At 47.4% G+C, this 239,390-nt stretch overlaps 1 protein-coding gene across 2 annotated transcripts; it reads right to left on the minus strand.

Moving 5' to 3' along the window:
* Window positions 1-2,924: 2,924 nt before the first annotated feature.
* Window positions 2,925-208,819, minus strand: DIS3L2 (DIS3 like 3'-5' exoribonuclease 2). 2 transcript variants are annotated; one of them, XM_053390822.1, is made up of 22 exons: window positions 208,678-208,819; window positions 200,844-201,550; window positions 186,366-186,524; window positions 184,219-184,358; window positions 176,920-176,973; window positions 166,974-167,075; window positions 122,659-122,890; window positions 112,688-112,782; window positions 111,248-111,495; window positions 106,284-106,457; window positions 95,152-95,231; window positions 75,359-75,471; window positions 69,139-69,246; window positions 66,990-67,223; window positions 45,176-45,255; window positions 16,428-16,611; window positions 14,911-14,997; window positions 10,455-10,602; window positions 9,868-9,998; window positions 9,573-9,677; window positions 5,853-5,954; window positions 2,925-3,071 (listed from the first exon to the last, which is right to left on the minus strand). In XM_053390822.1, the coding sequence occupies exons 2-22, from the start codon at window positions 201,532-201,534 to the stop codon at window positions 2,973-2,975; spliced, it is 3,366 nt and encodes a 1,121-aa protein (XP_053246797.1). In that variant the 5' UTR covers window positions 201,535-201,550; window positions 208,678-208,819; the 3' UTR covers window positions 2,925-2,972. The 2 variants fall into 2 exon arrangements, with proteins under 2 accessions (XP_053246797.1, XP_053246798.1); XM_053390823.1 differs by lacking the exon at window positions 208,678-208,819 and adding an exon at window positions 204,265-204,396.
* Between the last annotated feature and the right edge of the window lie 30,571 nt (window positions 208,820-239,390).

Here is a 239,390-nt window from a genome sequence, read left to right on the forward strand (position 1 = left end):
GCAGCTCCCCAGAGAAGGTCATCGTGGCAAGTTCCTGCACAAATTTGAATGCAGCTTATTCCAGTCTTTCTGCCGTTGCAAACAATGGTCTCCTCGGTGCAGGGTGTGGTCCGAACGCACGACATGCAGCCATCTTGCTGAAGCAAAGCAAGTCTGTGCCCGGGCAGTGCCAACTGTGAGCACCACGGGATGTCAATAAAAACAAACAGCCTTTAGGTTGCATATGTCTTTGTGTCAGCTAGGAAGCAGGGAGACTCACAGTCTGCAAATCCTGCAATGTTGCTAATGAGGCCTGACAGGGAGCTGTCTCAGGGCGCCTTATGTTGAGAGGACAGAGGAGAATTAAAGGAGCAATGTTCCCAGGTGCGTTGGGTTGAGTACCAGGGATGTGGCTGGAGCTCCACCACTTATTTCATAACAGGAACAACATCGTCATCTCCTGGGGTGCTATTTTCTAGCTGAAGTAAGTTTTTCTTAGAGAGAAGCTAAGCAGGGGAAGAGGAAGAGGAAGATGGCATCAGCGTGCCGCTTTCCCCCCTGAAAAGCTCTGAAGTCCCATTATTATGGGCAACCAGAAAAATGTTACAAAATAGAGAGCGAGCTTTTGAGTCCAGCAGAACTCTTCATTTGGCTGAATGTTAAGCCACTAAAGCGGAGGGAGGGGGAATTGAGAAGGGGGCAAACTGGCTTGGTTTTGAAACCATAATGTTTCTCCTGGCAAGTGGAAACGTGACTGTAGAAGGAGGATTGAGCACCAGCTAATGCACAGGGAGTTCAATCGAGTTTGCACTGGGCACCCCCAGACCCTGCAAAAAGCAGGATTTAACTCAGCTGACGCAGAGGGAGCTAAATTCTACTTTTCTGTAGTTTCACACGGACACACACACCAGCTCCATCCTTATTTTAGAAATGGTGATATCGGTATACCACATTGTTCAGCTGGTGATATATCGCACTGTTGAAAACCAGTTGTCGCCCAGCCCTAGCTGTGACCTGCTCCAGTTAGGATATGCCCAGAAGGATCAAAATACAGATGACATTATTAATACAGATAAAGTAAATGAGTTTAACCAAGGGTAAGAAAAGTGTTGCAATATTTTCAGAATATTTTAAGTGTGTCTTGACTATACCCTTATCTCTGCAGCAAGCATGAAGCACATTCCCCGAACTGAGCAAGCAGTACACCACTGCCTTTCCTCTCACACAAAATAGGTGCGGCTTTTGCTTGCCTCCGACTGCAAACAGTTTACTCTGCTTTTTTTTACTGCATTCAAAGTGATGGTGGCCCCTTGGCTGACTGTACACCCCCCCCAATCCCATTGGCATTTAGCTTCTTCTTGGGGTCATGGGTTCGAGCTCCATGTAGGGCAAAACGATTCCTGCATTGCAGGGGGCTGGACTAGATGACCCACGTGGTCCCTTCCAGGTCTGCAGTTCTATGGGTTTGTGATCCCAGAAGGTTCTCCTCCTACAATGTGTTCTACTTTCTTTTTTAAAAAATATTTTTTTTATTAGGAGTTTCAAAATAACAATTTATCAAAAATACACCATCCTCACCCCCCCATTTTTCCCTCCCCCAAAAGATATTTCTTGATGTTAGCCATATCCCTAAATACTCAACCTTTTTATGGACTTCTATCTCAATATTTTGCTCTAAATCTTTTTTTTCTTCTTCCTTCAAATTTTTGACTAATAAAGGTAAAGGTAAAGGTACCCCTGCCCGTACGGGCCAGTCTTGAAAGACTCTGGGGTTGTGCACCCATCTCACTTAAGAGGCCGGGGGCCAGCGCTGTCCGGAGACACTTCCGGGTCACGTGGCCAGCGTGACAAGCTGCATCTGGCGAGCCAGCGCAGCATACGGAAACGCCGTTTACCTTCCCGCCAGTAAGTGGTCCCTATTTATCTACTTGCACCTGGGGGTGCTTTCGAACTGCTAGGTTGGCAGGTGCTGGGACCGATCAGCGGGAGCGCACCCCGCCGCGGGGATTCGAACCGCCGACCTTTCGATCGGCAAGCCCTAGGTGCTGAGGCTTTTACCCACAGCGCCACCCGCATCCCTTTTTGACTAATAGTTGGGTTTTATTCTTATTTAATTTAAATCCTGCCACTTCCCCAAATTTCTGAATCTTTTCTATTACTTTGGGGACAATGAGTTCTACTTTCATCCAAATGTAAGAACTTGTTTTCTCCATTTGCTGATTTCCCCACCTGCTAGCAGGTTTTCTTCTCTGGGCGGCAGTGGTGGTAGGGAGAGCTCCGTCCCCTTTCCAAAATTCCTAGTCTTCTTTTAGTCCTCCTTCCACACTCACCAGCCCTGATTCAACTAGCTAAAACACACACAACCAGATTTATTGTTTGTCCCCGTCGTTTCTCTCCCAAGCGACGGTGCTGTTTTTGCAGAGGATGGAGATGAGTGTGTGGAATTGAAAGAGGAAGATAACAGCATCATTGCTGCTTCACAATCGTTTCGGAACTTCCTCTCGTGTTGAAATGTCAAATGAGAAAATGCCAGCGAAATCAGGACGACGGAAACCTGCACAAACACACACGCACACACGGGTGTTGTTGGCCAAGGTTTTTTTTATTATTATTATGCCCACATGGCCACAGCCACAAACACAGAAGCAAGGATTGCCTTAAGGCACAGGAATCCCTTCACGGGCTGCTCTCAGCTCCTCTGTGTCCTTTGCAAGGGGCTTGTTTAAGAAAAGGAGGGTCTAAAAAGCCAGGAGCCGAGGAGGACTCAGGTCCCTGCAGCAGCTGGGGATGCCTGGAGGGCTGCTGTCCCCGCTGCTGCTGGCTTGGGTTAAAATCCAGACATAAAACAAAACCCGTTCGCAAAAATTGATAACGAGAGGCCCACAGCCCGACTTTCCCAGGAGAGAGAGAGAGTCACTGTAGGATGAGGCCCTTTGGGATGTTGCTTTGGCAGTGTCAGCTGGGCACAATCCATCTCCGGACGTGGGAGCCGGTCACTCCTTGCCGCCAGGCCTCTTCAGCACCGCACTGTACTTCAAGGGGACGCTGTCGGACCTCAGGACGACCTCCACCAACGTGAAAACAGTAATGACCTTGAGCGACAAGGAAGAAGAAGAAGAAAAAGGGCAGCAGGTTAGCTGGCTGGCAAGTGATTGATTTGAAAAGGCTGAGATGTCCCTGAAAGCCACCCCTTCTGGTCTAGGAAAGCAGGAAGTTCACAGAAGGTGATCTGAAGGTAAAAGGTAGAGATAAAGGGACCCCTGACCATTAGGTCCAGTCATGACCGACTCTGGGGTTGCAGCGCTCATCTCGCTTTACTGGCCAAGGGAACCGGCATACAGCTTCTGGGTCATGTGGCCAGCATGACTAAGCCGCTTCTGGCGAAACCAGAGCAGCGCATGGAAATGCCGTTTACCTTCCCATCAGAGTGGTACCTATTTATCTACTTGCACTTTGATGTGCTTTTGAGCTGCTAGGTTGGCAGGAGCAGGGACTGAGCAATGGGAGCTCACCCCGTCGCGGGGATTTGAACCGCCGACCTTCTGATCGGCAAGTGCTAGGCTCTGTGGTTTAACCCACAGCGCCATCCGCGTCCCTGATCTGAAGGTATTTGGTAGCTAAACAGAACCTCTCTACACAGAGGCAGTCTATCTTAGAATACCTGACAAGCACTACCCAGGCAGGAACGTGCAAAAAGGCCAGTGCCAAAGATTATAGTGCTAAGCCCCATTTAGTTTTGTGTGGATGGCAAAGGTCAACGAGGGGTGCAGGGGTTAACTCCGTCAGTATGTAGAAGGCAGCTTCCTATGTCCCTGTGGATTCTTCAGGGAAGGGCCACAGCTCAGTGGATGCAGAAGTTCTCGGTGGGGGGAGCAGGGTCTCCCTTTCTCTGGAGCTGATGACACTGGGGGCTGCGTGAATGCAGCTGTGGGCCACAGGTACCATGTGAGCTGAAGGTCCCGGGAATTTTCTCTTCCGGCAAGAGACAGTCCTATTGCTCCACCCTTTGGTTCTGCCTGACTTTGCAGAAGCATCTCCTCGGAAGGATCAGGGATCTCTGCGTGTGCATTAGTAGCCCCCTTTGCCTTACGCCCACGTCCCTCGTTCCCAGCCAGGTGGCAGGACCAGGGGCCCCTTGCCAAGGACTGCAAAACAATTAGCCAGGGCGCTTTAGGGAGGGCTGCCAACTTGCGCTTGGCATCAGAGCAGAGCTTAATCAAACCCAACAAATGCCTCCCTGCGGCTGAGTTACTGATTTAATGGATGCGAGGGACACGCACAAGAGAGAGGAGAGAGGTTCTATTAAAGCATCTGACACCACGTCACGGGAAATCTGTTTTAGGAGCAGGGGGTGGCATGCAAGGGTTCTTGGATCTGAGCACTGCCGCGGGAATTGGAGGCAGAGCAGGATGCATGCTAGGACAGCACAGTGGGAAGGGCGGGGAACCTGGCAACAAGAGCAACAGCCTGGAAGGGGAAGGAGCAAACGGTGTGTCAATTAAGTTTTTGGAAGAGGGCTTAACCAGGAAGGCATTGTAGGCAATACAGCTGCCAAGTGATGCGAATGAGCCTAAATTCCATCATTTTTATTAATTAATTTTACACACTGTCCTCTTTCTGAAGATCACAAGGCGGTTTGCAACATAAACAGCCCTGATCACAGAAAGCTGCCTTCTGCAAAGTTGGACCATTGGTCCATCTAGCTCAGTGCTGTCTACACTGACTGGCAGCAGCTCCACAGGTTTCAGAGAGGAGTCTTCTCCCAGGCCTACCTGAGATGCAGCCAGGGATTGAACCAGGTACTGTCTGCAGGTAAAGCAGATGGGCTCCTACAGCCCTTACCTGTTCGGTTTGGGGGAATTGTTCCTAATGCCAGAGGAGCAAAGGGGGCACTCCACAAATTGGCAGGCTGGGAGATAATGTGGGTGGGCTTGAATGGAAGAGACAGTATTGGAGTATTTGGTTCCAATTACCCATTGAAACCCTTTTAGTATCATTAAGATTGTGAATCTTGGTTAGACAGCAGACCTGCAATCTCACACACACACAAACACACACACCTTGTAGGTAAGAGAATAAAAGTGAAGCAAGTTATTGTAGGAAAGACATACAGCCAAACCACGGTTGTCGAATGTAATCCATTCTGGAAGCCCGTCTGGCTTCCGAAATGTTCGACAAACAAGGTGCGGCTTCTGATTGGCTGCAGGAGCTTCCTGCACTCAAGCAGAAGTCGTGTCGTACGTTCAGCTTTTGAAAAACATTCAAAAACCGGAACATTTACTTCTGGGTTTTCGGCATTCGGGAGCCGAAACGTTCCAAAACGGAGGCGTTTGGGAACTGAGGTTTGCCTGTACTTGGACAGAAAAGTTCCTAGTTCTACCTAGTCTAAGCCATCTGTAGCAGAACAAGGCAGCCACACCGGCTACTTGCTCTCTCAGAGGATAGCTGCAGCCTGACCTCTGATCTTTAGGACGCAGAGAGAAGAAGGAAGAAGCTGTAAGCATGAGGCAACCTGAGAAGCACCAGTCTAAACACCAAAGAGGTCAGCTCAAGAGGTTAAAGTGAAGATAGTCTGGGAACCTGGAGGCCACCAAGTCCTCTTCTGTGCAGGCTCAGTTGCACCCTAACGTACAACAGAGAGAGTGAGTGAGGGTGCAAGCAAGCGAGAGGCAGGAGGAGGGGCTGCAAGTGCAGTCGTAGGACACCTGCTTTGCATGTAGAAGGCCTCTGGTTCAATGCCCTGAGGGCACCCCTGGTTAAAAGGATCAGGAAGGAAGTAATAGGAAAGGCACGAGGCAACTTCCTGCATTCACCCACAGCCATGCCCCACACTCCCGGGGAAGGGAAGGACTGGGGTGGGCAGGGGGCTTTACCTGTTGCACAGCATCCTGCTCCAAGCTCTCTGGCTCCCACATCAGAGTCAGCTGCGGCTTCTTGCCCAGCTTCTGGAACTGAAAGCCCACCAGTGGCAGGGCCTGCAAGAGGAAAGAAGAGACCAGGTGCTCTTACGGAAATGCACAGAATGGTGTGTGGGCATCGGGTGCTGGTGCAGCCACTGTTACGACGGCCATTTATTGCGTTTCCATTATTCAGGTATATTAGATTTCTATCCCGTCCTTCCTCCCCAAGGGCAGGAAACACACAAACAGTGCAATCATCAAAACATGCCAGCCTAGGATCCTAGTACCTACAGGACCGCCTCTCCCGGTATGCCCCGTGGAAGACCTTAAGGTCCATAAATAGCAACACCCTAGAGGTCCCAGGCCCTAAGGAAGTCAGATTAGCCTCAACCAGAACCAGGGCCTTTTCAACACTGGCTCCGGCCTGGTGGAACGCTCTGTCTCATGAGACCAGGGCCCTGCAGGATCTGATTTCTTTCCGCAGGGCCTGTAAGACAGAGTTGTTCCGCCTGGCCTTCGGCTTGGAATCAACTTGATCCCCTTCCCCTCTTTCCTTTTTCCTTCTTTGGAGTCTCCTTCTTTGGAGGTCTTTAAGCAGAGGCTTGACAACCATTTGTCAGGAGTGCTCTGATGGTGTTTCCTGCTTGGCAGGGAGTTGGACTCGATGGCCCTTGTGGTCTCTTCCAACTCTATGATTCTATGATGGAACTCCTATTTGGGGACTTCCCTGGCTTTTTTCTGGCCCACGTAGGACCAGTCTGGAAAGCTGGCTTTAGGGAAGCTTTGACGTTTTCATCCCCAAAAAGTTTTTGATTTGAGTTTCTACTGAAAGGAGGCTGCATTTTAATGTTGTATTTTAATCTTTTTTTAAAGTTGTAATTAATCAATTGTTTTTATACCTGGTGTTAGCCGCCCTGAGCCCGGTCTTGGCTGGGAAGGGCGGGGTATGAATAAAATTATTTATTATTATTATTATTATTTAAAGTGGGTGTTCTGGCTGTTGCATGATGGGACTTGTGGTCCTATTCTTCTGGAAGGCACGTGATTGGTGAAGGCTGAGCTAGGCACATCCCTGGGATCTCAGGGAGCAGAGGGGTCTGGAATGGGCCAGGTGTATCTTCCTCAAGTGTTTTCCTGATTTCACCCACCGCCAGCCACCCTGGTTCTGTGAGACGGCTCCTGCCAAAGCTCAGCCTAGGTGCAGAACAACCAGAGAAAGGCTGGCTGCTGGTTTCAAAGGGATTGGAGCCAGGAGTAATTTACCCTGGGATTCAGAGAATCCCCTCCCCCCATTCACTCCATTTCTGATGTTCAGGCATGGCTGCTGATGCTGATGTTGCCAAAAGTGCAACACCTACACAGGGGAGGAAGGTGTCAGCAAGCTGGAAAAATGGGGGGGGGGCGCACGCCTCAAAATAGCCCAAAGAGGACTGGGTGGGCTCAGTGGCCACAAAACACTGACTGACAATTGGTGGAAACTGCCCCCCACAAAAGCCCAGAAAACCGAACAAAACAGAGGAAATGTAATGGAGTATCCAAAAATAGGGAATGGTCGACTGACTGGGACACTGAAGGGGAGCCTTTTTGCACTGTAGTAATAATAACAATAATAACAATAACAATAATTATTATTATTATTATTATTATTATTATTATTATTATTATTATTTATAATTTATTAAATTTAAATTCTCTAAAATTTAAATTAATTTAAATTCTCTAAACAAGGCTGCCTTCAGATGTCTTCTGAATGTCTTCTGAATGTCAGGTAGTTATTCTCTTTGACATCTGGTGGGAGGACGTTCCCCAGGGTGGGGGCCACCACCGAGAAGGCCCTCTGCCTGGTTCCCTGTAACCTCACTTCTCGCAGCGAGGGAACCGCCATAAGGCCCTTGGAGCTGGACCTCAGTGTCCGGGCTGGATGATGGGGGTGGAGACGCTCCTTCAGGTATACTGGACCGAGGCCGTTTAGGGCTTTAAAGGTCAGCACCAACATTTTGAATTGTGCTCGGAAACGTACTGGGAGCCAATGCAGATCTCTCAGGACCGGTGTTATGCAACAATTTGCTGCGGGCACCCCTTGCTTAAAATGTAATTAAAAGGGGATGACTAAAAGGGGATGTCTTTAATCGGATAGGCTGTCCCCAAGGTGAACGACGGCTTATGAGACAGGAGAGTCTGCCAGTGTGCGTACAGATTCCATTTGCAATTTAAAAATAAATAAATCTTTTCTCTAAGTCCAGAGAGCCCTCTGTCCAAAGCACAGGAAACCCACAAAGCAGAAGCCCCAGGAGGCCCTCCTCTCGACGTCCCCCCGACTCCCTTCCATGTCGCATAACCTTGTAGCTGGCAGAAGCTTCTACCTCTCACAAGTGCCAGGGAAGAGCGGACCGAGTGCCCGGCGCCCCTGAGCTCCCGTTTCCGAAGCTGAAATTAAAACCAAGGTCTCCCCATTCCCTCGTTTGAAGAGGCAAAAGCCCTCGCCACGCCGCCTCTCCTCGGTTTTATGGCTGCTGCGAAGGGATAACGACCCCCCCTGGAAGGCTCTGATGGAGGGGCAGATGGCGGGCGGAGGAGTCAGAGGCACCCCCTTGAGGCAGCTGCGCTGAGGACGGTTCATTATCGCCGAACGCCAAGGCACAAGAGCCCCCCAAACAGCAATTAGGGAAGGCAAACGAGCCGGGATGGCGGCAAAGAGGACTTACAGGGGACGGGGAAGGGAAGCTGCCTGGAGAAGACGGTTGCTGTGTCTCCAAGAACTGGAGAGCTCCAGGACCCCCCCCCCAAACCCCTCAGACCCAGCGCTTGCTAGGAATGGCAACCTAGCCCTGGCCGTGTTCGACTAAGAGGCATGCCTCTCTCCCGAGTGTGTCTTATACACCAGCCCTGCCTTACTCCCATTTCACAGATGGAGGAGTGGAGACTGAGGAAACAGGCCTTAAAGAGAGCCAAGGGGAGAAAAAGCCCTTGAACCACGATGGGGCAAGACGGACTGCAGAAGCAGTTCCAGGGGCCCCCACTCTTTTTTCTTTTTTGAAATCATTTTTATTTGATTTTACAAAGAACCCATCGTTCTTCAACCTTTATGTGGGAAATGATACTCAAATAACTTCTTATGTTATGTTATTTTATTATTACAGTCATACCTCGGGTTACAGCCACTTCAGGTTGCGTTTTTTCGGGTTGCGGACCGCCAAAACCCAGAAGTAGCGGAACGGGTTACTTCCAGGTTTCGGCGGTCATGCATGCGCAGAAGCGCTAAACTGCACTTTGCGCATGTGCAGAAGCGCCGAATCGCAACCTGCACGTGTGCAGATGTGGGTTGCGAACGCTACAGGTTGCGAACGTGCATCCTGCATGGATCACGTTCACAACCTGAGCGTCCATTGTATTATTATTATTATTACTACTACATAAAATTAATGCACCACCTGATTGTGTTCTCCAGGGATCAAAGGGGTACCTGGGGCCTGCAAAGGAGCTGCAGATGCTGCCGGCACAGGCCTGGCGGGGGATTTGCTTACAAACTGCCTCTCTGCCCAAGGAGCCCAAAGACGTACGACGCAGGGAGATGATAAGCAATCAGGCAGCACAGCACAGTTAAATCAAAAATCTATACCGAGTTAAAGACATTCAAGCCAATGTCATGATTGGATCCATGGGCGCCTGCACGGCTGGGAGAGGGAAACTTACGTTGCAGTAGATCCGCTTCTGGACGCCAAACCTCAGAACCAGGACGTCGAAGGCTTCATTGAGGACGCCCATCACCATGGCCTCTGACTCCAGGGGGCCGCACTCCTGGGAGGGGAGACAGGGAGGGTGTGCTAAGCAGAGCGGACACAAGACCCTCCTTCCCAGTGGACCCTGGCATATTGCCCAGCCACACCCCAGGCAACAGAGACGGGCTGTGCAAAAGACCCAAGGAAAATGGGAGGGAGAAGCCTATACAGAAGCCCCCGCCACACCCCCAAGGGCTGCCCCGCCTCACCTTGACAAAGACGGCAAAGAAGAGATCGGCGCTGAGCTCCTGCACCCGCTTGGAAGCCATTTTCCTGTCGTTGCAGTGCTCAGCCTGCTTCTGGATATCGGCCTCCTCCATCCTTGGGGCAGGGCCATCGCCTGGAAAAAGGGGTGGTCAGAGGAGACAGAGGGAGCAGCAGCCTGCTCACCCCCTTTGGGGCTGCAGGGACTGCGCTGTGTCTGAGGCCAAACCAGGAGGTGGGAGGCCTGCGGCTTGGATCCCAACTTGCTTTTCCGTTAACACAAGGGCTTGCGATTTCTGCCAAACGCCTCCCCGTAAGAACATAAGCAGAGCCCTGCAGGATCAGGCCAAAGACCCATTTAGTCCAGCATCCTGTTCCCCCAAGCAGCCCCCAAATCATCTTCCCAGCTGAGTTCTACAAGAGCAACCCTAAGATACAGGAGGAGGACACCAATAGGCAGCAGAATGCCACCCTCGTTGGTGTGACCCAGCATGGCGGGTCATGCAGTCGCCCAGCCCCTCTCCCTTCCCCTGAGCAGCCCAGCCTGACCCCAGGGAGGGGGAGCTGGGGGCATCTCCCCAGGGAAACCCACCCAGGGAAGCAGAGAGCAGTCGGTGCACCATGATGTCCGGGTAGCGGCGGATGGGCGACGTGAAGTGGGTGTAGAGGGGCACGTTGAGGGCGTAGTGGCGGAAGAGGGTCTCGTCCTCCAGGGTCCCGGCACAGAAATACACAGCCATCTGCGAGGAGAGAAAGGAGGCGGGTCAGAGCTCTTGCAAGTGGGGGCGGGGGTGGGCAAAAGGCAGAACAAGGCCCAAAGAGGGGGCACAGTCACACAAGTGGCTCCTTACGGCAAAGCATTGTGATCCACACGTGGTGGTGGAAAAGTCTCCATTTCCTAATGTCAAGGAGCGAGCCGGCAGTAAATCACACCGTTCAAAGTTGGAGTTAACTCTTTATTAGCAAAAGCACAATCTCCGCAGACTTGGCTGGGTGTCAAGCCTAAAGAGGACAGCAACTCATCCCCATGAATCAAGTTGCCGAGACTGAAAAAGTCGCCTCGCCACAGCCCTCCCCTCTAGGGCTTTTTTCCAAGCAACTGGAGACTGCGCCCGCATGAAGCCTGCTGCTGCCCTGCCCTTTTCATGCCTCTTCTGGTTCTGGGAGACCAGTGGGGAGGAGAGCTTGTTGCAGCAGGATGGGGAGACACCTGTGACTCTTCACCAGCTGGACTCATATCTGCCTCTTGGCCTCACCCATTCCCCTTGCCTGCTTCAGTTTCTCCTTCCGAGTCTGGACTTCTCTTTGCCACTGTCATCCCACCACCACTCCCTGGGCTCTGAGACTTCTTCACTTGGGGGTTCCCCAGCTGGTGCCTCTTACCAGGAGTGCCAGCTTGGCCCTGTGACCGTGGGTACCTGCGTCCGTGGGTGCCATGCAGCATGCACGGCCCTGGCACTGCAATTTGTGGGTGCCCGGTCCCTTCATGGGGAATTTTGTGGGTCCTCAGGCACCCAGGACCCCAGGGAGTTGCCCCCCACCCTTTCTCTGTGACCAACCAGTCTGTGACACCTAATAGATTAATGCAGCCCTTTCCCAACCTGGTGCTCTCCAGTGATTTTATTGGCTGGGGTTGATGGGAGCTGTGGTCCAAAATCATTGGACAGCACCACATTGGAGAAAGCTGGATTAGTGCCTGGAACAGGATTCACCCCACTCCGCCCCACCAGAAAAGGGCTTGAACACCCATCTCTTTTCTGACAGCTTTTCCTCCTCCGCCGTCTTGCCATGCTGACAACTGACTGACAACTGCCAATCAAGCATTTAATGAAGCAGAACAGCTACCGCCTCTTCCTTTCTCGACATGCCTGCTTTTGGAGAACGGATGCTCAAGGCAAGGAGGCGGCTGGATATTGTTAAGCACTTGCTAGCTGCCATTGCTGCACTAATGGTTAGAAAAGGGAAGGGAAAAAGGAAGCTGCACGTTGGGTTCTCATCCGTGGGATTAGCAGTGGAAACGTTAACTGAGTGCAACCTCCTCTGGCTGAGAGGCTGAGCTGGGGACTCACTTCTTCATCAGCTTTGTCTTCCTTACAACCCTCCTGCAAGGTAGGCCCAGGTAGGTTCATAAGGCTGTTAATGGCTGCTAGCCATGATGGCTCTGCTCTGCTTCATGAATGCTGGAAGATTCAGGAGAGACAAAAGAGAATACGGTGGTACCTCGGGTTACGAACTTAATTCGTTCCGGAGGTCCGTTCTTAACCCAAAACCATTCTTAACCTGAGGCATGCTTTCGCTAGCGGGGCCTCCTGTGCCGTGCGATTTCCGTTCTCATCCTGGGGCAAAGTTCGCAACCCGAGGTACTACTTCCGGGTTAGCGGAGTTTGTAACCCGAAGCGCTTGTAACCCGAGGTACCACTGTACTTCTTCACAAAACACATCGTGAGACTGCGGAACTCGCTGCCACAAGAGGCAATGCTCACCACCAACCTAGATGACTTTAAAAAGAGGGCTGGACAGATTCGTGGAGCAGCAGACTCTTGAGGGCTACCAGCTACAATGGCTCTGCTCTGCTGCCACAGTTGGAGGCACAGGAGGGGAGAGGGCTCTTGGGCTCGGGTCCTGCTTCTGAGTTACTTACAGAAACGGTCTCCCTCCCTCAGGAAGTTGTGGACTCTCCTTCCTTGGAGGTTTTAAAACAGAGGCTGGATGGCCATCTGCCACGGATAATTCAGCAGAGATTCCTGCATTGCAGAGGGTTGGGCTAAGGACCCTTCGAGTCTCTTCCAACTATTTGATTTGATGTTCTGGGTAGCCACTGTGAGAACAGGAAGCGGGACCAAATGGGTCATTGGCCTGTGGGGTTATTCTTGTGTTCTTAGCCCTGCCTCCGTAAATTACAGAAGGGGCGGCTGAGAAAAGAAACCCCTGTTCTCTTCACCCCTCCTTCTGAAATGGGGGTCCAGGAGTGGAGAGTAATAATGCAAGAGTGATCTACCTGACGGAAGAGCTGTTTGAGTGACAGGGCTAACATATAAATGAAAAAATAAATAAATGCAGCATCAGCAGCAAGTATTATTAGGATGAAGGAAACAGAACGTCAAAATGGGTCGTCTTTCTCCAGAGTTTTAGGCAGGCACTGTTTCTTCTCTCGTGTTGCCAAACTCAGGAGCGTGACCTCCTTTTGCAGCCAGATTTGTCCGAGGCAAAGGAGGCTGGAAAAAAGCAAAGCAGGAGGGACGGCTGGGCCTGTGAAGGGGCAGGGCAAGCCCAGGTGATGGATGGGGCAGGGGGACCAGGCAAACGGTTGAACAGATGGGCTTGCGCGTCACGGAAGGATTTCCGCTGGGGCTGCCATGGGCCTCGAAGCGAGGAAGTCGGAGCCAGGGGATCGGCCTTTTTCGGCACCCCAAATCCACCTCGGAGCGGTCCAAGGTCCCCTCGACCTTGTTTGCGGAGCACAGCTTCCCGCCGGCAGGGTTCCCGCGCAGCCACACACGCACAGGCGCACACCTGCCTCTCTCGCCGTCCGCAACGGGAGTCATCCTTCATCTCCTGATGCAATCACTCACGGAGACCGAGGGAAGTGCTTGGCACCGTGCGCTTCCCCCTCCCGACGGCTTTCGATCTAAAGATCAGCCCCGTAATAAATCAAGGCCCACTCTGCACAGACCGCCTTCCTCTGTGGAAAGGTGCAATCTCCCCGAGACAGCTGCCTAAACCGCAGGAGGTCAGGCTGCTTTGCTCTGGGGCTTTGGATAAACACGGCAAAACCCCTGCCATGGGGAGGCTTGGGCAGGAGGGGGCAGTTTCCAAAGGCTGATATTCCCATGAGGAAGTGGGAGACAGCCACACACCAGGAGCCGGGATCTAGACTGACCCCATTTCTGCTTCGGTTCCTGAGTTTCTCATGCTGGGCAGAGTCCCCATGTTGTTTCCCCCCCTACCCCACACCCACCTCCATTGGAGGGGAGGCTGGAACCCACAAGGAAGGTTTCCTTGACTGAGACCCCAGTGAGCTGTTGCCGGTCAGTGCTGGCAATGCTGAGCTAGATCGACCAATTGTCTGTCTCAGTGTAAGGCAGCTTCCTAGGCTGTGGCTACCGCCACTCCTTGTGGCAGTGAGTTCCGTAAGCTAATCAGTAGGAAAATAGCCCATTTAGTCTCCACCAAGATTATTGTGGGAACTTAAGAGATGAACAAGCTTATAGAGGTGTGCACTTTCATGGGTTGTTGAAAAATGAATCCACACGCATTGTGGGCTTGATTAGGCGCTGTCTAAAGAAACTGGGGAGGCAGAAGGGAGAGGAAGAAGACTGGGAAGAGGAGGCACGGATGGTGAAGGGGCTACAAGGCAACTGATTTCATGGAGCAAAACCCACCAGGGATGAGCTGCTGGGCTCACTGGGCCTGACACTCAGCCAAATCTGTGCGGCAGCTAGACTGGTGATTGGGAGCGGCTGCCGAGACCACATAACACCGGTCTTGAAAGACCTATACTGACTCCCAGTACATTTCCGAGCACAATTCAAAGTGTTGGTGCTGACCTTTAAAGCCCTAAACGCCCTCGGTCCAGTATACCTGAAGGAGCGTCTCCACCTCCATCATTCTGCCCGGACACTGAGGTCCAGCTCCGAAGGTCTTCTGGTCGTTCCCTCCCTCCGAGAAGCCAAGTTACAGGGAACCAGGCAAAGGGCCTTCTCGGTGGTGGTGCCCGCCCTGTGGAACACCCTCCCACCAGATGTCAAAGAGAAAAACAACTACCAGACTTTTAGAAGACATCTGAAGGCAGCCCTGTTTAGGGAAGCTTTTAATGTTTAACAGATTATTGTATTTTAATATCCTGTTGGAAGCTGCCCAGAGTGGCTGGGGAGACCCAGCCAGATGGGCAGGGTATGAATATATTATTATTATTATTATTATTATTATTATTATTATTATTATTTCTGCTATAAAAAAGGCGTTAACTCCAACTCTGAACTGTGCGAGATTTACTTTTGCTCTGTGACATGGACATAGGTGGCAGTGACTGCAGGGCTCCCACTTACTTGCATGGGGCGGGAGAACATGTTGCTCAGCACCTCCTTTCTGGCCTCGGCATATTTGTCAGCTCCAAAGGTTTTGTTCAGGCTTTCCTGGCGAGAAGAGAATGGAAAAGATCTCAGACAGCTGATGTAGCATCATGTCTAAGCCTGGGGGGCGGATGACCACAGGCCCTCCAGAAGTTGCCCGACTGCTTCCATCCTTCCTGACCCTTGGCGACACCGGCTGCTGGAGTGCAGCGACATCTGGAGGGCGTCAGGTTGGGGAAGGCTGGTCTAAGAGAAGGAGCCTGGGATCAGGGGAGTCCCTCCCTCAAGCCTGGCCTCTATTATGAACTCAAAAGGCAGCCTCTTATTGGACTTTTAATGGGAATCTCCTCCCCACGACCTTGGCCATTAATAATACTAATATTAATTACACAGCGATCATCGTTGCAAGCATAATAACAGGCACCGCTTGCTCTCGCCTCTCTTGTAAACATGCTGCCGGCAGCCATTTCTCCAAGTGTCAGGACATTCTAAAAAGCAGCACGGCTCAGGGAGATTATGAGCCACTGAAAAAACCCTTACAAGAGTCATTATTACTATTATTATTAATTGATGCGACACCTGGCTTGAGAGCAGTACATGTGAAAAGGATCTAGGAGTCTTGGTTGACCACAAACTTGACATGAGCCAACAGTGTGACGCGGCAGCTAAAAAAGCCAATGCAATTCTGGGCTGCATCAATAGGAGTATAGCATCTAAATCAAGGGAAGTAATAGTGCCACTGTATTCTGCTCTGGTCAGACCTCACCTGGAGTACTGTGTCCAGTTCTGGGCACCACAGTTCAAGGAGGACACTGACAAACTGGAACGTGTCCAGAGGAGGGCAACCAAAATGGTCAAAGGCCTGGAAACGATGCCTTATGAGGAACGGCTAAGGGAGCTGGGCATGTTTAGCCTGGAGAAGAGGAGGCTAAGGGGTGATATGATAGCCATGTTCAAATATATAAAAGGATGTCACATAGAGGAGGGAGAAAGGTTGTTTTCTGCTGCTCCAGAGAAGCGGACACGGAGCAATGGATCCAAACTACAAGAAAGAAGATTCCACCTAAACATTAGGAAGAACTTCCTGACAGTAAGAGCTGTTCGACAGTGGAATTTGCTGCCAAGGAGTGTGGTGGAGTCTCCTTCTTTGGAGGTCTTTAAGCAGAGGCTTGACAACCATATGTCAGGAGTGCTCTGATGGTGTTTCCTGCTTGGCAGGGGGTTGGACTCGATGGCCCTTGTGGTCTCTTCCAACTCTATGTTTCTATGATTCTATGATGTAGCACTTCGTGCCAAATGTAGTTTGCAAGCACGAAAACCAACCATGCACACATTAAAATATAGGCATCCATGATTAAAATACACAATAAAAGAATCAATTTTTTGAAAAATAAAAAAGTTGTCAAGTCTAGGGAGAGGCATCCACATTCCCTCCCCCCCCCCCCGAGCCTGCAGAGGCCCTGGCTCTCAGCATGTCCCATGCACAGACTCACATGCAAAGCCTTGGCAGAACTGCAGTCTATCTCCAGGCCCATCTGGCTGCAAAAATCCGTGAGGTCTTCGAGCATCTTGCTCAGGGGCGGAGGATGACGGCGCAGCAAGGCCTTCGACGGGAAGGAGCGGTGCATCTGGTGGGCGACGGCCATGTTTGCCAGCAGCATAAACTCTTCTACCAGCCTGGAGTGGAGGAAGGAACCCTTAGGACAGTGGTTCTCAAAGGGAGAGAGGGTGGCAAGGGTGGCAGGAAGATTCAAGGGCAATCAAAGAAACAGGTAAGCATTTCACTGTAGTAAAGCACAGCACAGTATAGAAATAATCTTTATTTTTAGTGGTTTTGGATGAAACCACAGAGCCTAGGGCTTGCCGATCGGAAGGTCGGCAGTTCAAATCCCTGCAACGGGGTGAGCTCCCGTTGCTCGGTCCCTGCTCCTGCCAACCTAGCAGTTCGAAAGCACGTCAAAGTGCAAGTAGATAAATAGGTACCACTCTGGAGGGAAGGTAAACGGCGTTTCCGTGTGCTGCTCTGGTTCGCCAGAAGTGGCTTAGTCATGCTGGCCACATGACCTGGAAGCTGTACGCCGGCTCCCTTGGCCAATAAAGAAAGATGAGCGCCGCAACCCCAGAGTCGGTCACAACTGGACCTAACGGTCAGGGGTCCCTTTTCCTATGTTATAAATCAAGCACTGCTGGTAGTTGCTGCTTTTTGTTTGCCAATGTATTTCGTATCAATAAAAAAAAAAATGGTGTGTCATGAGCAAATTTTTATTCTGAAAGTGTGGCCTGGGGGGACGGACGGACGGAGAACCGCTGTATTAGGAGGAGCAGGCAGCGCTAAAGAGGACCAAAAAAGCGTATCTTGAGAATAATTTGAGAATTGCCAAAGATACTGGATGGCCGTCTGTCAGCGATGATTTAGTTGAGATTCCTGCATTGCAGGGGTTGGGCTAGATGACCCCCTGAGGGTCTCTTCTACCTCTATGATTCCCAGAAGCCCTTGATCCCAGTGTCTTCCCCTTCTCCTTGCTTTTCTATCTCCCTTGAACTGTCACAGTCAAAGGCGCTTGATGGGCGGGGTATAAATTATAAATTATTATTATTTATCTCAAAACAGAATTGCTTTTCGCGACGGCTGGCAAGAGGAGGCCCAGGGGCTGTCTCCACGTTGGAAGACGGGACTTGAAGCGGAGGCTTTGGCTTGAGGAGTCGGATCCGTCCCCACTCTTGCCGTCCTGGCAGCACCCCAAAGCTACCCCCCTCCACCTCCACCTCTTACAACCTGTTCATTTACTGGGGCTTGTTCTCCAGAGCAACATCAACATTGCCAGTGATGTGGTGCAGAATTATTTTGCCTATGCAAACAAATCCTCGCCAGGTGGCAGTGTTGCTTCCTTTATAGACACAAGAAAATGCCCAGAGGAATCTGAGCAGCCCCTCTTCCTAGGAGTAAGAAGGAAAGAACAAGACATAAAAACCAGGCAGGAGAACCTGCTCAGATTTCCACCTGCAGTACAGGAGAGAAGCACACAAAGAGTGCCTGCAAGCTCCTCGGGGCAGGGACCTGTCCTTGTGGTTTAACGCTTCTCTGCAAAATCCTGTCCACATTCAATGCTGTGCTCGCCCAGTCACAGCGGGGAAAGGACGCAGTCACGCTGTAGTCTGAGGGAGAAAGTTAGGGGTCTGCCCCGCTCCCCCTGCAATGCTAATAACAATTAATTAATTACACAGTTTACACACCAGGTTCCCAATTGCACCTGGAGTGACCAAACGTCCACAGGACTGTGGCAGCCAAGCTGCTTGAGTGTAAAATTTAACACCCACCGAAACCTAGCACTGCCCATTGATTCCTTTTGCCCAGTGCCCATGTGTGGTTTATGGGAGAATGGCAGGCAGAAATGCAATGGTCAAAGGACCCCCCTCCCCCATTTATGGCACTCCTGGCCCAGCCCCGTCCTGCTGCCCCCCTTTCCCACTCTAGCCTAGTTTATCCTTTTCAAGGTACTTCAGTCACTTGAAATGAAGACTGCTTTTTGCAGCCGACTGACCCAACCTGTGGGCCCCAAAGTTGCTCCCTGCCCTGATCAGATCATGGACATTCCCAGACTTTGCAAAGTAATCCATATTTTTACATTTATACAAAATGCACGTTTGACAGAGATGTGCATGGAAAGATGCGTATTTTTTGGAGGGGAGCATGTGCATGAAAAAGTGCACAATTTCAACGTGAGCCTTTCCACGCATTCTTTCACAAAGCCCGCAGAAAATGGATCGGAAGAGATCTGTGACTGAGTGTGAGTGGAACAACAAGACGAGGCAGACTTAAGCTGATCTGTTCATCCCTACTTTAGGTCACCGTTGTCCCTGTTTCATAGATGAAAAATCTGAGGTCAGAATGGCAGCAGCTTGTCCCTAGGGGAGCTGAGAGAGCCGAATGCAGCAGTCCTTGACCCAAGCGCAGTTCCTGAGCTGCTGTGGAGTCCTCCAGTTCTTCCTTCCCCTTCCAGGGGCCAGAGGTGAACAGGGTTCAAGGAAGAAAAGACGTGTGAGGCTGAGATACGTCTTCGCAAGGTGACCCCGGGGCTGAACCCTGCACCCTAGAAACAACACCAAGCAGCACGGATGGAGCAGACCTTTCCTGCCCTGGCCTGATCTCTGGTTATCCTCCTGTTCTTATAAGGGATTTGTGTCTGCCAGACCACCTCCCCAGCAATCCCTTTGGTGCAGAAGTGTTTCAGGATATGAACAAAACTTTGCCGATTGGGAAGAAAGTGGCCATATCGCTGGGCCTGGAGCCTGGAGTCTTCCTACTAGACAATCAAGGAGTGCATCAGGCAGGCTGATTCCTACCCATGAGTTGCTCACAGTCCTTCAAATGCAAAAGACTTAATTTAATACGGGGGCGAGTGTAGAGGGAAAATGTACCACTACACTGGTTGGGCGGGGGAGTTTATTTATTTATATTTACCATTGCACTAATATGCCACCTTAAAGAAGGCTGATTGCTCTGGTCCAGGGGGTCACGAAGAGGCGGACACGACTAAACAACAACAATATGCCACCTTTTCCTCCAAGGAGCTCACGGTAGCATACGTGGTTTGCCCACCCCCATCAATTACTTCCTCACAGCAACCCTGTGAGGTAGGCTAGGCTGAGAGGCAGTGACTGGCCCCAAAGTCACCCAGAGAGCCTCATGGCCAAGTGGAGATTCAAACCCTGATCTCCCAGGTCCCAGTCCGACACTCTAACCGCTCTGCCGCACCGGCTTGAGTGTGCTATACTTAACTCTTAAGTTAAGAGTTGCATTTAAGGGAGGCCAGGAAGAACATGCAGCTGTCAGAATCTAGAGACAAGCTTCTACTGGGCATGCAGAGTTCTACAGATCTGGAAATACAGAGAAATAAGACGCTGGTTTCTAGCCACCTGGGGTTCCCAAGGAAGGACGGGGCGGGAGGGATCTGTTGGTTCTGAGCTTCTCTCTGCGTTTGGTGGGCTCCAGAAGCAGCCCTGATAAGCAGGAACGTTTGAGGCACACGACGGGGCGCTGGGAATTTTGCAACTCCCTTAGCAGCAGAGAGAGAGAGAGAGATTAAGTCAGGAAATGCTGCTTTGCGGTTCGGAAAAAGAAATGGATCATAAGGCAAAGCTGGAGCTGGAGCCTGGCTGGCAGCGAGGGGAGGCTGAGCCGGATCCTGGCTCAGCTGTTAACAGGAGCAGAGGGCCGGAGCACTCCTGCCTGCCTGCCGTCCGCTCCAAAGGCAGGAGGGTTTCTTTCTTTTCTTTTCCTGAACACAGCCGAGCTTGGCCGGAGGACGCCTGGCAGGCCGAAGTGAGAAGAAAAATATTTCATGGCACAGGGAAGCAAGAAAACAAAACCAAACCCCAAAAGAATCCCAGAGACAGAGACAGAGAGACTAGGACTCTTTGAAATCGCGCTGAATGAATCCCATGTGAGAGGCGCACTCCCAGGCCATTGCTCAGGTTTCCTCCGGTGCGACTGAGCCAGCCTTGGCTCCCGGCTCTGTGGCAGATCCCACAAAGTGGTGAGACCTGAACTTTTGCCCTTCGGGGCATCCAGGCAAAGTTTCCATCGCAGCTGCCCAGAGGTGCACATCAAACAGGTGCTCAGTTTTGCCACAAGGGGACAGAGAGAGCTGCGCCCCCCGCCCCCTCCGCCCGACATTAGGACAAAGGCGTCCAGGAGACTCTCGCAATGTGGTGTCCCCCAGTGAAGACAGTTTGACATTTTACAGGTTATTTCTGGCTTTTCAGCTGGTTGACGTAGGATTGTATTTTCCTTGGTTCGGGGGGCTGCTCCATTGCCTTAGAGGCAGCTCGGAGCTCTGGTGGGCGGGAGCACGGAGTTTCAAATAAATAAAATAAACAGGGCAGCAGCGGTCTTCGTTCCCAGTTCTTTTCCACATTCACAAAAATTGGGATTAATTAATTAATCCGGAAGAATGGCCGCGTCCCCAGGCTGAGCATGCTCAGTGATTAACACGAGGAAATGACTTCATCGGCGGGCATGCGCCAGGGTGGAAGGAAATACATTTCTCCTTTTCTACCACGGAGGAAGGAGGGCTAAAGAGTGCTTTGGTTGGAACTTGCCCAAGATTTGCTCCCAGAGCCAGCATCCCCAAGTAACTTTGCCCAGACACGCTCAGGCACAGAGACGGCCAAATTCTGTACTCTTGGAAGGCGCTCTGTGCTCCAGGCAGGGGCTCAGTAGCCAGAAAGTGCGCTTGGCCATACAAAGCGACCCCCTGGGGAGAGGTCAAGCCCCTTAATAAAGCCACGGCCATGCGGCAGGGAGCGCTTTTCACAAATATGGAGTGCAGGGGCTCAGTCAGAACATTACACACTCCTATGCCAGTGCCACATAATGTTCATTCCGCACTCTCAAGGAATCAATCTTTCAGTGTGCTCTGGATGTTCCTGCCCATTAAGATGAGGCAAGCTGAACCTTTGCTGGTCTGCTTCTGACGCCTGCTATAAACCTTTTTTGTTTAGGCTAAGCCTACCCAGCCATGTAATTTTATTACGTGTATTTGTTTTTAAAACTGTTTGATTTTATCCATATTTTGATAAGTTTCTTAAGTCTAATGTTATATAAAAAAAATTGTTTTTAGTGCTATTTTTTAAAATAAACATTTAATACTATTTTATGTAAGTGGCATATGCGTGTGTGTGTGTGGGTGCAAAGTATACAAAACTTGGTTATTAAATAAAAAAGCACAAATAGATATATTTCTTATCTTACATTCTGAAGGACATCAGAGGAGAGAGGGAAGGACAGAGGCCAGTGCTGCCCGCGGCACCCCTGACCATCCTTCAAGGCACCCCAGGGTGCCACGGCACACTGGTTGACAACCACTGCCCGATGCTATTTAACATCTACATGAAACTGCTGAGTGGGGTCATCCAGAGTTTTTGGAGTGTGGTGTCAGCAATATGGCAATGACACTCAGATCTGCAGGTGAGGCAATGGAAGTGCTATACCATTGTCTTGCCTCAGTAATGGACTGGATGAGAGCCAATAAGCTGAAGCTCAATCCAGATAAGACGGAAGCGATGTTAGTGGGCGGTTCCCTAGAACCAGGCAGCAGCCTTCATTATACACCTTCAGGCGCCAGGCGAAAACGTTCCTCTTTAATCAGGCCTTTGGCAGATGGACACCTGATGCCCTTCCAAATGTGTTGGGGGGGTTATTGGGTTGTCTTTGTTCCTTTTTATAATGTATTTTGTGTTTTTTATATATTGTAATTTGATGTTGCGAAGCGCCCCGAGATCTACAGGTATGCTAATTTAATAAACAATATTTACCTTTAGTATTTATGTAAGCCGCTTTTAATTTATTGGTAAAGAAAAGTGGGGTAAGAACAAACAAAGCCTTGCTGCAGGTTTAGGATGCCTCTCGCTGCCAGATCTGGGAAGATGATGATGATGATGAAGAAGAAGAAAATTTGTATACCGCTCTAAACCTGCAGGTCTCAGGGCGGTTATGGGCAGCCCCGGAATGGGGGAGGAGTGTCAGGATTTGCTTAGCAACAAGGCTGCTTGTCTCTTTGGCTCTTTACAACAATCTGGCTTTTGAAAAACAAAATCACGGCCGGCTTTGCTGCGTCGCCAGCAGCTTTCCAATAAAACGCCGCTACCGCATGGTCCATGCCTGGCTGGTCCAGCCCTGCTGCTGAAAGGCTATTTGTCTCTTTGCACAGCCAGGGATGAACATAGTGGAGCTGAAGGGCGGGAAGGGAGCAACTTCCCCAAGATTGCTCCCTTAGCTCTCACCTCGAGCCATTCGCCGCCAGAGCTTGATGAGGAAGGCATTTTGGGATGAGCGCTGATGGTTTCCCTTGCTAACGAACTCCCAGCAAAGGATGCCTAGAGCAAGCAAGACTCGGGTGATAGAGCTGTCCCCCCACTCCAGGAAGAAAGCGAAGGCGGATGAAGAAAAATCCACAGACCTTATCCTAGACAGCTAAATATCCTGTCTGGGCCAAAATGTTCGCCGCTCGTTACCCTCAAAATGGCACAGAGCACACAAGGGTTACTTAGAGGAGAACAGCCTCTGTTTCTGCTGACATGGCACACTTTTTACGCAGAGGGTCCAACTCGGCCCCTCAGTGCAGGAATGAGGCACAAGAATCTCCCTGCCTCCTTCTGTTGCCACAGGAACGCAAACCCAACCAGCGTACTATGATGAATTATTCAAATCCTTTATTAGCCAGTGCCTTTCTAGTGCCCAAAGGGCCATCCAACGAAGAAAAAAGCAGAGAACAAAACGGTACGGCTTGCAAAACCAGAAAAATAGTCCCCGTTTGCTTCTGTTTTTAAAAGACCAGATGGAAGGGACATTTTTTGCAACCTCTCCTGTGTCTACCAGGGAAGAGACATAAGGAGGGTGGAATCACAGATCCTCATAGGAAGCTACCTTATACCCTGAGCCAATCTAGCTCAGGGATGCTTATGTCAACCGGGGGCTCTTCTCGGACTCCAGCTACCACCGCCCCTGACCACTGACCATGCTGGTTGAGGCTGGTGGGAGTTCGAGCACAACTGCCTCTGGGGGGCACAAGGTTGGGGAATGCTGCTCTACACTGACTGGCAGCAGCTCCCTTGGGCTTTGGGCAGGAGCTTATCCCAGCCTAACCTGGAGATGCCGGGAACCTTCTGTGCGCAAGGGCATGCGCCCTGCCACTGAGCCATGATCTCTGGTGCAGCCATAAGAAATGGATGGAAAAGGCTTGCTCTGTGCCACGGCAATCCTCACTTCGGGCAGACCTGGAGCTCTGAACCATGTTTGATCAGAGCTGGGGTGGCAGGGCAGTGTCAGAGAGAGGCGCTCTCTGGGGTATGCGGTACCCAGGTTGCGATAAGGGTTTTGTGTAGGTTGGTTGGCAACTGTCTGTCTTGGGAGCGTGCCTTTGGGGGTGAAGGCAAGCTGTTGGAAGGTTGCAGCGCCTGCTGTGGCTGTAGAGGCAGGATACAGAGATACAGGAGAGACATGTTTTGTTGCAGCTGGGGCAGATGAAGGCATCTGGTTTCTTTTCTCTGTGCTCCTTGCAGCAAATTAGCAGACCGTGCAGCTGGAATAAAACTGCCTGAATAGCACTGCGCTGCCCCATATCCACAAAAGGAGCCACAGAAGAAGAAGAGTTTGGATTTGATATCCCGCTTTTCACTCCCTTTAAGGAGTCTCAAAGCGGCTAACATTCTCCTTTCCCTTCCTCCCCCACAACAAACACTCTGTGAGGTGAGTGGGGCTGAGAGACTTCAAAGAAGTGTGACTAGCCCAAGGTCACCCAGCAGCTGCATGTGGAGGAGTGGAGACGCGAACCCGGTTCCCCAGATTACGAGACTACCGCTCTGAACCACTACACCACACTGACTGCTCTTTCCTGGAACAGTGAAGGGATCAGGAAGGGTCACAAGAGCACTAGGAACAAAAGGCACCACAGGCCTCTGGTTGGAGGGGTTAAAGATCAGAAAAGGATTCCTGCCTGCCCAGTTGCCAGCAACTGAGTGCAAATTCTCCTCTGAAGTTCAATAGCCGCAGGAGATTTAATGCAAGGGACTTGGGGCCGTATCCAGTGTAGCACTATGGGAACATTTGGTCTGCTTACGCAATGGAATGTCCTCCTCCCCACTTGTTTTAGTGGTTCTTGGGACCCTCTAGAGCAGATTTGGGGATGGCACAAGGTGCAAGGGCAGTCCTGTTGCAAATTGACATCCTTGCACTGACGGGATGCATTAGCCAAATACAACCCATAACAATCAGCAGGTGGTGGTGGAGAAGAAGAGGCAAAATATGGAAAGCGAAGGCTGCTGGCAGGCTGCAGTGCACAGCCCAGCGAAGCGCTGAGACCCATTAGGCGAAAGCACAGAATAGGAAGGTTAACAATGCCATTTGATCTTTATGATAGTAGCTCCATTAAGGCACACTTCCTTAAATGCATATGGGGTCAAAGGCACCCGTGGGGAAGGAAGGCACCTACTTCTACATTTCAATCAACCTGACTGCTGCATGAGCTGTGAGCAAGCATCCTCATTACAATTTCAACAGAGCCTTTGCCCAGCCTCTTTTAACATCTTCCTGCACCTTCTCTTCCCTCTGAACACCCCTCTTTCAGCTCCCCTGCTTTCCTCCTTTCCTACTCGCAGGTCTCTCTGCATCTCCATCAGTTAGCCTTCCCTCTCTGTGGCCCCAAACAGGCATACTCTTCTCCTGCAACCATCATCCCTACTGCGCTCCCCTTCAGATCCCCTTTTCTGTCTTCTCTTCTGCAGCCCGTTCCCCTCTTCCCCTCCTCCAGTCTCTGTTCTTGTCTCCCTGCCTCAATCCCTACTTGCTGAATTTGGAGGCAAAAAGCACACAAGGATTTCCCTCTCCCAGCAATTCAGGCACAGAGGGAATTTCAGGCACCGGAGGGACAGGCTGGCTGGCAAAACTGGTGCTGAGTCTATCAAAAACATCTAAATCCAGGGAAAGGAGAAGCAATGCAGAGACGGTGCCATAGACAACCTCTCACCATCACGTTTGCTATATGCAGGTATTAGAATTCCACCAGGGGCTGCAAATTTTATGTTTCCATATGGTTGCAAGCAGATGTGATATATTTTTTACGATACAGCGGTATATAAATGTAAATAAATAGCCAGACACCAGGAGATGGGGGGAAATGGGCCTTGGGAGCTCCTTTATTTTGCACCAGAGCTTTCTCCACAAAAACTCACTCTTTAAAGCTTCCTTGGAGCAAATAGCAATCCGCTGAAAACTCGAATTGACGTTTGCTGACTGAGCGCTGAAGAGTGAGTTTTTGCAGGGGAAGCTCGGGCACAAGGAAACCCACCAACACACCACTCGGTCAGAGAGCTTTTAAGAGCGGACCTGTGCCTGGAACAAGCAGGGCTAAAGTAAGTGTGGAAAGGGCTCAAATGTATGTTAAAGGAGCAAGTGTAAAAATAGCCTGGGCTTTCCCTCACAACCTTTGGCACTGCAGCTGTTTTCATGTGACAAGTTGTTGCTTGAGCCATTCGTTTCCCTCTGTACAATTGTCACTGGCCCCTCTTTTTCCACCCAGCCTCTTCTCCCATACGCATGGGCTTCGTCAGTACAACACTGAGCAGATAATGTTATCAGCAATGCAGGCAACACATTAATATCAACACAACACCCAGCAAATGCAAACAGAGAATCCATTAGGGCCGATGGCTGGAATATCATCTCATCCCCAGCCCCGTTTAGAACCTCTCTGCTGAAATGCCATGGCCCTCGGGAGACGGCTGGAGCCGATTCCCAAAAGATTGAGAGCAGCTACTGAGCCGAGGTTTGCTTGAGATGCAAAATGGCTCGCTGGAAAGCTGTGCTGTGATCCCAAAAGATTAAAAGGGATTGTCAGGGGGAAGGGACTGTTGACAGAGGCACAAAACGAGGGTCATGCAGAAGAAGAAGAAGAAAAAGATCAGCTTGAACCGGTGTCCAGGGCCCTTTGAGAACACAAGCTCGGGATTAGGCTCTAATCTGATACGGATTAGTGCCCTCAGTGCCCTCGGAGAGAAAGACACGCAAAACAGCTGGTTCAAAATGGGCAGGCAGGAGGCTGGGGGAGGCGCTGGAAGCGAGCTGTGTACACACCGTGTCTGCACTAGCAGGGCTCAGCCAACTTCAGCAAGAGAAACTGTTTTGCATCTTGCAGTCAACTCTTGCATGTCGAAAACCTGGCTCTGAGAAGTCCTTGCTTAGCCAGCGGGCAAAGCCGCTCCAAAACTGTGAACAAGCGGCGAAGGGGACGGTACCAAATCTCGAGCGCAACCTGCCAACAGAACCTGCGGTGTGAGTGTGAGTGTGTGAAAGCTCTGCACAAAAACCACAGCGAGGGGTAGGGGCGATTGCACACGCGCACCACAGACTTGCTGGGCCACCATCGCCACATCTCCCAGGCCCTTCCAAAAGAGCCAGGAGCGTCACTGTGCATGCGGCCCCCACCCCAGCATGGCAGCCCCTCTAGTCACAAGCTTCAGCGGCTGCCATAGGATATTGTGGATATAGTGGCTGTGCCGAATTCTCACTTCGCTGCTGAGGAAATGGGGCACGTGGATGATTTGTGCCGAAGCACCGTGGGACCCAGGCTCGCTTGATACATTTCCCCTTTCCAAAGATGTTCAGAGCGCACTCTTTACAACCCCGCAAAAACCAGCTGCTTCATGTTTTAAGCTCACGCCCTTCTGATAGGGGAGGGGACACTTTTTTGGTACAAGGCAGCAGATTTACCGAGGATGGTGAAGGAGTGCAATGGTGCCGTGTGATCTAAGGAAAAAGAATTTAAAATATGGGTTGGGTAGGTCGACGAAGGGTAAATGGAGGTGGAGAGGGACTTCCTAGCATTATAGAGCACCTTGTGAGTGTTCAGGTTATTCCAGTCGGCTCTGCAACCCCTCTGCATGGGAGGCCAGGACCGTAACCAGACTGCAGATGGGCCACTGAAACTGAGCTTGTGCCTTAATGGTAGAGGCGAGATATGTTGGAGACCGATGGATGGCAGGAAACGAAAGGGTCCGAAAACAGCCTTAGGCATACAAGGTGCTGGAATCAGGCATCCTGGGACGTGCGGGGAATGTTGGTGGAACATCACTGGCTGACAATAGACAGGCTTTTCCTTCCGTATCTTTGAGGAGGAATCAAAGTTGGGAGTGATCTTGGGAGCTCATCGAGTTCACAGCCTTGCCAAGCACAGGATCTGCAATGCAGGTTGAAACAGCAGCATCCGTGACAGGTGGCCTCGCAGCCTCACAAGAGCAGCCATCACCTGCCGAGGGAGCGTATTCCTCTGCTAGAGAGTGGCTCCTAACATTTAGGGGAAATCTGCTTCCCTGCAAATTCCACCTGCTGGGTGCTCTCCAAGCGATGGAACTCTCCCTCCCATGCGCCCCCTAAATCTGTCCTGGGTTTTTCACAACCTTCTGCAGCAGATTTGAGGAGGGAGCAGGGTGCTGGGGGAAACCCAACAGATTAGAGCCCATTCCCACACTCCTATTCGAAAAGGCCCCTGGACATCATCTTGTGTTTACAATCTTCTCTTCTCTTCTCTTCTCCTTCTGCCTTCCACCACGCCAGACCTTTGCTCCATCTAGCTCAGGATTGTCTACCCTGACCACCAGCAGCTCTCCAGAGCTCCAGGTTTCTCAGTCCGACCTTTCCTATGAAAACCATGTGCCTTTCCACTGAGCTACAGGCCTTCCTGTCTGTATCACCCCTCCTTACGTTCAAAACTTCCTCTGGGTTGCATTCCCAGGCCGCAGTGTTTTGCATGCTTCAGACTGCAGTTGTCAACTGGAGCCTGAAGGGGGCAGCGTGAGCAGGCTGGTTAGGCAAACAAGTAGCATGCAGTTCCCCTGGCTCTTGGTTTGCTGATTCTGGGAGGGAGCAATGAAAAAAGGTTGATTTTGAATTGCTGATGTTTTTTATTGTGAAATCACTTAGATATATTTTATGGGAAGTGACTCATAAATGGAAATAAATGAATGAATTCTGAAGTCCAACCTCTAGAATAGCAAGAATGTAGAATCACCTAATGGGGGCGAGGGGGAGCTCACAGGAGGCAAGAAGGGGTTAAGAGAGGAGGAGGGCCATTTGGCGAGGGTGAAGGGGGTGGAAGTGGAGTTGGTTTATTTGTACAGTGACTGCGCAGGATTTCTGGACAAACTCGACTTTACGGGGCACGCAGAAAAGAGGCCAAGCTTTCATCAGGTCCAAAGATGCCAAGACGCTGCATGCTCAGCCCGGCCAACCTTTTGAGTAAAGGCTGAAGAAGGAGCCTCCCCTTCTTCTTCAAGGATTCAAGTCCTCCCCTTAAGGCAAGCTGACCGGCTGCCAATATGATTTGTTTGTTGAACGTGCAATCAATCAGAAATCTCTTGCTAACTCAACACACACAGCGTCAAATCAGCAAAGAAGCAACACTGCAGTTGAACTTAGAGATTTCATAGAAGGCTTGAAAGATAAGTGAAATCTTAAGAAGATTGAGTTTTTGTATCTCAACAACAGCTCTAGGGCTGAACAATTCAGCTTATGTACCTGACTAGGGATGTCTACATGCCATGATTTTGCAGACCACACAGTAAGGTGAGGGTGGCACTTAGCTGCACAAGAATCTGAAGTTTAACCATTAGCTGTTTCCGGGGCCAAAACACAAGGCTATCTGAACCCAACAGGCTGTGCAAGCAGCTGTCAGCTGCAGAATTCCAGGGCTACCAGGCTAATTTGAAATATCTTCTAAGGAAAATAGAAATCCCCCCTTTGTAGCCCCAAGTTTTCCAAATGGCAGCCATTCACCTCCCCTCAAATGGGACAAAAGTTTCCTTGCACTTGTATGAAGCAGGGGAAAGGGCGTGTCATTGGGGAAACCACTGTTTACATTGCCTAAGGTAAGTCACCTTGAGACCCTTGGTGTAAGGCAATGAATAGATTGCAACGATCGCCGGAAGTCTGGGTGCAACTCAGCTTGCTGAGAGAGATTTGCTTGGGATTGAAAGCAGACAGGCTCATCACTGCTCAGCCAGTTCATGCCAGAGCGGCAGGGCTCGCTTGCACTGTCTAAAACAAGGCCCTGCCATCCAAGCCCAGCTCTCCAATTTGTTCCCGGAACCTCAGGGCTGTGCCTGGGCTGCTGTAGCCTCTACAGAGCGAGGTGCAGCTTCCAGGGAAGGCTCCTTGCCTTGGCCTGATTAAGAAAAACGGCAGCTCCCCTCATCTGAAGCAGCGCAAAGTGTCGGCCTTTGCAGTAAAAATTTAATAACCGCCCAGCATAATCAGTTTTGCTGATCTTGCCTTTTCACAGTCAAAACTTGACACTCGGCGCTTGGAAGGCTTTGAGTGTCTTTGGTTTGGCTGCTTCTCTTCCAACGTCTGGAACGTGGGGCAGAAGGTGGGGGGAGCCGCTACCCAAAGCTGGTTCCACTAAGGTCAGTGGGTCAGATGCTATCTCTTGTCAGGCCGGTTGGGAGCCTGTCTTTTGCACAGCAGCTGCCTATACTGGCTCAGTATTTTAACCAAGGTGCCTATTGCAAACCCAAAGACAGCTCCCTGGTGGTCAGTCACTGCCAACTCAGATCCCATCAGTGTGCATGTGAAATTGGGGGCCACTGTATCCCTGAATCCAAGTCCTGGGGCCAAACAACAGTGAAGATCTACTGTCTCCACGCCTTGCTTGCGGGCTTCCTAGAAGCACCATCCTGGAAACAAGACACTAGACCTTAATCTAGTGCCAGTGTGGTGTAGTGGTTAAGAGTGTTATAGACTCGTAATCTGGTGAACGGGGTTCGTGTCTCCGCTCCTCCACATGCAGCTGCTGGGTGACCTTGGGCCAGTCACACTTCTCTGAAGTCTCTCAGCCCCACTCACCTCAGAGAGTGTTTGTTGTGGGGAAGGAAGGGAAAGGAGAATGTTAGCCGCTTTGAGACTCCTTCGGGTAGTGATAAAGCGGGATATCAAATCCAAACTCTTCTTAATCTGACCTAACAGGGTGCCTCTCATTTTCTTAGAGAGCAGGTGCTCTCGCCAGCGTTTAATCACCAGCTTCCAATACTTTGAATCCTCAGGTAATGGGGTGGCCCGTCCTGTCTCTTGCAGGCTCTTTTGCTTCAGGCTGCATGCTGTTTCCATGTTGGGGGTCACTGGGGAAAGGGATCGAAAGAAGAACTGCCAATATACAAATCTATTGCGTGGCTGCACTTGGAATACCATGCGCCATTGTGCTCACCATATATATATTTATAGTATTTTTATGAACTTTTTGATTCCTTTTTTATTTTTTCCACTTCATTCATTTATTTATTTATTTATTTATTTATTTATTTATTTATTTATTTTAAAAAAGATATTGTAGTGCAGGAAAAAGGTTCAGAAAATGGTAACCAAGTTGACCAAGGCTTTGGGCTTTTTAGCTTAGAAATGGGGTGAGTGGCGCATGACAGAGATGTGGGATAGACAGAGGTTTTTCTTTATCACTCACAAATTCTAGAGCCTGGGACCACATCGGAAGATTTAGGAATCAGTTCAGATGAAAGAAAGTACTTCTTCATACAGCACATACTAAAGAATTTGCTCCTAACAAAATGAAGCAACTCATCTTGCAGAAGAGTGGTTTGCATGGGGTTAAGACACGTAGAGTTAGGGACCTCCAGATTCCCAGACTATCCCTGTACCTTTAACCCCTCAGCTGACTTCCCTATCTGCAAATGCTATATTCTAGGCTCCACTCTCCAATCACCTCTGTCCCAAATATCTCTTTTTTTCTAAACTAAAAAGCCATATAGCTAGCATTCCAAATATACCTGCTGTCTCACTGCATCACTCAGACCTAGTGCTTTCAAAACATGCTGGAATTATTCCTAAGAGAAACGACTTTGCTGTGTTCCGATGCGGCAGAGGCTTTCTCTAGGTTTGATATCCTGCCCCACCTGCCTCTGAGCACTCTGGCAATCTTTGAGGGGAACATAAGCCCCCCTGCCTCAAACCAACAGTAAAGCTTCAACTGGAGGGGATGAGCCCCTTCTCTTGCAAAGCAATCCAGGTCTACTCAATTAGCAAAATTCATAGGGGCTGTAGAATTATGAGCTTTCTAGTAATTGAAAGCAACAGAAGCAACACCCTCCCACAGACAAGGCACAAAATTCAAGCGCTAAGGAAACGGCTGGAAGTGCTGACATGAAACTCAGGTTGCAGTGAAGGCTGGGGGGGGGGTTGCATGGAGAAAAAGGAGAAAGGAGGGAGGGAGGAACCTCCACGCTTCCTAGACTTTCTCTGACCTAACCTGTGTCGATCTTTTCTCAAATGCTAGACTGACACCTTTGACCTCACTCCCTAATTTCCCCTCCTTCTTTGCTCCACCTTGCAGATGTATTTCTGCTGTGTCTCTCCTCAAAAGCCAAAGAGCAAGCATGGCTGTTTGCACATCCACCTTAGCTAGCTAGAATTAGCATCTTCCCAATCTACCGTGTATTGCCTATAATAAGTTCAGCTTTTTTATTTTCCAGACTCAAAAGCCTCAGTGTGATTACATCAAGGGTAGAGTCCTCTAATCCAAGCTGGAAGTTCAAGGTATTCATTTAAACTCCAAATGCCATCAGAAACACCAACCCTAATAATGGATTTCTAAATCTCTGACAAGGCTGTACAGTACAGTGGTGCCTCGCAAGACGAAATTAATTCGTTCCGCAAGTTTTTTCTTCTTGCGAGTTTTTCGTCTTGCGAAGCACGGTTTCCCATAGGAATGCATTGAAAATCAATCAATGCGTTCCTATGGAGACCGCTTGCCAAGCTGGCGGTGCGGAGAAGGGCTTTTCTCCCCACCGCAAGCCTTCAGGACAGGTACGGGAACAGAGGGGAAGGCGTGCAGCGCTTCTCCTCTGTTCCCGGGGCTTGCGGTGGGAGGAGGGTTTTTCCTCCCCACCGCCAACATTCAGAACAGCATTCTCAATGTTGGCGGTGGGAAGGAAAACCCTCCTCCCACCACAAGTCTTCAGGACAGCCATCCGAAGGCTGGCGCGGGGAGAAGGTCTCTCCGCCCCACCGCCAGCCTTCGGAGGAGGTCCGAAGATAGTGGGGAAGACGCGCTGCGCTTCCCCGCTGTCCCGGAGATTTCCCTATGGGCTTTCGTCTTGCGAAGGAAGCCCATAGGGAAATTCGTTTTGCGAAGCGCCTCCAAAACGGAAAACCCTTTCGTCTAGCGGGTTTTCCGTCTTGCGAGGCGTTCGTCTTGCGGGGCACCACTGTAAAAAGTTTTGGGCATCATTAGCAGCCTGGAAACCAAGCCTTAATAGAAGGAGGGAGTTGTGTTGAGAGAGTTGGGTATCTTCAGCCTGGATAAGAGGAGACTGAGAGGAGATATGATAGCTGTCTTCAAATACCTGAATGGCTGTCACATGAAAGGTGGAGCAAACTTGTTTTCTGCTGCTCCAGAGGGTAGGACCTGGAACAATGGATTCAAATGAAAAGAAAGGGGAGTCCCAGAGGGTTGGACCTGAACATTAGGAAGAAGTTTCTGATGGCAAGAGCTGTTCGAATCTGGAACAGGCTCCCTTGGAAGGTGGTGGACTCTCCTTCACTGGAGGTTTTTGAATGGAGGTTGGATGGCCACCTGCCATGTCCAATCTAGTTGAGATTCCTGCATTGCAGAGGGTTGGACTAGATGACTCACTGGGTCCCTTCCAATGCTACAATTCTACGATTCATCAAAGCACAAACCTGGGCCTGGAGCCTCAGAGTTCAGAGAAGGCTGGAGGAAACAGGGCCAGAAGCGTCTTGCAACTCGCAAAACCCAGCACGTGCCGGAAGCGCAGGCACAAAGAAAGCCGCAACCTGCAAAGACTGGGCCTGCTGTTCCTCTAGAGCACATTTTAAAAACGACACTCTATCATAATGCTAAACCCACTTTGCTCGCTGCACACCGAGGTGCCAGATGCCTAATGAATACGGGCCGCAGCGTGTGGCTCTCAGCGTGCCACTTCCTTGACCCCCTTCTGCAGCACGAGGCCCCGTTTGGTTGCCTGCGAAGCTGCTCCTCCTCCGAGCGAGCGGCGGGAGCGGGAGATGAGTAATTACGATCTGCCGTTATTAAATGTTTCCTCGCTGGCCAATTTAGCAGCTAATCTTTGTGAAATGTGGGGCCGGTCCCTCAGCAGCGGCATTTGCATGGCACAGCCGAGCCCGGCTATTAAACCAGGATCTGCAACAATGGCGATGCTGCATTGCCCCATTTGCAGCCTCCCCCCCAGTGCTGCTATAATGAGGCCTACATACACACAGAGAGAAGGGGGGGGGGGAGCACAGCCGCACCCTGCCCACAACAGCAAACTGGGGACAGGGAAGCCTCACCCACATTGCATCTCTGGCCAGGTCCCTGTTCTGCCTGTGTGTAACAGGAAGACATCTCAGAAGGCCCTGGAGTTGTGTGGCCTTGAACCAGGGATTGTGGCAGCCAGGAGTTACTCAGTGCACCATCATGCTTTTGGGTGCAACCACTAAGAAAGGCACTGCAGCTCATCAGGTGGCACAAAGGCTCAGTGGCGTCTTACCTGGTCCTGAAAGGTAGGGCTAGGAAACTGGGTCCCTCTCGCTGTTGCTAGCTTGTGGCTTCCATCAGTCCCAATCAACATGGTGGCCCATGGCCATGGATGATGGAACCTGTAGCCCAACCACCTCAGGATGGCCAAAGGTTCTCCGTTCTCAGTCTATAGGGACCAACAGAGTCGGTCCTTAAGCCGCTGGGAAACCCCTGGCTTTTCCTGGGAAGGCCACTGACCCACCATTCCTGCTCTTGCTGACTCTGGCAAGCCTCCTCGATCTCAGCAACTCAGTTTCTTGAGTGAATGGACAAGCTACAGACTCCTGGGAACCTGCTAGTTTGTTCACCTTCCAGGCTTCCTTGCCCCCACCCCAAGTTCACCTCTCCTGTATTATATATGCATTTATTATTCCCATTTATAGACCGCTTGAGATGGTTTATATACACAGTAAGTACAATAAAACGGCATCAAATGATTCACATAATATAAAATTTCAAACAACGCAGCATACACACACCCAATTCATTCAATCTCACTCACCATCCATTTGATATAAATGTTCACTGCTTCAAACATTACATCTATCAAATACCCATACATAAACCACTCACACTCAACAATATTACAACCCAAGCAGACATAAATAAGATACCACTCCTAATATCCAAAGGAGTAATGGACTCATGGCCTCAAACTGGAGTGTCTAATGCTCCTCATCCATCTCTCATCTGAAAGGGGCCCAGACCATAGCAGAGCAGGATCTCACCCTGGAGGGTGCAGAACCCCTTCCGCCCACTGCAGCATCATAACAGGTACTGCACAACCTCAACACCTGATAAAGGAACAAGCAGACACAAATACCAACCTCACACTTAAAAGTAAAGGGACCCCTGACCATTAGGTCCAGTCATGGCCGACTCTGGGGTTGCGGCGCTCATCTTGCTTTATTGGCCGAGGGAGCCGGCGTACAGCTTCCGGGTCATGTGGCCAGCATGACTAAGCCGCTTCTGGCGAACCAGAGCAGCGCACGGAAACACCGTTTACCTTCCCACCAGAGCGGTACCTATTTATCTACTTGCACTTTGTGCTTTCAAACTGCTAGGTTGGCAGGACCTCACACATAAGGTGGTTGTAAAGATCACCATAAATTCCAATTGTTGCAGCCAACCAGATGAGGGGCTCTCCTTTTCCACCCGTGATTGGGCCTGCTCATGCTCCAATTGTTTTCATTAAAGATCTTCTTCTCAACTCTCCAGATGACCCCCACCAAACAACCCTCTCCCTCTTTTTCTGACTACTGTGGCCGAGTTTGGCCAGAGTCAGGGGGCACTCCTCTGTGCCAGTTGCCACTTGGCTCCCCCTGCCCCAAGGCAGAAGCTGATCAGCAACGCTTGGAGAAGTGCTGGAAGTGGCGCACCGTTGGCATGGCCAGAAGGCGGCAATTCCCATTTCGCCTCAGGTGGCGGAATGGGATGGGCCGCCCATCGGCACCTAATGCATACGGACTTTGTTGTTGTTTAGTCGTTTAGTCGTGTCTGACTCTTCGTGACCCCATGGACCAGAGCACGCCAGGCACTCCTGTCCTCCGCTGCCTCCCGCAGTTTGGTCAAACTCTTGCTGGTAGCTTCGAGAACACTGTCCAACCATCTCGTCCTCTGTCGTCCCCTTCTCCTTGCCCCTCCATCTTTCCCAACATCAGGGTCTTTTCCAGGGAGTCTTCTCTTCTCATGAGGTGGCCAAAGTCTTGGAGCCTCAGCTTCACGATCTGTCCTTCCAGTGAGCACTCAGGGCTAATTTCCTTAAGAATGGAGAGCTTTGATCTTCTTGCAGTCCATGGGACTCTCAAGAGTCTCCTCCAGCACCAGAATTCAAAAGCATCAATTCTTCGGCGATCAGCCTTCTTTAGGGTCCAGCTCTCACTTCCATACATCACTACTGGGAAAACCATAGCTTTAACGATACGGACCTTTGTCATACAGACTTACACAGCAACAAAGAACATGGGAGGCTGCCTTATGCAGAGCCAGGCCATTGGTCCATCTTGTTCACTATTGCCTACACTGACTGGTTGAGGCTCTCCAGGATGCCAGGCAGGTGTCTAGCACAATGTTACCTGGAGATGCCACTGGGAATCGAACCTGGGCCCTCCGGCTTGTAAGGCAGACACTCGGCCGGCCAGCTATGGCCCTTACAAAAGAGGAGAGTTGAGAAAAGGCCAGCTTTCTTCTCAGCCTTTAGAGGTCTTGGATTGAGTTCCGTCCGTGTTTTGGCAGCTCCCTCACCTGTTTGCAACATTCCCTAAGTTATTGATGTCTGCTCTCTTCCTTTTTCTTCCCCCCCTGCCACCCAAGATGATTAACTGGTGCATCTGAGCAGGCGAGGAACCATCTGGGCTGTTGGAGGGGAGGCAGGAGGAGAACAAACACCAGTATTTTTTTGTAATAAACACAACTAACAGGTGAGGGAGCTGCCAGAACACTGACGGAGCTAGATCTAAAGAGAGGAGCTGCAAGAAGCAATGAGCCCAAAGCTTTCTTTCTCTCCAGAGTTGGGCTTCTGGTGCCCCCAGGCAATCCTGGCGCAAAGGGATGGTTCATCAGTCATCTCAGCAACAAAGCCCCTTGTTCTCTCCACAAAAAGGGCCGTGGTCCAGAGGTGTGTGTTATGTCAAAGTCTAAGTTGTTCCTTTACAGTCGTGGGGGGGGGGGAGCCTGTGGTTTGTTGGCTCCCAGCTGGCTCTCAGGGGAGGCTTCCCCATTGTCTGAAAGGTGAAGCGGACCGTTCTGCAGAGGGGGCTGCCAGCTCATTTGGAGCGGTGCAGAGCATGTGGGGACGCCTCTGGGACCGATGACAAAGAGCCAAGTCAAGTCATAAGAACATCACAGGAGCCTGGCATACTGGATCAGGCCACCGGCTCACAGGGACCAACCAGAGGCCTATGGAAGCCTGTAAGAACAGCCAAAGTATTCCTTGAAGGGGACCTGCAGAGGACTGCCCAAACCAAGTTCCTGTGTGCCCGTTGGCAAGTCCAGAGGCCAGTTGGAAAGCTTCTTTCACTACCAGTTTTAAAGAGTGAATTTCTAGTTCTCGTGGCTTCGGAAGGAAGCTAGAGAAACGGTGGGCTGTGTTTTCTCTGCAGAATCACAAACTGTGCCACCTGCTCCAATCTTGTGTCCCAAGGCAGGCTCCCACATATCAGACCTGGGAACCCTGTAGGCTTCCAGGTGTTGCTGGACTACAACTCCCATCATTCCTGACCCTTGGCCATGCTGGCTGGGGCTGATGAGAGCTGGAGTCCAGCAATACCTGGAGGGTCACATCAGGTTCACCATCTCTGCTCTTAGGGAAGTGACTTTCACTTTGATACTGCTGCCCATTCCCACATCTTAAACACAGGCCCGCCAGAAAGATCTGCTGGGAACGCATTAAAAACACTGCCCTCAGTTTCAGAGCTAAAAACAGGCTGGTTTTCACTTATTTTAAAATATACATATGGTAGCTCTGTTACTGCAGAGGGAGCACAAACTAAGGAGAGTTGCGGTGCTCCAACTCTTCCTGACCTCCTACCAGGTTAGGTTGCTGGGCTGACCCCCTCCAGAAGCTCAGAGCAGGCACAGATTTGTTGCAGTCAGCCAGAAAACCTCCCCCTCCCTCTCTTTCTCTCTCTAATCCTTTTAACACCCAGCATCTTCCCTGTGATGGCAGCTGCAATTTTTCCTGGATGTTGCCTGCGTTTATGTCTTCAGGGAGCCTCATTCACCTCTCAGCCAGAACTTCAAGGAACAGGCCTGGCTTTGTCTTCAAGGAACTTAATTAGCAAGATGCCAATGTCTGCTGGGCTGTTGTTAATGAGACACTTCTCTTTCCAAACATCCTGGGGCTGATACTCATCAGAAATGTCAACCTTTCAAATGCCTTTCCTCTCCTGGTCCGCAGTGTGTGTTTGTGCGTATGTGCATAAGCACAGCATCAGCCTGGCCTGTTGGTGCCCGACACCTACGCAATATCTAAGTTCACAGCAGGGGCAGAAGGGAAGAATGCGTGCCCTGCTTTGGTCAGGGGCCAGAGCAGCACAGAATTGGGGAGAACTGAAGACATGCAGCTGCAATGCCCCAGAAGATGCTCAGTGCCAATTAACATGCAGCTCAGGCACTCCATCAGCCAATGGAGGCTGCTCCATTTGGACAAATGTGGTGCTGTCTCACGAACCTCAGTCTGCTCCCAGCCGGTCCTCAGCTGCCCACCTGTCCAGGGGGTGGCACTGCCTGTGGCATCTTCCTCCTCCTCCTCCTTAGTCTCAGCATTGCCCATGTTGAAACTCAGCAGAGAGTTGGCTGTGTCTGTCAATGGCTGTGTCTGTCTCCACCTGCTGATTGGGCTCCCCACCTTCTGCCCTGGCCACTCCAGTGGGCACCAGCCACCACAGCACCCAGCCACTAACTCAGGCTGGATCTATGCAGCAGCCCAGGAAACTCCAGCGAATCTTAGGGCCACATCTCAAGCAGGGGACTCAGTGAAGTGGGAAACCCATTTCTGGACCATCCCACCGGCCAGGTGTGCGTGCCCCCGCACATAGAAAACCAGCTTTCAAGGAGAAGCTGCAAGCCAAACCTCCTGCCTGAGATGTTGGTGTCCTCTGCATCAGTATCTTGCTGTGAAAGCCAGGGCTTTTGGGGGGAGGGGGTGGGTGATTGACTCTAAAGCTGAGTTGAGATTTCTTTGCCCCCTGAGCTTTTGGGCTGTATTGGGTGGGGATTTGCAGCTCAAAATGTGTTTGAAATCACTCTCCTCGTTTTGTCTTCCTTTGCCACTGCCACTTGCATTGCGTGATGGCGGCAGGGGCATGTGTGCTCCCCAAAGCGACTACTATTCCTTCCTACCTCAATCCCATGACAAATGCCCCCCACCGTGAGATGTTTGCCAACTTCTCTCCCATCCCAAAAATCTCCCCCTCCCAAGCCAATCCTCAGAAAGTTGCAGCATGTCCCTCAATGGGCCTGGGCATTTTGACTCAGAAGTAAATTCCCGTCGTGGAAGGGATGGAGCCTTGGTTCAGGTTTACCACCTGACTGTGGCTCTGTCCCTGCAGGTGGCCTCACCACCTGTATTTTAAACATCTCCTTTGCAGCCTTAAGATGATGTCCACAGCACAAACAGAAGCCAAGTTTCAGATCGGTCCATGAGCCCCAGGGCAAGGGACCCTGGCAGTGCACAGAGGTTTGTGTTCTCTTGCAAGGAATCACCACTAGTCTCCAAAAACTACAATTCCCAAGGTGCTTAGGGGAGGGGGAAGAGCCCAGGAAATGAAACAGGTTTACTTTTGTAGTATTTGAATCCCATTCTTTAAGCCAAAAAAGTTACAGGTGGGGAACTGAGGGTTAGAGACCGCATTTGACCCAAGTTTGCTGTAAGAGCAATGATCAGGTCAACCTCCTCCAAAAAGGCCACAGTGGACGTTGCAGTCTCCTTGCTATGGCTGGCCCACTGGGTTTCTAGTGGATTCAGTACAAACATCACTTGCCATGAATATGGGAAAGACCACAAAATGCATTGCCAGCAGCACCACCGTAAAACTCAGAGCCAGACCTACTTAGAACACAGCCGGCATTCTGGCAAAGGAGCCCCCCTGTTTGCAAGGAAGACCACTGAGTTGGAGGCTGGGAAGGGAGCCCAGGGACCATGCCCTGACCCCACGACAGGATCCTCCTCACTTTAACTCTGACACCCTTAACCAGCAAAATCAAGGCTGGCTCACATGGAGCCAAAGCAAAGGGCAAGTAGCTCCGGACGACCCGAGCGACAGAGCCAAGCCACGTTCTACAGGAGAAGGGGGGAAGGAAACACACAGCCTTACGGGAAAATGCCTTCTCAACCCCAGATCTGCTGGATCCCGAGTCTGAAGCAAGTCTGAAGTTTACTGAGACAAAATCTTTGAAATAAGCATAGGGGACCTGTCTTCCATTGCTTCCAAGGCAGAATGCAGGTGTTCACTGCACAAGTTTGGTCCGGTAAAGTCTTCTGCAACTATAAAGTGGGGGCAGCAGTCTTCCCTAAAGAGACTGTGGCTGTGCACACACACACACACACACACACACACACACACTCATTTACCCTGCATGCAGCACTCCCCCAACTCTGCTTTGTGAAGCCATCTACACACAACGTTAGTCACCACCCACGTCCATCCCATAGTTTCTTGAGAATGGCAGCAGGGTTCCCCCCCCCATGCATTTCACCCCAAACCAGCTTTGATGGGAAATGTGGTCCATGGGAAGACATCCATGCCCTCTCTCTGACCACCAGTGAGCACGGATGATGCACAACTTGGAAAAGTATCCAGCTCTACTGATGTGTGCAATGTCATGCAAATGTGTTTTGAAATGCAGTCCTGCTGCCTTTTATGCCGGTGTTGAGCGCACAGCCCATAAGTGGAGCTGGCTGGATCAGGCCAATGGCCCATTCAGTCCAGCATCCTGTTCTACCAGTGGCCAACCAGGTGCCTGTGGGAAACCAGCAAGCAGGATCTGAGCACAAGAGCCCTCTCCCCTCCCATATTTCCAGCGACTAGTACTCAAAACTTTACGGCCTCCAACCATGAACACGGAGGACAGACATCATGGTTAGTTCCCTCTCCTTCTGTCTTCTCTCCTCTGCCTGTCTCTCAAGAGAAGGAAGGTCTGGATCTCACCCACTTTAAGGGTGCATTCACATTATTGCCTTAGAGCCAGTGACATCGTTCCCAAACAAAAACATCTTGGAGGTCCCAGGCCACAGGGAGGTTAGGCTGGCCTCAGCCAGAGCCAGGGCTTTTTCGGCCGTGGCCCCGATCTGGTGGAACGCTCTGTCACAAGAGACTAGGGTCCTGCGGGACTTGACATTTTCCGCAGGGCCTGCAAGATAGAGCTGTTCCACCAGGCCTTTGGCGAAGGCACAGTCTGACCCCCTCCTTTGGTAATCCTCACAGAACTCTAGCCCAATGGTTGCCATTAATTTGATTTTAAATTGATTTTAAAATTAATTGATTTTAAAATGCTGTGTTGTTGTTAGCTGCTCTGAGCCCGGCTTCAGCTGGGGAGGGCGGGATATAAATAAATTTTTTATTATTATTATTATTATTATTATTATTATTATTATTATTACCGTCTGGTATGTTTCACAGGGCTTCCCTGCCTAGCTGTTCACATCAGCACAGCTTCCTTAGTGTCCGATTGGTTTTCGTTTGTATTCACACCAAGGGTCGTTGATAGTGTGACGGTATCTTTATCCCACGGATGCTCAATGTTGTGACTAGTGCATGCTCACAGGGGTTGAGGTCAACTGAGGTACAGGAGGCTGTGGTTTCAAATGGGGCAACCAGGGGTTAGCAGGAGGCTCTGTTGCAGAAGTCAAAAGGCAAGAGCTACTGAAAAAAACATCCCAGGATCTAAGACGCAAACGAAGCAGGATTAAGGTGATCTTTGTGGCTCAAAAAGCAGGTAATTTAGCTTAAGTCAATCAATCTCAGCAAACATTACAGAAGATGAGACTCAAAGGCAAGCTGAGCAGCTGGGGGACTCAAATGGACAGGAGCCCCCCCCCCCGCTCCCCCACTCAAATGGTGTCAGGTAGTAAATCACCAAAAGGAATTAAACCAGTGCCATGAATTACTGACAGAACTTGATTTAATAACAGGCAACTGCTGTTGGAAATGAATTCATCTGAGCAATCAATCCCCAGTAAACCGACAACAGAAGCAGGCAGAGTTAACTGAGCTGCAGGCCCTGATCGGGGCTCAAGGAAACAATCCCCACGAGGGGAAGAAACACAAGACAGCGAGCTTTAGAGAGATGCTAATGCGTTTGCACCTCATGTGAGCACAGACTAAAAACCCAGCACTGGAAATGCACAGTAAGTGGGAATGTGAACACAGCCTAAGCCTGATTCAACGGCTAATTTGGTGCAGCGTGGGGTGGAATCTGAGTGGGTGCAAGAGAAGAGGTGCTGCATCAAGCTATTGGGGACATCCGTCTGAATAAGAGACTTCAGAATCCTATGGCAATATGTCCTCCCAGTTGCCAGGGCATCTTTGACCTGAGCAGTCAGCAGAACTAGCAGCAACATGATAGAAAAACAATAATAATAAAAAAGCCATCCTGCTGATAGGTAAAGGTAAAGAGACCCCTGACCATTAGGTCCAGTCGTGGACGACTCTGGAGTTGCGGCGCTCATCTCGCTTTACTGGCTGAGGGAGCCGGCATACAGCTTTCGGGCCATGTGGCCAGCAGGACTAAGCCGCTTCTTGCAAACCAGAGCAGCACACGGAAACGCTGTTTACCTTCCCGCCGGAGTGCTACCTATTTATCTACTTGCACTTTGACGTGCTTTCGAACTGCTAGGTTGGCAGGAGCAGGGACCGAGCAACGGGAGCTCACCCCATCGCAGGGATTCGAACCGTCGACCTTCTGATCGGCAAGTCCTTGGCTCTGCGGTTTAACTCACAGCGCCACCCGCGTCCCTTCCATCCTACTGATACATGGTGGCAATATTACAAGTTAATCAATCAATCAATCAATCAATCAATCACTTTCAACACAAGCATATCAAGGCAATGTACAGGCCAAGGCTGAGAGATAAGAGGCCACCTAAAGCCATCCACATTGGAGAAGGCGTTTGAAATGCGTCCTCCTACAGACATGCACAATTCCTGAATAAACTACAGGAATACAGGTGTGAACATATACGCACTATGAACACAAAAACCTAGACGTTACACACAGAGTTCAATTCTGGTGGGTGTTGTGTTTTCACGTTGCACAGCAATGCTATCGGTGATGCACCCACAGTGGCCCAAACAGTGATGAATGCATTTCATTAAAAGTTCAATTAATTGCTGCTTGCTTGGTTTCCGTTACAGGCGACAACTGCTGCGCTTGGCGTGGCAGGCATAAGCTGCGTAATTTGGAACAGACTTGCATTACGCCACTTTAGAAATCCATGTTGAGACTGCAGATTACAATAAGCTGCAATTAACCAATTTGATAGGAATCCCAAAAGGCCGCAGTGGTTGAAGTTTTCCATCAATGGACTCCAGCGTATTTCAGGAGGGTGGGGGAAAAGAACGGATTTTCAATGGCAAAAATATTGTCAGAAAAATACCCAAGTTTTGTGAGTATGTAAGTTGCACAAGTAAGGAAGTTGCACTGAAAGCCGGTCTGTTTAGAAGATGAAGCTCAAAGCATCTGGGGGGGTCATCTGGCTAAAGTGCTTTCCAGACCTACTGATTTGGTAGAGTTAAGCCAGGTTAGGAACATAGAAAGCTGCTGACTGGTACATGTTCTCCAGGCTTCCAGACAGGGAATTCCTCCCCACCCTGCCTGGAGATGCCAGGGATGTTAAGAGGCTCAGGTGCTAATGTGAAACCTTAACTACCGTATTTTTCGCTCTATAACACGCACCCGACCATAACACGCATGTAGTTTTTAGAGGAGGAAAATCCGTAGGCATGCCACCCGTAGGCATTCCCTCCATAACACGCACAGACATTTCCCCTTACCTTTTAGGAGGAAAAAAGTGAGTGTTATGGTGCAAAAAATACGGTACTTGCTCTGTGAATGACCCTGCTTTGTGAATGCACAAGCTTGGGACTGCAAGCTCCCCGCTCCCCACTCCCCTTCTCTTTCACAGCCACGTGGAGGAAATTCACCTGCTTTCAAACAAGCCACGGTTCCTCATCATGCCTAAATTCAGGAACTGTAGCTTAATTAAACTTTAGCAAGTGAACAAGCCCAGATCAAAAACCATGGTTGATCCTAACCAAAGTTAAAACAAACCACAGTTCCCTGACTTCAGATGCAATGAGGAATTAGGCTAATTCAAAAGCAAAAGTGGTTGCTCCAACTTCCTTGCAGCTGAAAAAACCCCAAACAAACAGGGAGGGAGGAAGAGTATGTTTCTTTCCTGCGCTGTATGAAAAAGTACTTTCTGTGTGTGTCTAGTGGGGAGCAGACGTACAAGGGGCAAATGTTTTCTAGATGCCAAATTCCTTCTCCTGATAACACACAGTATTACTTCACCTGTTGCCTATGGCTAAACTGGCTCACTCTTTTCAGTGATGCGCTGCGCATTCTCAGTTCTTGCTTTGTGCTTGTGACACAGGCGGTTGTGTTGGGTGTGGAGCACATTCGCTTGTGGAGGGTGCATCGAAAGTGGGCATGATCAGAGACCACACTTCATCCTGCATCCATGCATTCAAGAGTTTCAAGGTCACACGACAGCCACGCAATATCTCTAGAGAAGGGCAGGGCCAGAGAAGGGCATGGCATGGAAAGGGTCAAGAGTCCTGAGGGCCAGACAGAGAGGCAGGGAGGGCCACGCTCAGGGCCTGGGACTGATGTTTCCCACCCTATCCTGGCCTGGTCTGGGTGGTAGAATGTTTGCAAACACAGGCAATAGCTGTGCACCTTGAATGAGCAGAATGTTTCCTCTGCCTGTAAATCCCACTGTGTTCCTGTATCTGGACTGGGTTGGCAGTGCCAATCTATAACTCTCCTCTGTCCCCTTGCCTGCAAGCTTCCACCCCTCAACTCCCAAATTCGCCACCCACCAGAATTTTGTCTTTCAAGAGCAGCTAATGCTGCAGCTACTGCAGCCTATCTGCAAGGAAAGCAACAACCTCCAGTTGGCTGTGGTAGTCTTCAATGTGTTCAGACCTGGGATTCACCTTTCACCCAAGCGTGCAATGGGGGATCCATTTAAACAAAACAAAACAAATATTTCTATGGTGGGAGTGCTGCTGTGGCCACCCATCTTAGATCCAGACCCACCAATAGTTTGCCGAACCCCTGATAGGGGTGCCACATTTGTTTGCCTCGGAGGACATGCCTGGGCTGAGCTGCAAATGCAGTTGTTCCGAGGTTCCAATCCACGTTTAACTACGTGGCTCGTGGGGAGGCAAACAGTCAATGCCCTAGCCTACCTTACAAGGCTGTTGCTGCAAGGCTAAACTGCCACCCTGAGTTTCCAAGAGGGTGGGTGGGGTGCAAAGAAGCAGAAGGCAGTCCAAAAGCCACTGTGCCCCTTACGTGCCCAAGCAGTTCCGATTCCCCAGTGCCAGCGAGAAGGGGTCAGGCATCTGCCTTACACTCCTGTTCCTCCTACACACTTACACACACTAGTTGTGTAGGGTTTTTGCAGGCCTTACTTGTTGCTGTCCCGGTACCGATAGATGTAACATCCTTGTGGCATCCCGCTCTCCTTGTCCAAAGTAAACGAGAGTTTCAGCTGCAGAAAGGAGGCGAACGAAAGAAAGGAAGGAAGGAAGGAAGGAGGGGGGGGGGGAGAGAAAGATTTTTTTAAAAACAACAACACACAACCACATTTAGGCGATGTTCTCAGCCGCGGCAGCAACCCCATGAAAGGCTGAGGGGAGAGAGCAACCTCACCAAGACTGACACTCAACCGCTGAGGCCTGGAACATAGAGCAGGGCTCCAAACCTCAGGGAAGACAGAGTCACATGCCTTGCAGAAAAAGCACTGGCTTTTTCCACTCCTTTGTTGCTATAAAGTGTTTGCGGTTCTCCCGAAATGGCGTGGGTCATGACAGCTCCCTCCCCCCCCCCACCTTCGAACACACTCCAAATCCACCACCCACACACATCCATAGCCCTGCAAGAAGCAGCTCTGCACCTCCTCTGGGGTACAGGATTCTCCCCCAGCGGCCTGACTTCCCACGAGCCTCTTTCTCTGTAAGTTTCGCCCCTGCGGACCTGCAAGCACATTTGGGAGGGAGAGAGAAAGAGAGAGGAGGAAAACCGCAAAGGGAAAGGCGACAAATTCTTCCTTTGGCACAGAGTTAATCCAAAAGCCAGTTGGAAGAGCTTGCAGTTTGGCCCCATGTCCAGCAGGGGGCTGCACAGGGTGACCTGGAAAAAACGTGGGGAGCCCAGGAGGGGCTGAGAGGGATTATTTGCTGGAAATCCAAGAAAGGGTTTTGGAATAGTGGGTCAAGTCCTGTGTTATCTAAGGCCAGTTCATTTGAGGCAGGGAAAAACTCATCTGGCTACTACACTGAAGAAGAAGAAGAAGAAGAAGAAGAAGAAGAAGAAGAAGAAGAAGAAGAAGAAGAAGAAGAATGGAATTCAATACAGCTCTGCACAGATTTTGATGTAGGACGGTGGAGTTTCTGAACAAGCAACTCGCTAATAAACACACACTGGGGCTTACTTCGAGCCACCCTCCCAACAGCTGGAATGGGTTTGAAAGGGAAGGAGGTGAGGAAGTAGCCATCCAAACCATGGCTGGTCTAAGGAGAGAATGAACCACCCACTGTTCCTACACTTATCGCCCTAAGCCAGGGGCTGGGGACCATGCCACTATGCGGATGTCGTGGGACTACATTTCCCATCATCCTGGGTCACGCTGGCTGCTGGGAGATGGAATCCAGCAACACCTCGAGGGCCACAGGTTCGTCAAACAGATGAATCGAGCAATTGAGCCAAGCCACACAGGGACAAGAGTGTCAGGAAGGGGGGAAATGCGGGTGTGTGCAGGAGAGAGAGAGAGAGAGAGAGAGAGAGAGCGCCCAGATTCTCAGGCCCATTCAATCTAAGCAAAAAGTCTTTCTCCAACCCAAGTACGATGCTCCGACAGTCCCTGAGAGCAGCGCTGGGCTGGTCAATTGTAGGCATGGAGGAAGCTGCCTTCTACTGTTCCACTGAACTCAATATTGTTGACTGTTAGTCATGCTGGCCACATGACCCGGAAGCTGTACGCTGGCTCCCTCGGCCAGTAAAGCAAGATGAGCACCGCAACCCCAGTCAGCCATGACTGGACCTAACGGTCAGGGGTCCCTTTACCTTTAATCTAGCATATCAGGGTTGAAGATTCCTGCACGGCAGGGGGTTGGACTAGATGACCCTCGTGGTCTCTTCCAACTCCATAATTCTATGATGTGCCCATTTTGCATATGCTCAATTACCAGCCCATTCGGTCATGCTTTCTGAACTTAGCAAGAGAGACACGAAAACGCACATTTTAAATTGCACAAATTCGCCCACCCCAAACATATTTTTGCAGCATCTTTTTAAGCCGAGAACAGAAACACAAAATTCAGAGCACCATCGGAAGGATAAGCGCCTCCCAATCTGCGCGTTAGCCTGGGAAGCAAACACTGGAGTGGACAACTTTGCTTACAAGTGCAAACCAAGTGAAATTCTCAAATAAGCCTACTTCAAACAAAAGCCTTTCCTGCACACACAGAACTGGTATGTCAAGGAGCACGTTCCTCATTTATCTTCTCCCGGACATATTGGTCTTGTGTGAGTGGGAATCTTTATCCCCCCCCCCCATTCAATTATAGGAGTCCTGTCCCCCACCAAACACTCATGGCCTCCAGGGAGACTAACTGCTCTTAGAGAAGAAGCTCTTTAGGACTGGATAACCTCTTGGCAGTCTGCCTTGCATGAAGAGGGAGTTATTCTGATGTAGCCTGATGAGGTGTGGCGGAGATGCTAATGAAACGGTTTTCACAAGAAGGACTCCTGGAGTGAGCCGCAGGTTGCCCTCAACGCTTCTGGACATTTTGGAGAATGGACGGCAGACCTGACCTTTGCAAACGAAGCAAACACCACAGAGAGACTGGCTTTATTTGCAGACAGTTCCTGGCCCTGAGGAAAACCCGAGAAGTAAAATTAACGGCCTATGAAAGAGCAAAGGCTTTATTAAGTCGCCCTTCCACCAGTGGGCCCTTTGCACAGCCAGCATGCCGGCTCATTAGACGCTGAGCCAATTTGCACTCCCCTGCAAGGCAGCAAGTGGAAATCGAAGCAGCCCAGCTCCCCTGACCCTAATTAAGACTGCCCAAGGTGCAGCTGCTGCAGAGTCCACACATCTCTGCACAGGTGCAAACCTGCAATTTTATTCAAACCCGGCTATTTGTGTACCAAAGCCCAATACACCCACAATCTGGGTTCTCCAGTTTGTTCCGATGCCTCAGCCTCATCTGGTGCAGGTCGATCAGCCGCAACTTGATGTTGCGCCACTGGGATTTGTCAGAAACCCTCGTGGCAGATTTTGCATCAGGAGCAGCCCTGGGAGGATGCCCTGTGGCGAGCTGGGCATTTGAATCCCTGCCACCCTGGAAAGCTAGAACAGTTTTCTCATGGAGTAATGTAAGCCACACCATTGGGCAGGGGGAGGGGACGCTCACACCATCCAGTTATTCTCCAAACCCAAAATAAATATAAAATTCAATTTAAATGGGGGGGGGGTCCTGCTGTGGAGAGTAGACATGGTGGGGCTTGTGAGGTCTGACTCGGGAGGAGGAAATTTCTAAATGTTACGATGCTAAACTCGCAGGCTGCGGGCCATAATGAGTGACAGCAATTGGTCCAGCTGCCCAACACCCCACCCCATATTTGTGGGGGTCCAGGTCCAAGTGAGCTCTGACAAAAGCCTCCGAGGAGGCCCCTCTGTTCACAAAGGCAAAGTATACTGCTGCTTCCGCGCTTGGGGACCGCAGGAGCATCCCGCAGAAAGGACGGCGAGGCGAGGCCCTGCTGGATCCCGTCAAGGCAAGCAATTTCTGGGATATATGCCTGTCGTCATTTTGTTCCGTCAACTTGCCACCAGGTTCAACTTGCTGCGGGGTAGAGAGACACGGAGCTCATCCATCACCCGGCCGCATTCTTCGGAGGAGAGCGCTGCAGCGCAGCAGTCTCCGTGCCTGACAAATCGCCCTTTCCAGCTCATTGGCACTGGGCACAAAAGGGCCGTTCTTCATGCCGGGGGGCCGGGGGGCGGATTCGGTGGGAATGAGGGGGATTGGGAAGGCTGAGAACAACAGAGGCTCACCTACCCAAGGAGCCTCGCTGATAAATTAAGATGTCATAGGCCCTTGAATAAGAGCTGCCAAGAAGACTAGTTGGGATTTCTTGAGGGTGGCAAACGCCTTCAGCACCACATGAACAGAAAAATGCCAGAGGTGGCATAGGGGGCAGCTTGGCTTGGCAGGAACATAACCAACGGTGGTTAAAGTTAGTCAAACATAAGTTTCTAGGTCTCCATTTTTAAACGCTCTCTTGTCTGCAGGCCTGTAACCTTGAGCACACTGTCAGAAACAAAAGGAAGTCTGACGTTCTTCCAGTTTGCATCGTCTCTGTCTGGCTGCATGGAAGAAATTCCTATCCCACTCCTGGTGAACAGGTTGAATGCCTACTAACAAACCGAGGCTCACTTCCCATGTGTTCTTACCCCAAAGTTGTCTGGTGTCACACGCTGAAGATCAGGCCCTAAAACAGCTTATCCCCACCTCCTACTTTTGTGGTCCTGCGCAACAGACCAGGGTTGGGATCCTCATTTCACCTACAAGCAAGTATTGAGGTGGTGGGAGAAATCCAAGTGTATCGCTGCCCTGACTGAGAATTCAACAGGGCCATTAAAAGGTGTGATGTGTTGTGAGAGGTATCTACCCTGTCCATCAACACCTGCAGGGCCAAAGGTGAACTGCCTTTGCAAGAGAAATACCTGCCATGCAGCCTGTATCTCAACAGCGGGGTCGGAAGAGGCAACAGGTGGAGGAAAAAGGGATCAGCCAGGCTGCCACGGGTTGAAGATCGTTATGCATTTTGGAAGGATTTGTTCTGATTTTAAGGTACTATAGGTCTCGCTGGCTCCTGCAGCAGGTTTTGAGAAAGGGGGCGTGGCTTATCTTTTGCCAAGCTCCATGCACACAGGTGGCACCCTAAGGGCCCTTGCCCAGACTCTGGAGAGCCACTTCCAGGCAGGATGGGCAGCGAAAGCAGCTTCCCATGTTCATGGGGGCAGGGGCCACAGCTCAGGGGCAGAGCATGCGCTCTGCATGCAGAAGGTCCTGGGTGCATTCACTAGGAGCGTGTACTTTTAAAATGAGGCTGCATTTAAAATTGCATTTTAACCTTTATTTTAAATTGGTCCCCCCCCCCATTATGTTTTTACTGTAATTTTACTGGTGTTAGCCGCCCTGAGCCCGGCTCTGGCTGGGGAGGGTGGGGTATAAATTCTATCTATCTATCTATCTATCTATCTATCTATCTATCTATCTATTTATTTTAGACGCTGAGCTAGGCCTGATCTGGTAGGCAGCAGCTTCCGACTGTCCCAAGCATCTCTAGTCACAAAAAGATATTAAGCCAGGCGGCTTCTTTTCGCTCAAGATTGCAAGAGCTGCTTCTAGCCAGAGCAAGCAAAACCGTTCTGCTGTGCAGCAGCTTCAGCCACCCCTGTCTGGATGACGATCTCCTTTGCTCCGCTGACCAGCGAAAGGTTTAAGTTAAAAACATTCTGGCCCCAAGCCTGCTTTTCACTTGGCTGTGCCTGTCTTCAGTAAAGAATGTAGGAACTTTCCCCTAAGAGAAAGGGGTCTGTCACAGTAACCTTGGCTCTGCGCCCGGGGCAACCTTCTGCACTTGACAGAAATAGCAGCGTGTCTTTCCTAAAGGCGCGTCAGAGTGGACACAGCAGAGCGTCTTTCCCCACATGAATGGAAAGCGAGAACGTGGCTGAGTTACAGCCCCGGGGGGGGGGGGCAAAACCCATCCTTTTGAAAAAGGGAAGTGTGATGGGGAAACATACAGGTGCCACACATTGGACAGACACCAAAGCACAGGGCTGTGTGTGAGCCCTGGGGTTCTGTGAGCGACACCACCAAAGCTCATAATCCGATACAGAGTATAAAATTCAACACTTCTACCTCAATATTTTTTTTTTAAAGCAGAGTTTCTAGTCCCTATGGCTGTGAAACCAAACTTAAAATAGTGGGGGTGGGATGATGAAAGTTGTAGGAAACCTGAATGCTTCGGTGACTCTTTGTCTTGCTCTGCACTGGGCTTGAGAGCGGATTTAAATGCAATTCATTTGCATAATCAATTTGGGTCCCCCAAATTCAGCTTTTCATCGGATGGAACTTGGGTTCCCCTGCAGCTGATTTTCAAAACTTGCTTAAGCTCAGAGTACAAAGAGCCCCATTTATAACCTTCTCTTTTTGAATGTGCTGCTTCGCTGGAGATTCAACATGGTCCCCTCCCCGCCCCCCCCCGTTCAGCGGCTGTGGTCATGGTTCACAGGCAGGATCGCAATTTTTTTGCCAAACATTTTCTTTTCCATATATATAGATATACGCGCATGCCTCCAATATAAACGGTGCTTTTAGAGCCACTTGCAAATCTAGGAACTTTGACGTCACTCTTCCTTCCACCTACTCAATCTTGACCACAACAAAGAAGAGTGGTGGGAAAGTTCAGATGGAAAACAGGCCGCCGCACGCCAAGCCTCAGCCAGAGGAGAGGATATTTATTAGGCGATCCAGCGCAGGGCAGCAGTTTGCCCACCAGGCTGACAGAGCCCTGGGTTCAAACTCCAGCCAAAGCTTCTCGTCGGCTGTCGTGCCCGCTTTGCATCATCAGAGAGAGGTGCACGAGGGAAGAACCCAGGGGCACTGCACAGAAATCTAGGGGGACTCTCCTCCCTGGGACTCCCCAAAACATGGCTGCTTCAAGCAATCTATGCGGAGCACCACTGGACAGTGCCAAGGCAACTCACTACATCTCTTGCCTTGGCAATCCTACCTGTGAACCGGGAATGTTGGTGGCCCACCTCTCAGGGTCGTTGCGAGAACCGACAGTGCAAAGGTGGCAAAGCACGTTAAGCATGCGTGAGGTTCAAATGGTCAACAGGAACCCCAAACCCTGTTATGGAGCAGAAGAAGGCAAAGACAAGCCTAGAAGCTGGGTCAGGTGTTAAGACAGGGAGATGCTTCCCTGGGTGAACTCTAAAAAAACTCCTCGCTGTGGTGGCAGTGGGGAGGGAGAGATGATTCTTTGAAGGAGCTCAGCCCTGCACTCGCTCTATTCCCAAGCATCCCACGCCTTTCTGCTGGCTGGTTTCACACATCTGGGGAACTTGGTAGGGTAAAGTCAGCCTGCGATTTGGCCACGTTCCTTTTCAGAAGTAGGTTTTAAGGAGCAGAAACTAATACCACATTTAATGGACACTCGAGCTCTCAAAACGAATTATTTATCCAAAAAGTTTATTTTATTCTATTCTAATTTTTTTTTTAAGGAGGAGATGAACGCCTCTCGCAGGAAATTTTCCATCCGTGGTGTTTTCTTTTAAGTTTTCAACCCCAATCCCGGCTCTTGCCCTGGAAAAGCATTCAAGGAGAAATTCACAAGGCGAGGAGGAGAAGCAGGATAATTCAGCATTAGCGGCAGGGGGCAAAAACGCCTTCCATTAATTAGCCCCTATTGCTCCTGTGAGCACTCCAATGGGAGAACAGCCTTTACCAAAGGTGTCATGGGCTTTGAAGAAGCTGGAACTCAGGACAAAAGGGAGAAACGTGCTAAGAGGAAGGCACGCTTGGCAAACGCTCACCAGGATCAACTCCTGCCCGGAAACCTATGTCCCCACTGTGGAAGGACGTGTGGATCCAGAATTGGCCTCCGCAGTCACTTACAGACTGTTTTAAGACCGTGTCCGTGGAAGACAACCTTACTCGGCTACGAGGGATCGCCAAAGCAGCAGAAGCAGCAGCTCCTGCAAACCCTTCCCTCTGCTTTTCTCAAAATAGCCGGAATCGGTTTCCCCCGAGGACTCAGGGCCCTCTGGGAGAGGAACAGAGGACCAAAGTGGGTGATTAAATTAGGGGACGCATGACTGTGCCCCAATGTAGATCGTCACTCAAGCACCGGACAAAAACTGCAGCAACAATGCAAGTCCCAGCCCCGGAGGTCACCTCTAACAAGATTAGCTATGCGTGCTGGGAGAGGAGACTGACGAAACTTCCAACGTGTTTGAAACCTCCATTGTTCGAGGGAGGGGGGCCCTCTTTGAGCTGCTGGCAGACCGCAAATCCTCCATTAAGTGATGTGCCCAAGGATACTGACAAACAGAACAAAAAAATCAAGGGAGGGGGAGGTTTGAAGAAAAAAGTGGGCATTCAGTGAGCCTCAATATACCCCATGGAATTGTTCCTGCCTTTCCGTAGCACCAGCAGGGGTAGTTCCCCAGGGTGCCCCGATTTGACAGCCCGGGCACACCATGAATCCTCCTTCACCCCCCACCCCACCCCCAGCTCCAAGTTGACTTTTCAACTCCATTCCGCACCAGAGGCTTTGTGCCTTTGAAACCACAGAAAGCTGCCTCTCCATCCATCACTGACACAGAGCCCTCTAAAGTCCTAAAGCAGCCATTTCGCTCCTTTGCAGTGGGAAAGGCTGTGGCCACAGGGAAGGAGACACAAGCGGAGAAGAGCCCAGAAGTTCTCTCTGCTGCCAGGAGCTGGACCTGAGAGGCTGCTGCATCTGGAACAGACCAGCTTGTGGCAAGGAGAAGGGAGACGAGGGACAGGGGCTGGCCATCTGCACCAGGGGGCAGGCAGGGCAGGAGTGCCCTCGCTATGCTGAATGAAGCAACAGAGCAGGCACACAAAGCGGGCGCTACAGGACAGGAACGCTCAGCTATTACAGCAACACTGAACCCACCAAACATTTTCTTTTTGGTTTGAAGTGCTGAGGTGTGTTTTCAATGCACCCGCCATCCGCTTGCTGGTTGGCCTGGCAAGGAGTGAGGGCCAGGGCAGAGCGGCACCGCTGCAGCTGTGCACCCGAGGCCTAACACAGTTTAACACATTCAGCCACTAAACTTAGCTGGTGGGAGAAGGGAAGGGGGATGACACAAGGCCTGTTGGTGTGGAAGATTGTGTGAGTGAATGTGTTTGTGTAAGAGAGCACAGGAGGACCACTGTAGACCCACTGGAGAAGCACAAACCTGGAGCTTCAGTAGAAGAAACCATAAAAGGGTCCAAGTTAGATTTCATTCTTTCAAAAGTTTATCAGTGATCTCTGCAGCTATCAATATTGATATCTATAGCTATATATATGGACGGGATTCAACTAATGAGCACCAGCAGCAAACACCCTGCACAGGGTCTTCCTCTCATGCAACATACCTTTCCTTTGTAGGGCTACCTTTGAAGGTGACCCGGAAACTACAACTAATCCAGAATGCGGCAGCTAGACTGGTGACTGGGAGCGGCCGCCGAGACCACATAACACCGGTCCTGAGAGATCTGCATTGGCTCCCAGTATGTTTCCGAGCACAATTCAAAGTGTTGGTGCTGACCTTTAAAGCCCTAAATGGCCGCAGCCCAGTAGACCTGAAGGAGCGTCTCCACCCCCATTGTTCTGCCCGGACACTGAGGTCCAGCGCTGAGGGCCTTCTGGCGGTTCCCTCGCTGCGAGAAGCCAAGTTACAGAGAGCCAGGCAGAGGGCCTTCTCGGTGGTGGCGCCCTCCCTGTGGAACGCCCTCCCACCAGATGTCAAAAAGAAGAACAACTACCAGATTTCTAGAAGACATCTGAAGGCAGCCCTGTTTAGGGAAGCTTTTAATGTGTAACAGACCACTGTATTTTAATACTTTGTTGGAAGCCACCCAGGGTGGCTGGGGAGACCCAACCAGATGGGCGGGGTATAAATAATAAATTATTATTATTCCTTCTCCCCGCTGTGCCCCCTGAAACTTGCTCTGGGGAGGGTGTCAGAGGAACCCACAGAACAGCCTGCAGGGGCAGAAGAGGTGGGATTTTTCCATCTGGCAAGCCAAAAGATCACCTTACCATAATGCCGAACTCCTTCCTCCATTCTATATTTTTAGCTTCTTTGACTACTGAGCGGAAGTGAACTGAGATGCACCTGCTGGTCTTTAGGTACACAGGAAGCTGCTTTATGGAGAAGTCAAACCCCCAGTCCTCCTACACTGACAGGCAGCGCCTCTCCAGGATTTTAAGTGGGGGCTCTCCTCCAGCTCCATCTGGACATGCCAGCGATTGAACCCGGGACCATCTGCAAGCAAGGCAGGTGCTCTGTCACTGAGTTACGGAGCCTTCTAGCAGAGAAGCCAAAAGGGTAAGAATTATCCACCTGTGTCTTCTCTGGTTTCTGCAGTCTCCTTCCTTGTTATACAATAGACCGGTTTGGGAAACCCTGTTTTAGTGAATTGTGGTGTGAGCAGAAAAGCCTAATTAATAATAATACTTGTGTTGTTGTTGTTGAAGTAGATATAAAGGTAAAGGTAAAGGGACCCCTGACCATTAGGTCCAGTTGTGGCCGACTCTGGGGGTCGCGGCGCTCATCTCGCTTTATTGGCCGAGGGAGCCAGCATACAGCTTCTGGGTCATGTGGCCAGCAGGACTAAGCCGCTTCTGGCGAACCAGAGCAGCGCACGGAAACGCCGTTTACCTTCCCGCCGGAGTAGTACCTATTAATCTACTTGCACTTTGACGTGCTTTCAAACTGCTAGGTGGGCAGGAGCTGGGACTGAGCAACGGGAGCTCATCCCGTCGCGGGGATTCGAACCGCCGACCTTCTGATCGGCAAGTCCTAGGCTCTGTGGTTTAACCCACAGCGCCACCCGTATCCCACTGAAGTAGATATATAGCCTGCTTAATTTGCAAAGATACTCAACGCGGCTTACAATCCACGACACAAAAACAACAATGCTATCACTATCGAACTAACCGATATGAAGGAAGCCACAACAAGGAACATCAAAGCCAAGCCCCCATAACAAAATCCAAAACAGCCATTGAAGCGAAGATGCCAAAAGATGTAAATGACACGCAGCAATGCGGTGCCTGAAGCTGTGGAAGTGAAATGGACTTTTCCTCAAAACGGAACGTCTTCTTCCTTTGAAAGCATGCCTTGGAGCAAAGCCACAGCCTTTGAGAAAGGCTCCTGCGCATGGCTGCCAACATGTGCCCCTTTTGCAAGGCAGCATGTGCTGCCCACACAACAGAGGGGAAGGGGAACAAGCTCTCTGGCTCAACGGGAGAGCGAAGCAGCAGTGCCACTAGCCAGTCACTAGGGGGCGCCTCACGCCCCAAGATCTCTCCCTCTTTCGTGGAGATGCACTTTTGCTCCGTGACTCGGGGCAATGACCAATTAAGCGATCTTCACTGGTGATAATTTAAAACACACACACACAATGTCGAGGCTGAAGGTGGTACACTGAGTTGTTCAGCAGGTGGACCAGAGGTTGGCTGAAACTCTGCCCTAGTTTGCCTCGCAAAGACTAAATAAAGATGAAGGCCCATTTCCTAGGAACAGCACATTCTCTGCTGCTTGGTCTGCTTTGGAATGCAGGTGAGGCACCTCCACCACTGTTGCCCCCTCCATGTAAAAAGAGTCACTTTATTCAGAAAGCCAGCAAGACAGGGAGGTGAGGCCGCAACACTTCCCCTGGCAAGCTTGTCTTCTGTGTGCAGGGATGCATATTTATTGTTTGATGCAGAGAAGCACTCCAACTTATACAATTCAAAATCCTTTATTAGGCATATCACACCTCACATTAACAAACAAACATCATATACAGACTGTATAAAATACGGGCTCAGCGAACACAATTTATCCCAGTCCTATTCTTAACTCCAAGAAATAAATCGATGTACATAAATAATATAATACAACACAGCAACATCACCTACCATTAAAAACCACTAAGTCTCTTTATCATGGCCCATTCTTTCTTCATGGACAGCACTTAAAAATTCAGCCACTATTAAAGTAATTTGATCATCGCTGTCCGCCAGCAGGTCCTGAACAGTTGGTTGTGTAAAAAACTGTCTATTAAATTTTAGGGCCTCAAATAATTGTCTTCTGGCATAGCTGCCAAAATCACAGGAAAAGAATATATGCTCTAGAGCAGGGGTGTCAAACTCAAATTCATTGGGGGCCGCATCAGCAGTTTGGTCACCCTCAAAGGGCCGGTTGTATCTGTAGGACTATGTGTCCACTCTATTATCACTTTCCCATCTCTCCTGAAATTGCCTTCCCTCTGCACCAGCTCCGCCTCCGCCACTTCCACCGCCCCCCAAGGCCTGGTCGCTCTTCTTGCGCTTGTACTTCTCCTTGCACATCTTGTTGCGGTGCCTCTTGCACATCCAGGGCTTGCGCTGCTTGGCCACTTGCGTGGTGGTCTCGCTGCAGCCTTTGTAGGTGCAGCTCTTGCAGCCGCCGCCTCCTCCCCCAACTGGGCGCGACCCTCCTCCTCGTCGTCCAGATCCTCCAGGCCTCCGCCGGGGCTGCTGGTACTGTCGCCTCCGTCGCTGTCCGCGTCACCCGCCACCGGCGGGCCCAGCTCGTAGAAGACCATGAGGCCTGAGGGCGCCTCCGAGGCCCCCCGCGATGGTGGCTGCAGCTGCCGCACCACCTGGGGCTGCAGCAAGGCGCCCACCGCCTCCCCGCCCCCGCCGCAGGGCTGCATCACCAGCAGCGTGAGCGGCTGCGGCGGGGAGGGGGAAGGCGACGATGAGGAGAAAGCGGCCGAGCTGCCGCTCGTGTTCCTGGAAGGCTCCGTCCCTTCGGCAGGCCTCACAGCCAGGGCCTCCCGCAGGGCCCCTCAGCTGCCACAGCAACGGCAAACGGGCGCCACGGGCCGGGCGCTGACAGGTTGCCGGCTATTACGCACGCGTGGGGAAGGCGACGCGCACGCGACCTCCGCCCCCTTTCCCCAGAAGCTCACTTAAGCGCGCAAGCGCAGAGGCGGCGGCGGCGGGGCTTTCCCCCCAATCCTTCCCCGCCTGCGCATGCGCGTTGCACGCTCGACGTCGCGCATGTTCAAAAAAGGCCGCTAGGGTAAGCAATCTCCTTTATGATATTGGAGTTAGCGGGAGGATTCGTCGCGCACATGCGCCATCGCGTTGGCAGCCTGTTCGATGGGCGGGTGGGAAGCGACTGGGCTTCTAATAGCGGGCTGGGGCTACACGGCTACATGGGCCACGTGACGAGGTCTGGCGGGCCGGATTCGGCCCGCGGGCCTTGTGTTTGACACCCGTGCTCTAGAGTATCGGGTTCCTGTTTTCTGCATTTACAGAGACGCTCTGATTCCGGGATAGCTAAGTATCTTCCTCTCACTACCGCCGAGGGAAACATGTTAAATCTGGCCTACATAAACAGCCTACACGATTCATGTTTCTTCAGATTTGTCATGTATCCCTTTTGGAAATCTCTACACAAAGGGAGATTTAGGTGGATAGGAGAGCAGGTGCTGTGCTTTGCAACCTCAAGCATGGCGAGAACACTTTTTTCTGTGAGGGTCTTCCTGATAATTTCCCATATATCTTTGGGATCAGAGATTTCAAAATCAGTTAGAGTGAGCCCTATCAAATCCAGTTTTCTCCTACAAATCAATGATAGATTGTAGATTGCACTATCACTTAAAAGATCGTAAAGTATAGAATTAGGGGATAGGGCTCTATAATGGAGGAAGATCCAATATTTCAAGGTCCTCAGCCATGCTCTTACTGATAAAGGCAGTATTCCCAGCTCACAACATATTGTTTCATATTTTACAGAGTTTGCAAGTCCTAATAATGACCTCAAAAGGGATGCGTGAAATTTATCCAACCTCTTGAGGTCACCTGAAATCCACACTGGTGTGCCGTATAGAAGTTGGGCACAGAGTTTCATGTCAATCACTTGCAATACAGCTGGAATAAATCTGTTTCCTACTGGAGAAAAAAAATAGGATTTAATATGGTGGGCTGTCACTTTGGCCTTAACTATTGCAGCACATATATGTGTATTCCAATTCATATTATTTTTGAATGTGATTCCCAGATAATTGAAGTGCTTAACTTCCTGTATTAGATGTCCATTAATTATACAGCCTTTTGGGTTCCCTCTCTTTCTGAATTGCATAATCTTTGTCTTATCATAATTAATTTTGAGATTATTGAGAGAGCAGTAGTTTGAGAAACTCTTAAATAATTTTTTTAAACCCAAAACAGAGAGTGAAATAATTACAGCATCATCTGCATAAAGTAATAAAAAGAGTGGGCTATTGTTTAAATAAGGAGTATGAGTGGTTGCATTTTGAAGAAATAATGGTAGGTCAGATAAAATAGATTAAATAGGGTAGGGGCCAAGATACAGCCTTGCCTAACTCCTCGATTATTCAGAATAGGACCTGCAAGTCTACCATCTTTTGATACTTTAACATATATTTGGTTATTAGAATGTAAACTTTGAATCAGTGTAAGTAGATATGGGTCGATACCAAGGTGTTCTAGTTTAGTCCATAGTTTATTGCGGTCGACCGAATCAAAGGCACTTTTTAAATCCACAAATGCCACAAAGAGTTTTCGTTTATTTTTCATGACATATTTATCCACAAGATGACTTAACACTAGACACTGGTCAAGAGTTGACGAGCCTGCCTTAAAACCAGCCTGCTCTTTACCAGGTAGACCTTTTGTCAGCATCCATTCTTCCAATTTAATAAGCAGAGATTTGGCATAGATTTTACTTATGCATGGTAACAAACTTATAAGTCTGTAGTTCTCTTGGCAATTCCTATCACCTTTTTAAAAGATCGGTACCACTATTGAGTTGTTCCACGACTTAGGTACAAGGGCTGAGTGATAGATAGAATTAAAAAGCGGTACAAGTTTATTGGCCCACCATTCTACATCTAATCTCAACAGGTCTATTGGAATGCCATCCATACCAGGTGATTTCCCTTCCTTAAACGAAAAGATTATCCTTTTCATCTCCTCAACAGTAATTTGAAATTGTGTGGTTTTTGCCAGAGAAAATTTAAAATTTTCCTTTTTACAAACTTGGTGATCATAAAAAACAGCAGTAAAATGTGAAATCCAAGCCTCATCGCTTATATTAGGGAAAACCGTGATATCTTTTATTGAGAGAAGTGACCAAAAAGTTTTGGTATCTTTAATTTCTAATGCAGTAACAATTTTAGACCATTTGGCTAGTGCAAACTCAGATTTTTTTTCCAGGAGCATGTTCTTAAAAGCTTTTTTCATTTCAAAATAAGTCTTCCAGAGACCTTGAGAGTTGGTAATATAGGCTTCTTTTAGACAAGTTCTAAGTTCTTTCTTATAGTTAATACAATCTTTATCAAACCAGTTATACTTATTTGAAGGTTTGTTGCTGAACTGAGGGTCTAAAAAAGAAGAAAATAATTCCTGGATAGTCTTATAATAACAATCATTGTCCTCCAAGGGCATCAAATTTTGGTTAGCCACAGGTTCGAGAATAACTGGGTTATTTTCAAATACTGCTAATAGATCCTCCCTATTTTTATCACTTATATAAACTCTTTTGGCATAGATAGTCTTATCAATACTAATAAGAGGACTAATATCATTATTTCTAGGATTCCTGTACATCTCTAAAACTATTGGGAAGTGGTCACTTTCTGAGCGAGGTACAACTGTAAAAGAGGCAACTTCATTTAACATTTCAACGGAAACTAGAGAATAGTCGATTACGCTCCTACCCCTTTTGGAACTGAAGGTAAAATTTCCTGGAATATCCGGCCACATTGAGCCATTCAAAAATGAGAGGTTAAATTCTAAAACCAATTGTAAGAGTTTTCCTCCCGCTTTATTAATAATGATGTCCTTTGAATTCCTCCCTATTCTCAATGGAAGTGGGGCATCTTCAGCTAGATTTGAGACATAGTGTTTATAGAGAGCTGTATTATCTGATCCAATTCGAGCATTGGTGTCTCCCATTACAATCAGGGGGATATTTGGGGATTTACTACATATTAAATACAACTCTTCAGAGACTATATTCCAACCATAATCTGGTCTAATTTCCAACTCTAAGGGAGGAAAATATATATTTAAAAGAAGAATTTCCCTGTAAACAATGGAAAATGATAACAGTTGTGCATACTGTCCAATATTTCTGATATAATTAATTTTAAGGTTAGAAGACTGTTTGATACCACAGATCAAACCAGCTTTAGGGCGACCTTTTGTTGACATTTTAGTAGCGGGTAAATTATAAGTAATATTTAAAGGTTTAAGAGACCAGGTTTCCTGCAGAAGTATTATATCATAAGACTCAAGAAAATTTATAAAATCAGAATCAGCTAATTTACATGAGAGTCCAGCTACATTCCAGGACATAATAGAAAGAGTTTGGAGAGATCTTTGATTTAAGGGTGCTAGTGAGGTATGCGTGGTGCATTCCGGATGTCACACCAAGTTCCTCTGGTTCTTACTATTAGCCCTTTCAGCGGGTTCAGATAGTTCAGATGCTAATTCAATGATGTTTAAAGATGTATTCAGTATGCTCACATTTGAGGAGGGTGGAATGCTAAGGTTGCAACCTGGCGCACCCATGCTGGGCACTTTATTTGGGGAGCCCAATTCAGTCTCATTTAATTCTCTCATTTTATCCCATGGTAATGTAGTGATCAGGTTTGCCTCTGGGATGGATTGCATGCGAGTTGGGTTATAGGAGGGGCGTTTCGGCTCCAAGATCTGAGAGGATGGATTCATCTCTGCAACAACCAATTGGCCTGGGGTGACGGAGGGTTTCCCGACCCATAAATCCAGCTCGTGACGATAGAAGCATGAAGCCTGATCTGGGACATAATCAACTTATACAACATCCCCGCCCCACTTGCAGTCTGATGTGGCGAAATCCACAAACAGGGTTTATCGCCTCTTTGTGATGACCCGGCACAAGTAAGAAGGTACAGTCCAAAGCAATTTGGTAGAATCAAGCCCATGTTCTGTTCATGCTAGAGGGAAAGACTGCGGTGACAGACTCAAATAACTTGGAGGGCCAGTTCAGATGCCATAAATTTTACAGATAGGTTGAGGTGAGGCAGATGGAGATTTATTGGTTCTTGAAAGACCTACACTGGCTCCCAGTATGTTTCCGAGCACAATTCGAAGTGTTGGTGCTGACCTTTAAAGCCCTAAACGGCCTTGGTCCAGTATATCTGAAGGAGCGTCTTCACCTCCATCGTTCAGCCCATCACTGAGGTCCAGCACCGAGGGCCTTCTGGTGGTTCCCTTGCTGCAAAAAGCCAAGTTACAGGGAACCAGGCAGAGGGCCTTCTCGGTGGTGGCACTCGCCCTGCGGAACACCCTCCCATCAGATGTCAAAGAGAAAAATAACTATCAAACTTTTAGAAGACATCTGAAGGCAGCCCTCTTTAGGGAAGCTTTTAATGTTTAATAGGTTGTTGTATTTTAGCGTTTTGTTGGAAGCCGCCCAGAGTGGCTGGGGAAACCCAGTCTGATGGGCAGGGTATAAATAATAAATTATTATTATTATATTGTCTGGACAGCATCAGGATGGAGCAGGCTGCTGTATCCTCTTAGCCGTTTCCCTCTCTCCTCTAGCTCAGTAGAGAACACCCCCACACACACACCTGCATGCTCCCTTCCTTCCGTCCCTTCCTTCCGTCCCAAGACATATAAACTATGTTTTGTTCATTTTTTTCATTCCCTTCGTCTATTGCACCTTTCTGTCCTTTCTTCAGGGTCAGCTATAAACTGGAAGCTCCTTAGAACAGGGTTCTCTTGCTTTTTCATTCTCTTCAAGCGCCGTGCAGACTTCACCGTTGTCACTGAGGTGATAACGGAGATTGAGAGCCAAGCGTCGGCATTTCTGGGCGTGCAGGAAGAAAGGTTTCTTAAACCCTCGCCTCCTTCTCTCCAGGCCACACGTCTCCTTGCAATGCTATGAACTTTCACCCAGACATTTGCTGGCAAGTGAAACAATGCAGACTTTTGACACCCGGGCGTCACGTTGCCACTTCAGTCGGCCTCTGCTCACATCACTCGGCACGCAGTGACTCAGGGTGACAGAAAAGAAAACACCGGCCACGTCGGCGGCTGGAATTAATACTTGGAAGAAAATCACAAGAGCCTCCTTGAGGCCCGGCCCAGATCCACGGGAAACCAAAAGGATGGGAGGCTTTCGGACACCTTCTGGGGGGTGCAAGTTTCATCAGATTCCTTCCCTGGAAAGGAACTTATACCTCACCTTGCCATTCGCCTCTCCACACATGTGCCACAAGCATATTTGGAGGGGAGCCACTTCTAACGCTTCTACCTGAAAACCAAGGCCTTTCAGCTACGGATGCTGAAGGAATCTGACTGCTGTGCGGATCAGAACGCAGCATTATCTTCCGCAACCCACATCATCTTCAAACCTTGCAGCACAATTCTGAGCTGGAGAAAAATGTACCAACTTCCCACCCCCTTTAAATGCCACTTTAAGGGGGGGTGGAGAGAGATGTTTTAGAAATGCTCACACTGAGAAAAATATGGATATGCATTCTTTTTGTACAGTTTGTTTCTTTAAGAAAAACTGCACATTGATGAGGAAGTGGGACGGAACGGGCTTATGAATAAACTTGCTGAAACCTGGCAAGAGCTGGAAATGAAATGGTCTCCAACTTCCACACGAAGCATCTTCAAAGGCTGGAACTGCCATGTTTTATTCTCCACCTCTTCTTTGAAAACATGACACTGCACATTCCACCCACACACCCTGGCATCTCTAGCCGGAAGGATCCTAGTTAGGGGTCTTGGAATGTCCCTGAGGAACTGCTGCAGCCAGAGCACAAAAATTTGGCGGCTCAGCCAGGTGTGAGTCACCTTCCCAGGTGAGCTGGGAGGCAGGAATGAGCCGGTGCACAGAGCTGCAAGTTTTCACGTCAGATATGTTTTCAGCTGGTTAAACTGGATTTTCATAGCATTTAAAACCATTGTTTTCATAGTTGCTTTTTAAAATGTACTGCCCCACTGGGACAGCACAGGTTATCCTTTCAGAAAACACACCCATACATACATATAATGACCACTATTTGCATTTTAAAGAGAAGGCAAAAGCAACTTAGGGGGTAGGGGGAATACTGCTTCCTTGAAGACCCCCCTCCCCCTTTCCTTTCACACACCAGAAAACTAGGCCACCCATCAAACGAATGCAGTTCCAGTGTTTGAAATCACCAAGGGGAGCAGGAAGCCAGATTGCCTGTAGAGCAAACACCACTTTGCCTCCTCATTTTAATGAAATTACTGCACAGCCCCATTTCCCACTCATCTTTCCACCGCAACTCATTTCGAAATGCTCCGCTGGCTTCCCAGTGCCCGGAGGCCGGCGTACGGCTTCATTCAGCTGCTGCTGTTGCAGCGAATGTTAAAAAGCTGAGCTTGAGAGGACAGGGCATCCCATAATCTCAGAGCGCTCGTGCACTTTTTGATCATGCTCAAACATTTGGCAACGGGGCGAGAAGGATCACCAGGAAATCTGAGCAGCTGGATCAGACGACAAGGTCATAGAATCATAGAGTTGGAAGAGACCACAAGGGCCATCGAGTCCAACCCCCTGCCAAGCAGGAAACACCATCAGAGCACTCCTGACATATGGTTGTCAAGCCTTTGCTTAAAGACCTCCAAAGAAGGAGACTCCACCACACTCCTTGGCAGCAAATTCCACTGTCGAACAGCTCTTACTGTCAGGAAGTTCTTCCTAATGTTTAGGTGGAATCTTCTTTCTTGTAGTTTGGATCTATTGCTCCGTGTCCGCTTCTCTGGAGCAGCAGAAAACAACCTTTCTCCCTCCTCTATGTGACATCCTTTTATATATTTGAACATGGCTATCATATCACCCCTTAACCTCCTTTTCTCCAGGCTAAACATGCCCAGCTCCCTTAGCCGTTCCTCATAAGGCATCGTTTCCAGGCCTTTGACCATTTTGGTTGCCCTCCTCTGGACACGTTCCAGTTTGTCAGTGTCCTTCTTGAACTGTGGTGCCCAGAACTGGACACAGTACTCCCGGTGAGGTCTGACCAGAGCAGAATACAGTGGCACTATTACTTCCCTTGATCTCTCCCTCTAGTCCCTCGGTTCCGTTTTCCAGCATGGTGCAGGTGCCTCTGGGAAGTTCGTAGGCAAGAGCCAAGGGGAAGCCTGGAAAAAAAAACCTTTCCAAATCCCTGTGCAGTTCAAGAGCAGTGCAGCTGAGCTGCAGGATGGCCCTGTTTGGTCTCCAAGGGGAACCCAGCACTTCTGAGAACTCTTGGGCATGGCTCTTGGGCCATCACTCTTTCTCCTCCCAGCAGGTGCTCTTTGCTCTCCAGAGTAGGAACTTGGTCAGCTCCCAGCAGCAAAAAAAGGGTTCTCCGTTAAATCAATCTTGTGTGGACAGGTCGGCTGCAAGCGCCTTTCAGACGCTTCAGTGCCATAGCTAATGGGAAACAATGAAAAGCCCAGAGACTCAGCCACAGGAGAGGCAACAGCACTGGGAAGAGAAACCATAAAGGGGGGGACACACAGAGAAGCCGTCTCCCCACATGCATCCAGAATACTGCCTTGTCTCTCGCGTCTTTATGTGTTCCACGGTGTTCCCACGCCACTCGTGCACCAAGACTGGCCTCTGACGTTACAGGCAGCGCCACTAGCCAGATCTGTGAGTGTCACCTGCAACAGAAACACTCAAACCCTGCCTTTCTGCCCTAGCAATAGGACCTGAATATTTTCTATATGGTCTGACCTTTAGTCTCGCCCACCCCATTCCTCCCTTTGCAAGCTCATGTTCTGATGGCTTACTGGAAATGCCATTAACTAAATAAATATCCAGGAGATGTGCTGGCCTTGTGGACAGTGAGAGGTTTCCTGCCATCCAGGTTCCCAATGCATCACTACCCCTGCTTATCTGGAAAATTATGAAACCACTGCCCTTATTAGAAAAGCGACTGGGCGATGCAGGTATCTTGAGCCACAGGATGAGCTGCAAGTCCGACATGCTTAAGACAGCAGCAAAAGGCCCGGTTTTGCAGAGTGCTACTCAGATAATCTGCTTGTGCCACCTCTTAGACGGGCATCTCCTCTCTGCCCGTGGCACCAGGCAGTCTAGAATGCAAACAATGTGTCCATGGTGCCCCCGTCTTCAGTTCCGATAAGCAGGCAGCAAGCCTATGCAGCACACCAATGGGAATTTCTCCCCGTGATCGTTACTCACCTAAATTGTCTTCTTCAATTATTGTTACTACTATTATTATTACTAATTGAATTTATGTACTGCCTTATATCCGGAGGTCTCAGGGCAGTTGACAATAAAATCACAGTCTATGAAATAAAAAATAAAAACAATAACCCAATAATAACTCCCCCCCCCCCGAAAAAAGAGCCAGATTTTAAAAGGGTATAGGATGCCTAAAAAGGTAAAGGTACCCCTGCCCGTACGGGCCAGTCTTGACAGACTCTGGGGTTGTGCGCCCATCTCACTCAAGAGGCCGGGGGCCAGTGCTGCCCGGAGACACTTCCGGGTCACGTGGCCAGTGTGACAAAGCTGCATCTGGCAAGCCAGCGCAGCACACGGAAACGCCGTTTACCTTCCCGCTAGTAAGCGGTCCCTATTTATCTACTTGCACCCGGGGGTGCTTTTGAACTGCTAGGTTGGCAGGCGCTGGGACCGAACAGCGGGAGCGCACCCCGCCGCGGGGATTCGAACCGCCGACCTTTCGATCGGCAAGCCCTAGGCGCTGAGGCTTTTACTCACAGCGCCACCCGCGTCCCCTATAGGATGCCTAAATGTGTCTAAATGTGTATAATGAAGGTGCCAGGCAAATTTTCCTGGGGAGAGCATTCCACAGACGAGGAGCCACTGCAGAGAAGGCAGCGCCACCCATTCTCGTGTTGCCACCCTCTGGACCTCTGGGGGAGGAGGCACACGAAGGAGGGCCTCAGGAAGATCATATGGAAAGATGCGGTCCTCTCAACATGAGAGACAACCTTCACACACTTAGCAATGATAGCCAGTATTTATACAGTGCTTTGGACAGCGCTCAAAGTGCTTCAAGATGCCTTATCGGGTGCTAATCCTGACCACAACCTCCATAAGGTAGGAGGTTGAGAAAGGCTGAATGTGGCTTGTCTTAAGGGTTACCTAGACCAATGTGGCTCCACCCCAACGTTGTTAGGCTACCTCCCATCATCCCTGGCCAGTGGCCGTGCTCGCTGAGGCTGATGGGAGCTGGAATTCAACCATTTACGGAGGGCACCACACTTGGTGCATTCAGCACTGGTAGTATTTGCTCAGACCTGCCTTCCTTCTGAGGGCCTTCCTGCAGGTTCTGTTGTTAATCCCGTTTGCGGGAGCTTGCTATTGCTTAATCATCCTCGCCATAAAGCAGGGACGGGACTGACCTGGTCTAAGCGGAGAGCCCCATCCATGAACCGCTGCTCACGCAGCTGCTTGGCAATCTGGTGGAGGTTGAGGACTGCCTGGCGAACTTCATCTACCGAATGCCGGGGAGAGATAGCGGGGATTTCCTCTGCCGCAAACGCCTTCTCGGGGTTCTCAATCATGCTCTGGGCATGGTCATAGCTGAGCTTTGCGCAGGAGCAGATCACAGTCCGCCCAAACCACTCGTCAAGAATCTGCAACGACAAGATGGCAAACGAGGAAAAGTGAGTTGGTTAGGGCTCTTTTTCATGTAGAAGAGATACTCCAGAAACATTCATTGCAGGAACACGTCTAGAAAAAATTGAGGGGTGCGGTTCTTACCTTGCCTTACAGACATGGCCATATGAGAGTCAGTGTGTTTCACATGACCGAAGAATCCACATTGTCCAAATAAGTGTCTGGAACTTTACTAAGGTTGTAAGGATGACACCCCATGGTGTCTTCTCGTGTTTTCAGGCAGAAGCTTTCTTAGCCTCCGGACCTGAGACCATGAGGTCTTGTATACATTCCAAAAGGAACAGGCTAAAGGTCCCTCCCACCAATAACTAATAAACACAGAGGATGAGATACTAAGGAAGTGAAGGGAAAAGTGGGCAGGCAGGGGGAAAAGAGAGGCAAAAAGCAGCTCACACCTCAGTGGAAATTTTCTGCTGCCCCCCTAAACGTTAGGCCATCAGCAGGAAAAAGAAGAAGCAGCCAAGCCAGTGGGAGACAAATAATTAGCTAGCTAATGAGGAATACACAGTTCCTATCTTTTGCTCCGCTTAGCACGGCAAGGCACTTTTCTTCCCAGGCCCCCTCCTGCAAGCTGCTGCAGAGGGAAAATGAAGAATTGTGTTGCTGGAGACAAGCCCTAATTGCCTGCAACCATATGAACTCTCCATGAAGAGAGGCATGTGCCCTCTTAGCGCGACACATTAAACGGCTCTTAAGCCCTTCCCTCCATCTTCTCCTCACCCTTCTTAATCCCTGGCTGTCAGGAACAGCTGCATTAAGCCAAGGTCCTCATTAATCTCGACCCGAGCCGTTACAGCTCAATGCAAGACATCTCAGAGCCATTGGAAGCATTAACACTGCCGATCTGTACATGAGCTAATTCCATAAATCCAGGCAAATCTGCCTTAAAGGTGTTACTGCCTGGGCATGGGCACAGGCAGAGATTTCCCGTCAAGTGCAGCTCTCCAGAGCCAAGGGCAACCGGAGCACAGCCTCTGGGCAAGATGCAATAAATTTAAAAAGGAGGAGGGAGGATGAAAGCGGCTTCCAGCCCAACGCGAAAGCTGCAGAGATCTGAATTCAGGCCAGGTGAACTGGTTGGGATGTAGAGCAACCCTTTGGCTGTTCAGTTTGGGGCTGATAGGAGCTGTGGTTCAAAGAACACTGAGATGGCGGTGGTTTGTGGAAGGCTGATTCACAGGGATTGGAAGCAACGGAGATGCAGGCAACAGTTGTGGTATGAAGGGGTGGAGAACAACATTAATTCATGGAGGAAAGAGATCAGTCTATAGCTATTAACCAGGGTGGCTGAATAAAGTCTCCGCATTCAGAGGCAATGTGGGAAATAACTCCAGGCCTTTCTACTCTACTGGGCACCCCAAGTGTTTATTCCTGGCTTAAATGTGTCCTTGAACTCTGACTTTTGACTTCGGCCCTGCCCACCGCTGGGCAGGAGGCCCCTGGAAGATTGCATAGAGAGGAATGCAGCCCTAAGGCCTAGACGTGTCTTTGAGCCCTGCAATGTATCTTTGAACACCATTTGCAGGGGTGCTGTGTGAGCTTCTGGGCTTCTTGGAGACGGCTGGTTAAACCAATCGGAACCAGGGTGCTTGACAAGATGGGCTTTTTGACCGACCCAACGTGGAAATTCTTAAGTTTTATGTTCCACCCAGAAATGAACCTATCTGGACCAATTTCCACCCAACAGCTCTAGTGCTTCCTAACTAGCAGGAAGCCTCCGATTCAAGTCTCCCCCCTGTGATGTCGGCGCTGCCAACTCATGCCTGCACACTTGATGTTGTGTTTTTTGAGCTTATCTGCTCAATCAATGGGACAATCCAAGGGGCAACTCTGAATGATTATACCTAGTCCTGCAAAGCTGCTGGGGCTTACCTTGCCTTGAGGAGTCAGCTTCCATATGACAGAGAAGGTGAGTCTGTCCATCAAAGGATTGAGACTGCACAGCTGCTCACAGAGGAGTTTGGGGAGCATGGGGATCACCTAGGAAACAAAAGTACTGCATGTGAAAAGGAATTCAGTTTCCCTGAAAGCAGTATTTTAGTTTTCCACTGACACCGGTGCAAAGATTTCTGCTTGTACAAAGAGACTTTCCTCCCTCTGTTCACCACCCCCATCTGCTCCAGAGGGTTAGAAGAAGCCCCAAGGGCAGAGTTAGGAGAGGAGGAGAATGCTTGGTTGCACAAGCAAATAAAGTCCTTGTGCCGATGGAACAATTGCCTTAGTGCTACGTTGGATTCCACCCATAAGCAATAATATTGTGCTTCTACTACTTTGCCATGCTATGTACACATATTTATTTTTCTTACTGTCTGTGCCATCTGTATGGCAAATTTGGACAGTGACAGCCAAGAATTGGGCTTTTCCAATAACATCCTACTCTCGTGTGAAATCCCCTTCCTCCAAAGGTAAGGAAAGGTACGGTTCTTTGATGGCTTTTTGGGAAAGATGGAACGCACACCTCCTCTGTCAGCCTTCTGGGTGACAACATTGAGCTGCTTCACGCAACACACTAAGCCAAACATTGGCTTTGGGAGACCACACAAATGAGAAGAGCCTAAGGCCAATTTGCTCCCCCCGCCCCCCAGTCCTTTGTGCTGCCTTGGCTTAGCACGGTGTCTGAGCTAGGACTTGTGGTTAAGCTCCCCCCTTGCTAAGCTCAAGCTGTACCTAAGGTTTGGTTTCAGGTGCCACATGAACAAGGCCATTGTTCTCAGTGTTTCTTCTACAGTTGCCTTTCTGTAGTGTTGATATTGCATTGTGAGTGTTTAAACTGCTACTTCTGATGTGATATTTTTCTCCAGTTAGGGGTTCTCTGGGTAAGCACGGGCAACAGCTGCATCTCCTGTCAGCAGGGCTCCCCATACCATTCTGGGTCACTGGCGGCATTTACACCAAGTGATGCAAAAACCTGCCGATAACGTCACCACTATTGCTAAATGAAGTAAGCATGCAGGTTACAAAAAAAGAGAAAAACACCCAGTCCCGCCAAAAAAAGTGGGGTGGAGGATGAAAAAATCCCAGGACCCTGTGTAAGTTTCACAATGCAAACATTTTCTATCTACATGCCAAGCCTTCACGGGAAAGCTCTTAAAATATTTAATCACGTTTGTGGCTTGGCACCCAATCCCTGCTCATAAATCCACTCTAATTGCCTGGCAGAGTTTGGGATAGCAGGCCTGGCTGTTGAGTCTCCAGCCAGCCGGGAAAGAAATCGCTTTTCCATATGAATCAGCAGGGCAGGCTGAACTGGAAGGTCAGGAGGGCAGCAGGGTCCGATAAGCTGTTCCTCTAGACACAAAAGGCCGCCAGCTGTGTTATTCCAGCGGCAAGGGAGCACGTTGACAATAGGAGCCGGCCCATAACTCACAGATGTCCTACGTGAGGCCGGCCATGCCTCGGCCTGCTTAATGGGAGGCTATCCGCTTGAGAAGGGGCAGAGCCCTTCAAGGAGTGTCAGAAAGGCCCACCGCCAATCAAAGATGGGAGCGCTAGCTGCAAGGTATTGCAATCTCAGATAACAACCAGGAGCAAGTAGAAAGAGATTAGCAAAAAGCCCAGCTGGAGCCAAGGATGCAACTGGAGAGCGACTCTTCACGACCAGGAGGCACCTACTCAAACTCTTTACTGGTAAAAAGAAGAGCAAAGGAGGGAAACCTCCACTGGCAAGGTGGGACGTTCGGCTACTGATTGCTTATCTAAAGTGCCCCTGATAAGGGCCAGAGCTGCGTGGTAGAACTTCTGTTTTGGATGCAGAAGGCCTCAGGTTTAATCCTGAGCATCTCCAGGTCAGGCTAGGAAACCCTGCCTGAAACCCTGCAGAGCTGTCGCCTGGCAGAGTAGACACTACCAAATTAGATGAACCAAAGGTCTGGCTTAGTGTGGCCCAATATTCCTCCGTTCGCCTACCTTCAGAGGTGAGGTAGGTGGAGACTGGGGAGAGGGCACCATTCGTGGTGGCAGCGCCATTTGGGGAGAACTCTCCCACAGGCTTGACTGGTGCTGAAAGCAAGGTCTTTCTGAACGGCTTTTTCGGCAAGGCTTTTAAATCTCTCTGCTTAGATCCATTAAATGCTGCTGAGATAATGTTAGGTTGTCCCGCTGTTTCAACTATTATTTTGCAAGTTCCCTCTTTGCATGTTTGGGCTACAAATTGTAAACCTGGAAGCTGTGACTGAAACTAAAGAAGGGCAGGGCATATTGTTAAATACGCAAATAAATGAAGTTATTTGGCCACCTGCAGTGTGCCACTGAACATCCTAGTCTCTCCTTAAGGTAAGAGCACAACCTGTATAGGCCAGGCTGCACACAGAGGCAGCAATCTGGCAACCATTTGTGTAAACTGAGAGAGAGCACACCCACAGTTGTCATTTTTATCACTGGTGTTGCATTTTTAGATTTACATTACAAGAAGCCTGCTTCCTACCAGATCCACCCAGCAGAGTAATGTTTTTCCTTGTTTATTTTATAAGATTTCTTACCCATCCTTCACCGTAAGGTCCCAGCAATATAATTAAAAACAAGTAAAAAGTGTAACAGTTTATATACAATTTTATATAGATATAGTTATATATACACACACAATTCCAAGCAAAAGCAGCACAAGATTAAACGAAATAGGAGAGGGGGTCACACTTTGTTTCTTGAAATCATTTCTCCAGCACACCATCAGCCACAAAATTTCCTGGGTGGTTTTTGATAATAATAACAGCAACAATAATTTAAAAATGCAGCATCACAAAACAATAACAAAACAGCGAATTCTAGTAGTATTTAGACAATGAAATATTTTAAAGGGCAGAATAGAAAGGTATTCGCTTGTCCCCCAAAATAAAACAAGGGAGGCATCAGACAAGCTTCCATGGGGAGAGAACTCTAAAGTTGGAGTTCTGCCGCAGAGAAGGCTGTCTCTTCTTCATCCCATGCCTGGTGGGTGAGGGAGTAAGAAGAAAGTTTGCAGATGACATCAGTGCACAAAGAGGACAATGTGGCTGTTGAACTGTACAATGGATCAACCCAATTAAGTCACATCTTTGCCATTCTGACGGGGCAGGAAGCAGATCGGGAGCAGAAGACGTGGGGTGGTGGCATTTCTGAGATTCCCAAAAAGCCAAGCAAAAGACGGCTCTGCAACTATGCAGCAACAGCAGAATAAGCTCAGGGCTCTTTAAGGACTGCAGACAGTTCTCCCAGCCTTCAGAGCCGCTGAAAAGGAAGGCCCTGGCAGTCTCCACCCCCATCGTTCAGCCCGGACACTGAGATCCAGCACCGAGGGCCTTCTGGCGGTTCCCTCATTGTGAGAAGTGAGGCTACAGGGAACCAGACACAGGGCCTTCTCGGTAGTGGCACCCGCCCTGTGGAACGCCCTCCCATCAGATGTCAAAGAGATAAAGATAAACAATTACCTGACATTCAGAAGACATCTGAAGGCAGCCCTGTTCAGGGAAGTTTTTAATATGTAACGCTGTACTGTTTTTAACACTTGATTGGGAGCCGCCCAGAGTGGCTGGGGAAACTCAGCCAGATGGGCGGGGTATAAATAATAAATTATTATTAATTATTATTATTATTATTATTATTATTATTATTATTATTATTATTATTATTATTATTTCAGGTGACCCTGGTCCTTTGCTAAGTCACCACCTTTCATAGCTCAGCCAGAAGAATCCACTGGGAGCTGCCCAGGGTCCTGATCTGCCTTGCCTTGCCCTGACCTTACTGGAAGAGGATCTGGCAACTGTCATCACCTCCCCTGCAAGCCCCATGAGATTACAGGCCCACCCAGGTTTGGACGGAGCGAGATGAGCGGGTGTCTGAGCTCCACCCTTCTCTGCCCAAACCCACCAACTGCACCATACCAGCCTTGACCTCCGGTTTCCCCAAACATCCTTCTCTCCTGATTTTGCCTTGAGCTGTTATGCTTCCAGACTCTGGGCTGGTCCTGGGATAGGAGGGCTCACGGTGAGCGTTGTAATCGAGCTCCAGGAGGGTTCAGGGGCCACCAAGTTCAAACACAGGCCAGCCAGGGAAGGTCCATCCCCAGCGGGAATCGCGGCGGGGAAGCCTGGAGTAAATCAGCACGGCCAAAGGACAAAACCCCTTTTCATGGAAAGTAAAATGGAGCGCTTCCACCAAGTCCCACTGACAATCTTGTTCCCACCGCTCAACCTGGCTGCCTGCCCACACCCACTCAGTTTGAGGGCTCGTTCAGGCTTCCCAGAACAGGCCCTCCACCAGTGGCCTTTGAATCAGGTGGAGCCATGCTTACAGCCTGATGGCTTCCATGGCTCTGAGCCCGTGGTTTAGGGAGGGGACTCGGAGACTTAATCATGGGGTGGCCTCATGCACTGAAAGACACTCAAAGGAAACAGGCAATTTGTTTATGAGCCAAGAGTTTCTGCTCAAGAGTTTCCTTTCTTTCCCTCTTACTTTCTGTATCAACACTTCCATGAATTCAAACTTCGATCACCTCTTTGTTATTCCGCTTGAAGCTATCAAAATATCAACACCCCGACAACCTGCTGGTGTCAGAAGTGAACGTCTTGAGGCCCTTGGACTCGACATGAAGACTGGCTTCCAGTTCCGATCTTTGATCTCCATTATAAAAGAGGACCAATAAAATATTGTAGGGATTTATGGCTGACCTTCCCCACTCAAACTACTTCACACCTAAAACAACACACAGGGACGTGCCAGAAGGGAGAAAACTGTTTAGGTTTGCCTGCTTTGTAGAACCTGATACACTCATCACTAAGCCTTGCACTTTCTCAAAACAAACCATTAGCCTTTTGCACAACTACTCCTTCTCTCCCAGACAGGCAAGTTCAAGTGAATTAGTTATGCAGATCTATTTGATTTCCTTGCAAGGTTCCCCCACCACAATGTTCAACTGGAGCTGCAACACTACCCACGTCAAGCCTGATTTTCTCCAGGGCTGCTTTCCCATGGCATTTCCACCATACAGACATTTAGCGCTCAGAACAAAGAAGATTTGCACGGAAAAATACACATTTCTCCATTTTAAAAAACCTATTGCCTACTGAATAAAGAGTATTTCTTATTTTCAGCTTCTGCCTCTTGGGATAAGCACTGGGCTTGGGTGCCCTTTCCCTAACAAAGAACCACGATCAATAACTTCCATGATCAATAATCAGCAACACAAAAGCAGCTAATAGAATTCTAAACTGAAATATTCTATTTTATTGCCCCTCCTCCTTTGTCTCTCCCTAGTCTGAACACAAGCTATAAGCTCCAGGCAGGTTTTTTGTTATTCTATAAAAAGTCAAATACAGCAGTTCTGCAATTAATACTAAGAATAAAGGAATAAATCACTAATTAGCAAAACATGCCTATTCAGAAGCGTCACAGTGTTGCATTGCAGCAACATGGGCACCTGAAAGATGAAGACAGCTTTACAGAATGAACATGATTAACGTATGGACTTCACTATCAATTCTGCACCAATTGCACTGGCTACCAGTGTGTTCTGGGCCCAATTTAAAGTGCTGGTAGTAGCCACTCAGGCCATAAAGGGTTTGGGACTGAGTTACCTAAAGAACCACTGGTACTCGTATAACCTGCCTGTAATCTAAGATCTGTGTCTGGGGTCCCAGTTGCATGGGTACCATGCAGTTAACGCCTGGCTTGGCATTCCAGAAGGTCTTAAAAACCGAACTTGCTGCTATGGCCTTAAGGAGGCTCAGGTGAGTGAATTCAGCTCCCATTGCTGCATCCGGTTAATGTTTCCTAGTCCGTCTGCACGTTCTCCTGCTTTTATTTCTCACTGGACACCACCTTGTGGAGGGCTGGCCTCTGAAAAGCAACTGCTAAATAACCCGTATAAATAAAGAGCCTGGAGGATACAAACCTGTCAATAGCTATTAACCGTGACAGTTGCATGGAATTTCCCATTTGGGAGCAGTAGCTGTGCCCCCTGCCAGCTTTCTTATAAGGACGATAATAAAGCACAGGAAATGTCTCATTTCTGCCCAGTTTCTTGGCAGAAAACCACGATCTGTTTGGACTTGTGGGCAGCATCCAGAAGAACGTTATCTGCCTGTGTTTTGCTCTGGGGCACGGATGCGAATCTCACCTTCTGCACGAGGTAGACGCTCGTTGCTCTCTTGCTCGCGATTTCATCCAGGGCCGTGTCCTCCTTCACAAAGTAGCTCACATCTGCAATGTGGACGCCCACTTCAAAGTTACCTGAAATGGCAGAGGGAAGGTGAAAGGTCAGGTGAGAAAAGGAAGCAACGGAAAATAAAACAAATGCACGGCCATTCTATTCTGCAGCTGTGAGATTCTTCTACGGTACAAAGCTCAGGCACCGGACATTCACTATGTGACCTCTTCCAGGGGCAAGTGAATTTCCCTGAATTGACTGGATGTCTAGACATGCACTCTAAGACTCCTGTTACATTTGAACTGGGGGAGCAGGTAGAGGGGCTCATCATAACTTTTACCGTATTTTTTGCTCCATAACACTCACTTTTTTCCTCCTAGAAAGAAAGGGGAAATGTCTGTGCGTGTTATGGAGTGAATGCCTACGGATGGCGGGAGGATCTGCTGCAGTCGTGAGCAGAGGATCCATGGTTCCCCTTCCTTCCCTCCTCCATGGCTCGCTTTGAAACAGCAAAGCGGGAGAAGAGCCGCTGAGTGGGGAGGAGAGAGGGACAGAAAGCCTGCTTGCTTTAAAGGAGCAAAGCAGGAGAGAAGAGGAGCCGCTTACACGAGTGTAAGTAGCTCCTGTCCGGTTGGCTCCTTTAAAGCAAGCAGGCTCTCTGTCCCTCTCTCCTCCCCACTCAGCTGGCTAAATAGCAGCAAAGTTTTTCAGCGAGCCGGGGAGGAGGGAGAGAAGCAGAGCCTGCTTGCTTTAAAGGAGCAAAGCGGGAGAGGAGAGGAGCCTTCTCCTCTTATACCCCTCTTCTTCATTATTAGCAGCATCCTTCTCCACACACCCCACGCGTGCTTCTTGTCCCTTGAGTGCTTTTCCTTCCCTCCCCACTTAAAACGTGGTTACAAAGCACGGATCCACATGGATCCTCAGGATTTTTGCACTGGGTCACCCCAAACTCACCATCAGATCACATAGCACGCACCCACTGTTGCCTGGGGCCGCAGTGGTGCAAAAACGTGGTTACAAAGCATGGATCCACACAGATCCTCAGGATTTTTGCATTGGGCTACCTCAAACTCACCGTCAGATCACATGTCTGTGGCCACAGCATGAACCACAAAAATCATACATCCACTGTTTCGTTTAGAATATTTTTTTTCTTGTTTTCCTCCTCTAAAAACTATGTGCGTGTTATGGTCGGGTGCGTGTTATAGAGCGAAAAATACGGTATATGCCTGTTGTCTTTGTCCATGGAGTTTTCTTGGCAGGGATACTGGAGTGGCTTGATGGTTCCTGCTCCAGGCGGATCACATTTGGTCAAAACTCTCTACTATGACCTGTCCATCTTGGGTGGCCCTGCACGGAATAGCTCATAGCTTCTCTGAGTTATTCAAGCCCCATGGCAAGGCAGTGATCCATGAAGGGACCTCATGAGAAGAGAATACTTCCTGGAAAAGACCCTGATGTTGGGAGCGCCTCCCCTACTCGCAGGGAAACCCTTTCTCGGGGATCTGAAGCGACGTGGGGTGAGCAGCGCGGTGTTTTGAATCGACTGCTACTTTTACGGAGTGAAGCCGCACAGCCGTTGCCGGAGAGCGCTGACTTTTTCCTGTGAACAATTGGACTCTAAAATAAGTACCCGTGAGTAGAAACGGAAAATTGGATTAAAGAAACATTTTAATTTGGCACCGAAGCGGGAAGGCTCAAAACAGGAAGTCCGCCTTCCGCTTTTGTAAATAGACTGAAGCAAAAACCTAGCAAGCTAAAGTCTGGAAAGTCGTATATAAAGGTCTAAATTTCCTTCATTTATAACCACCAAAACCCCCCTTGGAAGCAGGAGAAAGGGGGGGGGGACTTTGACTGTTCAAGCCTGCAGGAGAAAGAGTAAAGAAAGACAAATTTCCACCGTCTCAAACCTGGGAACAGGGTGCCAGAGACAGAAACTTTTGGGGAAGTTCATTGACTGTGAATGGAACGTCTTTGACAGATAGCTAAAAAAGAGAAACAAATTGATTCTAATGTTGCCTTGTGCATTCAAAAGAAACAAAATATTTGAAAAATGAAAGTAATTTTCTTTTGTTGGACCTGCTTTTAAAAGATAGATACAAATAGAAATTGTCTCCTCTAGAGGGAGCTTGTTAAATTGTTACTGGAGTCGATCTGGGGATTTCATAGCTGGGAGATTAGGATCGTGGGACCAGACTCTGACCTTGAGTAAAAAATGTGTTTAGAAGAAGTTTTGGTGCTTGCTTTTTGCAAGACAAGCGCTTTGTTGGAGCAGATGCATGAGAAGATGGATTTGATGACTGTTGCAGTTAAAAACTTTGGACAAACGGTGAATACCCATATAGAAACCATTCAGGAACCAACTCAGGAACCTCTTTTCACAGGGCAAGTGCAAGTGCAGAAGATAATGGAGGAGGTTGCTGTTGAACCTCAAGTAACACAAATGGAGAGACCCGAGGCCCCGCAGGAGCATAAGCCGCTGTTCCTGAAGATTGAATCTGGAGTGGGCCAGGGGGGGTCTGGAGTTGTGGGGGCTCTCAATTTCGGAGGGACTTTGAAATATGCTTTTAAATATTTTCTGGACTACACTGCTGACTGTGGGGAGTGGGACTGTGGGGAATGGGCTGATCTGCTGAGGGGAGATGGAGATAATTTTGGGCTGGAGTCTCCCCGAGACCTACTCCTCAATGAGAAAGGAAAGAAATTAAGAAAGAGATCAACAAAAGACAAGGAAAAGTGCAGGTATAAACAAGAAGAAGATCTGCAGAAGGGACATGGAAAAGACTTAAGAGCCTCGGACATAAGATTACCAGATTGGTGGACTAGATGGAATGGACAGTAAGGACTGACACAACCCGAGACCAGGAAAAAGAGACGTTGGATGAAGATTGGAAGAAAGTTTTTTAAAAAAAATATTTTGGGAATTAGCGCAAAATTAACAAATATTAGGGGAAATGTTGGAATGAAACTATTTGGCTTTAGTAGAAATGATATAAGGAGTTATATATAAATAAGTATTAAGTTTTAAGCTTTAAGGTATTTTATGGTAAGATAAGGTTAAAATAAATCAAGGCAAATTGAATGACAGAATTTAGTGAAAGATGGAAATGACTTGCTGAGTTAATTAATAGGTTAGATTGTTAAGATAAATTACCCAATAAAAATTGAGAAAGATGGAAAGAATTTGCTGAAACAATTAATTAAACTAGAACACAAAAAGGGAGGTGTGAGGAGGTCGATGAAACAAGCAAATGAAAGATAAAGATATGGAATATTGGATGTGTGGGGTTTTTTTTTGCTGTATTGTTGTATTGGTTTTTATGTACTTTTTTTCCTTTTTTATGTATTGTAATGTATGTTTTGTTAAAAATTTTTGCTGTTTTTTTTCTTTTTTCTGTAATCTTTAAACTTTTAATAAATATCATTTTTTTAAAAAAAGAAAAGACCCTGATGTTGGGAAAGATGGAGGGCACAAGGAGAAGGGGACGACAGAGGACGAGATGGTTGGATAGTGTTCTTGAAGCTACCAGCATGAGTTTGACCAAACTGCGGGAGGCAGTGGAAGACAGGAGTGCCTGGCGTGCTCTGGTCCAGGGGTCACGAAGAGTCGGACACGACTAAACGACAAAACAACAACAAGCAGGTAGAGGAAGGAATAGAATTGACTCTAATTAGGGTTACCAGCCAACTTGGAGGAGGGACTGAGGGGAGCAAAGTGGACTTTCTTTCAGCCAAGTTGCCAGAAGAGAAGGATTTTCTTACTGCAAATTCTCATGCCTCAATGTGTACCAAGGGCAGCCTTGACACCCTGGGCAAGCCTCCCCTCTCTGGTCCAGAGGTGGAACCTACTTCCGACTTCCAGGAGGCAATGTGACCAGATGCCCTAGCTTTACAGAGAAGCTACAAACAAAACTCACAGGGATCCCACAAAACAAGGACAATTATACAACTGCCCTTATATATCAGAGATACCACATATTTCATCCAACAGGTAGAGGGATAAAATATTGATAATCGTGAACATTTTACTACACTGGATGCCAACTCCATATATACTTCCGTAACCTATGGGGGAGCAAGGTCCATAATTGAATGCATTTTGATTTCTCATTCCTCAGCTAATGAATCCACTCTTTTTTTCCTTTTTTTTAAAGGGATTTGATGGACATTATTTTAGCAAAGAACTATTTATGATTCGACATTCAGTTTTCTTTTCAAATAAAAGGGGTGGCTATAGCTAGTTTGGTAGTGCCAAGTATTTCCAATCTGTAAATGGCTGAGCTTGAGTATGCTAGTATTTTAAACTCTGTGCACAGTCCCCCTAAGAAACATATCGGATGTTATGGTTGCCACATAGAAGATATTTTCATTTTATTCTCCAAGTTATCTGAGGCTGGTGAGTTTTTTGGTTGGATCAATTCTGTTAATGATAATGTCAAATTCACTCGCCAAGTGGACCAAATAAATATTTTGTTTTTGGATGTGTTGCTGCCACAACAACATCCTTTGAGTGGCAAGGGATACTAAACCCACAGACAGAAGTTCATTATTTGCATCAGGTTTCTTAAGAATAATTGACTGTATGGACACTTTTCACATTTAACAAAAGACTTCACATTTGATCAAGTTTAGAAATCTCACGCCGATCAATTTTCTGACACTTTACACAGCAGGAGTTTCCCAAAACAGATGGTTTTAGAGTCCAGGTTAAGAGCAGATAGGGTCAGCACATGATCACTCAATCCAGCACTAAAAGAAGTGGGTTATTTTGGTCCTTGGACTTCAACCATGTAGCCCATAATATCAAACGTATTGTATAGAAACACTGGCATATTGCTCAAGGTTTGCTAGGGTGCCAAAGGAGTTCCTTTTGTGGGATTCTGCAGAACTATCAGTTTGGCAGATAAATTAGCCAGTTCAGACATTATGCACAGGAAATCTCTTGGAAACGATCAAATCAGTCACGGTAAGTGTGGTCACTGTACACGATGTCCACAAAGTCTGGAAACGAAACAGTTTTTATCTTGTTCGTATAAAAAATATGTTTTGAAAGCTTTTTCTAATTGCAATTCATGTTGTATTATGTGACCATGTTCAAAATTATATGTTGGTCAGATCATTAGACCTCTTAACTGAAGTTAACTGAACACAAGCCCAACATTCGTACTAGAAACCCCATTAACCATGCATTTTCTGGAATGGCATCACAGGACTTCTGGTTATTATTATTTTTTGCTCTAGAAAGAATTCATCCCAGTCCATAAAAAAGATTATCTTTGGACTTGCTACTTTCCCAATGAGAAGTATTTTGGATACACAAGTTAATTCCAGGTCCTCTGGTGGTTTAAATGACAAAATGGATTTAAGTGTATTTCTACGATCGTTTAATAAATGATTTCTTTTTAAAATAGTAGCTCTGCTCATAAGTAATTGTTCCACTCAAGTGTAATAGCCACTTTTGAGATTCACATCTGTAGGTGGTACACGGATTGGCAGCTGATTTCCATCCTCCTTTATAAGACCTCAGTTATATTATATTTTGCGCACGGAAGCAAGTTTTCTTTTTAAAGCAGTAACACAGCTACCTCTTTTCTATGTTTTGAAACTTTACCTTTGGATGGTAGGCTTTCATTTTTATATCATACAAACTTCGTATGCAAGAAAGATTCACAAAAGCTATGCAGCCTTTATGCTATAGTCTCTGGGTGTTATTGAATTATATTTTTTACCTGGCGCAGGGACTAGTGTTGATGTAAGATTTTCACACCTCCCCCCCCCAAAAAATCACCCCCAAATCTACTATGTAGGGTCGGAGGAGACCCAGAGCAGATTTAGGGGGTGCACAAGGGGGGAAAGCAGAATAATATTTTGGCTAAAAACCTGTGAGCAGGTGGCTTGTGTACCTGCTCCGTCTGCTGTCCAGGTTCACTGTTTTTCAAATTTGACACCCAGCTGTTTTTGGACTGCAACTCCCATCATCCCTGACCATGGGTCCTGCTAGCTAGGGATGATGGGAGTTGTAGTCCAACAACCGATGGGGACCCAAATTTGAGAAACACTACCTGTTGATGGGCAGCTCCAAGACCCCTGTTGTGTTCTTTATCCTTAAACCAGATCTAGACAGATACACAATTAAAAAATAAAAGCAAAAACATTCTAAAACAGATTAAAACAATCTAAAAACAATTGCAATTTCTTTAAAAAAAAAAGTTTAAAAGCAGTTATGGTTAAAAACGTTCTTCCATCCAATTATCTTTGGGGTTGCCAAGCACATTTCTGTTTGTCTCAGGGTCCGAGTCCTGGCCAGGTAGAATTTTAGTGCCCTCTTAAATAAGTGTCTGATTGTAACCTGTGTTCCAGATTCTAGCAAAAAGCAGCACAAACTAATCTTGAAGGCCAGAGCAACAAGGAATCTTCCTAAGGCAAGACCAAAAGAGCGGACCTTAGCACCACCTTATCCTCAGGAAACTCAACAGGGGCGGAAGCCAGGTCAGCAATAACTCACACGGTGAAATTAACCCTTTATTCAGAGAAACAAACAGCTCGGGAGGCCAGGCCTAGTGGGCACAGCAACTGTTCCCGGGAGTTGTTGCTGCAATAAGAGAGTCGCAAGGACCGGAGGTCCCTGCCTTCCTGTAGCTCTCTAACTCTCCTTCCCCGGTTCCTTCCCAAGCAATCAGCGCTGAGAAGAACAAAAAAACCCACCCTCATCCTCATTAGAACGGCCTGCTGAGAGAATAATTAAAAATGTGCAAGGGGAAAGAAGGAACCCCCATTCCACGGCAAGGGATGAATACCACAACTCTTCAGAAACGGCCTCCTCCCAGTGTTATCACAGGCTCTGAAAGCTCTTCCACTGGGAGGCTGGCGGGTCAAGCCTAAAACTACATAGATGGTAAGCCTTAGACCAACAGCGAGAATATTGCAAGCGACGGGAGCCAAACAGTTGCAGGAGGCGAGGGAAAAAGACACCCCTTTTGAAGTCTATATTCTAATATACCGACCCTACAGGACAAATATTGATGGAAGGAAAAGGAGGGAGTCATTACATCATGGCGTTAATCGCAGCCTAATCCGATACCCAGGCTCTTGCAGATATGAACTCTCTGCCCCAAACCGAGTGTTGACAAACCGAGAGGGATCCCGTTACGTGAGATAAGACAACGGGGAAGCTGCCAAGAAAAACAACACCGAGAGAGAGAGTTCGCTTGGTGCTTGGGGTTCCCATCCCAGATTCTTAAAGCGAGGGGGCAGCCTAAGGCCTCCTGATTGCCACCCCACCCTTCACACTTGACCTCAAAGTGGCAGATCATCTGCCTTGCATTAAGAAGGTCCCCGCTGCAATCCCCAGAACTCTCCAGGGAGGGTTGGGAGAGACTTCTGTCTGAAATCCTACAGAACCGCTTCTGGCCACAGTAGACCAGAACTTTCCAAACTGTGTGCCACAATACGTTCGTGTGAACACTTCCCATGCTCCTCTCGGGGCTGGAAAGGGGTTAATTATACCTCCAGTTTGCTAGTAAAACTGAATTAAAACTGGATTAAAAAGATATGAAAAGTTTGGAAAGCTCTGCTGTAGAAAATACTGATCAAGACGGGCCAGTGGTCTGACTCAATATAAGGCATGCTTTCTAAGTGTCTATGTTTGCACCACATTCCATTATTATTAGTAGCAGCAGCAGTAGTAGCAGCAGCAGCAGCAGTAGTACCCAGCCCATTTGACTGGGTTGCTCCAGCCACTCTGGGCAGCTTCCAGCATACAGAAACACATACTGAAACATTAAACCTTAAAAGCTTCCCTATACAGGGCTGCCTTCAAATGTTTCCTAAATGTTATAACCTCTGGTTGGGAGGGTGTTCCACATGGAGGGCGCCACTCCCGAGAAGGCCCTCTGCCTGGTTCCCTGTAGTTTCACTTCTTGCAGTGTGGGAACTGCCAGAAAGCCCTTGGTGCTGGATCTCAGTGTCTGGGCTGAACAATCAATCACATCAATACAGTAAATCTGACCCAACTATCACAATGAATTAAAACCTGAGCCAAACTCCTTAGAGAATACCACATACCTCTTGAGAATACCATATCTGATCCCACTCCCGCTATCAGCTCCCACTTCAGCACATAGTTACTACTTCTGTCATTTGCCTAATTTTTAAAACATCTTTTTACGGGGTGTTATAATCGAGGATCATGGGAATAATAAATGATACAAATAAACATACCAACTGTCAGCGCTGCCCAAGGTCCCAGCTCACACAAGACCAACGCTGCTTCTTTCTCTAGTATAAAAGTCTTTATTGAAGTTCAGTTCCACTTCCAGACGCGCAGCGCGCAACGCTACGTCTATACCTTAGACCGTCGAAGCTCCATCTGAATCTCCTCCCCCCTGACACCAGTTTAAGATTCTAGCCTTACTCCACCTCTTCCTCTGTTCCTTCCTTCTCTGGGTCCGCCTGCTAGTCGGAGTCTCAGCCCTCCTAGACTCCTCTGACGCTGAGTCCCCTGACTCTTCTCCCTCCCTCCTTCGGGCCTTTGGACCTGGCTCCCAATCCGGGTTTTCTGCTGTCCCGCGCTCCTCCACATTTGAACTTGGCGCGCGCGCGCAGCCTCCCACTTTCCTTCTGACCGTTACACTTGTGTCACTGCTCCCTCTTTCGGGGAGGCTAGCTGGACCTGACCTTCCCTCCGTTCCCCCACTTCCCGATGGGGGCGTGGTTACCCCTGACTTATCTTCTCTCCCCGCTGGAGGAGAGGCTGGTCCTGACTCATGTGACTCTTCCCCCCCCACTGTGCTCTGGTGGGGGAACTGGTCCTGATCCTCCGCTGCTCCCTTGGGAGTCCCCGCTGGTCCCTTGTTTCTGGAGCGTCCCCCCTGGGACCCCCCTTGCCCTTACCAAAGGCGCCCCCTTCTGGGAATCTTCTGATTCGCTGGAGAAGCTCATGGAATCTCTCGGGCCACTGTCATATTCCCCTACGCTCCCTTCTGATTCCTCTCCTCCGCTCTCTATTTGCTCTCTCCCCTGCGCTTCTGCTCCTGAGCCTCTGACACCATCTCATTTGCCTGATTAGCCCCAAAGCCCAACCAATCATGAATCACATAACGAATGGAATGCCATTATGATTCTTCTAAATTCACCAAATTTGGTCACACGATGACATTGCAGAAGAAAAAACAGCTGAGAGCAAGAGCAATGCCTCCTGGATTATTCACACGGGTAATCTCAACCATAATTTAACTTTTGAATTCTGGTGCTGGAGGAGACTCTTGAGAGTCCCATGGACTGCAAGAAGATCAAACCTATCCATTCTGAAGGAAATCAGGCCTGAGTGCTCACTGGAAGGACAGATCCTGAAGCTGAGGCTCCAATACTTTGGCCACCTCATGAGAAGAGAAGACTCCCTGGAAAAGACCCTGATGTTGGGAAAGATGGAGGGCACAAGGAGAAGGGGACGACAGAGGACGAGATGGTTGGATAGTGTTCTTGAAGCTACCAGCATGAGTCTGACCAAACTGCGGGAGGCAGTGGAAGACAGGAGTGCCTGGCGTGCTCTGGTCCAGGGGGTCACAAAGAGATGGACACGACTAAACGACTAAACAACAACAACAACAATCTCAACCAAAGACTACAGAATGAACAAGGTTGCATCCTTAAGGGAAAACAAACTGCTGAGAGAGAGCAAAAGGAGGCAATGGAAAGAATAGGCCAAACATCTTCACAGTCACTGCTGAAAATGTTTCAATGTTCCCTCAACACTGCCAAAAACATGCCCCCAAAACAGTAAGCAGTTTTGGCTTAGCCCTAATCAACTCCGATCTCATATGTAAACTCGCAGCAATTGAAGTTAAAATGGCACCCATCCATTGGAACAGTTTCTTCCCATGTTACACATGGTTATACAAAGGGCTTGTTGAGATCTGAAAAAAAGAGTCTAATGGGTTTGAACCCATTCCAGGATGCTGTGCGTAACCCCAACCCTATGTGGCAACTGAAGGAGGAATGATTTATACAACACACCTATGAGAAGAGTTTAAAGCAAGCTGGGATTTCAACTTCTCCACTGATGACCTCACCTCCCCGAACAAAAACAGCCCAGAGAACTCAATTTTCCTTTATTACCAAAGAAATAATAATAATAAAACAGGATGAAGAAAGAGAGGGAGGAAGGGTCTGTAAGTACTCAGTAAAAGCTGCCAACGCAGCAATTTGAATCAAGTGTTCACTCTTGGAATGGGGAAACTGGAGTTTAAGTTTGTGTGAACAGCAGGAGCAGGAAGAGCGGGAGAGATACCCTGGTGGTAAATTCACATTCACTTTCCTAAGCAACTTTTTCACCATCCAGATTAAAACAGGGAAAGAGAAAATTAGCCAGTTCTGTGAGAACAGATACTGGTGCTGGAAGGTATTACAGTGGTACCTCGGGATGCGAACGGGATCTGTTCCGGAGCCCTGTTCGCATCCTGAATGGAATGTAAGACACGACGGCGCGTCTGCACGTGCGCAGGTCGCGTTTTGCTGCTTCCGCACATGCGCGTGACGTCATTTTGAGCGTCTGCTCATGCACGAGCAGCGAAACCCGGAAGTAACGCGCTCCGTTACTTCTGGGTTGCCGCAGAGCGCAACCCAAAAGCACTCAACTTGAAGCACATTCAACCCGAGGTATGACTGTATATCCCAGCAGGACTATGAGATGCAGTGCTCTGAAAGCAGCTTGAAAGACTATCACCACTACAGAGTACGCAATTTAACCCTATTTTAAGCCCCATTTCAATATCTGAGCCATGCTAACAGGCATGAAACAGGGATGCCATCAAGACAGGGACTTGGTTTTCCAAGGCTAACTTTAACCTCTGTTGACAAGGAACGGCTGTGGCTCAACGGCAAAGCAAGAATTCTCCTGAAAGCATTCAAGCACACCTCAACTTTTCTCATATGGAGTTGGGGCCAATTCATCTTCAAAGCTAGCTGTTTATTTATCGCTTCTATAGCTGCTGAAGGCATTCACCAAGGGACCCAGAGTTTACCAGTAGGAGACCATGGGCCCCTGAAATCAGCTGGCGTTTTGAAGGCTGGCAGCCCGGTCCCTCTTCACGCCAAAAACCATGCCAATTCATTGTTCAGGGCTTTATTTGGCTTACATAAAGCTTCCTTGTCTGGCCTGGGGGCATTCTGGTTTTCGCAAAGTGCCAAGGAGCGGAACGTGAATTGGCGGCTTTGTTTACCAGACCACGGTAAAACTGAATGTCATAGAAGGCAGATTCAGCCAAGGGACATGGAAGAAGGCAAGCCCATTCCATCCACTCAATGTTCCCCCCCCAAAAAAAACTGAACTCAACAGTTACCAACTTCCCCCGCCCCTCACTCCTTTTGACATGAAACACTGAAGAAAAACACAGCGAGAACAAAACACCCAAAGAGAACCCAATGTTCTCGGAGTGTCAGAATCCCCCGGGGTGAGCCTCCAAAACAAAGAGGGGGGGGCGTGTTTAGAAAAGGTCAGTCTCCCCAGGGCTTCCCACCAACCTGACCATCAAAAACACACCTCCTCATATCATCTCAAGGACAGGTTCCAAAATATTTTGCTTGGTGTGGAAGACCAAATGGCACCTTCTCCATTTCACATGCAGAAACGGATCGGAGCCGCAGCTGAATCTCACTTCCAGACCGGGGGTGGAATAGCACACCTGAGGACCACAGAGCTCTATCCTCCAGCGCCCCTGAATCTAATGCCCAAGACAGCTCTCTACCCAATGGTTGGGCCGGCCTTGCTCCAAGTGGATGGGAAAATGGAGGTCTCTTTTTTTTCACTCAAGGAGGGCTCACTGGGAAAACATGTTCAGAGGAGGCTCCAGGAGCTCCATCTCCTTGCGCCAGTAAATGTATACACACCCACCCACTGAAAGCACATGGAGGTGGCCACAGAATTCCCAAGCCTAACCACGCACACATTACTGGAGCATATGCGGAGTTCCATGTCAATGAAGCTTCTCAGTAACAGATCTCAGTTTGCAGATACCAGGAAACACCTTTCTCTGAGTGATTCCCGGTCAAACCAGACAATTCGTACCTGGGTGGGCAAACAGCCTAATAGCAGGTTAGCTTCTTCTGTTCTTTTGATGAAGGGCAGATAAATAATGTTCATAACTAACAGAGGTATATGTGGGTAAGTCGCTCTGGAGTTTTGCTGTGAAGCAGTGTCGATTTTTCTATTTATTTAGAAGTTTGCACACTAGTATGTGCAAGCATCTGCACAACTCCGCCTCAAAAAGCAGAGTGCAAAAGAGGATGCAATCTGAAATACCCCATCTCCTCCCACTTCGGCCTGGATTAACACAAAAACTGGGCCTCATAGGAATCACTTTTGCATGCTCACACACAGGCGTGTCACCAATTTTTCTGCACATGCACGCGCACACAGAGACTGAATGACGACCCAGGGTCAACATGGCTTCTGACTGTCCCCTGATCCCCAGAGTGGATCTTTGAGAGGTATGTAGAACTAGATGGGGAGAGATGCAGTAGGGGTGGGATCAGCCATACACACTGTGTGTGAGTGCAAAGGCTTCCTCCTTGTCCACGCAGCTCTGCATAGCCCAGCTGATGATCAGCAGCACACCAAATGGAAAGTCACCAAATAGCAGAAATGAAAGTGGAGCTGAGGACTGTGCCTTCGAAAGACGCATTTTCAAAGTTTTCCATGAGGCACTGGAAGCCTCTGAAGTGGGAGTTGTACTGGGGGGAGGGGGGAGGAAGCCCCAATGCCGTGCATTACAAAATTAAAAGCCTGATAGGGTTACGTGCGTGTTTTGTCTGCAGCAGCTAATAAATCAGGCATCCAGACTCCTAAATCCCATTATGAAGCAGCATTAAGACATACACTTCACATTGCAAAACAAGAGGTGTATGGTTGCTCCAGCTCTATTCGCCAGCACCTTAAGCCTGACAAATAATTTAGATGTGGGACAGGCCTGGCCTTTGAAGCCTCTGCAGAGAGTGATTTCCACATGCTCCAGCCAGCTCAAAAGCATGGGTGCCAAGTGGACATAGGTAGAGCATATGGCTGAGGAACACACCGGATTTGAGGTACCCTGCTGTGAGCACAGAAGTGAGGTGCACGGACTTGTTCTAAGGATGGGTGCTGAACATCCAGATCCTGCCATTAGCCAGGCTGCAGGATGCTTTAGCCAGATCGCTGCTCTGTAAAATATGTCGCAGGCTTATGAAGTTGCGGTGCTCAGGACATGGGCTGCTTCAGAAATGCCCCGAGATGCTTCCAGGTTGCCATGAATGAAAATGTAAGCAGCTCTTCCTGGGGACGGATGGTAGCATCGTAGCAGGACCAGGGGAAGATGGAAGAAGGCCAAAAGGAGCACAGGCAGGGTTGAGGACAGGCACGTCAACAGGCGCCACTTCACTCTCCCACATTGGTCCTGACTAGCCTCTCCTTTCTGAGATAGCCCCTGTATCCAAAGAGAAATCAGACCATGAGCCCCTCTAGGGCAAAACAATCCTGCTCCCTTTCCCTAAGAAGGGGCATATACTCAGCACATTCTTGGCTGCTACCAAGTCCGACACATCCCATGCCCCAAACCATGTTCAAATTGGCTGGAAAAAAATAATATCCCGAGTTTTGACTATTCTGTGTAAAAACGCCCTCGTTTTCACATTTTCCCAGCCATCAGAGCATTCTTGAAATGTATATGCTCTAAATTTCAATTTTCTGGGTGGCTTGGAAATATCTTAACCATTTTTGTAGTACGCTTTGGGTCCCTGATTTTGAGGGAGGGGGAAACACAAATACCCCAATTTTGAGATTTTTCTGGCAACTGGGCCATTCTGGGCTGCGCATGAGAACGCAGGAAGTTGCCTGAGGCCAGTGGCCCATCTGTGCAGCACTGCTCATTCCTCCAAGCTTCCTTTAGAGACTAATCCACGTTCCCTCCATGGACCACAGGATGCTTGTATCACTCCTCTCCCACCTGAAACTCCTGTTCTGTTCCTGCCCCCGCCCTAAACCATTAAACTGCCTCATTCAGGCTTGCCCTCAGCCTTTCCTTAGGCCTCTTTCCCAACGCAAGGCTGCAAAGTTCAAAATAAAAAACCTTGCAGAAAGAAGACAAGCAGCTAAGAAAGCCATATCCAAGAGGAAAGAGTGCTTCTGTTAAGATCAGATTTCTCTGTGTGTGTGTGTGTGAGAGAGAGAGAGAGAGAGGGGGGGGGGAATATGACAGCTCTGGCAAGGGGAGAACTTTTTGAATTTGGCTGATGCTAGAAGCCCCCACTCAACATCAAGGCTCTCAGCCAAAGAGATGAAGAGAGAAAGGACAATTTCTGGCAAATCACACCTCAAGCTGTTTTTATTACTATTCCATGCTCCATTCAAGAGGCTAATTCTACCAGGAAATTAATACTCATTGAATTTACAGAGATGGGAAGTGGCACCCAACAGCCTTCGCAAATTGGAATCCTTCTGGGTGTAGAGGAAGTTAATCCTGTTCCTGGAAGGAAAGCCCTGGGGTCGGGAGGGCGCAAGTCCTCTTTGACGTATCTCCATTGAACACTGCTAAGGTCGTGCATGTTGCTTGGTCTTTGGCCTCCAGGATGCAGGGCGCCAGATGTGAAACGAGTTCTTAGCTCAAATACTATTTCAGTAAAAGAGGCAGGCAAGAAGGTCTCCTTGAAGCTCTGAGAACCTCCCTGGAAAATTGTGCTCTGATTTGGTTTCGCAGTCTCTGGAGAAGACACATTAATGCCTCTTTTCCAAGGGGAAAGCGACTGTGCCCTGGCTCTCACCTTTGGACACCGTATTCAGACTTACGGCTTGAGGAAACCCAAAATCTTTACTCAAGAAATAAGCACACTGTTAATTTTGGGAAATGATATACAATGAGCTGAAGAAAATGTTCCAATTAACATTTGTAAAAAAGCCCAAAGCTTTCTTGTTAGGGATTGTAGGAAAAGACCTGCCAAGGAAATTAAAAAACATTTTCATGTATGCGACAGCGGCGGCAAGAGTCTTAATAGCACAAGGATGGAAGGATGAGGAAATCCCGACTAAAGAACTGTGGCAAGAGAAACTGGTGGACTATGCGGAACTGGCGAAATTGACACATAAACTACGTGACAAGGATAACTGTGACTTTAAAGAAGAATGGGAACCTTTTACAAAGTATTTAAAGAAACAACAAAATCAACTGGATTCCTTGGCAGGTTTTGAATAAACACTCACAAATTCTTTACTGGTAACATAAGGTAAAGGTAAAGGGACCCCTGACCATTAGGTCCAGTCGCGGACAACTCTGGGGTTGCGGCGCTCATCTCACTTTACTGGCCGAGGGAGCCGGCGTACAGCTTCCGGGTCATGTGGCCAGCATGACTAAGCCGCTTCTGGCGAACCAGAGCAGCGCACGGAAACGCCGTTTACCTTCCCGCCACAGTGGTACCTATTTATCTACTTGCACTTTGACGTGCTTTTAAACTGCTAGGTTGGCAGGAGCAGGGACCGAGGAACGGTAGCTCAACTCGTTGAGGGGATTCGAACCGCCGACCTTCTGATCAGCAAGCCCTAGGCTCTGTGGTTTAACCCACAGCGCCACCCGCTTCCCTTATTGGTAACATACAGATAGATAAATTGAGGATCTTTACAATTTTATAACATGCAGAGAATAACATGTGCTGAGAAACCAGAGAGAGGAGCTGAGGGAAGTCTCAGGGAGGGGTGGGAGGGTAGGTTTTTTCTTTTTTAGGGGGGAAGGGGGAAAGGGGGGGAATGTGGATGATGTATTTTTGATAAATTGTTATATTGAAATCCCTAATAAAAAATAAAAGAAATAAGAAACGAGCACACTGTTTCAGCATCAGTTCAGAATACTGGGTACACCTCTGCTTGGGGCAGCGAGGGAGCAGGGAGTTCAGAGGCCAGGGGTGGCAGCAGTGCCTACCCAGAGGATTCTCAAAGAGAGGAGGCTGAGGGAACGCTCCACAAGGGAGGGTGTTTGAAAGAGGGTATGGGGCTGCCAGCTCTGCAGGCAAGGGGGGACCTAACTGGGCTCCTGAGCCCCACAGGGGTGCCGCAGAAAGAAGGTAGTTGGTCAAGGGAGCCGTGGACTCAAAAAAGTTGAAAACCTCTGATCTAAGTTGTCACAGATTCCAGTCCCAGATTTTTCCAGGTTTCAAGGATGGAAAGTGCAACCCAGTATTAACATTGGTAACCAGAACCGACACCAGTCCGGGGCTAAATGGTGAATTGGCCTTTCACAGCAGCCTCCTAAGGCATTCCTCCGAATGAATGAATGAATGAATGACTGTCCAGCAACAGGATGAGGACATGTCTCCCTCAATTGAATTAAGCTCTCAGCCTGAGATTTTGCTCAGATACAATCTGATCACTTTGACAAGCTGGGTGCAATATGCAGAAATATGTGGGCAAGCAGCCTTTTAAATTAAACACGACAGAAATATTCACCAGTAGGAGCTACACAACGCAGCAAGCATTATTCGGGAGAGGGCATGTGGCGAGCTGTCATTCAAGACCAATTCCTAACTACGCAGAAGCAGAGACCTGTTTCCAATCTCCATAATGTACTGCCAGCACTCATTTTCTAACGACAAGACGCAGGCCAAGGAAGCTGCCACTGCCCTGGCCATCTTGCAGCACTGAATCAACCATCCCAGGAATTCAGACGTCACTTGCGGTACCTTTGTGGGCTTCTCTCCCCTCCATATTCAATTCCACCCCCATCACGGCTGCATCCTGTTATCCGGCCCCTTTGCCAAAAGGGCTGCGCCGGCTGCTGCGATGCTACCAGCCAAGTTTGCCATTGGCATGTTAAAGCTCAGAACAATTTCAGAGCAGGTTAGCAGGTTAGTTATTGTACAAGGTCAATGGAGCTAGGACAAATCCGAGGAGCTGAAGGACCCCTTTAACGATCCTCCTCCACCCTCAGCAGTTTTTTTGTCTTTTTGTTTTTGTATTATCGGTCACTCGGTGTTTTAAATCCCTTGTCGCTTCTGTTATCTCTTTTTTTCTCTTTTTTTTCCCTGTAAGTATCTGCCCAGGACGATATCTACCTTTACCTCCCCACCCCCATTTTATGTTGTTATTTCTATGTATATCATGCTATGGCCACACGGCTAATGCAATAAAATTTATTTATTTATTTAAAAATTCACAACATGCAAAGGTTAATAAGGAATGGGGGGGATTTATAATTTATCTTAAAAATCATTGTAAACAGTTAAAATCATTAGTAGGGTTGGAATAAGACTTGTAGTTTAATGGTGAGTTTTGGATATAATGTAAAAGATTTGGATTATGATAAAAGATGCAGGAGGAAAGGACTGACAAGAGGACCCACAAAGGGGAGAAGGGAATTTCAGGAGATTCTTTGGAATCTTGCTTTTATGATGTATGTTGGATGTGTGATTGTAGAACTTTAATTTGAAAAACCAAATAATTAAATTTATACATAAAATACTAAAACAGATTAAAATTGCCTCAAGCGTCTGAATTCTTACAAATGCAAAATGGAGCTGAGCGTCTAGGAGACCCCACTGCCTCATCTCTTCCATTAACTCTCCCGTACACAGAAAGGCTTCGTTCCATCTGCCTCTGCAGCCACAGGTTTTATTTACTAAAATAAAAGGCCAGCAACCTTCATTAAAGCTTTGTAACAATGCAGAGGCGGCGAGGCAAACATGACGGCTTCCCATTTTAGTTTATTAACAACGTAGTCACTGCTTACCTCATTTCAAGAAGTTCCCATCACTGGAAAGTGACTCAGCCCAAGTGGAAAAGAAGGAGAGAGCTTTTCCAGCTGCTTCCCTGCCTTTCCAGCAGCACCTACTTGAAATCAAGTTCCAGTTCATGGGCAGGTAACCTCACACCACGTCAGATCACTGGTCTGCCTGGCATTTCACTGTCTATAGCAGCCTTCCCCAACCCAATGGCCGCTCCAGATGTTTTGGGCTACAACTCCCTTCACAAAGTTGCTGGTTGGGGCTGTGGACAGAAACATCTGGAGGGCAACGGGTTGGGGAACACAGAGTGGCAGCCGGACCCAGGCTTTCTGGCAGGAGTCTTTCCCCGTCCTCCTTAGGGACGCCAGAAATTGCATCAGGGAACCTTTTGCATACAAAGCACATACTGGACAAAGAGGAGATGGGAGACAATGAGCATATACAGGCAATGGACGTGCATCCAGTTGATGTACAATCGCACATGCACACATCACTTCAAATCTGGAAGTGATTGTAAAAATGGCAAAAACAGCCCTAAAGAGAGCCCAGAAAGGGCAAATAGGCACGAAAACAGCACCTAGCAATCTCACAAGCCTTTGCAAGGGAAATCCCAGGAGCAATTGCACTGACCATTGAGGGCTGTGGCAAGTTGGAATTTGAGCGATTGTGGTGGGGTTTAGCATCTGGTAGTCTCCTCCAGACCATAATTGATGCTTCTGAATTCTGGTGCTGGAGGAGACTCTTGAGAGTCCCATGGACTGCAAGAAGATCAAACCTCTCCATTCTGAAGGAAATCAGCCCTGAGTGCTCACTGGAAGGACAGATCGTGAAGCTGAGGCTCCAAGACTTTGGCCACCTCATGAGAAGAGAAGACTCTCTGGAGAAGACACTGATGCTGGGAAAGATGGAGGGCACAAGGAGAAGGGGACGACAGAGGACGAGATGGTGGGACAGTGTTCTGGAAGCTACCAGCATGAGTTTGACCAAACTGCGGGAGGCAGTGGAAGACAGGAGTGCCTGGCGTGCTCTGGTCCAGGGGGTCAAGAAGAGTCGGACACGACTAAACAACTAAACAACAACAACAACTGCTGCTGCTGTTTTTTTTCTAGGGTTGCCAGAGGGTGTTTGCAGGCTTTTCCAATGGTGTTTCAAATATACGCAATTTCACATAAACAGACTTGGAGTGTAAGGTAAAGGTACCCCTGCCCGTACGGGCCAGTCTTGACAGACTCTAGGGTTGTGCACTCATCTCACTCTATAGGCCGGGAGCCAGCGCTGTCCGCAGACACTTCCGGGTCACGTGGCCAGCGTGACGAATGTACCCTCGCGAGGCAGAGCCGCATACGGAAACGCCATTTACCTTCCCGCTAGTAAGCGGTCCCTATTTATCTACTTGCACCCGGGGTGCTTTCGAACTGCTAGGTTGGCAGGCGCTGGGACCGAGCAATGGGAGCGCACCCCGCCGCGGGGATTCGAACTGCCGACCATGCGATCGGCAAGTCCTAGGAGCTGAGGTTTTACCCACAGCGCCACCCGCGTCCCAGACTTGGAATGTAACCCCCACGTAAATTGAGAGTTGCCTGTACACTTGAGGCTTCCTAATAATGAATCAGCTCAATGGTCAAGCTAACCTTGGACCGTCCACTCTGACCACTAATGGCTCTCACAAAGTTTTAGAAGACATCTGAAGGCAGCCCTGTTTAGGGAAGCTTTTAATGTTTAATAGGTTATTGTATTTTAGTGTTCTGTTGGAATCCGCCCAGAGTGGCTTGGGAAACCCAGCCAGATGGGCGGGGTATAAATAATAAATTATTATTATTATTATTATTATTATTATTATTATTATTATTATTATTATTATTATGCAGGGCTGCTGGGGTGTGAACACGATTAACGTTCATCCACGTAGAGCCCTGCTCAAGTTCTTAATGCCCCTGATGAGCTACATGTTTGAAGACACAAAGCAGCTGCTATAAATGGACATCCATGAGCACAGACACGAAAGCAACGTAGGAAACGCATCTTACCATCTGGAAGCGGCTTGCAAGACAAAGCGTCGTCAAGGTCCCTGGCGGTTGATGGGTCAATGGTGAAGATGCATTCTTGCCTATCAAAAACAGGGAAGAAACAAAGAAAACTCAGCACCGGGAGCAGCAAATTTGAAAACCGGCTTCTGAAAGGGGCATGGATGTTATAGTAGGTGGACTTTTGGTCTGCTCCAGCAGGGAAATTATTAGGTTCTTGTGCTTTGTTCAGATCCCATGTCTCCAAATTGAGGGATAGTATATCACCAGGGCTGAGCTGTGAGCCAGGAAACTGCCAATTCAAATCTTGCCTCCTCTGCTATTTATTTTGAATCATAGAATTGTAGAGTGGGGGGGACGGACCCCGAGGGCTGTCTAGTCCAACCCCTGGCAATGCAGGAATCTCAACTAAAGCATCCATGACGATAAATAGGAGTACCTGGGAAAGTTTAGTAGGTGGAGCATGAGACTCTTAATCTCAGGGTCGTCGGTTCTAGCCCCACGTTGGGCAAATGATTCCTGAAATGCAAGGGCCCCTTCCAACTCTACAGTTCTATGGTCTGCAGACCACTTAATAACAATAAAAAGATCACTAAGTGGTTTACCTAAATTAATATAAAATATTTATAAGAAAGCATCTATGAAATCAACACTTTAAAACCAAGGAGACATTACAGTGGTACCTTGGTTCTCAAACGTAATCCAGAAGTCTGTTTGACTTCCAAAATGTTCGAAAACCAAGGTGTGGCTTCCGATTGGCGCAGGCCCCCCAGAAACAATAGCTGACAGCCTCATCGGACATTTGGCTTCCAAAAAACATTCGAAAACCGGAACACTTTCTTCCAGTTTTCAGCATTCAGGAGCCGAAATGTTCGAGTACCAAGGCGTTCGAGAACCAAGGTTCCACTGTATAAAAATTATCATAGCACAGAACAAGCATGCATAATAAAATGGCATGCCGTGAACCAACTCCCTCCTCAGTCCCTCTGTCCGTAGCTTGGGGCAACAGCGCTCGCCTGTCAAAAGCAGTGTATAAATTCTACTGTACCTACAACACACACATTTATTTATGTATTTCATATGAATGGCAGGTGGGGCTCTTTTGCCAATTTTTATTTCTTCATGATTGCCCTTCACATGGTATTGTTGTTGTTAGATTTGCATAACCTGCCTCGGGCTTTAGGTTATGCAGCTCTAGAGCTAGCGAGAGAATTCCTCTTTCATGTGCTCGGAGATCCGCTATCCGGTGACAAACCGACTGCAGCTATAACCTGCTTCCACAGATACATATTCCTTCAATTAAAAACCCATTAATGAATGGAATTTCAAAAAAGCGACCGCATTCCAAGATACACTGCTTACATAACGTCTCGATTTACAGTCTTCGGCAGAATCAGGTCCGAACAGAGAGGGAACGCCCCACTCATGCAAGGGGTCCCACGTATCAGGCCGAGTTGCAGCCCGGGGCACTACGACTGTGACCCCGGAGGCCAGCCATCCGACACTTTGAGCTCGGCTGGGCAGATGACGTGCAGCGGTAGACAGCAGGGAGCTTAAAACAACTGCTCTCTTGTGCTGACAGGTCTTAAGAGAAAGGATTAAGGGCTCCTTGAGAAACCAGAGGCCGCATGGGTTTTGTTTCAATGGAACAGGTCGCTTAGTCCAGCTGTTTGGTGCTGCAACCGCAAAGCCCTGCCACCCATCGCGATCTGTAGCTGCAGGCAGTTTAGAAATTAATAGGCTGGCAGCGGCAAAGGGCCTGCGTTGGAAATGAACGGAACATAAATACGCCGGTGCCAGAACTCTCAAAGCACATCGAGGGAAATGTAGCAACAAGCAGGCGCTCCGCTTTGAGATGCTCGGCCAATTAAATCTATTAGCGAGGTCAACAATGGGGCCCCGGTTCACGAGAGTCCATGCCTGCAGGGAGAGCGGTATGGAATCCCAGCCCCGGACCACTGAACGCCCAAAACATATCAGGCCCCCTTTTCCTCCTGTGCAAGAAGGGAGAGGCAGCATGCAACAGATCTGCTGACGGACTTGCAGGGCTGAGTTTACGGCAGCTTATTTAAAGCATCCCTGGATGCAACCTTCATGGGCTTGTTCGCAATTGTAGCCTACCCCATCCTGAAGCCTTATAGGGTGGCTTAAAGAAAAACTAAAACCCCAAGCTCACGCCTAATTAATGCAACTTATTTAGGCTGTAATAACTGGTGGGTGGGTGGGAGCTAAAACTTCTGTCTGTGCCTCTGGTGACTGATTGCAATGAGCAGATGATGTCCGACGGTCTTGTTCTCTCTGAGGCTTGTTGCTTATTGCAAAATATTTATTCAGACAGAAGCCAAAGCGGCTTACAGCAGAAACACAAGTGGTCAAACGGCCAGACTGCTAAGTCATTTCAGGCAGCAGCTGATAGCTCACATAGTTGAATACTCCTCTCCAAACACATACACACAAAATCCCTACATACGGAAAAGCAGCGCATTGGTGTCCTGGCTTCCACTCCAAAACGCACAAACAGAGGCTCTTACTTGCAAGTTAGAAAGATATATTTAATCAGGCAAACAATAGTATAGGCTCAATTCAACCCCTGCTCCTTTGGAAATGACCATGCAAGGCCCAAAGCAGTATTTCAACTTGAAATGTAGAACTGCATCCTGAACATGCACGCTAGCTCCCATTCTGATCTCCTAGCACAGAATGGAGGCCATGCAGGCATGCTGAACAAGAGGCCTCCCTTCACTCAGTCAACTCATTTCACAAAGACAAAATGTAAGATATAAACACACTTCAGCAACAACCATCATCCATGAGAGGTCAGCTATGGCCTTTTGTTTACTACAGTTTGGATTTTGTGGGTCTCGTTTAAACTTTAACAAGGCACCGCCATGACATTTAACTGTAAAAGGTGACTGCATGTCTAGACAACTACATCTTGAAGCTGGTCTCATTTCTCTTCCCATTGTGAGCAGACACAAGGGAACGCTGACCTGCGAGGTATTCAGCCCGGCACCCAGACTTCTGCACACTTGCTCTCTCGACTCAAGAGGGCTGGCATTTCAAAACTGGGTGGGTGGGGTATTTTTAGATCCTTGAAAGTCTCAACCATTGTTTCTAGGACCTTGATGAGCTCCTTCTTGGAACGATGCATCTCAGGCCTGGAAAACAACCATTTTCACTTGGGATTAGGCGCCCCTCCTTGCTTCAAGCATGTTTTATGCATGAAACAGGATTTCATAACAACAGCAGGAATACACCCCAATCTCGTCACAGCAAACACCCGTCCCCAATCATTGGGTAAGTTAGACGCATACAATCATAGAATTGTAGAGTCAGAAGGGTCTCCCAAGCTGCATCTAGGCTGACCCACTGCAAGGCAGGAATCTCAGCTCAAGAATCCATGACAGATGGCCATCCAACCTCTGCTTAAAAACCTCCAAGGAAGGAGAGTCCACCACCTCTCGTGGGAGAGTGTTCCACTGTCGAACAGCACTCACTGTCAGAAAGTTCTTCCTGACGTTTAGTCGGAATCTTCTTTCTTGTAACTTGAAGCCACTGGTTCAGATCCTCCCTCCTGGAGCAAGAGAAAACAAGCTTGTTCCTCTTCCATATGACAGCCCCTGAGATAGCTGGTCATATCTCCTCTCAATCTCCTCTTTCCCAGGCTAAATATACCCAGCTCCTTCAACTGTTTCTCATAAGGCTTGGTTTCCAGACCGTTGATCATCTTGGTCGCCCTCCTCTGCACACCTTCCAGCTTGTCAACATCCTTCTTAAACTGTGGTGCCCATAACTGGACACAGTACCCTAGGTGTGGTCTGATCAAGGCAGAATAAAGGTAAAGGTACCCCTGCCCGTACGGGCCAGTCTTGACAGACTCTAGGGTTGTGTGCTCATCTCACTCTATAGGCCGGGAGCCAGCGCTGTCCGCAGACACTTCCGGGTCACGTGGCCAGCGTGACAAGCTGCATCTGGTGAGCCAGCGCAGCACACGGAACGCCGTTTACCTTCCCACTGGTAAGCGGTCCCTATTTATCTACTTGCACCCAGAGGTGCTTTTGAACTGCTAGGTTGGCAGGCGCTGGGACCGAACGACGGGAGCGCACCCTGCCGCGGGGATTCGAACTGCCGACCATGCGATCGGCAAGTCCTAGGCACTGAGGTTTTACCCACAGCGCCACCCGCGTCCCAAGGCAGAATAGATTGGTACTATTACTTCCCTTGATCTGGACACTATACTTTTGTTGATGCAGCCTAGAATAGAATTAGCTTTTTTTTGCTGCTGAATTACACTGTTGTTCTTTAAAAAAGAAAAGATCTGGCTATGCTAACCCCATCTATCATTTTTTACAGACACCAGGAGTCCTATTCTGCCAAAAAACGTAACAGAAATCACAGCTATACAACAAATCATTCTGGTTAGAGTGAAAGCTAAACCTGTTTGTGACTGCAAGGTACACACATCCATAATAATCTAGCTATTGTGACCCGGGGTAACATAATATGTCCTCCTGCTAGATTTCTGTGGGTTGGAACTGGCACCCCATCAAAGCACCAGTCTGCTCCATAAGCTGCAAGCCACCAGCACTAGTCTACAGCTAAATTTTCTTACAGAGGCAAAGAGGATAGGGGAGAGACCAGGAAAGCTTCAAGAAGCAAAGTTTCAGCACCATCAATACTCCTCAAATGTCCACCTTGACGTAATAAAGGAATCTGGCCCTGCTATTTTTGCTGAGATAATGAGATTTCTGGGCTCCTGTGATCCAGTTATGCTCCCACTCTCACTCCTACACAGGAAACCCACTTGCATCATCATGCCAAACAACTTTTAATCAGGAGACACCGGCTCATCTAATCCTGCTGGGCTGAGACAGGCTTTCTGTCAGATGGTTTTGTGCATCTGAAAGTCTTCCGCCTTGTCTAGGCTGAGAAGCTGGTGAGACAGGGCTTCAGGGCTGCCATTTTGCATTACAGCTCAGAAGTTAAGACCTGCTCAGGCTTTGTCCCATGTTATCAAGAAGCTGTCATCAACTGCAGGAGATAGGGAGAAGAGTGGCTTGTTAAAACCCACAATTGAAGTCTCCTAGATTAGATGGGGCTAATCTATTGAAATCACGGAAGGACAGGCCACTGAGACCTTTTGGTGTCATCCTCAGACTTGTTAACTCCACTGCTCAGCCCTAACGCCACATCATTTATGAATAAGTTATCTTCCAAGTGCAGATTCTTGGGAGAATACATTTCTCTCCATTGCAAGAGCCGGCCGTTTACGCCAACTCTCTTCTGCCTCTTGCTTTCCCAGTTGCCATTCCATTGGTTTTGCCAGAGTTTGTGCTCCTTTCTGTTCTTCTCATTTGGGCAAGCCTTGTTTCCTCAAAGGAGCCTTCTTTCCTTTCAGAGCTTCCATCAGGCGACAGAATGCTCCTCCATAGAAAACAATATCCCCTTAAACAGAACACAAGAACGTCAGGGAGAAGGATCCTAAGTCTGGCTCCCAACATGCTGGTTTTCCACACGGAGGGTTTTATTCCGGCCGGCTGACATTCAATTCCATCTTGCGATTCCCTTGCCTGTCATCTGAACTGGCACCACCCCAACCCAGGTCAACCATCTCAGGGAGAGCTAGACACACCAGCAAATTATATACATGGGGGTACTAAGCCTAAGTAAATTGCTAACATGAAGCAGCAGGCCTGAATAGCTCAGTTGGTTAGAGTGTGGTGCTGATAACACCAAGGTTGCAGGTTCAATCCCCCTATGGGACAGCTGCATATTCCTGAACTGCAGAGGGTTGGACCAGATGCTCCTCAGAGTCCCTTCCAACTCGACAGTTTTATTATTCTTTAGCCCCCTTTCCATGCCTATGAACCAACTCATATCCCATTGTTTCCACCACCACAATATCCCTTTTCCTTAACTCTAATTTAAAATGGCTTTTAATGCTGTTTTGATGCTGTTAACCACCCTGGGACCTTAAACAGTGAAGGGCAGGTAATAAATATAATAGCAGCAGCAATAAACTACTCGACTTGAATGAGACCCATTAATTTGTGGTTTGGTGCACCTCCGTTGGTTCTGACAGACGCCGGCCAGGCTTAGCAACCTCCGCACCACCAGTCGTCGTCCCCACAACTTATCAGTTCCCTGCACATTTCTACACATCCTGTTCCAGGAGCGCAGGTTTTGCTGTTCCTAGAATTATCACCAGCTTGTGGCATGGACAGTTTCCAGGCACTGAGCTATTTTATCAGATCTGTGCCTTCCACCTGCTGAGGGGAACCCTCTGTCCCCGGGAGCCATGCTCCTTCCCTTCCAGCTCCCCGAGCCAAATCTGTCCCCTCCACCTCTCGTTTTGTCAGCCGACAAACCTCTAAATATTAGCATTGTTAATCCCAACGGGCGGACAGCGCTACAATGCAGGGACTTTTCCGTTGCCTGGAGTTTCCAGCCAGAAACAGTGCTGAGAACAGCACCTCCGTCCCTAGGACAGAACAAAAGCCAGGTGAGGAATGCTTTGGCACGCTTGTTCGACTGACGCCAAGGAAATCTTTAGCCCCTCAGAAGATCCTGCTTGCCATTTTAAGTAACATCCAGAATCACCTGGTGCCATATCTCTGAACCCATGAAGATTCCAAGCGGATCACCTTGATCCATGTCAGGACACCAGGGAGTGGTGGGTGGAAACTGATGAGTGGGGCAGCGGGAGAAGCAGGGTTGGAGACTGACTTGGAAGAAAGGGTCAGTGGATACAGAGGCACCTGTATCAGCCGGAAGACGAGAGGCAGAGGCACAAGAAGCTGCAGGATTGAAGAGCGAAGAACAAGTGCAGGAGAAGGGAGAGGTTGGTCAGGCTGGTGGGGAGTCAAGGGCTCCCAAACCATTTATTTATTTGATTGACTGACTGACTGACTGACTGGTTGGTTGATTGATTGATTGATTGATTTACTACCCTTCATCAAAATATCTCAGGGTGGTTCACTGTCTCCCCCTGCCCACTGTCTCCCAGGACCAGAGGAGAACTGAAGAGGGAGGAGCAGAAACAGGGTGCACTCGGGGATAGTCTCTGCCTGCTTGCATGCAGCTTGGATTCTTCCCCTTTCTATCAATGCCTCTTTAAAAAAACCAAAAACTGTTCACTTAATGGACCCTGCCTCTATAACCCTGACAATGACCCTGCAATGTTGGCCAGCCTTATTCACATGCTGCAGCTAAGGAGGTTAAAGCTCAGGAAAAAAGAGTAGCGCATTAGGCCAGCTCATATATTTGTGACCATGGGCCAGACCTCACCTGTCTCACAGCTCATGCTCCTAACTAATCAGCAAACTAACTCAGTCAAGAATCCTCTGCCTGTAAACTTCTCTCAAATGTGGGTGGGGGACCCCCAGAACCACAGGGGGTCATCCTTGGAGATTCCCATCTATGAAAGCAACGTTTCATTAACTCCGCCTTCAGGGATGCAGCAGGCTCATTAACTACTGCCGGTTTTAACAGAGCTCCTCTTCTGGGCTTAGGTCTCTCAGGCAACAATGCTTGTTTGCTTGTCTGTTGTGTTCAAAGCCTGGCACCCCTAACGTCTGAGACAGGGTTTCAGGGCGGCTTAGAACAAACTCCCCGTTTCGGACGGCAACCCACCTCACGGATCTGTCCGATTTCCTTGCCGCAACACCCTTTTAACTGCACTAGGTATTTTTAGTTCATTGTTTTCTATTTTGGCAGCTGAGAAAGTGCAGTGTGTAATTCTACCTCCAGTTTCATATTCCTTCTTAAAAGTGAATACAACATCCTGTTTATAATAATAAAATCACTGGTTGGCAGGATGACACTCGGTGGAAAAAAGAGGGAGAGAGTGAAGAAGAGAGAGAGAGAGAGAGAGAGAGAGAGAGAGAGAGAGAGAGAGAGAGAGCGCAACTGGAAAATTGAGAGCCAGCACATTTTGGTGCCAAGTTTCACATTTGCAACGGTCCAGAGGAGGTCACAGGTCTCGCTCGCAACCGAAGGCGAGGAGTGAAGAACAATCCCCACAAACTCTCCCTTGTTAGACCATGTACGCCATCTCCTTTCGAGCAAGGGATTTGCCCTTTTCAGGAAAAGTGACGTGAGGCTTTTCCCGCAGTCATCCGAACAACAGGAGACATGGAAAAGGCAGTGCGGCTCAGCCCAGAATGACCCTTCTCTCTCTCTCTCTCTCTCTCTCTCTCTCTCTCTCTCTCTCTCCAGGATTTGGGGTTTTCTTTCTTTTCCCACTCTGGGAGGACTTTCCTGGCTAGGTTGCTTGCCCCAGTTTAGCAGCAAGAGAAACAGAAAGATATGAATGAAATTAAAAACACTTGGAAGAAGCCACAGAAGCAGCTCTGGGGTTTCTTAGGTTCACTTAACATTTCCTTCCCCAGCGTTGCCCCTGCGCCCTGGGTGGAAAGTTGCACTTCAACATTTCCTTTGACACACACCCCTTGCTTTTCTCCTGCACTCTGTGCCATAAAAACTGGCAAGGGGGGAGGGAGGCAAGGAAAAAGACAGAAGGAGGTGGAGAGGAGGAAGAGGCCTTGGACCCTGCAACTTTGGCCGCTCCATCCCTTCAGCCTTCTCAATGCCGTTTGCAATTCCAAAAGAACACATCGCCGTTTCCACCTTCGCCTTTGCTTGCTTTGTTCAGCTGTGAAACATTGGCTCTAATCAATCCAGCCAGAAGAGCAAAAAATAAATGAAACTGTGCCCCCCGCTTCCTTAAATGAAGACATATCGGACATGAGAAATGCAGCGATTTTATTTTTCACTGTTCTCAGAGAGGACAGGGCAAGAATGGATGGACTCCCATTGCAGGTAAAGGTAAAAGGTAAAGGACGCCTGAATGGTTGAGTTCAGTTAAAGGCAACTATGGAGTTGTGGCGCTCATCTCACTTTCAGGCCAAGGGAGCTGACGTTCGTCCACAGACAGCTTTTCCAGGTCGTGTGGCCAGCAAGACTAAACCGCTTCTGGCACAACAGAACACCATGACAGAAACCAGAGCACAAGGAAATGCAGTTTATCTTCCCGCTGCAGTGGTACCTATTTATCTACTTGCACTGGTGTGCTTTCAAACTTCTAGGTTGGCAGGAGCTCAGTGGTTTAAGTAGAACTTCTACAGGCAAGCAAAGGAACAAGCTGCCTTCCTCTCTGGGGATTTTCTCAAGAGAAGGTGGAGGTGGGAAAGGCATTTTAAGGAAGTCTGTAGTACAGGGTGGCTTATGTAGAGAGCAGGGGCTGTGTCTCCTGGAAACTTGGCAACCTGGAACACACTGCCTGCAGCAGCAATGGGCTCTTCCGCCCTGAGGGTAGAAAGGTCTTGGGCTATACCACTACAGACTGCAGGTGGGAGTTTCTGCTGTGTGTGCATACACAAAATCCCTGTACATATTAGATTAGATTGGATTAGATTAGATCCTGCAGCTGGATCTAGAGGCCAGCGGCTGATCTAGTCAAGCATCCTGTTCTCACAGCGGCCAACCAGATGCCTATGCCTGCAAGGGAGAAGAGTTTTAATCCTTTTCAAACCCTGTTCATCTCCTTGACATGTTGGTTTTCTATATGCAGGAAGGGATCCTGCTTTGTTGCACGAAAGAGGATTCAACGATACAAGTCCCCGCCTGTAATGTGAAGCGAAACAGTCCAGAGATAAGGCTCTCGCCACGGTGAGAATTAGGCCTGAGCTCCCGTGGGCACTGGCAGGTTCTGAGGCTCTGCCCGTGCTGAAGCAGGAGGCTTAAGGAACAGGGGTGTACGACAAGCAGCACTGACACTCCAAGCAGTGCGGTTTGGAGGCGTTCCTGGACAAGAGCACTGAAGGAACATCACCAGCAGAGGCCTCCCCCATGCTTCAAAGGTGTCTGCTGCCCTGATCAGTCTAGCAGATGGGCCAGGCACCCATTTGCCAGCTTGTCAAAGCAACTGTTCCTGGCGCTCTAGGAAAACGGGTGCCCAGTCGCTCCCCAGCCCCAGCCCCAAAAACTCATGCTGTGGTTTGGAGAAGAAGGCGTGCAAGAGCTCAAGCACAAGAGCACTCTCCCCTTCTTGCAGTTTCCAGCAACAGGTATTCAGATGCACTGCTGCCTCTAGCTCTGGAAGGAGAGCCCTTGATCCCAGATGCTTTCTGCGTGCCGCAGAATTTGAGGAAGTGGAATACCGCAGTTAGTGCAGATAACTGCAGCGTGATTGCTGACAGGAGTGAGACCTTGCCAGCATGTTATACTCTGCTCAGAGATCTGCACTTGCTGCTGATTCATTACTCTCTGGAACTCTCTGCTGTATTGCTTTTGGCATCTGCTAAAAACCTTCACCTCAACAAAGCTACCCAGACATGTCAAAAGCTGCATGTTACAATCACTTATAGTTTTATTGCCTGCAATCGTTTTAAAAATACTGATTTTATTTATCTTTTGTTAACATTTCGTGTCAACTTGTTTTTTAAATTTTCTTTCGGCTGACTTTTTTAAATGAACATTTTAAGTTGTTTTATGTGATCTGCTTAGAGGCTGGCTGGCAATCAGAGCCAAGATCTGTAGACTCAAGAGATGGGCCTCTGATGAGCTTATGAAAAGAGAGGAAGCAAAAGCTGCTCTCAGCGCTTTCGTTGCAAAGAGTGCACGAGCCACCAAAGCCCACAGGCAGGCCTGAAGATTTCCAACAATCCTCGCCACGTTTCCTGCTTTCCATACGCTGGTCAACAGACACGACCCATAAACCGTGTTCTACAAAGCTGACAGTTTTATTATTAAAATGTGCCCAGCAAGAGGGATCCACGCTACTGAGAAACCTGCTACTGTCGCAGTCACAATTAGATCCATGAAAAAGAAATTAAAGGTACTGTCTGTACATTTTGCACCCCACCATGCCAAAAGCTGTAATACTGGACCAAAAATAAATAAGTAAAGGCCCCAAAGTTCTCCAGTTTGAGCCTTTCGTTCGAATATGCCCTACTGTCCTCAAAAGTCCTTTAAAGGCAAAACTTCCCAAACACAGTAGCTGTCTGGATCCAACCGAAACTTGAGACAACTTGGCCTATTTTCCCTGTGAAAGAATCCCGGACCAGCTACAGCCCCATCCCAAGGCAACCTGTAAGCGGACAAGAGGCCTGAAAGAAAACGGCTGAGATTTTTACCTTAAATCTCTCCTCTTGGCAAATTCTTCTGGTGGGATAATCCAGGGGAGACTCTGGGGGAGGCACTGCAGGACATCTGGCTGGAAGTCCGAAAAATCCACGCCGTATTCCGTGAGGATGCCTTCCGTTTCCGGCTCAATTTCACCAGCCTGCCCAAGACTTTGAGCCAACTGCCTATGAAAAGGAGACACAGAAGTCGAAGAAGAAGGGCATAATCATTTTGAGCAGGTTACAGGATACTTTAACAACCCCCAATGGAGCATGCAGGTGAGGTGGGGGGGGTTGTTCTCTACTGAGCTAGAGGAGAGAGGGAAACGGCTAAGAGGATACAGCAGCCTGCTCCATCCTGATGCTGTCCAGACAATATAATAATAATAATTTATTATTTATACCCCGCCCATCTGGCAGGGTTTTCCCAGCTACTCTGGGCAGCTTCCAACAGAATATTAAAATACAATAACCTATTAAACATTAAAAGCTTCCCTAAACAGGGCTGCTTTCAGATGTAGTTGTTTTTCTCTTTGACATCTGGTGGGAGGGCATTCCACAGGGCGCGCGCCACTACTGAGAAGGCCCACTGGCCACACAGGCTAAGGGTGATGGGAGTTCTATTCGAAAACATCTGGAGGGCACCAAAATGGGGGAAGGCTGGGGCACACTTTTTGCTGGATTACAATATGCATGAAACCTTGCAAAGCAGCAGAAACCAACCTGCCTATATTCTACACTTAGGATGGGAGGTCCCACACAGTAGACAAGAAAGTCAGGTCTGAACACTAAAGACCCAGGCTCAAATTCTTCACTCAGCTGGAGGGGGGGAAATCACCCTGGCTACTGCTTGATCACACGACTGCCTGCTAGCTTGTAAACTAATTGCAAACTCTGAAACACTTTCTGGGCATTGTATTAGAAAGAAAGATTAGAAATCTTTACCCTGCGGCAAAAGATTTGAAGGAAGGGAGAAGTTCTTCCTTAGGGATTGCCACACACATGCAAGGATTAGTTACAAAAGTGGCCTGAATATAAGCCTCACTTTTTCCCAAATTCCGACCGTGAAAAGTTAAAGTGCATCTTAATTTCACGACCTTACAAAAACTGGCCTTTACAATACCACTGCTGAAACAGATATACAGTAAAATGGAAAGGGTGTGAGTGCCTGCAGAATTTTAAGGGAGCGACTTATATTCAGGTATTATCTTTTCTTCTTCTTTCCTCTCGAATTTTAAAGGTGCGGCTTATATTGGGGCCAATACGGTATCTTGGTGCCTATGGCCAACAAAGTGCTTCTCTCCAGCTCAGGGAGAGACCAGAGTAGAGTCACCCTCCTGCTACAGATCTCCATTTGGCTTCCCCTGGCTTAAAACACACCGGTTCAGACTTAAAGAAGGGGAAGGGAGATTAGTAGCAAGGTTCAAGGACCTATTCTTGGATAAATTCAGGATTAAGTTGCCCAGCATATTGCTGCAGGTGCTTTTTATATCCAGCAAGAAAGGGCCACAAACAATGGGATCTTCCCCACAGGACAGGACAATACGTTGTGCAGACATGCTTCAGACAGAGCTAAGAGGCAGAGATGACTGGTTCTTGGAGAAAATGGGATGCGTAGAGCAGTCTGGCCTGGCAACAAGGATGAGTCATTTGAAAAAGAAAATTATTCTATCATTAAGTTTGTTGGGGAAATCTCCGAGACAAATGGCGAAGTAGCAAGTTACAGGAAACAGGGAGGTTCCCCAGACGCAACACTGAGGACTCAAGCAGAGCTGTTCTGCGCAGAGCTGAATTATTAGAGGCAGGCAAGCCATCTACCCTGTGCAGGAAAGAAAGCTTTTTCTACACCTAGGTGAGACATGTGCCTTATTCCTTGGCACATCCAGGCCCCTCCACAGTTATGCATATTCAAATGCAAGCACTTTGGGGCAGGAAAGGGAAAGAGATGGGAAGCAAAGTCCAACACCAAGACTTTTTGCAACCAGCAACAGCAAGTGTTAGAGACTCAGCAGAACTATTGGTAATGAGGGCCAGACGTATTTGCACCATCACAAATGGTGTGTGGAAAATGAAAAAATTGAACTGTTCACAGTTCTTATTCGTTTCCTATTTGTGATGCCAATCTGGGCATCCCCAGGGAACTTCCTTAATACCCTTCTGCAGATCCCCAGACAACACTAACGCCTTGCTACAGAGAACAGCAAGAGGCTATCTTAGGCAGTTGGAAAAGCAGACAATGGTAATGTTGTGCAGATGTATTCGTATTAACCGGCAGATCTCAGCCAAAGGGCTTCAATAACGTCAAACAGCTAGGAGCTACTCCTAGTTTTTCACAAGTGTTTCCAGTAATGCCAAAAAGCACCTCCTCTTTGGGTGCAAAAATATTTGAATACTCACTTTTATAATGCCCTTCACTTACCCTCACTGCCCAACTGCACTCAGTGACCTCATTTTGTAGCCATAGCCAACTAGGTAATTAGCAAGGTGACCTCATTGCATCACCCAGGTAAGTAATTCAGGAAAGAGGGAGAAATGTTGCCAAAATGCAGACAACAAAGGAAACAATGGCACCAGGCAAGATTTTTTTTTAAGAGAACAATAAATCTTCGTAATATCTAAGTGGTTGCATTTTTTACATTTTCAGGAAAAATGCCTACGCCACTGAACTTGGTATTGCAAAATCGAAACTGGAAAGCTTTCGCATCAGCTCTTTCTCAGCTCAAACTGACCCAAGCTCTATCAATCTCAGGGGCTTGCCCACTGTTGAAGAGCAAAGTTTGGTGGGTGGTGGGAGCCAATGCAGCTTGGGGGCTCAGCTCTGACTGATTTGCCAAGTGTGCCCTTGCTCTCAAAAACCAAAGAGGCAACAGAGGTCAGGAAATGATAGTAAGATCAGCGCTAAGAGACTCAGTGAGGCCTCCAGATCTTCGGACACTTGCACCCAGCAAACCTTGGCATATTCCGGCCAAGTGTCCCAAGCGATATCTCTAAATCCTGACCCCTCCAGAGATGCAAAATGCTTAAACCTGAACCACCTGCACACCTGCCTCTTATCTGCCTCCTGCAGTTGCTCTCTTTCAGGTGAAGCTATGAGCCAGCCAAGGGCAATGCAGGTACCACCCTAAGACCTGTAGGGGGATATGATGGGATTCTTCCACCTTCAGCTACACACACACACACACACAACCCATTATCTTTCCTCTGCTGCTACTTTCCCCACGAAAAGCAAACTGCAAAAAACAACAACACCCTCCTCTGTTCACCTGTTGAAGCAGCCACCTTCCAAGAGGAAGGACCTTTCGATTGACCACCAGGTGGCACCCAAGAGTTGCGGAAGTGAACCCCCTCCCCTAAAAGCACACCACCAGGACACAGTCCAGGTTTCACCACTCCTCCCTGATCAGGATCCACTTCCAAGAGGGATTCCGAGGGCACAACCTCAAAGGAAACCCCATTCCCTTTTTCACATTTCTTAGGGTAAGCAGCAGGGCAGGCAGAGAAGGTTCACACCGCTCAAGACCAACGTCTTCCAGGTGGGGCAGTCCTTTGCCTGAAACCCTGGCAAGCTGCAGACGGTGACACCATTGGGTCACCACTAGGCAGAGGGCCTTCTCAGTAGTGGCACCCGCTCTGTGGAACACCCTCCCATCAGATGTCAATGAGATAAGTAACTACACAACCTTTAGAAGACCTCTGAAGGCAGCCCTGCATAGGGAGGTTTTTAATGATGTTTCATTATGTTTTTATATTCTGTTGGGAGCCGCTCAGAGTGGCTGGGGCAACCTAGTCAAATGGGTTGCATATAAATACTAAATAATTATTATTATTATTATTATTATTATTATTATTATTATTATTATTATTAATGCCACCTCCTCACTTAGGATGATGATGATGATAAATTTATACCCCACCCATCTGGCCGGGTTTCCCCAGCCACTCTGGGAGGCTCCCAATAGAATATTATTATTAATAATAATAATCATAAAAGCAATAAAAGATCAAACATTAAAAACCTCCCTATACCGGGCTGCCTTCAGATGTCTTTCAGCCAGCAGCCACATGCTGGATGACTACAATGTGCTCCATGTGCAGCTTCCCTTGGCTTGGTCCAGAAGATGCAGCCAGTGCCGAATGCGGCACCATGATTGCTAACTGGGCTGTCCCATCAGTGCCATGCTAGGCTCCTGCTAAGGGAGCTGTACTGCTTGCCACTATGTTACCAGTGCAGTTCATGATTTGACCCTCAGCCCTGAATAACCTGGGACCAGGTTACCTAAGGCACCACCTTGCCCAGTATATCGCTGCCTGGCAACAGCACTCCTCAAATGGTTCACTGCTGATAATGCCACATAACCATCAGCAGTGGACTTCCTATGCACTAGGAGCTGGGCTGTTAGTGTTGATGCACCAGCCCTCTGGAATCAGTCACCTATGGCTGCCTTGGGCTCCTTGAGGAGGAAGGGCAGGATATAAATTAATCAGACAAGTGTCCAGTGTTTTTGACATTAAGGCATCTACTGAAGCATCTTTTGTTTGAGAAGGCTTCCCCCTTAAGTGTGACCCAGTCATTTTATAGGAGTATTAACTTTAAAACTGTAGGTATTGCTTTATAGCTTTTAGCATACTGAGTCTGTAACCTCTTGTGCTTTGATTTTATTCTTTTGACTGCCAAGGTGGCTTATGAAACCTGCAAATACATAAATAAATACAGTCATACCTCGGGATAAATACACTTCAGGTTGAGCGCTTTCGGGTTGCGCTCCACGCCGACCCAGAAGTAACGGAGCGCGTTACTTCCAGGTTTCGCCACTTGTGCATGCGCAGACGGTCAAAATGGCGTCACATGCATGCGCAGAAGCAGCAAAACGCCACACGCGAAGATGCGTCTTATGTTCTGTTCAGGATGCAAACGGGGCTCCGGAACAGATCCCGTTCACATCTCGAGGTAACACTGTACCTATGTGCACACATACCCTAGGGCAAAGTTGCTGTCTTCCCTCCAGTCCACGATACGGCAGATGAACAGCGTGTTGGAATAGTCCTCAGACCTGGTGATGAAGTCCGGCGGGCAGTCAGCCAAGGCCACATACGCACGAGGCACTCTGTGGTCCACGGGAGAGAACATGGCGCACTTCTTGAAGAGCTCGCTGTTGCGGTCGGTCAGGAGGCGGATGAAGCCGGTGGCTGCCCTGGAATGCTTTTTCTCCAAGATGTAGACCACCTGCAGGAGCCACAGGGAGTTACCCACGGGAGCGCAGGAAAGGGATGCACTTAATTCCAAACAACAGAGCAAAGGAGCCAAGCCCAGACCAAACCCACGGCGTGCCAAAATGCTTTCACATGGGCCATGACTACTCCTCTTTTTAAAGAACACTCCCCAGAGGCAAGAAGCAGCTGGCCGGTCATGTGCCTACAGGGCAGCCATGGCCACATAAGAACAAGGAGGGGAGGCAGCCTGTTCTGGACTGGACATTGCAATCACCTGGAAGGAACAGCTCCAAATCTCTGGGGGAACTCCAGGATCCAATGCTCTCATGGGAGGCGCAAGTAGTGGCATCAGAGGTTAGGAGTGCCTATTTCCACCCACAGCTGGTTTGGCAGCTACAGCCCCTTGACTTGGCCATGGCACTCCATGCTCTGATAACCTCCAGACTGGACTACTACAATGTGCTTTGCATAGGCTGCCCTTAAAGACAACTTGGGAGCTTCAGCTGATCCAGAATGTAGCAGCCAGGTTACGTTTAGGACTCGCATAACCCGGTTTAAAATCGCAGTGCTGGTTGCCAGTTTGTTCACATGACCCAAACAAATCAGGTCCCCCCAATATCAGATGTCCTTGAGCTGAAATAGGATTTTAATTATTGCACCGGCATCCTGCTTTTCCGGCAAGGAGCTCTAGGATGAGTGCAAAGATCCCCACGGGACAGCCCTGTCTGGTGACCTCAACAAGAACGGTGTGGTAAGTGAGGCTGAGAGAGAGAGACCGGCCCAAATGAAGCCAGGGAGCGCTTCATGGCTGAGTGGGGATTTCTTAACATGACCCCACTTCAACATGTCGCCCTGAGCATGTGTGGCACCCAAAGCTGAGCATCTCACAAACAGCCAGTGAGTGGGTGATTGGAAGAAGCAAAAGGCTTGGATGAGAGTCTTATGCCGAAGGAGCTGGAATGCAGGAAGTGACATTATACCAAGCCAGGTCACGGCGTCCATTTGGCTTAATCTTGACTACACTGACCGCCAGCAGCTCTCCATGATTTCAGGGTGCGGGGTTCTCCCCTAGCTCTACCTAGAGATGCCTGGGACCTGGGTGGGACCTGGGACCCCCTGCCGCTGTGGCCGTTCCCCTTGCTTTCAGGGGAATGGAAACAAACCCTCCAAACAGCACACTGAGGTCAGTTCCAACGGGATGCTACCTTGGCAGTCTTCTGCAGGAACTGGTCCGGATCGTTCGGCTTGGAAGAGTCTTCCTGTTTCGCATGGCGGGGGCCGCAGGTCTCCAGGTCCCTCCCTACGGAACACACACATAAAAGCGCACACATTACAATTGCTTCCTTCCCTTCCTTCGAGCCTTTTAATGTCCCTGCTTGGCAGTCCCGAGGGGCAGCTTGGAGCGCCGGCCCGGAATGAAAGAAGCCAAAGGAAGAGGAAAGGGCATGTCAAAATTGCCTTGGAACAAATAGCGGCATTGCAATATCCCTCCAGACTGCAATGGGAAACAGATATATGGTCAACTTCCATTGTGCACATCTGCTAAAATAAAAATAAACCCCAAAATTTACAAGTACATCTATACCAGCCATAATAAACAAAATGGTGGAAAACACGCTCTATTTATTAAATGCAAATAAAAAGCGTTAGAGTTTCCTGGCATTTCTTGCGTTGGGGTCACTTTAACTTTTCGCATTACATAAATAATCCCCTTTAAGTGATCGCGTTCATTAAAATATTTAATTTCCTTTAAAGAATGTTATGAAAGGTTATAAAATGCACATTTAGCCTAGAATTCAAAACCGCACCTTGCAAGGAGATAGTCTTTGGCGAAGGGCCAGCCGTAGTTATTTCATAAAGCTTATGAAAAGCCCTGCATCAGTCGTCCAGGGCTGGGTAGGGGACGTGTGGCCCTCCACATGCCGCTAGGCTCCAACTCCCAGCAGCCCCAGCAGCCAGCATGCCCAATGGGATGGTCAGAGTTAAACAATTTCTAGAGAGCTGCAGGTTCACCACCCTGCTCTAAGGGAGGGAGGGGTGAGAGAGGATGCCAGCAAGACGTAAACCAAGAGGCAACGGTTATCCATTTATTTACTTATGAATGTTGAGCCCCAAAGGCTCCCAGAGTGGCTTACAGAACAAGGAATTAAAACAAGGCAGGCCCTGTAATCTTTTTCTTTCTTTTTTTTAAAAAGCCACAACATGCAAAAAGTGAGGGACAGGGAGGGAAGAGGAAAAAACCAAGTTCAGGCACCAATTCTTAGATCCAGTGTGGTACAATGGTTATAAAGTTTTGGAGTAGGACCTGGGAGAGTAAGTTCGAATCTCCACTCAGCTATGGAGCAGCTCCCTGGGTGACCCTAGGCCAGTCCCCATCTCTTGGCCGAACCATGAGATCTTGGAAGTTAAAGGTGGCATATAAATTAAATAAAATACTTTCGTTCTCATAATGACCAGGCAGCATAGAAACAGCTCATGGGCAGGAGGTGCCTATGGAGGGAGCCCTGCTTCCCATCTCTCCCACTGAGGCTGCCAGGTGGAATTGCAGCTACCAGGTGACAGGACAGGTGACATGACACAGGTGACGCGCTTGTGCTCTTCCAATTCATCTCCCAGTCCACTTAAATTAATTTCCCACCCACAATCTTAATTATTCTCTGCTCCACATGGGTGTGCAAGAAGAAACAAAAGAACCAGAGGGATGCCCAAAACTCAAGCTGCCACTGTTGAAAATTAATATTGCTGCTGTGGTGCCCCTCCTATTCCTCTCCCGTTCCCCACCGCTGAAGAACTTACAAGTGTCTCTCTTTTCCAGGGATATTCCTGGATTTACGGACGCCGTCCCAGTTTCTGATTTTATCCTGCACTGTCCCGCTTTTCCTTAGGACATCCCTATTTTCATCAGAGAAATGTTGGAAGGTATGGAGTTATGCAGCCCCCGAGCCAAGGAGATGAGTAACTATACAACCTTGAGTAGCCATCTGAAGGCAGTCCTGTTTGGGGAGGTTTTTAAATGTTTGTGTTTTGTTATGTTTTTATCTATGTTTGAAGCTGCCCAGAGTGGCTGGGGCAACACAATCAGATGTGTGGGGTATAAATAATAAAATGATTGTGATTGTGATTATTTAGGATGTCTCTATTTTCACTGGAGAAATTTTCGTTGGAGAAATATAGCACAAGGAGACTATTCCATCTGCAAAAGGACTCCTGCTTGCCCAATGGATCAATCATCTCCTCTGCTCCCCCTCCATGATGTTCTGGGGGGGGGTCCCCTGTTCTCCAGAGCAGATTTTGGGGAGGCCCAGGGGGCATGCAGAGAGAGGGGCGAAAGCATCCTTACAGTATTAGATAACTGGGCCAAAACAAACAAGATGAATTTTAACAGGGAGAAATGTAAAGTATTGCACTTGGGCAAAAAAAATGAGAGGCACAAATACAAGATGGGTGACACCTGGCTTGAGAGCAGTACATGTGAAAAGGATCTAGGAGTCTTGGTTGACCACAAACTTGACATGAGCCAACAGTGTGACGCGGCAGCTAAAAAAGCCAATGCAATTCTGGGCTGCATCAATAGGAGTATAGCATCTAGATCAAGGGAAGTAATAGTGCCACTGTATTCTGCTCTGGTCAGACCTCACCTGGAGTACTGTGTCCAGTTCTGGGCACCACTGTTCAAGAAGGACACTTACAAACTGGAACGTGTCCAGAGGAGGGCAACCAAAATGGTCAAAGGCCTGGAAACGATGCCTTATGAGGAACGGCTAAGGGAGCTGGGCATGTTTAGCCTGGAGAAGAGGAGATTAAGGGGTGATATGATAGCCATGTTCAAATATATAAAAGGATGTCACATAGAGGAGGGAGAAAGGTTGTTTTCTGCTGCTCCAGAGAAGCGGACACGGAGCAATGGATCCAAACTACAAGAAAGAAGATTCCACCTAAACATTAGGAAGAACTTCCTGACAGTAAGAGCTGTTCGACAGTGGAATTTGCTGCCAAGGAGTGTGGTGGAGTCTCCTTCTTTGGAGGTCTTTAAGCAGAGGCTTGACAACCATATGTCAGGAGTGCTCTGATGCTGTTTCCTGCTTGGCAGGGGGTTGGACTCGATGGCCCTTGTGGTCTCTTCCAACTCTATGATTCTATGATTCTATGAGTAGCAAGAATCCTTGCACTAGCTCAGGGGTCTGCAACCCGCGGCTCCGGAGCCGCATGTGGCTCTTTTACACCTTTGCCGCGGCTCCGGGGCGGATACTAGCCAGGGGAGGAGGCGCATTGTGCGCCCCGACACTCCCCACTGTGGCGGGTGCTGTACTGGCTGTGACGTCGCATGGGGGCGGTGCGTGCGTTAGTCACGCACCGTCCCGACGTCACCTTCCTGCCCACTGTCAGATCGGAGGGCAGCGGCGCGCATGCTTTAAATGTCGCAATGGTTTTGCGGCTCCCAGGTTTTTTTTCTTCGTAAACAGGTCCAAGTGGCTCTTTTTGTCTTAAAGGTTGCAGACCCCTGCACTAGCTTATGCGAGTGGAGCGAGTTAGCTGAATCTGGCCCACACGGCCTATGGCTGTGCAGGAGGAACTTGGCACCGTAGAAACTGGTGCTTGTGGGGGGGAACGTCCAACACAGCCTCTCCCTCTTCCTTGGGTTTCTCTAACGTCCTTGAAAAGCCATCTAAATCTGGTGGCCGTCCCTGCATCTTGTAGCAGTAAGCTCCACAAAACTAATCACGCCTTGTGTTTCATTTTGCTTTGCTTCTTTCTATTCCAAATCCCTTGCCCTTCCGTTCATCACTGAAACATGCACCACAACAAAGAGATCTGAGACCTTAAGGGAGCAGCAATCATGACCGGGCATTTAACTGGGTGCTTCCAGGACCACCCTAGGAAGAGCGCTGCTTCTTCATCAACTTGCATGCCCATGCTGCTTATGAACAAAGGGCCAACACTTTCACCTATTGCTCCAGCAGTCAATGAGGGGCCACGATCAGGCAGAGGCAGAGTAACTTAAAAAGCGGCACCGGCAGCCCACAACTTCTATTGGCCTCCAGTGGCGGGGAGTCACATGGGCACACGCCCAATGAGAACTGCTGTGCAGACGAGTCTGGAGCAGCAAAGATGCGGGCAAGCAAAGGGAGAATCAAGGAAACTGGGAGAAATCCCAGGCAGCTGAACAGGGAGGTAAAAGTGTGGGGATAAGGTGGGGAGGGGCAGAGAAAAGGAGGCGGCTGCCATTTGCCAAACCAGAAATAAACTATGCCGAACCTTTGCTGTCGTGGTTATCCGGTGACCATTCAATATTTCCACCCTGGGCAGCGCTGTGTTTGCAGTGGGAGATTTACTATGTTAGCTTGGGCAGGGCTTGCTAAGCTTATCTTACAGTGAAAACACCCGCCAGGAGCTCCAGCCCAGGGAAAAATGGTGCTTTAATCCCCTTGTTTTCCTTTTGGGTGATTACCTGACAAAACCGAAAATTGTTATAGCTTTGCTGAAAAGAAAATTAGGCACTAATGGCAAGAAACCTCTCCAATTAGTTCTGTTATTACCAGCAAATTATAATTGCAGCGCTAGCACCCCTCCGAGACGGCAGCTTCTCAGAGGCCTGGTAAACTGCGCTTGAGCCACCAGCCCCTCCTCCTGGTCCAAGGCGGAGAGAGGTTATATTCATATATGTACATATTTAAACCTTTTCTTGAAAGTCTCTTGCACAAATTAGATTAACCAGAACAGCTGAAGTGGCCAAAACGAGCCCTTAAAGCCGTCAGATTAAAACACTTATTAACCATGACAGATCCAAAGTTATTTTTTCCAGGCTTGCTGCTGTGGAAATTTGCGACTCTCTCCAAGAGGAGCACAATTAATGTTAGCAATTCCCACTTCCAAATGAAAATATATTGTGTTTTCTGACTTTTTTTAAAAAAAAAGAAGAAGAAAGAAATATCCAGCAAACAGTGAGAAAATGCATCCTCCAGACTGGATGGAAAGGAAAGCAGTGAGGAGGTGCTCACTATCCCAGTTATAAAATTCTGGCAAGAGTAATGATTGTGTTTGCCCAAGATCCAAGCTGCTTTTTTTTATAAAAAAAATGCAGTACCTGATACAGTTAATGCTCCTGGGTTTTCTTGCCCATGTGAGCAAGAAGGAGCAGGTGTGTGCTTGGTGCTACCCCAAGCGCACTAACATCAGGTAAAAGGAAAGGGTAGCTCAGGAAAGACTTAGCACCCCTGTCCTTTCTTCCTCCACCTGCTGCATCCACACACCTGGGGCCTTAAAGGACTCATAAACAGCTACATCAGAGGTGGGGGACTTCACGCCCATGGGCCAACTGAGATGCGCGCGCGCACACACATACACACACACACAGCACCTCCATCTGACCCTTGTGACTCTCATGGTTGAGACACCTTGAGGTACTTTGAGATAGGTAAAGGTAAAGGACCCCTGACCATTAGGTCCAGTCGTGGCCGACTCTGGGGTTGCGGCGCTCATCTCGCTTTACTGGCCGAGGGAGCCGGCGTACAGCTTCCGGGTCATGTGGCCAGCATGACTAAGCCGCTTCTGGCGAACCAGAGCAGCGCACGGAAATGCCGTTTACCTTCCTGCCAGAGCGGTCCCTATTTATCTACTTGCACTTTGACGTGCTTTTGAACTGCTAGGTTGGCAGGAGCAGGGACAGAGCAATGGGAGCTCACCCCGTCACGGGGATTCGAACCGCCAACCTTCTGATCGGCAAGTCCTAGGCTCTGTGGTTTAACCCACAGCGCCACCCGCGTCCCATACTTTGAGATAAAGGTAAATTAAATAGCACTAAGAGAGGCTTCAGCATTCCTTGCCGACCCATTTTTCCTTATTTCTGGGGGGTGGGGGGCAGAGCATGAAGTCTCCCAGTGTTCATGGTGGGCAAGGAAAAGGCAAAGACAAAGGGTTTAATCAAGGAAGAAGAAACTGCAAACAGCACAGATGAGAAGTTGCATACAGAGGTCAACACGGGAAGAGACAAGGCACTAGTTATCCACATGGAACAGTTACATCTGCACTCAATGCTTATTTAAAAGTTGGGGAAATTGGAAGATGCCTTACGCAAAGTCAGGCCATTGGCCCCCACTTAGCCCAGTAATATGACTGGCAGTAGCTTTCCAGGTTTTGGGAGGGGACTCTCACACCCTCACCTTCAAGATGCCCAGGACTGAACCTGGGCCCTTCTGCATGCAAAGCAGATGCTCTGCCACTCGGCTACAGCCCCTCCCTCAACACAGGTAAGTCTATATGTTGTATGGCCTAAGATTCCCAAGCGCAGTCCAGAAGGCAGATCCCTTCTCTGTGTGCCTCCTCCACGAGAGGCCTGGAGAGTAGCAACATGAGGATGGGCCTTTTCTGCAGCGACTTCCCATTTGTGAAATGCTCTCCCCAGGGAGGTTCAGCTGGCATCTTCATTAAACACCTTTAGGCACCAGGTGAGAACATTCCTCTTTAACCAGGCCTTTGGCTGATCTGACATCCTATAGACTTTTAAATGTGCTGCGGGGCTGCATGTGTGTGTTGTTCTTGTTCTTGTTTTTCTTGTGTATTTTGTGTTTTTTTCTTGTATTTTTATGTTGTGAACTGCCCTGAGATCTACAGATGAAGGACAGAATATGCATTAAGTATCAATTAACCAATCCCTGCAGGTCCTGTATGGCAGCACAGCACCAGGCAGGGCCGGAACATTTAATTTCCAGTTGCTGGATGCAAATGGGCATTCCCTGTGAGAGACCGTGCCTTCCGAGAAATTCTACTTGCAATATGCTGCTGTTAGCCAGATGCGAGAGATCTTTGCACCAAATTCCTGAACTACAACATCCAAGCTAGCCGATGAAGCCCAATTCTTGGTCATATACACAGCCTCATCCTGTTTTCAAGACCAAGCTCAGACCCCAAAGCTTCTCCTTAAGAGGTTCAGATTCCTTCATCAGCGGTGACATTCCATGTCTTATAGATCCCATGGCGAGACTGGAATTTCCAGCTACGTAATGAAAGGGCCAGGAGGCTAGAAGCAAACTTGGTGAGCAAGACATGGAATATCCCCTTTCCCAGAACCAGGAAGTGCCAGACCAACGTGTTTAACCACAGCATCCTCTTACCTGGAAATGTTTCTCAATTAAAGGTTTAGCTCATCTTGCCTGAAATCGCCCGATCAGGCAGTGCAGAATGCCGCCTACCTGCCATGTGTATGGGGGGGGGGGGAGAGAAAGGGAACACCAGCCAGGGCAGTCTATACAGTGCATTCCCAAAGTGTTCAGGAAAGTTTCTCAAAAAAAAACCCCCACCAAACGCAACTTCCCTGATGACATTTCCTTCCAACTCTTTCTTTGGAAATCCCACCTTGCTACCACAGCTCCTCTTTCCTGGTTCCTGTATTTGCTGTGCCTGTTTAGCTACGAGAGTTTACACAACTGGGAGCACTGAATGAAAACGCAAATGATGTGGATAAACGCCAGGCAGGCTGGAGGATCTGACAAATGAGTGCATCTCAGGGCTGGGACAAGTTCAGGTGCTAGGACCAGCCTTACTACAAAAGGTATGTAAAGAAAAGAGTCCTGTTTTCCTCCCGTCTGCCTCTGTGTGTAGGTTGGGTGGGGTTTTTTAAGACTCCCCTCATTCCCAGCCAGCACATTCATGCGAAGGCTGCTTTAGCTAGAAAGGCCAGAGAGCACTTCACAACCAAAACGGTCACTCCTGGCTACACAATAACACCTCCTGGGTGTGTTGCTAAGAATGGCTTCAAAATCAGGGAAGCTCGTGTGAAGTTTTGGCTGCGTCTGAGACCAGCTAGGCTTGCTGCGTAATAGAGCCCTGAACGCAGCGTTTTCTAGGCCTCCCCCGAGCTTGGCCAGATTGAAAATTTGAGGCTCACTGAACACTCTGCATGCAAGAGGAACCCACACAACTGCAGTATCTTCTCGTACCAACATCACAGTCGCAAGTGGCAAGCACATCTGCATCAAAGTTCGGCTTCCCAAGCAGTGTCAGTCATGCCTGGGAAGCTTCCAAGGATTCCCTCGGAGCAATTTGCTTATGTTTCAGGGCTGCACAGAGAGGAGGGGATTTCTTTTTAAAACATGGCCAAGATACTCAATTCCCACCCCCTAGATGTAGAATCAAGCCTAGGGAGGATTAACCTTGTCTCCCGGCAAGCAGCATTTTGTGAAATAAACCACCAACAGATACCTGGCATCAACAGAAATGGTGAGCATCTTATTTCTCACAGAAAATGCTTTGTCAAATACTGTGCCAAATGGAAGGAGAAGGCACGAGAGCACAAAAAAGGAACTCCAAGGCTATTGCAGGACTAAAGGGCCTGGGGGGAAGGACAGCGAGTGAAGAGGTGCAAGGAAGCCTGCCACCCTCTGGAAACTGCTAATGAATTAGCTGGGGAACCTCTGGTGCTGCTGAGCTTTTTCATTCAGACTTCATCACAATCCTGCGGCCTGTGGCTCATTACCTGCTCTACAAGGAACTGCCCTTGAAGACTGTTTAGAACCACCTCTAAGCAAAACCAACCACAAAAGCAGAGACAGAATTCACTGGCAGGCAAAAAAATTCCAGGTGCTAGGACTGAGAATTACTCCAGGCACAATGCAGGGTCTTTGAGGGGAGGGAGGGTGGATTTTTTTTTTGGGAGGGGACACTAATAATATAGACAAATAGGAAATGAGGTAATAGGTACTAAATGTAATACATTGCAATACTCCCACACCCAATTAATGCCAACCTTAAGTTATTTGGCTACATTCTGCAAAATAAAAAAATACTGCAAGAATTTAAAATGTATAAACAGATGTATTGAGAAAACTTGCGTAGCAAGAACAAAGCAACAGGACCCCCAAAATTTAAAACAACCTGTAGAAACTGAAAACTACCCCAAAAGCCTGATTAGTAAGGCACAAATCATAACATAAAAGTCTTCAAAATATATACAGAGGCCTAAATAGTGGCATACAGATGTAAGAAAATTAAATAAAAATGTCTAGCTGCAATTCTCAAAAGGAAAGGACGCCAGAGACTTGTGTTGCAAGAGGCATCCAAAACAAAACCTTTTATATCAACTGGAACCAACTGCCTATAATAGTCCAGTGATATCAATGGAAACGAACTCTGGAATGGAGAACTTTTAATGTGTACAATGGAATCAAGGGAGGGCTTTTGACTCTTACTGGCAGAAAGCCAGAATAAATAGGTAATGGAGTGGAAGACTCGAAAAGTAGCAGGAAAACAGTGACAATGAAAGAGAGGGAAACATGGATGCGGATATTCCCAGCAAAGAGAGAAAATCCATTTCCTCACTGAAACCTTTTGGAGTTAAATTGCATAGGGCAAAGATCTAATGCAGCTCCCTCCCTTATCAATGGCTTGGCATCCTGCTCACATGCCCCTTCAATGGCCAGGTCAAACGTCGGGTGCTGAAGCTCTGCAGAACGTCCCACCAGATTTACAAACGCAGACGTCTCTGATGCATTCCATTGAATGTCTTTTCAAAGCTCTTGCAGCCTGCCCTGTTTAAATATTTCCACGTGACCATTTGATGTCACAAACCACAAGGGTGCTACTACATGCAGTAACTTTTATATAAATGCATCCTACTGGTGTGTTTGCTGTGAATAAAGACAACAGCAACAAGGGAATCAAAGGGATCCCAACGAAGTGGGCCCCTAAAATTGGGGTCCTTTTGATATGCAGTTGTGGGTTACTTTCCACAGGCTGGTATATTGCATGGCAAGCGCCAATATTTGCTTAAACAGCACTGCAAGGGTATGCTTACATGATTAAATGTCAGGCTGCAGGTGAGTCTATTCTGGGCTCCATAGAATCACTCCTGCCACACAAATGACTCTTTCAGGGTCATTGCAAAAATGCATTCAGTGGCTCCCCACTGCCTTTCAGACACAATACAAATGACTCAGGCCCAGCAGCCCTTCAAGTCCACCCAACATTGCTTTCTTTATATTTTTAATTTTTTGTGGTTTTGTTTTCGGGTATGTTTATAGACACCTGTCCCTCCCTGCCCCGCCCCCAGCAAAAAAAAAAAAGTTATAGGCTGCACAACAGAACTAAAGCAATTTAAGCTCCTGAGTTGCTTTTAAAGGAAACGGAAGTGGAAAAGGCAGGGGGAAACAGCCCTACCATTTGCGGCTGAACCCCAACTCACCATTTTCTCCAGCCCCCAGCGACAGCTGCTTCTGATCCTTGGTCTCTCTTGAGCCATCTTGCTTGCCCTCAACATCTCCGTCATCAAACTGAGCCTCTATAACAACGTCTGGGCTGTTAACGTTGCCTTTTCCTGGATCACGAAGCGCACAAGCGCCCGGGGAACTCCCTGGAGGATCTGATCCTTGAGCTGTTTCTGTTGTTTCATTGTCACAACCGTCCGGCTTGATTACCTGGAGAGTAAAGAGGGAGAAAAATTGCATTCTGAACTGCATGGTCCAGCATGGCTGAGGGGGAGCCGTACACTGCTTCTGACCCTGATAGGTCTCTCCACCCCTCCAAATCCTTCATCCCAGAGCCGTTTCCCATTGATACGGGAGGGGTGACTGCCAGTGAGGAGCAGCAGCAGGATGGGACCGGCCTGGATGGCAGCTCTTCCAGGTCAACTTCACCCAGAAAGCAATACTAGCACACAAGAAAGAAACACACCATGTGTCCCAACCTTGGTGCCAAATTATGTGAAGGTCATCATGCCAGGGGGGGGGACATTTTCCCACCATTTCTTCTTCACAACACAAAAGGTCTGAAAGGGGAAAAACTGGGAATGGCGAGCAGGGGAGTGAAAAACCCTCCAATGGCATAACTTTTTAGAATGGTGACTGAAACAGTTTTAAAGCTGTCTTTAAATCGTCATGATTGGACCAAGGCTGCAGAGTTAAGAGGGCAGAGTGCCTGGGATAGGCACACACCCCCCCCAGAAAGTCCCACGAGGGTCTGTGGGACGTCGAGAGGTCCAGCGGAAGCGCCAATCTCCCGTCACTCCCCCCTCAAAAAGTACCGCCAAAAGGCGATGGGGGGGGGAGTGGTCGAGAGCGCTCAAGGTGGCAACACGGCCCTGCGAGCCGAAGCCACAAGCTGCCACCAAAAGCAGGAAATTTTCCTAACAACACTATGGAGCCGAAGAAAGAGTAAGAGGTTTTTAATCTATTTTCTGAGAAATAATTGCAGCAATATCGCCTTTGACTGGGTGATGGAACAGGCAGCGCTCCTAGGATTCAGTGGTGGGAAAACTACTTTCAGATGTTGCAGAGCGCAGAACATTGTCAGGGGTTTGGGGTAACTGTGAAGAAGACTCCGTCTGCGTCAGATCCAAGGCCCATCTAGTCTAGCATCCCATTTCCTACAGTAGCTAAGCAGATGTCTTTAAGAAGCACAGCAGCAGGGCACGAAGGCAACAGAACTCTCTCACTCATGTTCAGCAACTGGCATTCAGAAGAAAACTGCCTCCAACGTGCCAGTGGTACAGAGTCATCATGACTAGTAGCCATTGATCACCTTATCCTCCCTATAATTGTTTAACTATATATTACATGAAGCACTTCCTTTTATCTGTCCTGAATCTGCAACCATTCTGCTTCACTGGACGGCTGTCGTTATTTGTATGATCGTCCACAGGACAACTAGTGTCACTTCGCATTTGTTAAACAAACTACAGTTTAGTGTTACGTGCAAACAGGACCGATTTCAATCATAAAGTGAGGCACCTACAACTCCAGATGTGATCTGACCAGCGCAGAACAGTTTTCATGGGGAACTGTTCGAATCCCCTATAGTTTTATCAGCTACAGGGCTATCAATGCATCCTGATGGACAGAGAGTCTGCTGTGAGTTTAGAGTGAGGAGCTCAACAGGAAAATGGTGAATGCTTCTCAGCTCGCCCTGTTTGTTGAGCATCTTGAGATAAGCAAGCCTGTGAACATGGATAGCGAAATTGATGGACTATGCCGAAAAGGCGAAAATGACAGGGAAGTTCAGACACCAAGAAGATAAAAGATTTTTAAAAAGAATGGACTAACTTTGTAGAATACCTGAAGGAGCACTGTAAACACTTAAAAACATTAGTAGGTTTAGCATAGTTAAAGCTATGGTTTTCCCAGTAGTGATGTACGGAAGTGAGAGCTGGACCATAAAGAAGGCTGATCTACGATAAAAATGAGTGTGCTACCAAAGATGTTATTCCTTTTCCAATCATTGCCGATAATTAAGGGGGCATCAATTTTTAAAGAACGGCAAAAAATAATTTCAAGATATATCTGGCAGGGTAAGAAGCCAAGGATTCAGTTTAAGTTATTAACAGATGCAAAAGAGAGAGGTGGCTTCGCCCTGCCAGATTTGAAATTATATTATGAAGCATCATGCCTCTGCTGGATAAAGGAATGGATTAAATTAGAGAATGGAGAGCTGTTAGATTTAGAAGGATTTGACAACAGATTTGGTTGGCATGCTTACCTATGGTATGAGAAGAAAAAAATTCACAAAGGCTTTGAAAACCACATCTTCCGAAGGTCACTGATAGAGGTGTGGGAGAGGTATAAAAATTTGTTGGAACCTAGACTCCCCCACTGGATTTCACCATTAGAAGTGATGAGTGTGGAAAAAATTAATATGAGGGGGAGGTGGATAACATACGGAGAATTGGTAATAAGAGAGGGAGGGAAATGGAAAATGAAAACTTATGAAGAGGTGAAAGAATTTGTTTACGACTGGTTACACTACTTTCAGATTAATGAAATGTTTAAAAAAGATTGTAAAATGTGTGGGTATGAAGGTAAAGAATCAAAATTCCAAATGGAGGTATTGAATTATGAGTATAAAAACCTGTCTAAAATGTACAAAATGTTGCTGGAGTGGCATACAAAAGATGAAGAGGTAAAAGTAGTAATGATACACTGGGCAAGAGACTTTGGTTACAATATACAGTATGATGATTGGATGAAATTATGGAATGAAAGGCTGAAATTTACGGCATGTACTGCGTTGAAAGAAAATGTAATGAAAATGTTTTACAGATGGTATATAACGCCAGTTAAACTGGCCAAAATGTATAAAACATGCAATAAGTGTTGGAAATGTAAAGAAAAAGAAGGTACTTTCTATCATATGTGGTGGGAGTGTAAAAAGGTGAAAGACTTCTGGGAAATGATATACAATGAATTGAAAAAGATGTTGAAATATACGTTCGTTAAAAAACCAGAAGCCTTTCTATTAGGAATGGTAGGAAATGAAATCAATAAGAGAGACTGTAAACTGTTTCAATATGCAGTGAATGCCGCAAGGTTACTTCTGGCCCAAAGATGGAAACAGGAAGAAATTCCAACAGTGGAAGAATGGAGAAGGAAATTGACCGAATATGCAGAATTGGACAAATTGACTGGGAAGATTCGATACCAGAAAGACCAAAAGTTTATCGAGGACTGGGGAAAATTTACAGAATATCTGAAAAATATATGTGATACACAGACAACGCTTGTTGGTTTTGAAGAGACTCTGTGAAATAGTAAGAAATACTGCAAAAAAGAGAGTAAGAGGAAAAGGAGTGGGGAAAGGCAATATCATGTTTAGAAATGCGTCAATAAATAGAAATCTTTCGAAAGATTGACAGAGAAACTGAGGGAAGTCAAAAATTGAAGCATGAGTGTAAAATAATTTGTTGACTGTATAAAACTTGTTTGGAAAATGAATAAAAATTATTTAAAAAAAAAAAAAAGAAGGCTGATCGCCGAAGAATTGATGCTTTTGAATTCTGGTGCTGGAGGAGACTCTGGGGAGTCCCATGGACTGCAAGAAGATCAAACCTCTCCATTCTGAAGGAAATCAGCCCTGAGTGCTCACAGGAAGGACAGATCCTGAAGCTGAGGCTCCAAGACTTTGGCCACCTCATGAGAAGAGAAGACTCCCTGGAAAAGACCCTGATGTTGGGAAAGATGGAGGGCACAAGGAGAAGGGGACGACAGAGGACGAGATGGTGGGACAGTGTTCTCGAAGCTACCAGCATGAGTTTGACCAAACTGCGGGAGGCAGTGGAAGACAGGAGTGCCTGGCGTGCTCTGGTCCAGGGGGTCACGAAGAGTCGGACATGACTAAACAGCAACAAGGTTTAGAATAGCACCAGTGATATAATTAGGGTAAATTTTGAAACAAGGGAGATGAAATAAATTTCATAAAGATATAAAGATGCAGAAAAGATAGTAGGTAACGATGGGAAACTGGGGAGGAGGGTGGGGAGAAGTCTGGGGGCTGAGAACCCCCAAAAGATAAATGTTTTGTTGAATTGATATGAATGTAAAAATGTAAGCAAAAAAATCCTTAAAATAAAATATTTTTAAAGAGCAAGCCTGCAAACAAGGAATGGGGTCGCATCTGCCTCTGATGACTAGGTATCAGGTTTTTAAAGACTGATAAGTAGACAGACACATGCACCCTCTTAAAAGCGTACTAAGTTCTGCCAAAACGCTAAGAACCTGAAACCATCAGATACAAAAAGGGGAGGGGGGAGGAAGGAAATGGGATAAGGAAAAAAGGAAGAACACTAAGTAACTGTGAAAGGGGCAGAGCACACCTTGCGAGCAAAGCACCTTTAACAAATAGTTGGAAGGTACTTCCTAAAATAAAGAAAGAGAACACTCAAGGAACATAAGAACTGCCTTGCTGGATCTCATGAGGGAGCCATCTAGTCTAGCATCCTGTTTTCCTCGGCACCTGGGCTCCCCCGTCCTTCTCACTGGTCCTTGGGGTACGGAAACACAAAGCTCCCCGGTGCAACATTATGCATCACCCCTCACTCACTGCAGCTGGCCATCTCTGTAGCGCTCAGGCACAAGGCAAAGCTCTCTGGAAGGAAAGGTAGCCAACAGGTTATGTTGCCTGAAGAGCTGAGACAACCGGTTTGCTCAAGTGCTGCTCATGAAGAGGTGAGAGTTTCGGGGAGTCCAGGTGCAGCCCTTCTCTGGAGCCACCGCTTAGTGTGATTTATTGTCTGATAAATACACCCTGTGGGGGAAGTCCAGTTCATGCTCCTAGATAGACCAACACCAAACAATTTATTGCAGGCCATTAAAAATGTTGACCAAATAGATCTTTTCCACCAAACCACACAACACTCAAGAGTAGTGGAGTTCTACTGTTGCTTTCTCCTTCACAAATGGCATTTGCACCGACCAGAAATATGTGTATGTGGTTTGAAAAGAACCGTTCTCATTACACTCCCCTCCAGGAGACTCTGCCATGCTCCCCCCCCCCCCCCGGGAGGTTGCTCAGAAAGGAATGAGGCCCTTGAGCTGGAAAAGATTCCCACCCCCTGGCCTAAAGCAAGCTTTGACCACGTTCCATTAGAAATCCAGTATTCTATCATCAAGTGCAGTTCTCATAAATGCAAATGGGCTGGGCCAAAGACGATAAACGCAAAATCAAGTGGGGCTTCTAAAACTGCTGGAAGGGGCCAGGTGGAAATCAAGGCAGGGGCCGGGGAGTGATCAAAAGGGTGAAAATTGTCATCTCTCCCTCCCTTGCCAACCTTTGGACTGACATGGAAATTGGTACCTAATGCAAAGGGACTGCACAAGAGTCATGATGAGTAGCTGTGGAATCAATGACATTGAAAAACTATGGTCTGCCCACGCTGGTACCTTTTTAAAAAAAAAAAATTACAAAATTTAACTTAATTTGTACCACAAAAATGTAAGTGTTCTCCTGCAGCCCTTAAAAAGAAAGGCAAAAAAGCCTCTCAGAAAAGTGACGATTGACAGAGATGTTGGTCCTCCAAGACTGTGTAAGCGCTCAGCTCAAGAACTGAACATGGGGATTTAGAGAATAATTCAGCAATCTAAGAATTTGACTTTTTTTAAAAAAGAAAAGAAATGCAAGCTTCTGTCCCTGAACTTAAACGTATGCAAACAACGCCCAGTAAGCTCTCACAGGCCAGAGGAATCAGTAAGCGGGATTTCCAGCAACTATGGGGCAGGGGATGTTCCTGCCAACCCCCGGGTTGAACAAAACCAGAATAAATTACAAACAGTAAAAGGTACGGTTGATGTCAATCTTCGCGAAATATACCAGTAGCAGAATTTAGCTTTCTGTGCCACGGAAAATGGATTGCCTTGGTGCATAATTTTCTTCCTTCCTTTTTGGCTCTATTCTATTCTGCTGCTTTAGCAGAGGATAATACACTCCTGACCTTTAAGGAAAGAAAATTGCTGTGATGTAACATATTCAGAGTCATGGGACGCGGGTGGCGCTGTGGGTTAAAGCCTCAGAGCCTAGGACTTGCCGATCGAAAGGTCGGCGGTTCGAATCCCCGCGGCGGAGTGCGCTCCCATCGTTCGGTCCCAGCGCCTGCCAACCTAGCAGTTCGAAAGCACCTTTGGGTGCAAGTAGATAAATAGGGACCGCTTACCAGCGGGAAGGTAAACAGCGTTCTGTGTGCTGCGCTGGCTCGCCAGATGCAGCTTGTCACGCTGGCCACGTGACCCAGAAGTGTCTGCGGACAGCGCTGGCCCCCGGCCTCTTGAGTGAGATGAGCGCACAACCCTAGAGTCTGGCAAGACTGGCCCGTACGGGAAGGGGTACCTTTACCTTTTAACATATTCAGAAGCATGGGGGGGGGGCAAATTTAGTCTTGGACCATCACAGGTCCATAGCACCAAATCAAGCTCATCCGGACAAGTTCCAAAGCTGAGCGGGCAAGCCTTGAACAGCCTTTCCCCAATTCCTCTGCCAAATTCGGGATTTTAGGGAGCTGGTGCATCAAAGCAGCAAAGGCGAGAAGCAGGAACAGCTCGGTGCAAAAGCCAGCCCTGCAGGAGCTGCCCTTCTGCTCACAGGTGGTAGACTCTGCAGCAATTAGCAGAATTTCACTGGAACAGCATTGCAGATTCCGGTTGTTATAAATACGATGCCTCCAGGGATGTCACGCATTTATGAAACCCAAATTTAATTACACTTCATGTTTCTATTACTGCAGCTTGTACATGCAGCAATAAAACCCAAGGCAACTATAATTATTAAGGAGATACCATTTCGGGCTGCTAGCTCAGGCAATTTGCAGCCCTAACTCCGCAGACACCGTCAAGAGCGAGCGCGCAGCCCCTGCCCATTATTAGGCTCTGCCTGCGTCAATCGTTTTCTATAAAGCAATTTTGCACTTGCTCTGAAGTTAGCAGCTTTCCAGCGGACGGCTGGAAGTGCTCAGCAAGAAAACAGCCCCTGAGTGAGCCATCCATCAGCTGTGGCATTGTTCTTCCTCTTCCTAGTTGCAGGCTATGGTCCTTTAGCGGACATTTGCCTGACCTAGTTTCTGTGCCTCAGTGCAGCCCCTCAAAGCGCATTCGAAGAGGAGGCAGGTTTGGTTAACAGCCCAGTGGATTTAATCAGGAAACCTGGAACTTAACCCAAAAGTAGGGTGAGGGCGGAGAGCAGTTTTACAGCCCAGGGAACGCTCTTTAAGGTCTATGGCGTGGCTCTGCTACTGAACCTAAGTGGTTCCCCTCCTACAAGAAGCCTGGGCAGGAGATCTGCATGGGAACGGGACGTAAGCTGCCTGGAGAAGGAAGAACAGGAAGGTGCTGATAAAATAAACAGCATGCAAGAACAGCTTGCTCTGCTGCGAGAGATCTTGAGATAATTGGCTTGGGCGGGGGGCTTGCCAGAATTCCTACATCCCCACGGCCAACAGGTACCATTTTGGCTTTCGGCCCCCAGTTTCGCTCGCAAGGCATGTGAAGTTGCTCCTGAGGGGGCGTGAAAGGCACAGAGGACCATCAGCCTTGAATGTCACATCTTTTTCCGGGCGTCGTATGTGACGTCCCGGTGGGTCGACAGCTACTTGGAGAAGAAAGAAGACACCGGATGCGTCACGTGCAAATTTTATCGCACTGCTATCTCAGTGTGCTTCCCAGGAAGCCCAGGAGCCGCTGCCAATCCGTTTCTTGAGAGAAGAGGAGATTTGGAGCAGGACATTCACTCCTCAGCCCCAACTGATAAGCCTCCTGCCACCTGCACACATAGGTTCCACAGCTGCAAGGTCCTAACTCTTAGATGAGATTGACTTTATTATCAAAGTCTGGCCACCTCTTGGAGGATCCGGTTGACCAGCAAAATATATTTCCTTAGATGGCCACCAGGCCATGGTCTGCAGAACAGTCTGGACCCTGAGCATATGGAACATTGCTGCTTGCGCTCCTCCCAAGTTTCCAGCTCAGGGGGAACATTGTGAGCAGACTGCAAGCCTCTGAAAAGAAGGCCTGGAAGCACAGAGCTAGCAGCTCACAGCCATAATTAACGGCAGGAAAGGAGAGCAGGGAGAAGCCTCCCTGCAGGAGCAAGAGAAGACCCAAACCACACGGGGGATCTCTCTCCGAATTGTGCTCCAAGAGCACTCAGTTCTTCTTGAGAAGGAATTAGTTTTAGGCCAAGAACAAAGCTTTGCTATTGAGTTTATTCAGGCACAGTTAAGAAGCTGAAGGAATCCAGTCTCACCTCTGCTTTGGGGAGAACATGACTTTTCCAGGACAGCTCCAAACAGTTAACTTGTAGTCCCTAAATCTTAAAACTGGAAATGGGGGGGTGGACGACACTTTTAATGTCACCAGGGAGCTGGAGGTTTCCAAATTGCAATTGACACACTCCTGGTGCAAAGAAAAACAAGTGGCTCAGTTCACTGGTTTCAAAACCCATCCTCAAGCCATGGTTCGGAGCAGCCTGCTCTAACCTAATGCAATCTAGATTTTTCTGGACTAGAAACAACATCTTCCTTAACCATCATCCATGTTGGCTGGGGCTGAGAGAAGTTGTAGCGTAAACATCTGGAGGACTCAATGTGAGGACGTACTAGTTTAGGAACTGGAAATGAGCTGCAGATTCTGTCCTCAGGTCTCTTGCCCTCTTATGTTCAGATGCCCTCCACCCTTTCCTCAATTGCTCCAATCGTATCCTGATGTTCCCTCCCAATCAGACATGCTATGGTTACTGCTAACCAGAATTCCCTCCAAACCATTGTTTGCAGACCTGCCCCACTGCAAACTATGGTTTGGAGGCAATCTCCACTGTCAGACTCCACTCTGACTATCACCAGTTGGGAGAGTGCTGTTGGATGCTTCTTGTGGGCTGCCTATAGGCATCAGTCTGGCCACTATGAGAGCAGGATGCTGAAACTTTGGCCTAATCCAGATGCAGGGCTCTTCGTAGGTTACTATGCTGCTCTGGAAATGGCTCTGTAGAAAGGCAGGAAATTCAAAAACCTCCACCAACATTGCCCACTGCTGCAGAGAACAATCCAAAAACAAAAATAAAAATCTTTAGCTCCCGTCTGAATCCAAACGCCTCATATACACCCCTGCAGCAGGCCAGCGTGTTAATAAAGCTAACACAAAAACCAGAAGAGCTGGACTTCAGAGGGGAAGAGACACTGGATCCAGCACGCCAACTTGACCACAAGGCTTTCTTTTGGGGGTGGGGAGGGGACACCGGATGCTTTGGAGAAAACTGCTGCCTCAGCAGTCATCGCAGCGTTGCCACCACAACACACCACAAAAAACACAACACACCATTCCTGCCGAGCACCTGCATCCATCAACCCATGAGGTTTTGCCATCTCGTCCTCCCCCACCGGGTTGGACACACGTCCCAAATGCCCACTGAGTGGGGAAAGCGCAGCAGGGCCTGGCCGGGAGAGGAAGGCCAGGGCTTGTGTGCCTGCGAGCTCAAGCCAAGCAAGTTTAAAGATTAGCATCTTGGAAGGAAGGACCGCGGCTTTGCCGAAAGGAAAGGACACCAGTGCTTGTTTGTTCCCACCTGGCTTAATAGCGAGGGGCTGGTTCCAGTAAAGGGAAAACCACCTGTCCCCTGTCCCTGTACTGCCAGAGAGGATGGGCAGCATAGTACAAATGCTATAGGCATTTGTATTGTGGGGGGGCGTTAAGGCAGGCAATTGGGGGGGGGGGGAATCTGGCAGCCAAACCCAGGTTCCCAAGTCTGCACTGCCAGAAGCGGGTGCTGAGAACTTCATTTTTGCTACAGTGCAGGATCACTACTGTCAATGGCGAGAAGGCACAGCTACTAGCTCAGCAAATGACAGGTGGCAGGAGAGGGTTCCACCAGCTTCTCCTCAGATCCTCCTGTCTAAGCAATGTCTCTTGTGAGTAAAAGGAAGCTACCAGCATCAGGGTGGACCCCACTTGCCAGCCAACTACCTGTCGTCCCAGTTATCTGTCTTCAGACCTTCGGGTCTGACAGTACGCACCTGATTTTGCAGGGGTGGGGGACAGGGGATGAGGAAAGGCAAGCCCTTAAGAGCCTGGTGGAGCATATGGGGTGTTAGGGGAGGGCTAGTACCTCTGGTGGAGGACACATTGTGCTCCTTCTGGGGGAGTTTGTCCACCTTTGGTCCCTACCCTGCACTCAGCTCTCACCTGCGGCTCTTAGAAGCTTTCAGCACCTGACAACGGCCACATCCCAGGAACGGCTTTGTCTGGCTAAACCAGGTGAGAGTGGCCGATGGCTCTCAAACCCTTGGTGAGTTAGGAATGTCTCCTGCATGCAAAGGCAGGCTCTGGAGGATTGAGTGGATGAGACCAAGAGTGGGTCCAGCGGTCAAGAAGGCAATTTCTGCACATGCTATTGAGTAAAGTGAGTGGCAGATGGGGCTCCTCCACTTGGGAAGAGAGTCCATCTAGGAGAAGGAAAACTCTGATCCTAAACCTCTGCTGCCTTACGGGATAAAAGGCTCAGGGGTCAACCCTACACAAATCCAGAGTGCAGTCCCTAAGACGGCTGGATGGTGCTTTGTGTGCCGCCTTCCTTCCGGAGACTCCTGAAGCCAAACTAGTGCCTAACGTATTGCTCTGCTTTCCTTTGGACCACATCAGTGAGGCCAAGAACTCTTGTTGTCTGGGCAGCCCAGGACCTCCAGACACATTGCCCAGGCTTACACCCCAGGGAGGTCACTTTGGTGCTGCTAAAGCAACAGTTTGACTTCACCGCCTCCGTTGTCTCTTGAGATAGGTAAAAAGGGGAAAGGTAAAGTACCCCGGACAGTTAAGTCCAGTCAAAGGCAACTATGGGGTGCAGCACTCATCTCGCTTCAGGCCAGGGGAGCTGGCATTTGTCCACAGACAGCTTTCCAGGTCATGTGGCCAGCATGACTAAACCGCTTCTGGCGCAATGGAACACCGTGACGGAAGCCAGAGCGCACAGAAATGCCATTTACGTTCCTGCCATAGCATAACTGCCAGGGTGCCAAACAGCACTCTCCCAATGGCTCTCTCTGGACTCAGTAGGACCACTGTAACAGATTGCCCCAATTCCAACAGAGCCTTACTCGGAGGAGACCATGGCTCCATAGTATCAAAAGCCACAGAGAGATCAAGGAGGAGGAGCAAGGTTGTCCCGTTCCCAATAGAAGGTCATCCATCAGGTTGACCAAGGCCATACTTGACATCTGATTTGGCACACCAGTACCCAAATCTAATCAAGTCATGTTCAGACATCCCATTCAGGGTACTGCTGGATCTGTTGGTATCCATGAAAAATAGGGTTTTTTTCTGTGTTCTGTGTAACATGCTTTCCAAGGAAGCTTATCTTGGGCGGGGGGTGGGGGTGGTCTTCCTTCTTAATATTATGCTCTGGACCACTCAATTGACTAGACCCTTACACTGCCATCTTCGCCAATCCTTATAAAATGCTGTGCAAAACCATGAGATGCGCTTACATAAACTCTGAGCGTTACATATTCCTGTGTGTTTTACAAGCGTGTTTATTTAGGAAAAGACATTCACCCCCACCCCACTCCCACCCATTCCCAAAGATATTTGCTGGAGACTTATTTAACACTTATAAAAGGAGCAAGCCTGCACCAGCACATGCCTGGAGGGGGGAAATAAACTGACAATGCTAACCGGGCCTAATGGTGGGGTACCTCTCCAAAATGTTTGCATAAACCTGCCTCCTAAGGGCTAAAAGCACACAATGAAGAGATGTGTTCAGAATTGCTATGCTGCTCTTTGGAGTTAAAACTATCACAAAAGGCAGCACACATGTTTGCCTGCTGCCCATACAAACACAGCAGACGTGAGCAAGATTTACAAAGGGGCAGCTTACCACAGGACACATGAAGCCACTTGGGAAGCTGTCTGTCTGTGTTGCCCTGAAAAGTACTGAAAAGAATCTTAAGAAGACTCTGGATTTCTGCTCGAGAACAGAACTGCATAGATTTTTTATTTAACTGAGCTTTGCTGCTTGATTGCTGACCATCTCCCTGAATTGTACGTCTTTGGGCTCCTTGGGCAGAGTGGCAGTCTATAAGTAAGTCCTCCACCAGGTCTGTGCTGGGCAGCATCCGCAGCTCCTTGCAGAGCCCAGGTACCCCACTGACCCCTGGAGAACGCAGATAGTTGTATCAATGGATCCTGGCTCAGGGTGGGCAGGGGTTTTCAGTGCTAACAATTCAAAAACTTGTGTGCCTTGGCATTCCAAATTCTGTAGCCAGGGGGAACACCCCTGAATTCTGCAACCTTTATAACTTAGAATCATAGAACTGTAGAATTGGAAGAAACATGCAGGGGTGATCTAGCCCCCAGCCTCCTCAGCTAGAGCATCCATGACAGGTGGCCATCAAACCTCTGCTTAAAAACCTCCAAGGAAGGAGAGTCTACCACCTTCCACTCTCAAACAGCTCTTACCATCAGAATGTTCTTCCTAAAGTTTAGTCGGAATCTCCTTTCTCATAATTTGAATTTATCGGTTTGGGTCCTACCTTCCAGAGCAGCAGAAAACAGGCTTGTTACACCTTCCATGTGGCAGCCCTTCAAAAGCATGGCAAGACTCTCCCTGGGGTGTGGCAGGGCAGTTCAGATGTCCCCATCACAAGCCACCACTTGGCAAGTGTCAGCTGCTTCTGCACGCGAGTGCACAGAAGCGCACCTCCGAGCTCAGGATCAAAGCACTTGTCCATGCTTTACTGCTGTGTCGGCACTTGGGCTTTTGATGGGGCTTTAAGTGCCGGTTCCCGGGGGTCCCCACCGCTGCACATGCCTTGACACACTTTCAAAGGCCAGAATGGCACACCTGGGACAAAGCACGCACTGCTCAGGAAGCAGGCTGTGGCCAAGGAAAGCAATAGAAATTTCCACAGTTAACTCGCGCCACTGGCTGCCAACAAGAAGGCTGCTGTGATTAATGAAAAAGAGAACGAGAGAGTGAGAAGAGAAAGAGAGGAGGAGGGGGGCATAATTAAAATCTGACATATTTGGAAGCTCCTCCAAAAAAGTGTGCAAGCATCAGTGGGAAATTTCCCCATTTGCTACTTGCCACCCAAGATATGCTTGTAGCAGAAGATTGGGGGTGGGGGGGAGAGAGACAGATAGACAGACCAAGCTGAACCGTAGCATGAATTCCCCAAGCTCCTTCCACTCTATGAAATGCACCCAGTCAAAAGCCAGGCTGCATGGTTATTTTAATCTGGAAAAATGCACATTGTTGTGATGGGTGTGTGTGCTTGTGGCAGAAGGGATTAAAAAAATAATAATAAACCAGGGCTGCATATCACAAGAGTCAAGTTCTAAAATCTGGAGGGACACACGCCATGGTGGGAGAGCACACAGAAGTCAAGGAGCCATTAGGGAAAGAAACGTTGACAAAATTGGCGAGTTCCTGCTGGTGCTTGCAACATGGGCGCTCTTGCATTTTTGTGGCACACCGGGAACTCAAAATAAACAACGTGAAACTTTTCAAATGGACCCAGAAGTGGTGCAATAGAGGGAGGGAATCGTGTCCCTTGACAACAATGCAATTAGTTAGTTGGTCCAGGTGACTCCTGTTCAACCACATTCCATTAACCACCATGACTTCCATATCAGCCCATACGTTTGGGGAAGAGAGAGATCACAATTGTGACCAGTGTCAAAACAGTGGGTTTCCGTTCCGGATGGAATCCAGTGGTTTCCCCACAAATGAAGCGACAACTTAAGGACGAAACGCTGCATCCCACACTGAAATCTGGGTCCGTCTGTTCTCAGCATCCTGGACTCCAGCTCCCAAGTTCTGCCTTATGCAGGTGCCAAAAAAAACCAGTTGTAGACTTAAAACCATATAGATCAGAATGTTTGCATGGCAGGAAAGGCCAGTGAGGATGGGCAACTGAAGCAGAACAACAAGGTGAACTGCCTTCAGATGTGCTTTCCTGCTGCTAAGAGAGATGGCAGGAAGAAGTGTCCTGTTTGCTCAGTCCAGCCTGATGCAATTCCTCTGGCTGCATTGTTTCTGAGGTCAGGGACATTCCTGCTTTCTAGGAACTCCATGCTCTTTTGTACTAGCAGGGACCGCCGCACAACTCCAGAGCCCATTTTGGTTTTTACAGCTGCAGGCTGGCGATATTTATAGCCTCTGCCCCTGCAAGACGCGGAGGTCGCTGTTTAGTTTATTGACAACTGCTGGTTGAAATTAGCAATTTATGTGAAAAATGCACCAAGACAAACAACAGTAGCATCAAACGTTGCAAGCTAAATATTTTGCAAGCTGTCCCAGATGTCAGGGAGGACAGGCCATTTCCCGCTGAAGCTTCCATGAGTTTCAAAAGAAGAATGGAAGTGGGCAGATAGCAGACAGGGCATTATGTAAGAGAGGCTTACTGAAGCGCTGCAGACTGGGAAGAAGAATCAAGCATGAGTACAGGTTGAAGAAGTGGGGAGAGAATAGCATAGCACTTCCATGAAATGATTTAAGGCACAAGCTAAACTTCACTTTAAACCTATACTGGTTTTATGGCAGTTTGACTAGCACAGCTCTTCCCACACCCAAACAATTCAGGGACCTGTAAGAGCATAATAAGATCTGTGCTGGATCAGGCCAATGGCCTATGTAGTCCAGCATCCTCACAGTGGCCAGCCAGATGCTTGTGGGCAGGATCCCTCTCCCTTCCTGTGGCTTCCAGCAGCCGGTATTCAGAATCATTGCTGCCTCCAACTGTAGAGGCAGACCACAGCCATCTTGACTAGTAGCCAATGATAGTCTTCTCGTCCACAAATTTATCTAATCCTCTTTTAAAGCCATCTATCCTATCCATTCTTAAGGAAATCAGCCCTGATTGCTCACTGGAAGGACAGATCCTGAAGCTGAGGCTCCAAGACTTTGGCCATCTTATGAGAAGAGAAGACTCCCTGGAAAAGACCCTGATGTTGGGAAAGATGGAGGGCACAAGGAGAAGGGGACGACAGAGGATGAGATGGTGGGACAGTGTTCTTGAAGCTACCAGCATGAGTTTGACCAAACTGCGGGAGGCAGTGGAAGACAGGAGTGCCTGGCATGCTCTGGTCCAGGGGGTCACGAAGAATCGGACACCACTAAACAACTAAACAACTAAACACCAACAACAACAATCTAGGTTGGTGGCCATCCTTGCTTCCTGTAGCTTGACAGGGCACAGAGAGGTCTGTTAGAGATACCTAGCCCTCCCCCGCAAACAGTCCTGCAATTCCCAGTGTTCCCTGGAAAGCGAGGAAGGTTGTTAAACTGATTTAAGGCTGTAGGTGGACCACATGAATCACCACGGTTCTTAATGGCCAAAGCCACGTTTCCAGCACCCCAGGCGGTGTTCTGTAACTGGAGTGCTAGTGGTCATGCTCTGCATGCAGAAGATCAAGTTCCAACCCTGGCAGCTTCCTTTCCAAGGAACTCAAGAAAAAGGATGGAGAGAGAGCCTCTGCTGGAGACCATGGGCAGCCACCGCAAGCCAGACTGGGGAGCCCTGGGCCAGCTGGACCAGCAAGTCTATCTAAATGCAACTTCAGAGGTTCATCAGCCGCTGCTGGTCACAATTAGCAGGCCTGTGGAGAAAGCCCAGCAGCACTGAGTTGGGTACCAGAGTTAAAGGAGACTAGGCTGGAAAGATGCAGAGAAATAGGAGGACGATAAGGCCGCAGAAGACAAAGCAGACCAGGACTTTGTTTAGCCAAGACTGAAGGAGTGCTCTCGTTAGTGACCACTGGGTTATTTTAAAGGTTTCTCAAAGAAAGCAGCCTTTTCCTCGGAACCGCGGATAAGGCAAGAAGCATCGCAGGGATCCAAATGAAGAGTATCAAAACAGCAGAGGGTAAAGAAATTTAAGAGCACTTCTGCAATGGAAGAAGCTGCTCAGGGATCGTGCAGAGTCTCCCTCCACAAAGGAAAAGACAGTTGGGCAAGGACCAGAAATGCTTTTAGGTGCAGGATGTCCTTACCAATTGGAAACCAGAATTTGAAAAGGGATTGAAAAGCACAGGGAAAAAATGCCTGGATTCTGCATTCTGGTCTAGAAAGGGAATGATCATTCTTCCCACTGGGAACTTGGGAGCAGCAACCGTGGGTGGCCGCCATCTCCTCCATGCCTTGGAATCAGGTTCATAGAATCAGAGAACTGTAGAGTTGGAAGGGACCCTAAGGGTCATCTAGCACAACCCCCCGCAATGCAGGAACACTTGCCTGCCCATGGCAACAAACAGAATGCCCAGACTAACTGGGCTGTTGCCCGTGCAGGGCTTCTGTCCTTATGGACTAGAGCAGGGATGGAAGGGTGACCTGCCCCTCTTGGCCCAATTTCATGCAGGCAGTGGAAGCCTGGAGGTGTGGGGAAGAGGAGGTCGGATATGGGGCCAAACCCAAAGGAGCAACGGGGGGAGGAGGAGCTGGGGAGGGAAGGGAAGTGTTCTGCCAAGGGATCCTTCTCCATTCAGTCAGTGTGATGGCCTGGGATTCGGACTCAGATGCTGAACCTGAGGGATCTCAGCCTGCACAGGATTCCCTGCCTCCAGAACCAGCTGAGCTGGGGCTGGGACCTGAGCCTGAAGGGTTCCTCACCAGTGCTGGATCCTCTGGTGCTCCTGATCTGGCTCCTGGGGTGATGGAGGACCCATTGCCTGCAGGTGCCCCACTCTCAGCCCCGTCAGAGGAAGCTGAGGTTGCCTCTGGGTCCGGTAACCCTCCAGCGTCTCCTGAGCTGCAGAGGCTCAGGGCAGAGAGGCGGAGGGAACTAAGTTCCCGCAGGAGGAGTGCTCGCCTCCAAGCCAGGAGAGGCGAGTCACCTGTGGACCGGGGCCACCCTATGCCTCGGGGCAGATAAAAGCTGGCCGGCCCCAGTCCCAAGTTGCGGGAGCAACATTGTTGGTTGCCAGTTCCTGCCTGAACCCTGTCCTGCTTTCCTGCCTGAGCTCCTGACCCGCCCTGGCTCCCTGCTTGCATGCCTGTTCCTGACTTCACCCGACTCCCTGCCCTGCACCCAGCTTCAGCTACTACGGACTGCCTCCACGTTGTACCTTTGACCATGGACCGGACTTGGACCTCAACTCTTGGATAACCCACAGGACCAGCACAGTCAGTTCTGGGTGCGGAAGAAGAGGGAGGGAGGAAGATCTGGGTGGCAGCAGCTGCCCTGTCTTGCCTGGCCTGGGCATTGTGGTCATCTCTGCTCCTCATCCTATCGGGGGCGGGGGGTGCTTCCAAAAGGAACTGCTCTTTCTCAAGGGGCCAAGGCAGCCAGAATAGCCACTGACACATGCAAAGACCTGGGCATCCAGAACCTGCTGGAATTGGCACTGTACAGCGCCTTTGCTGTACACTTTCCTTCGCCTGCTAGAAACATTTTTTTGTTTAGACAAGCCTACTTACATATATAGGCAGTGGGTGGGTGCAAGTTTTAATCTGTTTCTAGTCTATCATTATTTTAGCCTTTCAAAAGCCTTAAATGACTACTGTCTAATTTTTCTTAGTGATAATTTCATCGTTCTATCCTTTTTGTAAACCGCTTTTAGGTTGCTGGGGTATTGATTTATTGATTTATTTATTGCGATCACACGTCACATAAATTTTATGAAATAAATTTAATAAATAAATAAAAGCTGCTTGGATTATATAAGAAATGTAACTTGAAGAACTTGTGCTTAAACTGGCTTTCCCCTCCTCCTTCCCATCCCTTTTAATTCGTGTGCCCTTGTCTTGTTTAGATGGTAAGCCTGAGGGCAGGGATCGTCTTGGTGATGGGGTTTTCCATACAGAACCCTTTTGGGGTAAAAAATGCCACAAACAAACAAACAAGCCCCCCACACACACACACACACTGACTTCAGCCACATCCACCAGCAGGATGCGGTCGGAGGCAGCAGCAATGCTTCTGAATCCCAGTTGCTCGAAATCGCAGGAGGGGAGAGTTGCTCTTGCGCTCGGATCCTGCTGGCAGGTTTTCCAGAGACACCTGGCTGGCCACTGTGAGAACAGGATGCTGGACTAGAAGGGCCACTGGCCAGATCCAGCAGCATCTTCCTATGTTCTTATTCCCCCAGCACATCACTTGAGGGCAGGCAGGCTTTGAAAAGGAAGAAAAAGCGTTCCCCAGCCCTGTACTAAGACCCTCAGCTTTTCCCCCCACTGAAGCAAATATCTTTTGAACGTGCATTAAGGGGGGGTGCTAACAAAACCAATAAAGAAGGAAAAATCAGAATTTAACAAAAATAATTTATTATAGAATACAAGGGGGGGAAAGGTAGAAAGAAATATAAAGAAGTTGAATTGCTGTGGAGGGGAGCAGAGGGTGGGTGGTGGGTTTTATAATTAAGTGTATAATTATGCAGCTGTTGTAATTTAGATATTATATTTTATGTGAGGGAATCATTGGGAATTTTGGTTATTATGTATATATGTTAAGTTTCAATAAAGATCTTTGGAGAAAGAAAAGGGGGGGGAATGCATGCAAAGACCCCTCCACCGGCACTGACATGGGGAGTGTTTTGAGCTTGTGCCCGGAAAAATGAAAACAAGACATTCTGCGACTCCATCAACAACCCGAATTGTTTGCCCAATTCTTTATCCAGAATCAGCAGGTTCCTCCCACGCTTCTGAGGCGGCACACACGTCACTTCGTGACCACTTGTAATGAATGAAGAGTAAGTTACCTGGAAAAGGACGTCACCTGCATTTACCAAGAAAGGTGTGGCGCCACCAGACTTCAAAGCAGGGCTTCTTAGGAAGAGCATCAGCTTACCCCACCAGGCCTTCTGGGTTTCACTTCTTGATGTCACTATCCAAATTTGTTTAACTCAAAGAAAACACACTTCTCATTCCACTTTAGTAGCCAACCAGCGGGGGAAACGAAGCCCAGGAGCAGAGCCTGCCTCATATCAGCTCCCTCAAAAGAAAGGCCACAGGCATTCGAGGCTCACGAAAAAAAAGGCCTAGATAATTGTCTATGCAGCTCAGCATTCTCGCTGTGGAAAGCCAGCCAGGTGCCACCAAGAAAATCAGCAGCTCCCAGGTAACTGAAACCATCTCGGGATAAGAAAAGCCCGGCAGGATTAGACCAAACACTCCCGGAAGTTCATAGAGGGAGGAAGAAAAGGCTACCAACTTCCCAAAGCATCTGCCCCAAGCATCTGGTGCTCAGAGGGAAAGTGCCCCTGAAGCTGGAATTGCAAGACTGACATGTGTTCTCATAACCAGAAGCAGCGGAATAAAATATGCTTGCAAAATGTGCATATGCAGACATGCGAGCACACTCAATCACATGTGCTTGCATGTATATATTTGGCTTCCTTCGAACAGACTTTGGGATACCATGCATTGGACTTCTTAAGTTTTATTTTCTTTATGACAACATACAGATGACCATGCACATCCCCTGCAAGAACCATGGTATCTTTTAAATTCATGTACAGGGGTACCTCGAGTTACATACGCTTCAGGTTACATACGGTTCAGGTTACAGACTCCGCTAACCCAGAAATAGTGCTTCAGATTAAGAACTTTGCTTCAGGATGAGAACAGAAATCGTGCTCCGGAGGCGCGGCGGCAGCAGGAGGCCCCATTAAAGTGGTGCTTCAGGTTAAGAACAGTTTCAGGTTAAGAACGGACCTCCAGAACAAATTAAGTACCGTATTTTTTGCCCCATAGGGCGCACCTAGGTTTTGGGGGGGAAATAAAGAAAAAAATGTATTCCCCCCCCCCAGGCGCAGGGCTAGGGCGGGGGAAGCCCGAGCTTCCCTCGACCCCAGCCCCCAGAACAGGCTGCTATCCACAAGCCGTGGGAGAGCTGCGTGAAGTCGCGCACCTCTCCCACGGCTTGCGCATAGCTGCCTGAAGCCTGGAGAGCGAGAGGGGTCGGTGCGCACCGACCCCTCTTGCTTTCCAGGCTTCAGCGAAAGCCTGCATTCGCCCCATAGGATGCAAACACATTTCCCCTTCATTTTTAGAGGGGAAAAAGTGCGTCCTATAGGGCGAAAAATACGGTACTTAACCCGAGATACCACTGTATTTATGTAAATTTATCCATCGCAATGTCCTGTGGCAAGGAGGCGAAGAGGTTCACAATGAACTGGGTGCACAAGAACGTTTGGGTTTTCTTAAAGGTAAAGGGACCCCTGAGTGTTAGGTCCAGTCGCAGACGACTCTGGGGTTGTGGCGCTCATCTCGCTTTACTGGCCGAGGGAGCCGGCGTACAGCTTCCGGGTCATGTGGCCAGCATGACTAAGCCACTTCCCGTCAGAGTGGTACCTATTTATCTACTTGCACTTCGTGCTTTCAAACTGCTAGGTTGGCAGGAGCAGGGACCGAGCAACGAGAGCTCACCCCGTTGCGACCTTCTGATCAGCAAGCCCTAGGCTCTGTGGTTTAACCCACAGCACCACCCACGTCCCTGGGTTCTCTTACCTCCCAGTTATCAATTCCAGAAGATGCCATGAGTTTCACCCATTGAGAATGAAGGCACCAATATTCTCTCTCCACACTGCTTCCTCTCAGTTACCCACAGGAGATGGTGCTGGTTTAGCTGCCCTCTGCCAGGACCGTTCCCTATCCTCCCTCATCATCAAGCAGCACATATAAGGGGCATTATGCATGAGAGCTATCCCCTGAACTAGGCCAGTGTAACTTGCGGCCCACCAAGCCAAACACAGCCAGCCATTCTGCCCTGCCACGCTTTTGGTATCCTCCTTGCTTTTGCAATCCAAGGCAGTGAGCAAAACCAGGAGGCTTAAACGAAGATCCCCAATGAGCTGCCTACCGCACATTCAAAGCAGCATGAACGTCCCAGCAATATCCTGACTTTGCTAATACAGCTGGCCAAGGGAAGTGAACACATGAATTGATTTTGTGACACTGGATCAGGGCCTTCAAGCAGGGGATTCTCAGCGACACCAGCACAGCTTGGATATCCCAGAGGCCCAGATTCATGAGAAGCCTTCTTCCTTAGTAGAGAACCCACCAAACGAGACTCTGGGGCTAGAAAACCCTGCAGCTCAAGGCTTCGCAACTGAGTTCTAGCCTGCCACAAACACAAGTTCCACTAGGTACGCGGTCCAGAACTGCGCTCTCAAATTTGATTTGATTTTTTTTTTTAAAGCACGCCTGATTCAAATGGACCTTTTGTATATACCATTTCATCCAAGAACAAATTTTTACAGAGGACTTATAAATCCCCCTTAAAAAAGCACAGCAGTTTATAATGGAAACAGTGACGGGGCGCAGAGCTATGCACACTTAAGGTCCCTTCCAACTCTACAGTTCTATGATTCTATGATTCTATAAAACCCATTCATTATTGCAAGAGAGTTGCCTCCCTCGTCTAAAAGAACTGGGAGTCCCACATGGGAGTCTTCCAACTCAAAAACAATGTGACAGACCAGGAAGGGCAAGTGCAAGCAAAAAAGCTTATGGAACTTAAAGATCAGGATACATGTGGATCATGCAGACTTCTTAAGACTTGGGCTGAGTAAAGCAAAAGGGCTATAAGACCGTTTCTCTAATTATTTCATTGCAAAAGACCTTCCGGAGGAGAAGGTGGGGTGACAGCATACAGAACAGTGTATCTGCCCCAGTTGTTTACATTGCTTATTGAGTTGCATAAATGATTAACGGAGTACTCTATAATTACCCCATCAATTTTATTTCATAACTTGCCCCCAGGAGCTCCACAGCTACTCTTAATATTTACAGATGGATTCCAGGTTAGAAAGGAATCATTCGGTTACCAAACAACACCTGTCACCTCGACAGGGCTCCGTGATCCAACCAGCCTTCCAGGATCCCTTTGTCTATTGCATGCCCACAGCAGAGGAAGAATCAACGGCTCAAACACTGGGTTTTCTCAGATCATATGATTTGCTCTGGAAATGCCAGAATTAGATTTCTCAGCTGTGAGGAGGTTTGCAGCATTGGGAAAGCCTGAAGGGTACGGACCCTCTTTGTGGCGTTCTAAAAAGATTCCAAAGAAAGGTCTGAGAAACTGGTAGGACACAGCTTTGAAACACTTATGGCTAGAAAAACTGCTCTAATTCATAGGATACTGGTCACAGGCAGCCCAAGACGTTTAGCTACCTGAGGCAAACGACAAGATGGCACACACACACACCCCTCCCATTTCACGTACAGAAGCTGACCAGAGTGGCAGCTGAATCTTGCCCCAAACACAATGGTGATGGGTCGGCACCTTCCACTGCAGCTGAAGACAGCAAGTTAGCATAGAGGCCACAGCTCAACCCTCCAGTGCCTTGCTTTCATTCCCCACCCACCTGTACCAGCCGCCCGAAGCAGCTGCCTCACTTTGCCCAATGGCAGAGTCGGCCTTCTGGGCAGGAATGAGGAAATCGATTTAAATGCCAAGGTACCAGCGCTGGATTAATCAGAACTTGGGTGGCCAAGCACTTAGGATAATTTATTGCGGGGTGCAGTACTTGTACATAATTCTAAGTATCGTAGATTTCAAGCCCTTGTAGCCGCTGAGGAAAATCTAGGAAGCTGCCTTATACCGTGGTATAGCTTGGGATTCTCCACACTACAGTGATGGGCAGTTGCTCTCCAGACAGGAGTCTCCCTAGCCCAACCTGAACCTTCTGTATGCAACGCAGAAGCTCTCCCTTTTCCCCTGCAGCAATATTGAAACTCCCTACGGACCAATATAGGATGGGGAAGACCTGGCTTGGCAGTAACAGATGTGGAAAAGATTGAGGTACATTACTGGATCACAAGCTCACCTCCCACCAGATGTATTGGTGGCCACCAACATGGGTGGTTTTAAAAGAGGGTTAGACAAATTCATGGATGATGAGGCTTTCAATGACTGCATTCTATCTCTACTGCAGGAGGCAGCATGTCTCTGCCTACCCATTCCAGAGAAGAGGGCTGTTTCAAATGTTGCAAGCTGCCTTGAATCCCAATGCGGGAGAAAGCAAAGATATAAATACGTGAAATCGCCCTCACGCATGGCCTTGGAGGACCATTGATTGAGTTGTAGACAGTACTGGGGAAGATGAACCAAGGACCCGAGCGCCAGGATACAGCATCTCAGCAGGTTCATAAGACAGTCCCAACAAACATCTAGGCAGCTAGCCGCTGTGGTGCAGCAAAAACCTTCTCGCTCTCTTTCGTTTGGCACTAGTCAGCAGTACCTTCTCACTCGGTGCAAATCTGCATTGAGAATCCAATCAAAGCCAGCAATCGGAACCTACATTAAAAGCACGGACTGCTGATTCAGCAGGAGTCACCAGAGGCTTTGAATACGAGCTCGTTCTCCCTTGAGCAACACACCCACCCCTTCCATACCACCCCTGGGTTGGAGGAGAGGCCTCGCAAATGTAGTGTTCCTAATAAACCGCATGCCATTCCTTTAATTGCCTCTTACCGAAATGAATCCCCGGTTTTTATTTCACAGATGGTTGAAGAAGCTCTTTCAGGCCACCTGATCCAAAACAAATTGAGGTGGCTCCCACACCCAAGGCACACATCCGGTGGCCGACACAAGCTGGCAGGGGAACAATTGAACGCCTGGCAGTGAGCAAAAGGTTATCAGCGACGGGAGCAGCTGGCTTTGTTTTCGCTTCCGCTGCCCTATCAGAAAAGGGCACCTGTGCTACCACAGGGTGAGAAGAGCCACAGCCGGCCCTCCACTTCCCATTACGCTGCTACAACAAACAGCCGCACACCTGGATTGCAAATAAGGAAAGGCTCACATGCTCTCTCGCACACAGACAATCATGCTTGGCAATGAATAACACATCGGTGCCAGAGTGTGTGGCTAGAGGGACTGGATCGGGGAAGAGCACAATGTACATTAAAGATGGCAGAAGGGCTAGCAAACCAGAGAAGCACAAATTAAAAATATATATCATAGGGAAACTATAACAAAAATTAGGCTGAAAAACCTAAAAGGGAAAAGGGACACATTGGGAGAGAAAAAATAACATTCAGAATTACAAAGCTGGGAACCGTGGTGTTTTGGGGTTTTGTTTAACTCTTGCTCTCAACTATAGACTTTGACTGTTCTATATCTCCATGCTACCTTATTCTGAATTTCTGAAACTCCTTCCCGATCAATACGACAGGTGCTGCCTCTATCGTCTTTTTGGTGCCTGTTGAAAACCTTCATTTTCCAGCAAGCCTTTTAAAGCAGAGGTCTTTATCCCACGGGTATCTTTATCGGATCAGAAATTGTTTAAGTATGCCATTGTTGTTTTTTAACTACATGCAAGTGTTTTAATTGTTGTTTTTAATTGTTAAAATGCACTGCGATGTTTCAAAGGAAACACCTTAATAAATGAAAGGGAAATAGAACAAATAACACCTGGTTGGGGGGGGGAGAAAGAAAGCTAGAGAACTGAGGTGTGAAGCCGGAGCTTAAACCAAAGAAAAGGTTTTTGTTTATGGATACACCAAAACAAAATGCATCAGCATAAGCTAAAGAAGTGCTGGGGAGCCTGGGGGTCTCCAGGGTTGTTGAACTACAATGCCCATCATCGCTGGCCATTGGCCATGTTGGGAGGGGCTGATGGGAGCTGGAGCCCCCCATCTAGAGGATTGACAACTCAAGGAACAGCACCACTTTAGGAGGATTTGAGGGCAACTGTGTGCGATCATCATTATACGAGCATGATACATTTTCAATTTGACGCTTTGTCAGCTGCAGAACCAAGAGCACAACACAACTGTCCCTTTATGGAGTCACAAATATTTGGTATGCACGGAGAGCCAGTGTGGTGAAGTGGTTAAGAGCGATAGACTCATAATCTGGGAAACTGGGTTCGCATCTCCGCTCCTCCACATGCAGCTGCTGGGTGACCTTGAGCCAGTCACACTTCTCTGAAGTCTCTCAGCCCCACTCACCTCACAGAGTGTTTGTTGTGGGGGAGGAAGGGAAATGAGAATGTTAGCCGCTTTGAGACTCCTTCGGGTAGTGATAAAGCGGGATATCAAATCCAAACTCTTCCTCTTCTTCTTCTTCTTCTTCTTCTTCTTCTTCTTCTTCTTCTTCTTCTTCAAGCTGCTTGGCAATGGCAGTCATCCCATGACATTGCCCACAGGATATTGTCCACCCCATTATTGAGGGACCACTGTAAACCCTACACAAATCCAGAGTGAAGTCCCTAAGACAGTTGGATGGCACCTTGTACACCTCCTTCCAGCAACTCCGGCTTTCCTTTGGACCCCATCAGTGAGGCCAAGAGGGGGGTCTTGTCTCTTGGAGAGCCCAGGACCTCCAGACTGGGCAGCCCAGCTTGAGCACCGGGGAGGATGCTTCAGTGCTGCTAACACAGCGGTTTGACTTCACCCCCGGAGGCACACTCCATTGTCTCTCAAGCCGGACGGATGCCAACAACCACCATCTGGCAGAGCTGCACATGGGGATTCCCAATTCTTATACGTGCCAGCATCCAATTCTTGGGCCTCTAGGCAACTAGGATTTTCCCCAGCAGATGTCTGATCAGTCAGTTGATGAAAATATGTATCAGGCACTATTATAGCTGCCCCACCACCTCCAACAAGGAGACTGATCTCCACATGGAAAAGCATGGAAGAGGCCAAGATGCTACCCATAATCCTCCTTCTTCCCATTTCAGCATTTGTACAGCCCTTGAGAGAGTTAGCACATGCATTATCTTCTTGGAACTTTTACAACAGCCCCCTAAAGTCTCGTATGGATAAGGCTGGATTCTGATAAAGTGAGTTGGTGGTTCCTGGGAATTAAGTCCTGTTCTGGGAGGGGCTGCACTCCCCCCCTGAAGGAACAGGGCAGTCTGGGAGTACTTCCTAGGTTCCAACTTCTCAATGCAGTCTCCAGTAGCTTCAGTGTGGCTGGAAGTGCTTATGTTCAAGCTTAGGCTGGTTTGCCAGCTACGGCTGTTCTGGGACCAGGATAGCCTGCCCTCAGTTGCCCTTAGAATAATCGAATCATAGAATTGTAGAGTTGGAAGGGACTACGAAGATCATCTAATCCAAACCCATGCAATGCAGGAACCTTGCTCCGGTGACCTCCTGTTAAGCTCCCAGTACAAGCATATAAAGTCTTAAATGACTTGGAGCCCAAGTACCTGAAAGAGTGCCTTCCTCAATATCAACCATCACAGCCCTTATGATTGGCAGGTGAGGCCCTCTTGGTGGTGCTGCCGTTGAGGGCTGCCTGCCTGGCACCTACCCATGCCAGGGCCCTTTCAGTGGCAGCTCCCTGTGCGTGGAATGCCCTCCCTGGTGAAGCGTGCCTGTCATCCTCATTTAAAATCATTCCAGTTTACCCAGGCATCTGACAGCAGAAAGATACTGTTCCCGAAACCCCTAAGCTTTCTGAATGTTGGGTGTTTGCTTGTTTTCAATCCTTTATCATTGTTGTGTTTGCTGCCCTCAGCAACGTTTGGAAGAACAGGTTATAAATCGAATAAGGAACAAAGTAGGCCAGTATTATCATCTCCATATTGCAAATTTGGGTCTGACGCTGAGGGTGCCCTACCCCACCCCAGGTCAGCCTGTGAGTTTGTGGTAGCTGCAATAGTTAAATGAGGGACTACCTGATTAGCATCTATCTCTCTCTCTTTCTCTCTGTGCCATTAAAAGCAAACAGATTTACACTCCGCTGGGACACGGGAGAAGAAGCTGGTTTGGTAACTTTCGGCTTCTACCCAGCTCCCTCCTGTTCCAGTGAGCTCCACTCTCTTATGGATCAGCACAAATTCCCCCTAGTAAAACGCAACGAGATTCAAAGGGTGCCATTTCTAAGAATATCTGACGAGCACTTGAAGCTACTCCACATGCTGGGTTTATTTTAACTCAGAAACCACTCAAACACATTTATCAAGTTCTGCCCATAAAAAGAGCTGGCTCCCAAGGCTGGTCGCGGGTGCCAACTTTCTGCCCAGAACAACTTTTACAGTAGTTATACTCCATTTTCTCAGAAGATTGTAGCACGGAAAGGCTGACTAACCTCGGCTATAACCATAATGTTTATGCAAGTATGCATGTACAATATTTCACAACAGAAGCGGAATTACCTTTAAATCCTCTCCGGAGGAAAAGCAGGAATGTGTTGGCCGCGAGAAATAGTGTGCTCACCTTCACACTCTCAACTGTCATCTAATAATATCTGGCGTTTGTTCAACAGCAAAATGCCCCAAGAGTTCTTGAAAATGCTCGGCCCCTTTCTTTGTTGCAGGCTGGATTGGGGACTCCAGAAAAGTGGAAAGGGGGTAGCATAGAATCGAGAATGCATGCACGAGACCCTCAAATACAACCCTAGGCACCTCCAGTAATTTATCAGCCATTCTGAAAAAGCACCCACAAAGTTTCTTACAGAATATTAAGACAAATTGATGGAGGATCAGGCTACCAACAGCTTCTAGCCCTGATGATTGCTTTCTACCTCCACTGCCAGAGGCAATACGCCTCTGAATACCAGCTGGGGTGAGCGCTGTCGCATTCAGCTCCTCCTGGTTCGCCACTGTGAGAAGAGGACGTTGGGCTATGATGGATGTTTGAATGATCTACCAGGCCCTTCTTACAATCTTAAAATTAAGGGAGGTCTCTCAGGTAGCAGATACAGAGAAGTCCTCACTGATCCCAGCAATACTCAGGGCATGTTCTGCACTGGAATTGTGGCCCAAGTGACTGGATGAGAGCCAGACCACATTCTCCTACCTACGAGCACCCAGTGTGGGGAAGATCACCGTTTCCCGGCTCTCAAAATGCAAATCTGAATTGCTGGCGGAAAACACCCTTCCTTCCACGTCTCCTGAGCAGAGAAGCCTATTTGGGATGCACGTATACCATGGCTACCAGTTACACAGGTACCTGTGACATCACCTATTACCTGCCAACTCACTCCTGCCTTCCCCACCTATAAGGACACAATTCCCAAGGTGTGCAATCAGCTCCTCCACTACTGGAGAATGTGCACATCACTTCTTCTTTTTATGTGGCCAGCTGGCAATCCAACAGCTCAACTGCACCCACAAGCCACCCATCCCTCCACACCCAGCTTCCACCTCGTTTACCCCTGGGTACCCCTTGGTCCAGACAAGCACCATTCCAGCAGCAACAGAAACATTTGCTATTTGCAGACATCTGGATATGCCTTCAAATAAGTATCCTCACATCTCAGTAGGCTATCCTTCAGTTATCCAACCAGCATATTTTTGTCCATAGCTCATAAGCACATTTTTTTATATATATAAAAGTGGGAAGACTGTGTGTGCTCTTTTCTGATGTGATTTATGCTTTCTCAAGTTCAAATAAATACAGCACCTTTTAAAAAATTGCTAATGCAGAGCCCTACAAATTCTGATTGTACCACTGGGGTTGGGATGGGGGGGGGGAGAGAGAGAGAGGGAGAGAGAATCATTTCCAGGACTTGTTCTGTTGTTTAACTACTGATATATAAAATAAAATTACATTTTTTTAAAAAAATAATAATTGATAACTGACAATCGATTAAAAAGGAATGGTTGGGGGAACCCATCCAGATGGGAGGGGTATAAATAACAAAATTATTGTTTAAAATTATTATTATTATTATGACTAATCTAACTGACCAAGTGTACACCGAAGCCTGATTTTTCAAGGGCTCAGTCAGTAAAGCATGAGACTCTTAATCTCAGAGTCGTGGGTTCAAGCCCCACGTTGACCAAAAGATTCCTGCACTGAAAGGGTTTGGGACTAGATGACCCTCACTGTCCCTTCCATCTGTATAATTCTAAAAAGCAGGTTGTGTTTTCATTCTGCCCTCTCCAACCCTGGGGAAGGCTCCAAGATTCTGTGGGCCTAAAGGGCAAGAGAACTTCCTCCCCCTCCTCTACACATGCACACCCCAAAACAGCATGGGCACAGAACCTACGCATTTCCACAATCCTGCATCCATTCTGCCAATCCCGTCTCCCACATGTCAGGAGTGCAGAATAGAGTGAAGCTCCTACAGAGCCCTGCGTTCACCTCAATACGTCCTTCAGCTCACCAGGGACCCTGGGAAGTTGCCAGACCTGGTTTGATGCTGATGCCAAGCCCTGTGAATAGTGAATTAATTGCTTTGTGCTCCACCATTGTGCCACATCTGCCAAAAAGGCTGCTATAGCCACCCAGGCTGGATCACCAGCAGAGAGGTCGCGCCAGTTAATGCCCACACGGCACTCCTTGGCCCTGCTCCTGGGTTCTCTCATGCTAGCGTGGTGTGACTCGTGAGATTACACCATGGAACAAATCCCCGAAAAGGTATTTCATGGAGGTTACGTCAATCCGTGACGCCTCTGAGTCCCCGTTGCTGGGCAGCAACAATAAGAGAAGGCCAAGTTGACTTCTCGTGCTGCTTCCGGCTTTCCGGAAGCACGTGGAGGGAGACCAGGGCACTGGGGGAGACACATCCTTGGTCCAATCCGGCAGGTCGTTTCTTACTATGCCATGCCACCGTTGACAGGTCGAAGAAGCCAGGCTGGAAGAATTCACAAGGAAACCACTTCAGCAACAGCCGGCGGCTGTTTGCTTACCTGGAAAGCGTTTAAATTGCAAGTGACGCAATGCAAGTCACAGCACTTGGTTCCCGGCATCGCAGAGAAAAGAAACCATTGCATCACCCCGTGCTGCCATCGCGTACATCTGCTTATTTTAGCAGGCAGCCAAAGAGAGCATTCCAAAAGACAAAAGTGGAGGCAGGGGGGTGGGGGTGGAAATGTGTTCCCTTGGGAAAGGACTTCCCACCAGAGGGAGGAAAGAGGAAGAATCAACTCTGGAGGATCCACAACTCACTGGAAAAGCATGTGCCTCACAGGCTGAAGGCGCCGGGTTCAATTTCAGGCGGCAGCACTGAAGAAAAAGAGCCTGGAGGGTCACTGCCAGTCAAAGAAGACAGTACTAGGTTAGATGGAACAAATGCCCAACACAATATAATTAGATTTTGAATCTTTGTTTTTATATCTCATTATGAATTATGTGGGAATTGTTCACCTTGGTCGTTTATTTCTTGATGTGTTTTATTGTTTATTACTACTTTGATTATGTTTGCAATAATGCAAATATTTTCATGTTGCAAGCCGTTGTGTGCATGGCTTTACCTATGAAAAGGCGTCACGCAAATAAAAAGATGATGATGATAGTTTAAGCAAAGGTTCATGTGTCTACTCCATGCCCTTCAAAAAGATGTCCAGATAAATTAACTGCAAGAAACGCAAAGCAAATATTTGGCCTTTGTTTTAACTTGCCCTCACACCCCCACCATGAGATGTCATTGCCATTTTACAGATGGGGAAAATTGAGGCTGAATAACAGCAACTTGCTCAGGGCTGCCAAATGAAACTACGGCAGCGGTGGGACCTAAATCGCATGCCTGAATCTCTTCTTATATCTGCAGCAACTCAGTCGTCCAATGTCCCAAATATCTCAGTGGCCCCTGCCTCAAACACTCCTCAATTCTGCAACCCTAAAATGTGCTTATGGGTTCAACCAGCAGAGAGGCTGCTCCATCTCCCTCATCAGCTCCCCACTCCCCACACACATACCAACAACAACAGAAGGCGATTTGCATTCAGAGGGACCTGAACTCTCAAATGAAGACTCTGTTCCCTTAAGAACCTTCCAGTTCATAGCTGGAGGGGGAAAAGCTTAGGCATCAATCAGCCCCCTCCCTCTGCTTTTTAAGAGCCAAGTCTCAACAGCCAATCAGTCCTCAGAGCAATGTCTGTCCTCCATGGGCGCTGTCCAATGTCCTGCATCTAACACCCTGCTATTTCCACTACCAGCCACTGTCTTCCTATTATTCAGCACTCCCAGTTCAACACTTTGGGTCTCTCCCGGAATCTGGGATCTTTCTAGGGTCACTTTGGCCTAACTAGTCACACTCGCGTCCATTTTGCATAATGAGAAACTGGCACTAACAATAATGTCAGCCAACATTAACAATAAAACTATACCATCAATCCTGATTTAAGCTGCCAAGAGTCTCTGTCGTTGACTAAGGTTGCTCAGTGAGGAAGCATCGTGGCTTTGTCATCTAGCTTTGGAGCAAGATAGGCAACGTACATATTTACCCAGCCTGGAAAATCTCACATATGGCTTCTCCAATTTGGCTTTATTTTTCTAAAATAAATCATGACACGGTGTAATATTTCATATGCTGTTGTTCATCTGAGGTTGTATTTACCTAATTTTAAGACCTGCTAAGGAACAGATGGTTGTTATTATGTCCTGAGATGTAAAATTACAGAATTCAAAGAGGGTGTACTTTCTTTTCCCCATGACTGTATATTCCTGCAGTATGGGGATGAACAGCAGGACAACAAAAATGGACTCTGCAAACCCTCGTGGTTGCTAAATGACTTATACTTCAACCCTGGTATGATTCATACCCACCATTCACTACAAAGGTCACTCCCCTGGCTACATTTGAACATATTTCATATAGACGTCAATTTTGCATGAATACCTACCTGGACATTTGGAGAGCTCTTATTAACTTATACATTTAATCTAAGCTGCATGTACAGATGGTTATTGCATTCAGATTGTGAAATGGTTTTTGGTTATTAATTATACACTACTTTTTCTTTTAATTATTGTCTTCCATTTTTAAGTTTTGCTAAAATTGCAAATGAAACAATTAAGTTTAAAAAAGGATTTGTAGCTGACAGAGCTTGGCCAGGGCATTTAAGGTCTTCAGAAATTCCTACTGGGCCATAGAAATTGAAAAAAGGGAAGAAAGAAATAAAAAAAGAAAGTTAGTTTACGGTACAGAGCGTCTCAGGATCTTCTACCTGCGCACGCCCATAGTCCATTAGGCTCTCCACGTTGATAGCTGTGGGAAGCGCCAGTTCAGCCAGATGCTAAATCTGACTCCAAGATTAAGTGGTTCAACTGAAAGGCTTGCAGTTGGCCAATCAAGGCCACTTCAGAGATAAGGAGGAAACAATAAGAAATGAGAAATGCATTTTGAAAGCAGTGTTTGCCCAAGCCCCAAAAAGCTCAGAGGAAATTACTGTAAAGAAAAGCATGACCCAGCCCTGACAAGGCCACTTCCGCTCTCCCTGCCTTTCCTTTATTTAAGTTACAGTTGAAGCCACACCTAGGCTGGACCTCTGCCATATCTCAAGAACTGATGGGATGCAACCCATGGGAAGGGATGACCTCAGAAACTAGCTACAGCTTTGCTTTCCAAATCCCCCCCCCCCAATCTGGGCCTTACAAAATCTTTGAACAGCTCAGAGGTCGACCATCTGCTTCTGTGCTGTTTGGGAAGCTCGGCTGCTAGCATGGCAGCTCCCAGCAAAAGTGCTGTTTTGACTGGGGATGGCGCAAAAAGACAGGGCATGTTCATAAGCCGAGCGAGGGGCAAATTCGCACCACTGTATTTCTGTAGCACCAATGGAAGATTAAGACCAGCAGATGCTCCCTAGCTTTCTCCAGTAGGTGAGCATAAAGGACGACCAGATCTTCTAAAAAGAGGCCTCCGCTACCAGGTGATGGCCAGATGTTTTGGATTACGATTCTCAACGGCCCCAGCCAGCACAGCTGAAGGCTGAGTGAGGCTGATGAGAGCTGCTGTCTCAAACATCTGGAGGGCACCTGATTGGAGAAGGCCGGTCTGAAACGACCTGATAAGCAACCAGTGGCCAAAAGACTGGCTTGTCCGTCACTGCTGGGCCCCTTTTCAGTCATCATCCCTCAGTGTCTACAAGAACGAGATAAAGAGTTCCATTCAATATCACTGTAAGTGGATGTTTTCTTTTTCCAGCAAATCTTTTCCTTCTCCAACAAATGCAGCCATCATGACCCACCATATCCCAGTTCAATTATTGTAATTTCCCAAGGCAAAAAAGTGGGATACATTTCCTAGGGAAATGATATATAAGGAAATGAAAAGGATGTTTAAAATAACCTTTGTAAAAAAAAAACCAGAAGCTTTTCTTTTGGGAATTATAGGGACAGAACTACCTAAAATGTATAGAAACTTATTCATGTGTGCTACTACAGCAGCAGGAATATTATTCGCCCCAGAATGGAAAGAAGCAGAAGTCCCAGCAAAGGAAGAATGGATACAAAACTTACGGAATACGCAGAAATGGCGAAACTTACCGGAAGAATAAGAAATCAAGATAACAATTTTTTAAATAAAAGAATGGAAATGGCTTATTGTATATTTACAGATAAATTGTAAACAGATAAGAACATTGGCAGGATTATTGCAATAACCTGCAGTTTCATAAAAGTATATATTTAAAGAAGGTGAATAAATGAGCGAATTAAGTTAATTCGGATATGCCATTTCCATTCTTTTATAAAGTTTGTTATCTTGATTTCTTATTCTTCTGGTAAGTTTCACCATTTCTGCATATTCCAGATCTTTCTGTTAACCTCCAGGTTATCTTTCTGTTACCCTCCACGCTATGGGGCATCCATATTAACCTCCCATTAACCTCAAAGGCAGATGGCGACCCAGCCCACTTCCCAGCTAATAAAAGGACGGAAAGGAAGTGAGAGTGTTCACTTGGAAAGACCACACCCTTTGCCCTGGGAAAAGACTTGACTTCTGGTGCACCTTCAAAAGGAATCGCAGGCCGGGAGCAGCGAGAGAGGTCAGCTGGGCTGACAACCGGTGCATGGAAGTAACTGTCTACATCCGCACAGGCCTTTCCAAAAGGACGCCAGAAGAAGTCTTCAACGGGAACCAGTTGCAAAGCAAAGAGCACTGCATTCTCAACCAGCAGATCACAACAGGCCTCCAAAACCCAGATTCCAGAGAGCAGCCCCCAATCTGCACAAACCAAGGGGTGAGAAAGATTTGCAGGAAGAGGGATAAGCAGAATATCTTGAGCAGGAGGAACTCCACAAACAGGGAGTGGGGAAAGGTGTTAGAATTCCTGCTCCATGATTGCAGTCATGGGGTTGTTGTCTTTCACATGACGGTGTATGTTTTGACTCCACAGTGTGGGAAGTGACAGAGACAGGATGTTTGTGTTACTGTGTTCCATGAAGTGGGACTATTGTCCTTTGTCCTTTTTCTCTTTGCTGTCTGATGCTAGAGAGAGAGGGAGCCATGTTGTAGTGCTCCGTGTGTGTTTAGATGTAAATAAAGTAGATTAGCCAAAATGCTTAGTTGCTCAGGTCTGTCACGTGAGATGCGCAAACTCTGTGGATCCCTAAGTGTGCCGGTGTCGGTTGGCATCGTTTGCTGTGATGTTTGGGCAGAAGAAAGCTTTGAAGCTCCCAAACGAAAGACCAGGAAGACGAGAACATGCCAGTCAGGCATGTGTCTCTGCCAGGGTCCTACTCGCATGTAGGCTGAACTCCTGACAAAAGGTCCACTCGGTTCCTCTGCGCCATTGCCTAGAACTGCTGAAAAGGCCATAGCTCTATAGAAGGGCATCTACTTTGCATGCAGAAGGTACCAATCCCTGCAATCTCCAGATGGGGTTTAAAAAGACACCCTGGCTGTAACCCTAGAGAGCTGCTGCCAGTAGACCAAACTGAGCTGGATGGACCAAGTGCATGACTTGATGTAAGCCTGTGTTCATTCCTCATCCAGCCTACCAGAACTTCCAAACAAGTAGTCTCCATGCCAATGGCAGCCAGATTCATCATCTTATTCATTTATTTACTTCTTTTCCATTGTTTTAGGCCACTTCTCAAGGCTACCACTCCCAAGGCAGCACACAAAATTAGAACCCTTCAAGCAACAGGCCATAAAACTGCAACGACATAATGTATTTATGTCTGCTGTCAATTTTATGCCAACAACAGAACTCCCTTTCTACATTGTGGTGGTGCTTGTTGTCTGCATCTTCTTAGCATCATTTTGCATGTGGTCATTCTGTAAAACCTTTCATCATATATCACTTCCATTTGAATAAAATATATATGAAGCAATTAATACATTCTTCAAATAAATAAAAAGAACCGTAGCAGCAGCAAATAGAACAGTATCAGCTAAACAGACACTCTCTCTCTCTCTCTCTCTCTCTCTCTCTCTCTCTCTCTGTGTGTGTGTGTGTGTGTGTGTGTGTGTGTGCAATAAAATCCCAGCATAAACATCATATGAAAGCAGTTTGGAATGAAAAGGTCTGGAAGCCTAGGCAGAAGCTGCATGAAGCAAAAGCCGCTAAGATCAAGCAGAATTTGCTGGAACCAGGAAGGAGTCAGAATTCACCTCTCAGTGCTTTTACTGGTGCTCACGGATCTTGGATCTCGATTTTAAGAGTGCTGGACGCTGTTTCTCAGGATATTGTATGAAGAGAAGGATATTGTATTGTCAGAAATCCTACTACAGTTAGAGATTCCAAGGCAATGATTAGGGCTTTTAACAGCACATAGAAGCAGGAAGGGCTGCAAAATAAACCTGGGGGTGAGAAGCCCTACCAAGGCAGACCAAAGCATGTTAGCCTGTTCACAGAGTCAGCCCAAAACTCATTCCTAATCTGGTAACTATTAGGGGTTTAGCTCTCTGCAGAGATGCAACTTTTTCATCAAACAATGTAGGAACTGGCAGCCCATAAAGAGGCACCCAAAGGTGCTATAGCTGAGAAAATTGCCATTCAACACAAGCAGGTAAGGGGTATCTAAACGGCAAAACTGAAAATGACAAAAGAATTGCCATCTGATCCGATCTAATGTCTAAATCTAACTATCAGCCATGAAAAGGAGTGCCTGTCTATTTCCAAAGGAAATAAATGATCTGTGGCAAAATATTAATCTTGAGTGTATTAACTTTATTCCAAATTCTAAGTAATGACCATCTTTCTAAATCATGAGTTATTTCTGTCATCTACTTCCAGCTCTACAATATTCTATTCTATGACTCTACTTAAATTCAATTTAATAATTTGAGAAATATGTCTAGGATCCAAAACATGCCTCCAGGCACCAACAAAATTGTCAATTAGTGCATAAACTGGGTAACTTAATTTCGATTTTAACCAATTAACTGTATAGCAAGAAATTGCCTCAAAATAATTAATAAATTCTGTTAGCTCAGATGTGGATGATTCAGGCCTACTAATAAATAATAATAATAATAATAAATCATCTGCATACACAACTATTTTAAATCCCATTTGTTCATGCACAAAACCACAAACCTCTAGTCTGCCTAACAGCATATGCCACCACTTTCAAATATAAATCAAACATCGAAGGAGAAAGAGAGTAGTTCTGCCTCGTATCTCTCTCTAAACCAAACACGCTTGAAAGAATTCCATGTGTTCTCACCTGTGACTGAGGAGACAGGTATGAGAGTCTACTCCAATTCATAAATTCCTGAAGAACCTCAGTTCCCCCACCCACCCAAGTAACAGAACTGCCAATATATTTTGTTGAACCTTTTTTCAGCATCAAGAAAAAGAATAGCAGTCACATCAATTATATTACCATGTGAAGCAACAAAATCTGCTACCAACCTTACAGTACCTGCTCTCTACCTTTGACAAATAAAGCTCACCTAATTAATCCGTGTGTATTAAAGTTGCTACCACAATCGGAGATTAGAAAGTGCTTCCAGAGATATTTTAAACAACTATATACACAAGGGCCACAGAAAGAGACTGAATTAGACCAATTTTTAAGAACAAATGGATTACAAAAGATCTCTCAAGAAAATAAGATAATGTTGAACCATAAAATTACAGAACAGGAGGTGGAAGGTGCCATTCAGAACATGCAGTTGGGTAAATCTCCAGGGCCGGGTGGCCTAACCTCCAAATATTACAGATCTTTGAAAGATTGGTTAATTCAGCCACTAAAGGAGGTCTGCAATGAAATTATGGAGGGGGAAAAGGCGCCAGAGTCGTGGAAAGAAGCCTATATTACACTTATACCGAAAACTGAGTCTGAAAAGACACAACTTAAGAACTACCGCCCCATATCCCTGCTTAATGTGGATTATAAAATTTTTGCTGATATTTTGGCTAATAGACTAAAAAAGGTATTAGTTGAAGAGATACATAAAGACCAAGCTGGCTTTCTCCCAGGTAGGCATCTGTCTGACAATACGAGGAATATAATTAACATTTTGGAGAAGCTACAAGTGAACATCAATACCAAAGCAGATTTAATTTTTATAGATGCGGAAAAAGCCTTTGATAATATTTCTTGGAATTTTATGAAGAAAAATCTTCAGGGAATGGGGGTAGGCCAAGGGTTTGAAAATGGTATAAGTGCAATTTACTCAGAACAAAAGGCTAAATTAATAGTTAACAATGTGATGACAGAGGAATTTAAGATTGAGAAAGGTACACGACAAGGTTGCCCAGTTTCCCCATTGCTCTTTATTTCGGTCCTGGAGGTTTTGCTAAATATGATTAGAAGGGACCGTTTGATTAAAGGTATCCAGGTCGGAGCCAAACAATATAAATTGAAAGCTTTTGCAGATGACCTAGTTTTGACGTTACAGGAGCCAGAATCTAGCACGAAAAGCGTACTAGAACTGATTCAAGAATTTGGTCAGGTGGCAGGATTTAAGCTGAGCAAGTCAAAAACTAAAGTCCTTGAGAAAAATTTAACACCAATTGAGAAAGAGAGGTTTCAGAAGGAGACAGGTTATCATTAGTTAAGAAAGTAAAATACCTGGGGGTTAATATGACTGCTAAGAATTTAAATTTATTTAAAGATAACGACGAGAAATGTTGGACAGAAGTGAAAAAAGATTTGGAAATATGGTCAAACTTGAAGCTTTCCTTGTTGGGTCGAATTGCAGCTATAAAGATGAATGTATTGCCAAAAATGTTATTTCTGTTTCAGTCATTGCAAATTTTGGACAAGATGAACTGTTTCAAGAAGTGGCAGAAAGATATTTCTAGATTTGTCTGGCAGGGCAAGAAGCCTAGAATAAAATTTAAAATACTAACCGACGCAAAGGAAAGAGGTGGATTTGCCCTGCCAGATCTTAAACTTTACTATGAATCAGCAGCATTCTGCTGGTTGAAAGACTGGCTGCTTCTTGAGAACACAGACATTTTGGACTTAGAAGCCTTCAACAATGTTTTTGGGTGGCATGCATATTTGTGGTACGACAAGGTTAAAGCACATAAAGCATTTAAAAACCATAGTGTCAGGAAAGCATTGTTTAATGTCTGGATAAGATACAAAGACTTATTGGAAAATAAAACCCCAAGGTGGTTGTCACCAATGGAAGCAAAGGCTCAGAAAAAGCTCAATATGGAGGCCAAATGGCCGAAATATTGGGAAATATTGGAACAAGAAGGAGACAAATTGAAATTGCAGAGCTTTGAGAAATTAAAAGATAAGGTGCGAGACTGGCTTCATTATTATCAAATAAGAGAGGCCTACAATTTGGACAAAAAAAATGGCTTCCAGGTGGAAAAATCAAAATTGGAAACAGAACAGTTAGATCCCAAAACTAAGATACTTTCAAGAATGTATAACTTGCTGTTAAAATGGAATACGCAGGATGAAACGGTTAAATCTGCTATGATTAAATGGGCACAAGACATTGGTCATAACATTATGTTTGCTGACTGGGAACAGTTGTGGACCACTGGTATGAAATTTACGGCGTGTAATGCCTTGAGAGAGAATATTATGAAAATGATATGAAAATGATATACAGGTGGTACATGACACCAGTCAAGCTTGCAAAAATTTACCATTTGCCCGATAATAAATGCTGGAAATGCAAAGAAAATGAAGGTACATTCTTTCACCTTTGGTGGACGTGCCCAAGGATTAAGGCTTTCTGGGAGATGATATATAATGAAATGAAAAGGGCATTTAAATATACCTTCCTGAAGAAACCAGAGGCCTTCCTCCTGGGCATAGTCGGCCAATTGGTGCCAAAGAAGGATAGAACTTTCTTTATGTATGCAACAACAGCAGCAAGAATACTTATTGCAAAGTATTGGAAGACACAAGATCTACCCACCCTGGAAGAGTGGCAGATGAAGGTGATGGACTATATGGAATTGGCGGAAATGACTGGCAGAATCCGAGACCTGGGAGAAGAGTTGGTGGAAGAAGATTGGAAGAAATTTAAAGACTACTTGCAGAAACATTGTAAAATTAATGAATGTTAAAATGATGTTGGATTGAAAATAAGTGGTATTAGCAACAAAGTCAACAAGAATATGCAAAAATGAATTGATATTGGATGAAAATATAGAGATATAAAAAAAGATATAGAGTTAAAGCTAATGAAAGAGGGTAAGGATTTGCTGATCTGATTATGTAAATGGGAATACAAAAAGGGGAGGTGTGAGGAGGTCAAAGAAATAAGCAAAGGAGCTTAAAGTTAAGAAAAAACGGATTTGTTTTTAACTTTTTTACTTTTTATCTGTCTTTTATATGTTGTATTTTTTTCTATCTCTATTTTTTCTTTTTTTTTCTTTTTTCATGTATTTTTTTTCTTTATATGTTTTTGTATTCATGTTTTTGTAAAACTTTAATAAATATCTATTAAAAAATAATAATAAAGTTGCTACCACAGCCCAAAGTCTGCTAGCAAGTACTGCTGATAATATCTGCACAACTAGCCAGTCCTTTACCAGTCTTAGGAATAATATAGATACGAGTATTGCGCATTGACGAGAGAAGGGTACCTTGATCAAGAGCCTTTATATAAAGGCAAAACAAATAGCAACTTAAAAAAACTGAATATACCTCCTACCATCCTATAGTAAAACCATATGGCCCCAGAACTTTCCTAGCCTTCATACCTTTAATGGAATTCTTGATTTCATCCCTCTGCAAAGTCTCTGAAAGAAATTCCCTTTGCTGCAAATCTAACTGTGGAAGGACTGACATTTCACATTCCATAGTCTCAATATCCTTCCTATAGAGTAATACTTTTGAAATCTAAATTTATATCCTTTGGCGTTGAGTACACATTATTGCATACACCCTGAATCATAATTCTGAGTTTTATTGTCCTTCTAAGTGGGAAGCCAAAATCTCACCCAACGTCTCTCAGCTTTCCCGATACTTCTGGCACAAACCAATTCGACCTGAGCTGAAACTAAATTATTCAGCTCACATTTAGCAAGTTGCAAGTTTTGATAAAGATCCGGGGGAAGGACATGATTCAAACTGACTTAATAAAGACTTGTTCTATCCAAATTCTTCTCTTGCAAAGCCCTACGCTGCTGTTCATAAGAAGCACTTCCCATGATCTTTCCCCACAGGGCAAAGTGGAACCTTCAACATTTACACAATGATGCAGAACGCTGGAGGGACTCCTTCCAATCGTGATTCCCCCAAAAAACATTTTTAGTAGAAATCAAAGTAATTTTTGTTATCTTTTAATGCTGAAGAGGACATTGCTACATTGCCTTTTAATTTAAACAGTTCCTGGCTTTCTTGAAAACTAGTGGAGCACAGTTTTCAACATGAAACGGAGACTTGTTTTCTGAACATGCAAATGTAATGCAAATATCTCAATTTTCAACATGTATATTTTGTTTTGGTTTACTTTATATTTTCCTCTGATTTTGAAAAAAAAGTATGACGCTTAAGCTACTATTTGAACTTGAAGCACAGAACTGTTCCTTGAACATGTACACTGAGTTTCCTTCAGATATCTCAGTGTGCAATGGAGTTATTGCATTTCAAAGAAACATATAAGCCAATGAAACGCCAAATAAATCTCTCATTTCGCTTAGATAAGCAAGATCTACCCATAAATAAAAATCTATAAGCAAAAGACTGTCCAAAGTAGGAAGTTTTTGATCTCCTTCAGAATATGCTAAGGCACAGATTTTGAGGCTAGGAAAGTGGAAGAGAGTTCCAGAGATGGGAAGCAACTCTCAACAACCCATGTCTGCGTGAATCTCTGTAAGTACAGGGTGCAGCGGTTACAAAAACAAACAAGATGAATTTTAACAGGGAGAAATGTAAAGTATTGCACTTGGGCAAAAAAAATGAGAGGCACAAATACAAGATGGGTGACACCTGGCTTGAGAGCAGTACATGTGAAAAGGATCTAGGAGTCTTGGTTGGCCACAAACTTGACATGAGCCAACAGTGTGACGCGGCAGCTAAAAAAGCCAATGCAATTCTGGGCTGCATCAATAGGAGTATAGCATCTAGATCAAGGGAAGTAATAGTGCCACTGTATTCTGCTCTGGTCAGACCTCACCTGGAGTACTGTGTCCAGTTCTGGGCACCACAGTTCAAGAAGGACACTGACAAACTGGAACGTGTCCAGAGGAGGGCAACCAAAATGGTCAAAGGTCTGGAAACGATGCCTTATGAGGAACGGCTAAGGGAGCTGGGCATGTTTAGCCTGGAGAAGAGGAGGCTAAGGGGTGATATGATAGCCATGTTCAAGTATATAAAAGGATGTCACATAGAGGAGGGAGAAAGGTTGTTTTCTGCTGCTCCAGAGAAGCGGACACGGAGCAATGGATCCAAACTACAAGAAAGAAGATTCCACCTAAACATTAGGAAGAACTTCCTGACAGTAAGAGCTGTTCGACAGTGGAATTTGCTGCCAAGGAGTGTGGTGGAGTCTCCTTCTTTGGAGGTCTTTAAGCAGAGGCTTGACAACCATATGTCAGGAGTGCTCTGATGGTGTTTCCTGCTTGGCAGGGGGTTGGACTCGATGGCCCTTGTGGTCTCTTCCAACTCTATGATTCTATGACTCTATGATTCTATGAAAAATGAGAATAAAATAAAATAAAAAATTCCTTCCAGTAGCACCTTAGAGACCAACTAAGTTTGTTACTGGTATGAGCTTTCATGTGCATGCAGAATGGCATTCTAGGAACCATTAGGAAAGTGAATGAAAATAAAACTGCCAATTTCATAATGCTGTTCTACAAAACTGCAGCGCAGCTGCATTTGGAATACATTTGGAAGCTACAGTATACAAGCCTGGTCGTCTCGCCTCAAAGAAAAAGGATATTATAGAATTGGAAGAGGTTCAAGAAAGAGTAACGAAAATTATCACGAGGGTGGAATGAGTGCCGTGTGAGGAAAGGATGCAGACGCTTTAGAGAAAAGACAAGAAGGAGGTGGCATGATAGATGGTTATGAAATTGTGCATTGCAGGGTACAAACCAAATAAAAGGAAGCTTTTCTTCCTCTCTTTCTCATAAGACTAGAATTCACGGACACCCAGGGAAGCTGAACGTTGGAAGAGTCAGGACAGGCAAAAGAAAAATGCTACTTCACAGTAAGAATACCGTATTTTTCGCTCTATAAGACGCACTTTTTCCCTCCTAAAAAGTAAGGGAAAATGTGTGTGCGTCTTACGGAGCGAATGCAGGCTGCGCAGCTGCCCTGAAGAGGCTTCGCGCAGCTATCCCAGAAGCCAGAACAGCAAGAGGGATCACTGCGCAGTGATCCCTCTTGCTGTTCTGGCTTCTGGGATTCAGAATATTTTATCCCTTGTTTTCCTCCTCCAAAAACTAGGTGTGTCATATGGTCTGGTGCGTCGTGTAGAGCGAAAAATACAGTAGTTAAAACTATGGAATTTGCTCCTGCACAGGATGGTAGTGATGGTGGCCACCAACCTGGGTGACTCTGAAAGAGGATTGAACTAAAACACAAAGAATGGAGCTGTCAATGGCTCCTAGCCAAGTTGGCTGTGTTCTGCCTCCTCTGTCAGACACAGGTGCCTCTGGAAACCAGTTGCTGATAATCACAAGTTGAGAAAGCACTGATGCTGAACTAGGCGGGCCTTGGGCCTGATCCAGCATGGCTCCTCTTGTGTTCGTACGCTATTTCAGCACAACGTGAACAAGACACACATCAAGATCTAAATGATGTTGGACGTAGCGGTAAAACATTTGGAGGAGGGTCTATCGGATACATGAGGTTCATGCTGTTGAGGATTAGCTAAACACTGCAGTCTGTTTTGGGAAAGGCATTACGTGGATTATATGCTTCCCATTAAACTATTGTTCCATGCTTCTCTTCCTTTAGCCATTTTACCATCAGAATAGTTAGCTTCTCAAACAATTCTTCTTTGGCAGATCCAAAAGGATCCGGGAACAAAGGAACACTGCAAATACAATAGGGGCGAATTTTTAATGCGGAACATTCGATTGGGAGCAACAGGTAAGCGGACTTTCCCAAAGCGTGGATTCCAAGACACCCATACAATTCAATTACATTGCAAATGAGTCCATGCTGGTAGTAGAAAAACAATTCTAAGAAAAATTAGTTCCATGAGAACCAAAGATGCAGATAGGCACAGAATGACAGCAGTTATATAAGACATTGGATTAACCATAATCTAGCGTAATGTGTCCATGTTTAGAAAAAGGCTTGGAAGGGAAGGACTTAAATCAATCGTTTCACGAAGAGCTGGATGTTAAAGGAAGCAAACAATCTGTTGTACTCAAGACATCATTCCTACAAGCAAAGCGGGGGGTGGAGGGGTGGATGAACAAACCATAACAGAAGATTAAGTATTGTGTTGGCTTGCCCCTTGTTTTCAGATCAGTTACACACATCTGCACTTCCCTTCATCCTTCAAAATAGGAAGACCTTTAACTCAAATTAACTCAATCCTAATAATATTCAACTCTGTCTGGGCAAACCCATCGCCGCAGGCTTGTCCCGCACTCTCTCACGGTGGAATTAACACCTCAACACATGGGACTGCTTAGGGAAACGAATCCCATTTCCCCTTTGGATTTACAAATTACCTAATGTTTGGTTGCTAACCTCAGGGTGAGATTGAGATATTTACTGTGCAAAGCACACACAGGCACCCAAACAAGAGTCTCTAAGCAATTATGGAGACAAGACGGCAAGGGCGAGCGAGCAGACAAGCCAGGGTTCTCTCAAGGTAATCTTTATGCCTGTTCAATGGCCAAGAACTCCTATCCAGCGCAGAGTCAAAAAAATAAGGTTAAGGCGGTTTAAATGCACCACAGTAAGAAAAGCAAAACCAAGCATTCAAGGGCCAGTGTAGTAGGATAAGACCACAGAAAGGACACAAACCACAGTCCTCTGCCCTTAAAATAAAAGCATTGTTATATTCTGAAGCAAAAAATAAATAGGAAAATAGAAAGCATTATCAGAACAAGAAGTTCCAGTTTTTTTAACATGCGGAGGGACCCACATGAAGCTGCATAAAAAGCAAAGGTACACGGAAAAGAAAAATGACAAGGAGGTTAGAGCAACCATCACCAGAAGGAAAACATTGAGAAGGTGATAGTTGGCTGAACTGGCATATAAATTTGAAAAACAGCCCTATTCACGATTGCAGTGGACTCTGCGAGAAAGGGTCAGAGTCTTCTTTCCAAATAAATTTAACTGGTAAGGCTGAGCGCTGACCTTCCACTGATCTTTCGGAAGCAGAGTCACCACCACGATGTCACCGTTCAGAGCTCTGTTCCGAGCAACGACGCCATCAATGAAGATATCTCGGGTGCTGTCCTAGAAGAGACAAGGAAAGAAACAGCTCTTACACAGAGGAAGAGGGTTTGGGAAAGCTACAAGCGGGTTTCAGAATGCATCACACCTCGAGGACAACAAACCAAGGGAGGTCAAGAGAGTCTTTTCAGAGCCTGCACCTGAGAAGAGGGGAAGTCAGGGATAGTCAGTCTCTACTGCCTCTTAAAGGTTCCCTTGGGGTACATACAGGAGCCAAAACCCCAAAACAAGAAGACTGCCCTTTGATCTACAAGGACACGAAAGGATTTCTGAAGGTAGTACATGGTCTGCGACTAGAGAGGAAGCAACCACATATTCACATTGTGAAGTGTGCTTCTACTGACTACTGTTTGCACAGACACAGCTAAGACCCTCCTTTTGGCCTCAACTGTGTCTCAGAAGAACTTCCTTTTCACACCAGACAGCTAAAGCAGAGTCTGTGGCACTCCAGATGTTGCAGAACTATACATCCCCATCATCCATGAAGACCTCCCTCATTTGTGCCCAGCAGGATATTATAATTATAATTATTTTGTATACTGCCCTATACTGCAGGTCTCAGGGCGGCTGACCGGATAAAATCACAATATAAAAACAAAAAAATACATCAGCAAAATAAAAACAATAACCCCTTGTTTACTCCCCCTGGAGAAGCTCCGTAGTTCAGTGATGAAGCATCTGCTTTTGCTTGCAGAAGAACCCAGCTTCGAGGGCTCAAAACTGTCCCCTGCCTGAGACCCTGAAGAGCTGCTGGCAGTCAATGTACCAGGTGACCCCATAGGTCTGGCCCCCCTTCTCCCCTGGCCCCAAGCCCTTCACGAGCAGAAGCGTGTTCACCGAAACAGCGCAGGAGAGCAGGCTTCTCGGTTTCACGGTTCTGGAACGGAAGGGCCGCGCCATGCAGCCTCGTGGGGCTGCCTTGTGGAGAAGCCAGAAGGAGTCCTCCACTGCCAGGAATTCCAGGCCGCTCCCAGGCATGAAATCCGGCAAGTGGTGTGAAATGGACAAGATAGCACAGCGCTCAGGGAGAAGGGCAACCATCACAGAGAGAAATTGGATCCCGAGCAAAAGCTGTGCTGGACCAATCCCATCGAGGGGATGAAGGCACAGCCGACAGATAAGTAGCTGGAAATGAGATGTGCTGGTGAAAATGTCTTCTGCGGAGGCAGAGAAACATTGGAACCTGTCCTCATTCGTTTCACAGAGCCACGGGGGATCTTTTCAGCAGCGGTCGCGTCTGTTAAATCTCCATTTCAGCCATACCAAAAGTGGGGTGGGGACATAAGAGGACCAAGCCTAAGCCGCAGCAGTCATTTGAGGAGCAAAGAAAGTGAGGTGTTGGGAGCAATTTCAAAAGCACGGGAGCAATATCAGAATCACACCTGCAAAGGAGAAGCCAATATATGGCACCTGTCAGAGTAACACAAACTTTAGGGTACGAACTACCAAAGCATCGCCAGCTACAATGACACCTCCATGATAAAGGAAGGAGATCTTTGGTATATGGATCTGTGCTGGGGGCTAGGTAGTAAGCCTCCATGGGGCAGAATGAGACCACCAGTTACCTCACTCAGAGCACTTTGCGCAAGGACCCCTATCATTTCTATGTGCCATATGGCTCATAGATGTTTTCCTAGCACATCGCAAGGCTGCCTGTCACATGCACCTGGAAGAAGAATCAACACCTTCATTAGGAGAATTGACTCTAAAAGTTGCATGCTGAAGAGCCAGATGGGCGGGGTATTTTATATTATCATCATCATCATCATCACAGGATCAAAAGCAGTTTTGCCCCATGTAGACTTTCCCCAGTGAAACACCCAGCACTGTGACCCAGGCTAAGAAGTTTAATGGGGGGGGGGGAATCCAGCACATTAGCACATCTGGATCCCTGTCTGAAACTGCTTCCACTTCACAGAGTTCTGCACATTTCAGTGTGCAATGTCGGGAGTGGGTGACAACACATTAAACCACTCAGAACCAAAGAAAGCTTCCATCTGTTTCCAGGAGAGCATGTAGTGATTTGGATAGTCTTGGGGGGGGGGGGGATGTTTACAAGGATGCTTTAATCAAGTTGGTTCTCCCTTTTTATCCTGATGCGCATAATGAAGGCTTTGAGAAACAATGGGATTCATTGGCCTGATTCACAAGTCAAGCTCTCACCGATCTGACTTATTATAAGCCCACGGTTCCAAAACCCTTAGAAAATCCACGGCCAATTGCAAATTGCCTGCCCTCCAAGCACCTTCACTGCTGCCATGGGCTGGGAAGTGCATCGTAATTCCTCTGCCCCCCCCCTCTCCCCTCAGCACTCTTTTCGGTTCATCTCCCTGCCCCCCCCTCCCGAATTGCACATTCACCGTCTCCTCACCCTAGTAGTGAAAGCCTGGAGCCGCAATGGCCTGACGTCGGATGGCTTTTACATGCAGGGGCATTGCTAAGGAAGTTAAAGGCATGGGGCACAGATGCAGGAGGACACAAATGTGCCTCTGGGGAAATCAAGGAGGCAGGAGGCTGTGGTCTCAACAGCCTGCACTATCCACCCAGCCACCCTGAAAGGAAAGCTCTGTGTTTTGCTTTGTTTTAATGGCTTTTCAAAGGAGACGCAGAGCCCAATCCAAAAGACTCTAGGCTCGGGTCCAATGGGCCACCCCTGGACAACACCCCTCTGTATGCGCATCCCCTGAGAGTAGCATGAAGCTCGCCAGCCCACCACAGTCTGTCTGATGGGTGGGCAGAAGCAGCATGGAAGGCAAACAGACCCCAGGGAGGAAAACGAGGACTGAAAAGTGACGCCAAAGGCTTCAACAAAGAGGTGGGTTTTTGAGGGATTTAAAGAGGGAGAGTGGTGGCATTACACATATGGAGAAGAGCGGTACACAAGTTACTGATTTCCCACAGCAATAAAAGCAAGAAGATTCAAATAATGGCACTCAGAAACCTTCTAGATTCTGAAATGAGAAGCAATTCCATCAGTCTTTTGAACCACAGTAAGATGCCACCACTCAAATGACCAAAAACAGGAGTTTATCAGTGAGCAAAGCGCTATTAGATGCTAGCAGTATGGAGTCTCTTATTTTTCTAAGGCAAGCTCAGCTGCTGCCTTAATTATCTGCTAATTATTGCTGCCAGCCAACAGAAGCACCACTTTCCCTCGCTGGCAATAAAAATCCTCTTTCCTTAAAATTGGTTCAAGCCACGTAGACTCGGGGGCTGGATTTAGAAAAAGGAAAGAAACTGCACTGTGAAAAAGACACCAGCATGTGAAGAGTGGCAAGGAATCAAGGTAAGGAGCAAGTCAATGGGCAGCAGCAGAAGACAGGCAGGTAGAAAGCTAACAGCTTAAGGTACAGGTAGAAAGCTAACAGCTGAAGGTACGTCACATGTCTGACAATCTGCCTGCTGGGTACAAGTTGTGGGTGTTTGTTTGGTGCAATGAGCTCCTGGCCCTCAGAGAACAGCTTCATTTCCTTGAGGCCAAGGTGGCTGACCTGAAGAAGCTGAGAGGGTAGATGTGGCTCTCAGGGATGCAAGAGTGGAATGCCACCTCCCAGGGTGGCAGGTCCCCCCCCCCCACTGTGGGGTGGGGGAAGACGGAGTGTGGGGAGAGGCTATGGAGAACAGATTTGAAATTCACAGCATGTTGTACACTGAAAGAAAATTGTATGAAAATGATGTACCGGTGGTATCTGACCATCAAGAAGGCTGATCGCCAAAGAATTGACGCTTTTGAATTATGGTGCTGAAGGAGACTCTTGAGAGTCCCATGGACTGCAAGAAGATCAAACCTCTCCATTCTGAAGGAAATCAGCCCTGAGTGCTCACTGGAAGGACAGATCCTGAAGCTGAGGCTCCAAGACTTTGGCCACCTCATGAGAAGAGAAGACTCCCTGGAAAAGACCCTGATGTTGGGAAAGATGGAGGGCACATGGAGAAGGGGACGACAGAGGATGAGATGGTTGGATAGTCTTCTCGAAGCTATCAGCATGAGTTTGACCAAACTGCGGGAGGCAGTGGAAGACAGAAGTGCCTGGCATGCTCTGGTCCATGGGGTCACTAAGAGTCGGACACGACTAAACAACAACAACGAAGTTATTCAGAATGTATAGAACAAGTTCCAGTATTTGCTGAAAGTATAAAGAAAAGGAGGGTACCTTTTATCATATGTAGTTGTCATGCAAGATAACAAAGTCCTTTTGAGAATTGATATACAATGAATTGAAAAAAATGTTTAAATAACATTTGTTTAAAAACCAGAAGCATTTCTATTAGGAATTACATGCTCTGATATCCCAAAATACCAGAAAAGACTGCTTATGTATGCAACAACAGCTGCAAGGATACTACTAGCCCAAAGATGGAAAGAGCCAACAGTTCCAACCAAGGAAGAATGGCAAGCCAAACTGCTGGACTATGCAGAAATGGCAAAACTAACTGGGAGACTCAGGAATCAAGAGATAATGACTTTTAAAAAAGAATGGGAAAAATTTAGAATGTACTTAGGAGACCATTATAAACACATAAAAACGTTAGCTGGACTTTAAAAATAACTTGTGAAGAAACGAAAAATATAGATAATTCAGAGAGATGAAAACTGTGGAGAACGTGATGATATGTAGTTTTAGAAAAATTATTTTAAGGACCCATGCAGGGGACAGGGGGAAGTCACAAGATTCAGAGAATCTCATATATGGATATGGTAAAAGTTTTTTCTCTTTATTATTTTGAATTTGTTTCTCTCTCTCTCTCTCTATATATATATATATGAGAGAAAACATGAGCAGAGTTATAGGGCAATTTGCAAGGCTAACTTAGGGGTTATCTTATGGGTTACTGTGCTGGCTGTCAGAATAAAATACAGGCTCACCTAAAAAAAAGGAAAAGGAAAAGAAAGATGAACTGTACATTTTCTCATCAAGATATCACTGGGGGAAAGGCTGTGTCCTTTGCAGCAAGTGTCCCGGGGGAAGAGCTCTTGCACCACCACCACACCTGCAAGAACTGTGCATTTATTACAAAGGAGTAAATGATTGCCTGGGAAGGCTCCAAGGCTGGGATTCTTTGCTGAAGAGGCTGAAGGCCGCTGCCCTGATGTGAAACGGAGGCGATTCCACAGCAAGACAAGCGACCCTCCGTAGCAGCAGCTCAACAGCTGTGGAAAGGCTGCCTCCCATGACAAGATGCAGAAAAATTGCAAAGCTTCTTGGACTAGCGTAATTCCGCCTGGAAGCTGTTCCTCTGACGAGTCCAGATTTTCTCTTCCCCATCCCCCTCTCACCTCAACTCCCCAAGTAATCCTACCACGTCCTTAAAAAATGCTTTACATCATCATTCGGGAGAAGGGCCCTCTTATTTCAGTCATCACCCGCGTGCTGCAGCAACCCCTCCCCTGGCAAAGTTGGCAATGCCAGGAGGTGACGGATGGCAGTTTCTTAAAAAAAAACAAAAACCCCAACCCATCGTTTAGCTCTTTGTCAGTAAGGGAAGACATAAAAAGTGAGCTTGCCATCTGCCAGCTGCAGTGCCAGACAGGCCACCCCAGCCAGGGAGACTAGAAATGTCTCTCTCTTCGTTCTGTCGTTTATCATAAACAGGCTGTTTGCACAAAAGAACGGGGCCTAAGAGGTTAAATCACACGGTCCCCATACGCCCCCAAGAGTGCATGGGATTTCGGGAATGGATTCCTCCCCAGCAAAGCCTAAGGCTACAATCCTATGCACACCGAAAGACAGGGGGAGCTGCTTCAAGGAAACTCAAATTTCAGTTTTGTTTTTTGTTTTGTTTTTAATATATTTTTATTAAAGATTTATTAGTTTACGAAAAGTATGTGCAATGTCTCTTTTATTCAAGCTGCGTTTTCTACAGATCAGTTTCATTTGCTGTGAGACGTTAGTGTTACATTAGGAAGAAAAGGGGGAAAGAGGTGGAGGGGGCAATGGTGAGTGGGGTGGGGTCGGGGGGCAATGCTTCTATTCTACCAAGCGGATGTGTGGGGTTTTGTGTCAGCGTCAATTCAATTTCAGTTTTGAAAAACATTATTTCATTCTTTGCAGACCTTGGGCCTCGTTTTAACCTGGTGCCACTTTAACATTTGCCTACCGGACTGTTGACGACTAAAAATTATAAATGAGCATAGGATTGGGTCTTGAGGAGAATGGCTGGCTTTTCTGGAGATGCCAGCCAACACAGCCTTTGACCCCCTCTGTTTGAATAATAAATATACAGTCCCATCAAAATGCAAATAGGTTCCTTTTTATGCACCAGCATAACTGCATATTCAAAACAGCATGCATTTCAATATACTGGATTTACTAATGCCAATTTTTTGCCAAATTATGTTGCAAAAATTAAGGTGTGCGTTAGATTTGATGGCACGTTTACATTTGCCAGCAAATACTTTTTTGTTTTTGTTTCAAGGTTCTGAAAACAGAGGTGTGCATTAGATTCAATGGCACATCAGTAAATGTCATACGTCTACCGCCTAGTTCATGCATCCCTGGGCAAGTGACAAGGAATATGTGAACTAGCGCTAAGAAGAACCCACTCAGCTGCCCTCTTCCACACACATTTTTAAAGGGGGAAGAATGGTGGAATGTGGGCCTCTGCCACACTGAGCACCTGCATGGGTTGCCCAGCTCACACGCGACGACTTAAGGGTGCTCATGTTGTCCCTCTATGGGGCAAACCTTCTTGTGCCCGTCTAGAGGTGGGCAGGCTTAACGTTACCTAATCATTTGATCCCCGCATCATCCCAGTCGTGGGCTGACACTATCCTGAAGTAGATGCCTTACAACCTCTCATGAACGACTTCTAGCAATAGGGCTGAGAGGTTAGAATAGAAATAATAAACAATGAATGTAAAACAATGTCTAAAATGTATAAAATACTGTTGGAATGGCACTTGAAAGATGAGGAAGTGAAATCGGTAATGATACATTGGGCAAAAGACTTTGGATATAATATATAGCTTGAAGAATGGGAAAGGTTGTGGAATGAAAGGATAAAATTTACAGCCTGTAATGCTTTGAAAGAGAATATGATGAAAATGATGTATAGATGGTATATTACACCAGTGAAATTAGCTAAAATGTATAAGACAAATAATAAATGTTGGAAATGTAAAGAAAAAGATGGAACATTTTATCATATGTGGTGGGAATGTAAAAAAGTAAATAACTTCTGGGAAATAATATATAATGAGATGAAAAAGATGTTGAAATATACATTTTTTTAAAAAACCAGAAGCATTTTTACTTGGTATTATAGGTCAGGACATTAATAGGCAAGATGTTAAATTGTTTTTATATGCAACAACTGCGGCAAGAGTATTGTTAGCCCAGAAATGGAAACAAGAAGAAATTCTGACAAAAGAAGAATGGCAGACGAAATTAATGGACTATGCAGAATTGGACAAAATGAAAGGAAGGATTCAAAACCTGCGGCACCAGAGATTTACAGAAGATTGGAAGAAGTATATGAATTATTTGAAGAGCAACTGTAATCAACAAATTACGCTAGTGGGACTACAAGAAGTTTTGTAAGGAGAAATATACGAAGTGTTACAAAGTAGAAAAAGATAGAGATATTGGTTATGAGTTTGAAATGTAACAGGGAAGATAAGAAATGCATACTGAGAGATTAGATTGGAAAATTTTCATACAGGATTGATGGAAGTCAAAAATTTGAATAAGATGTAGAAGTATGTTTAATTACTGTTGAAAATGATATGTTATAAAAACTAATAAACGATATATTTTTTAAAAAAGAGAGGTTAGAATGCAGGACTTCATAGAGCTAGAAGGGACCACAAGAGTCATCCAGCCCAACCCTCTGAAAAGCAGGAATCTTTATATCCAATGTGGGGCTTGAACCCACAACCCTGAGATAAAGAGTCTCTTTTTCTACCAGCTAAGCTATCCCCTCCTCAGGTACAAAGCCCCACTCTGCTATAAAGCTTGCTGTAAACCTCAGGACAGTTGCCATCTCTCAGACAAACCTACCTTGCAGGACTGTTGTCGGCCGGCCTAAAAGATGTACACCACACTGAAGTCCTTTGAGAAAGGACAGGATTATAAGCAAACAAAGCAGCCCAAGGTTTGTAGGAGTGGGGAGCGGGGGTTATTGTTTGGTTTCTATTCCTATTTTTATTGCGTATTTTGTGTTTTTATCTTGTATTTTTATGCTGTGAACTGTGGGCGAAGGGGTGGGCGGTAATACAAAATTAATAAAGAAAGAAAGAAAAGAAAAGCAAGCTTATGAGAACATAAAAAGAGCCTGCTGGATGAGGCCAATGGCCTGTCCAGTCCAGCATCCTGTTCTCACAGAGGCCAACTAGATGCCTGTGGGAAACCAGAAAGCAGGATTCCAACAGGGCAGCAGTCTCTCCCGCCTGGGATTTCCAGAAACTGCTGTTCAGAAGCGTTGCTGACTCTGATTGTAGAGGCAGAGCAAAGCCATCCTGGCTAGTACGATACGATACGATACGCTGATTCAATGATCTTTATTGTCATTGTCCCATACAGAACAACGAAATTGAAAAAAATCTACATCAGACATTCAAAAACCAGCAAGCCTGCTATCCCAGCTATCCCGGCCTGGTTAACCCCCTAAAAACTCTGATACCCCATAATTAAATACAATATACTCCCACAGAGACTACCTTACACTGCGTTTAAAACCAAAATCGCATTTGGATAGAAACTGTTTCTCAGGCGGCTAGTCCTAGCCTTTATAACCCTGTACCTTCTTCCAGAAGGCAGAAGCTGAAAGAGATCATTTCCAGGGTGTGCACTATCCTGCACTATCTCTGCAGCTTTCTTATGACACCTGGAACCGTGCAGCTCCCAAACCGCACACACAGACCGTAAGTTAATACACTCTCAACAGTACAATGGTAAAATGGCATCAACAGGTCCTTTGAGAGATTATTTTTCCAGAGGATTCTCAGAAAATATAACCTCTGCTGTGCTCTCTTCATGAGGTCTTTACTGTTTTCTCCCCAGGTTAGGTCATCTCTCAACTCCATTCCCTTGATAGCCCTCTCCTCCTCCATGAATTTGTCTAATCCTCTTTTAAAGGCATCCAACTCAGTGGCCCTCACTGCCTCCTGTGGCAGTGAGTTCCACAAATTAGTTATGCACTATGTAAAGAAGTGCTTCCTTTTATGTGTCCTGAATTCTCAACATTCAGCTTCACTGGATGAATAAGTTGGCTCCTATGAGTGTAGCAACGTGCACACACCCTGCATTCACAAGGCACCATACAGCAGAAATCCCGGCATCCCTAATTTCTCTTAACCAATGGCCCCGCAAAAAAAAAAATAAGAAGAAAGTGGAGGCATGCACAGTCCATGATTGAAGGTTTCACAAACCGCACGTGGTTTGGCATTCAGACGCAAGAACGTTAAAATGCAGCATGCACATTACTTTGATATCAAGTTCGCAAATTAGCTCATGCTGCAAACCAGCACATTTGTTTGGGGGAGCTTAACTTAAAGTCAGGGGAAAATCTGTAAGCCATCTGTAAGCGTAATCATAAACCCTTGGGCTTAGAGCTAGCCGGTGGTCTCCAACCTGGGCTCAGCTGGCTTCGCCAAGCTCAGAACGAACATCACCTCTAGCACTAAAAGTTCGGATCGTCATGTACCAGAACGCCAATCTCCCCTCCTGTTATACAGGCGTTCGTCTCAGCGAGGTTTGCATAGATCAGAGGCAGGGTAGCTGCAATGCTTCATGGACTGCGCCCAAAGGTTTTGCATGCTCTGTGCATGGCTTGGGACTTAATTCCTTGGTGCTCCAGCCGTTCACCTTCTGCACATTTGCTGATTACTGTGTTACACATTACTTACTGGGGATGGAATGAAGGCCTCGTGGTATTTCTTGGGGTTTATTCTCAGGGGTCCCTTTAAAAAAAAAAAAGACAAAAGAACAGAAATTAGATCAGGCGAGAAATGAGTTGTTTTAATGCAGAGGTCAGCAAGGTTTATCTTGCCTGGGCCGGATCAGGGTTGTCTTGGGCCCGGTCTTTTTCAACATCTTTATCAACGACTTGGATGATGGACTCAAGGGCATCCTGATCAAATTTGCAGATGACACCAAACTGGGAGGGGTGGCTAACACCCCAGAGGACAGGATCACACTTCAAAACGACCTTGACAGATTGGAGAACTGGGCCAAAACAAACAAGATGAATTTTAACAGGGAAAAATGTAAAGTATTGCACTTGGGCAAAAAAAATGAGAGGCACAAATACAAGATGGGTGACACCTGGCTTGAGAGCACTACATGTGAAAAGGATCTAGGAGTCTTGGTTGACCACAAACTTGGCATGAGCCAACAGTGTGACGCGGCAGCTAAAAAAGCCAATGCAATTCTGGGCTGCATCAATAGGAGTATAGCATCTAGATCAAGGGAAGTAAATAGTGCCACTGTATTCTGCTCTGGTCAGACCTCACCTGGAGTACTGTGTCCAGTTCTGGGCGCCACAGTTCAAGAAGGACACTGACAAACTGGAACGTGTCCAGAGGAGGGCAACCAAAATGGTTAAAGGCCTGGAAACGATGCCTTATGAGGAACGGCTAAGGGAGCTGGGCATGTTTAGCCTGGAGAAGAGGAGGCTAAGGGGTGATATGATAGCCATGTTCAAATATATTAAAGGATGTCACATAGAGGAGGGAGAAAGGTTGTTTTCTGCTGCTCCAGAGAAGCGGACACGGAGCAATGGATCCAAACTGCAGGAAAGAAGATTCCACCTAAACATTAGGAAGAACTTCCTGACAGTAAGAGCTGTTTGACAGTGGAATTTGCTGCCAAGGAGTGTGGTGGAGTCTCCTTCTTTGGAGGTCTTTAAGCAGAGGCTTGACAACCATATGTCAGGAGTGCTCTGATGGTGTTTCCTGCTTGGCAGGGGGTTGGACTCGATGGCCCTTGTGGTCTCTTCCAACTCTATGATTCTATGATTGCCGCAGAGATTACTCCGTGGGCCGGATAGCGCCATGCGCGCCTGTGATTTCTGGCGTCTGCACATGCACAGACATGATTTCCAGCACCGTGGAAGTGAGTCCCTGTGCCGCATTGCGCTGGGTTAGCACAGCACATGAGCGGGCCACTCGGTTCAGGGGCGGCTCATGGGCCAGTCAAACAACTTCCGCAGGCCACTTAGGTTGCTGACCCCAGTTTTAATGCAATACCAATAAGACTACCAGAGCCAATTTGCTGCTTTTTGCTTATTGTGATGATGCCACCTTAACCCTCCCTTCCATGTTATAGTCCTGGAAAAAGACTGAATAATAATCACACTGATGTCATCGACAAGGGCTTTCATCAGAAATAACACCAGAAAGGTGATGGGCAGGGGAATTCCAGCCATGCAAAACAGGCAGGTGTTTCAATGGAGCCACTTCTATCTATCCTCCAGCCAGACAAGCAAAAGGCACCATCAGAGTTCAAGGACACGTTCTAGCTCGGGGGGGATGGGATTTGGGGAGGCCATAGTGGAGGCCCTGGAAGTGTCCCGGCCTGGGAAGAGGGACATGGAATAGGGAACACCCCAAGGGCAGTTACAGGGGCATGGGTGGCTGGATTCAACCTGCAGGTCAGAGGTGCCCCATGCAGGGTCTGGACATTCTGGCAGCAAACAATGCAAACAGCATGGTTTCAGTGGAGCTGGGTGTAAGTCCAGCTCTTCCAGCAAAGATGGAGACTTGCTCCTGGCAGCACCAGCAGCCCTCAAGTGGCTTCACTGGAACAGAGTCTGGAGGAGCTCCAGATGAGGAAGTCGGGAGGCCAGTGCTACAGCCACATCAATGCCATAAAAGGCCGGTCAAGCCCCTGCCCAAAATGTGAATCGCTTGCTCCCCAGAAAGTCAAAGGACTGGGCCCTGCCACCAACCATCCATCTTTCACAGCGGCCTGAAGCGAGGGCCAAACCTGGCCACAGGAAGGGCATTTCTGTCCAAGGTTCAGAGCTTGAAGTAAGGAAAAGGATGTTCTGACCTCTGCCCCCAGCTACACTAGTGCTGCGCAACTCTGACCTGCAGGCCTAACTAGGCTTATCTCCATTTGGTCTGCAAGGCTGTGTCAGCCAAGCCATGCTTATGTGTAGGGCAAGTAATGGCTTGATTCCAAACCAGGGGTCAGAGGGATGGGTCACCTATCAAACTTGGCCTGCAGCAGGTGGCCAGATCTAGCTCCCCACTCCCAATCTAGAGGGCCAAGGGCCACCAGGAACCTGCACCCTCCTCCTCCCAGAAAGAATGCCGCAACCTCAGCCATTAGCCAGAGGAGAGGCAGCAAAGATATTGCTTCCACCTCTTCTGCCAGAATGCGCCCGGCATCGACCGCCAACCATCCTGAGGCTGCAGAAGCAAAGGAAGGGCACCAGCCAGGGGAACAGGGATTACTAGGTCGTACTGTTTTTGTGAGCTGCCATGGAGATCAAGAGGAAGGGCATCAATCTTTTTAAACAAGTACAATCCACAGCCAGAAGCAGGTACATAAAATACCCAGCTGTCGTGAGCATTAGCAACCTCCTGGCTTGTATGAATCATTTTTTCTAATAACGGCCAACACTGAATGTGCCTTTTTCATGTCCGCCGTGAATCAAGCAACCTCGAAACTAGACTTCAGAGAGGCATGGGGCTGTGTCTTGGTTCTTGCTGAGGGAACAGGTCCCTAAACCTGTTTATTGTAACCAATAACCAATCTGCTGGAAGTTTCAAAACACCAGTTGCTGGAAGGGGAGGGAGACGGCTCCTGAGCTTGAATCCTCCTTGCCAGTTTCCCACTGGGGTATCTAGTCGGCCACTGCAGAAGCAGGATGCTGGACTAGATGGGCCATTGGCCTGACCCAGGAGGGCATTTCTTATGTTCAGATGTTATGGACTACAACTCCCATCATTCCTGACCACTGTCCATGATGGCTGAATGGGAGTTGTGGTCCAGCACCTGGAACCCTCCCCGCACCCGCTTCAGCCTCCCCACTGATCACAGAATCATAGATCATAGAATCACAGAGTCGAAAAGGACCCTGAGGATCATCCAGTCCAGGCATCCCCAAATTCGGCCCTCCAGCTGTTTTGGGACTACAATTCCCATCATCCCTGACCACTGGTCCTGTTAGCTAGGGATGATGGGAGTTGTAGTCCCAAAACAGCTGGAGGGCTGAGTTTGGGGGGGCCTGATCTAGTCCGATCCCCTGCGGTGCAGAAATATGCAGCTGTCCTATACGGGGATCAAACCTGCAAACCGGCTGTTATCAGCACCATGCTCTAACAACCAGGAAACAAGCTTGTTTTTCTCCTGCTCTGGACGGTAGGACTCGAACCAATGGCTTCCAGTTACAAGGAAGGCGATTCCGACTAAACATACAGAAAAAAACTATCTGACAACAAGAGCTGCTTGACAGTGGAACTGTCTCCCTTGGGAAGTTATAGACTCTCCCTTCCTTGGAGGTTTCTAAGTAGAGGTTGGATGGCCATCTGTCATGGGTGCTTTAGCTTTAGATTCCCGCATTGCAGGGAGACCCTTCCAATTCTATGATTCTATGATTTAAACTGAACTATCCAGGATGATCTTTATGGCTGAGTAAGGATTTTGTCTCAGCAGTTCAAATGCTTTTATTTATTTAAATAAATAAATAAATAAATGTCCATCTTTCTTGTCCAGAGGTGGTAACTACTGCAAGCATCTTAGATTGGTATGTATCCACTAAATTACAAAACTATTTAGTATGTATCTGCAAAACTATAGGACTTTTCTTGCATTCAAGCTGAAATCAAGGAGTTGAAAGTGAAGTGAGCATTTCAAGTTATGATTTATATGAATCTATAATGAAATAAAACGAGTGGAATCCCAAGCCTCTGGAGAAAACCTGGGGAGAGTATGGGGCGCATGTCAGGGGGAGTCCCACTGAACAACCAGAAATCCTTGTGCTAACATTAGCAGAATAGCACCTAATCTCTCATCTTCCTTAGATTCGATCATACTCATTGCTTTACTTGAGGAACCTTATTTTATTATGGGTACTTTTTAGAAGTAAACTCATAAAGCATTCTGGAAAACATAGCAAGTGCCTTCAGTTAAAAACTGCATCTAAGTTTACATAAAGCATCCGTGTCAGCATTTGAAATTGCAGCCAAACTTTAATCAGAGGCATTTAAGTAGGCTTTAAAGTGGAAGTTTTCAGAATTATTCCATTTGCGATTGATAACAATCATGGCACGAAAACGTTTTATTCCCCCATATAAATTCACTGTAATGGGTCGGGGGAGGGTGGCATTTTGGTAGGACTTGGAATGTGGGTGACCATACACGAAAAATATGCTGATTTATGGGGGGGGGGGGGAGCAGCCAGTTCTCAGATTTTTTTCATTCACACAAGGGACCCACCACTTGAAAAAGGACACATTACTCATCCTCCAGACTATACTTCTATAGAAAAGATGCTTTGTTTTGCACAGATAAAAGTCACTTAGCAGCCACATTCCAAACCATTTGAGGAACAAAGATATTGCGCTGCAGCCTGGCACTAGAGCCTTTTGGACATATAACGTTCTTTGCTCACATGTGGAAAACAGAGCGGGAGCTTTGAGTCATGTATGCAAGGAACTGTGCCGCAACAGTAAGCGTGCGCACACACAAACACACACACACACACACACACACACAAACACAGAGAGAGAAAGTGATTTTAATGCTAAGAGCACAAAGCTTTGGAACTAGCAGCAGTAGCATAAGAATGCATATGTGCACTTCTGTTTCATTCCAATGAATGGACTTGAGCCACTGCCCCAAGGGAGTAATGTAAGGTGAGCAGCCAGCCTGTGACCACCCCACCAGAATGCCCTCTGAATAACAAGAAGTGGGGGTCACAAATGGGGAGAGTTTTTGTTGCTCTCGTGTCCTGCTTGCAGGCTTCCCCGAGGCACCTTGTTGACCAAGCTGAGAACAGCATGCTGGACGATGGGCCTGACCCAAGATGACTCTGCTTACGTTCTCAACCAAGGAAGCCTCTTGACACCAACAGGCCAGGAGAGATTACATGTAACTCCCAGGCACTTCTGAATCAGGCTGCTCAGAGAGGCCTGTTCTTGCTGGCTACAGGCCCCCTTTGCCTTCCTCCACTTTAACTGCGCAGGAACCAGATCTGGCAGAGGCTGGTGCAAGAGAGGTTCCGAGCGAACTACCCACCAGAGATAACCAGCAGCCTTGGACAGAGAGAGAACATTTGAAAGGAACTCTTCTTTCAACCCATCATTCAATTCTAGTTCTTGATATGTAAGAGGTTTGCAGGGAGCATACCTTATGTAAACCCCCATCACCAAAGGCCAGCAATTCCAAGACTGCCATACAGTGGAGTCGTAGGGGGGCCACCAGGACAGCTGCCTCAGGTGCAAAATTGTTAGGAGCACATAATTTCAACTATTGGTGCTGCCTCAGCACAGCTACTTGCTTCCATCACTGGGCTGAGTTGAAAACGGTTTCTCCTTGTGAACCAGGAAGCAACCTCTCAGACAATGGAGCAACTCTTATTTTATTTTCTCTATGGCTGCAATCTCCCGGGTGACGCGGACGTCGTTAGGCAGTTGAATGCGCATGCGTACTCCATCCTGTTTCCCTCCCACCCCCTCTGTGTGGCCCCGGGCACTGGCAACCCAAGCTATGCCACAGCAGCCGTATGACTGCAGCCCATCTGCGCAGCAATAGCAGGAATTGCATACGTGGCAGGTGCATACCTAACATGGCCCACCACGTGTGTCACCACCCAAATGTCAACAAACCAAAATAGAAAGGGCTTCTATACTCCACCCCACCCCAAAGCAAAGACAGTCAGCCTCGCAACGCACGCATATGCACCTCACTTTTTCCTCCGGTGCTTTTCTTCTGGAAAAAGGGAGGAACTCCCCATGTTCCTCCTCGAAAGCAGATGGGCCTTATTATCTGTGCCTATGAAAATCCTATTTACAATGTTGTGCATTTCACGCTGTGATATCATATCTGGAACCAGCCGCTCTCCCCATCTGCAAAGAACAACTGTTCTCACATGTGTGTCAGGGGCCGAGGCTCTGGCTGCAGAATCTCATGATGTCATCCTTAACCCACATTACTTTGCAATCACTCACAAACAATAGCTGCTATATTTATCGGTGGAGATTTCTGCGTTTTCCTCCCCCAATTGTGCAGGAAGAGGCAGGCATTCAAGAGGGGGAATATGCACTGAACTAATGCTCTTTTGACTCTTCAGAACAGGTTACCTCCACACCTGCCGGAGGGTGTCAGTACTCTCAAGACGTTTTTTGTAGGGCCTCAGTCACAATATTCTGACTTTCTCCTTCAAAAACCATGACCATGACCACAGAGCTGGACAGGATCCACTAGGTCATTTAAGCCAACCCCCTGAGAGTGGATAATCTACGCCTCAAACATCCTCTGACAGATGCCTCTTTGGGAAAATCTCAGAGGAAGGAGATCCCAAGCCTCCTCAATAGCTCTGTATTCTGCTGCTGATCTGCTCTTACTAGCTAGACCAGGAACGGTGAACTTAAGAGGAGCTGGAAGGCTAATTTATTCCACCAGCAATATCAACCCTGCATGAATTCACCACCACTTCTGCTCTGATTAACCCCATCTCAGCCTCTCATCTTTCATACCCGGCTTCCTGTTTAGACAGAAGAAAGGGGAGCACACAGCACTGGTTCCTAGCCTTCAAAATGGCTTAAGAAGCTATGTGGAGTCTGGGAAAGCGGTGACGCAGTAGGGACTCGAGGAGGATCTAACGTTTGAAGCCCATTAACTTGGGAGATTTAGGTTCAAGGTTAGGCAAGAGCATCCCACCTTCCTAACCTATAAAACCATTTGTTCCCTGTCCTCAGTGAAGAGGCAGGGAGGAAGAGAAGGAAAAGGTTTCCCCTCTTCTGCCTGAAATAGTTTTAAATACCAAAAAGCTACTCTCCAATCTGTTCCGCTGATTAACATGCCCATCTACCAATTCAGCCCACTGATGCCTGCAGTCCTACCTGAGAGATACGCAGGTGAACAAGCACTTGGGGGGGGGATACAGAAGGACTGACTCCATCGTAGCATCCCCAAATGCAAATCCACAGCAACAACAGCTTGCTGCTTTTGCAGTCGTTCCAAGTTCAAAGTACCTGGATAAGTGTTTTCCTTTTCAGTCCTGCTGAGACATCCTCCCTTGACATGTAGGCTTCAAATACTTTCTTCCTCCCCCGAGTCGGCTTGCTCCGATTCTTTCTGTCGCCAGGGGCCAAGCAAGTGGTGTAGGGACCGCCTGGAAGAAAAAAAGGAAAAATCACTGCCTCGCCATATTTAACAAAGCTGTTTGTTTTTACAGAGACCAGTGGCTCAGTTCAGACATGCAAAAACCATGGCTAAGGAAGCTTAATTTCCCAGCAACCCAGAATGATCATTTAAGGGAGCCCTTTCTTCACACTTGCCGCCCACCCTTTACACCAGTCACCAAACAAACCAGGAAGCCTTCAATTAACAGTTCACCTGTTCAAAGAAAACAGGAAATGGTTGTCAACAGAAGGCATCCTGGCTAGTTCCCTCGTTCACCCAAAGGGTGGCTCTCGGGGTTGTCATGGATAGCTCAGAGAGGATGCTGGCCTGGAGCACGGCTATTGTGAAGAAGCTAAATTCCATGCTCGAGATCATTAGGAAAGGGGTTGAAAATAAAATGGCCAGTATCATAAATGCTGTTTTAAGAACCTAGAGTGCTTCCGCACTGTGTCCAGTTTGGGTTGCCTTGATTCAAAAAGGACCTCGTAGTGCTGAGGAAGGTTCAAAAAGGCCAACCAAAATGACCAAGTGGCTGGAGAATCTCCCTTATAAGGAAAGGTTGTGATATTTGGCGGGAGGGTAATGAGTAAGTGGAGGCATGACAGAAAGCTATTGATGCTGCGGAGAAACTGACCAGAAAAAAAGTTATTCTTCCTCTTTTGTGATATCAGAATCCTGGGTCATCCAGTAAAACTGAATGGCAGAAGGTCAGGGGCAGACAAATGGGAGAACTTCTCCACATTTAAGGCATAGTTAAAACCAGTGCTTTTTTTCTGGGGGGACGAAGGGGGACACATACCCCTAAACATTTTGTGAATCTAATTGGAGAAGAAACTAAAAAAAACTTTAAAAATTAGTTTGTTCTCTAGCACAGAGAATCGTCAGTTCTGTTGCTACCCCCGATGGAGGCCCCATTTCCTGTCACAGTGTTTCCTGAGTCTCAGGTAGGAGCGAGCGTTTAATGTGTGAAGTAGGAGTTGAAAGTAGGAGGGAAGATGTTAGTGCACACAACCTCATACCAGTGTGGAAGTTACTGTGAGCTGTGTAATATGAGGTAATGTAAGTTCTTTGTACTTTTGTCCATTTACTGTATTTATTTTTCCCAATTTGAACAATAAAATGGTGGTTTTCTTGAGTCAACATGAGAGTACCCCTAAACATTTTTTTAGGGGGGAAAAGCACCGGTTAAAACTATGGTATTCTTTATCACAAGTTGGGGCAACAACCACCACCTTAGGTGGTTTTCTGAAGAGATCAAACAATTTCATGGAGGATCAAGGTTATCAATGGCTGCTGGTCATGACAACAATATGTTTACTCCAAAATCAAAGGCAGCATGCTCTGAGGGCAGAACTTCCAAAGCCACTCTAGGAAAGAGAATGCTGGACGTGATGGGCCTTTGAGCAGCAGGGCTGAGGGCACAGAAAGGAGTTTGTTCATTTCTTGGCTGATTAAGCTGAAATATAATGACCATGTTTGAACGATTGTACCTCCTTGATATTTACTCCTTGCTCTTTGTCTCTATTCCATAATTGCGCCAAATGATTAAAAAAAACCAAACTGCAGGTTTACCGTACTTTGCAAGAGTCAGTAACCTGGACATTTTAGCAAGAGGGAAAGGAAGTATGGGGAGACATGGAAATCAGAAGGGAAGAGGAGAAGAGAATGGGGATCTGCAGGACAGGTGTTCTGCTTCCTCTACAACCTTGAGCACCAAAAATTTGTTGGCTGTCTGAAGAGAATAAGGGACCCAAGGTTTTCATGAGGTCTGATTCTGGATTCCTACAGATGCACAGTGACTTGTAAAGCTGATCTGAGACACCTGAATGAGAATTCAGAATCACAACATCAGGGTTTGAAAGAGCACGCAGCCGATCATCCAAGGCGATTCCCATTTCTGAGCAGACTTCCATGCAGCTCATCTTTTATGGGCATCGAGAGCGTGCAGGCAGAAAGCAAGCTTCACTTTTCAACTGTGGAACCTCCCCATTCATACCTCTGGGGGTCCCCAGCTGCCGCTGGCCCATTCTGCAGTCAGAGTTGCTCATGGTGTCTGTATGTGATTCAGAGAGCTGCCGCCTCCTCTCCACATTTGGGGGGGCTCTGGCCGATTCAGAGTGGTTTCTGGTCCTCGTCAAGCCTTGCTTGTGTGCACCTAGAAGAATCAAAGCACAAGGGTGGTATATAGGCAAAAGAGTCTCAGAGCAAGGCCTCTCACTGGCTATAATCCTGCCCCTCCTCATTAGAGCCTCTCACTGTATTGGTTTTATAATGCTCCCACAAAAACTAATGATGGCCACCAACTTGAAATGGCTTTGAAAAAGGATGAGACAATTTTATGGAGGGTAAGGCTATCAATAGCAACTAACCACAATGGCCGTGTTATCCCTGCCCTCTTGGAAGCAATATGACCCCAAATACTAGTTTCTGGGCTCTTGTGCTCGGATCCCGCTTGTGGGCTTTCCCTCTGTTTGGCCACTGCGAGAACAGGATGCTGGGCTAAATGGATCTTTGGCCAAGCGGATTGCTCAGTCGGTTAGAATGTGGTGCCAATAACGCCAAGGTTGAAGGTTCGGTCCCCGTATGGGACAGCTGCATATGCCTGCATTGCAGGGGGTTGGACTGGAAGACCCTCAGGGTTCCTTCCAACTCTACAATCTATGAACCGAAGCTGAGTTTTGCACCTTTATTATTAATAATAAAATTTTATTTATACCCCGCCCTTCCCGGTTCAAATACCGGGCTCAGGGCAGCTAACAACAACGTTAAAACACTTAATTATAAAAGCAGCATAAAATACAGTATAAAAACATGAATAACAATAACATTCAAAAATCAATTAGATAATCCCCAGGGCTAGCTGGCTGAATTGGTCCTACTTGGGCCAGCGAGGAGGCCAGGGGAGAATTAGCTGTGGGGTCTCAGAGTGGGTGATCTTCATAAAAGGGGAGGGGGAGGGAAGAGAAGAAAAGAAAAGAAAAGAAAAGAAAATTAAAGATCAGGCTGAATTCAAATTAAAGGCCAGGCAGAATAGCTCTGTCTTACAGGCCCAACGGAACGAGGTTAAATCCTGAAGGGCCCTAGTCTCATGGGACAGAGCGTTCCTTTGCACTTGGGGGGGGGGCAATCATCAAATTTCACAGCAAAACCTGGCTCCTTTACGATTCATTTATTTTGCACAGATGTCACACGCCAACCACCACCACCAAAGTCAGCACTTTAACACATTGCTGCACTATTGAGACGTCGATTCCTGTCTTCATACATCCCCCACAACAGTGCCGCCTGAAGCAGATAAAACTTCTTCCTGCAGCACAGCAGTGCCAACCCACCCAACTCACCCACTTTCATGTGTGTCAAAAATGATGGGGTGAAATCTCTCTTGGAAGGGAGGAAAGGAGCACACATGCAGAATCTGTGTGACTGAGTGTCTCCTGTCTGTGTGCATGCGAGGGGTGGCCTGCTGTGCCAGTCCTGTTAAGGAGGGATGCCACAGGTTCAGCCTGGGGTGTTTGGCATGCAAGACACACGCTCTGCCGCAGAGCGACAGCTCCTCTACTGCACTGCACCTTGAGAAAGGAAGGCAACTCAAAGGACAGAAGGCCAGTCCTAGAAAACCTTTCACCCGGCACACAGCTTCAGTCGTGAGAGACAGCAAGCCAACTGAAGTCAGAGAAAAGAGAGGAGGAGAGAGAGGTTCTCTGCCCATATACAATCTTGCAACTCAAGCGCTGGGCGTTTTCGCCTGCCGATGAACTCTCAGCTTTGTTTACATTGCGGTTATTTATGTCTTTAACCCAGATCTCCCAGGGCGAGAGGAACCAGCCGAGAGCATCGTTAAAGGCTTGTACAGTTCCCAGGTGACTCCCTACCAAGCAGAGCAATGGATTCCGACCGTCGGCTCACAGCACTAAATTGTTCCTTTTGATTTTTAAACACAATTTGGCGTAGAAGTGTTTGAAATGGGGGGCGGGGGGAGAGAATGGACAAAGTCTCCCATTGTTCGGTAACTTTCCCCACTAAAACACTTCCATCTGCAACCTTCTGAGGCTCGTCCATAACTAGGTGTCAGACCCTTTCAGTTTCTTCCACTTGCCTTCAAGTAGCGTCTCATTGTTCTCAGTGTTAGATCACAATCTAATTATAGGCAAAGTGAGCCTAGTATATGCACGCACGCACACACACACACACACACACACACACACAGAGAGAGAGAGAGAGGATTTTTATATGGTTTTTTAAAAAAGAAAAAAGAAAAACTTCCACATTTGCAGGAAACAGGAGCAAAGCCAAAGAACTGATAAAACAAATTAGAAGAATTTGCTTTCAGGTAACAAGATGGTTTCGACACATCGTTGCCTAGATAGGAAGGCTCCTGCACTGTTTCCAAGTACAGTGGTACCTCAGGTTAAGTACTTAATTCGTTCCGGAGGTCCGTTCTTAACCTGAAACTGTTCTTAACCTGAAGCACCACTTTAGCTAATGGGGCCGCCTGCTGCCGCACAATTTCTGTTCTCATCCTGAAGCAAAGTTCTTAACCTGAGGTACCATTTCTGGGTTAGTGGAGTCTGTAACCTGAAGCATATGTAACCTGAAGCGTAAGTAACCCGAGGTACCACTGTATTTCCTGCAGATATAGGGAGTTCAAAGGAGCCTAGCCAATCCCTTTGGCTTTAACTCACAGCTGTCCAAGAATATGTAGGAATTGGGGAGGGGGGTCCCCTGGTTTTTGCAACAAAGGGGTAGGATGAGGAGTGCCAAGCCCTCCCACGGCTCCCTAAGAGCCTTGCCCTGAGGCCCAGAAGTGAATGGCAGCCCTCAAACGCAGCCCGCCTGACTCTGCCAAGCCACGCCCTCTCACAAGGCCACACCCCTCACAAGTGCGCTCTTGAACCATGGTGCATGCTGGGGTGAGGGAGGAAGGGGTGAGAGTCCGTGGACTGTGAGCGCATAGAGACCACTGGCTTTTGGGTGGCTGGGGTGCACCCTAGCACACATAAAGGCAAGAGTTGCACCCATTGCTTCTCCCACTTCCCCCCCACCCCTGACCTGTGCCCCTTGGAAGTCTGCCCCACAGCGAAGGTACTGCACCCTTCTATTGCAGCAACCACGCCACAGCCAAATCCCTTGTCATGACTTACTTCTGCCGTTGCTGCAACATGACTCTTAACCTTACCACGTGGAAGTTTACTTATTTAAGCTTATTTAAGAAATATGCCACTCAGCCAGCAAGGCTCACAGAGCGGCATACATGAAACAGATAAACAAAGCCATAAACACAAGGAAATGCCTCCAGTGAAAAAAGCAGCACTTATATAGCCAAGATCACTAAATGGATTTCAAAACCCAGCATTAGAAGGCCTGGGCCAATAAACTATTCAACTGGTGCTGAACATAAAAACAGAGGCGGCACCAGGAGAGCGTCTCAGGGAAGGAGGCTCTATAAATGGGGTGCTACAACTGTAAAGGCCCTGCGGCCAGTCTCCATGGGCCTTACTGTAGCTGGTGGGGGAGCAAAGATACAGGATGGGAGTTTGTGGTTTAAAAACTGGGCAAATCCATACGCATGAAGTTTAGGTCTTTAGGTGCCATGGTCCTAAGCCATTTAGAGCTTTATAAATTTCAGAGTCCAGAAATGTTGGCTTGGTTACTAGCAAGACGTAATTTGTGGCTGCCACAAGTCCTCTGCACATGCCAGGGAACTGCAGGGTGTTGGTGGGGCTTGCCTCCACATCATGATGAACGTGGGAGGTGGCAAAAGCAGAACAAGAATCTCTCTGCTGCAAAGCCCAGAGCAACACACGAGACCCGGCCTCCCTTCTGCAGAGCTGGAGTAGGAGAAGGGGCTTCCCATACTGTGCTGAACACGAGCTTGCACCAGACAACTGGGGCAGGGAACAGATTTGTGGAGATTTGCTTGAGGATACTGGAAGGAAAAATCCCCATGCAATGTAGCGGGGCGGGATAATAAACTACCCAAAAAGGGAGATGCCACAAGGATGCAACAGGCCATGGGCAATGCAACATGTAGCCTGGTCCTCAGTTCTTAGAGCAATTCCTGGATGAGCATCCACTGCACTTCAAGAACGCCTTCTTGTTGGTGTGGCAAATATGCGTGTAGGCACACAGCTCCAAAATACTTTGAAAAATCCCACAGCTCAGAGGTAGGAATGACACTTTGCTTGTAGGAGCTGCTGGGTTCTAGAGCCCCCACCCCCCGCCATCCTACATAGCAAGACCTCTGCCAGAGACCTTGGAGGCAGTCTTCGAAATTAGCCAGGCACATTTTGAACCTTGCTACTGGCCACTTGCGACCAAGTGAAGGTGCCTGGGCACCAGGATGGCGTCTGACATCTCCACCATCTTTAGGTGTATGCCTGGGGATCCTTGGATCTGGATTGTTTCCCCACACCAATATCACATCCTGTAGAATTCTATTGGTTATATTTTATCTGCACAATCGGAACGAATTTCAGGAACCGAAATGCTTTTTCTGTGCAACTTCAGCAGGAGCAGTGAACAACGTTACAGTTAATTGTTGTCGCTTGTCTTTGCTTGCCCCCACCGCACTGCCCTGCTCTCAGTTGTGAAGAATATTCTTAGATTATGAATGGTCCTGGAGGAGGAACTGGCAAACCACTCCAGTATTTTGCCAAGAAAACTCCATGGACACAAAAAAGGAGAAGCTTTGAGAAGAAAGTGAGAGTTTCCAAGGCATGCTCTGGTTCATTGGGTTACGGAGAGTCGAACACGACTAAGATGACTAAACAACAACAATAACGAATGGTCCATGTCACCCTTAAGAAAGAGGTAGGAACAGGCCAATAGATATTTGGATTGTCCCTGGATCAAGGGACTTTTCTTCTTTAAGTTCTCAAAGTTCTTAACCGAGCTCAAGGTTGTCATCCGAACTAGCCAGATGTTTAACTGATAATCAATCACAGTCAGTCCATCATTGAAAAATAAGACTTTAGAGCAGTCTTGCCCCAAAATGGCAACCACACATTGTGTTTAAGCAACCTTGGTTTAAGGAGCCATTTGGCGCCAGCTTATATATCTGAGTTTCTAACACTGCTTGGAGGGCCACTCTAAGTAGTTTATACTGGGATCAATGGACAAAAGGCAGCTTCCAACATGAAATCAAATACTCTGCAAGGAAGAAGGAACAGGTCTGGGGTGTTGCATTTCCTGACCTTCCACCCGGCTCACTGCTGCTCCAGCCATGTGCAGCATTACCGAAGGAGAAAAAGTTGCCAGATCAAAATCCCACAATGAGTTCCCACAATTACTCGTGCGCCTGGTATGAAGGAAACCGGCAACGTCAAGCTGCGCAAACCAGGCAGAACAGCAAACACGGGTGCCATGATCTTGAAGGTGGATCGCAGCGGCACACACAGATTCTGTTTGACAGATCAAAAGTGACCCTCTTGTTTTATCAAAATAACTCGAGAGATCAAATGTCCTGCCTGAAAACCCCCGTCAAACACAGTTTTTTTGTAAGAAAACAGAGGCAGCTGTTGGTTGTGCTGTTTTGATGGGAAGCAGTCACGGAGCCAGGCTTAACCAAACCAAACTCACACACACAGATGCAGCGTTCTTGACAAATTCCACCTCCCCTCCAGCTCATGTGGTGATGGCCTCTGGCTCAAGTGACTTTCAAAGGAGATTAGACAAGTTATTAGAGGAGCAGAATGTATCCCAATGGCTATTAGTAAATATGGCAGTGTGGAGCACCCATGTTCAGAGCTAGTATAGCTCTGAATACTTGGTGTGGGGATAAACAGCAAGGGGAGGGGCGTTCCAATAGCCACTGGTAGAAACAGGGTTCTGGACTGGACAGACTATTGATCAGATCCAGCATAGCTTGTATATGCTTAAGCTGCTTTCACAGTTGCATTGTAGTCTGGTTCGGATTTGCATCCCTATCAGTGTTAGAAACTCAGATATATAAGCTGGGTGTCAAATGGCTCCTTAAACCAAGGTTACAATCACCAGAACAGAATGTCTAGTTGCCATTTTGGAGCAAGACAGCTCTAAAGTCTTATTTTTCAAATGATGGACCAACTGTGATTGATTATCAGTTAAACATCTGGTTAGTTCAGATGACAACCTTGAGCTATGTTAAGAACTTTTGAGAACTTAAAGAGGAAGAATGCGGCTGCCAGACTAGTGACTGGGAAAGGCCACCAGGACCATTTAACATTGATCTTAAAGGATCTACATTGGCTTCCAGTACGTTTCAGAGCACAATTCAAAGTGTTGGTGCTGACCTTTAAAGCCTTAAACAGCCTCAATCCAGTATACCTGAAGGAGCGTACCCACCCCCATCGTTCTGCCCAGACACTGAGGTCCAGCTCCAACGGCCTTCTGGCGGTTCCTTCACTGCGAGAAGTGAGTTTACAGGGAACAAGGCAGAGGGCCTTCTTGGTAGTGGCACCTGCCCTGTGGAATGCCCTCCCACCAGATGACAAAGAGAAAAACAACTACCAGACTTTTAGAAGACATCTAAAGGCAACCCTGTTTAGGAAAGTTTTTAATGGTTGGTGTTTTATTGGGTTTTTAATATTTTGTTGGGAGCCACCCAGAGTGGCAGGGGCAAAAAGTCAGATGGGCGGCATATAATTATCATTATCATTATTATTTTTTAAGGCAAGGAGAATAGAATCATGTGCCACTAACCATTAATGAGAGAGAGAGAGAGAGAGGGAGGGAAAGAATTGTCCTCCATAGCCATGCAGAAGTGTACGGCTAGTAGCCCCTGTGCTTCAGGAGGACACGGGCAACCTCAGCAAATACAGAACAGAATATTGTAGAGAGCAAGGAAGTTATGCAAGGCCCACAGATACACCATCCTGGCGTGCTCAGCTGAGGCTTGGCCCCAGAGCCATTTAGTAGCAGGGGGCCGAAAGTTTATCAAAACAGTTCCCGCGCTCCAGCTGAGCGCAAGGCAACATCTGCTTTGTCAGGGAGGGGCTGCGGCACGCCAATGGTTTTTCAGGACTCTCCGTGAACCTGCTCCACCCTGCTTGTGACCCCCTGGCCACCTCCTCTGCCTGCTAGCTGCTCTCCGTCCACCCGTCAGTGCTGGGCTCTGAGACGTGGCAGGCCTCTCCTTCCAGCTGCTGCACAGGCTCCACCCCCACCACCCACCCACCTGCCCCGAGACACCAGCTGAAATTCCCCCTTTTTCTGTTTGGCCAAGGGCAGGCCCGCTGCACTATAAAAAGCCTCGGAGATGGTTCAGAATGCAAGCAAAAGAAAACATGGCCAAGGATACTTCTCTGCTTTCTTTGGACCCAGAAAGAAAGAAATAAAAAGCCTACAGGAAGCTCTTAAAAGAAGGCAGAGAAAGAAGGCAAAAGGGAGTTTAAATATTCCAGAGCACAGTGAAATGTGCAATTGTGCCGTGTGACAGGGGCTTGTAGGCTGCAAGTGGCGGGGGAGGCACACTAAAACATCATGCTCTGAAGACACATGAAGAAGCAGCTGTCTTGCTGAAAACCAAACAGGCCTGGATCTGGTCACTATGAGGCAGCGTGGGAAACCCAAGTTTGCTGCCTGAAGTGCAGAAAGTTAGAATAAAAATAAGTTAAAGTTTGGTGGAATGCTCCAGTGTTTAAAACAAACAAGCCTCTCTTTGCATGCAGAAACTTAGCAGGACAGGGAGAAGAGTAGGCAGGAACCTTTCTCCCAAATAGCTTTCTATACTCAAGGAGGTTTGCTTTTATATTTATTTTTATGGAAAACTGTCAGCAACATTCAGCGGAGATGACAGAGGGACCAGGAAGGCTGGTTGAAGGTCCCAACTGGTGGGAGAGGAGACAATGTGTGCCAAGAGCACTTAGATTCACCCAGAAGCCCGCAAAGGAGATGGCCATAGCAAGGAGGTATGAAGGGGCAAAGCTAGCAGAAAGATGACATCTAAGTCCGAGAAGCCAGTGTTAGAAACTCAAAAGTTATATGAAGCTAGGAGCCAAATGGCTCCTTAAACCTAGGTTGCAGTCGCCAAAATGGGATGTCTAGTTGCCATTTTGGGGCAAGACTAAAGTCTTATTTTTCAAATTATGGACTGACAGTGATTGATTATCTGTTAAACATCTGGCAAGTTCAGATGACAACCTCGAGCTTGGTGAAGAACATTGAGAACTTAAAGAAGAAAGGTACTTGATCCAGGGACAGTCCATGTATGTATCGGCCTATTCCGACTTCTTTTTCTTAATAGTGACTGCTTCTGCTCAGGCTGCACAGAAAAAGCATTTTGATTCCTCAAATTTGTTCCAATTGTGCAGATAAAATATAACAGATATAAATTTGAACACTGTTAGGAAGGACAGATCCTGAAGCTGAGGCGCTAAGACTTTGGCCACCTCAGGAGAAGAGAAGACTCCCTGGAAAAGACCCTGATGTTGGGAAAGATGGAGGGCACAAGGAGAAGGGGAGGACAGAGGACGAGATGGCTGGACAGTGTTCTCGAAGCTACCAGCATGAGTTTGACCAAACTGCGGGAGGCAGTGGAAGACAGGAGTGCTTGGTGTGCTCTGGTCCAGGGGGTCACGAAGAGTCAGACACGACTAAACGACTAAACAACAACAACAAGTAACCAACAGTTGGGGATGATGGTGGAGACAGAGGAGGAGGAGGAAGAAGAGCAGAGAGGATAAAGAAGAACTGTCAGGTGTTTGGCATACTTCCTGACAACCCCAGCAAACAAGGCCTTGCTGGCTGGGGCTGATGGAAGCTGTAGTCACAAAGATATGGAGGCCATATGATAATGCACCTTTGGGAACACTGGCACAAGTTCCTCTCCTTGTTTGAGACTTTCACAGGGCTCCAATTGCTGACACTGTGTTTTGAATATGTGGTTTTAAGAACGGTAGCCCTGCACAAGAGCATGATATACGTTCCAAGAGAAGATCTACCCACTGTTGTACTAACACTGTTCTTGGTGCAAGCCAAAAAACATCAGATCACAACTGCACAAAGTTTAGGAATGCATGCATCCCTTCCCTACCAAGAAATCAGGAGAGAAATTTGCAAAGACATTTTGAAACAATTGGAGAGTCAGTGCCATGCTATAAATCCAGACTCCCTTCTTTTCTGTATCCTATTACTCTGATTAACGTCATTTGCAGATAGTAAACTGGATTTAAAGAGGGGGAATTGTTTGGGGCTTGAAGGTTTCCACACCAACTGATGCTCTGGCCTTCCAATAAATTGGAACCTCACAAGTCTTGGCTAGATAGATGGTTGTAGTCTCAGTTAAAAAGGCCCAGAGTCTCAAACTCCTGGGCCGCCCCATACCTAGAGATGATGTCAGGCTCAGTACCCTCAACAGAGTCAGCATAAGATCCCACAGATCTCAGCAGAGATCAGTTGCATGCCCACCCACCAGCAATGGAACTGAATTAAATCAGCTCACTTTCCTAAGCACTTCCATTCGATCAGGAACCAGGATTAAGATAAATCTGAACAGTCTTCGGAGAAGACCGGTCTAAACAAACACAGAACGGATTTTGGTCCCTTGCGCCAAAACGTTGCTCTATAAATTACGACTCCTGGCACCTGCATGGGTTTGATAAAGCTGGGTCTGTTGAGCACATTTTGCGCAACCCCTGAGTCAACACTTCAGAAAAACTCACATTTAGTACCCGAGGACATAAGGTCCCCTGGCCCAGTTTCCACAGCAAAGAGGGCTCCACGTAATATGGCATATGACTCACCCTAAACGGACCAGAGGGGTGCAATTTTGCAATATGAAATTGTGTCCAGGGTTTATTAGATTTCTGTCTTGCAAACTGTTAACAGGGAGCTCCATCACCCTGCCAGACTCAAAGTAACCCTGAATAGCCAGAGAAGCCTTCTCCAACCCACTACCCTCGAGACCAGTCCTAGCTCCAAATATCTGGAAGGAACAGGGGGAGAGGCTGAGTCAGAAATTACAGCATGTTAATATATAGCAGTGTATAAGCCACCTGCAGGAAACAAACCCCAAGCATTAGTGGTGTTCAAAGTGTCTGCTTACAGATGCCAAGTTTTCATCTTCCCATGTGAACAAGCTATAGCTTGATTTAAAAGGGGTCAAGTTTAATCACTGGTTTAAACCAGCTTTCTAATTTGTATTCTTTATTGGGTACTGTGTGTACCAATAGGTTGCTATACGAATATATGCATGTATGTTTGCTATTAAATACAGTCTTCATTCAGCCCAGAAGCGTAACCCAAAACTTCTGGTCATACAGTCCACAGACCTACTACACTGCACAAGCCTTCCTCAACCAGGGGATATCCAGATATTTTGGACTTCAACTTCTGCCTGGCCTATCCAAGGCAACTGGGCACTGCAAAAGGATATCCAAAGTGAGGAGACAGATTTCTGTTTGGTTCTCTATTTAAGCAAGATCACTTGAAGACCAAGTGTCCAGAACAAAGACTGTTAGTTAACAGGATTTTTCCAAGACACAGAAGCTAAATATTGAACATGGAAGTGAACCTCCTCATATATAAAGATGCTCATTGGAGGACCCAATCCATTCCCCTCCATCACCTTACAGCGGGTGGCCATCAGGTCAAAAGTCCTTTCAATAGTGGTGCCAAAACTGTAGAACTCCCTTCCTAAGTAGATGTGTCACACTCCATCTTTTTGGCCTTTGAAACCCCAGGTAAAGATGAATCTTTGGGGGTTCACTGAGTTTGTGTGCTACTGCACTTTTACTACCAGAGCAGCAGTCAAGTTAGTCAGTTGCAGAAAACACAACCAAGTCCTATGGCACCTTAAAGACTACCATCTTTAACTATCACTACTGCTTTGCTAAGAACAGGAGATGAGCTTCGCCAATGAACCAGACCCAAAGATTAGATTTTTGATAGACTAAAACAGGGTTTCCCAAATTTTGGTCTCTGGCTGTTTTTGGACTACAGTTCCCATCATCCCTGACCACTGGTCCTGCCAGCTAGGGATGATGGGAGCTGAAGTCCAAAAAAAGCTGGAGACCCAAATTTGGGAAACTCCGGGCTAAAATATTGTCATGGTTAATTGAGCATGAGAATGTAATAAAAGTCCTGCTGGATCAGACCAAAGAACCACCTAGTCCAACAATCTGTTCTCACAGCAGCCAACCTGATCACCATGGGAAACCAGTAAGAAGGATTCGAGTGCAACTATGCTCTCCCGATTTGTGATTCTCAGCAACTGGATTCAGAGGCCATGACTAACAGAACATTGCCATCTGGGCTAGTAGCAATTGGCAGCTTTACCCTCTTTAAATTTGTTTAAACACGTTTTTAAGACATTCAGGTTGCCAGCCATTACTCCACCTTGTAGCAGCAAAGTTTTAACTACGCTCTGTTTGCCCTGAAACCTCCAGCGCCCAGCACCTTCATTGTTTTGGTTGCCCTTTTCTGCCACTTTCTTACTTCCATCTATTAGTTTTTGTTGCTGTGCTGTTCAGCCTTTATTTTGTTTTTCGTAAGGATTTCAAATACGCTGTCAGCTGCCTTGTGGATCCACAGATCAAAAGGTGGCAGTATTACTATTGGAATGGGCTGGAATCAAATATGTTCCACAAGATTTCAAGGCGCTCAATTACTCAACCCTTCGCCGGCATCATGAGAATTTCCACCTATCACCATCCTTCCGCCATTCACATCTTTTCATCTTCCTGGTTAGAACAACTGAGGACTCTCCCATGGCACTTTGCCTGCCAGGAAGCTCATTTCATACCATGAAATAGCCAATAGTTTGAAACCGTCTCTCAGCATCTCATCTCCCTGTCCATCCCACAGCCAGCTCAACCTGTACAATCCACACCTCGATGTGTCTTGTGCGGAAAGCAGGAGCAAACAAGTGCCCCACCTACGCCAAGGTGCGCCTGTAGAACAGAAACTCCATGCGGCTTAAGCAAGCTTGACCTGACTGGCCACCTGCTGCAATGGAAGGCAAAAGTCACCACCAAGCACAACTCGTGCGACGGAATCACTGCTAGCCAATCTGAGCTGTTGCTAAGGGAGGGTTCTACAAAACATCAACAGACACTGGTCCTAGAGCTTTCTACAGCTCTTGTTCCTGGTAAGTAGCTCTCCCAATTTTGCCACCATTTTGGGCTGAGGCATTTTTAAAAAAATAATGTGGCTGGCGCAAGCTTATCTTTCATCCTCACACACTCAGTTTATCCACTTAGTTTAACTATCCACCTAGTTTAACTTGCTACTGAATGAAACCTAGTTCTTATTCTCTTATAAGGGCAATCACACCTTGACTGGAAGGGCTATTAAACGCTTCCAAGGGTCTTTAAAAATATAAAACCCCTTGAAGGCTAAAAAGCTTGGCATGTATTTGAAAAATAAAAATTAAGAAATATAGATGAGGAAAGAGAAGTGCTGCGGTCAGTTTACAAACTTGCCTACTTCGGAAATCTGCCCATGTGGAACAGGTGATCACACAACAAATAGATACAGCAGGCAGAGGAACTTACAGAAAAGTCAAAACCCTTAAGTGGGAGAGGCAGTGATGCTTAGTGGCTAGAAACAAGCACAGATGTGTGCCCCGATTTTGCACGTAAAATAGCTGGAATGCTTCCTTCTCAAACACAAAAGGCCCAAACTCCTAAGCAGAATTAAGCTGTGTACACATATACATTTAAAGCACATTCTTCCTCCACCCCAAGAATCCTGGGCACTGTGGTTTGTTAAGGGTGCTGGGAACTGTAGCTCTGTAAGTGGTAAACTGCAATTCCCAAGATTCTTGGGGGGAGGCGGGGAGGGAATGTGCTTTAAATGTATGGGAGGTGGTTTCAGCTAACTGGTCCTACCGGCAAAAGCCAGCAAAAAGGCTTTCACCAGCTCAAAGGGGCTTTCCCCCCCTCCCCTCCCCCTGTGCCTCCCCCCAAATTTGCTTGGGAGAGGAGTCAGAGAACCACCAGAACAACACACAGTGGGATGAGAGGGGAGATTGTTCCATCAGGAAAGTGGAAATGTTTGCGCTGGTGGCATGATCTACTTAGCACTACACTGAATTCCTTCCATGGTGTGCAGGCAGACACCCACCCACCCCTTGCCACCAGGGCTGCAATTAGCTCAATGGGCTTGGACAATGCTTTAAAGAAGAGGAATGGCCGGGAAGGAGAGGGAGGGAGACCCTCCCATCACCACTGCCCACCCCCGTCATCGAGGGGAAGGGAAAAGAAAGCACGTAACAGATGCTAAGAATAATTATTGGCATCTGTGTAGCAGCACTTCAGAAGGCTCCAAGGGAGTAACACACAATATTCTGTTATGATCGTTACAACAGTCCTCACAGGTAGGCCAATATTATCCCAATACTGCAGATCTGCAGGTGCTGAGAGACTGTGAGACTTGTCTGAGGCCTTCTAATGTGTTCATAGTAGAAGCAAGACCTGAGCTTCCCAATTTAGCTCAGTCTCTAGGCTACTATGCTACGCCGCAACATACCTCATTTGTGGTGCCCTACGCGGGTGGCGCTGTGGTCTAAACCATAGAGCCTAGGACTTGCCGATCAGAAGGTCAGCAGTTCGAATCCTCGCGACGGGGTGAGCTCCCGTTGCTCGGTCCCTGCTCCTGCCAACCTAGCAGTTCGAAAGCACGTCAAAGTGCAAGTAGATAAATAGGTACCGCTCCGGCAGGAAGGTAAACGGCGTTCCCGTGCGCTGCTCTGGTTCGCCAGAAGCAGCTTAGTCATGCTGGCCACATGACCCGGAAGCTGTACGCCGCCTCCCTCGGCCACTAAAGCGAGATGAGCGCCGCAACCCCAGAGCCGGTCACGACTGGACCTAATGGTCAGGGGTCCCTTTACCTTTACACATGGAAATGAGCTCCTAGATTGGCCTCAAACTTGACAGCAGCAGTATATTGTATTGGGATGCTGCAGCAGTAAGATTACACAGGCAAGAGTGACAGGACCCCCTATATACAGAGGCCCAGCATCCCCTACAAAGCTGGCAACTGCTGGGACATGCATGTAGGCCTGATGAGACCAGGGTGTGCCCCTGTTTACAAAGAGGTGCTCTGCGCGCCCTGTAATAACAAGCAGGCACAAACAAGCTCACTGCCTTGACGGCAAGCCCAAGCAAGGAATCACTGGAGCTATCTGGGATCTTGCTGATGGGTAAAGCTAGCAATACAGACCACATGGCACATGGATGAATGGTGACAGAGAGAAACAGGGCTGAAAAATATTCCAGACACCCAAACACCTGAGGCCAACGCCTAACAATTCGGTTAGAGGTGGCTTCTAAGCAACCGAAATCTATATATAACCTATTTGTTCCTTTCTGGGGATGCCAGCAGGTTAAACCAGCTGCAAGCCTTCAGCTGCTCATACCACCATCATCCTCATGCAAGCCCGGGTTACACCAGCGATTAACACAGCACTCAAGCTGTAACAATCTCAGGTTACACAGATAAGCCACACGCTGCTATTCGCATCAACAACTGCAACCATTTAAGACACTCAGCTCACCATGCATTTGGCTGGAGAAGGGACTGGCCTTCCTGGAACTCACTGCGGGCAAATCCACGCCGAACTGTCCGGCAGATACGGAACTGTCTGCTCTCTCGAAGGCGGCAGGACCATCACTGCCGCTGCACTTGCTCTTCCAATACTCCTCTCTGCCCCTCTCTCCAGAGCTGGGGGTTTTCGGCAGAAAAGAGGCCATTGTGGACAACGTCCTGTGGCCCCCCAACGCCTGCCCTGCCCTTGCAGAGGCAGCTGCAGCACCGTGGCGGTTAGGAGAGACGTCATCATCCTCTTCCTCCGCGACGTCCTCCTCGTAGTCACCTTTGCCAGCCTCCCTTGGACGGCTCTGCCTCTTGATCAAACCTTCCTCATTCAGGCGTTCAGACTTTTCCGGCTGGCCTGGATGCAGGGCTCTGGCCAGCAAAGTCCCAGGCGCTTTCACCCCGTTTTTCGACAGGGCCTCCCTCACCAGGCCTCTCTTCAAGGACGGCTCTGCGTCCGAACCCGAGTCGTTGAGGGTCCCCTCTTCCAGCTGCAGCTTCTGAGCGATGTGGTTCAGGTAGGAGCGGAACCTCCCGCTGTGGTGCTTTTGCACGAGCCTCGCGTACGCGTTCTTCTGAGGGATGGCGGGCTTGCTGGGTCCATCCCTCGGAGCGTGGGCAGGAGCGCCTCGTGCACATCCTTGCGGTTCCATATCCCGGGAGTGTCACCTGCCATCAAAGGAGCGCAAACATGAGGTCGGCCTTGAGCAGAGGAGCAGTTTTACTTACTAGCGTCAGAACAACTACGCGACAGGACTGCAGGAGCAAATCAGAAACAAGGAAGACAGGCAAGGAGGAAGATGTGAACGCCACGAGGACAGAGATTTGGCTCCCTTATTTTAAATGGCCCTTCCCCACATCCTTTCCCACCAAGGCCGCACAGCCGCTCCTGTCTCCGGGTCAGCCTGGTGCCCCCCTAGTTCACTTGGACTACAACTCCCATCAGCTGTGCTAGCTGGGGTTGATGGGAGTTGCAGTCCAAAGCTTCTGGAGGGCACCAAGTTGGGGAAAGGTTGCCCTAGGTCCTGTATGAAGCTCTCATCCCACCCCTCCCTTGGTTCCTTGGCTCTCAGTTCCCCCAAACCGCCTGCCTCGCAGCCTAACCTACCTCACAGGGTTGTTGCGGGGATTAAAGGAGGACAGGGAGAACCATGTATGCCACCCTGAGCTCCCTGGACAAAAAGGCAGGATATAAATGCAATAAATAAATTCATGACAAAGATGACCAACAGTCTGGAATCTAAGCCTGCTGAGAAAAGGTTGAGGGAGTTAGGTATGTTTAGCCTAGAAAAGAGGAGACTGAGAGGAAATGCAATAAATATCTGTAGGGCTGTCACATGGAAGATGGAGCAAGCTTGTTTTCTGCTGCTCCGGAGGGTAGGACCTGAACCAATGGATTGAAGTTATAAGAAAGGAAATTCTGACAGGACATCTCCTTCCTTGGAGGTTTTCAAGTAGAGTTTGGATGGCCATCTGTCATGGATGCTTTAGCTGAGACTCCTGCACTGGGGGTTGGACTGGATGAGGTCCCTGGCAACTTTCTATGCTTCTATGGTTCTAAAAATAAATAATTAAAGCTCCAATAATTGTTATAAGTGCCTTCTTCTTGGGGGATAGGAATATTTGCAAAGCAATTTATCTCAAGACTTGGAAGAATGGTTTGCGTACTGGTGAAAGCCCATTTAAAGAGATGCTTAAAGAGAGTGCAAGTGGAGGTCCTTATCTGGAACGCTGAGCTTGGGATTCTCCACTGCCAAACATGCTTTCCACTACAGAGCTACAAGCCTTCCCTTTAGTCTTTCTCTCTTTTTCATTTGTGAGGCGAGTGGGGAGAGAGAGAGAGGTAGAACGGGGTAGCAGCACTTCAGTAAGTTCTGCAGTTTTATTACATCAGAAGACTCACAATATTTAACTGGGGCAGGAGTGACCCGAGCAGTGCATATGGTGGTATTCCAGAGAGGGAGTGACAGAGAGAGGCATCTGAGCCAAATATTTTCATCCTAGCCGTGCACAAATCATTTCAACCCACTCTGCTCCTAAGAAGAAAATGTGGCCAAGCTAAAGGAGCAGCCATCATACAAAAACAAAAACCCGATCATGTCCATTCTCAGGCTCTCCAAAAATAACCATGTTTCTTTTTTCTCACTCTCTCTCTCTTTCTGAAACTCTTACGACGGTTTCAACAGGAAGGGTGGAGATTCCCTCGTAAGTGGTGGAGATAGATAGAAACTTTATTTGCATTAGCCACTAGCCATAGCAATAAGATAATATATACTGGGGATAGAGCTAAATAGTTAGCTATACAAAATAAGTTCTGGAGGTTTACATCAGTACAAACATCATAAGTGGTAAACTCCAGCAACTGAGGACAGCACCGTTCCTCAGTCCCGTATGGACCACCCTGATCATTTAATCGCACAGCAGTGTCAACCAGTGTACAGGACACAGGGCAGAGTAAGACAAGCAGAAGATAGTTCTCTGTCCCAAGGAACTTCCAGCCAACTTTCGATTCAGGGGTGGAGGCAGGACTGACAGGCAAGAGGGTTCGGCCAAGTTATTATAACCTTAAAACAGTAGAAATCCTCAAGGGAGCTCAGCGCAAAAGCACTAAAAATGTAATTATTCATCAGCAGTTAAAACCAATACACACACAGTACAGGAGGAGGAGGCTCCAGATCTTTGCAACAGAGTCACACCAGCTAGCTATCTTCCTTCCCTCTGTCAGCAATGGGCAATCTGTGCCACTTCATATATTCTTGGACCAAACATCACGGACTGTGGGCCTGCTAGCTGGGGCAGGTGGGACAACATCTGGAAAGCCACAAATTCCCCTTCCCTGGTATATGTAAAGTAAAACTAAATGGAAATGGAATGAGCTACAAAGTGAGGATCAAACTGCACACAAAACACCAGGGCTGCGCGATGTATCAAGACACAGTCCAAAATCGGTTGAAGACCACATCGTGATAACAGTTTCATAATATTTGACATGGCAATAAATCACAGGTCACGATGTGTGCCTGTGCTATGTAAAAATCGTAATATGGGGAAAACCGTGAAGCTAGTCATCACTTCTCTCGTGATTCCTGCTGCCCCTGTTGTTCTGTATTATTTTTATTAAAAATGGTTGTAACAACAGGTTAAAGGCAAGTAAAAATGTGTCCGCTTTAGACCCTTGAGTCTATGTAAGTTGCATATACTTATTTCAAACGCTGTGATATATCGGCATACCACAATGTTTAGTGGATGATATATCATGATGTTGAAAAGCAGGTATCACCCAGCCCTGACAGACATCTGCTCCAATCACATATAAATTGGGGGAGGGGGGCACCTGAGAGAAAAGAACTGAACCCTCCCTTTCATTCCCAGCAATCTCTCACCTGAACACTCCTTTCTCCTTCAGGCACCCCTTGTGGTGCCAGGGTCAGACCCACTCATCCCCACGTGGGACTTCATGGTGTCAACATATTTCAGGGATGTGTGACGTTCAGGAGGAAAGCTTATCACAGCAGCAGATATTTCCCAGTGACCTACACCTCTGAGCTCAACCAGCAACCACCCTTTTACTTGCATACACAGCTGCATGCGGGTAGATATTTACAATTCCAGGAAAAAACAATGGGGGTCCACAGCCACACAGCCCAACACACCTGCCCCCACCAACCAAACACAGGTCCATTGGCTCACCAGCACATGTAGACCAGAGAGTTTCACAAGCAGAGTGAAAGTACAAAGGAAAAGGCAGCACCTTACAGGGGAAACGGTTCTGCGTGTCTCACAAAGGAGTATCCGACTGCATACAAGCCATCAAGCTCCCACACAAACACACACACACCCCAGAGTCTCTATCTCATTTGACTGGGGGTGTGGGTGGGGGCAAGGGGAGGGATTCCTTCAAACCTTTAATATCATCCTCAAGGAGGCTCACAGTAAAAATAGAAAAGGTTATTAAGTATGGCCAGTGCTATAATCACACCCAGATACTTAATAAAGGTATTCCCAAAACAAAATTATACAGAGGATGTAGTGTTGCCCCACCCAACTTCATGCTATTATGTTGTGGCAGTCCAGGATGACCCAAAAAATGGGTGGAGTGAACACACTCACTTGTGGTGCAAAGGAGATCAAAGTTCTTCCTAACACAGCAAGCCATTATAAATGACTAGACACTGGAAGATAGGTCCTTTTTTGTTGTTTCACACTCAGTGAGTTTCTTTACATCCCACAAATGGAATGTCTATATACAGTGTACCTCGGAATACCAGATCCTGAAACACTAGAAAATGGGCTTTGGCCTGATCTACATTTTCAGTTCTTTGGGGATATCCCACTCAGCACAGGGGCACACAGGCTGCCCTGATTAGGAAAAAGTTGCTGTCACTCACCCTTTTGACCCAAGAAAGAAAGAAGACAGTCTAGCAAGAAAAAAAAACTACCCATCTCCCTGGGCAACAATGCCCTCCTTTCCAGGAAACTCATCTCAACACACTATAACCCCTTGCAATGAAAAATACTGGGTGTCCCCAAGGCAGCAGATCAAAGCTGCATTAGGCCCAAGTTGCAGCCTTTGCTATATGTCATAACGGGTAAATATAATGGACAAGTCCCTGCCCTTCAGAGTTTGCAATCACAGGGGAGGCAAGAGATGAAGGGGAAGAAAATGGAGGCAGGGACAAATAAGGGAAGAATATATATTTATTTCAGTTACAATATACTAAAGTCTTAGCTACGGTATACCACTTTTATAGTAGGGTAAGTCCCATGCCTTGCTAGAAGTATAACAAGTGGAAGCAGGCAGTAAGCAGTCACAGAAAGAGGGGGAAAGAAAAGACTTTCAGCACATTGTCCTGGCTTGTGAGGAACCCACTGAAGAACTACCAACAATTCTGGCCAGACTATAATGTTTTAACCCCTCTGGAGTACAAGAAATAATCACAAATTAAATTAGATAGACCCTTACATATTTCTCATACCCTGGGGGGTCAGTCATAGCTTTGTGGTACAGGATCTGCTTTCCATGCAAAATCCTGAGTTCAATTCCTAGCGGCTTCTCCGGGTAGAACCCATAGAGACTCTTGTCTAAAACCCTAGAGAGGCACTTGCTATGTCAGTGTGGACAATACTGAGCTATATGGCCCAACACTACAAGGTGGTTTCCAATGTTCACACCAAGAATTCCCTATACAGGATGCCTGGGAGGTTGCCTGCTCCTGAGGGGGGCACTCTCCCTCTGAAGGAGCACGTAGGCAGTTTGGAGGTACTTCTGCATCCACTGCTGTCGCTTGAGGCTCAGGTGGCCTCAGTGGCCTGGAGTGCCTTCCATTGACTTGGCTGATGGCCAAGCTGTTCCCTTATCTGGACAGGGATAGCCTAACTTCTGTCCTCTATGCTCTGGCAACCACTAGATTAGCTTACTGCAACACATTATACGTGGGGCTGCCTCTGAAGATGGTTCAGAAATTACAGCTGGTGAAGAACTTGGCAGCCAGATTACTCACCGGGGCAAGACGGTTTGAGCATATTACACCAATCCTGGTCCGACTGCGCTGGCTGCCAATGCGTTTTTGGGCCCGATTCAAAGTGCTGGTTTTGTCCTGTAAGCCTTAAATGGCTCAGGACTGCAGTAAGTCAAGGACTACCTCTCCTCATATGAACCAACCAGGACCCTGTGATCATCATCTGAGGCTTTTCTTCATCTGCCTCCTCTGTGAGAGGTCCAAAGGGCAACAACATGAAAACAGGCCTCTTTTGTGGTAGCTCCCGCTTGAGGAATGCTCTCCCCAGGGATCCTCACCTGGTGTCTTCATTATACACCTTTAGGCAGCAGGCAAAAACATTCCTATTATCTCAGGCCTTTGGCTAATTAAACAATATATGGCCTTTAAACTGTGGGGGTATTGTTTTTGTTTCTTATTATGGAATGCATTTTGTGTCTCTATACTGTAAACAGCCCTGTGATCTTTGGGCAGAGGGTGGTATAGAAATTTAAATAATAATAATTAATCTTTGCGTTCTCTCTCCTCACATATTGCACAAGACTCATATTTGCCTGCTATATTTATTTACTCAGCAGCAGCTTGCCCTGCGCAGCCTTCTTTAGAGGCAAGCACATGCCCTGGAACTGACACCAATAGCTTCCTTTTATTTATATAGATAGTATTTCAATTTTAGGGACGCAGGTGGGTAAAAGCCTCAGCGCCTAGGGCTTGCCGATCGAAAGGTCGGCGGTTCGAATCCCCGCAGCAGGGTGCGCTCCCGCTGCTCGGTCCCAGCGCCTGCCAACCTAGCAGTTCGAAAGCACCCCCGGGTGCAAGTAGATAAATAGGGACCGCTTACCAGCGGGAAGGTAAACGGCGTTTCCGTGTGCGGCTCTGGCTAGCCAGAGCAGCGATGTCACGCTGGCCACGTGACCCGGAAGTGTCTCCGGACAGCGCTGGCCCCCGGCCTCTTGAGTGAGATGGGCGCACAACCCTAGAGTCTGGCAAGACTGGCCCGTACGGGCAGGGGTACCTTTACCTTTTATTTCAATTTTACAGTAGTTATTATTTGTATGCCTAGCTGTACTTTTAGGTCAAAGACCTTCAGGCACACTGCTATTTAGGCAAAATAGTTTCAGAAGGAGATGGGTACGAAGGGGGTTTGTGTGCTCAACCACATGTGTGAACACATTAATTACACTTTTTTAAAAAATTCACCAAAGGAAAATTAGGGACTGAGCTTGAGTCCAGAAAACAGAGCTGTTGCTGGGACCCCTCCTCCATCCCCACAATTACACTCTGGTCATAGTGTTTTTCTCTTTGCTGAGTTGTACTAACACCACCTTTAACATTTGTTTCATGTTTTATGTTTGACGTTTTTGGATTTCACTGCCGATGTTGCAAACCATTCCAGGCACACAGGACAAACAGGCAAAGACAAAGAAAAACACACTCTGAGGTCAACAGGGGCAAACAGGTAGGCAAGTCAGACATCATGCATGCATAAGGCAATACAGCACAGTGAACAGTGGCAGGATAAGAATATGCAAATCCCTTTTTAAAATAGAAAGAAAAAGATAAAGGTGGAGAGGCAATTGATTTGGTACCCAGGGCTACGGAAGGCCCTGGGAAAGTGCATAGCTCAGTAGGCAAAGCACCTGCCTTGCATGCAGAAGGCCCTTCAGCCTTTCTCAACCTGTGGGTCCCCAGATGTTGTTGAACTACAACTCCCATCACCCTTAGCTAGGAAGGCCAGAGCTCAGGGATGATGGGAGTTGTAGTCCCAACAACATCTGAGGACCCACAGGTTGAGAACCGCCTAAGTTCACCCCCTGCTCAGCATCCCCAGGTAGTGCCGGGAGAGACAGACACAGGCCCCCGCCTGATACCCTGGAGTGCCGCTGCCAGTCCGTGCAGGCAATACTGGGCCGAGTGAGCCTGTGGCCTGACTCAGAACAAGGCAGAAGAGCCGTAGCCTAATGGTTAGCGCACCCCAGGCCCAACCCCCACGTGGCATCTCCAGGGAGGACTGGGGGAGACCCCGGAGAGCTGCTGCCAGCCCGTGCAGGCAATGCTACGCTAGATGGGGCGGCGGCCTGGCTCGGTGTGAGGCAGCTTCCCGGGGGCAACTGGGGCTGGGGGTCGAAGCCCACCGGGGTCCTTTCCCCCCCACACACACACCCGCGACCCAGCCCTAGAGCCAGCCGGGGGAGGCAACGCGGGGAAAGGCGACCCGCCCAGCCCCATGGCCACAAGCGGCGGCGCCCCCCACCCGCAAACGGGCAATGAGCACCCCCCACCCTGCCCCTCACTCACCTGCCCCAAACTCCCCACTCGCATCACTGAGGAGCCTTCAAAGGTTCCCCCACTTCCTGCCTCCCCTCTACTTCCGGGTCAGGCGTGGCTCTACGGGCAGCGGCAGGGCCCAAAAGCCCGCGGGGCGCGAAGACGCACCTCGCCGCGCGAAGGTTCGAGGAGAGCGCGCAGGCGCGAAGTCCCGCTGGCCTGGGGTGGCCTCGGCGGCCGGGCGCCCCTTGCAAGCGGACATTACCGTATTCCCTCGAAAGCAGGGGCTGCCCAGCTCGCTTCGTTTGCACGTGCGTTTTTGTATTTATTTACTTAGCTTCTATCGGTTTATTTGTGCGTTTACGTTTATTTCGTTAGCTTCCAGTTATATATGTATATGCTTATTATTTATTAATTGTCTATACGTGTTCGGGTGTCTGTGTTTCTATTAATATATATAGTTAGCTTAGGTTGGTTGGTTATATATTTATTTACAGCCGCCTTTTTTTCCCCTGACAGGGACTCGAGGTCGTTTACCGATTACAACCAAGAACCGCTAAAAACAAAGGAAAAACCATCGTTGTAAAAGCAAACGATTGTTTGTTTAAATTAAATGCATTTTTAAATTACTTAATATTTATTTTTATTTTGTTTTTAAAGAAAAAGCGCCCAAGCAGTTTGCAAAAATAAGTTATGAAGGGCCTAAATAATAGAGATAACCAGATACATTTTCCAGGAATAAGTCCCTTTAGACCCCCCAATATGTTTGCTGAGGATCCTTGTTTATTGTTTATGGAATACAAGTTCTGCGTGTCTTAATGTCTGCAGGGAGTGTGTTTGCTACAGCATGGAAGAATGTCCTGAAACAAAAATAAATTAGACACCACTAGGAAAACGTGGGAGTAGCTGAATGTGGTTAAACTAACAATGTTGAAGGATAAGAAAGAACATGTGGGAGTGTTGAATCAATGGAATCCGGTGAGTGTGCGTGTGAAAGAAAACAGGGAATATCCAGAAGTGGAGCAGAATATTTGTTACTACAACCGATGACTGAAGATCTATGAATGTAGCACCTTGACAAATTCTTTTTTAGGGTGCAAAGCACATGAGCAAAGTACATGACTTTAGATATCAGTTATGTGAAGAAAAACATGTTGAATGTTGTGCAGCTCTGATCACATCTTGACAAATTATTATCATTATTATTTATTAAATCTGTATACTGCCCTTCAGGGCAGTTCGCAACATAAAATCACGATAAATCACAGAAATATATCACAATCACAAAATACATAAATCACAAAATACATAATAACAATGAAATCAAGACAGTCCCAGTCATTTCCACTTCCACAACACATTTAAAGGGGCATTGAATGACAACCAAAAGCCTGGTTAAAGAGGAACATTTTTGCCTGGCGCCTAAAGGTGTATAATGAAGGCATCAGTCGAGCATCCCTGGGGAGAACATTCCACAAACAGGGAGCCACTGCAGAAAAGGCCCTGTTCTTGTGTTGCCACCCTCTGGACCTCTTGTGGAGGAGGCACATGAAGAAGGGCCTCTGATGATGATCACAGGGTCTGGGTCAGTTCCTATGGGGAGAAGTGGTCCTTGAGGTATTGCAGTCCTGGGCCATTTAAGGCTTTATAGGTCAAAACCTGCACTGAATTGGGCACAGAAACTAATTGGCGGCCGGTGCAATCGGACCAGGATCAGTGTAATATGCTCAAACCGTCTTGTCCCAGTGAGCAACCTGGCCATTGAATTCTATATCAGCTGAAGTTTCTGAACAGTCTTCAGAGGCAGCCCTACATATAAAACATTGCAGTAATCTAACCTAGAGGTTACTAGAGCATAGACAGTAGTTAGGCTATTCCTGTCCAGATAGGGGCGTAGCTGGGTCACCAGCTGAAGCTGATGGAAGGCACTTCAAGCCACTGAGGCCACCTGAGCCTTAAAGGTAAAGGTACCCCTGCCCATACGGGCCAGTCTTGCCAGACTCTAGGGTTGTGCGCCCATCTCACTTAAGAGGCTGGGGGCCAGCGCTGTCCAGAGACACTTCCGGGTCACGTGGCCAGCGTGACGAAGCTGCTCTGGCGAGCCAGCACCAGCGCAGCACACGGAAACGCCGTTTATATAAAGCGGTACCTATTTATCTACTTGCACTTAGGGGTGATTTCGAACTGTTAGTTGGCAGGAGCTGGGACCGAACGACGGGAGCTCATCCCGCCGCGGGGATTCGAACCGCCGACCATACGATCGGCAAGTCCTAGGCGCTGAGGTTTTACCCACAGCGCCACCCACGTCCTGAGCCTTAAGCGACAGCAAATGATCCAGGAGGACCCCCAAGCTATGTACCTGATCCTTCAGAGGGAGAGTAACCCCATCAAGAGCAGGCAACCTGCCCGACATCCAGTCTAGGGAACTGCCCACTAACAGTGCCTCCATCTAATCTAGATTGAATTTCAGTTTGTTAGCTCTCATTCAGTCCATTAGTGAAGAAGTCCAGCACTTCCACTGCCTCACCTACTGATGTAAAGGAGAGGTAGAGCCATATGTCGTCAGCATATTGCTGACAACGTACTCCAGAATGCTAGATAACCACACTCAACGGTTTCATGTACCGTATTTTTCCCTCTATTACACGCAGATTTTTTCTCCTAAAAAGTAAGGGAAAATGTCTGTGCGTGTTATTGAGCGAATGTGTGGTCCCTGGAGCTGACAAGCGCAAGTGAAGGCATAAATCAGGCAAATATCAAATCGTCCGGAGAAGGGAGGAAAGGAGGGAGGAAGTTGCTGCTTTCCTGCATTCTGCCTCAGGGTCTTACTGCCCACCCGCTTCTGTTTCCTTACTGTGTTTGCTCAAACGGAACAAAGAGCAGAGAAAACCCCTCCCCTCCAGGCAATTCCTTTCCGTGCGTCTGTGACTCGAAGGCAACATGCAGGTTGGGGGGGGGGGGAGAGAGAGAGAGCTGGCTGGCTTGTGGGGGGGGACTTTTGCCTTCCTTTCCTCCCTCCGGTAAAACCCCTCTCCTGCATTCTTAGCCAGCTGCTTCCCTGCACACCCCTCTCCTTGTCGCTTCTATGTTTTTCCTTCCCTCCCTACTTAAAACGTGGTTCCAATCACGGATCCACATGGATCCTCAGGATCTTTGCATTGAGTCACCCCAAATTCACCATCAGATCACATAGCAATGATCTGATGCAAAAACAGGGCTGCAATGGTGCAAAAACATGGTTACAAAGCACGGATCCACATGGATCCTCAGGATCTTTGCATTGGGTCACCCCAAATTCACCATCAGATCACATAGCATGTCCATGGCTACAGCCTGCACCAAAAAAAATCACGCACCCACTGTTGCCTGGGGCTGCAATGGTACAAAAACGTGGTTACAAAGCATGGATCCACATGGATCCTCAGGATCTTTGCATTGGGTCACCCCAAATTCACCATCAGATCACATAGCATGTCCATGGCTACAGCCTGCACCAAAAAAATCACGCACCCACTGTTGCCTGGGGCTGCAATGGTGCAAAAACGTGGTTACAAAGCACAGATCCACATGGATCCTCAGGATCTTTGCATTGGGTCACCCCAAATTCACCATCAGATCACATAGCATGTCCATGGCTACAGCCTGCACCAAAAAAATCACGCACCCACTGTTGCCTGGGGCTGCAATGGTGCAAAAACGTGGTTACAAAGCACAGATCCACATGGATCCTCAGGATCTTTGCATTGGGTCACCCCAAATTCACCATCAGATCACATAGCATGTCCATGGCTACAGCCTGCACCAAAAAAATCACGCACCCACTGTTGCCTGGGGCTGCAATGGTGCAAAAACGTGGTTACAAAGCACAGATCCACATGGATCCTCAGGATCTTTGCATTGGGCTACCCCAAACTCACCGTCAAATCACATGTCTGTGGCCGCAGCATGAAGCACAAAAATGATACATCCACTGTTTCATTCAGAATTTTTTTTTCTTGTTTTCCTCCTCTAAAAACTATGTGCGTGTTATGGTCAGGTGCGTGTTATCGAGCGAAAAATACGGTATATTTTAAGCAGCGTAGGGGATAAAAACGAACATGAGGAACCTCACACTGAAGGCTCCATGAAGCTGCTAAGAGCATTTCCCAAGCATCACCCTCTGGAAATGACCATCCCGCTGACTCTATCTAGCAATAATAATAATAATATTTATTATTTATACCCCGCCCATCTGGCTGGGCTTCCCCAGCCACTCTGGGCGGCCTTCAACAGAATATTAAAATACAATAATCTATTAAACGTTAAAAGTTTCCCTAAACAGAGCTGCCTTCAGATGTCTTCTAAAAGTCTGGTAGTTGTTTTTCTCTTTGACATCTGGTGGGAGGGTGTTCCACAGGGCGGGTGCCACCACCGAGAAGGCCCTCTGCCTGGTTCCCTGTAACTTGGCTTCTTGCAGTGAGGGAACTGCCAGAAGGCCCTCAGCGCTGGACCTCAGTGTCCGGGCAGAACGATGGGGGTGGAGACGCTCCTTCAGGTATACTGGGCCTTTGAGGCCGTTTAGGGCTTTAAAGGTCAACAGCAACACTTTGAATTGTGCTCAGAAACATACTGGGAGCCAATGTAGGTCTTTCAAGACCGGTGTTACCGTATGTGGTCTCAGCGGCCGCTCCCAGTCACTAGTCTAGCCGCTGCATTCTGGATTAGTTGTAGTTTCCGGGTCACCTTCAAAGGTAGCCTTTGATACAACTCTCTGGTCTTTATCCTCTTCATGTGCTAACTAACAGCCATGCATAGCTATGTTTGACTGCCATCTCTTACAGTGACATTGTTGTGCTTTAAACATATGGTACAGATGTGGCCACAGTCTTTGGAAGAGCCAGACTCTGCCTCCCGTTCCGCAAAGTGCTCAGTTGCGTGAAGAAAGATGTTTTGTGGCTTCAGTCAGCTTCATCCTCAATATGATGGCTCCGTGCCCTGAAATCCTGAAAGGAGGTCAAGGTCCTAGTCCCTAGCTGGCCACAGGCTCCTCCCCACACACCTGGAAAGCCGACTTGGATGGCTAGCTGGCTTCCATACAGTAAAACAAACAGAAGCTGCCAACGATTCAGATTAGGACACTTGCCTCTGGCCAGGGAGCATTGCATATGAGAAGCTTCTTTCCTGGCAAAGATAAGTAATGTGCAAGTGGTGCCACCTGGATCTTAATCATCTGTGGCTGAAGCATGTCCACCACGGGTGGTGCTCCCTTCCATGTGCGCTTCATAAATGCAGTGGCATAAAGTGCAAAACAATGAAACCTCCTCATCTGAGTATCTGTGGGATCAATTGCACTCTGCAAAGCAGCTGTTCTTGGAGACATTTTCAAAGAAACTACAAATCGTGTCATTTTAGTGTGTGATGCAATACAGTGTATTTCTATCACTTTTTAAGTAAAAAAAAGAAACCATTTGGATTGAAATGTTTTGTCTTGTGTTTTGTTTTGTTTTTGTTTTTGAGCTACTGTCAAACCAGCCAGTTAAGTACAACTGCTATGCAAGTAACCATTAGAACATTGATTGTAGCTTGTATTCCTGTTGCTCTGCCGCCCCACCCAAACTATTTCCTTTAAATGAACAGGGCCTTTACATTGCGCATATATATATACCCTTTATACCCATTTATACCCTTATATATATATATAAGGCATTATAGCAGAAGAATGTTCTCAGAGCAACTTACAAAATTCAGGACAAAGAAGATCCCTGCCATGACACACAAAGAAAAGAGAATGGGGAGGGTAGAGGGAAAAAACAAGCTCAAGGACAAGTTCTTAAAGGCACAGTTATTCTATATCCACGCCCTGTCCATGCTCATTCTGGCTAACTAGAAGAACAGCAGCTCCTCATCAGTGTCTGTAGGGAGGGTGCTAGGATGGCTGGGGTCAATCAGTCATATAGTCCAAAGCATTTGAAGTGCACCAGGTTCGGGAAGGCTGCTTTAGAGGGAGTTGTGGGGGAAGCACAAACTTGGCCACTCCACTGTCTCTCCTGCAACAGGCTGCGCTCTGCAAGCCAGCTCTGTAGCACACGGGTGTGGACTACATAGGAATCTGAGAACTGTAGAGTTGGAAAGGACAACGAGGGTCGTCTAATCCAACCTTCAGCAATGCAGGAATTGTTTGCCCAACATAGGGCTCAAACCCACAATCCTGACAATAAAAGTCTCACGCCCTACCATCTGAGCTATCCTAGCTTTTAGAGCCTCCTGGATCAGGCCAGTGGCTGACATAGTCCAGCACCCTGTTCTCACAGTGGCCAGCTAGATGCCTGTGGGCATTGCTTATATATATATATATTACTGGTTTTCAAATACAAAACAAAATTATACACTCCATACATCTTAGTTACATCTTATTTCTCTTTTTTCGACTTCCCTCAACTTGTCTGCAAATCCTTCATATTTTAACTTTTAACACATTTATATTTTGTTGTTTATATTATTACTATGAACCTCATCCCATTTTAATACTTATTATAACATTCCCATCACAGCGCTTCATTAAAACTTACAAACGTAATCTGATTATCACTTAATTTTTGCAAATATTCAATAAATTTTTCCCAATCTTCTGTGAATCTTTGATCTTGTCGGTTTCGGATCCTTCCTGTCATTCTGTCCAGTTCTGCATAGTCTATCATTTTTGTTCTCCATTCTTCTAACATAGGTAGCTCCTCTTGTTTCCATTTCTGGGCCATCAATATTCTTACTGCTGTCACTGCATATAGAAATAACTTCTTTTCTTGTGGGCAGTGCTTTTTTCTGGGGGTACGCAGGGGTAAGCATACCCCTAAACATTTTGTGAATCTCTGTACTTTTGTCCATTTACTGTATTTATTTTTCTTGATTTGAACTACAAAATGGTGGTTTTCTTGAGTCAAAATGAGAGTACAGTGGATGCTCGCGATGTGAACGTGATCCGTGTGGGGTGCATGTTCGCAACCCGCATTTGCACACGCACGGGTTGTGATTCGGCGCTTCTGCGCATGCGCAAAGTGCAATTTAGCGCTTCTGCGCATGCGCGACCGCCAAAACTCAGAAGTAACCCGTTCCGGTACTTTCAGGTTTTGGCGGTCCGTAACTTGAAAAAACGCAACCTGAAGCGTCTGTAACCTCAGGTATGACTGTACCCCTAAACATTTTTAAAGAAAAAAAAGCACTGCCTGTGGGAAACCAGCAAGCAGGATTTGAACACAAGACCACTCTCTTCCCTCCTGTGGTTTCCAGCGACTGGTTTCCTCCAACTGTGGAGGCAGAATAAAGCCATTATCCACTGACAGTATTACCCTTTTTGAATTTGTCCAGTCCTCTTTTGAAGCCATCTAGGGTGGTGGTCATTGCTGCCTCCTGTGGCAATGAGTTCCATAGTTCACCCATGTGCTGCATGAAGAAGGACATTCTTTTATCTGTCCTGAGCCTACCAATGGTCAGCTTCATTGGATGTCCACCGCTTCTGGCATTATGAGAGAAGGAGAAAAACTTTGCCTGCTTCCTCCATGGCTAGCACAAATTTATAAGCTTCTCATGTCACCAGTTACTCAGCTTTTCTCATAGGGGGAATCACCCCCATTCCCCTCGACCATTTTGGTTCTTGATCATACTTCAGGGGGTGACTCCCCCCCAAGACTGGTAATGGGGTATCTCCGTCGGTAGAGCATGAGATTCTTAATCTCAGGGTTGTGGGTTGGAGTCCCACACTGGGCAAAGGATTCCTGGATTGCAAGGGGTTGGACTAGATGACTTTGTGGTCCCTCCCAACTCTACAATTCTATTATTCCATGTTGCCGGACTCCAACTCCCAGCGGCCAGCATGGTCACTGGGCAGGGGTGTCAGGAACTAGAGTCCAGTACAGTCGTACCTCGGATTATGAACTTAATTCGTTCTGGAGGTCCGTTCTTAACCTGAAACTGTTCTTAACCTGAGGTACCACTTTAGCTAATGGGGCCTCCTGCTGCCGCCATGCGATTTCTGTTCTCATCCTGAAGCAAAGTTCTTAACCTGAGGTATTATTTCTGGGTTAGCGGAGTCTGTCACCTGGAGTTTCTGTAACCTGAAGCGTCTGTAACCCGAGGTACCACTGTAACAGCTAGTGAACCACAGGTTCACCCAGCCTGGGACCTGCGCTCTGTGCAGAAGTGCTGCTGGTATCCTACGTGATACACACCACCGTTGCTTCTGACTCACAGCTGCGAGGGGTGACCCCCAGGCCACACCGCGTGCTTTCCGGGAGACGAGAACCGCCACCCCTACTTATCAGTATCAGCTTTCTCAGAGAAGCACAACCATTCTTCTCCCTCCCATTGTTGTGCTGTCTGGCTGCAAAAAGGGAGGTCGGTGGCACATGGCACGTCCGAGGCCCAAGCTCCTGAGAGAGGCGGGGTGGGGGCCCTGTCCCACCACACCATCCCCTCGAAGGACGGGAAGCCCTGCAGCTCTGCTTCCCAGGCATGTCTGAAGCTCCGAGGACCCTCACTGATCTGGAACGAAATTTTCACACAGTAGCTGCACCCAGAGCTCATAAATCTCTTTCTGCCTCGGCTCCTGCACCTTGTGAGTCGAGGACCTGCCACCCGCATAGGATTATAATAAGACACAGTAAAGGTAAAGGGACCCCTGACCATTAGGTCCAGTCACGGACAACTCTGGGGTTGTGGCGCTCATCTCGCTTTATTGGCCGAGGGGGCCGGCGTACAGCTTCGGGGTCATGTGGCCAGCATGACTAAGCCGCTTCTGGCGAACCAGAGCAGTGCACGGAAACGCCGTTTATCTTCCTGCCGGAGTGGTACCTATTTATCTACTTGCACTTTGACATGCTTTCGAACTGCTAGGTTGGCAGGAGCAGGGACCGTGCAATGGGAGCTCACCCCGTTGCGGGGATTCGAACTGACGACCTTCTGATCGGCAAGTCCTAGGCTCTGTGGTTTACAAAATTAGGCATGGCTTGGGTAAAGTGTATGGAGAAAAGTTTCCCTCCCTGTTACGTACTGAGTGGAATAGGATCCAGAATGCAGCAGTCTGATTGGTCCGCAGGAGCCACCCAATCCAGCTCCAGGTGGAAGTGAATCCGCAACCTGATTGGCCTACAGGAGAATCCCGGAATTAGCCAATCACGTGGGGCCCCTTGTGTAAATAATGTATATAAAGCAGACAGTTTGGGGGAACTGCGATTCCTCGCTATTATGAGCTGAATAAAGAGCATGAAATCCACACTCAACTCTGAGTATATTTCACTCCCTGTCTCCTAACTCTAGAACTTGTGGACATCCAGTTAAACCAAATGCCGGAAGATTTAGGACAGATAGAATATGGAAGGGGAAGACAGGAGTGCCTGGCGTGCTCTGGTCCATGGGGTCACGAAGAGTCGGACACAACTAAACAACAGCAACAACAGAATTTGAAAGTCGTTCTTCGAGCAGTGCCTAGTTAACTATGGAACTCATTGCCACGGGGGCCAGTGATGGCCATCAACCAAATGAACCCTGTCCTCTGTCTTCACAAAATGCCCTATGAAGGGGTGAGAGAAGTAAAATCCCCTCTTTCACTTGACTCTTAAAGGTACAGAACACACACACACCTTTGTTCCAGCCGCTCTGTCATAATTTGCACTGATTAAGATTTCCCAGTCTTCCTGGGCTTCTGGCCATCTTGTAGCTACTAAGGTCTACTGAGTGCATCCCTGCATCACTATTCTGTGTGACAGTGGCACAGAGGAATCTGCGCTGCGCAGGATGATGCAAGTGGTTTGAGGCGAATGAATGAAGGATGCTGGGCCCCAGGCAAGAGTTAGACTTGCTCAACCCATTCATCCTCTGAAGGATCGGTAAAGGCAAAGGGACCCCTGACCATTAGGTCCAGTCACAGATGACTCTGGGGTTGCGGCGCTCATCTTGCTTTATTGGCCGAGGGAGCCGGCGTACAGCTTCCAGGTCATGACTAAGTCACTTCTGGCAAACCAGAGCAGCGCACAGAAACGCCGTTTACCTTCCCGCCGGAGTGCTACCTATTTATCTACTTGCACTTTGATGTGCTTTCGAACTGCTAGGTTGGCAGGAGCAGGGACCAAGCAACGGGAACTCACCCCATCGCGGAGATTTGAACCGCCGACCTTCTGATCGGCAAGCCCTAGGCTCTGTGGTTTAACCCACAGCGCCACCCGGGTCCCTCTCCTCTGAAGGTTAATCGCATATAAATCCTATTAACCCTCCATCTTATGCTTATATTATGGGTAGATAAAACCATATATCCTAAAGACACCGCAGTCTCTATTGACCTTCATTCCAAGTAAACCCTGGGAAAGTTCAGGAACCCCTGGAGTCTCCCACTGCTCAAACGTTGGGGTGGCGTGCAACAACAGACCCTCCAAATGTCCCTATTTCCCAGTCCTGGATTTACAGAAGCCGTCCCAGTTTCTGATTTGATCCTGGAATGTCCCGCTTTTCCTTAGGACGTCCCTGATTTCATTTGAGAAATGTTGGAGGGTATGGAGTTATGGGACCCCACTGAGCCAAGGAGATAAATAAGTATGCAACCTTTAGAAGACATCTGAAGGCAGCCCTGTATGGGGAAGTTTTTTAATGTTTAATGTTTTATTATGTTTTTATATACGTTGGAAGCCTCTCTGAGTGGCTGGGGCAACTGAGCCAGATGAGTGGGATATTATTATTATTGTTGTTGTTGTTATAGAATAGGACATCCCTATTTTCATCGGAGAAATGTTGAAGGGTATGCAACATTACCGAGCCAGGTGGACCAGTGCTCTGACCTGGTTATAAACCAGCTTTCTCTGTTTCTGCATTTGCGTCTTGGGCAACTTGCTTGCCTCTCTGCCTTTTGTGAAATGGATTGTCACAGGGAATTCCCAGCAGCCAGGTTGACCACAGGGCAACTGGAGATGACGAAAGAGTCAAATTTGTTTTGGCTCCTCCATGGCCTGTATGCATCCCTTCTTATCTACTCAGACGGATCTGGGATGGGCACCCAGAAAAACCAATGGCCTCAGGCACGTGCTTGAGGCTGCTTGGTTGACAGAAGGAGACCATGAGAACATAAAAACATAAGAGCCCTGCTGGCCCATCTTGATGGGCATTGTGTCCTCGTGGCGAGAGATGCCTGTGGGAAGCCTTTAGGCTGAGCAAAAAAAGCAGCCTTGCCTCCTGAGGCTTCCGGCAATTGCCGTTCAGAAGCAATGCTGCTGTGCTGGGCCCAGGGGCAACCTGTGAAACACGGTCCAAGACTAGTCCAGAATCCAAAGGTTCCGCTAGGAGTCACTCTGACAGGGCCAAGGCAGGAAACCAGGCAAGGTCAGGTACAGAATCTCAGGCAGGATCTGGCATACAGCAATGTTGCTCCCGCAACCTGGGACGGGGTCTGACAGCCTTTTATCTTTGTCGGGGTAGTGGCCGGTCCTGATCCCCCAGTGACTCACCTCCCTGTCTCGCCTGAAGGTGAGCACTCCTCCTGCGAGTACTCAGGTCTCTCCTTCTCTCAGACCTTAGTCTCTGCAACTCAGGAGACGTCGGTGGGTTACTAGACCCAGAGGCCGCCTCAGCCTCCCCTGACCCAACCGGTAGTGGAGCAGCTGTATGTGATAGCCCAGCTGAAGGCAACAAGGTCATCCCCGCATCTGGAGCCAGGGCAGGCTCAGGCCCCTGACTTGGCCCAGCTGGTGTTTGTTGCAGCAGAACCTGTGCAGACTGGGACTCTTCAGGATCAGGCCCCAGACTTGGTTCAGGTGATGCCTGAGGCAAAGGATCCGGTGCAGACTGAGTCTCCGCTGGTTCCGAGTCCAAGCCCGAGTCCCAGGCCATCACAGCTGCCTCTGGCTGCAGAGTCAGAACATAGCTCAGCTAGTCTGCTCTCTCTTAGAGGATGCTGCTGGGTTGATTGATTGACTGGCTGCATCTATATCTCACCTTTTTCTCCAAAAGGTGGAGAAGATAGTTGTGCACCTCTTCGCTTCACAACAACCCTGTGAGGTGGGTTAGGTGCTGAGCACCCAAAGTCGCCCAAGGAGCTTCATGGCCGAGTGGGGATTTGAGCCCGGCTCTCTCCCAAGTCCTAGTCTGACACTCAAACCTGTGCACCACACTTGCTCTTTAATTTAATTGGCAGCAGGACACTCGTCACCAGCCACACACGCTGGCACGCCCCACAAGGACTTTCACCTCAACGTTGCATAGGAAGAGATCTCTCGGGACACACCTCTTTATGGGGGACGACCGCTCAGTGCCTGCCGTCCACAAGACCCGCTGGAGCACTCTTCCAGTCAGAGATTGCCAACAAGACACTGTTGCTTTATAATTGATTATACCCCACTTCCCCCCTCCAAATGGAGATGCCCAAAATGGCTAAGGGTACTTAGCCATCTCCCTATTCTTTTTTTAAAAAATATTTTTTATTAATTTTAACATATAAATTATAATACATACATACATATAAATAATTTTTATTAATTTTAACATATAAATTATAATACATACCACAAAACCTCACCACTTATACAATCTTCTTCTTTTTTGGACTTCCATCAGCACCTCTGATGATCCACCGTTTTAACCACTTCTTTTGTTGTTGTTGTTGTTTAGTTGTTTAGTCGTGTCCGACTCTTCGTGACCCCATGGACCAGAGCACGCCAGGCACCTCTGTCCTCCACTACCTCCCGCAGTTTGGTCAAACTCATGCTGGTAACCTCGAAAACACTATCCAACCATCTCGTCCTCTGTCGCCCCCTTCTCCTTGTGCCCTCCATCTTTCCCAGCATCAGTGTCTTCTCCAGGGAGTCTTCTCTTCTCATGAGGTGGCCAAAGTATTGGAGCCTCAGCTTCACGATCTGTCCTTCCAGTGAGCACTCAGGGCTGATTTCCTTAAGAATTGATGCGTTTGATCTTCTTGCAGTCCATGGGACTCTCAAGAGTCTTCTCCAGCACCATAATTCAAAAGCATCAATTCTTCGGCGATCAGCCTTCTTTATGGTCCAGCTCTCACTTCCATACATCACTACTGGGAAAACCATGGCTTTAACTATACGGACCTTTGTTGGCAAGGTGACGTCTCTACTTCTCAAGATGCTGTCTAGGCCTGTCATTGCCCTTCTCCCAAGAAGCAGGCATCTTTTAATTTCATGGCTGCTGTCACCATCTGCAGTGATTATGGAGCCCAAGAAAGTAAAATCTCTCACTGCCTCCATTTCTTCCCCTTCTATTTGCCAGGAGGTGATGGGCCCAGTGGCCATGATCTTTAATTCCTCCTCACTTTCTGCCATCAAGGTTGTGTCATCTGCATATCTGAGGTTGTTGATATTTCTTCCGGCAATCTTAATTCCGGCTTGGGATTCATCCAGCCCAGCCTTTCGCATGATGTATTCTGCATATAAATTAAATAAGCAGGGAGACAAAATACAGCCTTGTCGTACTCCTTTCCCAATTTTGAACCAATCAGTTGTTCCATATCCAGTTCTAACTGTAGCTTCTTGTCCCACATAGAGATTTCTCAGGAGGCAGATGAGGTGATCAGGCACTCCCATTTCTTTAAGAACTTGCCATAGTTTGCTGTGGTCGACACAGTCAAAGGCTTTTGCATAGTCAATGAAGCAGAAGTAGATGTCTTTCTGGAACTCTCTAGCTTTCTCCATAATCCAGCGCATGTTTGCAATTTGGTCTCTGGTTCCTCTGCCTCTTCTAAATCCAACTTGCACTTCTGGGAGTTCTCGATCCACATACTGCTTGAGCCTTCCTTGTAGAATTTTAAGCATAACCTTGCTAGCGTGTGAAATGAGTGCAATTGTGCGGTAGTTGGAGCATTCTTTGGCACTGCCCTTCTTTGGGATTGGGATGTAGACTGATCTTCTCCAATCTTCTGGCCACTGCTGAGTTTTCCAAATTTGCTGGCATATTGAGTGTAACACCTCAACAGCATCATCTTTTAAAATTTTAAATAGTTCAGCTGGAATACCATCACTTCCACTGGCCTTGTTATTTGCAGTGCTTTCTAAGGCCCATTTGACTTCACTTTCCAGGATGTCTGGCTCAAGGTCAGCAACCACACTACCTGGGGTGTACGAGACATCCATATCTTTCTGGTATAATTCCTCTGTGTATTCTTGCCACCTCTTCTTGATGTCTTCTGCTTCTGTTAGGTCCTTACCACTTTTGTCCTTTATTATGGTAATCTTTGTACGAAATGTTCCTTTCATATCTCCAATTTTCTTGAACAGATCTCTGGTTCTTCCCATTCTGTTGTTTTCCTCTATTTGTTTGCATTGCTCGTTTAAGAAGGCCTTCTTGTCTCACCTTGCTATTCTTTGGAAATCTGCATTCAATTTCCTGTATCTTTCACTATCTCCCTCGCATTTTGCTTGCCTTCTCTCCCCCGCTATTTGTAAGGCCTCGTTGGACAGCCACTTTGCTTTCTTGCATTTCCTTTTCATTGGGATGGTTTTCGTTGCTGCCTCCTGTACAATGTTACGAGCCTCCATCCATAGTTCTTCAGGGACTCTGTCCAACAAATCTAAATCCTTAAACCTGTTCGTCACTTCCACTGTGTATTCATAAGGGATTTGACTTAGATTGTATCTTACCGGCCCAGTGGTTTTTCCTATTTTCTTCAGTTTAAGCTTGAATTTTGCTATAAGAAGCTGATGATCTGAGCCACAGTCAGCTCCAGGTCTTGTTTTTGCTGACTGTATAGAGCTTCTCCATCTTTGGCTGCAGAGAATATAATCAATCTGATTTCGATGCTGCCCATCCGGTGATGTCCATGTGTAGAGTCGTCTCTTGTGTTGTTGGAAAAGCGTGTTTGTGATGACCAGCTTGTTCTCTTGACAGAACTCTATTAGCCTTTGCCCTGCTTCGTTTTGATCTCCAAGGCCAAACTTGCCAGTTGTTCCTTTTATCTCTTGCCTCCCTACTTTAGCATTCCAATCCCCTATAATGAGAAGAACATCCTTCTTTGGTGTCGCTTCTATAAGGTCTTGTAAGTCTTCATAGAATTGGTCAATTTCAGTTTCTTCGGCGCCAGTAGTTGGTGCATAAACTTGGATTACTGTGATGTTAAAAGGTCTGCCTTGGATTCGTATCGAGATCATTCTATCATTTTTGAGATTGCATCCCAGTACAGCTTTCGCCACTCTTTTGTTGACTATGAGGGCCACTCCATTTCTTTTACGGGTTTCTTGCCCACAGTAGTAGATGTGATGGTCATCCGAACTGAATTCGCCCATTCCCATCCATTTTAGTTCACTGATGCCCAGGATGTCAATATTTATTCTTGCCATCTCATTTTTGACCACCTCCAACTTACCCAGGTTCATGGTTCTTACATTCCAGGTTCCTATGCAATATTTTTCTTTACAGCATTGGACTTTCCTTTCGCTTCCAGGCATATCCGCAACTGAGCGTCCTTTTTGGCTTTGGCCCAGCCGCTTCATCAGCTCTGGATCTACTTGTACTTGCCCTCCGCTCTTCCCCAGTAGCATGTTGGATGCCTTCCGACCTGAGGGGCTCATCTTCCAGCGTCATAACTTTTATATGCCTGTTGTCTTTGTCCATGGAGTTTTCTTGGCAAGGATACTGGAGTGGCTTGCCGGTTCCTCCTCCAGGTGGATCACGTTTGGTCAAAACTCTCCACTATGACCTGTTCATCTTGTGTGCCCTGCTCGGCGTAGTTCATAGCTTCTCTGAGTTATTCAAGCCCCTTCACCACGGCAAGGCAGTGATCCATGAAGGGGTAACCACATAGAGGAGGGAGAAAGGTTGTTTTCTGCTGCTCCAGAGAAGCGGACACGGAGCAATGGATCCAAACTGCAGGAAAGAAGATTCCACCTAAACATTAGGAAGAACTTCCTGACAGTAAGAGCTGTTCGACAGTGGAATTTGCTGCCAAGGAGTGTGGTGGAGTCTCCTTCTTTGGAGGTCTTTAAGCAGAGGCTTGACAACCATATGGCAGGAGTGCTCTGATGGTGTTTCCTGCTTGGCAGGGGGTTGGACTCGATGGCCCTTGTGGTCTCTTCCAACTCTATGATTCTATGATTCTATGATTCATTTCTTAAATTCATATTGCCTTTAATTATCTTAACTAACCATCCTCCCCTTTATCCATTTTTGCAATAGTTCCAATAATTCACCTCACAAAACTTCTTGCAAACCTACAAACGTAGTCTGATCATCACAACTACTTTTCAAATAGTCAGCCATCTCCCTATTCTTGGGGAACCTGGCAGTTTGAAAGCACATCAAAGTGCAAGTAGCTAAATAGGTACCGCTCCGGCGGGAAGGTAAATGGCATTTCCGTGCGCTGCTCTGCTTCGCCAGAAGCGGCTTAGTCATGCTGGCCACATGACCCGGAAGCTGTACGCCGGCTCCCTCGGCCAATAAAGCGAGATGAGCGCCGCAACCCCAGAGTCAGCCACGACTGGACTTAACTGTCAGGGGTCCTTTACATTTTTTTACTCAGCCATCTCCCTATTCTTGGGGGCCTCAAAGACACACACCCCGCCAAGGACACTTGCCCCTTCAAAAAAATATTTATTTTTATTTTTAAAAGAAGTTGTTTTCTTTGGTTGTTTGGTCTGGGGAGGGCTTCCTGTTGTTTGATCGGTCATATCTGTGCTTTATTTGTGGTGGAGAGGGGAAAGTGCTTCTGCTGGATTTTTTTGCCTGAAGTTTTCCTTCCATGACGTGGGTATTTTGTGAGGGCCATGGTGGTTTCTTAGATCTTCAAATGTGCCCTCAGGACAAAAAAAAACGGCTGGGAGCTCCTGCTGTATTCTCTCTCTCTCAGACACACACACACAGTCAAAATATAAACTGTAAGCAACTTGAAGCTGAGGAAGTGAACTATGGAGGATTTGGGACAGGCAAAAGGCATGACTTCTTTGTGCAACACCTACGGAACTCACTGCCACAAGAGGCAGTGATGACCACCAAACTTGGAGGTTTAGACAAATCTATGGAGGAGAGGGCTACTGGTGGCTACTAGCTTCACAGTTGGAGGCTGCAAAGCTTCTGAATCCTGAATTTATTTTTTTAAAAATAAATATTTATTTGATTTTTCAAATTAAAATTTTACAGGGCTATATCAAACATAAATAATAAAAACAAGAGAATCTCCTGGATTTCCATCCTCCCCTTTGCGGGTCCTATTATTAATCATTTTCTCCTGCGTCTTTTATGATGATCCAAATCTTTACCATCTCCATTGTATCCAGAATTCACCCTTAAACTACAAGTGATATTCCAATACTATTAACGGTTTTAACTGTTTACAATCATCTATAAATTTTCCCCATTCCTTATTAAAATTTTGGCCTTCCTTATTTCTGTCTTTCCGGGTCATTTTACCCATTTCAGCATAGTCCATCAACTTTATCTGCCATTCTTCTTTGGTAGGGACTTTTCTTCTTTCCATCTCTGGGCCAGTAACATCCGTGCAGCCGTGGCCACGTACATAAATAGTCTTTCGTGCTCCCTTGGGATTTCAGCACCTAGAATTCCTAAAAGGGCGGCTTCAGGGTTTTTTTTAGCAAATGTTATTTCAAACATTTTTTTCAACTTGTTATATATCATTTCCCAAAATCCTTTTACTACCTAACAGTTCCACCACATATGATAAAAGGTGCCTTCTTTTTCCTTACATTACCAGCCTACACTGGAGCATGTTTTATACATTTTTGCTAATTTAGGTAAAGGTAAAGGGACCCCTGACCATTAGGTCCAGTCGTGGACTCTGGGGTTGCGGTGCTCATCTCGCTTTATTGGCCGAGGGAGCCGGTGTACAGCTTCCGGGTCATGTGCCCAGCAGGACTAAGCCGCTTCTGGCAAACCAGAGCAGCGCACGGAAACACCGTTTACCTTCCCGCCGGAGCAGTACCTACACTTTGATGTGCTTTCAAACTGCTAGGTTGGCAGAAGCAGGGAGTGAGCAATGGGAGCTCACCCCGTCGCGGGGATTCGAACTGTCAACCTTCTGATCGGCAAGTCCTAGGCTCTGTGGCTTAACCCACAGTGCCACCCGCGTCCCCTTTTGCTAATTTACTAGGAGTTAAATACCATCAGCACATTAAATTTCAGCATTGCTCTTGTTCTCGGGTCTCATTCATGGGCTTTGTTTTGGGCTTTAGCCACTGTGAGAGCAGGATCCTGGATCAGGTGGATCCCCTTTGACCTAATTCAGTTCTTACCTCCTTACATCATTGCACAGGCAGTCCTTTAAAGTGCCACATGGCATATAGCTAGATAACAATGCTGTATAGACATTATTATTAATCATAGAATCATAGTAAAAACAAAGGTTCTATTTATAAATATAAGTCTGCGTGAGATTGGACTTTGCACCTCAGGTGATAAGCCATAAAACTGATACCAGCAGTGAGTGTACACCTCGGCTTAAGAAGGGGGGGCCGGGATAACAGCAACAAAGACTCAGAAACAATTTGCAGGGCAAACAGCTCCAGTAATAAAATAAGCCGCTCCAAATAAAATAAGCAGCTGAACCAAATTGCTGGAGGTAAAGTGGGACGCAGACAGTTCCCCCCCCCCACACACCTCTAAAAAGAGAAGAGAGATAGCAGCTGCAGAAACTCCAGGGGGCGTGTTCAAAAGAAGTGGTGCCACGAAGAAAAAGTCCCTGCTCCTTCTTGAGGACAACCTAGAAGCTGCAGCTGATAGTACCCAGAACAAGATTTCATTGGCAGATCTTAATGCTGTGCTGGTGGTGTAGTGTGATCTGAGAGAGGCTGAGATACTCAGGAACCATATAGTTTAGGGCAGCCTTCTCCAACGTGGTGCCCTCCAGTTAGTGTGCTGGCTGAGACTGATGGGAGTTGTACTCCAAAGCTGTTCCTTTGGGAGAGCATGAGACTCTGCAAGAAGTGAGGTTACAGGGAACCAGGCAGAGGGCCTTCTCGGTGGTGGCTCCCGCCCTGTGGAACGCCCTCCCAGCAGATGTCAAGGAAATAAACAACTATCTGACTTTTAGAAGACGTCTGAAGGCAGCCCTGTTTAGGGAAGGTTTTAATGTTTGATGTTTTATCGTGTTTTTAATATTCTGTTGGGAGCTGCCCAGAGTAGCCGGGGAAACCCAGCCAGATGGGTGGCATAATATTATTATTATTTGGACTACAATTCCCATCATCCTTAATTAGCATGGTTAGAGATGATGGGAGTTGTAGTCCCAAACATCTCTGAAGAGTGCACCATGTTGGATACCCATGCTCTTGTATCAACAACAGCAAGACCAAGACCTAGAATATAAAAGTGTTACTGTGCTGCAAGACAGATAGATAGATAGATTAAGCAGCATCAGTTATGATGCAATGAAAGCAAACCAAATAATATTAATCAGAAGATGGAACACAGAGAACAGATTCATACGCCTTGTTTCAAAGGGAAAGATCCACATCTAGTATTATGCAGGCAAGAAGCTTGCTGGATTTTCACTTTAAACTCTGAAAATGCTAATGTGTCCAATGTTAACTTTGATTTATCCTCATATTTGAAACATCTGTTTGTAATCTATCACATGGGAAGGTATTATCAGTCATTGTCAATGGTGTCTCTTTTTTGCCTGAGAGGAGCACATGAATATTGTTAGGGCAGCACATGTAGTTTGGGCAAGTGCAACAATTGCATATTATTTATATGTTTTTGGCATTATTGTGCTAGATATTTAGTGGTCAGTGCTTATGGCTGAGACTTTATCAATGGAAAAACAGCTGGATTTAAAAAGCCGAGCAGTCAAACAGATTTTTCAACCAGTGTCCCACCTTCTGATTAATATCACTTGGTTTGATTTCGTTATATCTCAGTTTATGTAGCTCATGATATAGAGAGATAGAGATAGTACAATACTGTATAGGTTTTGTTGCTGTTGCTTTTATAATTTTTTTGTTTCTGTTTCTACCCTGCCTTTTTCACAGACCAGGACTCAAGGCAGCTGGCACAAATTTGCCTGGCTAAAATAAAGCAAGCAAAAAAAAGAAACCCATATAAAGGATATTTGTTAAAAAACAAACTTAAATATAATCAAAACAATATTTTTTAAAAAAAACAGATCTATTAAAATACAGATAATACAGACTGTAGTTCCACTTTGATATTCTGGGTCTTGTCTATGCTGTTGCTTCTAGAGTCTGTTGCTGTTTTTTGTTCTGCTCTAGACCATGATCCCTGTAACACAGCCAGTTCTGTTCAACTCTTCCACAGCCTGCAAGGAAGTTGTTAGGGGGTTGTGCAAATTTGTATGGTGGGCCTTGGCCCCAAATCCTTTAAGTACTGCCTTAGCAACATCCTTCTCTCTCCCCTTGACGGTAGCTGCACTGGCTTCACAGCCCATCTCCCCAGACAGGGGGGTCTACTCTGAGGAAGACTCTCCTCAGACACAACCCTTTCCTTGCCCATGTAAATTTGGCGGCAGGGAGGAGCTCATATGGGTGACTTAATATGTCTGCCTGAGTCGTAATCAGAATTAATAAAATGGCTATTAAAAAAACCCCAGGCTGTCATTTTGATTTTAAGAGCTGTCTGTTGACTTGTTTGGGTGTTTTGGCTCACCCAAAGGTTAGCAATCTGTTCTGCTTACCAGAATCTGCAAGTGATATCAAAAGCGGTTACAAAATAGGCTTGGTGATGTCATTTATCGGACACCAATGGAAAATATTCTGTGAACCCTCAGCTTTAACCTGCTTTGCATGTCTTCATTCTACATATTTCTTTGTTTCTCCAGGGCAAAGAAATCGACATTTCAGTCAACTGGCTGGATTTATGCCTTTTTAATACCTTCTTATAAATGCCAGCTAAAGAGGTCTGCATGGTTTTACATTTACAGTAAATATGAGGTCAGGGACTGAATTTGTTCTGTCTGACGTTTCTCCTTCCAGCCCCCAATGGAGATCTGAGACAGATAGTCTCTGCTGGACAGTTCCTGGAGTAAAGCAATCATAGAAGCATCAAAAGCTGCTTTATACTTAGTCAGACTATTTCTCCATCTCTAGCCCCAAGACTGAGAGAAAGGTAAAGGTTCCCTCAAGTCTTCATAAAGCTCAATTTGACTTCAGTTCCAGGGAAGATACAAGATTATAAAGGAGTCGCTTTGGAGGAAGCAGTTTTAATAAGCAGTTTCTATGATTAGTAGAAACCAGGATGGGTTAGTTGATTGCTAATCCTACCAAACTTGTCTTATCTCATTTTTTGGTTGGGTTGCTAGCTTAGTGGATCATGGGAATGCTGCAGACATAATTTAACTAGTAAAGGTAAAGGTAAAGGGACCCCTGACCATTAGGTCCAGTCGTGGCCGACTCTGGGGTTGCGGTGCTCATCTCGCTTTATTGGCCGAGGGAGCCGGTGTACAGCTTCCGGGTCATGTGGCCAGCATGACTAAGCCGCTTCTGGCGAACCAGAGCAGCGCACGGAAACGCCGTTTACCTTCCCGCCGGAGCGGTACCTATTTATCTACTTACACTTTGACGTGCTTTTGAACTGCTAGGTGGGCAGGAGCAGGGACCGAGCAACAGGAGCTCACCCCATCGCGGGGATTTGAACCGCTGACCTTCTGATCGGCAAGTCCTAGACTGTGGTTTAACCCACAGCACCACCCGCGTCCCATAATTTAACTAGGTTTCAGCAAAGCATTTCACAACATCACCTGCGATGTTTCAGTAAGTAAAACAGGTTCAACGTGGGGTAGATAATTTAAAAAATCTGTAGGATGCAGATTGGTTGGAAAACTGAACAAAAAATGTGACATGATGTGACATCATTTTAAAGTTACATGGCGTGGCATTCTGGGGCAAATGATTCTATTGCCCCACTCTCGTTATTACTTCAGCCCCCGTCTCAGTCTGCTGGTAGGATCAGCTTTCCTGAGGCACTTTTGCCACCGCCAGCCTGTCATTGTCTTTGGGTGAGATTCAATCACATACCAGGAAATTCAGGTTGTGCGATTAAGAGTACATTGCGTCTTGCGCAACAAACCTGCTTCCAGAAAAGACTGGGATTTTTTGTGTGTGTGTGTGATAAGGAAAGTGAGGGTGAAACGCACTGGAAAGTGTGAAGCAACACCTGCTTAGACACAGCATCATCTAACCTCCCTGCTCACGAATCAGAGTGAATGGTCATTCAATCGCTGGCATGTTCTAAGCTTCCTGCAGACAAATCTGAATTAATGTTCAGTGAGCAGGTCGTCTGCAAGTGCCCTTTGCCTGCTTGTTGATGGTGCCAGTATGGTGTAGTGGTTAAGAGCGGTAGTCTCGTAATCTGGGGAACCGGGTTCGCATCTCCGCTCCTCCACATGCAGCTGCTGGGTGACCTTGGGCCAGTCACACTTCTCTGAAGTCTCTCAGCCCCACTCACCTCACAGAGTGTTTGTTGTGGGGGAGGAAGGGAAAGGAGAATGTGAGCCGCTTTGAGACTCCTTAAAGGGAGTGAAAGGCGGGATATCAAATCCAAACTCTTCTTCTTCTGATGGTGGCCGAGGGGGTTACAGCCTTGGAAAGAGGCCTTCCAAAACACTTTCTTTTCTTTTTCTAATAATTTGTAAATTTGATTTTCAGAAAGAAAAAAAGGGGGTGGGGAGAAACAAGAAGAAATAGTGATAAGGTTACATCCAAATATCTTACACATTCACGTATCGAGATGACTCTGTCTCTCCTGATTTCCCTCCATCCCATCCATGGATCCTCTTAATTCTGTTTTCATCTGCATATCAATACTTCTCCAAAATTTTCATCTTCCTAAATTATCTGTAGTTTCTATTACATTACTAGTGCATTTGAAACCCTGCTAATGTTTTAACCTGTTTGCAACGATTTTGTATATACATTACAAACATTTCCCATTCTTTTTAAAAATTCATTGTCTTCTTGGTTCCTGATCTTCCCAGTTAATTTTGCCATTTTGGCACAGTCCATCAGCTTGATCTGCCATTCTTCTTTGGTCGGGGTTGACTCTTCCTTCCATTTCTGGGCTAGCAGCATCCGAGCGGCCGTTGTAGAATACATAAAGAGTTTCTTCTGATCTTTTGGGATCTCGGTACCTATAATACCTAATGATAAAGCTTCTGGTTTTTTAACAAAAGTTAATTTAAACTTTTTTTTATTTCATTATATATCATTTCCCATAATTTTTTAATTACATTACAGTTCCACCACATATGATAAAATGTACCCTCTTTTTCTTTACATTTCCAGCATATATTGGTGCTTGTTCTATACGTTTTTGCTAGTTTTACTGGGGTTAAGTACCACTGATACATCATTTTCATATACAGTCATACCTCGGGTTACAGATGCTTCAGGTTGTGTTTTTTTGGGTTACGGACCCGCTGAAACCCAGAAGTACCAGAACGGGTTACTTCCGGGTTTCGGGGGTTGCGCATGTGCAGAATTGCTAAAACGTGTTTTGTGCATGTGCAGAAGCGCCGAATCGCAACCCACACATGTGCAGATGTGCTGCTGCAGGTTACGAACACTGTGGGTTGTGAATGTGCATCCCGCACGGATCACGTTCGCAACCCGAGCGTCCACTGTAGTTTTCTTTCAATGAAGAACATGCCATAAATTTCAGATCGGTTTTCGATATCCTCTCCCAATCCGCCGTTTGTATGTTATGTCCATAGCTGTCAACTTTTCCCTTTTCTTACGAGGAATCCTATTCGTAATAAGTGAATTTCCCTTTTTAAAAAAGGGAAGCGTTGACAGCTATGGTTATGTCCCACGTCTTTCACTCGTTGCCTTCCAGAAAGCTTTCTCTGCCTACCAGGGCTCACTCCAAAACCTGAGAAGCAGGGAGCTTCCCTAAGTATGTTCACACATCTAGATAAGTCCTGGGTTCCTTTGCCAGGGGCCTCACCGGGACAGCTATGCTCCCAGCCAATGGTTTTTTCCCGCCCCCAGGAGGAAAGAGAGACCTAAGGCATTCACTGCCTAAAATTTACCCTAATCGTAGAGGAAGACAGAGGGGACTGGCCAGGATGACAAGGAGCAAGCACAAGCAAATGCAGTTTTTGCAGATGGAGACTTCTATTTCTATTGGAGAGAGGAGAGTCACGACCCTCTGCTGGAGAGCTTTGGGAGTCGTTGACAGGGGGAATAATGGGCAGTCCAGGAGTACAGACAGTGGTACAGGGAGGCAGGAATGAAGTCAAAGATTTAATCTCCTGGGACACTTCCTACCAGCTCTCTGTGTGCCAAATGCACAATTTGAGAGAAAACACACTAAATAAGCTAAACTGAGAAAGGGCTAGCACATGGTTAAGGCTTCAACTCCAACTTTTGTATTGAAAAAAATTCACAAAGTCCCTTACCAACTCAAATGTCACAAAACAGGGAGCAAGTCCAGAAAACTTCTTCATCAGCAAAGTAACGTATTTTTCGCCCTATAGGACGCACCGTCCCATAAGGCGCACCTAGTTTTTTTGGGGGGAAATAAAGGGGGGAAAATTATTTTCCCCCCAGGGGCTGGGGCGGGGGAGGCCCGAGCTTCCCCCGACCCCAGCCCCCAAACAGGCAGCTCTCTGCAAGCCGTGGGAGCCCAGCGCTGGTTCCCGCTGCTTGCTGAGAGGTCCGCGAAGCCTGGACACGCTGAGCTCAGCGCGCGCAGGCTGCGGCATGCAGGCAACTCTCTGCAAGCAGCGGGAGCGCTCCCGTTGCTTGCGGAGAGGTCCGCGAAGCCTGGAGAGCGAGAGGGGTCGGTGCGCACTGACCCCTCTCGCTCTCCAGGCTTCAGCGAAAGCCTGCATTCGCCCCATAGGACGCACACACATTTCCCCTTCATTTTTGGAGGGGAAAAAGTGTGTCCTATAGGGCGAAAAATATGGTAGAAGTACCGGTAGAAGGGGGCCGAGAAGGGGGTGGGATCTGCCTTGGTATTGATTTCATAGAATCATAGAATTATAAAGTTGGAAGGGACCCAAGGGTCATCTAGTCCAACCCCCTGCAATGCAGGAATTTTTCACCCACAACCCTGAGATGAAGAGTAACATGCTTTACCAGTTTGAAGCCAGAATGTCTGCAGTTGGCAAAAATGCAAAGCAGTCCTCTTTATTTTTTTTATTTGTTTATAAAAATAATTATATACTGCTGTGTCATAAAAATACATCACAGTGGTTTACAACAACAGTAAAACATAAAACTAAACAGTAACATCATAAAAAGTTAAAAGCAATAATAAATAAATACATCAGTAGACCATAGTGGGCGATGTACTCTTAATTACCTGTATAGGTCTGGGAGAATAGAAAAGTTTTCATCGTGTGTTTAAAAGTTGCCACAGAAGGCTCCTGCTGAATCTCTAGTGGCAGAGAGTTCCACAGGACTGGGCCAATGACTCTAGAGGCTTGGTTTAGTTGTTGTTGTTGAATGAGCCTCACCAACTCAGAAGCACTCCTACAGAAGATCTCAGTGATTAAGCTGGGATACAAGAGGTATGGCTGTCATAAAAATTAAAAAAACACCTGCGGGTCAGGATTTACCATTGCAACACTGAGGGTTAGTGGGCGGAGGAATCTCTGTCTCCAGAGCAGAGGGTTGGACTAGATGACCCTTGTGGTCCTTCCTAGTCCACAATTCTATTATTCTAGGAAAGCAACGTCTTATGTTCATGGTTTCATGTGCTTGTTTTTTCTTTTCCTATGAAAATGTCCCATTTTTCTTTCTCTCCACGTGGTCCTGCAAACACCTTCACTTCTTTGGGGTTCACTTCTGGCTCCACCTTTTCAAAGAGAGATCCCCCAAATTAAGACTTCAGTAGTATTCAAAGGGACTCAGGCTATGTGCCGTCCAAACTTCAGTTTTGTACTGAATGCCAGAGCAGCGCAAACATTTCCCTTTGAGCCCCCCAGTTGAGAGAGAACGAGAGAGAGACGTACAAACGTTTCCCTTTCAAAATGTTTCTGAGCTTCTTGGGATACGCATACCTAAACTCTGCTTTCTGGCAAATATAACCATTTGGGATACATCTGGAGTTCCCTATTTTGGGGAGAAAGTGTACAGAAGTTGTCTGTTTCCCTGCCTAATCATCATAACTGTTCATCTTTCAGTAAGGTGGGGCAGGATCTGTCCTTTTTATTCTCATTCTTGGATGAAGACCTTTTAGTAATTTTTGTTCTAATCGGGCTATATTCTGTGAACTCGGTTTTGAATGACTGACTGGTCTTTTATATATTTGCAAGCTGCTTTTTCTTTAAAAAGAAAGTAACGAATAAACGCAAATAGTGATGATTGTGGTGGCTTTGTACCAAATTCAAGGGTTCTGGTTCTGAATGAACCTAACATTTTGGTTCCCCTAACATTGACACCCATCTGTCTCGTGAGACAATGGAAGAATGCACCTCTAGAGGCAAAATCAAACTGTTTGAGAGTTACAGCGCCTGCTGTGGCCATACAGACCGATATGGGAGAGACATGTTTTGTTGCAGCTGGGGCAGACGAAGGCGTCCGGTTGTGCTGCTGCAGATGCACCAGGGCTTTTCTTCTCTCTGCAATTCCTCGCAGTGGTCATTCCTCCTCTGGTAATAGCTATAAATGCACAACCTGACTGTCTGTCTCTGGTTATAGCCGTGTTGGTCTGTCGTAGTCAAAACACAATAAAAAAATTCCTTCCAGTAGCACCTTAGAGATGCACACGAAAGCTCATACCAATAAATAACTTGTTGTTGTTTAGTCGTTTAGTCGTGTCCGACTCTTCGTCACCCCATGGACCAGAGCACACCACGCACTCATGCCTTCCACTGCCTCCCGCAGTTTGGTCAAACTCATGCTGGTAGCTTTGAGAACACTGTCCCACCATCTCGTCCTCTGTCATCCCCTTCTCCTTGTGCCCTCCATCTTTCCCAACATCAGGGTCTTTTCCAGGGAGTCTTCTCTTCTCATCAGGTGGCCAAAGTATTGGAGCCTCAGCTTCAGGATCTATCCTTCCAGTGAGCACTCAGGGCTGGTTTACTTAAGAATGGATAGGTTTGATCTTCTTACAGTCCATGGGACTCTCAAGAGTCTTCTCCAGCACCATAATTCAAAAGCATCAATTCTTCGGCGATCAGCCTTCTTTATGGTCCAGCTCTCACTTCCATAACTAGCTTAGTTGGTCTCTAAGGTGCTACTGGAAGGATTTTTGTTATTATCATTTTGTCTGTCTCTAGGCACTGTGGACACCTGCAAGTTTGCAGACATCTCATGTTTGCAGACAGCTTTGTACTGCAGAGTTGGTCTGCCAATGGGCCTGATTGTCATACACCCTAAAACACACACAGAGAGAATCTGCAGTCTTGTTTTGTCAGATAAAGTGGACTCCAAGGTGACAAGGTCCGGCAGAATAAAGGGTGGGGAAATCAGGTATCATTCTAAGTGCAGGTAAAGGGAGGTGAAGAGGTGGGGGAAGATACCAAAGCAGCGGGTGATTTAAATTGATTAGCAAATGAAATGACAACATTGGTTGCTTGTTTTCCTCTGCCCTCCCCATCCCGTTTTCTTCTAATGTTGTAAATCCACTTTGATTCTGCTGCCCATTTTAGGCGAAGGCTAAAGTCTCAAACCAGCTTATAAGGGAACCTTTGAAGTGTGTGTTAATTCTGACGGGGAGAGGTGGTGTCTTTATGTGAGGGGCTGGGTGGGGGCTTGCCGGGAGAGCAAAGTGGGGAGTGGAAATCAAGCAGCGGCTCCATGGCAGCAGCCACTGATCCTCCCCATAGCAGTCATGAAATGGGACAATTCGGATCACAGCCAGAAGAGACCCAGAGGAAGGGGTTAGACCCCACCCCACCCCCTGCAGCCCTAACCCAAATCTGGGGAGAGAGTAGCAAGAAGAAAATGACAACGGGAGAGTCAATCCAGTTATGCTCTTGTATCTGTGGAGGAGGGGGAGATCCTTTAAACTCCTCTCCCACCATTGGGTATGGACACACAGGCACAGAAATGCCACTTCCGGGTTAGCGCCATCGGCTAATGGCGGATTCCCTCCGAGCTCCGGAGGGAATCGGCTCCGCAGGATTGGGTCTTGACCGCTGCGGCGACGCGGGGACCCTCAAAAATCACAGGTGGTGAAGCCTGTGAACCTGGTGACTCGGCGGGCACCATTTGCACCCCCCCGACCTGTGAAGGAGCCTTTTTAAAGGCTTCAGAACGGGGGACGGGGTGAGCGGCGCGGTGCTGAGAGTCGACTGCTTCTCCCGCGGAGTGAAGCCGCATTGCCATGGTCGGAGAGCGCTGACTTCTTCTTGTGAGCAATTGGACTTTAAAGCAACAACCCGTGAGTAGTACGGATATTGGAAAGAAAAAAATTTTTTTTAATTAGGCACGATCGGGGAAGGCGCAAACAGGAAGTCCGTCTCCCTGTCTTGTAAATAATCTAAAGCAAGGACCTGCTAACTAAGGTCGAGAGAATCTTTTCTTTTTTATTGGGTAAAAGACATTAATTTCATGATTTGGCAATATAAGAAATCTTACTGGAGGATAAAGAGCTAATTTTGGGAGCTGAAGTGCCACCCCCCCGGACCTGGGAGTGCTCTGCGAGAGAGCCTGCTGATGAGGTATTGAAGAGTTTGACAGCTGTCAAATTAGCTGTCAAGACGGGAAAAGAGAACTTTGTTTTTGTTGCTTCTGCTGGCTATATTTGTTACAATTTGGTTACAATTTGTTGAAAACAAGGAAGAACTGTTACAAACTAACTTGATTTTTGGATTTGAACTGGAAAGAATACTAAGTTACCAAAATCCCTCTGGAGGGGGATTTGGGACATTACAAGAATGGCTGGAGGAGGGAAAATTCAGGCTGGGTTGGACAGAGTTTTTGTTCTCTTGGGAAAGCTACAAGGCCAAATTGATGTTTTGGCTACAAATGTTGCAACTCTGAACTTAACAGTAAATAACATCACTGAATTTGATAAGGATTTGACTCAGGAAGCCCATGCAGCTGGACAAAAAGAGAAACTTGAGAGTTTTGAGAGTGTGGAGAAGGAGATATATGTTGTTCCTGAGGAAAAGGAAGGAGGAGCTGTAATTTTGCAGATGACAAAGGAGAGCCAGAGGCCTGACATGAGGGCTACAAAGGAAAATAAGAAATTGACGTCGAAAATCTGGTCTGAATTGGAGATTGAAGAATGGAGAGATTTCCTTATGTGGAGATCTGAAGACCCAAGGATTACAAATTTGCTTAAGGTGGAAGTTGGAGCTTTGGGGACATTTGGACTTGAAAGGAGTAAGAAACATGATTCGGGCTCCACTTTTAAGTATGGAGGTCTGGCTGGAAGAAACATGGATCCCGTTGGGCCAGAGCTTCTCCGAGATCTGGTGTTTAATATTAAGGACTATCAAAAAAACCGGCAGAGAGGAATTGAGAGAGAATTAAGAGCCTCGGACGTGAGATCTCCAGGCTGATAGTAGACTAAGACTGATGGACATTTGTTGGGGATTGAAACCGGGAAAGGGGGGGTGGAGTTTGGGAATCCAAAGGGTGCATAATTACAATCTGTTTTGTTTTTATTTTATTTTGTTATTTGTATGAAAATTGGGGAATTTGTGGAAGGGAATCTGGGTCGACGTTAGAAAAATGTTTTAAGAATGAGTATTGATGCATAAGTATTGATGTTTAAGTTTGGACAAGGCAAAATTGGTTTTTTAAAAATGAACTAAATAGAAAAAGGTTAAAATTAGGGATAAGAACTTGCTGAACTAATATTTTGAATTGGAATATAAGAAGGGGAGGTGTGGGGAAGTCAGGGAAATATGTTATAGAAAAATAAGGATTGTGAACGTTATGTGTTTTTAAACCTTTTTGTTTTTTGTTTTTTGATTCTTTTTTAATGTATTAAAGTTGATAATTTCAATAAATATCTTTAAAAAAAAACAGAAATGCCACAAGACCCTCATACCTCACTCCCCTAAATATAGGGGAGATGATAGATAGATGATAGATAGATAGATAGATAGAGATAGATAGATATAGATAGATATAGATAGATAGATAGATGATAGATAGATAGATGGTAGATGATAGATAGATAGATAGATGATAGATAGATAGATAGATAGATAATAGATAGATAGATAGATAGATATACCAAGCCATACATGCGTGTGCATGTGTGTATGTACACAATCAGGCGTGGAAGCATTGGTGCGTGGGCTTGGTTGTTAGATACACACGGCTGCTTCTTGCTTTCCTGCTTGCTTGCATACCTTACTTTGCATGCCGAGTTTCGGCTGCCAGGTCTTCAAGAACCTGCCTGTCTCACGCGTCTCTCTCGCGCGAGGCTTTTCGTGGGTGAAGTCCCAGCCTCGCCAGCTCTTTCTCGGTCAGGAGCGGAGGGGGATCTCACCGCCTTCTCTCCCGGATCCCCGAGGGGGCAATCCAAGCTGCCGCCTTCGGAGCCCAAGCGCCCAAAGCGACAGGTCTAGCTGACAAATTTTGCCGCCCCGAGACTCCGTTTCAAAATAGTTCACCCGTGGGCTTTCAGACGAAAGTCTGAAGAGAAGAACTTGGTGCGCGCTTCAGTCTGATGTGTGTTGGGGTGTGTCCCATCCTCCTAAATATAAAAATCAAAAAATCTCCCCCGCCTCACTTAAATCAACCTCCACCAATGTGTTCTCCGGAGGTAGGAAGCAGCAACGTTATTTCTGGAGAGACACGTGTACGCGTGTGATGATGACACGTGTCTGTGAGAGAGATTAGAAATTTGCACTAGTCTGTGCGGGGTCTTCGGCGCTGACCTCCCACGCGTTGCAA

The sequence above is a fragment of the Podarcis raffonei genome, chromosome 5 (assembly GCF_027172205.1).
Source record: "Podarcis raffonei isolate rPodRaf1 chromosome 5, rPodRaf1.pri, whole genome shotgun sequence".
Lineage (NCBI taxonomy): Eukaryota > Metazoa > Chordata > Lepidosauria > Squamata > Lacertidae > Podarcis > Podarcis raffonei.

Coding starts and splice junctions, on each gene's coding strand:
- DIS3L2 (XM_053390822.1), bottom strand. CDS start 201,534: ATGGAACCGCAAGGATGTGCACGAGGCGCTCCTGCCCACGCTCCGAGG. Junction 45,256..66,989: donor GGGCTCTCCGCTTAGACCAG/GTCAGTCCCGTC, acceptor TCCTTTCTGCAG/CTGAAACTCTCGTTTACTTT. Junction 14,998..16,427: donor GTTCTGCCAAGGCTTTGCAT/GTGAGTCTGTGC, acceptor TCTTCTCGCCAG/GAAAGCCTGAACAAAACCTT.